Below are 288,358 nucleotides of genomic sequence, written 5' to 3'. Positions count from 1 at the left end.
TATATAGTGTACAACATCAAGGATAAACCATAATGTAAAGTCTGGACTTTGGGTGATAGTGATGTATGGATGTGAGAATTGGACAGGTGAAGAAAGCTGAGTGCTGAAGAATTGATGCTTTTGAACTGTGGTGTTGGAGAGGACTCTTGAGAGTCCCTTGGACTGCAAGGAAATCCAAGCAGTCCATCCTAAAGGAGATCAGTCCTGGGTGTTCACTGGAAGGACTGATGCTGAAGCTGAAACTCCAGTACTTTGACCACCTGATGCGAAGAGTTGACTCATTGGAAAAGACCCTGATGCTGGGAGGGATTGGAGGCAGGAGGAGAAGGGGAGACAGAGGATGAGATGGCTGGATGGCATCATCCACTCAATGGACATTAGTTTGGGTAGACTCCGGGAGTTGGTGGTGGACAGGGAGGCCTGGCGTGCTGCGATACATGGGGTCGCAAAGAGTTGGATACAATTGAGTGACTGAACTAAACTGAACTGATGTCATCATAAGTTTTACCATTGTAATGACTGTCCCACCACTCAGGTGTGGGATGTTGATAGTAAGAAAGGCTGTGCCTGTGTAGGGACAGAGGGTATATGAAAACTCTATACTTAGAGCTCAGTTTTGCTTTGAACCAAAAACTACTCTAAAATAATAGTCTATTATAACAAATTATGATAGGTTATGTATTAATATATACATTTATATATAATATTTATAAGATATTGTATTTATATTATATAATACATATTTATATAATATATATAAATTATAACAGGTTCTATATTTCTTCTATTTTATTTGTAATTTTGCATTATTATATATACTAAATACTATGAGGTAAGAGTACCCTGGTGGCTCAGACGGTAAAGAGAGTCTGCCTGCATCACGGGAAACCCGAGTTCCATCCCCTGGGTCAAGAAGATTTCCTGGAGAAGGAGATGACAACTCACTCCAGTATTCTAGCCTGGAAAATCCCATGGATGGAAGAGCCTGGTGAGCTACAATCCATGGGGTCACAAAGAGTCAGACATGACTGAGTGATTTCACTTTCACTTTTTCACCTTCAAGTTCTAACTTAAATTTGTTAGATGGATGAGTTTCCACATGTTTAGCTTCATAATGATTTGGAAAGCTTTTGAAATCTCACATTCCCATGGGTCAGTATACAGACTCTGTACTATCCCATTACTTATATGTCCATAATTATGACAATGCCAAGTAGTTTTCATTACTTTGACTTTACATTTCAACATCAGGATGCATATGGTATAGGTCAAGGATGCGGACTCTAGAATGAGACCACACAGTTACTAATGGTATGTATAATTTGGGCAATATGCTTAGTCATCTAGTGTCTAAAATAACTCATCTGTCAAATTAAGATATGTTAGGAGTTTTAGTTGTATTTAATAATATATATGTAAAGCTTTTAGATGAATGCCTGACATAGAAGTGGCATTTATTACAGTGTTTACTGATTGTGCGATCGTAGCTCTCGTGTGATAGCACGGGGAACTCCCCTTTAGTGTTCTTAGTTTTCAATAAGTGTTTGTTCTTTTAATTGAAGTTAATTTTTATTTTGAAGTTAAGTTTTAATTTGAAGTTCTGTATTCAGTATGATTTTGGGAAAAAAAAACTTGGTCATAAAAAAGATAAAATTTGCTGTCTTGACTTCTTTTGTAACAGGTTATAATTGAATGTGTATGTTAACTTGTATTGAATGAGTGTTTTTAATTTATATTGAATGAGTGTTGTCACTGTATTGTATCTTTCCCTACAGAAATAGTGAATTTCTTCACTATTATTCAGCTATTTATGCCCATTGGTAAATTTTTCTCCACATAGTGATGACCCTTTTTGTGCTTATTGTAACAGACTGTTATTGTTTTGTTGTTGTTTATGAAAGTCACTCTCCTCTCATTCTCTCTGTCCTTAGTTTTTAACTTTTTGGTTTGGTCTAAAGTAAAATAAATAATTGACATTGATATTATGTGTGTTCACCTTTCCAGCTTACTTATTAATTCTATTGATTTTTCAGTTGATTCTTTGTATCCCTATTTTTTTGGGGGTGAGATTGTATTCCCCTAAAAAATATTTTGAACTGCTTTTGAACTGTGATGGAGAAAACTCTTGAGAGTCCCTTGGACTGCAGGGAGATCCAACCTGTCCATCCTAAAGGAAATCAGTCCTGAATGTTCATTGGAAGGACTGATGCTGAAGCTGAACCTCCAATACTTTGGCCACCTGATGCGAAGAACTGACTCATTTGAAAAGATTCTGATGCTGGGAAGGATTGAAGGCACGAGGAGAAGGGGGCGACAGAGGATGGGATGGTTGGATGGCATCACTGACTCAATGGACATGAGTTTGTGTAAACTCCGGGAGTTGGTGATGGACAGGGAGGCCTGGCGTTCTGCAGCCCATGGGGTTGCAAAGAGCTGGACACGACTGAGCGACTGTACTGAACTGAAAAGGTATTTTGAGGTCTTAATTCTCAGTACCTTATAATGTGACCATAACCCTTACAGATGTAATCAAGCTAAGATGAGGGTGTTAGTGAGGGCTGAAATCAGTATGATTGGTGTCCTTACAAGAAAAGCAAAATACCAGGTGAAGACTGGTATTTTCCATGTGACTACAGAGGATAAGATGAGAGTGATGTAGAGAAGGAAAATAAGGATAGAAAGTCACCACCAGAAGCTAGCAAGAGATAAGAAAGCCTGAGAAGCATGTACCTACCAACACATTGATTTTTCCCTTGTAGTCTGCAGAATTGTCAGAGAATCAATTCTTATTATGATACACGATTCTCTAGTTTGTGGTACTTCTTTATGACAGCTTTAGAAAACAGATACACTTATGAAGACATATGACTTGCAAATAGAGTTTTAACCTTTCCTATTTATACATCAGTTCTTTTTTTACTGTGTGATTACATTGCTTGAGATCTCCCCACAGTGCTAAAGAGGAGATAATGGATAATAATCTTATTCTTGAATTCAGTGAGATTCGTGTTATTAATTTGCTAACAGTATGTTGCTTTCTGGAATTTCTATTAGATAACATTTATCAAGTAAAGAAAGTTTCCTTCTATTGCAGTCTGGCCAGCAAATACCATTAATTGATTTTGGAAATTTGGGGGGAACCATTTATTAAAATGAAAATCATATATTTTTTCCTTCAATCTTTTTCTGCAGTGACTTGATTTAAAATACTCCCTCATAAAAAATAAAATAAAATACTCCCTTATGCAGAAACATTGTTATGTTCTTGAAAGAGTTATTTATAATGCATTGTTATTACTTGATTCAATTTATTAACATTTTATATAGGATTTTTCATAGAAGTTTATAAATGCAATTGACTGATAGTTTTATCTTTTTGTGTTCTTTTGACCTATTTGTTTCAGGATTATGCTAGTTTCGTAAAATGAATTGGGAAGTTTTATACTATTTCCAACTTTATTTCTTATTTCTGAAAACATTTCGTGGTGTTTTTGCCTTTTTTTTTCTTTTAGTTTTCCACATTATATCTATTTAATATAGTCTTTAAATGATAGTGTTCAACATTTTGATCATGACTACTCTTTCTTTAATATTTTTAGAAAAATTTATTAGAATATAGTTGATTTACAATGTGTTAGTTTCTGTCACATAGCAAAGTCTATCTTTAAAATTGTGCCTATCTGTTTAATCCTATGTTTTATACAGTTTTTCTCTACTTTCTTCAGATGAAGCTTGGATAACTTCATTTTTGCATTTTATTTATTTATTTATTTTTAGTAATCGATTTATGGATAAATGTTTTCTTTCGAACTTGACTTTGGTCACCTCCCAAAGATTTTGATATTAAGCATTCTTATCTTTATTTCTAAAGAGATTCTTATTTTCATCTTGATTTCTTTATTATCCCAAGAGATGAAATCAGTCAGTTCAGTTCAGTCGCTCAGTCGTGTCTGTGTGTAGACATACTGATTGTGATTATTAGATAACATTTATCAAGTTAAGAAAATTTCTTTCTATTGCAGTCTGACTAGCAAATTCCATTAAATTCCATTTATTGTTTAAAACTTATTTTTAGTTTTTTATTGTGATTTAAAAAATAATGTGAGCTACACAGTCTCTACTTTTTGGAATCTATAGAGATTTCATCTATCTCCTAGTTCCTAGCTGATTTGTGAATTTCCCCAACTTTTTAAAAAAAATTTTGTTTGTAGTATATAGACGCACACTTCTTTTTTATTATATACACACAATCATGTTTCTTTGTGTCTTAAAATTTCTCTAGACATTTTAAACTGTTCTTGTATTCTTTAAGACTATTTTTAAAGTGTTTTTTCTTAATATATGTTTATTACCACTTAAGCCCTATTTATTGGATTTATTTTGCATTTTGTTGGGAATAATCTTCTAGTTATCTTTTGGAAGGTCTGTAATTAGGAAATTTTTGAGTATTTGTGTTTTATAATGTCTTTATTTTTTCTTCTATTGATTGATGGTTTGGGTGGATATAAGATTAAGACTTAAATTCACAAATTCACAATCATATTTTCTGAACTTGATGAATATTGCTTCTTGTGCTATAACATCTGCCTTTGAGAAAGAAGCTGGATTCAGGGCTAATTCTGGTTCTTTTGTAGGCAAAATGTTGTTGTTGTTATTGTTGTTTTGGTCTCTCAAGAAGCTTTTAACTTTTCTCTTTATCCTCATAGTTTTACATTTTACCGTGCAGTTCTTTCTTCATTCATTCATGTTAGGATTTTGTTGTATGTACATTTAAGTGTAATATACCAAATTTTATGGAGGAAATTTTACATTACTGATTATTGGTTTTTCATCATACATTGGTTGTTCATTATTGTAAATTCATTGTTTTATTTGATTATACTCATTCAAATTTTATTAGAACTATTTCTGATTATATGAATTTGTATGATAAATGAATAAAAATAAATAAATATATATATATATATATATATATATATATACCAGTATGAAGTGTAGTTGTAGTTTGTCTTCTGGATGTGGGGCACCATCTCCTTTTAAAAATATTGTCCAGATACTTTTGCTTCCTCTGGAGAAGCCAAATTAGGAGATAGAGGAAAGCTAATTTGCATGAGTTACAGTTTACAATTAGTTATCTGAATGGTGGTTCATTAGATACCAGTGGTTATCATCCTGCACCTTAACGTTCACTTACTTTAGTCTGTCTTCCATGACAGCTTGTCTGTAAGTGTTTTATACCATATTAAGCAACAGCTTCCCTCTCAACCTGATTCTGCCTGCTTTCTGTTTTTGTAGAAATCCTCCTAATTTACAGAAAAACTAATCTCTAACCCACCAGTGCAGAGTTTCTATATTATGCATGGTACCTTTGAGTCATACCCTGCATAGCCTGTTAATATATGTATCATTTGGCCAGGCAGGCATTATTTTCATTTTCCAATTTGTTGAGATTAACTTACCAAATTAAAAATGGTTTTCTTCTCTATTAAAAGATTAACTTAGGAAGCAGGCCAAAAGTATTTTATTAGTCTGACATCTTCTGACAGATCTCTTCATTGACTTTATCATTTGTCTGTTGCTGTTATCTGTGCACTATAACCTAAAGCTTTCTTTTTTTTTTTTTAAGTAGTAAAGAAAGATCTTGCCCTGTCATGAACATAAGACTATTACTACATGTAATCAGATAGCATAAATTTCCCACTTCTCCCTCTTTTGTGGGTTTGTCTGTGTAAGTGATGGCAGTCCACTATTTTGAGGAAATTTGGAATATGTTGACTTTAATCAAATAATTATGTTCTTTGTCTAAAAATTAGTAGAAAATTATTATGAACGTTATTCAAGAGAAGCAATAAAGGAAAATAATTGACACTCCTAGTCTTTTCAGAAAAGCCATGGCTTGTTTGATGTCTGAAATGATTAGTTTGACATCAAAGACTTTACCTGGCTTATGTACTGCCAATAGTTTCAACCTGAGTACAATATTTTAGGTAACATAATCATAGTTTTCTAGATTATTAGAAAGCTTTTGCTCCAGACAACGAATTACTGAAGTGAACTTCCTCCCATGCACATTTCATTATTCTGTAACATTTGACCACTAATAAGTCTATCTGGAACTTTATCTAGTCCCTAGCCGAAATCCTCCTCCTTCTTAAAGATATTCTGACCCTCCTCTGAGTTTTCATTTCCTCCTACTCTACCCAAGTGATGAGCTCTAACCTCTTCCCTCCAGAGGTCAAACACACCTATTCCCCTGAGGTAAAATATATACAACAATTTTGTTTCACTGCTAACCATTCACCAAGGTAAAATTGAGTTTTCATATGTCCATCAAAAGAACCCACTTCAACTGAAAAAAATTATATCTCTTTTGAAACTTATCCTTACTCTACCAAATATATCAATTTGAACGTAAGAAATTATTTTAAACTGTTCATACAGTTTTTCAGTGTTCACACATGTGCAGACACACACCACATTCATAATAAATTATATCCAAACGACCCATTTCTGTGTATTAGCTTATAAAAAAATCATTCTATCATGTCTCAACTATTTGGAGGCAGGATTCTTCCATATATCTCATATATGCCTTATATTTTAACTCTCTCTATAATTTCTTATAGTATTGATTGGTTATAACACTAATAGAATTATCTAGTGTTAACAACAGAAGAGATCACAGAATTATCTAATATAGCTTCTTACTCCCAGCATAGAAACTTAAATCTATCTAATTTTAGGTGCTTACTATTTTATGATAAAAAACTGTTTCATTGTCTTTGATTTATTAGCCTCTTTTTCAAAGATACATTTGCCACTTTCCAGAAATACAAGGATCTTGTTTATTTTTGCCCTGTTTAACTATCTCCACTTATTTATTTCTATTTTGGTAACATTTTAAATCATGTTTTTTTACACTGTGTAAGATATTGTTGTCATTGCTTTCTACAGACAATATTCACTTATATTTACCCTTATATTTAACCTTTCTATTGTTTTTCAATCCTTTTTTCATGACCATGTTTTAATCTTGGATCATTTTCCTTCTTCCAGAAAAATCCCTTTTAATGTTTATTTTATTTTATTTTTCTCTCCCAAAGCTCCCCTTTTAATGTTTATTTTAATGTCAATTTATTGGTATTGCATTTTTGGTGTGAAAATTATATGTGTTTTCCCTTCATTTGTGAAGCTAGCTTTTGCTGCTTTTGTAGAGTTGTAGGTTGTTAACGATTGCTTTCAAAAACTTTAAAGATATCATTCCACTATTTTTCGTCTGCTGCAAAGTCTGACTGTAAATCTGCTATTATACCTTTGAAAGTCATGAGGTTTTTTTCTGGCTGCTTTTAAAATAATCTCAGATTTTGGTGTTAAACAGTTTTTCTAGCTTATTGAGAGAAGTGGTTTTTATTGTATATATCCTCCTCAAAGCTCATAATATTTAATACGTAACTTCTCTTGTTACATTTTCTTAGTTGTAGAATTTCCATTTAATTATTTTTATAAATTCTACATTTATATTGAAGTTCTCCATTTTGTACCTATTTTTTCTTGATCATATTAATCATAATTCTTTTAAAATTTGCGTCTGGTTAGGTACAGTATCTGGGTCACCTATGCATTTGTTTCTCTTGTCTGATTTTTTTCTCCTGATTTTTAATTATTTGGTTCTATCTCTGGGATACCTGGTAATTTTTTATTGCAAGCTAAACTTTGCCTAAAAAAAGTTGTGGAGTCTTTTCTTGCACCAGAGATTTAACTTTTATCCAGCAAAAATTAGAATATGAGTGGGTTAATCTGTTTCAACTACAAATTTTAAATAATTTTTATTTAGGTTTCAGTGTGTTTGAAAGCTGGTTTACTTCTGTTGTGTTCTTAAACCCAGGAAGGATCTATTACTAGGTCCTCAGTTTATGAGGGCCTCTTTTCCTTAGAGGGCAGTAAATTCCAATTTTTTCTCTCTGTAACATTTGGAGTTTGATAAAATCTGTTTCATTTTTTAACTCCTTATCATCTGCTTTCTAAATGTCTTATTTTGTAAATATGGCCCACACAGGAGTAACTTAGGAGCTAGGAAATCCCTTAAGGGAAATAGCACAGAGACTGTTAGGCTCTGTGATTCACTTTATTATCTCAGATCTTGGAATCTTGAATTTTGGCTGCCTTGGTGGTCTAGAATTCCAAATTTTTATCTCCTTAGCCTAAGTATTCTTGCAGGGAAAAATCTCATGGACAGAGAAGCCTGGCGGGCTATAGTCCATGGGGTCGCAAAGAGTCAGACACGACTAAGCAACTGAGCATTCATGCATGCAACCTAAGTTGATTGCCGAAAATCTTTAACCTGTTATTTTCTGCCTCTTTGAGCAGTGCTTTGAATTACCAATTGTCCCAAGGGGAAAATAGTGGTGGCAAATGTGTATCTTATTTGATGCATTTCCTTTCTCTCCTAGGTCCCCTTGTTTGTTTGCCAGTTCCTCTGTTGGCTGTGTTTTACATTTGTGTTTTCGTGTTTTACGTTTTATTCAGCCTTTTTTCAGTAGTTAGCCTCAGCAGTAGCCTTAGTCAGATAAAACCTACATTGTTACAGTAAGAAGCATTCCAATAATTTTTAATATATTTTAAAAGTTGGATTATAGGTTTATGAGTTAGATTAAGAAGATCAAGTTTACTACTTTTCTGACTCCCAACTATGAGCAAGTTAGCTTGAGTTTCTTCATATGTAAAATGAAGATGACAGAGTTGCAACATCACAGAATTATGAGAAAGCATAGTTGGTGCTCTGTATCTGTAGGTTCTATGTCCACAGATTCAACTGCAGATCAAAAATATTCAGAAAAGAAATCCAGAAAGTTCCACACTGCAACACTTGAATTTACTGCACACTCACAACTGTTTATTATATAGCATCAACCTTGTGATAGGTATTATAAATTATATAGAGATCATTTAAATATGCAGGGAGATGCATATAGGTTACATGCAGATACTATGCTATTTTACATAAGGAACTTGAGCATCTATAGATTTTGGCATATGTAGAGCAGTGGCAGGGGTTTGTCCTGAAGCCAACCCCCCTGCAGATATGAAGGGATAACTGTATAAGAGTTATATACTCAATGTGCTAATAAGCATCGAGTGTGGCACTTGTGAAGCACAAAGACAAACATGAATATCAGGTTCTGCTCTGAAGATATTTACTCATCACTCAGCAGAGTAGAGATGTCACATTGCTTTTTAAATGAACTCTTGCCAGTGCTTAGCAGAATCTATTCAGTGATTGTTGCAAAGTTTACTAGGTTATATATATATTTTTTTCTTTTTAAAATCTTTTTTATATCTCCTTCCTGTCCTGTGACACCTCAGTTGTTCTGCAAAAAGTTTCTCTATTATTACCTGGAGTAATAGTATATTGTCTGTGTTTATTTGGACTCCGTTTGGCATAAGTTTTATACTATTGTCTGTTTAACTTGTACTTATGTTTTCTCTCCAACAAAAATTTACATCACTAATGGAAACCATGAATTTTGCTTTTACTGTTGATAATACTCCTATGAGCAGAGTATAGAGCACATCATTGCCATTCAGTAATTATTCGTTGAATTTAGTTGGGACATGAGTTGAAAGAGAGAAACTGGAAAAAGAGATGCCCATTTCAGTTTAAAAAGTTGCAAAAATGTACTGGAATTCATGGTTCTTAAGTCTGTGCTTTCAAGAAAATATTTCTGTGCTCTTTGATCACCAGAAGATGTAAAATGTTAAGTCTAGTAAAAGAGATCATTTATTTCCTATATTCAAAAGATAGAAAATACTCCAAATTACATATTTATTAACTTCAGAGACAAATTATGTCTTATAATAGGAAACATTAGCCTGTACTAACATATGAGAGCCATTGCACCATAAAAATTGCATTAAAGTCTTTTGTTACTTGAAAACAATTGATCTTAACAGTTTGGTTTTATGATTAAAATATCCAGGCTCTTTGGTAAGAGATAATTCCAGGAAGGCATAAACTATGAAAGCCTCTCTTTAAAGGCCCTGGTCCATTAGACCATTCTTAAGAAAGGCCTGGCTTGTTAAACTAAGAGACTCACCTGTAACAAAACTTGGTCTTGCTCTGTCTCACTTCTTTGTCTAAGTCTACTTTTGATAAGGGCTTCTCTGGTGGCTCAGTGGTAAAGAATCCGCTTGCCAATGCAGAATATTCGAGTTGAATCCCTGGGTTGGAAAGACCCCCTGGAGAAGAAAATGGCAACCAACTCCAGTATTATTGCCTGAAAAATCCCATGAACAGATGAGCCTGGTGGGATACAGTCCAGGGGGTCATAAAGAGTGTTGTGACTAAGCGACTAAACAACAATAACAACTTTTGATGAACTCCATATAAGTATTGGAGCATCTTACATTATCCACATTTGAACTTGTTCAGATCTTCCTTGCTTTCAGGTTCTTTCCACAGAGGGCTCTTAAGTTCACAGTTTCTGCTTAGGCTCTGTCTATAATTCCAGTAAGTGAATATGAAGCTTTTTATAATTACCTAAAATTCTCCATAGAATCTCTTTTTCTCTAGCTTTTAGAGGATGCCCGGGCCACACTATAGCCTAAAAAACCAAACTTTCATTTAAAAAGATGAACCCAAACCTATCTGAGGAAAAGATATAGAAGTGCTCTTAGTAGTGCTTTAAACACTGTATACTGTTCTCAGATTAATCTTGGATTTGGATTGGCATAGTCAAGATATACAGTCAACTTCACCCAACACCAAGTTGGCTTAGCTTTTTTTTTTTTTTTTTTTTAGTTGGAGGCTAATTACTTTACAATATTGTAGTGGTTTTTGTCATACATTGACATGAATCAGCCATGGATATACATGTATTCCCCATCCCGGTCCCCCCTCCCACCTCCCTCTCCACCCGATCCCTCTGGGTCTTCCCAGTGCACCAGGCCCGAGCACTTGTCTCATGCATCCAACCTGGGCTGGTGATCTGTTTCACCCTAGATAATATACATGTTTCGATGCTGTTCTTTCGAAACATCCCACCCTCGCCTTCTCCCACAGAGTCCAAAAGTCTGTTCTATACATCTGTGTCTCTTTTTCTGTTTTGCATATAGGGTTATTGTTACCATCTTTCTAAATTCCATATGCGTTAGTATACTGTATTGGTCTTTATCTTTCTGGCTTACTTCACTCTGTTTGATGGGCTCCAGTTTCATCCATCTCATTAGAACTGATTCAAATGAATTCTTTTTAATGGCTGAGTAATATTCCATGGTGTATATGTACCACAGCTTCCTTATCCATTCTTGGCTTAGCTTTAAGAAGGAACACATTACAAGAAAAAATATAGCATCAAAGCAGTAGCATAGAACTCCCAGGCACAGTTTTCAGTTTCCTAATATTTCACATTTGTGTTGCTCATGCAGTTTGTGTTGTTCATGAAAGACAAAACTAGGCCATCATTCCAGGGACCTGTTGTGTTTTACACCTGCCAAGTCACTCAGCCCCTTCAGAAGTATGTGACTCTCCTATTTCTTCCTGTTCTCTGGAGCATCTGTGTCCATCATCAGTAGCTTCTACATATTACTTGGTAACAAGGGCTTGGTAGCTCTTGGCCTAACTAATTTCCATTTATCTGAGATTCTGTATAGATAATCTGCTAATAGTTAATTGAGTTAAAAGCAGAATTGTCCAAAGATTAGGTGTCCTGAGACCAAAGGAAGGCTACAGAACGAACTGTTAACCTAACTATTTAACAGTGTTCATAAATTTATGAATAATGAACAAAACTAACTTCTGAACAGGTCAATTATTTTGTATTAGTTCATGATATTCACTTAAGCATCTATCATTTACTTTATTTTTGGCATTGAACTTGTAGCTAATGCAAGGATTTTTCATTCTTTTAGCTTGCTAGTTTAAATCCAAAATAGGTTTTGTTATTAAATGTTGGAATCATGTTTTTAAAAGAATGCTATAGTGACTTCACATTGAAATTATTATGTTTTACTAGTATTAGCACAGGAAAGGTTTGATAGCAAATAAGCCAGTATGAATGGATTTCATTGTCTAGCTGTGTCTTTATATCCAAACTATTTGTACCAAATGAAGCTCAGAATGAGGAAAAGTTTTCTCTTTACTTCAGTTATTGACAACAATAAACAATGCGACGCCAAGCAGTAAAATTCTGAGCTTAGTTTTCTTTAAAAGATCAATCAATGTAAAAAAATGTGATCTGTCGTAACATGGTTCACATAAAAATATTTCAGTACTAGTGACATTTGTTATATGTTTAATTAGCATATTCATAAATTTTTTTTAGTCAAAATACTGGGCTTCCCAGGTGGCCAGTGGTAAAAAATCCTCTTGCCAATGCACAAGACACAAGAGACACGGGTTCAGTCCCCTGGAGGAGGGCATGGCACCCCACTCCAGTACTCTTGCCTGGAAAATTCCATGGACAGAGGAGCCTGGCGGGCTACAGTCCCTGGGGTCCCAAAGAGCCAAAGAGTGACATGACTGAGTGCCGGAGTACACACACACACACACACACACACACACACACACAATGAAAATATAAAGTACCATTAACTAGTCAACATAATACTATGGTACTCTTATTGTAAATAATAAGACTGTTGTCAGTTTTATTTTTTTCATTTATTTTTATTAGTTGGAGGCTAATTACTTTACAGCATTGCAGTGGTTTTTGTCATACACTGAAATGAATTTGCCATGGATTTACATGTGTTCCCCATCCCAATCCCTCCTCCCACCTCCCTCTCCTTCCCATCCCTCTGGGTCTTCCCAGTGCACCAGCCCTGAGCACTTGTCTCATGCATCCAACCTGGGCTGGTGATCTGTTTCACCCTAGATAATATACATGTTTCAATGCCATCCTCTCAGATCATCCCACCTGTTGTCAGTTTTAAATTACTCTTCCATTACAGTCTTTCCAAGAAAGTGCCTGTGTACTTGGGTCTGAATATATCATTATGGATATCTGAATAATCGGTTCATCATTTGATGAAATTCTTCTGGAAGTCTTCCTAGTATTTGGTGACTTCTGTTCTATAAGAAGGGACATAGAGAAAAGCCAATTAGCTTGCCAGGCTCCGTAAGTGTTTTAAAGCTGGTATTTAAGAGAGGTAAGTGGCTGCTTTGATATTTCAAATTTCACTAGGTGATAATTTCTCAGCTGTTAGAATTAATGAAAATTCAGGAAATATCAAACTTCAGAGGATATAAAACCTCACATAAGAACATTTTAGAAGAAGGATTCCGTAATCTTCCCATGTGAGAAATCAGGCCTTTCTTTATACAAATTAGAGGAAAAAAGAGGTGGTAGAAGGTGTGGTTCATATGGGAGGCGGAGTTGGATCTAAAGTTTCTGACAGATATATCTTGATCAACTACTGCCCTTGAATATGGATCAGGCTCATTTAATTAAGTAATCCTTCTCCCACATTTTGTAAGAATGGAATACATGATAGAGCTCTTGCCAGATATGGTCATTGAGTAGATTGATTTTTTTCATTTCCCCTAAGAAATGCATGTCTCACTTAGTTAAAGAAAGAAACATTGTCCTTTGTAAACATCAGCTTTAATGCTTTTTTGAACTTTTCTTACTTCTATGTCACTTCTGTGTACTTGGAATAATCCTTTGCATATATCCCATTTCCCTCTGTATCTTTATTGAGAAAATACCAAATTTTGGATATAGGTGAATGAACAGTTTTGAAGCAGTGGTGCTTTGTATAGGTAAACCTTTGGAAGGTCATACATTCATTTGAAATAGGTCATGCATCTGTCCATATATTTAAATTTTTTTCACTTCATGACCTACGGGTTTCAAAACAAATAGTCCTGATAGCACTTTTCATCCATTTTTCACACTGTGCTCAGAAACACAGCTTAAACGAAAACAAAGGTGACTCATAGCCAAGGGAGTCTCTTCTTTTGCTAGGTCTGTCCTCTGGAAGCACTTTTCCCCCCTCCCTAAAGAGCTTATGCTTTTACCAGCTAAACTTAAAATGGGTCTCTTCCATGTCCATTTCCTGCATATTTTGTTCTTGCTCCAAAATATTTTTTTATCTACCTTTAATGTCAGTATTTTAAAAACCCTATTGTGCCTTAGTGAATATGTTCAATTATAAAATAAAGGAATATTAAATGTGTAAACGGAAAACTCAGCAAGCAACTAAAGAGCCTAAGACCCAAATGAAGTAGGTCAAAAGGTTACAAAGGAAAAGTATATGGGTTTCTGAAACAGGCTTAAATATAAACAGCCCCCTGACCTGGGTTCAACTACAGAATGAATAGAAGGGTTGGACATATTTATTAAAGCAGATGATTTGAAAATTTTAATCCTATGCTAAACTGAAAAACATCCAAGGAAGGCAGTATTTGAATGTCTGCCCTCAAGTCCAAGAGGAGGAACCTCTAGGGATTTTCTGGAGAGAAGAAACTCTATTACAACATTTTCCTGGCCTGAAAGCCTTCTTAGGAGGAAGTGAACGGAGCCTTGCCCTAAGGCCAAATTTCAAGAGGTTGGACTGCCAGGACGTCCTACACACCGGACAGAGATAGTGAAGCCAAGACTACCCACATTCCCATGCTTTTAAAAACTGAGGAACCTCAAGGGGGTACTTGATTTATGTGGAATAATTGGCTTGCCCAAATATATTTCAGAAAGAAAACCTTTTCCATCACCCTCACCTGGGACTGAAAACTGTGGAAAATGGGGGTAGAAGAAGAAGGGCAAAGATTGAATTACTCCTTGGCTAATGCATTAGGACTCTTGGAAAAGAGTGAAATGTTGGGAAAATAATATTGACCAGCAGTTATTGTGCACTTTCAGTGTATCATGTTGTGTAGTTTTAAATGTAGCATCTGCTCTCATCCTCACAAAACTCCTACTAGACATATACAATTATTATATTAAATTATTATATTAATTTTTATAGATGAAGAACCTTGAGCCTAGATTGATTACCTAACAGATGAACCAAGAAGCATGCTATGACCATAAAATGAACAGCTATTAAGTGATAAAGCCAGGACCCAAACCCTTAACTATCTGACTTAGTGCCTGTATTCTTGACAACCTGTAGAATAGGATGAATGAGCCACTGCAATAAAGATAATCATGAACTGGGAAAAAAGCTTATTACATATATGATGTGTATGATTATTTACTAAAAGTAATGAATCTTATGAGTAAAAGATGTCAAAGACTGTTTGAAACCCACCTATATGTCAATAAGCACTTAAAGGACATAACATTACACTTTTCATATTTATTCATATTGTAAAATTTGTAACCTCTATGAAGTAGCCCTACTCTGTTGCCAGTTGTTAGCAATCTATTGATACTAAAACAATGAAAAGTAAAATTTTAAATTAAATGTCTACAATATGTTGTTTCCCATGCTATTGCTATGTATTCATTCACACAGGTTCTCTCTCTCATAGATTAATCTAATGCCCTGCTCAGTGGTTAGCATAAAACATGAATTCAATAAATATTTCTAAAATAATGAGGTAGGTGGTATTTCCCTCATTTTACAGATGTGACAACTGACTCCCAGAGAAAACTTACCAAAGACCACAGACCTCATGTAGGATTCAAATTTAGTTTTTCTAACTTCAAAAACCATACATTTGGTATAATATCAAAAGCCACAAAATTACAGAAATATGTTATTACAGAAATGAATAAAACAAGTGGAAAGGAGATTTCACTTGTGCAGAATCTTAAATAATGAGGAAAACCATTCATGGAACAAGAATTGATTGTATATGGGGATGTGGAAAAGTTGGAAGGAAGTATTCTTGGCCACTGCTTCAAGATTTGTTTGTATCATATAATATTTTTATAGCATACTGTGGGAAGTGAGGAAATAATTGTCAGCTGGAGTGCCCTGGCCACCCATGACTCTGACCAGCTTACTACATGAGCTATGAAATGCATAAGGTGTTTTTGAGATCTTGAGATGTTCAGCTTGGTTTAGGAAATATGGTGGGAGATGATTTTGGAGGAGTAGTTTAGAGTCAGATTATGAAGAGGCTTATATGCTATGCTTCCCTGGTAGTTCAGACGGTAAAGCGTCTGCCTACAATGCAGGAGACCCGGGTTCGACCCCTGGGTTGGGAAGATCCCCTAGAGAAGGAAATGGCAACCCACTCCAGTATTCTTGCCTGGAAAATCCCATGGACTGAGAATCCTGGTAGGCTACAGTCCATGGGGTCGCAAAGAGTCGGACACAACTGAGTGACTTCATTTCACTTTAAGATTATAAAATTATAATAAATATACAGAAAGCTAAAATAGTGCAATAATGGAAAAAAGTATTTTATCTGATTTTTTTCCCTCAATCATTCTGTATATTTAAACCTACATTTATAGCTTAGGGTTTCTTACTGTGATGCAGTTGATGTTATACAAAAGCTCCCATAGAAATTAACTATGAGAACTGAATAAAATAAAAGATAAAAGAGTAACTGTTTAATATTTTTCTTGGGACTTCCCTGGTGGTCCAGTGGTTAAGACTCTACACTTCCAGTGCAGAGGGCATGAGTTCAATCCCTGATCAGGAAACTAAGATACCACATGCTGTATGGTTCAGCCAGAAAAACTATTCTCCAATAACTAAGGCAACAAGAAAACAAGGAACCAAATTCCTAAAGAGAAAGGAAATTCTTTAAAGTGAACACTACATTTGTCTCCACTTTTTCACTTTGGCTGCCAATACATAGCCCTGAAAATAGAAACTAATCACAAATGAGCAGCCTAGAAGTAGCAGAAAGACAACAAATTGGACTTTAGGATTACCAGAAGAGCCGTAATTGGAGGGGTAAAAATCAGGAGACCTCTGAAAACCTACATATGATTTCTACTCTAAGCATTTACTGATTTTGATCTATGGAGAACACTGAGATTCTGCTCAAAATTTAAAAATTATAGTGGAGATTTTAGAATCTAATGGTGCTAGAGAGACAAAAAGCAGTGTCAGACCCGCAAATAAGAATGATCCCATTTACTCAAGTCTTTTTCACCGAAATTCCTGAAAACATTGCATATAAGGAGTAAGAACAAACTAAAAATAAGCTAGTTCTTCCTGGATAAATAGATCTAATGAAAACTATAATACTTTGAAACTGAAATCTACAAAATTCATTCAGTTCAGTTCAATTGCCTAGCCGTGTCTGACTCTTTGCAACCCCATGGACTACAGCATGCCAGGCCTCCCTGTCCATCCCCAACTCCTGGAGCTTACTCAAATTCACATCCATTGGGTTGGTGATGCCATCCAACCATCTCATCCTCTGTCATCCCCTTCTCCTCCTGCCTTCAATCTTTCCCAGAATCAGAGTCTTTTTAAATGACTAAGTTCTTCGCATCAGGTGGCCAAAGTATTGGAGTTTTTAGTGTCAGCATCAGTCCTTCCAACAAATATTCAGGACTGATTTCATTTAGGATGGACTAGTTGGATCTCCTTGCAGTCCAAGGGACTCTCAAGAGTGTTCTCCAACACCACAGTTCAAAAGCATCGATTCTTTGGCACTCAGCTTTCTTTATAGTCCCAACTCTCACATCCATACATGACTACTGGAAAAACCATGACTTTGGCTAGATGGACCTTTGTTGGCAAGGTAATATCTCTGCTTTTTAATATGCTGTCTAGGTTTGTCATAGCTTTTCTTCTAAGGAGCAAGCAAGTGATGGGACCGAAATCTACAAGATAGTGTAAAAGAAATCAAAGTAAACCAAACTAAATGCAGAAAAAGACTATGGTCAAAGACTGGTGGATTCAGCATTACTAAGATGCTAGTTCTCTCTAAATTTATCTGCAGTTTCAACATAATTTCAGTTAAAATCCCAACTTTAAAAAAAATTAGCAATTTAAATTTATATGAGTATGCAGAGCATCAGGAATAGTCATGATAATCTTGGAGAACAAGTTTGGAAGATTTATATTACCAGATACCAGTTATTTTATAAAACTACCATGCTGAAAAGTATGTGAAATCTCTGGTACACGAATAGATAATTTAACCAATGAACAAAATAGAGAATCTAGAAGCAAACCCATTCATGTATCCTCATCTGATTTATGACCAAATTGCTATTAAAGTTCAGTAAGGAAAGGATAATCTTTGCAGTTAGTAGTATTAGATCAGTTTAATTTTTATGAAAAAGTGGTAATTTATTTCTACCTCATACCTCATATACAGAATTCAGTCACAATAAATTGTAGACCTAAATGAGTTTTTGTTGTTGTTTTATGTTTTGTTTTGCTTTTGTTTGTTGTTTGGTTGCCAAGTCACGTCCAACTCTTTGCAACCCCATGGGCTGTAGCCTGCCAGGTGTCTCTGTCCATTGGATTTCCTAGGCCAGAATCTGGAGTGGGTTGCCTTTTCCCTTTCCAGGGGATCTTCCCAACCCAGAGATCAAACCCACACCTCTTGAATTGCAGGAAGCTTCTTTTATCACTGAACCACCAGGGAAGCCCATATGTAAATGTAAAAGGTAAAAAACATAAGATCCTACAAGATCAAGGAATATCAATATGTTCATTTGGTAGAAAATATTTCTCACAGTCTTCTTAAAAACAATTTTTTAAGTCATAAAAAAGCTATCCAGAAAGAAAAGTACTGATACATTGCACTTTATTAAAATTAAGAGAAATTCTGTTGATCAAAAGCATACCTCTAAATGAGTGAAAAAGACAAGTCACAGAGTTTGAGAAGGCATTGGCAATACATATATTTGGTAAAAGGCATGTATCCAGAATTTATTTTTAAATACCTAAAAATACTTAAGAAGAGGGAGTATCTGTATGTGTGTGCATGCACGTGTTCAGTCATGTTCGACTCTCCAACCCCATAGACTGTGGCCCGCCCTACTCCACTGTCCATGGATTTTTCCAGGTAACAGCACTGGAGTGGGTTGCCATTTCCTACTCCAGAAGAAAAAGGTAGTCAGTTTCATTTTAGTGGCCACAGACATGAATAGGAAATTTTGAACAAGGTAATTTCCAACTGTCCAATAAGTGTATCTAAATTTGCTCAAACTTGCTAGTGATCAAAGAAATACAGATTAAAATCACAAGACAACACCAATTTTTGGTGAGCATATGGGTCCCTGAACTCCTGCACAATGTGAGTGGTAATATAAATTGTTACAACTATTTTGGGAAACTTACAGTATCCACAGAGCTTAGTGTTTGCATACTTTATGACCCAGCAGTTTCACTCCTAGCTGTGTAATGAAGAGAAACACAAACCACTGTACACCAAAGAGCAGGTTTGGGAATATTTCCCACACTGTTAGTCAAAATAGAAACTGGACACAAATCTTCATCAACAATAATTTTTGTATATTTACATGATGGGGTAATATACAGAAATAATAAAACTATATGTAGCAACTAGATGACTCTTGCTGATAGATGAGCCAAGATCCAGACGTAAAAGAATACTTGTGTAGTGTAACTCTATTATTTAAAGCAGGAAGACCCACTGGGAAGACCCAGAGGGATGGGATGGAGAGGGAGGTGGGAGGGGGGGTCGGGATGGGGAACACATGTAAATCCGTGGCTGATTCATGTCAATGTATGGCAAAAACCACTACAATATTGTAAAGTAATTAGCCTCCAACTAATAAAAACAAATGGAAAAAAATAAAATAAAATACACTCATGCCTTGTATTAAAAAAAAAAAAAGCTCAAACTGGCAAAACAGATTTAGTTGATATAAATAAGCATAAATGGTTAATATTTAGGGATATTTTAATGGATAGGCTGTTAGGGAGGCTTTTTGGGTTTTCTATATATTGTGTTTTTTTCTTCTTGTTATTACTTACATAAATAGATTACCTTTGAAAAATATCCACCAAGTGTGCATGTCAAATGTGTGTCCTTTGGTGGGTGACTTTTCAGTAAAAATGTAAATGTATCTTTGTGCATAGTGTACAGAAATTGTATACATTTTATTATACATACATTTAAACCATTCCCTTTGGAGTGAGTGTACTGCTATCACCCTAAACTAAGCTGTATAAACTTGTCTTGTCTTTGGTTTCACCTTCCTATGCACATCTTTTTTTCTCTTCCCTTCCTTGATCCTCACAGGCCATAAAAACCTGAAAAAAAAAAAATCTTTACACTTTTAGGGCTCCTGATTCTGTATATCTAAAATATAAAGTTTATGCTACTTTTCTTCAAACTTTCTTTCATTTTATTAAACCTTTTCTCAAACTACTGCCACTCTATTCTTCCTTAGTATCGCTTTCATTACTCCTCCAAACAAAAATTGTGACAACATTGTCAACAATAAATTTTAAAATATCTGCTTGGTTTTGAAGGCAGAAACTGTTCTCTGCCTGTTGACTTTTATGTCTGGTAGCTCTTAAGAACATCCATCTGTCCTATCTGCTGGTCCAGAATCCTCACTGCCCCTGAGATTTCTACATATTCTGTTATGTCTTCTTTCTCTCCCTCTCTCTCTCTGTCTGGTCTCTGCTTACTGTTCATGGCCCCAGTCAAGGCTTCTCTCTTCAATAAACCTCCCTCACTGGTGTGCCTATTTTCAAATCTTTACAGATAGAATGGTGTAACCTTATGCTGTCATAATTTGCTTTACCTGTGACCATTATAGCCTCCCAAGAAGGTATCAGCTCTTTAAGTCTAGGAAATATGAGTCTTCATTCCATATCGTTAATTTGGCATTTGTGGTCTCCTGATGTAAGGCATTTTCCTCGTTTCTGAAATGTGATTGACATATAGCCCTACATAAGTTTAGTATATATAGCATAGTGATTTGACATACATATATCAAGAAATGATTATCACATTAAGTTTAATGACCATCCATCATCTCACATAGATACAAAAAAAGTCCAAAACAAAATAAATCTTTTTTTCCTTGTCATGAAAACTCATATTCTCTTAACAACTTTAATACATATCACTTTCATACAGAAGTGTTAACTATCATAAAGTTGTACATTTCATCCCTAGTATTTATTTATCTTATAACTCGAGTTTGTGCCTTTTGACCACCTGTCCCTAATTCCTCTTCCCACTTACTTTATCTGTGTATGATTCATCTGCTTGAATACTCAGTAAGATTCTAGAGGTCAGATTTCTAATTATGCACTTTATTTCTTCAAAAGATGAGCCTAATGTCCTGCATAAAGAAAATCTTCAATACATACTCATTAATTGCTTTCTCCTGATTCTTTCAAAGAAACAGGTAGGCCATTATATTATGGATATACCACAGAATTTTCCTTTATTAAAATCTTCCAATCCACTCACCTTCTGCCTAACATCCTAACTTTCCATTATTTTTACAGGCTGTATAGGATCTAGGCCTTGCCCTGCTCTCAGACATTTCTGTCTTTTCATCTCTCCTCTTGCTTCTTCTCAGCTTTTATTGTTTTTGGTTTTTATTTCATACTGGAATATAGCTGATTAATAGTTTTAGGTGCACAGCAAAAGGACTCAGTCATATATATATACACATGTACATATATATAGAAATATCCACACACATATCCACTCTCCCCAAACTCCCCTCCCATCCAGGCTGCCACATGACATTGAGCAGAGTTCCCTGCACTATACAGTAGGTCCTTCCTGGTTATCCATTTCAAATAGAGCAGTGTTTGGGATGGGCATGTACACACTCCTTCTCAGCCTTTAATCTTACTCTTCTCTTGGCCTGAAAATGCTCCTCTCCAGGTCCTTACAGTAAGTGCCTGATTTTCACAAATGTTACCTTCTTAGGGAGGTCATAATCCATCTCATCACTCCCTATCAAGTATTTTCTTTTATTTTTCTTCATAACTTCACCTGTTCTCACCCCAAATGTAAACTACTCAAGGGGGCAGGGACTTTGAGTTTCTTATTTTTGGTATGTCCCCAAGGCTTGCAATACAATATGGTTAATAAATGTGAGTTGAATAAATATATGAATAAATGAACAAATGAAATAAACACCTACAAATCATGATTGAATCAAAGATTGTAATTCAGAGTGAATTAAAGTGAATCAAATTAAATTCAGAGTGAATTAAAGCAGAAGATCCTGAGGGACAGAATAGTGATCAACCATACAGAAAAAAGGCACAACCTCAGAATATGTGGATATAATTAATAAAAATAGGGTGAATGTGAGTTGTGGGCCAATTTTTCTTACAAAATGATAGGATAAGTGGTAGTGTTTTAACATTTCTGAATTCAGCCTATATCAAATACTGAGCTACATGGTAAAAAATGAATCAAGTTGACTATTTATGTCTAATTTTATTGTAAAAAGCAGTGCATCTGGGGGCCAAATGACTTTAGAACACATTATAGACAATAACTCTTTAATTCTTTGACACAGGTGGAGACAGAAATCATTATCCCATTTACCAGATCTTAAAAATTGAGGCAGTAAAAACAAATGTTTGTCTAACATTTCAACGTTAATTTTAGAGTGTTATGTGGAATTTCAGTTCATGGCTGCATGTTTGTTCCTGTATCTACTACATTTCTTATCACATAATCAAAATTATTACGAAACTTATATTGTGAGCATACGTTCAACATAGTGAGAGAAGCATCGCACTCTACACTCTACAGTGGATTTCTCTCCTGTAATCATCCAATTATGGGTAACCAGAAGGGCCGTGAATATAGCACTAGGTCTTAAATGTGGGCATTTCCCCCATCAATTTATTCAAAAAGTGCCATATTCATGGTCAGGGAATTGGTTCAGGTTCAAGAATGGACTGACCATGGAAAGACATTAATCAAGCCCAAATTAGAATCTTAAAGAAAGTATAGTGCCCCACAAAGCAGAGAAAGTGGGTTTGTGGTGGCAAAATTGTAGCTCACACCAATTTGATGACTCCTGACAAATCACATAGAAGCAGTTTCTCAAAAAATTATATCAGGGTTTACAAGTAATATTAGTGGTATATGATCATTTTTCCCCTTGTGTGCCACTTCCTACAGATTTATGTCTTTACTTTTAGCTATTTTTTATTCATGGATAACCCAAATTCCACTCTCCTTCCACTAAGAAAGTTCCAGCCTTAGAGTTGTTAAAGTAAAAACAATTGTTGTTAAAGTGGAAAATAGAAGCAATTTTTATCATTGGCCCACCACAGTTTGGCTCACTTCTTCAAGTCTCTGCTCTAGTGAGAATGAAGCCAGACCACACACTGAGGCTGGATTACAACACTTCAAAAAGAAGAAAAACACTAATGGAAAAAGTCAAATGGGTTTCCAAATGGGAGGTGGTAGACGGTGCAGAAACGTCCTAGCACAGCTCTTATGAGGAGTGCACTTTGAATCCAAGGCCCCAACATGCAGTCATGAGTTTGCATGACCAGCTGCTGTGACTGAGATTCAGTTGCAGAGTGTACTAGAGTCCATCAGCCTCAGTGGGAAAGCCTGTTGAGAGCCTTTCACCCCAGTTCCCGTTTTTTGTGAATCGATCCTGCCATTTATGAAAATAAAAATGAGGACTGCATGGAATATTTTTTCTTTAAGATTATTTCAGCAAGTGAGTAAATAAATTAGGGAGTGAATTATTGGAAAGAAAACCTTAAGTTGGTAGTGGCAGAGAAACTTCTGCTCTCTTGGACACAAAGGCTACTGTCTAAGTCCTAGAATCCAAGTAAGTGTTGATAAATCAAATTGTGGGAAGAATAGGAATGAGGGTGTATTTTAGGGAAAAATCAGAAAAGGTACTTGATTGCTTCTGGAACATTCTCCATCATTTGTGTCTGGTCTAGGCACTTGTCGTTTTCAACAAGACTTAGCCATGTCTGACTTTTTGCGACCCCATGGACTGCAGCAAGCCAGGCTTCCCTGTCCCTCACCATCTCCCAGAACTTGCCTAGGGACTTAGAGTATAGTGGTAAGCAGAAGGGAACATTGTCCCTTTAGAGAGGCAGATCTAAATTTAAAAATGGCTACGCAGATACAAAATTAGAATTGCTGTGAATGCTAGAAAAGAGAGATGCACATTAATATGAGGGTGTATAAAATGTGTGACTTGACTAGGAAATCAGGGAAGACTTTTCTGAAGTTATAAAGGAGTTGACCTATGCTGTGTGCTGATCAGTTTCAGAATCGTGAAGACTTTTATATCCTAAACACAGCCAGACTGGGAAGGGTTTTCCAACACTGTATCTTGGTTAGACCTGGGAAAGTTAGGGTCATTTGGTGAGACATGTATGCTTTCATGGCTCTTTTACAAATATTATGCAAACTTTTGAAAATCGGGACAAAATTTGGCATTTTAGGAGTCCTTTGTGGAAGAGCACAAGAGCTCAGGAGCTGAGGAAGATGCTTTAAACTCACCAGAATAAATAAAAGGGAAAAATAGAGGAAAGAAGGAAAGGAAGGAAATGGACATTTTTAAGAAACTAGGTGCTCTATATAAATTATCCCGTTTAGTCTCCCCCATATACTGTGGACATTGAGTGTAACTATCTACATTGTGTAGATGTAGAAACTGAGGCCTCCAAGAGTTAAATAATTTACTGACTATGACAAATCCAGTTAACAGATATGCTAGAATTTTAACACAGGTTGCTGGTTTCAGACTTATGCTCTTAATTTTTTCATACACAGTGCTTCTTCTCTAAAGAAATCTCACTAGGCCTTATCAGTGGATAAGATGTGTCATTCTAAAATAACCTCTGCCATATGCGGTGGGGAGGGAGGTGGGAGGGGGGATCGGGATGGGGAACACATGTAAATCCGTGGCTGATTCATGTCAATGTATGGCAAAAACCACTACAATATTGTAAAGTAATTAGCCTCCAACTAATAAAAATAAATGGGAAAAAAAAGTAACCTCTGCTTCTAATCTAATTTGAATTCAGGGGAATCCTCTTGAGAATTCAACACAATTGCCCTAATTCTAGGAGAAAAATTTCAGAGATTTGCCTTAACTCTGTGAGTCTTTGGTACCATTGTTTCTATCAATCTAGTCATGCCCTGAGCTTTTCCTTGTGAAAATAGATTGTCAGTCCCCTACCTATAGATGTAGGCTCATAACCCAGGCCTGAATACTGTGCCTGGAGAACAAGTCTCTGTTCTATGGCACAGTATGGATCAGCATGACAGACATTGCGGTTTGGTTCCAGTACTCAAATATTATCCATTCTTCTCTTCCTGACTCTATCACAGAATTTGGAAAAGGTGAACTAATCTTTATCCCAATCTCCTGTGAGCTAAAAGTAGCCATGCAATCCTTTTCTGCTCAATGAGATGTTTATTTGCTAAATAGTAATTCTGTGAAAAATGTTGCTTCCTCAGTGAGAAAGAACAGACTATGTTGGCTTATTCCTTTTGCCTATTTGTTCTCTTTCCAATGTGAAATTTGGTTGTAATACCTGGAGATGCAGCAACAATTCTGTAACCAAAACGCGATGAGGACATGAGCCAACTTTGAGGGTACTGGGACAGAAAAATGGAGAGAGGTTGGGATTTTGAGTCACTTGGTTGGCTATTGACTATGTTCCCTTGGTTTTGTTATTGGGAAAATTCATGATCGTCTGATTATTTTAGCCACAACGTAAAAAAAATTCTTTTCTGTTACAGCTTATTACAACCTACTGAATGTAGTTCCCTGTGCTATACAGTAGGATCTTGTTTATCCATTACATATGTAATAACTTGCATTTTAAGCCACTATTATGAAGATATCTTCTGTTTTACTGCCAGAAGCCCTACAGACATATGAAGTCAGAGGTGTGTCATAAAACCAGCTGGCCAGTTGGAAATCTTCCTCAACATTTTTCTGCTTGAATTAAAAGGGTGATACTCTTTTCAGTGTTTTGTCTGAAGGGAGTGGTCATGTTCCCTCTGATTGTAGCCACTCCACAGAAACAGACTGGACCCCCAATAAAACTGAGTTTAGATGTCTAGATTGATGATGCCCTGTAAACCCAGTATGGAAAGTAAGGAAAAAACCTGGGATAAATCAGACCAAAAGTGTGCTAGACCTGTACAAAAACTACAAAATTTTACTGGAAGTAATTAAAGAAAGCCTAAATAAATGGAGAAACATATATTGAACAGAAGTTGGAGAATTCAATATTTTAATATGCAAATTCTCCCCAAAATAATTTACAGACTCAAATCAACAACCAAAATCCCAGAAAACTATTTTTGTAGTAAATGATAAACTGATTTTAAAAATTATTTACACTGCATGCTGCAACTACTGAACCCCAAGCACCTAGAGCCTGTGATCCACAACAAGAGAAGCTACTACAATGAGAAGCCTGTGCACGGCAATGAAGAGTACCCTCTACTCACCGCAACTAAAGAAAGCCTGCCCTAAGCAATGCAGCCAACAGACATCTATTGATAGATATAGATATATAGGCTCAATATGGATCATAGAACTAAGTTTGAACTGAAAAATATAAAGCTAGAGAAGAAAGCATAGAAAAACTTTATGACACTGCATCAAGCTGTTGTTTCTTAGATATGACACTATTGCAGTGAATGGGTAATAGTATTTCATTGAGATTTTAGTTTTCATTACCTTACTGATAGGAAATGTTAAGTATCTTTTCATGTGCTTATTTGTCATTTTTGTATCTTTTTCAGTGAAATGTCTGTTCACATTTAGCCCATTTATAATGTTTTATTTTGTCTGGAGTTGTATGTTCTTGTATTCTAGATACAAGACATCAGATCATTGTTTTGTAAATATTTTTCTCAGTTTGTGGCTTGCATTTGCATTAAAAAAAATAATTTCCCTTCAAAACTAAAAATTATGAGTTAGCTTTATTTTAGGGATCAACTTTATATATCCTAAGAAACTTTTGCTTCCCACAAGGTCATGATAATTTTCTACTGTTTTCTTCTACAAGTTATAGAGATTTACCTCTCTGTGTGGATATTGAGTTGACTCATCATCTGTTTGCTAAAAACACTATCCTTCCACTCTTCACCTATCTTGACACATTTGATAAAAATCGATGGTTCCTATATATGCATTCCTGGACTCCCTGTTGTTTCACTGATTTGTTTGGGTACCCTCACTGCCAATATCACAAGTTTGATTACTGTTGTTTAGTCTCTAAGTCGCGTCTGACTCTGCTGCAACCCCATGGACTGTAGCCCCCCAGGCTCCTCTGTCCATGGGATTTCCCAGGCAAGAATACTGGAGTGGCTAGCCATTTCCTTCTGCAGGGGCTCTTCCCAGCCTAAGGATCAAAACTGCATATCCTGCATTAAAGGCACACTCTTTACCACAGTTGCTCAATCACTCAGTCCTGTCCAACTCTTAGTTACTCCAGGCTTCTCTATCCTTCACTATCTTCCTGAGTTCGCTCAAACTCATGTCCACTGAGTCGATGATGCCATCCAACCACCTCATCCTCTGTTTCCCCCTTCTCCTGCCTTCAATCTTTCCCAGCATCAGGGTCTTTTCCAATGAGTCACTTCTTTGTATCAGGCAGCCAAAATATTGGAACTTCATTCATCACCCTTCCAATGAGGATTCAGGGTTGATTTCCTTTAGGATTGACTAGTCTGATCTCTTTGTGGTCCAAGGGACTCTGAAGAGTCTTCTCCAGCACCACACTTCAAAAACATCAGTTCTTTGGTGTTCAGTTTCTTTAAGAAGATCCAACTCTTATATCCGCACATGACTACTGGAAAAACCATGGCTTTGACTATATGGATCTTTGTCGACAAAGTGATGTCTCTGCTTTTTAATATGCTAACTAGATTTGTCATAGCTTTTCTTCCAAGGAGCAAGCATCTTTTAATTTCATGGCTGCAGTCACCTTCCACAGTGATTTTGGAGCCCAAGAAAATAAAGTCTGACACTGTTTCCATTGTTTCTCCATCTATTTCCCATGGAGTGATAAGACTGAATGCCATGATCTTCATTTTCTGAGTGTTGAGTTTTAAGCCAGCTTTTTCATTCTCATCTTTCACTCTCATCAAGAGGCTCTTTAGTTCCTCTTTGCTTTCTGCCCATAAGGGTAGTACCATCCTGCATATCTGAGGTTATTGATATTTCTCCCTACAATTTTGATTCCAGCTTGTGCTTCATGTAGCCCGGCATTTCACATGATGTACTCTGCATATAAGTTAAATAAGCAGGTGACAATATACAGCCTTGACGTACTCCTTTCCCAATTTGGAACCAGTCTGTTGTTCCAAGTCCAGTTCTAATTGTTGCTTCCTGACCTGAATACAGATTTCTCAGGAGGCAGTTAACGTGGTTTGGTATTCTCATCTCTTGAAGAATTTTCCAGTTTGTTGTGATCCACACAGTCAATGACTTTAGCATAGTCAATGAAGCAGAAGTAGATGTTTTTCTGAAATTCTCTTGCTTTTCTATGATCCAATAGATATTAGCAATTTGATCTCTGGTTCTTCTGCTTTTTCTAAATCCAGCTTTACATCCAAAAGTTCTCAGTTCACGTACTTTTGAAGCCTAGCTGGAAGGATTTTGAGCATGACCTTGCTAGCATGTGAAATGAGTGCAATTGTGTGGTAGTCTGAACATTCTTTGGCGTTGCCCTTCTTTTTTTAGTTGGAATGAAAACTGACCCTTCCCAGTCCTGTGGCCACTGCTAAGTTTTCCAAATTTGCTGGCACATTAAGTGACAGCATCATCTTTTAGGATTTGAAATAGCTCAGCTGAAATTCCATCACCTCCACTAGTTTTTTTTGTAGTAATGCTTCCTGTGGCCCACTTGACTCCACACTCCAGGATGTCTGGCTCTAGGTGAGTGACAATACCATCATGTTTGTTGGTGTCATTAAGATCTTTTTTTCTATAGTTCTGTGTATTCTACCCACCTCTTCTTAATCTCTTCTGCTTCTGTTAGGTGCTTGCTGTTTCTGTCCTTTATTGTGTCTGTATTTGCATGAAATGTTCCCTTGGAATCTCTAATTTTCTTGAAGAGATCGCTAGTCTTTCCCATTCTGTTGTTTTTCTCTATTTCTTTGCATTTTTCACTAAAGAAGGCTTTCTTATCTCTCCTTGCTATTTTCTGGAACTCTGCTTTTAGTTGGGTTTATCTTTCCCTTTCTCCTTTGTCTTTCACATCTCTTCTTTTCTCAGCTGTTTGTAAAGCCTTTTCAGACAATGACTTTGCTTATTGCATTTCTTTTTCTTGGGGATGGTTTTGGTCACTGCCTCCTGTACAATGTTATGAACCTCTGTCCATAATTCTTCAGGCATTCTGTCTACCAGATCTAATCCCTTGAATCTATTCATCACCTCCACTGTATAATCCTAAGGCATTTGATTTAGGTCATATCTGCATCACCTAGTGGTTTTCCCTACTTTCTTTACCACAGAGCCAAGCTTTATTAAATTCTTGTATTCTGGTGTGATAACTTTGGCTTTTACACCAGCTGAATGGATTAGCATATTCTTTGTCCTTTGATTTCCATGTAACTTTTAGTTTGGCTATACATTTCTAAAGAAAACGCTGTCCTTTTGTACAACTCTTTTCTTTCTTACTCTGATTCACAAATTCCAGCCACCTTGGTTTCTCCAGACTCTGATGTCTGTCTTTTAAAATCTGCAATCCACAAGGGCACCAGACTCCTTTCGGGCTCATCCTTCCTACCCTGAGGCCTGGAAATTGCTTCCAGGAAGCACACTGGAGCGTTTACAAGACTGACCTTGTTTGTTTCCTTTCTCTCAGGAGTCCCAGGTCTCTGCTGTCTGTTGTTCAATGTCTGGAAACATTTGTTACAAATATTTTGCCCAGTTTTCTGTTTACATTGAGAAGGCACTGCCTGCAGCAGTAAATCCTTCATGGGCAGAAGCAGAATTCCTGTCAGTCATTTTATTTTACCCCTTCTAGAGGATGTGTAATTTACCTTACTGTGATTTTAACAGCTCATGATATTGAGCAAATTGTCATGTGCTGATTGTTCTTTCATGTATCTTCATTTATGAAAAGTTTTTAAAGTATTTTGTTCATTTGTCTTGTTACGTAGTAGGTTTTTTTATACATTCAAGATGCTCTTGTCATAAATATATATTGTAAATATTTTCTCCAGGTCTTTGTCGTTCTTAATCATGCCTTTTGAAGGGCAGAAGTTTTTAGTTTCAATGAAGTCCAATTTTTTATTTTCTTCTTTTATGATTCATACTTTTCCAGTATCAAGAAACCCTTTGCCTACCCCAAGGTAACAAACAGTTTCTCCTATCTTATTTTTCTATAAGCTTTATGTTTTAACTAGAATGGTTACATCTATAATCCATTTAAAATTAATTGTGCAAATATAATGTAAGAATTGAGGTATATGTTTTTTTCAAATGGATATCTAGTTGTATCAGCATCGTATGTTGGAAAGAAAATCTTCTCTTATTATTACTTTATTTGTTAACATTAATTAACCACATATGTAAGTATATTCATTTGGGAGCAGCCCATTATTTTTCTTCCTTGATTTATATATTTATTATACTTGAAGTTAGGTAGTATAAGTCCTTCAACTTTGTTCTTTTTCAAAATTATTTTGGTTTGAAAAAAAGAACAAAACTTCACAAGAGCAAACTTAGAGTCATTCATGTCCAATAACCAAGAAGGAAAAAATTGAGAAAAAATTAAATAATTACAACATTGAATTTTAAACCATAAAATAAATATTTATGTCCCCATACTAACATAAGTAAAAATTTTATAAATGTGTATGAAGAAAAGAAAACTCTTCCATTCGGATTTTCAAGTAAATATAGAAAGAATGAGGGAAAATTCTGTGAGATTTTGCTATAAGTGAGTATTGAATTGTGTCATCTTTTAAGGTGATTTTTTTAGTTTGTGAACATACTGAATTAAGTGGTTGATCATTAATGTTAAAAAAACAATATACTGATATAATAACTATTATGTGTTGTTGTTGTTGTTTAGTCGCTAAATCATGTCAGACTGTTTCCAACCCCATGAACTGCAGTTCTCCATGCTTCCCTGTCCTTCACAATTTCCTGGAGTCTGCTCAGACTTATGTACATTGAGTCGGTAATGCTGTCCAACCATCTCATTGTCTGTTCCCCCCTTCTCCCCCTGGCTTCAGTCTTCCTGAACATCAGAGTCTTATCCAATAAGTTGGCTCTTCACATCAGGTGGCCAAAGTATTGGAGCTTCAGCATCAATCCTTCCAATTAATATTCAGGGTTGATTTCCTTTAAGATCAACTAGTTTGATTCTCCTTGCAGTCTAAGGGACTCTCAAAAGAGTCTTGTCAGCACCACAATTTGAAAGCATCAGTTCTTTGGTGCTCAACCTTCTTCATGGTCCAACTCTCACATCCATACTTGACTACTGGAAAGCCATAGTTTGATATACAAACTCTGGTCAACAGAGTGATGTCTCTGCTTTTTAACACACTATCTGGGTTTGTCATAGTTTTTCTTCCAAGGAGCAGGTGTCTTTTAATTTCATGGATAGTCACCATCTACAGTGATTTTGGAGCCTGAGAAAATAAAATCTGTCATTGTTTCTACTTTTCCCCATCTATTTGGGGAAATGATGGGACTGGATGCCATGCCAGCTTTTTTACCCTCCTCTTTCACTCTGATCAAAAGACTCTTGAGTTCCTCTTCACTTTCTGCCATTAGGTTAGTATCATCTAACCTATTATAGTATATCTATACTATATCTAGTATATCTGATTTCTCCCTTGATTCCAGCTTGATTCCAGCTTGTGATTCATCCAGCCCAGCATTTCTATGATGTACACTGCATATAAGTTAAATAAGCAGGGTGACAACATACAGCCTTGTTGTACTCCTTCCCCAATTTTGAGCCAGTCTGCTGTTCCATGTCGGGGTCTAACTATTGCTTGGCCTGCATAACAGGTTTCTCAGGAGGCAGATAAGGTGGACTGGCATTCCCATCTCTTGAAGATTTTTCCACAGTTTGTTGTAATGCACAGAGTCAAAGGCTTTAGCATAGTCAATGAAGCAGAAGTAGCTGTTTTTCTGGAATTCCCTTGAAACATAAATAAATCTATAAGAGCAATACATTTTATAAACATGTATATATTATAGTATTATATATATATTAAGTTATAATGTATTAATAGTATAAAATATATTGATACCTTATAAATATATTTATGTTTTAATACTAATAGCAATAGCAATAATTATATTAATAATCATACACTGTAATATATGTACTTGATGTAATGACTTTATAATAATTTTTCCTATTCATCATCAAAATATAATTTTTCTGATATTAATTTACCTATTCCCACTTTCTGTTGTTTAGAGTTTAAATGTTATATCTCGTTCCATTCTTATCCTCTTAAAAAAATACTAAGTAGATTTCCTGTAAACAACATAGAGTCATATTTTGCTTTTTATGTATAATCTGACATCTTATTCTTTTAATTGAATTGTTTAGTCTATTGATATTTAATATAATTATCAATATTTTTTGGTATAAACTTAGCATATTTTTAATAGTGTTCAACATGATACATTCACTTTGTGTTTTTTTCCCCTAAATTAACAATATTTTTCCATATTCTATTTCCATTATTATCTCATTATATAAAGCATATTTAAAATTTTTTTACCTTATATTATGGTTTTATCTATATGAACTTAGCATCTCCAAATTTATGTATATATAAAAATCTTACTATGATATACTTTGATTTCTCCCTCCATTTATTTTTCAGTTGTTTTCATACATTTTTCCTACATGTGCTATAATTCATTGTTATTAAATTTTATTTAAAAAGTTAATTATCATTTTAAGAAATTAGTGTATTTTATATCAAAACCAAGTAGTTACAATTTCTAATTTTCTTACTCTTATTTGTAGATACAGTACTCATGGTTTATTTCCTCTTGCCAAAAGAACCTTTTTTAGTATATTGTATAGTACAGGTCTTCTGGCAACAGCTTATCTCTCTTTCATCCTTTGTTTTTCTTTACTTTCAGATGTTTTTATTGTGTTTACATTTTTTCCAGTACTTTATTAATATGATCTCATTGTTTACTTTCTTATATTTCTTAAGAGTAATATGCAGTCATTCTATTCCCTTGTATATATGTGCATTTTTACTCTCTCCTTTTGAAAATTTTCCCTTTGTTGTTAGTTTTTTATTTGATTATGATATACTTTGATATTTGTGATAGGCAGAATAATGGCACTCCAAAGAGAAACACACTATAATACCCAGAATCTGTGAATATGTTACCTTTTGTGGCAAAGGAAAATTAAGGTAGCCAGTGGAATGTAGGTTTCTAATCAGTTGACCTTAAACTAGGGTAATTATCATGGATTATCTGGAAAGATTCACTGTATTCACAGGGGTTCTTTAAAGTTTAAGAGAGACTAGAGAATTATGGGAAGATGTGATTATAAAAGAAATTTATAGGAAGATACTTACTGTGTTAATATGCCTGAAAAAAAAGGAGCCATGAGTCAAGAAATAAGAGTTGCCTCTCAAAGATGGAAAGGGCAACAAAAAAGTTCTTCTGTAGAGTTTTCAGAAAGAATTTCAGCCTGCTGACACCTTAATTTTAACCACGTTAAGTGTGTGTTAGATTTTTGATATACATAATTTTAAGATAATAAATTTGTATTGTTTTGAGTCACTAAGTTTGTGATAATTTGTAAAAGCAACAGTAGAAAAATGTAAAAGTATAACTTTGTGTGTGTCTATCCTCTTTATGGTGTTTATCTTCATGTGTTAGTGGAGTTTTTTTTTTTTTTTCTTTTTTTCATTAATCTTGGAAAATGGTAGTTATTTCTTTCAATCTTTCTTACAGTTCTCACTTCTGGGACTCAAATAACACTGATACTACCTCATAAATCCCTGAGTGTTCTATATCTCTTTCAGTCCTTTTCCTATCTGGACATAACAGTATTTTTTTTTTGTAGTTTCAATTGTTGTATCTGCTTATTTAGCCATCTTTTCTTCTGTGGTGTCTAATCTTCTGGTAATCTCATCCAGGAACATTTTTAACTCATGCATTGTATTTTTTTTTAGTAGTTTTTAGTTTCTTTTGTGTAGCTTATATTTATTTTCTCAAATGTTTATGCTTCTGCTGCTAAGTCGCTTCAGTCGTGTCCGACTCTGTGCAACCCCATAGACGGCAGCCCACCAGGCTCCCCCTTCCCTGGGATTCTCCAGGCAAGAACACTGGAGTGGGCTGCCATTGCCTTCTCCATCATATGTTTCTAGTTTCCTTTAGATACTTGAAGATATTTCTGATAATCCTTTTAAAATCATTATCTGTTATTTCATCTTTTCTGTTATTTTGGAGTTTGTTTCTTACTGGTTATGGGTAATAATTCCTGTTTCTTCATCTGTCTGTCTCCTCATTTTTACTGGATGTTAGGCACTTCTCAGTTTTATACTGTTGAGTATATAGGTCTTCAGAAATTCTTTTGAAATTGGTAGACTCTGGTCAGGCTTCCCTGGTGGCTCAATGGTAAAGAATCTGCCTGCCAATGCAGGAGACACAGGTTTGAGCCTTTAGTTAGGAAGATCCCCTGGAGAAGGAAATGGCAACCCACTCCAGTATTCCTGCCTGGGAAATCCCATGGACAGAGGAACCTGGTAAGCTACAGTGTGTATGGGGTCACAAAAGAAACACACACAACTCTGGTCTGGCATATAGTCTTACTTCTTTTGTGGCTTGCTTTTAAGTTTTATTAGTGCAAGTTTAGAGTAGTTGTACTCTAGGGATGTTTAAAAGTCCTGCAAATATGTTCTTTTGCTGTCTTCAGATTGTCTTGAGTATTCAATATAATCTCTCAATTCTGGCTGGCCAAAACTCAAGTCTCCTAGCCTTGTGCAAGCTCAAAATACTTTTTATTTTATTGTCTCAGCTCTCTTTCTTCCTAGACTAGTGGAGATTTTTCCTATGTGCATGGACCTTAGAATTCAGCAACAGAATCAAGAATATTCTATGCAGATTTCTGGGACATTTTCTCTGTATAGTTCCCTCTTTCTTAAACTCCAGACTTCCCTGGTGGCACAGATGGTAAAGAATCTGCCTGCAATGTGGGAGACCTGGGTTCATTCCTGGGTTGGGAAGATCCCCTGGAGAAGGGAACGGCTACCCACTCCAGTGTTCTGGCCTACAGAATTCCATGGGCAGAGGAGCCTGGCAGGCTACACAGTCCATGGGGTCACAAAGAATCAGACAGGACTTAGCAACTTTCACTTTCACTTTCTTTTCTTAAATTCCACTTTCCAGTTTTCTTTGCCTTCATCTCTCTGAAGTTTTATCTCTGCCTCTTCAGATAGACTATCATTATATAGCTAGGATTCCCCTCCCTACACCATGCATCAGAAAGTGCTTCTAGAGAGAAAGCCCTGGGGAAGGAAATGATAACTCACTCCAGTATTTTTGCCTGGAGATTCCCATGGGCAGTGGAGCCTGGCAGGCTATGGTTCATAGGGCTGCAAAGAGTCAGACACAACTGTAGCAACTTAGCGTGCATGCACACACACACTGTATATAACATGGATAAGCAAGGAGGACATACTGTATAGCGTGGGGAACTTTAGTCAATATCTTGTAATAGCCTATAGTGAAAAAGAATCACTTTGCTGTATACTTGAAACTAACACAACACTGTAAATTAGCTGTACTCCAATTCTTAAAACATTTAAATAAATAAGAATTTAGTAAATATATACATTGCAATTTTCAAGTTAGTGAAGATATTTTATCAAATATTCGATTACTTTTTCAAGAGATAGGATTTCTAATATATGGGGGAAATTGGCATTAAAACAATCTCCCCACTATTTTATATGTTTAATGCTTTAATAAATATCATAGTATTTTGATGTCCTCTATAATCTAATTTTTAAATGTGTATATGAGTTCTTTTTGAAGCTGACTTCTGTCAATGTAATATGTTTTGTCATAATGTAATGTATTTTTAGCCTTGAATGATTTTGCTGACTTCCCTATTATACCTTTCTGTCACAACAATAAACATTGATATTGAAAATTAAGCTTTTTCCTTCATTTTCTTAAACATAATATCTTACATTTTATTTTTTATATTATTAGAATTATTGATATTATCTGAAAAATTTATCTAAGTAGCATAAAATGCACATTCTGTTAAGTAATTATTAAACATTTACAATGAAGATTTTTATGAAATGAATTTCTTAATGAGATCAATATATTTTGTTTGTTTTGTTTTAGGTTGTTTTTGTATCCTTGGATTAACATTTCTGTTAGAATAAAGAGTCTCAACATTTATTAGCCTCCCATTTCTTATTTTTATATAACTAAGCCCTGAGGAATCACATACTCATAAATAAGAAAAGTGAAATGGAGGGAATTTTATTTTAACCATGTCATTCAATTCTTTGTACATCTTCTGAGTCACGTCAAAAATGACAAGGCAATTTATCATTAAAAGTTACTTTTAATGATTCACAAGTGTATAACTAGATTATACTCTAGGATTTCACAGGTGGCTCAGTATAAAGAATCCACCCATCAAAGCAGGATCCGTAGGAGATGTGGGTTTGATTCCTGGGTTGAGAAGATAGCCCATGGAGGAAAAAATGGCAACCCACTCCAGTATTCTTGCCAGGATAATCCTATGGACAGAGGAGCCTGGTGAACTTCACTCCATGGGAATTGCAAAAGAGTCAGTCTTGACTGAGCAACTGAGCATGCACACACAAATTATAGTCTACTTCAGTGTTCCTGATTATAAAGAATTTGGAGCCATCTGGTCTGCAAAGAAAGACTTGAAAACGTGTTTTCATTCCAGTCCCAAAGAAGGGCAGTGCCAAAGAATCTTCAAACTACTGCACAGCTGCGCTTGTTTCACATGCTCGCAAGGTCATGCTCAAAACCCTGTAAGCTGCACTGCAACAGTGCATACATTGAGAATTCGCATATGTACAAGCTGGATTTGGAAAAGGCAGAGAAACTAGAGATCAAATTGCCAATGCCCATTGGATCATAGAAAAAGCAAGAGAAATCCAGAAAAACATTTACTTCTGCTTCATTGACTACGCTCAAGCCTTTGACTGTGTGGCTCACAACAAACTGTGGAAAACTCTTCAAGAGATGAGAATAACAGACCACCTTTCCTGACTCCTGAGAAACCTGTATACAGGTCAAGAAGCAACAGTTAGAACTGGACATGGAACAGCAGACTGGTTCCAAATAGGAAAAGGAGTATGTTAAGGCTGTATTATTGTCATCCTGCTTATTTAACTTATATGCAGAGTACATCATGTGAAATGCCAGGCTGGATGAAGCACAAGCTGGAATCAAGACTGTAGGGAGAAATATCAGTAACCTCATATATGCAGATGATACTACCCTTATAGCAGAAAGCAAAGAAGAACTAAAGAGCCTCTTGATGAAAGTTAAGAGGAGAGTGGGAAAAGCTGGCTTAAAACTCAACATTCAAAAAACAAAGAACATAGCACCCAATCCCATCACTTCATGTCAAATAGATGGGGAAACCATGGAAACAGTTACAAACTTTCTTTTATTGGGCTCTAAAATCATTGCAAGCTCCAGGAGATGGTGAGCATGCTCTAGGAGATAGTGAAGGACAGGGAAGCCTGTCCTGTCCTGTCTATGGGGCTTCCCTCATAGCTCAATTGGTAAAGAATCTGCCTGCGATGCAGGAGACTGCAGTTCGATTCCCGGGTTGGGAAGATCCTCTGATGAAGGGATAGGTTACCCACTCCATTTATTCTTGGGCTTCACTTGTGGCTCAGCTGGTAAAGTTAATCCGCCTGCAATGCGGGAGACCTGGGTTTGATCCATGGGTTGAGAAGATCCCCTGGAGAAGGGAAATGCTACCCACTCAAGTATTTTGGCCTGGAGAATTCCATGGACTATTATCCACGGGGTCACAAGGAGTCGGACATGACTGAGTGACTTTCACTTTCAAAATCACTGCAGATGGTGACTGCAGCCATGAAATTAAAAGATGCTTGCTCCTTGGAAGAAAAGCTATGACAAACCTAGACAGCATATTAAAAAGCAGAGACATCACTTTGCCAACAAAGGTATGTCTAGTCAAAGTTTCCTGTAGTCATGTATGGATGTGAGAGTTGGACCATAAAGAAAGCTGAGCACCAAAGAATTAATGCCTTTGGACTATGGTGTTGGAGAAGGCCCTTGAGAGTCCCTTGGGCAGCAAGGAGATCAAACCAGTCAAGCCTAAAGGAAATCAACCCTGAGTACTTGTTGGAAGGACTAATGCTGAAACTGAAGCTCCAATACTTTGGCCACCTGATGCCAAGAACCTACTCTTGGAAAAGTCCCTGATGCTGGAAAATACTAAAGGCAGGAGGAGATGGAGACAACAGAGGATGAGATGGTTGGGTGGCATCACTGACTCAATGGACAGGAGTTTGAGCAAGCTTCAGGAGATGGTAAAGGACAGGGAAGCCTGGCATGCTGCAGTCCATGGGGTTGCAAAGAGTCAGACATAACTGAGTGACTGAACAACAAGCTGTTATTCATTTTCATTGATGTCATAACTCCAATGTTTAGAATATTTTGAATATTTTCAGCTCCCTAGATGTTTGAACAGCATTGAAAGTGAAAGTGAAGTCGCTCAGTCGTGTCTGACTCTTTTTGACCCCATGGACTGTAGCCTACTGGGCTCCTCTGTCCATGGGATTTTCCAGGCAAGAGTATCAGAGTGGATTGCCATTTCCTTCTCCAGGGGATCTTCCTGACCCAGGGATCGAACCCAGTCTCCCACATTGCAGGCAGATGTTTTTTATCCTCTGAACCACCAGGAAAGTAAAGCATTAGTTGTGAATTAAAGCATTAGTTGTGAGTAAAAGAAAGATTCGATCTTTCTGTTGTGAAACAAAAAAGGAGGTATGAATTCCTTAATTCAGTACTTTCTTAAATAGATGACTTTAGGGAAGACCATAGATTGATGTTCAGGATATGGGAATATGCACTGTTTTTGAATCTATCCATCTATTTCCAATCATTTACTTGGAAAATCTTTATGTACCCTATGTGGTCATGGGTCACAGGATCAGAAGGCTCTGGGTGTGTGCATCTACTATCAACCATTCTAGACATTGTACAATATCGAGTATAAGATCTTTCTCTCTCTTTCCTATAAGACTACCTTATTTGAAAACAAAAGACTGCACAGTTAACTCTATAAATATACTATTCGTTTTTATAAATGAGACAGATGAAGCTCAGAAAAGTAATGTAGGATGTCCTGTTTCATGGGTGGTGAGTGTTGGACCTGAAACTCAAACCTGGGCTTCTGTTATTCCAGAGTCCATACTCCTTTTATATATACTGTCTTTCAAGTGGGCAGAAAAATAACTACATTTGACAAACTTCTTTAATGTAAGCTACTAGCTAAGTAGCTATTCACTGGAAGTCTACATAGAGAGAGAGAGAGAAAAAAAAAAACGAGCTTGAAAAATGTGGAGGATTTCTATATGTAAAAACAAAGAGCAAAATAAACTAGGGAACAGTACAAAGAAGTCAGGAATGTGTAAGACACATTGTAGGGGAAAGAGACAAGGGAAAAAAAAAACTATATATGGAGTTTAATTGGACGGTAGAGAAAATTGGCAAGTTGCTGTTGAGTGGAGTATGGAGAAATCTTAATGACTCAGTCCTTAAGAATTAGGAGTCACTGATGGGTTTTGAACAGGGGACATGATAAAAATCATGTTTTAGGAAGAATTATCTGGTAGTTGCCTGCAGTATAGTTTGAAAAAAGCTCTGACAAGGCTACCTAAGTAAGCTGTTGTAATAATCCAGATGTGAGATTATAATGGAATAGGCTACAGTGTTAGCTATGGAAATATAAAGGGAAAGACAAATACCAGAGACAGTAAGAAGAAGGAAATCAGAGACTAGGGTAGATATTCATGCGGGGAATACTGAAATACTAGGCAAGAGCAACTGCCTTGGGTTGCTCAGGACATTTTAATGCAAGTTTAGGGCTCTGGATATTGTAAGTAGTGAGGAGCCAAAATTTTTTTTTGAACACGAGAGTAAGAGTGTTTAAAGGATATTAATAGTGAAATAAGTATTTTCTCTTATTCTTCGGCAATAACATTAGAATATAATTGTAAAATCTAGACATAAATAAAGCCTTAATTCCATAAATTATGAATTCCATTCCTCAAAGGGTAATGTAAAGTTACTTATGTGTCATATTAAGTCACAGCCAGATTATTGTTTCTGGTGTTTTGTGTTTAAAAGGTAGTGTAAGATGGTCAGTGAGACTTTATGATTGCTCTGGAATTGGCTTCTGTCAGGAGACGAAGAGGATATAAACAGTTTCTGCTTAGGCACATCTTCAGACAGTAAAGCTTGTTTAAGCAAGGGCTCCTTCTCCCAGCTGGTCACCGCAAAACATGCCTCTTCCTGTCTGCTCATAAAGTCTTGCGGGGAAGATAGTGATGAAAGGTTGGGGATAGCAGAGCGAATTTGGTATTTTCCTAAGAAGATTGTAAGAGATCTGAATTTTTAAAGCAATTTAAATTTTTAAAGTAGTTTCACATTTTTGATGATTTTTAATTTAGATATATTTCCTAACTTCCTGACAATTTAAACAACATTAGAAGGAAACTCCTAACTGTCCATAATTACATGCTGTTTACATTTCATTTTATCATCGTCATCTATCACCTGAAAGTTGGAGATAATGAATCATTTAACCCTTGAATACTGCACTGTATGTATATTTTCTAAGACATCTGGTTCTTTTTAGAATGTGCCAGAACCAGCAATTTGTCCCTAATTTTCAACTCTAGTGATAAAATCCAGACCAACTGAAAAAGTCCCACTCAACATCTTATAAAAGCATTCTATGAAACATTTTTCTTAGAAAGCAAATAGATAAATAGTAATGTGAGGTAGATTTGTTGTAACAGCTACTTACTGAGACTTTAAAATGTACTTGGCAATGTATTAGTCATTTTGCATTTGTATTTTGTTACTCTCATCATATATTTCTAATCATGCTATTCACAATAAACTTATAATGGAGGCTCTATTTGGACAAAGTAGACACAAATATTAGTTCACTCAGTAAAGAAACCTGGAAGTGCTATAAATTAATATTTGATAAATGGAATTTATGCCCCTTTATGTTAGAAAGGATAAATTTATATCCTATTAACAGAAAATATCATTAAGTGATGTAGAGCATGTACAATTTGTAGAAGACTATATCAAATAGATTCTCAAGCTCTTACTGAAAGTATTCACTTTGAGCAGGGAGTTTGGGTTGCTTTGTTTTTATATTTCCTTTACTTTGTTCTAAGCTTCTTCGCTGGGTACCATCAAAGAAGTTTTTTTTTCCCTTGAACATTAGTAGCTTTTTATTCTTGAATGTTATAGTTGACTACTTGTTCACGTCTCTTCTGATGCCCCAGTGTTCATTTCCATCTTACTGTTCGCTCTGTTTTCTTTTCTTGATATTGTATGTCTAGGGAAGCCTTTGGGTCCAGGAGAAAAAAGAACTCAGAGGGTCAAATAACTGCAAAATTATTAAATCTTTTAAATAACCCAGAGTGTATCATTCTTAAAGTAACTTCCATGTTAAGATTTGTCTGTTCATTTCTGATAAATGAGAATTAACACATGATTAAACATAAAATATGATTAGTGTGTCTTCTAAGGGTCATGCATTGTTTTGTCATTTTACATAATGCAGTTTAATCTTCAAAATGATTATCCAAGGGAGTAATATAACCAATAACTGAGAAAAGATGACTATTGAAAAATCTGTGATAAAATATAAATAAAATATTATGTCATAATTAAATAAGCTACTAGAACAGAAATGATAGAATGAGTCTAAATAATAAAATAAATAAGAATATCTAAGCATTTGGGGCCCATTTTATAAAATACTTATTTTGTTTCTATTACTATTGGGTGTCACTTTGAGAAAAAAAATACTTAGAAGTTATTTGAGATGCTTTTCCTTTCCCCACCTTACTCTGTTTCTTCTCTTTCTGCTAACTGGAACAGATAGTATGGCTGAAACTCTAGAAACCATCTTCAAGCATAAAGAGATCTTGGGAATGGGAATCTTGTGCTAAACATGGTAGAGCAAGAAAAAAAGAATTGCTGGTCATTAATGATATTGTGAAACTTCTGTATCAGCCTACATCTGCTTAATCCAGACTTTTTTCTATGTGGAACAGAAATGTAATTCTCCCTCTTGTAAGCAACTCTGTGGTATCATTTTTGGTTTTTCTGTTGTATAGAAATAAATCCAAACTCCTAATTTTAAGTACTGAAATATTCTATACATTTAGGTGCTAGTACCTTGTTTTACTGTCAGCTCTACACACAAAGTAAGAGCTGTTAGGCATGGTAGAAGGAGATTAGGTTTTTTTTGAACAGACTTTGCTGACTACAATAGAGGGGATAATTTGGAAGTTAAAAAAAAAATAGAAGAAAGGAAAAAAAAACAGTACTGGAGGCAGAAAACGAAATAGGAGACTGTTAGAATCATCCAAGAAAAAGATAATGAAGTCCAATCTAGGAAAGTAGTGGTTGGAATAGGAGGAAAAGGAGAGATTAAGCAAATACTTAAGATATAAAACTGTCAGGAGTGTAAGATTGGTTGGAATTGGGATGGTAGAAACTAAAACCTCTTTGAGTTTCTAAAACTAGTGGTACAATCAATAGAGGCAGTGCACACTGGAAGAAGATGTGTCAGTGGAAAAGTTGACTTTACAGATGTTGAATATTAGTTATTTATGTTAAAGCCAAGAGCTTCCCTGGTGACAAAGACGATTAAAGCCAAAAGGATATACACAGGATGCAACTGGATAATAAGATGTTGCTACTGTTTAACAGAGGAATTTCGACTGGCAGTGTGTGGTAGGGTGAGAGATGGACGGGGCAGGGATGAGAACACAGATTATCAACTAGAGAATAGATACAGAGTGGGAAAATTAGTGAGCAGATAATATAACCCTGGAGTTTCTCAGGATTGAGAGGTTGGTGGAGTAAAACAAGTGTCGTAGAGGAGACAGAGAAGAAAAAGTGAATGAGAAATAAATGTATCCAAGAATCATTTCAGGAAGCGTCAAGATGGAGTGAATAATAAAATGTGCACAGTACAGCAGATCATCACTGGATTAAGCAGTGAGGAAGTCATTATTGTTAACGAGCACAATTTTGGTTGAGTTGTTGTTGGTTTGGGGCAATATTACAGTAGATTAGGAATGAATGGTAAGTAAGGATAGTTGACCATTCTTTAGAGAAGCTTAGATGAATAGTAAAAGGAAACATTCAGTAATAGTGAACAAAATCTATGATACATTAGGAGGTGATTAAATGATAGCTGTTGTTTAGTTACTAAGTTGTGTCCAACTCTTTATTAATGCTTTTGAACTGTGGTGCTAGAGAAGACTCTTGTGAGTCCCTTGGATTGCAAAGAGGTCAAACCAGTTAATCCTAAAGGAAACCAACCTTGAATATTCATTGGAAGAACTGTTGCTGAAGCTGAAGCTCCAGTACTTTGACCACTTGATGCAAAGAGCTGACTCATTGGAAAAGACCCTGGTGTGCTGGGAAAGATTAAATTATTATTAAATAGTGATGCTAGACTAAATGGGCATGAATTTGAACAAATTCCAGGGGGTCGTGAAGGACAGAGGACCCTGACACACTATGGTCCATGGGATTGTAAAGAGTTGGATGTGACTTAGTGAATGAACAACAGCAAAAATGACAGCTGATTTAAAAAATTAAGAGGGTTGAAGTGTCATTATTAAATAATTGACAAGAACATTTGGAGTGGCATCAAAATAATGCTCACGTCCTTGGTCTAAAGAAATACAGTCTTGGCTTTAATTGTTTTAAAAAGAGAGCAGCATCTCAATATACATTTTAAGTTCTGTGTGGTGGTGGATGAGATTATTAGAGAGGAAATATTAGATATCTAAGTTTTTGTTGTTGTTCAGTAAGTCATTTCCAATTCTTTGCTACTGTATGGACTGCAGCCCGCCAGGCTCCCATGTCCTTCACTGTCTCCCAGAGTTTGCTTGAATTCATGTCCATGTCGGTGATGCTATCTAACCATCTCATCCTCTGAATAACTAAATTTTGGTTGGATTTTGTATGAGTGAGAGAAAAATGAAATAAATCAGGAAGACAATGAAGCAAACTATTGGTCCACTGATATATTTTCATACTTCTGCTGGCGATTAGGAAAATGATGTACCAGTCACATCTGTACTTTTTCAATCAGCCTACAGATCCAGAAGTAGACTCTGAATTAGTTACCCTGAAGCCAGCAAGCCCATGCAAATGTTGTAACTCACGTTTTTGAATTTCACCATTTCCCAAAGCAAGTTGACCCAATGATCTATATTTAGTGGTGATTTTTATTCCCAGATGTTGAAAACAGCTTCTTTGCTGGCACTAGGTCCTTGAGGATGCATTTTCCCTAAGCTTTAAATAGCATACTTTAGGGAATTAGTATTACCCAAGATATAAAAAGATTAATAAGGATTTAAAGTTAAATAACCCCGGTAATTCCTTTAATGGATATGCATCTAAACTGTTTCCTTGGTTAATATTATAGCAGCTTATTTATCACCGCATTCCTAGGAGATAACTCTCTTAAGTTTGTGACCGTAGTGTTTCAGTCATAATGCAGTGCTGAAGCCACAGGCCTTAATTCTTGGCACGACATGAGCAACCTTGCATAAGTCCATGTGTGAGACTTTGGAGAGCCTAGCCCCTTCGATGCCCTGTGTGAAGTTTCTTTTTAAAGACATCTGAATTTTATCTGTGTCTTTCTGGCTTTCATTGAGAATGTTTATTCAATTCCATGTGAGAGAATTGAACTCTCGACAAGGAGCATGATGAATTTTCTAATTCAAACTGGGTACCAAGAGGTGGCCTGTCATCATTTTCCTTTTGTTGCACTGAAAAAAAAAAAAAAGTGAGCGAGTCTCCTTGAGCGCACTTCCCACTTCTGCTTCAAGTTTCCCCATCAAGTCATTAAACATTCTCTGGGTTTTGTCAACAGCCTGGTAAACATCCAGCGAAAGAATCAAAATAAGATCGTTTATTTAACATTCTTCTCCTCCAACTGCTGATTAGAATAAATAGTTTGGATAAAACTCCTATCTGATCCAACAATCACAAAAAGAAAGCATTTTAGCTGTTGGGAGTTTAGATTGAGTTAGAAATACTTTAAACAGTGAAGAATTTTTTTGCACACTTTGATATTTTCTTTATCTTCAACTCATCTTGTTAAGGCAATGTAAGAGCTAAATATTAATGTTGAAAACTATTGAGAAAGCTTCTTAGCATTTAAGTAAGAATGTAGACACTGGTTTCCAGAACAAGCTATAGACTGGAAAGCCTCAGTGTTCCATTATAAGTAACTGAAGGAAGTTGAGTCTAGATAGCTGTTTCTGAAAACTACCTGAAAAGTCTGAAAAGACTATAGGTGAGATGTGTACTGATTCTGTTTAGGGAACCCAGTAACTGAGCCAAATGGGAAAAGATGTTTCTAATTATCAAAAAAAGACTTTTAGACTTCTAGAATAGCAGATTGTATTTGTAATGTAGCATTCAAGATTCTATAATGTTCACAAAATCTCCTCTACCTCCACCTCCTTCCAACTTTGTTATATTTTTTTTTAAGCAGAATTAAGATTTTTTTTCCAACTTTGTTATTAATTATCATCCCATGCTTCAGATAAAATAGCCTAAGTACAGGCTCCACAGAATACCACACACTTCAGTGCACTTCTGTCTTTCACAGCCCTCTGCCTCGGATACTCTTCACTCTTTAAGGCTGATTATAATTCAAGCGTTCCTTCTAGAATGACCTTAAATGCCACCATGGAACATTATCTTTACTCAAAATAATGATTGACTGACAAACTATGATTCTTCAGACTTGGCCATTGGGCAAATGTTTTCTGGAAAAGGAATAAAATGAACCTGGCATTTTGAGAAAAACAACTAACAGTAATTGTGATAAAATTAGAGCTGTCAAAAGAAAGTGAGGGTTTTGGAAAACTTTTATCTACCACCATGAATTCTGTCATTTCCCAATACTTTAAACACTTTCGTGATGAAGTTGGTAAGGACATTAATGAATGTGACTTTTTGATAATGCATAATGAAATATGATAGCCTTTGGAAGAGCAGCCTACATCAATGATCCGTATCCTGAGTGATGAATATGTGATTAGGAAATCAAAATCACATATGAGTAAAGTGTAAGAAAAACTAGTGATTTTAATGTGATGAGGTAAGAAAAGTTGATTGGTATGATTTCAGGTTTTATGTTTCAAATAACTTTTAAGAAACTAATACTTGTCTGGTTTTGGTATAGTATCAAAGAAGAATATTTGCAATTATCTGGTAATTCTCCTCCCTTTTCCAATTATTATCAGTGGAAAAAACAGATTTTCTTCATATACTTCAACAACAACAAAATATAGATTGGCTGCAGAAAAAAAATGTAAGGATACAATAATCTTTGATAATGACATCAAAGAGATTTCTATAAATGTGAAACAGTGCCACACATTTCAACAAAATTTTTCATATATGGTTATTTTTTCAGAATAGCTGCCAGTAAGTATGTTTTATGGCTGCAAGTGTAAATTTCTCCATGAAAAATGTAAGTATGTAAGAAATCCAACTTTGTAAACTTTAGCCTGGTTTATTTTCTGTATGCAAGCAAACTATTTGGCTGATGAAGAATAAATACATATATTTCCTAGTAGTCTCATTGAAATTCAATAATTTCTTAATGGTTTTAGGTTTAATACAAATTACTTTTACCCCTTTCTTCCCATCTAAATTTGGTTACAGGAGGGGAAATGGAGATAGAGCTGGGCAAGTGCTACAACACTCAGTGAGGCAAGAGAGTGTTAATTTCTGTCTTGGGTGAAGGGAAATAAGTTAAGTATAATGATGTGAGGAGAGCTATGAAAAGCATATCCACTGGAATTTTGATATGTTATCATAGCCACATTGCTTTAGGTGTATACACACACACACACACACACACACACACACACACATATATACATGTATACATATACACATGTATTTTACATCTTCTTATTTCCCCATTATATCTGTTTTATAAGCTTAATATATTGGGGACATTTTATCTTGTCATTAATATTCTCTAAATTATAATTTTAATGGTTGAATAATATTTCATTATATTTCTTTCAAAGGACATTGTTCTTAAGAAGAATTGTTGAATATTTAGATGTTTCCAATTTCTTTTTATTATAAACAAGGTGCTTATATGAACATCTGTTCATCTGTTCACCCAAATCTTTGTATTCATTCATAACTAGGTTTTTAGGACAAATTGCTAGTAAAAGAAATCTTGAGTCAAATATTATACATATTAATAAAGCTTGGGGAATTCCACCCCCCCCAAATTATCCTCTAGAATAGATGTACAGATTTACATGCCATTGAGATATGTAGAAGTGAATATTACTTTGGATTTGGAGTGGTCATTTAGATATATTTTCTAAATATCATATATGTATACATATATATATATATATAACTGATTTTATTGTTTACATGTTAGGCCCTTTGTTCTTGTAATTTTTGTTGTTGTTCACTTGCTAAGTCATGTCCAACTCTTTGCGACCCCTTGGACTGCAGCACACCAGGTTTTTCTCTCCTTTACTATCTCCCAGAGTTTGCTTAAATTCATGTCCATTGAGTCAGTGATGTTTATCTAACCATCCCATCCTCTCTTGCCCTTTTCTCCTTTTTCCTTAGTCTTTCCCAGCATCAGGGTCTTTTCCAATGAGTCGGCTTTTCACATCAGGTGGCCAAAGTACTAGAGCTTCAACTTCAGCATCAGTCCTTCCAATGAATATTCAGGACTGATTTCCTTTAAGATTGACTGGTTGGATCTCTTCGCTAATCAAGGGACTCTCAAGGGTCTCCTCCAGCACCACAGTTTGAAAGCATCAATTCTTTGGCTTTCAGCCTTCTCTGATCCAACTCTCATATCTGTACGTGACTACTGGAAAAACCATAGCTTTGACTAGATGGACGTTTGTTGGCAAAGTAATGTCTCTGCTTTTTAATATGCTGTCTAGGTTTGTCATAGCTTTCTTTCCAAGAAGCAAGCATCTTTTAGTTTCATAGTTGCAGTCCCTATCTTCAGTGATTTTGGATGCTAAGAAAATAAAATCTGTTGCTGCTTCCACTTTTTCCCCATCTTTTTGCCATGAAGTGATGGGCTCAAGTGCCATGATCTTAGTTTCCTGCATGTTGAGTTTCAAGCCAGCTTTTTTACTCTCCTCTTTAACTCTCATCTAGAGGCTCTTTAGTTCCTTTTCACTTTCTGCCATTTACAGGGTAGTATCATCTGCATATCTGAGGTTGTTGATACTTCTCCCAGCAATCTTGATTCCAGCTTCTGATTCATCCAGCCTGGCATTTCCCATGATGTACTCTGCATATAAGTTAAATAAACAAGCAGGGTGACAATATACAGCCTTGTTTTACTTCTTTGCCAATTTTGAACCAGTCCATTGTTCCATGTCCAATTCTAACTGCTGCTTCTTGACCCGCATACAAGTTTTCTCAGGAGTCAGGTAAGGTGGTCTGGTATTCCCATCTCTTGAAGAATTTTCCACAGTTTGTTGTGAGCCACACAGTCAAAGGCTGTAGCACAGTCAATGAAACAGAAATAGATGTTTTTTCTGGAATTCCCTTGCTTTCTCTCATGATCCAACAAATGCTGGCAGCTTGATCTCTGGTTCCTCTGCCTTTTCTAAATGCAACTTGTACATCTGGACCTTCCTCCCATACTGCTGAAGCCTGGCTTGAAGGATTTTGAGCATAACCTTACTAGCATGTTAAATTGTTGTAATTATTTACACTATAATTCTTTCAGTGATGTTAGTAATGCCTGCCTGTTCTTTTTTTTTTTTTGGTTACATTTACCTATTCATTCTTTTATTTTTAAACTTTGTCTATCATTATCTTATAAATATATTTGTAAAATAACAAATGCCAGGTTTTTATTTTTCTCAAATTTCAACCCAAAATTTAAAACTTATTCATGTATTTTTACATTTAGTATCTAAGTTTGGACTTAATTATGTCATCCTCTTTGCTTTCTGGTTTTTTTTTTTTTTTTTGGATGTAAGCTTTTTCCCCTCTTGTCCTTTGGTGTTTAAGTATGTTATGTTTTCTATGCACAGTTTTTTAGTAATATGGATATTTTACTTTTAACTTTATTGAAGTTTAAATGATAAATACATTTTTAAAATATTTAAAGTGTATAATACTATGACTTATTATATTATGTATACATTGTGAAAGGATTTCACACTTCAAGTTTAATTATCAAATCCATCACATTACCTATTTACCTTTTTTTCTGGTGAGAACATTTATGTTCTAACTTTCTTAACAAATTTTAACAATACAGTGCTATCAACTATAGTTGCCATGCTATATTTTAGACCCATTATACCTTATTAATCTTATAACTGAAAGTCTTTACCAGTTTGCTTACTTATCCTTACCTCTCCCCAGCCCACAGCCCCTGGCAGCCACTTTTCTACTTTCCGTTTCTGTAAGTTTGACTTATTTTCATCATATTCCACACAGGTGAGAAGTGATACCATGCAGTACTTGTCTTTTTCTACCTTATTTCACTTAGCATAATATCCTCTAGATTCGTTCATGTTGCCAAGATAGAATTTCCATCTTTTTAATGGCCGAATAACATTTCTAGTGTGTGAACAATCCTGCAGTTAATATGAGGCTACAGATACCTTTTGGAGAAGTGGTTTTGTTTCCTTTGGATATATACCCAGGAGAGGGATTTCTGGATCATATAGTAGGATCTATTTTTATTTTCTTAAAGAAACTCCATACTGTTTTCCACAATGGCTGTAGCAGTTTACATTCTCACCAACGGTGTACAAGGGTTCCTTTTTATCCACATCCTCATAAGTATTTCTTAACTCTTGTTCCTTTGATGATAGTCATTCTAATAGATATATGGTGATATCCCACTGTGCTTTTGATTTACATTTCACTGGTGATTAATGATGTTGAGCACCTTTTCATGTACATGTTGGCCATATGTATGCCTTCTTTGGAAAAATGTTTATTCAGGTCCTTTGCCCACTTTTTAATTGAATTTTTTTTTGCTATTGAATTATATGTGCTCATTTTATATTTTAGATATTAACTCCATATCAGATATGTGGTTCACAAATGTTTCTTCTCATACCATAGGTTGTCTTTTCATTTTGTCGATGTTTTTTTCTTTTTTTGCTGTGCAGAAATTTTTTCTTTTAATGTAGTACTATTTGCTTATTTTTACTTCTTTTTGGCTTTGATTTTCATGCCAAATACCGCCACCCCCCCAAATCATTCCCAAGACCAGTGTCAACTAGCTTATTAACCTATATGTTTTCTTGTAGGAGTTTCAAGGTTTCATGTCTTTATTTCAAGTCTATAATCTACTTTGAGTTGATTTTATGCATGGTATAAGATAGGGTCTGTTTTCTTTTGCATGTAGCACTATCCAATTTCTCCATCACCATTTAATAAAGGAAATATCCTTTCCCCATTGCGTATTCTTGGTTCCTTTGTCAAAAACTGACTATATATGTAATGGCTTATTTCTGGGCTCCTTATTTTAAGGATCTGTATGTCTGTTTTTATGCCATTACTATACTATATTGATTACTACAGTTCGGTAATATATTGAATATTGGGTAATTGCATTATTTTCCAATCTACTATAGCAGGTATTTGGGCCATCTTTACCAGATAAATGTGTGAGTGGCATCCTTCTTCATCCCTTGTATGTCTGGTGATGTCTACTTCCTCACCTTGCACACAAATGAATTTGGCTGCTCATAGAATTTTGCCGCAAATCAAAAACTTGACACCATTGTTTTCTGGCAGATGAACAATTTTTTTGTTGGTAGTATCTGGATGCTTGTAGTATTGAAAAATTTATCCTGTGTGTGTGTGTGTGTGTGTGTGTGTGTGTGTGTGTGTGCACTCAGATGTGTCCAATTGTTTACGACCCCGTGGACTATAACCTGCCAGGCTCCTCTGTCCGTGTGATTTCCCAGGCAAGAATATTGGAGTGGGTTGGCATTTCCTTCTCCAGGGGCATCTTCCCAACCCAGGGACTGAACCTGCATCTCTTGGGTCTCCTGTATTGGCAGGCAGATTCTTTACCCCTGAGCTACCTGGGAAGCCTGAAATGTTTATCATCAAAGCAATCTAATAATTTCACTCATTGGAAAAGTAGCCTTTTGGTGACATTTGTGTGACTGTTCCTGACATTTTCCTCCACAGATTTTGCTGTTCCTCCGGGATATTTCCAGTCCACACAGTGCTTCAGCCTTCTGTCACCTGCCATCAGAAATGTTTCAGTGATCTCCACTATCTCTTCTTCTAAACCATTATGCACTAAAATTTTAGATTGGAAATTGGCATTTTCTTATTCCCCTGAGACTGGTGGCATTTGCATAATCCTATCCCCATTTCCCTTCCTCCAAGTTTAGATGAGAGAAAAGGGATTAAAGTAGTTTAATATTAAACCCAAATTCATTTAGAAATCTCTCTAAAATATTGATTTCATCACTTAATTTTCCTGGCTCAAAAACTGTCAGTGTACCCAAGATGCCTATTGGATAAAATGTAAATGTTGCAATTCATCATCCAAGGTTGGTCATGATATACTTTTTAAATAGTCTCTTCAGTTCCACCTCACATATCTCCTCAACTCAGTTTTTTGCTTCAATGAGATTGTTTTCTCATTTTTTTCCAGTTAAGCTATACAAGATTCTACAAGCACATGCCTTTCATAGTCTATCACTGGTCTGAAAGGCCTTGTATCTTTGCAGTAAATTTTATTACTTTACTCCTAGCTTGAGACTTTCTTCTTTCATTGAGCGCTCTAAAACCATAGTAGCTTATATAGCATTTTCTTTCCCGTGTTACTCATGTTAGTGGTTAATTGTATTGATTATTTTATCATATATAGAATGAAGAGTTGTCTCATCTCTTCTACTTTGATAATACCTTAGAAGTGGCACTCAGCAGTAATACTGTTTGATCTTCATTTTACTGCCAACATTATTTATATAATAGTACTTAACAAATGCTTGCTGTATAAATGTGTAAACAGGGAAAGCAAAAGAAGAAAGACCTAGTAATTGGTTTTCATTTTAAGGTACTTTATGCATCTTGGAAAAAACTCTAAAATTCTCATTGAAAAATTCAGCTGAATTGGAATTTATTCAGTAGTTTCCACAAAAATGTTTAAATTGGTATAAAAGAAAATTAGACCATATTCAGACGGTATTTTGAATAACCTCAATTCTGTCATTTCTAGGGAGAGGTAATATTATCTTATCATGGAGGAAGACTGTTGAAATAGGCTCTGAAGTGAGAGAAACTTAAATTCAGCTCTCTACTCTTTCACTGTCTGATGGAGTCCTTTTGGACAGTCTTCTAATTCCACTTTACCATTTTTCATCCATAAAATGGCACTAATAATGGTTCATGAATGATATATCAGGAAATTAAGTGAAAACTTTCAGATTATTTCTAGAAGTACAATGTCTACCACATAGGAAATAATAAAAATCTTATTTATTATGTTCCTATCACCCTAAACTATATTAATTCATCTGTTGTAACTTGATGAGACAAATCATATTATTACTTCTATCAAAGATGCAAAAACAGAGAGACAGGATAAGTAATTGTCCAAGATCATATAGTTTTTAAAAAGAAGCGCCATGGGGTCATCCGAATCTTTGCCACCCCATGGACTGCAACCTGCCAGGCTCCTCTATCCATGGAATTCTCTAGGCAAGAATACTGGAGTGGGTTGTCATTTCCTTCTCCAGGAGATCTTCCCAACCCAGGGATCGAACCCAGGTCTCCCACATTGCAGGCAGATTCTTTACTGTCTGAGCCACCACGGAAGCCCCTTAAAAAAGAAGTAGGACTGGACAATTCATGTTGGGTATGTCCAGAGCTCATAATCTTGACTGCTAGGCTAATCTGTAAGGGGGGTTTCCCAGGTGGTGCTAGTGGTAAAGAATCTGCCTGCCAATGCAGGAAACAAAGGAGATGTGGGTTTGATCCCTGGGTCAGGAAGATCCCCTGGAGGAGGGCATGGCAACCCACTCCAGTATTCTTGCCTGGAAAATGCTATGGATAGAGGAGCCTGGCAGGTTACAGTCCATGGGGTTGCAGAGAGTCAGTCATGAACTGAGCATGCACACACACAGGCTAATCTGTTACCAAGATGTATAGAGTTCTTGGTATCTATTCTTACCCATCTTAACTCACATTGGCAGTCAAGTCTCATGTAAGTTACATGTCTACTTTTGCAGAGCTGGTGTAAGCCTATTGGGATGTTAATGGGAAATGATAATCCTCTGTTTCTCTTGAGATGTGAACATGAGATGAGGGGATTTTAGAAAATATATCACATTGGTACAGAAAGTCATAAAATCTCTTTTCTGGCAATTTTCAACAACGTTATTTGGAATGGTTAAGCTATTTCTGGATGAATTTCACATTTCATGGTCCCTTTTGAGCCTTATATTCATATAATTTGATTTTCTAAATCCATTGATATATGGTACAGATAAGTTTTCCTTCATGTGGAAATGAAATAGCTTGTATCCTAAGTGGGAAAGAATTCATATTTCTAAATTAGGCTTCTATTTATATGTATTTTTAAATTAATTTTATTATATATACATATAAATTTGACTATACCTTTTTTGTAGTTAATGAGATAACTGCATTCCAACAAGATTTTAGAACATTTAAGCTGCAAAATCTTTTTCATGGCTATAGTAAATTCTGTACATTTTAGTTAAAGTAATTAAATGGCCATCTTAGAACCTTCATAGTGTAGACATATTAGGAGAGATAGAAGCAGTAACAGAATAGGGAAGAAAAGTGAAGTGATAGGATAGCAATGGAAGAGCAGCTTGCTGGGCTTGAGATACTGCTGAATATGTGTGTATCCTTGCCTGAGTATCCATATCAGAACATGATGACAGTTCTAGACGCAGCTCCCAAGATCTGCCAGACTTTTAGAATGGATGGCATGAGCATGAGTGGGTGTGTGAATGTTTTTTCCTAGCTGGACAGACATTTTTCTTCTGCTGCCAACGCCTTGTTTGTGTGCAGGATGAAGTCCCTGTTCCTGATGCTCCACCAGGAAGCAGTAGGAACACAACGGGAGCCAACTCCTGTTTGGAAAACCAGACTAGCTCTTGGAAGGAAGCCTCAAAATATTGAGTTAATCTTTGTGAAGAAAATCATTTTTCTGTGGTTTGTATATCAGTTATTTAAATATCCTGAAACTGAGGTAGGGAGATAGCACATTAGAAAAACCGAACTGAAATGACCTGAAATGCTCATTTGGACCAAGTCTTTTTTTTTTTTTTTTTTTTTTGGACCAAGTCTTGTGATACTGTCAGAAAGCCAACAATAAGAAAATCATGCAGGACGGTGGCCAATCAGCTTCCTGAATGCAAAGAGAAATATCACAATTTTTCACTTGTGAGGCCATTCCTACACTTTATCACCTTTCAGTGATGAAATGTCTCTTTACAAATAGTGAATGTAGACACATTTGGGTTGAGATATAAAAGAGAGGAAAGAAGTGGGAAAAAATTGCCCTTTAAGCACTTTAACATCAGGCACAGAGAAGATGTCAATGAATACTAGTCACTTCTCCTTTACAAAAATAACCCTTAAATATAAATATTATACCCATTTTCCAAAAAGGAAACTAAATCCCACCACCTACAAATGATGGAGCTTGAGTTGGTGTATTTGACCACAAATGACACGGACAAGCTTTCCACATCATTGTACTGACTTTCCCATAACTCTAGCAGAGACCCTTTTTTCCTATTTAATTGGTGTAGTTTCTTCTCAAGATGTCTGATTTAATGAGGAAACCTTTCTCTCCAAGCCATTATAAAGAAATGCTTAAAAGTTTGGGCCTCCGGAGCTAGTCTGAGTTTAAAGACAAGTTCTGTCAACAACTATGGTATGATCTTGGAAATTACTTTAAAAGTTTCATGTTCAGAACAGTGAAAGGACATTAAAAACTAAGGAAATTTGAACGAAGTGTGGACTCTAGTTGAGAATAATGTATTAGTTCCTTAACTATAACCATACTAATGTAAGATGCTAATTTTAATGTTCATACTACCTCCGGGCTTAGGGTATATGGGAACTCTTGCAGTTTTTGTGTAAATGTAAAAGTGTTCTAAAATGTAAAATTTGTTTTTAAAAACGCTGTGCTTCTCCTCTTGGTTTTCTTATGAAAATTTGATGAATTAAATACATATACAGTACTTAGTTCCTGGTAAGTGTGAATATGTAAATAAGTGTTAACTATTCTTTAGCATTAGCTATTTGGTGGAGATGTTTAGGAAAAGGCTTTCCTGGTAGCTCAGTCAGTAAAGAATCTGCCTGCAATGCCGGAGACCCGGGTCCAATCCCTGGGTGGAAAAGAGAGTGCTTTTGGTAGAGAAGGAAGTGTTTTTTATTGGGAATCTGTTTATAGTGTGGAATGAACCAGTAGTCAGACTAAAGGGTTTCTGCCTTCCTACATCAGAAGTTTGTGTAGCAAAGTCTTATCAGGAATGTGGTTTTTAAGGTCAGCAAGTATCCTTATATCTTCCAAGAAGAATCTACCAGCCTGCTTCTCTCCAACCTGTCCCCAGTTACCAAGAAGTGTTAGATAAGATTGAAGAGAAGAAACATACGAGAAGAATTAAACTAAGCATTGAAGAGAAGCACATTAACCCCACGTACAAGTTAGGGATATTCTGCTTAGAATAGATCCAGTGTGACTGGTTGAATATGTGAAGCTCTATGTTGGAAACTCAGTATTTTGCTGCCTGAATTTATCAGTCACCAGCTGCCAATCACCAGATTCCCTTACCCCCTCAATATTTGGCTGTATTGCCTTTTGTTACAATTTCCTTACATAGGATGAAAAATTCTGTGTAGTACCAAAGAAAGAAAGCATACGTGCAAAACTACCCCATGAAATGAAACTAGGTGTCAGTTGAAAAGAATTAACTAAAATGATTATCTGTGAATCATCTTGAGAAGCTCACCACATAAATTTGGGGGACAGTGTCCCTGTCTTCTTCTTAACATGGTACTCATTTCATCTTCTAATGTAAAACCAGATCACAAGAGTGGTGAACTCCTAACTTCAAAAGATTTTCCTATAGCTGAAATTATACATCGATTTCCCCCGTCTTGAATGTGCATCTCTAACAAACTTCTAGACCTTTGAACCACACTTGGTTGTGTAAAGTTATAAAGGAGATACCCTTCATTATACCTGCACATGGCGTTTGAACTCGATATGGGCCAGTAGTTCTGTCTACCACTGGGTAATAAACTCTTGCATTCTAAAGTGTGAAAGTTGCTCAGTCATGTCCGACATTTTGCGACCCCATGACTATACGGTCTATGAAATTCTCCAGGCCAGAATACTGTAGTGGGTTGCCTTTCCCTTCTCCAGGGGATCTTCCCAACCCAGAGGTCAAACCCAGGTGTCCCACACTGCAGGTGGATTCTTTACCAGCTGAGCCACAAGGAGAGCCCAAGAATACTGGAGTGGGTAGCCTCTCCCTTCTCTCGTGGATCTTCCCAACCCAGGAATTAAACAGGGGTCTCCTGCATTGCAGGCAGATTCTTTACCAGCTAACTCTCAAGCAAGTCTAAATATGTCTTCATTTTTTAAAAATAGAAATGATTGCTTTAGCTCAATAAACTTTAATGCTGGCAGTTCTAGAGGGACTTTCAAATTGTCCCTATGTAAACTATAGAGATTTTTGTTTAGTTGGGCTGGTGCAGACTGGGAATTAGTATCTTTTAAATCTTTCTAGATGATTCTCTCATGCAACCAAGATTGAGAACCACTGTAGATAAGCTTAATTAATGCCTTTTTCCTTTAGCTTTTTCATTAGTTAGATTCCTCACATATCCCAAATGGTACTAAGTTCTGAGGCAAAACAAAATAAGTGGCCTCTAGCCTCTAGGATTCTGAAATCAAATATGTTTGAGAAATGCTGTCTACTGTACTTTTTACAGGTTTTCCAGATAGCGCTAGTGGTAAAGAACTTGCCTGCCAGTGCAAGAGATGTAAGGGAAGTGGGTTCAGTCCCTGGATTGGGAAGATCCCCTGGACGAGAGTGTGGCAACCCACTCCAGTATTCTTGCCTGGAGAATCCCATGGACACAGGTGCCTAGCAAGCTGCGGTCCATGGGGTCACACAGAGTTGACAGGACTGAAGCAACTTAGTACACATGCATCTTCTTCTTATCCCTTTCTTAAAGAGTCACTGTGCATTTATTAAAACTACAGGTTATCAGGTATTCTGTTGAATATGAGCAAAATCCCAGAACTGTGGCGCTGTCAGCAAGCTGATGGAGAATGGACTTTGGGCAGGCATATGTGTAGATTTACATGTCTATAGGATGTGTTTTAAACCTGCCCTACCAAAAAATGAACTAATCTCTAGAGATGACACTGAGAATAACAAGGGTGACAGAGTCTCCCTGGCCTAATTAAGGACATGGGTATCAAGTTTGTGTCAGTGGAAAGCACATTAAGATCTTTAAATAGCACCATCACAGCTGTTGTCCCCTTGCTTGTCGATCTGAAGGGAAGAGAAAATTTCAGAAATGTTATAAATAGTAGAAATAGACCTTGGCTCTCCTTGGATCTGTGCAAGGAAGGAAAAGTGGTGTCTTCTGTCTGCCGTGTAGGGCTCTGCATACAATCAGGACCAACTGCTGACAGATTTCTCCTTCACTCCACCCTTGGAACCAGGCCAGAAACTGGGCTTCAAAGTATATCTAAGTGAAAGTTCATTTCGGCTTTATCAACAAACATGAGTGCTGCCAAGTCATTCTGAATTGCCCTTATATAAACAACGTTTATCTGTTATTTCCCTTTGAAAATAAGTATTGTGTTTTTTGAATAAGCCAATAAAATACTGTTTTTCTTTGTGATTCCTGACATATTTGTTTATACAAATTCCATCAGTAAAACCTACTTTTGAAGGTTCCCAAAATTGGAAAAGCATCTCGTATTTTGCCTATGAATGAGAGTGTGAGTACAAAAAGGGCTATTCTGCATAATGAAATATTCAACATTACCACATTGGATGTTAATATTAAATATGACCACAAAGTATTCCCCTCCTTTCAGACTTTAGTTTCCTTATTAGTAAGATGGAGTGGATCACACCTGCCTTCGCGGTAATGAGGATAAAGTGAGAAAATACTCACCGTATTTAGCAACTTTGAAAGCCATCCTCTGTCAATGGTACCTGGTGCATGACAAAGTCAAGTGTGGCCTGTCCTACATCCAGTTTGTGCACGACCCCCTTGGGAGTAGGGGAGATTGTAGTACACTGAAAAAAAAAAAAAAGATTAGTGCAATTAAGCTTAAAATAGGAGCTTCTTGAGTCTGCATTAGACTCAAGGGCAGAGATACCCTTTCAGCTTCATCTACTTTCAAACTCATTGAGATTCATTCTACTTTTAATTAGTGCAAACAGGTACAAAGGGTTGTGTTTCTTTCTCCTTTTCGGTCTCTGAAAGAGAAAGTGTTAGTTGCTCAGTCATGTATGATTCTTTGCAACCCTATGAACTGTAGCCTGCCAGGCTCCTCTGTCCATGGAATTCTCCAGGCAAGAATATTGGAGTGAGTTGCCATTTCGTCCTTCAGGTAATCTTCCTGACCCAGGAATCAAACCTGGGTCTCCCGTATTACAGGCATTTACCATCTGAACCACCAGGGAAGCTCTTTTAGGTCTTTACTTTTTAGAATCAATGCTTTCCAAACTAGTTCTTCCAGAGCCCAACACTTCCTCAGAAGTATTGGCGGGGGACAGAGAAGGAATGATCTCGGGTTGAAACAGATGCTTCCTCTTCCCATTAGAGCAGCTTTACTCCTACTCACTTATAATTACTTGTCCAGAATAAGATTTCTGGAAAGGAAAGAGTTCTCTAGCTCAATAAATGTGGTGATCATTGCTTAAGGAATCACAAGAGATGGAGCATTGCCTAAAATGAACCTTCCTCCATCCGAAATAGTAAGTGATTAAGTGACCTCCCATATTGAAGGGGTATGTTAAATGGCAATGTGCATGTTAAATTTCGTTTCCATTTACCTCCTATGTACTTTCAGATGCTTGTTTTCACTAAAAAATGTTCTTTGTTTTCCTATCTCATTAAAATACTTAATCAATAAAAAATGACTTTGTCAATTTGGTTAAAATACAGTATGTTAAATGTCATTTTATTGGAACATGGTATTCAAGCCATCGCTCTGGACATTCAGCACTTTAAAATGTGCAGAAGTCAGATCAACAACAGATATGACTACATGGTACGTTTCATGGCGGTTGCACACAGAGTATTTAATATGTGCTCTGAAAGTTTTTTATTTTTAAATTGTTGTTAATCTTTAAAGATTATTTCTGCATAGCAGTTTTTTCATATTTGCTAGCAGAATAATTCCGAATACAGAGAGACATTCAAATAAACAAACCGGACTCCAGTAGCACTTCATTCAATGCAAGGATGTGAAAGTTCTTTTAATAAATATGAATACAGTGAACTGACATATTAGACATGTGCCCTACTGAAAGGTATATGAATCTCAAATACTACTGTTTAAATGTAAAATTCTGGCACTACTGATGCTTTATTTCAAAAGAATTCAATTCACTAAATTTGATTCAGATCAGTGTATAGATATCTGGACTGAGTTCCCAGATAATCACAGGTGAAAAAGATTATGTTTGTTGTCAAGTCAATTTAAGTAGGTTTGGGAGAAGATATGATTTATTTCTCTTTCATTAAAAGCGATGGAGAGAGAAAATATTTTTCTTTTCTCTCTTTTCTTTCTTTCTTTTTTGCCTAAAGTAGTTCACCACTCTAGAGAGAGCTAGAGCAGAATGAATAAAGTCTATCAGTTATTTCATGAAGTAAATTGTACTTTCTGTAGGTTATCATAAATAGATTTTTTCAGTGTTACTGAGGTTACCAAATTAATGAAAAACATTTTGAAACCCTAATAGATCTCCCCTTTGCTAAAGTTTGTTATGAAGTATAAATTGAAAGGATCTGACTTGAAATAGATATGTGAGGTTCCTTCAGGGATGTGTAAGAAGATACCCACTGTAGCATCTTTTTTAATGGTGATGATTTGAAGGCAAACTGGGACTCCATCCAGGAGAAAGGCTCGCCAAACTGTGGAAGATGCACAATGGGAGATTATAGAGCAGTTAGATACTATGGATCAGATAACGTGATGCAGTGTAAACTGACCTTAGAGATGTGTGTGTTCGCACACTCAGTTACTCAGTCATGTCTGACTCTGCAACCCCATGGACTGTAGCCCTCCAGACTTCTTTCTCTGTCCGCGGAAATTTTCCAGGCAAGAATACTTGGGATTGGGTTGCCATTTCCTCCTCCAGGGCATCTTCTCGACCCAGGGATCTGACCTGAGTCTCTTGCATCTACTGCATTGGCAGGCAGATTCTTTACCACTGAGACACATGGGAAGTCCCGTAGAAGATGTAGTAATGGTCAGTGCAAAGGACAGAAGAGAGTGTGACACATAGCATAGTACTATGTACTATGGATGTAAACTAAATGTCTCTGCACCCTAAAACTCAATATGTATTTTGCAAGAGTACACATAAACTTTGCCCTCAAGTTTGCATTGATTGAGAAGTAAGATTATTTCATTCAATCTTGTGCAACCACAGGCCACTGAAAAAGGGTTATGATGTTAGTCCTCCATCATATGTTAAGAAATACAAAGAGGGACTACCAGGGCTATCCGCTGGTTAGGGCTCTACACTTCCAAACTGGGGGCTCAGGTTCAATCCCTGGTTAGGGAACTAAGACCTCACATACTATGTACTGTGGCCAAAGCAATAGAAAAGAGAAATACAAGGGAAAGAATCAGACAACTTAATGCTTTGTTATGCTTTTTCCCTTTCTTGCATATAATTTTTTACAAGAATTAATACTGTTTACAGCACTCATAAAAAGGTCAGGATTATTAGCTATGTGGAAGTTAATTTAATCATTATTTATGATATTAAAATTCTCTTTATAGCATTGCCTTCAAGTTCTTGTCCAGCCAACAAAGGAGAACCAGAATTGAAGAGGGCCCTGAATTTTTGAAGGAGCACACTTTTTTGGAATGTGCAAATTTATTCCATTAACAGGAAAACCAATAGCAGATTGAATAAGAATAATCTGAATTAGTATCTCAGGATCTAAAAATTTGATTTTTTAAAGTTTATTTTCTTATTTAAATATAGTTGCTTTACAGTGTTGTGTTAATTACAACTGTACAGCAAAGTGATTGAGTTCCATATGCATATGTTCATCTTTTACTATTCTTTTTCCATTGTGGTTTATCTTAAAACATTGAAAATAATTCTCTGTGCTATGCAGTAGGACCTTGTTGTTTGTCCATTCTATATACAAAAGCTTACATCTGCTACCCCTAACTTCTCACTCCATCCCTCTTCCAACAACCCTCCTTTAAGGCAACCACCAGTCTGTTCTCTATGTCAGTGAGTCTGTTTCGGTTTCATAGATAGATTTATTTGTGTCATATGTAGATTCCACATGTAAGTGATATCATACAGTATTTGTCTTTCTCTTTCTGACTTCACTTAAGTTTGATAATCTCTAGGTTCATCCATATTGCTGCAAATGGCATTATTTTGTTCTTTTTAATGGTTGAATAGTGTTCCACTATATATATGCACCACATCATTGGGCTTCCCAGGAACTCTGTGATAAAAAATCTACTTGCCAATACAGGAGATGCAAGTTCCATCCCTGGTTTGGGAACCTACTCCAGTATTCTTCCCTGGGAAATCCTATGGACAGAGGAGCCTGGTGTGTTGCAGTCCATGGGGTTGCAAAAGAGTTGGAAATGACTTAGCAACTAAACAATAACAACAGCTACATCTTTATCCATTCATCAGTCGATGGACGTTTGAGTTGTTTCCAAGTCTTGGCTGTTGTGAATAGTGTTGCCATGAAGATAAAGATGTGCGAATCTTTTTGAACTAGTTTTGTCTGAGTAAATGCCCAGGAGAGGGATTGCTGGATCTTATGATAATTCTATTTTTAGTTTTCTGAGGAATCTCCATACTGTTTTCCCCGGTGTCTGCACCAACCTACATTCCCACCAACAGTGTAGGAGAGTTCCCTTTCTTCCATACCTTCTCCAGCATTTGTTATTTGTAGACTTTCGAATGAAGTCTGTTTTGACCGGTGTTAGGTGGCACCTTGCTGTAGCTTTCATTTGCATTTCTTAAATGATTACTGATGTTGAACACCTTGAAAATTTGAATTTTTAACAAGCTTCTTACCCCCACCTCCACCAAGTGATTCTTATGCTCATGAAAATTTAAGAACTACTTAATAACGAAGAAACAATAAAGTATGCTCCACTCCACTCGTGTTCATATTCATGCTTGTGTACACACCCTGTCGTTCCAGTCATGTCTGACTCTGTGACCCCATGGATTGTAGGCTACCAGTCTCCTTTGTCCAAGGGATTTTCTTGGCAAGAATACTGGAGTGGGTTGCCATGCCCTCCTCCAGAGGATCTTCCCAACCCAGGGATCAAACCCACATCTCCTGTGTCTCTGGCAAGGTAGGTGCATTCTGTACCACTGAGCCACACGGGAAGCCCTTGTTCCTATTCATAAAAGACATTTAAGATGTCTAGTGGTGAGCTACTTTGTATTTTTCCTGTATACCAAGTTCACACTTTGTTTTTCTTTTTTTAATTGTTCTGAGACATCAAATTCACAATGAATTTTAAAATAGAGGAAACAAACTTATTAGCATTTTTAATTCATTGTCTTGTTATTGTTGAAGAAGAATGCAAAGCCATCAGGAATAAACTTAAAACATGATTAAACTTATGTTCTTCTGTCTTGAATATCCCTATAGTCATCCTATTCAAAAATCCTTTTCCTTTCAATGCTGTCAAAGAAAAACAAACAAACACTCATTCACTGGCAGAATTGAAAGAAGGCATTAGGGATAAAATAAGATCTGGCACTAAAGTTGTATTTCTCACATATACATGTCTCTTACTAAGAGAGACTACTACTTAAGGATTTTGAACAAGATCAACACTGTTTTGAAATCTAACTTCTGAAGCCAAAATTTTTTGCTGTGTGCTAATAAGAGAACCGCTTTCCCCCTTGTCATTCTCTCTTTTGTAAAAATCTGAAAATTTACACTTTATGCTGAGGGGAAAAAGCATAGGAAACATCCCCACTTTTTCTAACCACAGTCTGTTGAAATGAACAGTATATTATCGGACATACAGAGATCAAGTTATTGTGGTTTATAAGGCTGTTATCTGCCTCACTGATTTGACTTTGTTAATTTTGGAATTCTGGCAATGATGCCGGGACTGGGGACTCTTTTTCCTCCTATTCTTTCTCCAGAAGCTCAAAGAAAACTACTCACACTGCTGACATACACACACTGACTACAAACTTGCACATGTGAGTGTGTGCATATGCACGAGTGCATGCGCTGTGCAAACACACACAGCCTGTCCCTCTGAGAGTAGAAATCTGTTCCTTTGAGCATTACAAAGAATACTAAGGGCCAAACCTCTTAGGGCTGGAAAATAGCTTATGTTCTTGCCAGTGAGTTAAAGCCGGAATATCCCCTTTGTCATAGCCAAATTTATGACATGGATCAAAAACTATAAAAAGCTATGTTGCATCCTGCCATTAGGGAGAATTAATATTTTCAGTGGTATGTTAACCAACGTTTTTCCAGTGTCTCTCGTTAAAAGCAGATTGTTGACTTTTCATCATGGTGTGCCAAACATTTTCATTGAAACCCTAACAAGACTTTCATCTTAGAACCATTATTCCTTAATGGACTTGGATGGGGCAACATAAAGGAATGGCTCTGCTTTGCAACACGGCGGCATTCGACGATGGCCATCATTAGCGTGTTGGGCCTTGCTGAATCATTACACATGTAGACATTTAAGGCATTTCCAGTGTGACTTCATTTTTTCCCATGAAGCACACTTCATGTTTTATCTATTATGCTTAAGCATCACAGGTTCTTTTTCTACTTTTATGTATCTTTATTATGATTCTTTCTCTTCAGATGCCCTGTAAGAAATATAATAAATCATTCATACACCCACAGAGTTCTTTTTTGTTTCTTTTTTTCTTTTTTTACTAAGAATATCTATATGTGGAGTTTTTGTCTGTGTTTAGGAAATCAGTGCATCTTTAACAAACTTCAGCCCCAATAATTTTTTTAGCAATAAACTACATGACATCAATTGTTCAGATTCCCCAAATATATATGTTCTCTTATATCATTGTCTGGATGTGAACTGGAAGTAACTGTACCATGGCAAAGGAAGTCTATAGCCTAGACGACAAAGGGTGCTATGAAAGCAGAATGGACCTTCCATTTGGCCAAGTTTTGAAATACATGATGTGAAAATGCTTATGATACAGCCACTGAGCTGATGCCGATAGACTCTAATTTGCTCTAATTTCTAATCTCTCAAATATATATTCAGAGTCGATGACAGTTACACACAGAGATGTAAATTTTAGCTTTTGGCGTGGGTTCTCACTTGACTGTGTTGGCCTGAATGTCTGTTGAGTGTTTTATGATGTGGTCAATCAAATTGTAAGATATGGCTATACACCACACTGCTGGCTCTGAAACCAGCAAGCTGAGAGTCACCTGAAGTCAGTGCTCAAAGTCAGATAAACTTCTGAACTCCAAGAATGTGTGGAAGACGGCCATTTATCCAGGAAATAATGCTTAATTCTAGAAATTTAGGTTTTATTGAGTTTAATATGCCTCCCAAGAAGTTTTATGATTGGGAAACCAGCATGAATTAAATACATATTACAAAATCCTTTATTTGGAATATAAGCATAGCTATTCAGTTTTTATTCCTAGGAAGCAAAAATCAACCCACTTGCTCTAAACCTAGCATTTCAGTTCAGATGCTGCTGAGTGCAAGTAACAGTTTTTCACAACGTAAGTCGATTGAACAATGAAAGGTCATCCATCCCAGGTGGGTAAGTGGGTAGCTCAAGTTTGCAGGGTTCTGCTCAACACTTCTGCCACCGGCTTTTCGTCTTATTTCCAAGACTACTGTAGCTCCAAGTATCACTTCCTCACACAACAGTATTCAAAGCCAAGACAAAAGTAATTGAGGCTTTCTACTTACATTTCCTTTTTCTTAAAGAAAAAATATTTCTCAAAACTGAATAGATTTCCCTTTATGGTTTTGTTTATGTTTGTGTTTAGCAAGTTATAGCACTTATGTAAGGTAAATGCAAATATTTTGAAAGTTGTTTGAAGGAAGCTCAAATGATTCAAATATCTATTGTATCTAAACAGACATGCTATTACACTATTTAATAAATTGTTCAACTTGGGGACTAACCAGAATGGATGCAGTGACCAATCAGAATGGTCAGGTGTAGTGACTCGGGGCCTGTTCAACTGAGAACTGACAGAATTGGGTTGTCTTTATTTTGCCTTACTAAGTGTTTAAATTAAAGGGTTTTAAAATAGAAGGCGATGGAAACCCATGCTGTCATTACCTCCACCAGACTGTCAATTTTTTGTTCACTCACTGAATTGTGTCCAACCTTTGTGACCCCATGGACAGCAGCATGCCAGGCTTCCCTGTCCTTCACTATCTCATGGAGTTTGCTCAAACTCACGTCCATTTATTCAGTGATGTGCTCTAATCATCTCATCCTCTGCTGTCCCCTTCTCCTTTCGCCTTCAGTCTTTACCAGCATCAGGATCTTTTCCAATGAGTCAGCTCGTTGCATCAGGTGGACAAAGTATTGGAGCTTCAGCCTCAGCATCAATCCTTCCAATGATTATTCAAGTTGATTTCTTTTAGGATTGATTGATTTGATCTCTTTGCTATCCAAGGGACTCTGAAGAGTCTTCTCCAGCACCACAGTTCAAAACCATCAATTCTTTGGTGTTCAGCCTTCTGTATGGTCCAGGTCTCAACATCCATACATGATTACTGTAAAAACCATAGCTTTGATTATATGGACCTTCGTCAGCAAAGTCTTGTCTTTGCTTTTTTAATACACTGTCTAGGTTTGTCATAGCTTTTCTTCCAAGGAGCAGGCATCTTTTAATTCCATGGCTGCAATCCCTATCTGCAGGATTTTGGAGCCCAAGAAAATAAAATCTGCCACTGTTTCTGCCTCTACTTGCCATGAAGTGATAGGATCAGATGCCATGATCTTGGTCTTTTGAATTTTAAGCCAACTATTTCACTCTTTTCTTTCATCTCATCAAGAAGCTCTTTAGTTCCTCTTCCCTTTCTGTAATAAGCGTGGTGTCATCTGCATATCTGAGGCTGCTAATGTTTCTCCCAGCAATCTTGATCCCAGCTTGTGTTTCATCCAGCCTGGCATTTTGCATGATGTACTCTGCATATAAGTTAAATGAGCAGGATGACAATATACTACAGCCTTGATGTACTCCTTTCCCAATTTGTAGCCAGTCTGTAGTTCAATGTCCAATTCTAACTGTTGCTTCTTGACCTGCATGCAGGTTTCTCAGGTCTGTATTCCCATCTCTTGAAGAATTTTCCACAGTTTGTTGAGATCCACACAGTCAAAGACTTTAATGTAGTCAATGATGGAGAAATAGACGTTTTTCTGGAATTCCCTTGCTTTTCCGATGATCCAATGGATGTTGGCAATTTGTTCTCTGGTTCCTCTGCCTTTTCTAAATCCAGCTTGTACATCTGGAAGTTCTGTTGAAGCTTAGCTTGAAGGATTTTGAGGTTTACCTTGCTAGCCTGTGAAATGAGCACAACTGTATGGTACTTTGAACATTCTTTGGCATTGCCCTTTTTGGGACTGGAATGAAAACTGACCTTTTCCAGTTCTGTGGCCACTGCTGAGTTTTCCAAATTTGCTGGCATATTGAGTGCAACACTTTCACAACATCATCCTTTAGGATTTGAAATAACTCAGCTGGAATTCCATCACCTTCACTAGCTTTGTTTGTAGTAATGCTTCCTAAGACCCACTTGACTTCACACTTGAGGATGTCTGGCTCTAGGAGAGTGGTCACACAATCGTGGTTATTGGGGTCATTAAGATCTTTTTTTGTATTTTTGTGGGTTTTTTTTTGCTATCTCTTTCTTTTTTTAAATTTTATTTTAATTGGAGGCTAATTACGTTACAATATTGTGGTGGGTTTTGCCATACATTGACATGAATCAGCCATGGGTGTACATGTGTTCCCCATCTTGACTCTCCCTCCCACCTCCCTCCCCATCCCATCCCTGAGGGTCATCCCAGTGCACCAGCCCTGAGCGCCCTGACTCATGCATCCAACCTGGACTGCTCTTCTTAATCTCTTTTGCTTCTGTTAGGTCTATACTCTTTCTGTCCTTTATTGAGCCCATCTTTGCATGAAATGTTCTGTTGATATCTCTAATTTTCTTGAATAGATCTCTAGTCTTTCCCATTCTATTTCTTCCCTCTAATTCTTTGCATTGTTCACTTAAGAAGGCTTTCTTGTTTCTACATGGTATTCTCTGGAACTCTGCATTCAATTGGGTATATCTTTGACTTTCTCCTTTGCCTTTCACTTTTCTCATTTTCTCAGCTGACAGCTATTTTGCATTCTTGCATTTCTTTGGGATGATTTTGGTCACTGCCTCCTGTATAATGTTTTGAATCTCTGCCCATAGTTCTTTAGGCACTCTGTTTATCAGATCTAATGCCTTGAATCTATCACTTCAGTTGTATAATCATAAGGACTGTCAGTTTCTTGAGGGCAAATAGTATGTTTTACTTATTACTGAATCCCTAATATTCAGCATGGCACTTGAAACTAAGAAGGCACTTAGCTATATGAGGAATTATAAATAATCAATGAGTAAGTGGAAACAGTGTCAGACTATTTTTGGGGGCTACAAAATCACTGCAGATGGTGATTGCAGCCATGAAATTAAAAGACACTTACTCCTTGGAAGGAAAGTTATGACCAACCTAGATAGCATATTTAAAAGCAGAGACATTACTTTGCCAACAAAGGTGCCTCTAGTCAAGGCTATAGTTTTTCCAGTAGTTATGTATGGATGTGAGAATTGGATGGTGAAGAAAGCTGAGCACCAAAAAATTGATGCTTTTGAACTGTGGTGTTGGAGAAGACTCTTTGAGAGTCCCTTGGACTGCAAGGAGATCCAACCAGTCCATCCTAAAGGAGATCAGTCCTGGGTGTTCATTGGAAGGACTGATGTTGAAGCTGAAACTCCAATACTTTGGCCACCTCATGCGAAGAGTTAACTCATTGGAAAAGACCCTGGTGCTGGGAAGGGTTGGGGGCAGGAGGAGAAGGGGACGACAGAGGATGAGATGGCTGGATGGCATCACCGACTCAATGGACATGGGTTTGGGTAAACTCGGAGTTGATGATGGACAGGGAGGCCTAGCGTGCTGCGATTCATGGGGTCACAAAGAGTAGGGCACGACTGAGCGACTGAACTGAACTGACTGAGATGTAGTCCAGTCGCAGAATACCTGGATATGCTTACTATGAAGTTGCAGTTCTTTTTTTTTAACTTGCCTGTTACATTCTTTAATTTAATTTTCAATAGTTTCTTTCTTTAAGCTCTTTCTGTGTTTTTATGGAGCATAACTATAGTTGGTTAGAATCTTTTATTCTTGATATGATGAAATGCCTAACCATTTTTATTGCTGATATAATAGAATTTAGTTACTCTGTAATTTTTGAAGGGAAGTAGAATTTGCTACCCGAAAATATGTCTCTCTGGGATAAGGATTATTTTAGGCTGATCTTTTTAAAGAAACAGCAGACCTAGAAAAAACCCTGAAAAATGAATAGAAGTTACTACTTTTGTAAGAGCTATTTACATTTATAAGGAAATCTTCATTTGTAAGGGTGTGTCCTTTCAATTTGGCTTCCCTCACGGCTTAGCTGGTAAAGAGTCCACCTGCAATGTGGGGAAACCTGGGTCCTTCCAATTACTAGGAAGAGGAAGATGACTATATCTCTAGAAGCTTATCTAAGGAGAGGGCAAGGACCTAAATCTGTATAGCAACCTTATCCTTATTTACTGTGCTTTGCTTGATAATCTTCCATAACTGGCTCCCTACCTCCCAGCATCTTATTTTGTCTTTAGCTGGAGATGGTATTTAAGGAGATGGGTCATTCTGGGGAGTTACTAAGTTGAATTTTGAGACTTTCTAGTGTGTACAGGAAGAATACATGCTGGTATACTTTTGTTTTTCTCCTGTTATTCTGATGTTCTTACAAGGCGTGCCTCAGCTGAGAACTTGGAAAGGTAGAGGAAAGTTACTTTTCCTCTCCTGAACATTATTTTTGAATCAAATAAGTGTATTATAAATGTTTCAAAGTAGGTATATTCTTCCTGTGACATATTTTGTTTATACTATGATGGTGATTGTGAGGTTAGAAATAATACTGCATTTTATGTTTTAGCACAGATTATTTGGTTCATGCTTCTTCTTTGGGCAGAGATATACATTAGCTGAATTTCCTAATTTTGCAAACTCCAAAATATAAGTTATCTTTAAGAAGCACGTTGCCTAAGCATGCAAATATTGTGTGTCTTAAAATACATACAAATGGAAGATTGTGATAATAATATTACCTTAAAACCATATATATATGAAACACTATGGTTATTAAATTAATTCCTTGTTCAATAGGTCCCAAAAACGCCAGGATACTTTTAAAATTTATACTTAAAAAAAAAAAACACAACTGCACCAAACGATGGGAAAAGCAAAACTTTCAAAATGTGCTTTTGAACCAGAGAACAATATTAATACAATATTTGAGGTGCTAAAATACTTGTAATTATTTCAGAATTCAAACCTGCTTTTGCTTACTTGAAATTGCATAAATCAAAAATGCCTTTATAATTCAACCCAAATGGTTTAGAACTTCAGTCAGCTGGTGAAACTGATTCAGGACATTAAAGAGATGCCTGCGAAGTTATAAATCGCTATTCCAATCGGAAGTGAAGAGGTTAATAATTCAAGATTCCACTAAAGAACGGACTAACAGAAAGGTTTCCAGCGACATGCATTCGTTTTGGGTTTGTTCTCTTTTCCTCCTCTCTTGCTCTTTCTCTCATCTCTCTTTTTTTTTTTTGACTCAGTAGGGGTTTAGAGAAGATGTTTGGAAGGGAAGGAGAGGTCTAGTTGCTGGCCCCGGCGCTCCCCGGAGCCCCGTTACGGAAGGGGGAGGGCTTCCTGCCCAGGCAGCCATCTGTAACATTCTGTGAACAGCAGGAACCCGGGGCTGCTCCAGTCAGTAAGCCAGCCTGAGGATTCTGTCTGCATGCAAAGAAAAGCCTGACAGAGTCTCCCCGCTTATTTCTCAAATTCTCTCTGCCTCTTTTCTTTTACCTGTTGCTGGCGAACCATGGAGCTGGCTTTATTAGGAGTTGCTCGTATAAATAAAATAGCATCTCAGCAATGTCACACCAGTACTGCTGAGGAGACTGGTATCAAAATACCCAGCCTGCCTCCTGGAATGTGCTGGCAGCAAGCTGGCAATGTCATCATTCAGCTCATGTCACACGGTGGAACTCTTTCTGGGTTTCGTGGACGTGTGTCTGATGTTCCCTAAAGTTACTGCTTTCTAGGCTTGAGTCAATTAGAGCTGACTTTTTGGAAAGCGGTGTCATTTAAAACCTATTTTATGAAAGTTATTTTTGTGCCTATAATTTGGGGCTCACACGTCTGTTATTTCCTCCAGTCCTTGGCATGCACAATATGCTGCCTATGGAAAGTAGTAAAGAGTGACAATGGAAAAAATAACAAGGGCTTTTAAACTTTCAACATCTGGAGAAAATGCATTTAAGGAAATGTTAACAAATAAGTACAGAAATTGATAAAGTAAAAAATATATGTGCTTCCTTATAGAGGCAAAAATACTCAGAATAGATGGATATTTTTAATAATTAGTTTTACACAAAGAATACATTACAATTTAACAGTGAAAATGATCTTATTTAAGAAGATTCCATTCACATCCTTTCCTGGGGTCAGCCAAATGACTAATGTCAAGTCCCCAAAGCACATAGGTACAAAAATATTTTCTCAGAACTAAGGCACAGGATCCCAATTTTCAAATTTTCCTCTTTTCAATAAAGTTTTACTATTATATTTAGATTCCTGGCAGCAGTCTAGAGAAGCAAGCAAATTCTACTGTAGAAGATGAAACTTAAAAATAAGATAAAAATACTTCAAGAAGAAGCATTCCAATCCAGAGATTGATATTAGGGTGAGCAATGTAGCCATAGTGTTATTGAGGGAAAAAATGTACATATATGAAAGTATCCTATCTTTATACACCAAAATAACTTAAAGACAAAATATGCTTCAAGCAAAAATAAATCATAATGAATATCTACTACAGTTTTACTAAAAAAATAGTAGATACATTCCAGCATAATTTTTCTACCTCACTCTTTTCACATTTTTTATACCTTAAAGAAAGCATCAGTAAATATTCCCATCTGGTCTTTTTATTTTTGATGCTACATCACAGTCTTATGACAGTATAGGCTAATTTATAAAGATATTGCATCAAAATTTGAAAACACAAAAATTCAAATTTAAATTTATTAAAATAATTTAAATTAAAATTAAATAATTTTAATATTTTTTCCCTAGACTTAGCCATTGTGTAGATGAGAAAAAAATTTCCAAATCAATATTTGGAAAAATAAAACATCTTGACAAAATACTGTAACAAAACTTATTAAAAAGTGCAGAATCAGATCTGTAGAAAAGTTTAAGTTTTAGAAAATAAGTGGATTGCTTCCAAGTGCATAGAGTTAATGCTTATGGGGGGAGAATGCCCTTGTTGGGGGATGGGGGTGGGAGAGGCACTTCCTAAGACTACTTTAATTCCTTTCTTGTGTCCAGTCATCCTAATGTCAGTATCCAGCATTAAGCTTTGAGTTTAAATGTCTCAAAACTTTTTTTTCTTTTTAATATTACAAAGGGAAAAGCCAGTTCCATCATCAGGAGTGTGAGACTGCTGCAGCATACCAGAAAAAACAAATGATTACTTTACAATTTTATGACAAATAAATTACTGTAAAAAGGAGGCTGCCTTGATTCATACAACTGGGGTTTCTTACCTATCGGTAAACCACCTAGGAATCCAACTAGCTAATGAATTGGCAATGAGAACATACCGTCCAGGATAAGCATAGTCCAAATTCTTGTGACCAGCAGGTTTTCTCCATTAAGGCAGATGTTCCTTTTTTAAATGAATTAATACGTTGAATAATATTACAGTCTGGATAGGAGGTCCTGGGGTCCATTTTGTCTCTTCAGGGAAAGTATAAATATGTTGAATGTTATACACTAAGTACAAGTCTCAGTGAACAGTTTTACCTTTGTCAGGTCTACATTTCCCAGGCACTTTTTATTTTATATAACTCATTAGTAATGGCAGCAGTTTTCTTCCAGGTACTGACTGTTTTCAGTGGCTATTCAAGGGAAATATTATTGTGAAAATCTCTAAATTAATGAGAACCCCCATTTTTCTGGGCTAGAGCAAGATGTTCTTGAACCTTAGCTATATAGGTGCCAATAAAAGGCTGTGAAAGTTGTTATGGAGACGTCTACACCTGCTTAACCATTTTACACTGCCCCTGTGGTTAATACACAAAACCCTTGAGTCAGAATAATTATCCCGATTTTTCTGATGAGGAAACTCAACTTACACAACATTTTCTAGTCATTCCTCTAGTAAACACAACTTGAACTGCTTCTCTCTGACTTCTCAGAAGGACTACATGGCATTTCTCTATTTTGACCTATCCTTGGCTAAAGAAAGATAATGCCCCATAAACTGGCGATAGGTTCCTAGAGACCAAGAACCCTGGGGTTTGATTTATACATTCCCAGAAACTAGCACAGTGAAACACAAATAAGACCCTCAGTTCGTATTTGCTGAATGAATGAATGAAACAAACTCAATAAAGAGTTTAATTGCCATGTTGAAAAGCTGTAAACTGACTTGCATTTCATTAAGCTATTTCCTTCGAATTTATGTTCATCTTTGAAAGATACATTTATTGGGTTTAAAGTGAAAGTTGCTCAGTTGTGTCTAACTCTTTGCACTGACAATTTTGGAATTTTCATTTTATTTAGCTCTGTTCCTTAGAATTGTTAAGGTTAAGGGGAAAAGCCTTTTATCTGTATAATTTAAAAATATAATCAGAGCCCAACATCACTAATTTAAAAAGTACAAATCAAAACTGCAGTGAGATACCATGTTACATGCATTAAAATGGCTACTATTAAAACAAAAGACAAAATAACAAGTGTTGGTGAGGATGTGGGAAAAATAGAACTTTTGTATAGAATGTAAAATGTCACAGCTGCTATGGAAAACAGTATGATGGTTCCTCAAAAAATTAAAAATAACATTACCATGTGATGTAGCAATTCTAATTCTGGGTATACGCACAGAAATTTGAAAGCAGTCTCAAAGAGATAGTTATACATCCATGTTCATAGCAGCATTATTCATAATAACTAAAACATATAATCATCCTAAGTGTCCATCAACAGACAAACAGATAAGCAAAATGTGGCATATACATACAATGGAATATTCAGCCTCAAACAGGAAGGAAATTCTGACATGTGGTACAACATGGAAGAAACTTAGGGACATTATGCAAAGTGAAATAAAGCAGCTACCAAAAGACAAATAATGTTGTGATTCCACTTACAGAAAGTAGAATGGTAGTTGCCAGGGAATGTATGGGGGGAGGTGGAATGTAGAATTATTATTTAATGGGTACAGAGTTTCAGTTTTACAAGATGAAATGAGTTTTGGAGATGGATGGTGGTGATGGTTGCACAACTATATGAATGTACTTAGTATCCATGTACTTTACACTTTAAAATGGCTAAGATAGTCAATTTTATATTTTGTGTATTTCACCACAGTAAAAAATTTTGGAAAACAGTATGATCAGGAAAAACGACATGGGTCCATATATATAAGCCCCTTTTTGGGTTCTACTCAGCATTACCTCTCTCATGTTTTTTATTTTATATAAGGGCTTCCCAGGTGACACAGTGGCAAAGAATCCACCTGCCAGTGCCGGAGACACAGGAGATGAGGGTTCGATTCCTGGGTCAGGAAGATCCCCTGGGGTAGGAAATGGCAACTCACTCCAGTATACTTGCCTGAAAAATTACACAGAGGACCTGGTGGGCTACAGTCCATGGGGTCGCAGAGTCGGATACAACTGAGAGCACGCGCGTGCACACACACATACACATTTTAATATAGCTGAGGGGTTTTTTTTTAGAACTTTTTATTTTGTACTGTAGTTTTAATAATTAACTGTACTTTTTTATTATGAGGGAGAGGATGAAGCTCTGTGGACCTTCATTAATTATTTAAGTGAATCTGGCATCTTTCAAATTAAAATAACCAGTTTATTCTGAGAGAGTTTTATAGAGCCAGTGCTTAGGTATTCACAGGAAAATATTGCTAAGGAGTCTTAAGAAAACCAACAATTATAAGAATATCCAGTTCTTTAAAAAACAGTACCACTGTAGCATGAATTATTTATTAGCAAAAATTTTAAATTATTGATTAATGCACAGGCATAAAAAGACAGCAGCAGTTAATGAGCTGGGTCTCTTTCTCCACATTATATGGATTCCGTGAATTGATTTTGGAATTTTAGCCTCTGAGCAATGACGCTTCCATGGTCCAGGTGATTCTTTATCTATTCATCCACCCATTAAAATATGTACTTTTAAAAGTCATTTAGCAATTTATTGATGATATTTTCTATACTAGCCCTGAGTTAAGTAGGAGGGAATACAATTATGACAAACATGGATATATTGAAATATGCATTTTTATAAAATAACAATTCTGAAATTAAAAGTTATGCATATTATACAGACTTTAAAAAATTTTTATATAATCCAAATTTCAAACATTGAATTAGAATGTCTAAAATATAGCACTATAAATTAATTGACAAAATTTTGAATATTGCATTCTTTTACAAGTGTTTACAAGTGGTAGTTGTCAAGTTTACCCATTTATGGTTTAAAAAGATCTTTCATGGTTTTTGCTCTAAGCTGTTTAATGAGGTCAGTAAAATTCTCTTACCCTGAATTTTTTCTTCTGTGACTAATTATATAAACTCATATATCAAAGAATTTTATTAAAGGCACCGTTAAGGATGTGGAGATAATGTCGATAGAAGCCTCAGCAGTGGTTCAGGTCCTGAAGCATGCTTTTAGCTGTGGGACATGTTGTTTTGGACTTCCCTAGTGGTTCAGATTGTAAAGAATCTGCTTGCAGTGCAGAAAACCTGGGTCCAATCCCTGGGTCAGGAAGATTTCCCTGGAGAAGGGAATGGCCACCCACTCCATTATTCTTGCCTGGAGAATTCCATGGACATAGGAGCCTGGTGGGCTACAATCCACGGGGTTGAAAAGAGTTGGACACAACTGAGCAGCTAACACACACACACACACACACACACACACACACACACACACGTTGTTACATATTTAGAAGTCAGCAAAGTCTGTGTGGTATACTGCCTTGGTTTTTCAGGAAACCCCTGGTGTCAGGGCCAACGGCCTTTCTTAGGTGGCTGTAGGGCCTTGAATTTCAAATAGAAAACTGAAGACAGAGAATCTTAACTGTTACAATTTTACATCCAAATCAGCTAGTCCCCAGAAGCCCCAAGAAATAGCCAGGTAAAAAAATTTTAAAAGTCGACTCAAGTTCCTGTGGTCAGGCATGTAAAAGGAAAACTCCTTCCAGTTTTGAGCTTTAGTTTTAGAGTTGAACACATTTATCCACTCCCCAGCCCACCTCCAAACTATCCAGGCTGGGGACATTTAGAGAAGACAAACTTGACATCTCTCCCACTTTGGTTCTTCTTTACATATTCTTGTGTACTTAGATATAGTTTCTCTAGGAGAGCTATAAATGTCTTTATGGCTTGTATGGTAAAGTTTTTGTCTCTGTGAAAAGTTCAGCAGATATACTAAGAGTCTTTCATACAAGGCAGCATAGAGCAGAGGAGGTTGGGAACGTAAGTAGCAGGATTCACTGCTGGCTTCTGATCACATCTGTTTGGTAAAGGGTAACAGCAAGGAATTCCCTGATGGTCCAGTGGTTAGGCCTTCTAGCTCTCACTGCCGGGGCCCCCCAGTTCAATCCTTGGTTGGGGTGTTCAGTCCCTGATTGGGAAACTAAAATCTCACAGGCTGTGTAGCATGGCCAAAAACAAGATAACAGCAAGTAATTTGTGGGGGTGAAAAAGATATGGCTCTTCACTGGGAGGTGCTAGTGAAAGCAGTCATTCAGAGCTTTCAAAAAGTAACCAATACCCAAGTTTCATTTTCTAATGGCTAGTTCTACTAAGAGCTTTGCAGGAAAACTAAGCCTATATTGTCGGAAGCATAAAGATGAAAGGGAGATGTTTGGAATATGGGGATTTATTTCCCTTCTTTCTGGCTCAGATCAATCTTGCTGTCCCAGAGTGGCTTTATCCCAGCCAGGTAGCACCATCCAGAAATGGCTGTGTGGAGTTGGGTTGGGAGCAAATGACAAGCTCCCCCCACAATGCATACATTATAATGCTTTTCTTAAGTCAGGAGAGGTGTTGAAATCTGGTGTGTAATCAGACTGTAATCTGATGTAATCTGATTGTAATCTGTAAGGCTGTAATCTAATGTGGTAGTGATAGATTTCTCCAAAAAATGACACTCATCTTTGCTTTAAGGCTTCCCAGGTGGCACTAAAGGTGAAGAACCTGCCTGCCAATGCAGGAGACGTAAGAGATGTGGGTTTGGTCCCTGGGTAGGGAAGATCCCCTGGAGGTGAGCACGGCAATCCAATCCAGTATTCTTGCCTGGGCAATCCATGGATGGAGGAGGCTGGTGGGCTACAGTTCATGCGGTTGCAAAGAGTTGGACACGACTGAAATAACTTTGCACGTACACATGCATACTTGATTTAACACTTGCAATATTTAGGCTATTATAAAACAAGTTAAATTGTGCATATATTTTAGTTTATCCAGCTTATTTCATGTACATATTGTGTTTTATGTATTTGAACATATAGTTTCTTCTACACATGGGATATCCATTATAGCAGTGTTACCTGAAGGTGGGAGTAGGGGCAGGTGCCCTGGTTGGTGGTGATAAATTTATAATTATGATTATGCTATAATATAATTTTTTGACAAGGTAATTTTCATATTTGCCTAGTGACAGCTAGCAAATGGGATTATGAAATTTGTGAGAAGTGAAAACAGTAATACAGAATAAGGTAACTTTTTTAGCATGGACTTAACATGACCTTCCCTGCCCTGCTCCACTGTTTCTTTTGCACACTCACATGTTACTCCATTTGATTCTCACAGTGATTCTGTATTAGCCCCAAATTATGGATGAAGAAACTGAGAAGATTTCACTCAGTAGTGCTAGAAGAAAATGAAGCTGGAACCAAGGACTCTAAGTCCAGGAGTCTGTGCGCTACTCACCAAGTAGGCCCTCAATAAACACATTCGTCCACAGAGACTGAGGGTTGCTTCCTGACTGTTCTTGAAAGACCTTTCAGCAAGAACTGTGCTAAAAAATAAATTGGGGCATCGTAATTGAATGCTCTTGTGTTTCTGTCTGCTCATTGTCTCTCTCCTAAACAAGAACACATGGCACATCCATTTCTCAGCAGCATCACAGAATATCACTACCTAATTTAGGCTCCATTCAGGAAATAAATAGCAGGTTCTAATAGGGCCTTGGGAGGCGCAAATACATGTGTATACATACCAGCATGAATGTACATAAGTCCCTTTGCTCTGCTCAGTCACAACAATTACTATGAAAGCTTCAGTAACTTCATTTTGGCAAACAGAATGATAGGTCTGTGAACCAAATGTTAGCCTTAAAAAGTGTATTTCTCTGTTAGATCATTAGGTTTCTTTTTTCTGTACTTAACAGATGTGTGGGAACTAAATGGGTCTGGAGTCACTGATATTTTATGAATATGAAAAGCACTGTCCTTCCTGTGAATAAAAACAACCATTATCCAGTTAATTGACCTAAATACAATATTTTTCAGCTTTAAAAAAATATTTTCTAATGCTCTTTATTTTACTCCTTATCCTCTTAACCTCTGGAAACCTGAAAATAAAAGCCTATGAGGCTATAAATGAGAGAAAACCCTTCCTTTTGAATTTTTCCCCCCTTGCCTGTAAAACTTGACTCATGTCCTCTTTGAGGAGGAGTGAGTGGCCACGTTTGCAGCCCCCACCATTGTAAATAATACTGTAACGTGTGCTATGCCATCACACACTAATCACTGGATGGAATAACAGGAAGAGACTTTGGCGATTACTTGATTTAATTCCCTTACTTTATAGAGGAGGAAACCAGGGTCTGGAGAGGGAAGTCCCCTGCACAAGGTCACACATATAATTAGGGGCAGACCATGTTTATTTATATTAATACAATTCACCCTTCACTGTTCTACAAGCAGCTGGTGGCTCTGTGACAGGAAAGGAAAAAAAAATAGCACTGCTGCCACATACACAAACTTCATTTATTCAATTTTTAGCAAATATTTATTGAGCCTTCTGGCATGCTAAATGTTGGGGATGCAGAGCTGAACATACAAGCTGGGACCCCAGGAGACAAAAGCAGTTCTCTGCTTCCATAGGCGACAATCAAAAGTTGTTCCATAATAAGCAAAGTCCATTGAGGACTCTTCACAGCATATGGGTATGGCTTAAAGATAATGGCTTCTAACACACAGAGTAAGAGAATTCAAGGGGTGGTACATTAATATTTTCAAAATTAGTAACAGCTGCCCCTTTCTGTAAGTAATGCAGTCATGAAAGATAATACATGAGGGCAAAAACAGAGTTGATGCCAGGACACTAATTCATGAACATTGCTGATTGTTAAATTGCAGTTTTCCTTAGACTTCCTATGCTCTAAAATAATTTTTTAAATACTCTTTTAAGCTCTGGAATAGAGGTCAAGAGATTAGAACTTTCTTCCCTTTGGTAAATGTTCTCAAGAAGTTTAAAAAAAAAAATGACAAAAAAAGTTACACTCCTTTAAGAAAGTCAGACTACATAAAAGCCAGTGTCCCTTTCAGTTAAAACTTCTATTTCAGGAACTATTTCACTTCATATTTTGTAGAAAACATTTTTATCATTGAAATTTTTAAAAAGTTGAAACATGTAATTTGAGCTTTTTTTGTTTGTTTGTTTGTTTTTTCTGTAACAGGGTTACACAAAATGGAAGAATCAGGAATACACTTCTAGAAGGTAGGGGCAGTGTCTAGGATATCTGTGTAAAAGGTCATGCTGTTTAGTAGCTCAGTCATGTCTAGCTCTCTGTGACCCCATGGGCTGTAGCCCCACTGGGTTCCTCTGTCCATGGGATTTCCCAGGCAAGAATATTGGAGTGGGAATCCTTCTTCAGGGGATTTTCCCTACCCAGAGATTGAACCTGCATCTCCTGCTTGGCAGGCAGATTCTTTACCCATTGAACCACCTGGGAAGCACGCATAAAGGCATTAAAAAATGCTGAAAAATAGTGAGCACTCAGACTTTTGGCATATCTCAGGTAGGAAGGATTCAGTATCCTGGAGATAAAAATGAATAGAAAATATGGTTAGTTTCAAATAGAAGATAGCCTTATTCATGATACATCCAGTTAACTAAACATAGAAGACAGAGCGACTCTGATTTCTAAATCTAAGTGGTACAGGGTGCTAGGGAAAACAGATCCAGTTTGAAATGCTTGTTCTGTCATAGTTTCAATAAGATTCTAAAACATTAGAAACTATGAAGATGAGGTAGCAAAGTTTTATGTTTTATATTCCTAAATTCAACTATCCTTGAAAGCGCAAATTTTTCATTTAACTTTAAGCAACATCTTAGAAATGACACCGGTCTATATCTCCTTTAATTAGGCAGGATGTATTATTCACCAAATCCTGCAAATCCTTTTGTCTGGTTTCTCTTCATTGAGATTTTCTACCACCAGTTGTTATTTCTCTTAAAGACATGGACAGTTAACAAAAAACAGATTAGAAACTGAAGTTAAAGAAGTTAACTGAAGTTAAAGAAGTGACAGAACCAAAAAGGATTTGCTTAATTGCTTACTTTATGTCAAAGCAAGCCTTGGGCCCTAAAGAGGAAAGTGAGTCTGTTTCCTAACAGATAATTACTGGGAGGATAGTTTCAGTGACCATTCCACTGCCAGAAGAGTCAGCAAATTGGCAGCCGTGTTCTTCCATTCCTCTCCTGGTATTTTAGCAAGATAAGGTGGTGTGAGATCAGTTACCCCTTCCTCTTGCCCTGGGCTTTCCATCTTTCTGTAGCAATCAAGGACAGTTCCTTTCCATGTTTCAACGCCAATCACCCCTCACCCTTGCCTCCCCTCTTTAGAAATCAGTGGAATCTGCCTTGAGTTAGGAAAGTTCCAAAATACTTCCTAGCAGAATCATGGAAATTAAAGATGTGGAGGACTTCACTGGATCATCTCCTCCATCTCTTTCCCGTTAAGGAGTTTTCCAGATGGGCAACTTTTGTACACTGGTTGCCTCCTCTCGTTTCTGCGCAGCCTAAAGTCAAATTTTGAGCATCCAAGTCTAATGTGGAAAGGTGAATAAGGCCTGCATTCAATAATTTCATAGACAGAAAAGTGCCTTATCCCAAAGGTGTTATCATATTACAACAGCTTTTGGATGGAAATAGGTGACACCTCATCAGAACAGTTACGTGAGAGTGCTGTATGGTCCTCCCAGCTCCATGGCCTCACTTTTTTTTTTTTTTGAGCAGAGAGCAGTGTTTGGTTGCTGTGAGCACAATGGAACCCATTGGAAACTTGGCCTTTTTTTTCCTCTCTCTCTCTGTCTTGCTTTCTTTTTTGTTCTAGTTTTCTACACATAAGAACTGTTCTTTCAGCTTTCCCCCCACCGCCCCCCCCTGAAAGATAGGGGTAATGTCTAATGGTACGTAGATAAATATGCTGGAGGACATAAGTCAGTAATAGGTATCTTTTCACCAGAAAGTTATTTCTGACTCTTCCCCTTCATATATTTCCATCAACTTCACACAATGCTGCCAAAAAGTAGTGTGAATTTCTTTCTTAGTGTTAAATTTTTAAAGAACAACCTTAAGTAAGTGCCATTGTGGTTAGAAGATTATGGCCACGTTAAGGCCAGAAGAAACTTCTGATTTTTCCTTAATACAAAAATCCAACTTTAATGTCAGGTGAGGTGGAATCCTGGCTTGCTTTTCCCTTAACTGTGTAAACTTGCATGAGTTATCTAGCTTCAGTCTCAACCTAGTAATTTGTGCAATGATCTTTTTTATAAGGCAAAGTAAATGTTAAAATATCTGGCCCATGCTAAATGCAAAATAAATAATAGATTTTTCTTCTTCCTTTTTTGTTTAAAAATAATTCATCTAGGAGACCTGGAAGAATCCCTGAAACAGGGGATAAATGTGAAAATGTTTCTCCCTGTCTCATTTTAAGAAAAAAAACCCAAATTAATTCTACCTTTTTCTTGTAGTAATAGTGTGCTTCTGAGTACCCAGTTCCTTGATACTGTTTTTTACAAGAAAGAAGAAAAAGAAATCTTGTCATTCATTATACAGTTGGCAAAAGCAGTTAAAAGAATTTTAGATACTAAACTTTTTAAATCCTCAGTATTCCATGATGCTCCTCCCTGTGACACATTAAAATATACCTTAAAATATTAATAACATTAAAATCATCAGACATATCATACTCATGGGTCAAAATGGTAAAGTCTCTGAGTTGCCAGTAGCAGAAAACAACTTGAACTAACAAGCACAAAGGGCAACTTAGAGGAACAAGCACAAAGGGCAACTTAGAGGAATAAATTGGGGAGAATATTTCCTTGAAATACTCTTCCCTGAGATACTTCATTTTTACTTTTCTTCCTCATGCTGTTATTCAAATGTTACTTTCTCAGTGATGCTGTCTATGATCTCCCTTAATAAAATTGCGATCCTCTTTACATCCTCAATGCCCCTTCTGGATCCTACTATATATGCATTTATTTTATATTGTTTATTTCATGTCTACTATCACTAAACGTAAGGTCCACTGCAGCAGAAATTGTAGACTATTTGATTTATTGCTTTTGCCTTAGCAACTAAAATGGTACCTGGCATACAGTGAGAACTCAGTAAATATTTATTGACTAAGTGATTCTGAATCTCATGGAATCCGAGAATTTTTTTTAAAAATTGGCTTCAGAGAAAGCCAGTCATGTTTTTTAGAAATGGGAGTATTTAGATTTTTCCCTCTGAAGCACTGTCATTAACATGGAAGTCCACTTTTATGGATAGAATGTGTCTTCTAGCATGTCATTTTGTGTTCATTTTCTGTTAGCAAACCAGAGAATTCACTCGAAAGAGGGTATGACTGACTCGCCTGCCATTATGTCAAATGGCACCTCAAACATTTCTGCTTAGATTCTGGAGAAGTGGCCAACACTGAAACACTTACCAAGTAATATAGATGTGTGAAGCCAACTGGATGTGATCCGCTAGAGAGCACTGTACCCCAGTGGTGTACTTTGGGGGATAGCGTATTGAAGCAGAGAACAAATTTCCTGTTTAACGGGTGAAGCCCCTTTTCAGTCTGGCTGAGTGCTGTATTGGGCCAAAGCCCACTTTTTTCCAGACATCCTGATTTTCAAAAGAAGTGGCAAATATGGATCTTTCTATAAATTCTCCCAGTTTCAAAATTGTGGCAACTACTTACAATGTGTTAAAATACACTGTGAAGATCATGCAAAGCATATGGAGAGGACAGATGTGGTCAGCTTGTCCTGTGTTTTTTAATGTCCAATCTAGAGTATCTTTCAATTCTAGTTATCTGAATTTCATAACCTAAGCCATTTTCATTTATTTGTATTTGTAACATTTATAAAATTATTAATAGAATCCTCAATTTCCAAACTAGATTTCTCATGCACATAGTTTTCAACTTTCTCCTTCTAAAGGATTCTCCTTATTCCCTTAATTAATTTAATGATTTCCTTTAGACCTTTCTAGTTCATTGCGTTTATATTGTTCTTGAGTATTTAAGTGAAATAGCTGAAAAAAATACTGAGTCTGCATAAAGAACATCTAGGTTCCACTAGTGCCTCACTAGTTGAACAAGCTTGAACACAGTCATTTAAGGTATTGGAACTTAGATCAATATGCCTTTGTACCCTTAAAATAAGAATGACAGCACTAATTCCTTTTTCTTATGTGAGGCCATGTACTTGAAAGACTGTACAAACTATAAACTGCTTAAAATGTAAGACTTATTCAACTAGAATAACATCATAGCTTAGTATAGCTGTTGAGTCCCACTGAATACTTTATTTCTAATAGAGTGCTTTATTGCCAATAAAATTCTTTATATCCTATAAAACTTAGAATGCATAATTACATGGGTTTGTTGTTGCTCCTGCCATCACAGCATCATTCTGAGATGTTTTCCAGACTCTTTGAACTTTTTCTTAGGTCGTAATTTATAATTAACAGTGTAGTAGTTTATAAATTCATTTTGCCCTCAACCTAGCTCATCGCATCCCTTTTCCCCCTTCAAATCAGATTCTAATTATCTTTCTGTTGTCAGTTATCTCTTTTGAGTCACCCCAGTTGTATTTGTCATATTTAATCACTCTTCCTCATTTGTTCTTCATTTAAAAACACCTCCCTTGTTAATCCCTATCTTTAAAAATCACATCAAGACATTTTTAGCTGCTCAAATAAAATGTTTTTCTTTGAGCTCCCAATTCTTCTAGTGAAAAATTATCTCTTCTAAACATTTATATAACTTTATTAATTTAAACCTTAATGCAGTTCACTTTGATAAATATTTATTCATGTATCACAGTAAGTACAATGATTCAGTCTTGTTCACTTTTGTTGTTCTTACAACTCTTAAAATAGGACTTTGTATATTATAGGTACTCAAAATAAATTGGATAAGTGGATTTTTCTTTAATTTTATTACCTTTATTTTCCTACCTCAAAGTTAAGTGTTATTCTTTATTTTAATTGCTTTCATTGTATTCCTGCATGTTATGCCTGTTAACCTAACCTTAAGTGTAGTTAACCTACACGTAAGACCTTGGCAATTAGGAAAAAGAAAACTGAAAGAATTCTCTTTTTTTCTAAGCAATATATTTAACATGTTGGTTAAGACTGTGTTCCAGCCTCAGCCCCCAGAGAACCCTGACACTAACTTTTCTAAGTAGAGGAATGATCATTTATTCCTACACATTGCTTCCTGTCATTAAGCCATTTCCGTACTTAAGACAAAACATTTTCCATAATAACAAGGAAACCGAGTGTTTTTCCTAAATTGTTGTTTGACCACCTATAGCATACACAGACTTTCAAATTTTTCTAAAAGTAGAAATTGACTTTTGTCAATATCAGCTCTGAGAAATCTGGGAGATCCATCTATTTAATGTCTCTACTGAAAACCTGCTAAGTGCCAGGCACTATAAGAGACACATGAAAGGAAATCCCATTTAGCCCTTGAGATGCTTCACCTTTGCAATTGGCTACCTGCTTTAGTATGAGTACAAAGGAGTAATTCTGTCTGGTAGGGAAGCCCATGAAGGTTTAACTGGGGTGGACATTTAAGCAGAGTCTCCAAAGACAATTTACTTCCTGGCCAAGGATCAGGAGGCACATTCTGAGAAAATGGAACAGCACATGTTGAATCATGGCGGCAGACCCAGCACCCAGTGTGATGATCTGCATGCAGTCTGTCAAGCTCTTATGGAGAGAAGCCACAGAACAGATAAGACCAGAAGAGGCCTGTTGCAGAAAGCCTTCTGCACTGTGGTTGTTGTCGTTGTTCAGTTGCTAGTTGTGTTCAACTCTGTGACCCCATGGACTACAGCACATCAGGCTCCTCTGTCCTCAGGCTTCTCTGGAGTTTACTCAAATGCATGCCCACTGAGTCAGTGATGTTATCCAACCATCTCATCCCCTGCCACCCCTTCCTCCTTTTGTCTCCAATCTTTCCCAGCATCAGGGTCTTTTCTAATGAGCCTGTGAACTCATTTTCCATGAGAACTGTGGTGGAGAGTCCCTGTTTTATTCTGTAATCTGAACAGTCAAATGTTTGCAAGCAAGGAAGAGATCGGATAAGATATATCCTAGAGAGTACTGTGAATGCTGGGGTAAAAGATGTATCTTGGAAAGTGAGGCTGTTTGCAGATTATTTGAAAACTTTAGTTCAATGCTCTAAGCTGTTAGAGCAACAATAATGAGGAGAGAAGGAAATAGCTATATTGTTTCGGAGGTTTAATCAAATGGAATATACAATTATAACTTGAGTTCATTCAGTTCAGTTCAGTTCACTCATTCAGTCCTGTCCGACTCTTTGCCACCCCATGGACTGCAGCATGCCAGGCCTCCCTGTCCATAACCAACTCGCGGAGTTTACTCAAACTCATGTCCATTGAGTCAATGATGCCATCCAACCATCTCGTCCTCTGTCGTCCCCAGCATCAGGGTCTTTTCCAGTGAGTCAGTTCTTTGCATGAGGTGGCCAAAGTATTGGAGTTTCAGCTTCAACATCCGTCCTTCCAATGAATATTTAGGACTGATCTCCTTTAGGATGGACTGCTTGGATCTCCTTGCAGTCCAAAGGACTCTCAAGAGTCTTCTCCAACACCACAGTTCAAAAGCATCAATTCATTAGTAAGGCATTATTTTCCCCTTGTAGAAGCCACATTACATATTATCCCAAAGTTATATTTTTCTAGGAATCCATGATATTATCATTCTTTCCAGGTGCTGCCATCCTGACAAGTATGAGGATACGAATCACCAGTCTGAAGTTTCCAGGTTTGCTTCCAGTTTCCTCCCAATGGACACTATGTACTGGAAACCATTAGTCTTTACTACCACAAGTCAGTTTAGCATGACAGTTTGCATATTTTAGCCAGAATTTTCACCAGGGTCCCTGATGACTTATTTATATCTAGTCCATCAATTAAATATAGAACGTACTCTTGATTTACTCGGTACAACTTTGTTTTTAGGTTTTTAACTTGCCATTGTTTATGCATCCCTTGCTTTCCTTTAAAGATGAAGATCTTATCCCTCCCTTCAGTAATCTCTGCTCACCCCTTGTTTCTTATTCTAGCTTGCTAACAGGAGCTATGGTTGAGTTACTTTTTAAAATATGTGACACACATCTTCCCTGAGGTTTTCAGTAAGATTGTCATAGGTGACTCCAGGCTTCCTGTATTCCAATTCTTCTCTAAATGCTCCTTATTTTCTTTACCAGTGTATGTCAATAAGTCAGGATAAAGAAATATGAGACAGAATGGAATTCTGACACATTATGTATCCTTTACCATGAAATTAAAACTGTTGTGTCTACACCTAATTTTTAAATTATTTTATATCTTATGATCCCAGAAATTTAATTAAGGTACATACCAGTTGTTCCACTTATTCCATATATTCACCCTGTTAGTGTTTTTAAGTACAGAAAAAAAAATTGCAAATAATCACAGTGAACTAAAATGTTATATTTAGTGACTCAGTTATGGTATATCTAGATAATGTATTAAGCAGTCATTTAAAAATGATTATTTTAATCTGGTATTTTGACATGAAAAACTATAGAATATTATATAATAAAGAAAAGCACGTTGCATAATTAGATATGGAGTATGATTTGGTTTTGTGATAGATTTCTTTTTATATGATACAATTTGGGTAATAGAATTTCAGTTGAATTTTATTTAATTTTCACTGTTTTATACTTTCTGGTGAATGGAATACATTGCAGATTCAGAATACTTGCTGTTTTTATTTAGGAATGCTTGTCCTCTGATTGAGGTTTGCTAACATTTTCAGAATAAAATTATTAGTAATTATTGGTAATATAAATGATCCGTGGCATATTTTAAGACCATTTCTGCGAGATGTCGCTAAACAAAACACAGTAAACCAAACACCCTTGCATCATTTCCTCTGAGCTGGTAGTCCTTCTCTGAGTAGAGAGAGACACGGGGTCTCCCCTCTACTTACACCCAATCAGGGTTAATTTCGCAAATGATAATGCCAGCGTGACTAAAACCAAGTTGACAACTCCAGATTCACTATTTCTGGGATGATATTTAAACTTTATATAAATATATATATAAGGCATTATATATATATTAAATTTACATATGTGTATTTTTTTTAATAGAAAACTGAGTTTTTTGTTTTGCTTTCTTTTGTTTTCCCTATGCTCTTTGTTGAAAGAATCTCAGCTCCCCTGCACTCCAGTCCAGCATACCAGGGCACGATTTGGCATTATTATTCCATTCTTAGAAAAGGAAAGGACAGTGCTGGGCAAGTTGACATTCATCTCTGTATTTATTTTCTTGGTGGCAAGGATCCTGACATTTCCAATTTGATGCCTTGGGTTGATAGACCGTGTGCAGTTTTCTTTTATTTCCCTTCACTTTGGCAGGTCTTCCAGGAAGAAGGGATGACTTCTTCTAGTAACCAGTGAGGCTTTTTTATGTTTTTCCTTTACAATCTGGAAAATTTCATTATGAAATCTGAAACTTAATATTTATGCCACCAACACATTTTGCATGTTAATTTGCCAAGAAGATAAATCACATTTTCTTACATTTCCAGAATCTCAAGGATTATGGGGCATCCCACACTTGCTCCCTGGATGTTCTACGCTGGCGCTCCATCTGGTTTTCTTTTCTAAACATGTTCCCCTGAGATCGTCTTTAATTTGAATTGTATTAAATTCATCAAACTTCTTAATGAGCCTTGGGCATTGTTCAACTTGTGTGGCAGTCCCTCCTGGATAGTAGCAGAGGAGAATCTTAACTGCCTTTAGTATCTGTACTTCTGGGCGTTCCCATCAGGTCTAAGCGCTGTTTCACATTATGTGAATGTCATAAATAACTTGGTTGAAAGGGTCAATGTTTTCTTATCTTGAAGAGAGTCAAAGGGCAGTTTGCATTTATCTAGGAAATGCACCTCACAGATGCTGGTCTTAAAAGCTCCTTAGGGGATGGGTGGGGAAATACTATTATCCTTACATAATTCTAAAAACCTGGGGGGTGCGGGGGTGGACCAACTGCACAAATTCTTTCCTTTCCTTTTCATCAAGGCCACAGCAAAAAGACACACACACACACACACACACACACACCCACTAGTAATTTCATTTATCTTACAGCTCACAGTTTCTATTCAGTAGTGTGTACTTCTCTTGTCACATCTTAGCTTGTTTCCTTCAGGATGTTTTTCACTTGTATACAGAGTGGCTTGTAAGAGGTTTACTTAAGTACTATCTTGGAAACTGTTCCAAGTACACCTCCCCAAGTCAGAAGAGCAAAAGTCAAGAGTTTTTTGTTTTGTTTTGTTTTGTTTTGCTATGATGAACTGAGACCTGACTTAAGAAATTTAGCTCAAATTAGGTTTTAAAGAAAAGGATTTGTAACTGTATTCTAAAGGCCCCCTACACAGTCTACAGCTGTCTGGATCTGTTCCTGAATGGAAATCATAGATGAAGTCTGTGATATCTCCCTATTGAATTCTCAGTCCACCACCCAGTTTTAGTTCATGCTATCTGTTCCTTGCCAAATTCCACTTCCTTGAGACTATAACCCATATCCATTGATTTATGTTGTAAGTCTGGGGAAATCAGCTTCTAAACACTAAAGAATTTGAATATTATCAATTCACCTTAAAGAACAGAAAAGCCTGCAAAATTCCTCTTGAAACAAATATTTCGAGGTCAATTCTACTTTATTATTGACTTCCATGACTGAATTAGAGGTTCTTTTTTCTTTAAATCAGCTTTGTTGAGGTACATTTTCATGGAATAGAATGCACTTATTTTAAATGCACAGTTGGATGAATTTTCATAAAGACGTATGAAGCCATAGAGCTTCCGATCCAAGCAAGATACAGAATAGTTTTATCCCCCTACAAATCTCCCTATGCCTCTTCTAGAGTGCAGCTAGTGAAAAATTCCAAAGATGAAACTGAGTTTGGCGGGTATCAGGAGTAGAAAGAAAGCCGGTGCAGCTGGCTTGGTGAAGAAGCAGAGAACAATGTGAAAAGAGAGCAGAGAAGCAGGTGGGACCTGATCTTGCATGAAGTAAAGTTTGATTTTATGTCCAGTGTAAAGAAGCCCTTGGAATCTTGTATATCAAGGAATATTATGATCTGATCAGCAACTCATTTTCCTTCCATCACCATCTGTCGATTCCTACAGTTTCCACCTGGCCAAGATCCCCTACTTCATGCTTTTCTGATCCCATCCACAGGAATTTCTGGAATTTTTTTTAACCCCTGAACTTTTCTACTACACGTGTCTTCCGCTGTTTACACCATTGCTTCTGCTGTACTGTCTAGCATGTAAAAGGGATAAAAGGAAATAAAAAAGAAGGAAGGAATGGTTTTAAAAACCTATTGCAAACTGTTCACAATACCAAATTACATATTTTATAATATAAGACTGCACTAATTGGCAATTTACTTCTATATAGGTAGTTTATGAAAAGTGAGACCGAGCAGAAAAACCAACATTTGTTAAGTGCATACTATCTGGCATTAGTCCAGGCACTGCAGCCAGAACTATAGAGGAGAGCGTTTAATTTAATAACTACTAGGCTCAGCAGATGCTGCTTGCTTTAGCAAATGAAGAAATAGATTCAGAGAATTAACTTTCTCTAAGTCACCTAAGTTGTAAGAGTGCTCGGATCTTTATGGTTCTGTAACCTATTCTATTCCCCTAATACATACTGTCTCCTCAAAATTAGGATTTCCTTTCTGGTGTGTTAGGTGTGTTAGTCACTCAGTTGTGCCTGACTCTTTGCGACCCCATGGACTGTAGCCCACCAGGCTCCTCTGTCCATGGAATTCTCTAGGCAAGAATACTGGCGTGGGTAGCAATTCCCCTGTCCAGAGGATCTTTCTGATCCAAGGAGAGAACCCGGGTCTCCTGCATGGCAGGCAGATTCTTTACCATCTGAGCCACTGAAATAATATGAACATTTTAACTATGTGAACAGAAAGAGGGAAGGGAACTGGTACTGTTTATTAAGTTCCTAATATATGCTGCTCATTAGGCTAAATATCTAAAATTTTATCTCTTTTAATTATTCCAGCTATCCCAAAGAAAGGCTGAGAGAAGTTAAGAAGCCTTCTCAAAGTCATGAAGCTCGGGACAGAGCTGGGAGGTGATTCAGCTGTATCTGGTTCTGATACCCATATTCATTGCCTCTGATGAAGCCACCGTTCAAAAGAAAAAGTTAGCCTCACCTCCCTAGGACTAGGTATATAACATACTTATGGTGTAGAAACTTTCATCCAGAGATGAAATAGAATAATCTATTTCTAGGAAATGGGGAGTAGGGCTGTAATCTCCCTCCACTTCTATAGTGTCCGTGAAGAAGAACATGGTTGTCAAGTGCCCTAGAATAAATGACACGTTTTGATAGAAGCACAAGAGGGTCCTGGCTTCAGGGCCCAAAGCCGCAGAACAGGAAACGGAGAGGTTTCCAGGAGAAATGAAGTTGCCTTCTCTAGGGAGAAACAAAAAGGAGCCTTTGAACAGGCAGGTGATCAGTAGGAAAACTGCAAAGTGATTAAAAGGACGGGGAGTCACAAAAGCCCTTGGCATACTAGTTTTAATAAGATGGTTTGTCCCCATTTTAAATAAAGTTACACTTTATTCAATGAGCGCCTTGACATGTGTTTCTAAGAATTATCTTTCAACAATGCAGGTGTTTCCACCAGAGCCAACCCCTGTCTTTACCAAGGATAAAAGAATCCCTTTGGACTGTTTATCTGATTGACCAATCAGGATGGGCATTTATTTCTTTCACTGATTTTAACCAGAGGTTTCACTGCTTTCTATTGTCTCAGGTGGACAGAGTCTGCTACAGTTTTGGGTGTGTGACTTTTTACTAATTATTCATATGGTTAAATTTGAAGCCATAATAATTAAGTATTTTATATATTTATTCATTTTTTATTCCTCGTTATCCAATTTTTATATATTTTTTCAGTTATTTTTATTAGTTGGAGGCTAATTACTTTACAATATTGTGGTGGTTTTTGCCATACATTGACATGAATCGGCCATGGGTTTACATATGTTCCCCATTCCCCATCCTGAAACCCCTTCCACCTCCCTCCCCATCCCATCCCTCTAGGCCATCCCAGTGTACCAGCCCTGAGCACTTGTCTCATGCATTTTTTAAGTATTTTAGTATTCCCTAAAAATTCGTTTTTAAAATTATATTGCTACTTGGTAAAAAACAACCTAACAATTCTGAGTAAAATATTAAATGTTCCATATTGATTTAGCATGATCAAACACATTTAAAAACATTGAATAAAGTTAATATATAACATTTTAACTCTTAGAACTCATAATATGCTGCCATATAACTTATTTCGTAATAATTAGATTAGAATCTCCAAACTAGATCATATAAAGGTGGTATAACAATAACATGCATTACGTTATCCATAATATCTCCTTACTGTGAATATATTACAAGATGGCACAGAACCATATTAGCTACAAAAGTGATTTTTCAGCTGAAAATAAATATAAGAATTGCTACTGAGGATTTTCGGATTGAAAAAACACTGGTTACTCTGGCACCAAATTACACATCTTGGTAATTAATAAGAATAAAAATATCTTTGCCTGTGTAGAAAGAGTTTTGTCACATGGTGAGACAAGCATAGTGAAATTTTCTCTTTTTTGCTCCTTAAGACACTCAGAACCAGCATTCACCTGGCATTTTGCAGGTAATTTATGATTTCAGTACTACTATAAAATGGCCACTTCTCAAATCTAGAGTAAATGAACCATGTGCCCCAGATATTTTTTTTCTTCTGGAGTCTATTGGGAAACTACTTGTTCAAAAGACTATAGAAATTCAGCATCACATCAGGATCCTTGTCCATTGTGATTGACAATGAGATAAACTAGGCCAGTGTAGATGTCATCTCTAGTGGTTTCTGGGGGAGGAGGGCTGTGGAGAGTAGATAGCAGACTCCTCTGACATTGTGGATTAGGATAAAGTGGCTATGACTTGCTTTATTGCTTCTATTCACAACCTTTTGGAAATACTGTCTAGAATACAGGAAGAGAATGAGACTCTGTCATGGAATGCTCTATCATAGATCAGCACATCAGAGTCACAGTGGATGCTTGGACTGAGTTAATCAATTGTTTATATACTTTGAACAGACCCAAATTAATAATAATTGAAAGTAGCTAAGATATTTAAAAATTTAGTGTAAGTGTAATTTAGTGTAAAATATTTCTATATCCATTTATGTATTTACTTATCCTACCCAGTCAAAGAACCTTGTGCCTGCTACAGCTCCCCTAAACCTGTTTGGGCTCTTACCTATTCCCAAATATTGTTGTTGCTGCTGTTTTGTTGTTTATTACAATTATCTTCCCTTCACTCACATTAGAGTCTACTTGTGACTTTTTTCAGATCTCTAGGTGTAGGTCTGACCCTGGAGAATATGTCAGGGACTGATTGCCTAATAATCAATTAATAATGATTGTTAATCAGTTAATGGCAAATAGATGGAGAAACAGTGGAAACAGTGGCAGACTTTATTTTGGGGGGCCCCAAAATCACTGCAGATGGTGACTGCAGCCATGAAATTAAAAGACGCTTAGTTCTTGGAAGGAAAGTAATGACCAACCTACACAGCATATTAAAAAGCAGAGACATTTCTTTGCCAACAATGGTCCGTCTAGTCAAAGCTATGCTTTTTCCAGTAGTCATGTACTGATGTGAGAGTTCGACTATAAAGAAAGCTGAGTGCCAAAGAATTGATGCTTTTGAACTGTGGTGTTCCAGAAGACTCTTAAGAGACCCTTGGACTGCAAGGAGATCCACCCAGCCCATCTTAAAGGAAATCAGTCCTGAATGTTCATTGGAAGGACTGATGTTGAAGCTGAAACTCCAATACTTTGGCCACCTGAAGAGAAGAACTGACTCATTTGAAAAGACCCTGATGCTGGGAAAGGTTGAAGGTGGGAGGAGAAGGGGATGACAGAGGATGAGATGATTGGATGGCATCACCAACTCAATGGACATGAGTTTGAGTAAACTCCGGGAGTTGATGATGGACAGGGAGGCCTAGCGTGCTGCAGTCCATGGGGTCACAAAGAGTCAGACACGACTGAGCAACTGAACTGAACTGATTGCCTAACAGTCAAACAAAAAGCTTCATGAAAATGGAGATAAATCATACTTAAGAAACTCCTTTGCAATTTGTCATCCTACTTGTTTCCATCACTTTAACACTGCTCAGTGAATTGTATATAGAAAATGAATAGAGATATTTTTGAACTATCATTTCTTGGCATTGTCAATTTATGAAGAAGACAGTTTTTGTTTTTGTTTTTTAATTTTCCATGAAGGGAGAGCATTTTCAATCTACCATAACATGTGCTCACCCATCTTCACCTTGAACCTGCAGCATTTCAATCTGTAGTGAGGGTAGATGACACCTTTTTGACTTTTTTTTATGTTGCTAGCAGAAGTCTTCTTGTGTTTGCTTTGAATCCAGTCTTCAGTGCATCTCTGTCTTCTTTTGCACAGATCTAAGAGTATAAGATGTCGCCGAGTCCAGCCTGTCGGCAGTACACCATCACGATGTCAGAAGAAAGGGCGCAAGGACCTGTCAGTGTTGGCTTAGCCCTCTGCCCAGCTGGCGGAAGGTCAGGAACTACTTTTTCTTTGGGTTAATTTGCAGACTTTGATGGTGTAACACAAGGTTCATATGTGTAATAAAAACAATATTATAGTTCGAAGATTCACAAATCCCCAAGGAGGTAATGCCTCAAGTACAAACATTGCTAGTTGCATTTATTCACTTGATTCCTCTTTATATGTTAAAAAGAAAAACAAACAAACCCAACAGCCTTTACAAAAAGCATTTTCAGAGTGGCTTCACTTTTCTCCAGAACATCAGTTAAAAATCAATAAAAGGCCAGGATAACACAAGATTGTGTTTATTTTTAAAGTTACCTCTATAAATGAATCTTCCAATTTCACATTTTTATGTTTCTCCTTTATGGTTAGTCTTTGGAGAAAATACAAATTAAAGAGTTTTTATTCAACTGAAATGGAGGCTTTCTTTAGAAGAATTTCTTTCATAAAGCATAGATCAAATCTAAGCTCATATTTTGAATATGGAAATTCTCTTGGTGATGAAAGTTATACTGAGTAAATGTGGAATGTGTGCTTCGTATTTTATGTTCTTGAAAATAATCACAATGCCAGTAAACTTCAAGATGATGAAGTTTAATGGGCCCTGGAGTCTGACTAGATCTCATTTCTTGGATTAGCATATGACCTTGCAACCAGAAGAGTGTGTAGAATCAGCAGAAATCTGCAGAGAGTCATGGCTCTGGTGGGAAAAACATGTGTGCCAGTCAAAGGAGCCCCTGGCTGCTTTGTGTGATTGAGGAATTGAAAACTTTGGCTTTCAGTGTAACTGGGTGCTAGACAGGATTCCACTAGGAAACTTGTGCTGAGATTAGACTAGTTTGTAAAGGATGCCAAGAAAAGCAGAGTTGGTGCTGCTAGGGCAGACTGAGGCATGAAGAGTGAAATCACTGGACGTTATAAAATATTCTAAAAGATGAGGAATTATCTAATAAAAAGTGTTGTCTTTAGTCTTTGGACCTGCTCTTTTGTTTTTCTTTTTCCTTCTCCTCCCTGTCGTGACCAGTCATTGATCTCCAACTAGGTTCAGTTATTTGGATTCTCTGGCACAGTTGTCATCTGGCCTGGAAATTATAATTATTTTTGTGAAATAGCGACTATCTTAAAGCAGTTCATTTATACTGGCAGAAGGTCAAAGCTCGTTTCAGAGTTTTAAGTTCCTAAAAAGTTGAAAAGTTTTCTCTTCTCATGTCCTGACAATGAGAGCAAGTAGGTGGTACCAAAGAGAACTGTGGGGTTTCTGGCATTATTGCCCTTTGCTTTGGTAACAAGAAGAAAAAGGAATGATTTGGAAAGACATAGGAAATTCAGCTCTTACCTGGGTGGATCATGTCGAGTTTTGGTTTTTCCATTTCCCTGTATTTCATTTATTTTTTGGATAGCGTTGTAATTTTACAAAGTGGTTGTGAAAACACTGCTGACAGCTGAATTTACATCCTTGGGTCATAATCGTCACCAGGAGATTGGGTCCACAGTGAATAAGCAGCAAGAAATCTGGGTAGAGGCATGGGGCATAGAGATATTATGTTAAAAATTCATTTAAAATAGCAAAAGACACCACCCACTAACTTTTTTCCTATTGGTATACCCATCAGTTAGTTCAGTCCTCAGACACAGTGTGGGGGATATGAAAAAAGTCAATCATGTAAATTAACATCTTAAATGCATTATTTTGTCTTCAAAAATCTTTATAATTACATGAAAAATATATTAGTATATTTGAAATTTAGAATTAAAAGCTGACTTACTGCCAAATAATGAGCAGTCTGGTTTTTTTTTTTTTTTGAGAGTTAGGAGAAGGAGAAAATCAAACTAATGAACTAAAAACAATTATTTATCAAACAGTACTTTGTTGATGGAAAATTTAGGAATTAAACAAGTCTATGACCTATAATCTAGTAGCAAAGAAAGTTAACCAGTTTGTTCCTTTCAGATTCTTTAAGGCTGTGCTCCTTTCTGTAAAGAGAAGCAAAAGAGACCAGTGTTTGCAGACGGTCTGCTGTAAGTCAGGTGCTTTACACACACTATCTCACACCCTCTGGATTAAATGCCACTCAGGGAAGCTTTACAGTCATCTTTTTAATGAATAAAAACATGAAACTCAGAGGGAAAAAAAATAAACCCACTATTGTTAGTAAGTGATGAAGTTCAAATTTTTAACCAGATCTTTCCACAAATTTATATTTGATTGACTTCACTGGCAAGCTGGAAGTGGAAACCAATGAAACATTTTTAAAAACCTATATTTTTATCGTTAGTACCATGGGAATGAAAAAAAAAATCAATGGGGAAAAAAAAAAAAAACCCTGCTTCATTCACATTTTATTCATTCAGTGAGAGTAGTTTGAAGCAGTGAATGACCAAGGCTGGAGCAAAGAACTCCCAAATGTGCCTGAACCTTCGCTATACATCCTCGCTCTCTGGAAGAGCCCAGTGCTTTTGTATGGTTTTCCTTATGTGGTGGGCTGGCACGTATGCCCACAAGAGAAGACACAGGAGAAGCTCCAGCAAGCCAAGTTTCTTACACTCACAGGTCTGAGAGATAGGAGGCAGGCAGACCACATGGGAAAGACACAGGATGATCAGGAGCCAGAAGATGGAGTGAGGAGAAGACTCAGCCTGAGCCTTGACTGGGGACAGCAAGGCAGAGCAGAAAGTACAGTTTAAAGTTAGTTGGTTTGAATCCTTTCAGTGGGCTTTCTAAAGCTATAGAGGTGGTTTCCAGTTGCCTGGTAGTCAGGTACAGATGAGAGAGTTGGACAATAAAGAAGGTCAAGCGCTGAAAAATTGATGCTTTCAAACTGTGGTGCTGGAGAAGACTCTTGAGAGTCCCCAGGACAGCAAAGAAGCCAAACCTGTTATTCCTAAAGGACATCAACCCTGAATATTCATTGGAAGGACTGATGCTGAAGCTCCAATACTTTGGCCACCCAATGCAAAGAGCCAACTCATTGGAAAAGACCCTGATGCTGAGAAAGATTAAAGGCAAGAGAAGAATGGGGTGACAGAGTATGAGATAATTGGATGGTATCACCCACTCAATGGACATGAGTTTGAGCAAACTCTGGGAGATGGTGAAAGACAGGGAAGCCCAGTGTGGTGCAGTAAATGGGTCACAAAGAGTTGGATGCAACTTAACAGATGAACAACAAGGTTCTGAGGTGATTAAAGCAGAAGAATAAAGAGTAAGGCAAAGAAGCAAAGAGTAAGGCAAATAGAGGATGTGTTGGTTCTGGCTTGGTTGGTGTGCATTTTAAAGGTACACTCCAGGCTGAACACTATGCTGTCATCTCTAAGAACTGGCTGACCCCAAGAGGGGCAACTTCTCCCCAGCTGGAAAGTGTTTTTTCTAAGATATCAAAGCATTATAATATATAGAAAATTTTAAATATATACACTGTACCTGATGACCTGTTTCACGTGCCATGGTTATTGCTGTCCCTTGTCTTTCAAGTCACTATCCCTTCAGGTCTTTGGTTTGAGAATATAGTGAACATCATGACCACCTAATCGGCAGGCATTCTTCCTTCCACCATCCAGAAAAGCCTGAGTCTTAGTTCAGCTTTCTTACTTCCTTCATGTAACCCACATGACTCAAGAGAAAGGTAACCATACCACCCTCTGCTTATGAGTGAGCCTGAATTATCAAAGGTCCTGCTCTTCTTAGTAACTGAGTCAAGTATGGGCATGTGACTTTATCTTGACACCTCCCCCCCCACACGAAAATAAAGATTTCTGAAGCATTCTAGAGAAGTTTTCATAGATCTGCTAAAAGGAATACAGAAAACCTTGCTCTCATGTGAACACTTGTGACCTTAATACATCAGGCAGCCACTGCATGAATGCAAGGGAAAGAAATCTCAGGACGAAACCAGCCCCGCCTAGGACAGAGCAGATAGACAGCACTCGTAAACTGAAGGTAGAGTGGGGCTAGGGACTGACCAGTCCTACCTCTGCATGTCCAAACTCTGGATGTCCTCTCAGTGTTTAAGCCAGGTTGAGTTGGACTTTCTATTGCACATATGGCTCTTTTGCAAAATCTTGCTCCTGACAAAGCAGTTTTAGATAAGTGGGGAAAGGCTTAAGAGGACCCCACTACAACATTGGTTCTGGTGTTTATCCAGGACTTCTACTATTTATTAGGTTTATGCAAATATAGTTATGGTTTTGGACCATGAATTTTAAATCATTATAACTAACCTCAAGCACATCTTTATTAGTCAAAATAGGAACCATAACAATCAACACATTTTTGCCAATGAGAAAGATGTTTGTTTATTTCTACAGCGTAAAAATCCATGCTTCAGAATTCGACAAACTCTTGCTGTTTGTGGAAGCATTTTCCCTGTAAAAGTTGTTGAGATGCTCGAAGAAGTGGAAGTTGGTTGGCAAGAGGTCAGGTGAATGTGGTGGATGAGGCAAAACTGTGTAGCCTAATCCATTCAACTTTTGAAGTGTTGGTTTTGTGACATGTGCTCGGGCATTGTCTTGGAAAAGAATTGGGCTCTTTGTGTTGACCAATGAGAGATTCAGGCTTTGCAGTTTTTGGTGCATCTCATTGATTTGCTGATCATACTTCTCAGATGTGATGGTTTCACCAGAATTCAGAAATCTGTACTGGATCAGATTGGCAGCAGACCAAGCAGTAATCATGACCTGCTTTTGGTGCAAGTTTGGCTTTGAGAAGTGCTTTGGAGCTTCTTCTTGGTCCAGCCACTGAGCTGATCATCACTGATTATCGTATAAAGCCCACTTTTCATCACACCTCACAATCTGATCAAGAAATAGTTCGTTGTTGTCGTGTAGAATAAGAGAAAACAACACTTCAAAACAACAATATTTTGGTTTTTAGTCTGCTCATAAGGCACCCACTTACCGAGCTTTTTCACCTTCCCAGTTTGCTTCAAATGCCAATTGACCATAGAATGGTTGAGTTCTTTGGCAACTTCTCATGTAGTTGTAAGAGAATCAGCTTCAATGATGCTTTCATTTGGTCATTGTCAACTTCCATTGACTGGCCATTGCACTCCTCATCTCCAAGGCTCTCATCTCCTTTGCAAAATTTCTTGAACCACCACTGCACTGTAGGTTCATTAGCAGTTCCTGGGACAAACACGTTGTGGATGTTGTGAGTTGTCTCACTGCTTCATGACCCATTTTGAATGCAAATAAGAAAACTGTTTGAATTTGCATTTTGTCTAACATCATTTCCATAATCTAAAATAAATATAAAATACACAGCAAGTAATGTTATTAGCCCCCCCCAAAAATGTGAGAAATGCACATTAAAATGATGTATAACACTCATTTAAGACTGTATTCCTATATCAAATGGCAAAGTTCAACAGTGCAAAACCACAATTACTTTTGCACCAACCTACTAAAGAGTCTCTTGATGAAAGTGAAAGAGGAGAGTGAAAAAGTTGACTTAAAACTCAACATTCAGGAAAGATCATGGCATCTGGTCCCATCACTTCATGGCAAATAGATGGGGGAACAATAAAAACAGTGACAAACTTTATTTTGGGGGGCACCAAAATCACTGCAGATGGTGACTGCAGCCATGAAATTAAAAGACACTTACTCCTTGGAAGGAAAGTTATGACCAACCTAGATGGCATATTAAAAAGCAAAGACATTCCTTTGCCAACAATGGTCTGTCTAGTCAAAGCTATGGTTTTTCCAGGATGTGAAAGTTGGAATATAAAGAAAGCTGGGTGCCAAAAAATTGATGCTTTAGAACTGTGGTGTTGGACAAGACTCTTGAGAGTCCCTTGGACTGCAAAGAGATCCGCCCAGTCCATCCTATAAGGAAATCATTCCTGACTATTCATTGGAAGGACTGATGCTGAAGCTGAAACTCCAATACTTTGGCCACCTGATGCAAAGAACTGACTCATCTGAAAAGACCCTGATGCTGGGAAAGATTGAAGGTGGGAGGAGAAGGAGACAACAGAAGATGAGATGGTTGGATGGCATCATTAACTCAATGGACATGAGTTTGAATCAACTCCAGGAGTTGGTGATGGATAGGGAGGCCTGGCATGCTGCTGTCCATGGGGTCACAAAGAGTCAGACATGACTGAGTGACTGAACTGAACTGAACTGAGTGGAAGCCCTTCTGTTCCACTGTTGCCTTTCAGGTGTTGCATTAGAAAGAATGAGTATAAAGAAATCATTTCCAGGAAACTGATGTCCCAGAATTAGGATCACACAATAGGAAGTTAGTTGAGCATCTCTGCTGTATCAGTCACTCTTTGGGGCTGTAGAAATATAACAAAAAGCAAGCAAAATCTCCAGTAACAAGTTACTAACAGTTTTAAAGGAGGAGAAAAACAATCAACAAATCAGCCAATAAGTATATAATGCATGCCAAAAGGCATGAATATTTTCATCCCAGTGCAAAATAAGATTTTCAGTAAATATTAGTGCTGTGAAGAAAAGTAAGAGAGAATAAGTCAGTATAGAATGGCTGTGTACATGGGGAGTGCTATTTCATACAAGGAGCTAAGGGTCAATCTTCCAAAGAAAGGACATGAAAGCAGAAACCCCAAAGACTGAGAGAAGCAATCATGGAGTTATCTGGAGGAAAACTCTTCAGGCAGTAAGAATAGAAAAGGCAAAATCCCAGAAATAGGACCCTTCCAGGTGTGTTAGAAGACTATCAGGAAGAACAGTTTGGCTATCGTAGAATGAATGAGTGGGAAAAGATGAGGGCAGAGAGGGGACACACACCTTGTATGCAGACATAGGACATCATTAGCCACAATAAAGACTTTAGACTTTCTTCTTTTCAAGAGTTTTGTGTGGAGTCTGACATTCTCACTGCAATGAGAAAACAGGCTCTAAGAAGGTCTGGAGGTAGGAAGACATGTTAGGAGGCAAATCCAGTAGTTCAAATGAGAAAAACTGATGACTTGAATTTGGAAGACAACATGAAGGTAGTAAGAAATGTCAGATTCTGAATATATTATGAATATTACTGAATGGTTGACTACGTAGTATTGGAGAAAGAAAGGCATCAAGAATTATTCCATGATTTTGGCCCAAATAAATAGGATCATCTTTTTTCTATGATGGTGGTAACTACAAGATGGACTACTCTGGAGGTGGGTAGAGTTACAAGTTCAGAATTAGCAATTTTCAAATTCAGAATTAGTGAAGAAATATTCAGATTTTTATAGACTTTCACAGAAAAGTGTTGAGTAAGAGGCTGGGTATCCAGCTCTAAATTTCAGAAAAGAAAGTTAAGATTAAAGACCTAAATTTGAAAGTTGTCTGAATCCAAATGTATTGAAAAGTGTGGGAGAAAATTAAATCATTTAGAGAATGAATGCAGATAAAGATGAGTCTTGAGCCCATCAATATTTAGCAGACAGGGAATATGAGCATTGTCTGGGAAAGGACAGAAGGAAATTCGAAGGGGAGACCAGTGAGTTTGAAAAAGAAAAGGATGATCCAGAAGCCAATAAAGAATGTGCTTTAATGAGGAAGAAATGAGCAAGTGCTTCAGTTCAGTTCAGTTGCTCAGTCATGTCTGACTCTTTGTGACCACATGAACCGCAGCATGCCAGGCCTCCCTGTCCATCACCAACTCCCAGAGTTCACCCAAACCCATGACATCGAGTCCGTGATGCCATCCAGCCATCTCATCCTCTGTCGTCCCCTTCTCCTTCCCTCAATCTTTCCCAGCATCAGGGTCTTTTCAGATGAGTCAGCGCTTCACATGAGGTGGCCAAAGTATTGGAGTTCCAGCTTCAACTTCAGTCCTTCCAATGAACACCCAGGACTGATTTCCTTTAGGATGGACTGGGTGGATCTCCTTGCAGTCCAAGGGACTCTCAAGAGTCTTCTGCAACACCACAGTTCAAAAGCATCAATTTTTCGGTGCTCAGCTTTCTTTATAGTCCAACTCTCACATCCATACATGACTACTGGAAAAACCATAGCCTGGACTAGACGGACCTTTGTGGACAAAGTAATGTCTCTGGTTTTTAATACACTGTCTAGGTTGGTCATAACTTTCCTTTCAAGGAGTAAGCGTCTTTTAATTTCATGGCTGCAATCACCATCTGCAGTGATTTTAGAGCCCAAAAAAATAAAGTCAGCCACTGCTTCCACTGTTTCCCCATCTATTTGCCATGAAGTGATGAGACCAGATGCCATGATCTTGGTTTTCTGAATGTTGAGCTTTAAGCCAACTTTTTTACTCTCCTCTTTCACTTTCATCAAGAGTGTCTTTAGTTCTTCTTTGCTTTCTGCCATAAGGGTGGTGTCATCTGCATATCTGAGGTCATTGATATTTCTCCCAGCAATCTTGATTCCAGCTTGAGCTTCCTCCAGCCCAGCGTTTCTCATGATGTACTCTGCATATAAGTTAAATAAGTCACTATACAGCCTTGACGTACTCCTTTTACTATTTGGAACCAGTCTGTTGTTCCACGTCCAGTTCTAATTGTTGCTTCCTGACCTGCATACAGGTTTCTCAAGAGGCAGGTCAGGTGGTCCGGTATTCCCATCTCCTTCAAAATTTTCCACAGTTTATTGTGATCCACACAGTCAAAGGCTTTGGCATAGTCAATAAAGCAGAAATATATGTTTTTCTGAAACTCTCTTGCTTTTTCGATAATCTGGTGGATGTGCCAATTTGATCTCTGCCTTTTCTAAAACCAGCTTGACCATCTGGAAGTTCACAGTTCACATACTGTTGAAGCCTTGCTTGGAGAATTTTGAGCATTGCTTTACTAGTGTGTGAGATGAGTGCAATAGTGCGGTAGTTTCATCATTCTTTGGCCTTGCCTTTCTTTGCGATTGGAATGAAAACTGACTTTTCCAGTCCTGTGGCCACTGCTGAATTTTCCAAATTTGCTGACATATTGAGTGAAGCACTTTCACAGCATCATCTTTTAGGATTTGAAATAGCTCAACTGGAATTCCATCCACCTCCACTAGCTTTGTTCGTAGTGATGCTTCCTAAGGCCTACTTCACTTCGCATTCCAGGATGCCTGGCTCTAGGTGAGTGTGAGTGATCACAGCATCATGATTATCTGGGTCACGAAAATCTTTTTTGTACAGTTCTTTTGTGTATTTTTGCCACCTCTCTTTAGTGTTTCAAACACCACTAATTGGTAGAATTAGAAGAGAACTGGAAAATGTCCTTGACTGTATGAGAAAAAGGTCAAATTCAACTTGCTTGACTTTTTTCTTTCTACAGGTATCACCTTATGATACTTCTTAAGCATTTGGAATTCAGACTGATTAGACTACTTATTTTTATAGAGATTATATTTGATTTCTTTTTGTTCAGTCCCTAAGTCATGTCCGACTCTTTGCAACCCCATGGACTGCAGCACATCAGGCTTCACTGTCCTTCACCATCTCCTGGAGTTTTCTCAAACTCATGTCCATTGAACAATGATGCCATGATGGTGTGATTAACAAGCTGAAAGCAGCTGCCTCTGTGTTTCTACCTAGACTCCAATTTGATGAGTGGCTTAGGAGTATTCTGAGGGTCAGCCTGCAGTTATATGGGAATCTTGAAAACATGCAAATAACACCCTCGCCAAAGCATTACATTGCTCATTGCACATTAAGGTGCACATTTTCAAAGCCATCAGAAAGCTGTAAAACCAATCTGATTGGCTTTAGCGATAGTTGAAAAAAGGGGACAGCATATATTAATGCTTTTTGGCAAGCCATTTGGAGATTTTTATTTAATTTTCATTATATTTCATTGTATATAGGTGTTTATTATCAGAATACCTCATGCCAGTATGATAGGGTAAGTCTTCCAAACTAAAGCATTTCCACATCTGTGAAACAGCTGAATTTATGTCAAGTTTGTGAATCTATATAATTATAAATTTAATTAAATTCCAAATGATATACTAATGAAGAATTCAGGCTTCCAAAATGAGTATTATGCACAAACTCTCTTTTAATATTGACAGTAAAATATTCAAAGTACAGGCTTTGTATTTTAGTTTGTAGTAAAAACAGTGTCTTTAGGCTGAAGGGAGCTGATGGAGTGCAGTACAAAGAAAGGAAGGCTATGCTGTTAAATAGCAGTTAGCAATTAACCTTATGCTCTTTCTTGATTATTTCTATGTTATCATAGTAGTTAAAGAAATGCCAAGATTTTTTTAATTAAATTTCAGTTCTAACTATAGTTTGTTTCAATGAAATTATTTTTGTCTTCTAATAAACACATGATTCACAGAAATCTTAGTTTTCATTATGTAGTGATGAGGCATTAGTATTTCTGTGACTACAGATTTGAGAAATACCTCACTGACACCGAATGAATTCAATAAGAATATATTGCAGGCAATATATTCATTACTAATTAGGGATAAATGTTAGCTTCCCAGGTGACTCAGTGGTAAAGAATCATCCTGCCACTACAGGAGATGCAGGAGACATGGGTTCAAACCCTGGGTCGAGAAGATCCCCTGGATAAGGAAATGGGAGCCTACTCTAGTATGCTTGCCTGGGAAATCCCGTGGGGAGAGGAGCCCAGCAGGCTATAGTTCGTGGGGTTGCAAAGAGTCAGACACAACTGAGTACACACATACGCAGGGATAAATGTTAGTTTTTGAAGCAAAGAATAAATCAACATGTTCATGAATAGCTATGTAATAGTTTTTTCATGTTCCAGACACTGTACCAAGTTCTTAATTTATAATTATTAATTCCTCAGATGAACTCTGAGGTACAGGACTGTTTTACAGATGAACCCTGTTTTAAACAATGGAAACTGGGGTCTGGAAATTTTAAGTAATTTGGTGAACGTTACAGTAGGCATGTTGGCTTGCCAGGCTCTTAACCACTACTCTGTACTGGACCTTTACGTACAAGTACAAATCTATATACCAAGGTTCTTCTGAAGCTTCTGTACCAAAGGAGATTAACAATAAATAAATAAATTTATGCAGTTTTTCTACATAGCTATCTCACAGTTTCTTGAGCTTTTATTAATACTTTTTTCTCAGTAGTGAGTAGCTCTAATAGATACAAATATTATATGTTGTTCATTTCTAAAATACAAGACATGTATGCATTTTATTTAATTTATTAGTAAATGAGGAAACCAATAAAATATTAGAACATGTTAGTAAAGAATCCAGAGAGCACAGATATGTGCAGTCAGAAGCTGCTTGCTGAAGTGAATGTGTTGAAAAACTGAATTCTTGGAGGTGTACTAGACAATTTTACTTTCTATTAACAAGAATAATGTTCATTGCTACCCATTTCTACAAATTACAAAGTTATAAACTTGCTGAAAGATAATAAATGCAGATAACCCAAGGGTGTGCTAGACAGGATACCATGTCTTCTTTTTGCCTGTTCAAAGTCTTTAATATATGACAGTCCATTCATCTTGTGATTGTAGTAATCTCAAAGATTATTCTTGAGCTAAAAAAGGCACAATTAGATTTGACCTGATTATTTACCCAAGTGCAACGAGAGTGTTAATGTCTCATAAAGGCTCTTTGAGTTTGCTTTGCATTTTCTGAGTCATACATACAGCACTGAACAGCTACAAAGGCCATAAATTAACCTGTGTCTAGATATTTTCATAAGGAATCTCAGATTTTGTGTTTTTAAAGGCCTCTATTCTTCTATCCCAAGGCCAGGAAGCCAAGCCCAAGAATCTCACCCCACCAGATTTTACTGGCAGTACCTAAACATCGAAGTGAATTCCTATCTTCTGGAAGTCCCCCACATTTTTCAAGATTCCTAGTCTGCCAAGAACTTACTTACTAAGCTTTAGCATAAGGCTGGGACCCTGTAAGCCAGGTATTGGACCAATTTTCTTAGGAGAAGTTTGGAGGCATTGGCTCTATTCTTTTCTTTCCCCTGAAAGGCAGCTTGTCACACCTGATTAAAAGAGTTTCAGTCTCTAATACAACACCCTAGGCAAAAATCTTGGAGTACAGATTCTTGTTGTGGCTATGCAAATATTTTCATGAAAGGTCGGGAGCCATACGAAGTTTCTGAATTCTTGAAAGAGGGGGTAAGTGGGTTGAATTGCGTCTGCCTGCCCCACGCCATCCCCAAATACCTCACAGTTCTAACAGTTGTGAATGTGCACTGTTTGGAAAGAAGCTCTTTGCAGATTAATTAAGTTTTCTCATTCAGTCCCAGGAAATGAATGCCTATTCTACTGGATCTTGGACTAGTGGCCTGGTCTTATGACACTCTGGTTTGAAAGTTGTCTATGTGAGCTCACCTTCAAAGCCTGTACCCAAGAGTTTATTCTTTGAAGTGTCAATCATTAATTAAGAATTTCAAGACAAGATCATCTTAGATTTAGGGTGGGTCCTGAGTCCAATGACTGATGTTTTTTATAAGAGAAAGAAGAGGAAGATTTGAGACAATTTGAGGGGAAGGAGGTGTGAGGACAGAGACAGAGTTGGAGTGATAGGTCCACAAACCAAGGAACACCAAGGATTGCCAACTGGTCTTAGAAACTAAAAGACCTGGGACAGCTTCTCCCCTCAGAGCCTTCAGAAGGAATGAACCCCTTTATTTTTAAACTTCCTGCTCTCATTTATTCTGTGGAGAATAAATTTTTGTCATTTTAAGTCATCCAATTTTGTGGTCATTTGTTATGGAAATCTTAGGAAACTAACAGGTGGTCAGTAAGAACTAAATATTATTTATAAATGCCATATTTCTGCTTTAAATGCAGATTTTACTAAATTGTATGCATTATAGGTAGCTTAAGAAAAAGAAAGGGCTTATTTATATGTCCAGAAAATAGAAACTTAAAACTATACCAACTGTATTCCAAACAAATAATCACAATAAAATTACCTTCATCACTTTTCATATTCAGCTCTAGGAAATAAATGCTTATTTCAGCAAATCTTGGGTTAGTGGTCTGACTTCATGAAGCCGTCTAGCAGTGTGGTGTGAAAGTTTTCTGTGTGATGTCAGTTTCAAAGCCTACACTTGAGTCTATTCTTTGAAATGTCAATGATTTAAAGTCTCAGAGACCTTTTCTGTCCATGACACAACTCTGCCCTGTGGCTTACGGCAGGGACTTCAGGTAAGAATTAGAATAAAATAAAACTGTTTAGAGACTTAATGGCCTTTGTTATTTTATCACCATAGTTGATAATATTATTGTCATAGTCGATAATATCAAACAAAAGAAAGTAAAATTCTCTATGGGGGTATAGCATACAACTATTTTATATAAATTTTGATCAGTTGTTCTCCTTAGGGGTAAAACCATATTATGGAGAAAAAGGACACTGAAAAATTTCCAGGGACTTCCCATGTTTCTGAAATATTTACATTAACAGCATTTCACCCCCACATACATTATCTAGAAAAGGCTGAGTGTCTCTTCCGAACTGATAACTTTTCTATGTGACTCTTCCAATAGCAATAGATCAAATAAATGTAAAGTTGTCTCATATTTCTTTTTACTAGGTGATAGAACAAAGCTTTGTGATTTCTTGGGAGACCTCTGAGAAATCTCAAAAATAGTTCTGGGTGTAAAATATATCCTGAAAATATTTTCATTCTTTCCTCAATTCAGGGACAGTTTTCAGGAAAACAAAAGCAAAAGAGTGGTCACAGCCTATTTGGATACTTTGAAAAATAGAATAATAGGTATCTGAGAAATGATTTCTAGTTACCTAGTTAATCAAAGTGACAGTAAAAGATATTAAAAACAAATTTAGAAGATAATGTCTATAGTGGATAGCCAGTCCCTTCTGCAAAAGATCTTCCCAACCCAGGGGTTAAAACTGGGCCTCCTGCGTTGCAGGCAGATTCTTTACCACTTGCCATCAGGCAAGTCCCATTTAATCAAAGTGACAGTAAAAGATTTTAACAGCAAATTTAGAAGGTAATATCGGTCTAAGAACTTTAGTTCTTTAATAGCTGAGGAATCTTTATTCTTTTTTGTTTGTTTCTACTTAATTAAATAATCAAAGACATAAGAAAGTAAACATAAAACACAGAAAATTGTCCTGAAGAGGCAGTATGTCCTGTGTAAGCAAGATAACAGAGAAAGTAAAAAAAAAAAAAATCCTTTCATAATGTAGATGAAGGCATGAATCAGTTGACCAAGTAATTTAGCCCATCAAAAGTGAGCCAATGTTACTAAAATTTTAACATACTTCATATTAAAAGTTTCTTTTCAGATTTAGGTATTATATATAAACCAGGGATAATTAATTCCACCTTGCCAAGTTTTGACCTATATTACTTTCAATATTCTGGAACGTGCTGACCTTTAGTTGGAGGACAACCTATGTTCTGAGGACCACTAGGGAATTCTTCAGAAGTCTATGAGGTCAAAATTATTTTCATGATAGCATTAAGATTTTTAAAAAAATTTTCCTACTCTCACAAGTGTGCGTTGGGGTTTTCCAGAAGTGACACAATGTGTGATAGTGCATCAGGTTGCGTGCAGAAGCTGGTTGAGAACCCAACTGTCATCCTTCATATATTAAGGACATTTTTTTAAATGTATAGCAAAGTCACTTTTCTAGCAAAAATCTTTTTTAGTAAATAGTTATTTTCATAAAAATGTGTTCTTTCTCTTAGCATGGTTGATTTACTCCTTCTGTCTTTAAATAAACCAGTAAATTTATATTTTAAAAATCCAACCATTTTAGGCTTGAATGTGGCACGTATTGACAGTTATAACTCACAAAATAATGCTCTTTGGGGTTGACAATACTTTCTAACAGTTTAAAGGTAGAAGTGAAAAAGTTTGGGGAAAGCTGCTTTAGGAAAAATGTATTCCTTTTCCTTAAAAAAGAAAAGCACAGAGTTTTGTTTTCTTTCTACTGCTCCCTGTACTGTCTCAACCACATACTAATTATTACTTTAAACCATAGTAACTAACTTGCGTATCTAAAGTCATAGGAAGAAACACATTTATTAAAACACAGTTTGAGGCCATTTTCTTATAGAATGGACTTCCCTGGTGGCTCAGACAGTAAAGCATCTGCCTGCAATGCAGGAGACCTGGGTTCGATCCCTGGGTCAGAAAGATCCCCTGGAGAAGGGAATGGAAACGCCAGTATTCTTGCCTGGGAAATCCCATGGACAGAGGTACCTGACAGGCTACAGTCCACAGGGTCATAAAGAGTCAGACACAACTGAGTGACTAACACATTCACTTCACTTTTTATAGAATAGACATAAAATATGAACTACACTGATATCTAATATCTAGATAAGAATAAAAAAGTAGCTCAGGATAATTAGAGGACTAGGCACGGCAGAGCACGTTTTAGAGATGAAAAGAACTTCATTAAAATCACAAGTTAGCACGTAGAGGAATTCAATATTCACCAAGAGACTGGCTCCCTGTTTTATGAATGTAGTCAGAAAAATCTGACAAGGGCACGGGAAGGACAATCAGAATCGCAGCCAAAGCAAATATGCTTTAGTTACAAAGACTCGTGTTAGACCCACTGAATAGCTGTACACTCCCCGCCATCCTACACCTCCCCTAAAGGGATGGGAAGATCCAACTGTATCTAGGAATTCACTGAAGATCTAATGACAGAGAGAAGCCACAGTGACTTTCTTTGTAAAGATTATTTTAGCTGAGGTGAGTTTTATTTGTTTTTTGCTTTTCTCTGGGGAAAAAAAGAAAAAAATTTTATTATCAGTCCTGTTTTTGGTTCTTACTAGGAAATGGTGACACAACAGCCAAGTACAATCAGAGTCTAGGGAATGCAAAGAAAATACATATGGATGTGAAAAGTCAGCTTAATTTGAGGAATTTGTAGGAAATGTCCAGGCTTCCCTGGTGGTTCTGTGGTAAAGAATCTGCCTGCCAATGCAGGAGATGTGGGTTCAACCCCTGGGTCGGGAAGATCCCCTGGAGAAGGAAATGGCAACCCTCTCCATTATTCTTACCTGGAGAATTCCAAGGACAGAGGAACCTAGCGTGCTAGAGTCCGTGGGGTCACAAAAGAGTCAGACAGGACTTGGTGACTAAACCACAGCAACAGAGGAAATGTCCTGAGCAGTCAAAGAAGAGTCTACACAACTGCTAGTGAAAGCTGTGTGCTCAGCTGAGATAGATGAGCGCATCTCCCACCCTGGCTTGTGAGAAATTTTATCGGTTTTTAACTCTGACTTATTTATTTAATTTTCATGAATGTAAAATGACACTGAGATACTGTGTCAAGTTATAATATCATAGTGGAAAGCATTAGAATGAGACTCACTATAGGCAATGCACTGGACTAAAGATACTCACAGGTGCTTTCAGAATACTCACATGTACTGTTCAGGAGTGTGACTCTGCATCTTTTCAGGAGGACTATTATAGTCACATAATTAGAGCTCTTATAACTGTGGCAGTCCTACTTCCAGAAACTTACCTTAAAGAAACACTCAGATGTCATCAGTGTTAATATAGTGTGCTAATAATAATAAAGAAATAGAAACAAACAGAACAAGCACCCATCCAGAGTTGGTTGAAAAAAATTAACTGTTCATCCATGTAATGAAACACTGTTAGTAGTTACAAATAATGATGTGACTTCACTTATTTCTTCACTCAACAAATATTTAAGTGTAATAATCTAGGAACTACTGTATAAATTGGGCATATAAAAATAGACGGAAAAGTCTCTGCCCTCTAGGAGTGTACATTCTAGCTGGCGAGAGAAGCAGTAGTAATGATGCTAACACAGCATGTTAGCACTGAGGAGAAAAACAAAGGCGGGGATTGGGAAAGCTGAGGAAGGAGCCACTGAGAGAGTGAAATGTGCATCAAGATGTGAAATCGATGAGAGAATAAACCACATAGATATCTGGAAGAGCAGGGTCCTATACAGATGGAACAGCTGATACTAAAGGCCCTGAAGAACAACAAGGGGTCAGCATGGGCAGAGGGGACTGAGCAAAAGGGCTCAGGTAGTAAGGTCAGAGAGGAAAGCAAGTGCCAATGAAGAACTGGGCCATTTTAGAAGGAACAGGTAACGTGGTCTGTCTTACATTATAATAAGATTACACTAATTGCTATGTTGAGAATAAATGAGAATGAGCTAAAGATGGAAGGAAAAAGACCGGTTGTAAGGTTTCTGTAGTTATTTAAGCAAGTTATATAGGGGTTTGGGCCTGAATGTAATAGTGGAGGTGGGAAGTGGTAAATTTGGGGCTTATTTGGAAGGACAACAGCATTTATATTAAATTAGATGTGGGCTTCAGTAAAATAGCTAAAAGATGACTTCAAGACTTATTTCTTGAATAACAGGAAGGATGGAGTTATTTATTGAGATTAGGAAATAGGAGTGAGTTTGGCAGATACTGTCAATCAGATTTGAACTTGAACTTTGAAGTTTTGAAACTTAAGTTTGAGATGCCTATGAAGTCACCAGATAGAGATGTCAAACAGTCACTTGTATATGTCAACCAGGAATTGAGAGAAATCCAGGATGCAGATTATAATCGGGCAACGCCATCCTGTAAATGATAGTTAGGGCTTTCCTGGTGTCTCAGTGGTAAAGAATCCACTTGCCAATCAGGAGACTTGGATTCTATCACTGAGTTGGGAAGATCCCTTGGAGAAGGAAATGACAACCCAGTCCAGTATTCTTGCCTGGGAAATCCCATGGACAGAGGAGTGGTGGGCTATAGACGATGGGGTCATGAAAAAGCCAGACAAGACTTAGCAACTAAACAGCAGCCACAATGAAATGGTATTTACAGGCATTGGATTATATATGAACACAAAGGGTACAGGTATAGAAAGACAGGAGAAGAGGTGAAAGGGCTGAGCCTAATAACACTACAAATGTTTAAAGACTGAAATTGAGGAGAAGTCAGAGAAACCAAAGGAATTCCCTGACAGTGGTTAGACCTCTGTGCATTCACTGCTTGGGGTCCAGGTTCAATTCCTGATTAAAGAACTAGAATCCTGCAAGTTACACAGTGCGGCCAAAAAGAGAGAGGCGGGGTGGGGGGAGAGAGACCAAGAAGAAGCAGGCAGAAAATAAAATCAGAAGAGGCTCTGGAAGCCAAATGAAGACAGTGGTTCAAGAAAAGGAAGGGATCCGCGATGTCTAGTAAAGGTCAAGTAAAACGAGGAATGAGGACTGCATATTGAGTTAGAAGTTAGTGGTAAGCTTATGGAACAGTCAGTGGAATGGATATAAATGTCTAATTGAATCTATATTTAGGTAATATTTTTGAATCCTACTTAAAATAATGTTTCGGGTATAAAACAATACATGTTTGGAAAGTGTAGTATGAATTTACTAAATATATATTCCTATCTATTATTTTTTTCTTAAGTTTTATTCTGAGGCTGTACATTTTGTACCCATGACTTTTATTCTGTGACTGAAGTTTGTGCCTCTTAATCCCCCTCACCTATTTCTGTAACAAGTAGGTGGTTGCTAGAGTGGAAGGAGGAGCAAGGTAAGAGAAATATCACTGTGAATGTATATGTATATGCATACATGTTTAGTATTAAAATGCATATATAGGAGAAGTATGAAATAAAGTCCACCAAGATATTAACAGGCTCTGTTTCATAAAGTGATATATTAAAGCCTTTGGTTTGGGGACTTTCTCTATAGCTTTATTTTTTCTGAACGGGTATCTATTATGTTTGCATGGAGGGGAAAAAAAGCAAAGGTAAAAAATAAGGAATAAAAATGAACCACAAAAAATAAGATAATCTGCATGATGGTAAAACTCTCGGTAAGATAAAGAATAAGATAAAAAAAAGACTGTTGATTCCTCTTAAGCTAGGAAATGTTTTAGAAAAAGTTTAGTTGTGAAATGCATTTGTATTTAAACACTTGAAGAAGTTCATAGAACTCTTCTTACACTGTGAATTATTATTTAGTCAAGAGTGTTCTTTCACTTAAAAATAAAAATCTGATTTCAATTGTTCTTAATGGTCTAAAAACAAGATGTTGCGCTTGAAAGCTAATAAGAATATGCATTAGAAAGTTGGAATTTTGTTCTTTTTTTTTAAATTCACTTTTTTATTTTCCTATAGCTCAGTAAGTGTTTAATATAGCAAGACTTATATTTTACGTGTTTTAATAGTGATACTTTAGGAAAGCCTCAGTTTACCAAAAGATCCTCAAACATAATCACGACCCAGGAAGCAGCTGTATTCCATTTCCAAAGAAAAAATTACACCATGCTGAATTGTTTAAAAGAAGTAATATACTGGTGCATTTTTTTTTTCTTGTGATTTAGTTTGAAATACTGTGCCTAAAATGCTGAGCTTGAAGTCCCATAAAGCTTGGTATGCTTTGCAAGAAAGCACTCCCAGCTTAATTTAGGCCAGGCTTCCTTTTGCTTTGAAGGAACAAAAAAGAAACATTAACTGTTCCTGGCCTTCTCCTTAGGAATTGACTCAACATTTTCTCAGCAGTCATGGTGATGTTCATAGCAAGCTGAGCTGATTCTTAAGTGAATAAATGAATGAATGAACTGTGGATAACTAAAAAAAAAAAAAAAAAGTAAGTCACCTTTTATCTTAACAGAATGTAAATGGGAAGTCTTAGAAATGTGGGGGCTTCCAGTCAAATACATTTTTCTTTCATATGAGGCAGTTTTCTTTCAAAATCATGGTAGCTTCAAGCAGGCACCACAGTCTTTAGATTAAGCCTCATTGAGTTGAATCACCTGTCTAATATCTAAAATGAGATAAATTTTAAAAATACATATATATTTACTCCTCAGTACAAGTAATATAAATGGAGGTTCAGTCTTGCTCAGTATTTGCAGTACCTGTACTTCTTGTTGTCTCTTTCTGTGAGAACTACCTTCCCTTCTCTTGTACTCACTCTGAAAATATCTTTCCACTATCTCTATAATCTGAGTTTAGAATACAAATTATTGGTGTCAGATAATCAAATATCTCTTCTACTGATCTAATATAGATGAAAAGTTCAAATTCAAGAAGTAATCCTATAGAATACATGTTCTAGTCTAATAAAGTAGAAACAAAAATTGTAAAGCAATGAAGCATGGATTAAAAAAATAATTACGGGGGACAATATGAAATACTTGAAAATATTTGATTGTTCCAAACAATCAGAGAAAAGGGAGAACAAAAAACTTGTTGGGACAAATAGAAATAAAATAGATGGTAAAATTAAATTCAGTGCCGACAATTAAATGTAAATGGACCAAACACTCCTGTCTGAAGGCATAGGTTTTCAGAATGTTTTCAGATACCTTGCCTACATCAATAAAATTGAACAGTTGGAAGATTTAACTATCTGACTTTAAGTCTTGTTATGATACAGTATATGAAAGAGTGTGCCATTTGGTATTGGCATAGTAATAAATAGATCAATGGATTAGTATAGAGTCTAGAAATAGACCCAATTATACACAGTTAATTTCTTTTTGAAAAGATGCTAAAACTATTTAATTTATTGGGAGAAAAGAAAATCTCTGTGACAAGTGGCACAAGAAAAGCAGATAAACATATGGGAAAAAAATAAACCTTGATCCAAATCTTACACCACGCATAAATGAGTTGAACTGTCAGCCTAATTAATGTAAAAGCTAAAACTAAAATTTCCTAGAGGAAGAAAATGAAATAAATAGCTTTGCAAACTTATGTAGGCAAAAATTCATTAGAAATTTAAAAGTACTCATTTTAAAACAAAAAATTGATAAACTGAGCTTTATAAAAATTTTTAAATTTTCCTTAACGAAAATTATCACATGAAGAATCAAGACCTAGAATGCGAGGAAGTATTCACAATTAGCATCTTACAAGAACTTGTAGAAATAATATATAAAAAAAAAGATTTTTAAAAATAATATTCAAATAGTCTAAAAGTGATCAATGTCTTTCCACAGATGAATGGATGAACATAATGATATAAATATATCATTATTCTACATGGCAATGAATAAAAGAGAGCTGATAACAGAATGAGCCTCAGCTCCATTATATTGAGCAAGATAAGTGTGCATACTGTATTTTCCATTAATATAAAATTCTAAAATGTGAAAACTGAACTACTGTAATGGAGATTAGAATAGATGTTCCCTGATGGTGAAGAGGAAGAGAATGGTAAAGGGCAGAAAGGAACTTTCCAGGTTAGTGAAAATGATTTATGCCTTAACTAATTAGTAATTACATGAGTGTATACAGTTGCTAAGAATCGTTAAATTGTACACCTAAAGCCATGCATCTTACTGTACTTAAATTATACCTCAGTTTGTAAAATGTGATCCTGTTGAGGAGCTCTGGCTGCTGGGATTCATCTACTGGGTTCAGGGATATTAAGCAACACATTCTTTATTTTGCCCAGGAATGCTAAAGGTAACTAACTCTACCAATAGAATATATGGAGAGAATATAATAACCCTTTATAGCAATTCAGCACATAGAGTTTTAAAGTGAACATAACTCCCCTTTGGCCTTAAAATAATATCTTGTGTTAAGTAGACAAACATCATTACTCCAAGTCATAAATGAGGCAAGTGAAGCTTTTTAGCAGGACAGAAAATTAGAAGGGGAATCTCAGTTTTTCTGACCATTAGCCAGTCCAGCTCTCCGTACCACTCTATCTGTACAGACCATTATCATTTCAAGGCATTGATTGATTGTCCAAGCTCAACAGTCATCCACCTATCTCCTGGCTGGGCTATTGGGTTTTAAAGATGAACACGCGGCCTCAATCCTCAAGAAGAACACAGTCTATACTTACTCTGCTGAAGTACATTGTAGGAGGATATCTATTTTGAACACCTATACAGACGTCATGGGGCTTCCCAGGTGGTGCTAGTGGTAAAGAACCCGCCTGCTAACACATGAGATGTAAGAGATGCAGGTTCGATCTCTGGGTCGGAGAAAATACCCTGGAAGAGGGCATAGAAACCCACCCCAGTATTCTTGCCTGGAGCATCCCCATGGACAGAGAGGCTTGGCGGGCTATTAGTCCACAGGTCACAGAGTCAGAGACAGTTGTGCACCTTAGCACACACACAGACATTAAGATGTGAATGCATTTTCCACATTACCTGATCTGTTGGAATTAAATTAGACCTCTTAATCAACAATCTATCAAAGTGTATTTATTAGGAAAAAATGCTTTTGGACTTTAAATTCATCGTATGTTCAACTCTTCAAACCCTGAGGGGTAGTTTCTTCTGCAGCTGACCAACACACTAAATGTGTGCCTTTATTTCTAAACTGAAAGTGGAGGCCTCAAAACCCCAGAAAGGAAACATTTGTTTTGGTCTTTTTTTTTTTTTTTCCAGCTGTCCTCATTGAGAATATAGGGACAGCTAGGAGCAGGAAGGATCCTGTTAAATTTCCATGAAACCACCAGTCCGGACACTGTAGAACAGTTTGTTCCTTTTGTTGGTTTCCACATTCCCTGCAACTGGGAGGTGGTGACTAAAAGAAGAAAGGCTCCAAGGTAAGGCGATGGGAAGGTTACTGTAGGATAATTTGAAGCTTGGTTCTCATACACAATAGTTTCTATCGAATGAAAGAAAGAGATAGTTTTAATTTCACTCTGAAACAGAATGAAATGGTGACTTTACCAAGGATGCCCTTCAGGCCTAATATTTATTTTTCCTTATATCTTGAAATTTAGGATACAATGCTTATTAATTTTGCATTTTAAAATTAGCATAGAGGGACTTCCCTGGTGGTCCAGTGGCTAAGACTCTGCACTTGCAATGCAGGAGGCCTTGGTTCAATACCTGGTCAGGGAACTAGATCCCACATGCCGCCATTGAGGGAAGACTGCAACTAAGACCCAGCACAGCCAAATAAATAAATATTAAAAATAAAATAAAAGTAACAGCATAGACTAAATACACTTATTTTAATATTTTAACTTATTCGGGCATATTGGAATTCATAGCTTATAATGTTTAAGAAAAGTAAGATATATTGACATTTTATATGGCATTTCTGAAAGATTAAAAAGATCCCTAATTACTATATAAATAAGTAGCTGTAGAGCAACTGAAAGCCTCACTTGTAACTTTAATGAATGTCAAGAGTAATTCTTATTTAACATTTTTGAGGTGGCTAGTACCATATTTGTTATACGTTTTTCATATAAAGTGTGATTTGCCATTAGTCTTCAGAAAAAAAAAACTTAAGACTATAAATTTTACCATAAAAATCACAAAAAATGATCTTGATAATAAAGATTTAAATATTATTCAGTAAGAAAAGCAGTAGGTGTTAGAATTATAAGATTTAATCCGAAATTACTATGAATGTGTCAAGCAACTTGTTAAATCTGAAGAAGAAACTCTGATCAAAAGGATAACCAGTTTCCATTCCTAGTTTTGCCACTAATTAAATGTGTGATACTGGATAAAAATAGAGAATTTTAGAATAATATGAAGGCCCAAAGGATTCAGTGAAGGAATTTTCTCCAGTGGCAAAGACCATTACACTGATCTTAGTCTTTGCCTGATCACTTACATTAACAAGGACTCATGGCTTCATGAGGCAGATGTTATTTTTCTGTAAATTATCTGAGATTACTTCAGTTTAAATAAAGTGGTATAAGTGTGCATGTTAGTTTTAATCTGTGCCCTAGAGATAACATTAATTTACAGAGTCCTAATCAAGACTACTTACCCAGGGATGTTTAACTACTGCTTGGAAAAATTTCATCAGAATCCTGCACTATAAAATTATGGTGATAATCAATTCAGTGATCCTAAGTGTTGATCCCTGCTAAATGTCAGAAAGTATGATAATCAGCCCAAGGAAACTTATCAGTGATTTTTTTTCTGTGATGAGTATTGTATGAAACAACATGGGCTGATCACTCTGCTCTTGGTCAAAAGAGGTATAAGAGTCTTGGATTAGCTCAGTTATTTAAACTGGTACCCTACACCTAGGGCTGTGTGCTCACTCTGACTAGTAGACTAAAATAACTTTGCTACTGAAATGTTGTCACATTTGCCTCATGGGACCCTCTTATTTAATTTCATTACAAGAGTGCCCTAAAGAACAAAGAAACTTCGTCAAGTTTGCAGGTTGTATTCCCGACATGCGTGTGCCTGTTAATGTGTGGCAGAATTTTGCCTGCAACTTGCTTTTATCATAACATACCAAGCAGCAGTAAGGTGCTGGAGGCTATCGTATCTACCCCCCCAAAATCCAATAATTATTTATTTCCAACTTTATTGAGATATAATTGACATATAACATTGTGCAGGCTTCAGGTGTACAACGTGATGACTTGATGTATATATTCACTGCTAAATGATTTCCACAATAAGAGGAACGCACTTATTCTGAAGGACTTCATCAGTTTAGGTGAATTCACAACAGCAACTCATTCTGTTTTTATTTTTGTGTTAATGTCTCAGAATACCATTTATTAATTTGCAAAGAGAATATCAAATTTTAACTGAGCCAGAACATGTGTATTAGCTGATGAACACATTACCTCTTCTGGCTTTATAGTTCCCTTAGGAAATATTCTTTATATTTAGCTGACATTGACTTCTGTAAAACTTTCACGTGTTTGTCGTGGTTTTTTACCTTCTGGGCCACACACATGAGCCTAATCCCTCTAAAGCAGAACTAAATTTTTAAAAACAAACTCAAAACATGACTTATATTTTTTTCTGTTTTGATTGATTTGATTGTTTTTATTTTTTTCTGTTTTCATTTACCATAACAGTATAAAATTCAGTCTCAGTCCATTTGAGTGTTTACCCTTTCCAACTCATGTTGAAAACCCTCGAGTCTCACAGAAGATAGTCCATTCAAGGAGTCTCTCCTGTGTTCAGTTCACGTTTCTTTCTTCTGAATTTCTCATTGCTTAAGATCCCCTGGTGAAGGCTGTACCTAGTCATGGTCCCACAGCCCTGGAGCTGAGACAGGGCCTCTCTACTTGCACCAGTTTGTTCTACTCATATTCTGCCGCTTTCTTGGAAGACAGCATCTTGGTAATCCATGATATTTGATAGAATTACAAATCTTGATCCTCGTCTCACCGTGGGAAAAACAGCCTAGCTCCAGGAATTTCTACCTCCCCAATCTGCAAGAAATAGGCTGTTATACACCAGCACACACATACACGTTGGCTTTGTCCCACGATGTTTCATCATTCCCTTTCCCATGAGTCTTCACCATCTTCCCAGAGGCAATTACTGTTATGACTTTTTTAAACCATGGATTAGTTTTGTCTGCTTTAAAATTTGCATAACCAGAATTGTATAATATGTATTATTTTCCTGTGTAAGAAATTCATTCTTTTTTATGGTACTGTAGTAGCATTCCATTATATGAATATACCACTGTTTTAGGCATTCTCCTATTAAGTTGTCTCCAGTTTTTAACTACTATGAAAGAGTATTTGTGGATGTATATTTAAACCTTTTCTTGGTTAAACATATTGGAGTACAATTGCTGGGTCATAAGGTAGTTATATGTTCAGTTTTATAAGAAACTTCCAGACCTCTATTGAAAGTGACAGTACTTTTATATTCACACTAAAATGAATTTTTCCACATCTTCATCAATATTTGGTATTGTCAGTGTTTTTATAACTAACCATTCTGTTGAGTATGTAGTTGTATCTCACTATGGTTTAAGGTCCATCTTGTCTACACTTCTATGTATAGACATACATAGAAGTAAGCCACAGTAAAACCATCACTTGTGTATTCAAGTTTTGAATTTTAAAATATTGAGAGGTATCCCAATTGAAAAGATAAATATTCAAGTCTATTCCTAACTCTTGGGGGCAGGGGGTACAGATTCATAGTACATCCTTGAATGTTCTGGCCTCTATTGTTTCCCAGCTTTGACTTCCTCCCCGCACCATGGGGTTGCCCTGTGCCCATTCATGTAGGTCGTCCAGGTCAGGCGTCTGAGCTTTGTCCTTCCCCAAGCACAGCATCCCTTCGGGTCTAGGGAAGTGCACACACCAGTGTCATAATCTGGAAGCAAGTCCAGTGGGCGAGGAATTCTGGGATTGCAAATAGCTGCAGGGTGGGCCACAGGGGAGAATGTTGACTTTAGGTGGACATAGCCTTTGACCCCCTACCCAAATCCTTGCTCCATGGGAGAAGTAAGGACAGAGGCAGAGACCCTCTCTTGTCCAAATCTGAGTATAGTAGTGTGAGAACACCCATTTCATCTACTAAAGTTGCATTCTACTACTTGCCTGAGCGATACCAATTTCCACCTCTTTTGCTGAAATGGCAGATCCTAAAGGGCTCTGTCATTTCCTCAGCCACCTTGGTCTTTCTATAGTATTTGGCTGAGATGTAACATTTCCACAAGAAAAACAGAAACACAAAGCCAACCAACAAACCCAGAAAATGCAAAAACACATATATGGATGTTTACCTACCTCAGAGAATTGCTTATGGCTGATACTTAGAAATACATCAGCGATATAGCCAAAACATAACCAGAACAAAAGAATTCACAGCCCCCTCCCATACACACAGACACACACCCCTTGCCAGATTTCTGCACAGATGGATCATTCAGAAATGCCTCAAAAATATTTATCAATCATAGTTTAATTGAATACTGATTATATATATATGGTGGTCACTGCCCCCAAGGACTCTACATGCACTACTTATTTAGTCCTTACATGACTTAGCAACTAAACAACAATAACAATTATTATCTTCATTTCAGATGTGGAAACTGAGGCATAGTGAGGTTAAATTAAAAAGATCGTGGAGTTTACTTGCTAGGAAGTTGCAAAGGCAACATTCAAAGCCAGACAGTCTGGCTGCCGAATCCACAGCCCAGCCAGGAGGCTGTGCTGGGTAGGTCTATGTGTTAGGCATTTTATGAGGTGTTTTATATAGATTAGCTAATTCAAACTGTGACAAAGGTATAATTATCTCTGTTTGACAGATGAGAAAACAGAGGCTAACTAAGTTGCCAAAATTATAAAACTAGTGGATGACTGAGCTGGATTTTACTAACTTGTCAAAATTATATAAGTAAAAAGTGAGTGAGCTCAGTTTCAAACTTGATTAAATTATATTTGGACCATATAGCATCTGAAGGCAACATGTAATATTTTTTTGTGTGTTTTCATTTTCAATTTATACATGGAAGAGTAAAATTCAAGTATCTGGGCATTTCTTTTGTATGGAGCACCCCAGCCTTTAACAATACCTGATAAATGAGGCATTACTGTACCCTGCTACACACAGGGAAGATTTGATTTGATTTCCAGTCCTGCAGCCTAAACCAAACCTGGGGTTTTGAAAGTGGTGCTATAGTTGGCATTAACTGCATTTGATTTTTCTCTAGGAGAAAAAGAGTTCCTATTTGGACTTTAAAAAAAAGAACCAATATATCCATAAATATCAAACACGTTATTTCATTTCAATATACATTTATGGATAAGATAACTTAGTGATTTCATATTTCCCTGTGAATGCAATAAAATCTGAAGAAAATTAAAGAAAAAAACGTCTACACCAAATCATTCAATATGCATTCCTTGGTGCATTCCACAGCTTGGAGCACATACAGGAAAGTATGGAAAAAATGATTGCCTGAGCTCTCCTACTTAGAAAGATTTAATTTTCCTTCTGAGCCCTTAGTGTGAGCATAGGTGCAGCATTTATTGTACATCTGTCACACGTTTTCAAGTTGCCACTGAATTGAGCATGTGCTTCTTAAATGTAAGAGGGAGTAAAAAACCAGGAAAGGTTCTTAAAGAAAGCAGTGCATTTTCTATCCCTGAATAGAGAAATATTTGCACATTTAAGCATAAACACAGACTATGCTTTTTACCCAACAGCTTTCTTTACTTCTGAGTACACTGCTTCTATGATAATGAGTCTTACCTGAAGATGTATTCATTGACTAATTATTCTGATTAAATTATGCTTTGCAATCTTCAGAGTAAAATTCATTTTTTCACTGATCTTAAAAATACTAGAAGGTCTGAGCAGAGAATTCTTCCACAAATGGGGACTCTTCAGTAGCACTGTAGGGCTGGTGATTGGAAAAGAAGAGCAAACACAACTGCAATAAACCGTGTGTGTGTGTGTGTGTATGTGTGTGTGCGTGTTAGTTGCTCAGTTGTGTCCAGTTCTTTGTGAACCCATAGACTTTAGCCTGCCAGGATCCTCTATCCCTGAAATTCTCCAGGCCAGAATACTGTAATGGGTAGCTATTCCTTTCTTCAGAGGATCTTCCCAACCTAGGGATCAAACCCAGGTCTCCTGCCTTGCAAGCGGATTCTTTTTTTTTTTTTTTTCAGCTTTATTTATTTATTTTCTTTACAATATTGTATTGGTTTTGCCATACATTGACATGAATCCGCCATGGGTGTACATGTGTTCCCCATCCTGAACCCCCCCCCCACCTTCCTCCCCATCCCATCCCTCTGGGTCATCCCAATGCACCAGCCCCAAGCACCCTGTCTCATGCATCAAACCTGGACTGGCAATCTGTTTCACATATGATAATTTACATGTTTCACTGCCATTCTCCAATATCATCCCACCCTCGCCCTCTCCCACAGAGTCCAATAGACTGTTCTATACATCTGTGTCTCTTTTGCTATCTCGCATTCAGGGTTATGGTTACCATCTTTCTAAATTCCATATATATCGTTAATATACTGTGTATTGGTGTTTTTCTTTCTGGCTTACTTCACTCTGTATAATAGGCTCCAGTTTCATCCATCTCATTAGAACTGATTCAAATGTATTCTTTTAATGGCTGAGTAATATTCCATGGTGTATATGTACCACAGCTTTCTTATCCATTCGTCTGCTGTTGGACATCTAGGTTGCTTCCATGTCCTGGCTATTATAAACAGTGCTGCGATGAACATTGGGGTGCACATGTCTCTTTCAATTCTGGCTTCCTCACTGTGTATGCCCAGCAGTGGGATTGCTGGGTCATATGGCAGTTCTATTTCCAGTTTTTTAAGAAATCTCCACACTGTTCTCCATAGCGGCTGTACTAGTTTGCATTCCCATCAACAGTGTAAGAGGGTTCCCTTTTCTCCACACCCTCTCCAGCATTTATTGCTTGTAGACTTTTGGATAGCAGCCATTCTGACTGGTGTGAAGTGGTACCTCATTGTGGTTTTGATTTGCATTTCTCTGATAATGAGTGATGTTGAGCATCTTTTCACGTGCTTGTTAGCCATCTGTATGTCTTCTTTGGAGAACCATCTGAGCCCCCAGGGAAGCCCACAATAAACCCTACGACTCCTTTAAAATAAGTACCTCTGTGAATATTACTTCTGACAAGAATACCATGTCGATATGGATCTACGTTTACTAAGCCTGGTGGTGGTGGTGTGTGTAAATATTAGTAGATGATAGTGGCAAGAGAGAGCATCCTTGTCTTGTTCCTAATTTTAGGGGAAAAGATTTCAACTTTTAACCATTGAGAACAATATTTACTATGAGTTTGTCATATAGGGCCTTTATTGTGTTGAGGTATGTTCCTTCTGTGCCTACTTTCTAGAGGGTTTTTCATCATGAATGAGTGTTGAATTTTGTCAATAGCTTTCTCTGAATCTATTGAGATGATCACATGGTTTTTATCTTTCAGTTTCTTAATATGGTGTATCACATTGATTGATTTGCCTACACTGAAGAATCCTTGCATTCCTGGGATAAAGCCCACTTGGTCATGATGTATCTTTTTAACCTGTTGTTGGATTCTGTTTGCTAGAACTTTGTTGAGGATTTTCGCATCCATGTTCATCAGTGATATTAGCCTGTAATTTTCTTTTTTTGTTGGTGGCATCTTTGTCTGATCTTGATATTATGGTGATGGTGGCCTCGTAGAATGAGTTTGGAAGTTTTCCTTCCTCTGCAAGTTTTTAGAAGAGTTTGAGTAGGATAGGTGTTAGTTCTTTTCTAGAAATTGTGGTACATATACACAATGGGGGGCGTTCCTGTTGGCTCAGACAGTGAAGAGTCACCTGCAACGCAAGAGACCTGGGTTTGATCCCTGAGTCAGAAGATTCCTTGGAGAAGGGAATGGCCACTCACTCCAGTATTCTTGCCTGGAGAATTCCATGGACAGTTCATGGGATCACAAACAGTCAGACATGACTGAGTGACTAACACTTCACTTTCATTTTCATACACAGTGGAATATTACTCAGCTCTAAAAAGGACCACATTTGAGTCAGTTCTAATGAGATGGATAAACCTAGTGCCTATTATACAGAGTGATGTTAATTCAGAAAGAGAAAGATAAATACCATATATTAATGCACATATGTGGGATCTAGAAAGATGGAACAGATGAGCCTATTTTCAGGGCAGCAAAGTAGATGCAGACTAAAGAACAGACTTAGGGTCACAGTGCAGGAAGGAGAGGGTGAGATGACCTGAGAGGATAGTTTTGAAACATATACATTACCATATGTCAAACAGATGGACAGTGGGGATTTGATGTATGATGTAGGGAACCAAAAGCTGCTGCTCTGTGACAACTTAGAGGGGTGGGGTTGGGAGGGACGTGGGAGGGAAGTTTAAGAAGGAAGGGGCACATGTATGCCTGTGGCTGATTCATGTTGATGTATGGCAGAAGCCATCACTATAACACAAAGTAATTATCCTCCAATTAAAAATAACATTAAAAAGAAGAGGAAGGAGGGAAAAAAGAAAACTGAAGGAGAGAAAAATATCCTTTAATAAGAATGGACTTCTTAAAAATTCTTACTTCTATGCCTAAAATTCAAATTAGGAAGTGAAGATTTAAACCAAGAAAGAACTCAGCAAGGTAATGACTCTCTATTTCACGAGTTCTATGTATCATCACCATTAAAAAAAAAAAAATTAGTGGATGTGTTTTTACTTCCCCTGAAGCCTCCACACCACCATGCTATAAAATGTCAATGCATGGTGTTGCAAAATTTATCTGTTTGTTTAGCTTTAGAACTTGACTTTCCAAGAATGCTTCAGCAGTGAATGAGAGGCCCATGGTGAGAACAGACCCCACACAGCTGCTGGCACATGGGTGCCTGGGCATAGCCCAAGCAGAGCAGGAAGTTGCTCCCACTTATTTGGCAGAGACTGCCAGGGCATGGAGTCACTGGCATCCTGGCCTCCCTAGTGAAGTGAAGTGAAGGGAAAGTCGTTCAGTCATGTCCAGCTCTTTGTGACCCCATGAACTATAGCCCACCAGGCTTGTATGTCTGTGGAATTCTCCAGGCATGAATAATGGAGTTCGTTGCCATTCCCTTCGCCAGGATGTCTTCCCAACCCAGGGATCGAACCCAAGTTTCCTGAGTTGCAGGTAGATTGTTTACCATCTGAGCGACCTGGGAAGCCAAGAGATTCTTCCCTAAATGTCAGGGTCTCCTTGGAAGGATGGGGGCCAACATTGCCAGAGGCAAGACTTAGAAATGAGCAGGGAACAAAGGGAGATGAGAATAGAAAAGAAAAAAGGTTATGGCTTCTTTGCCAGACCAACAGTGGATGGAGAAATCCTCTAAGTTGCTGGTTTGATAGAAAGGGCCTTCAAAGTGAAGAATATTTTTCTTTTGTTCAGTGTTTGAACTCTGCAAATGAAAACAATTGATTACCTTCCAGACTATGATAAAGATTGTATAGAAAGTATTTTTTAAATTAACTTTTAAAAAATGTTGGGGAGGCAAATACGCTCTCTTAAAGTTCTGCTATATGCTAAAGAATGTGCTAGATATTTAACACATATTATTATCCTGTTTGGTGCTCATAACAACACAGATAAAGTATTTATTTTTGGCTCTTTTTTGCTGATGTAGAATTTAAGGTACTAATCTCTGACCTCAGCCTGCAGCAGATTGAAATGGGGCTTCGGTTCCCCATCCAGAGACTGAGGTTGGGTCATGGCAGTGAGAGGACCAAATCCTGACATTAGACCAGTGGTCAGTGAAAAGGCCCTGGCTCTTCAGCTTTGCAGAAAAAGGATTCCCACAAATACGGAAATAGTGAAACAAGTAGTCTTTATTAGGAGGAAAAAGAGTATAGTACTTTTGGATAGACACATGGGCAGACTCAGAGAATCGCTGAGTTGCACCCTCATGACAGTTTAAATTACTTATTTGGGGCACTTCTTCCAGTTTTCCTTTGGCCAGTTATTTTGATTTGCCTGGTTCACAGTCCATATTTGGTCTATCTCAGGATCCTCCCATGTGTGGGCATGCATCTCTTAGCCAAGATGGATTCTACCAAAGAGGCCTATGGGTAGTAAGCATCACTTAGCTTCGTTCCGCTTTTGACGTCCAAGGAGGCTTTCTGTGCATGTGTAGGTAGGGAGGTCTCCTGTCTTTGAGAATGAGGAGTGTGGGTAGTCTCTTATCTTCTATCTAGACAGGGCCCAGCCTCCCCTCTCAATTGTCCTGCCAATCTCATCTTGGAGTATTGGTCCACAGGGAATGAATCTCCAGTTGCTTTACCCTGGCAGGGGCAGGAAATCTACCTCCTGCCTTAATACGAAGAAATAAAGTGGCATGTCCAGAGTGACACAGCCACAAATGTGATTTATGACTTGACCCTTGTCCAACAGAGAAGTTCATTCCCTGTCCTCACACTGAGAAGCATTTCCAATGCATTTCTCCTCATTATTAATTAGGAAATAATTTTGTCACATAATAATTGGCTTATGCCAAATAAGAATTTAGATGTTTCCAAGAAAATACCATTGTCAGTTTTATATCCTGACTTTAACAGATTTCTGTAGAGATGTAACTTTCCAACCTATTTGGTTGTATGGCTAGAATTAAATGTTATTATACAGAATCAAAAGAGAATTGAATTAGGAGGCTCTATAGATTGTCATCATGCACGGTCCAAAATCGTCACTAGCCACATGGGGCTTTTTAAATTTAAATTAATGAAAATTAAATGAAATGAGAAAAATGTATCCTTTTGTAAAAGTTTAAGTTCTTGAATAGCCCCATCTGGCTAGCTGGTAGCTACTCTATGGCACACTATGGAGTATTACCTACTCATCTTTGCAGACAGTTTCATTGAGCAGTGGTTCTCTATTCTTAGAATTCAGATGAAGAAACAGATTTCCAGAAAGTTATTGTTTGTATAATTAATACCTCTGGTGTGCTTTCTCTCCCAGCCCTCTTGTCCCCACACTACACTGTCATATAAGTTTTTTTATTTTTTTAATATGAGAAAAAAAGTAAACAATTATAGGAAGAACTGCAGGAAATTTATTTCTTGTTTGTAACATGCCGAAGTGAGGGGAAATGATACTTTTTTTTTTTTCAGGATCTTATTGTGAACTGTAGGTTTGTTGCCAAAGATAGAACTCATGTGCCCCAAATCATGTTTCTTGTGAAACTGCTTTAAAACCTTGAGAGGCCAAAAAAAGTCCTATGAAGCTTTGATTAGTAATGTCTTTTTCCTAAATGTGAATATCTGTAAGAGTTTCTAATTTTTATGTGATGGCCATTTAATAAGGACTGTTTTTCAAACGCCTATTTTGTGATAAATCAATCCGTTCAATTATGCTTAAATATTCAAATTTAAAGTTGAAATGACCAATATATTTTGTGAAAATTAAAATAATTTCCGAAACATTTTAAACCTTAATTCTTACGGTATTTGGAAGCTGTCATTTCTTCACTGATTCTTTCATGTAATTAATCATATGTAGATTGTACACCTAAATCTACATTTTTTTTTCATTTGGATCTAAACTTCATCTAAAACAATAGAAACACGTGTAAACAAGGGTCCCCAACTTCCAAGATCTAACGCCTGATGACCTGAGGTGAGCTCATGTAATAATGAGAGAAATAAAGTGCACAATAAAGGTAATGGGCTTAAATCATCCTGAAACCATCACCCACCCCTCCCCGCACTAGCCCATAGAAAAACTGTCTTCCGCAAAACCAGTTCCTGGTGCCAAAAAGGTTGGGACCACTGGACTTAAGGACATTTTGATTGAGACCCAAAAGACTTTTCTCTCTACTTATTGAATGTTAACACGTGGAATCACTTTTCGTGTAGCAGTTACAGCTGACTTTAAATAATACCTCACTGAGTCTTTGCGTTAATACTTGCACGTCCTGTGTTTTAAGTCATACTCGTTTATTAAGAAGGATTCAAAGTGCTTTAGTTATTACTTTCCTCACAGTATTCTTCTGGTGTAGGAAAATAACTAGCTAAATTCTGATTCACAGGAGGGAAAAGCCTGTGATTATCTGAGTGCTTTTTCAGTATACCAAAATCTATAGCAACTTGGATGTCAAGTAACTTAGATCTGATGGCTCACAAATGATCACAGACTCTAATTCGCTTCAGTTGTATCTGACTCTTTGGACTGTAGCCCACCAGGTTCCTCTGTCCATAGGATTCTCCAGGCAAGAATACTGGAATGAGTTGCCATGCCCTCCTCCAGGGCATCTTCCCAACCCAGGGATTGAACCTAAGTCTCCTGTGTCTCCTGCATTGGCAGACAGATTCTTTACCACTAGCACCACCTGGGAAGCCCCCACAAACTATGTAAGCCTCTTAATTTCCACTCTCGTAAAATCAGTGTTATAGTTAAAGGGCCCTGACATAACATTTATGACTGTGTTCAGTGTATATGTGAGTGCATTTATCATTTAGGATGTACACCAGAGTGAATTGTCTCTGCTGGATTCTGTGACTGTGACATAGATTGGGTGTGGGGTTGTCGTGACATGATTATAACATTTAAAGATACAGAATTTTTCACTGTAACCATCCTACCCCATCCTGCTCCACCATTAGGGATATCTCATGAAAGAAGTTAGACAACCATGATTTGAAACCATTACCCTTCAGTTCAAAAGTTTCAGTGTTTTTTGTTTTTGTTTTTTTGCAGGAACCTGGTTCCCCAACTAGGGATCAAACTGTGCCTTCCTAACAGTGGCAGCTCAAAGCCCTAACCACCGGACCACCAGGAAATTCCCAGTTTCAAATTATTTAAAGTTTATTTCTCACATTGTCTCTGTCTCATCCAAGTTCTTTATTTTTTTTTTCCCTTTGTTTTAGTTTCTTTTAGCTTTCTTTTCTATTTTTCTAAACTGACTTTAGCAAGTCTTGGCAGTTGTCTTATGTTTGAGGCGTACCATGAAAAATGGATCAAGAAGGCAGAGCGGGTACATTGGTAGGTATGAGCGGGCCACCCAAGATGGCTATTGTTTTGCTCTCTGCCAGCCCCTTCTTCTACCAGTACCCACTTAGCCTACACCCTACTCACCTGACTGACCTTCCTACATACTTGGCTCAGCCCTAGCCAATGACTGTTCTGACCTTTAGCTCAGAACATCTCCACCTGCTCCCTATTTAAAGGGGCCGTGAGGGGCGGCGGGCCTCCGCTAGTTTCCCTGGTAACCAAGGCGCCAACCAGATGTCAATTCCCCTACAACCGGTCCCCTCCCCCTCCCGGTGGGACTGGAGCCTGCTGCTGGGTGCTGCCCACAAGCTTCTGCCGCACACTGAGGTGTCCCTCCAGGACCTTGCTTCAGACGCGTAAGTTTGACCTCTCTGTCGCCGACTCCAGGCTCTTTCTTTGGTCTCAAAGCTGGGCAGGGCCAGGGCTCGCAGGCCTGTGGGACGCAGCCCAGCTATTGAGCGCACGGCTGGGAGACCAAGGAAACTCCTGTGAGCGCTGGAGACGGTCAGGAACGGGAAGTTGTGGGGGCCCTGCAGTAACACCTGGGGCCTGAAGGTCCTGGGCGGCGGGGGCAGGGGGCCTGAGGGCGCCTTCCCACTGATGTGGGCCCTGTGATAGCTGTGCTTGAGGAAAGGGGGCCGCCCAGAGAGCGCAGAGGACTCGGACACCCTCAGGCTGTTGCAGAGATGTGGCCGCCATTACAGTGGGGAAAAGTGGCCACGCGTGTGGTCTGGCTGCTGCTGAGCTCACAGCCCAGGGGAAGCGTGAATGCTGATCGTGTTCCTCAGAAAGTAAGGTGTGGGAATGGGAGGGAATGATACGCATTATTGTCTACTACTGTTATTTGTTAAACTGAATTGGTGATTTAGAAATGGAAGAAAGAAAATCCCGGAAAAATGACCAAGATGGGAATCTTGACATTCTAAAACTGGTTTCTGTATATGCCATGAGAGGAAATGAGCTTTCTGAAAGGAATTGGTATTTCTCTTCTTGGGTTTTTGAGAAATCATCTGCTTGTAAATCATCTGCTTTGGATCTCAGGGACTTTATCAGAGAAAGGAAAAATCCATATTTATTTATGGATTACAGTTTTACAGTGTTGTATTAGTTTCTGGTATATAGTATATGTGTATTATATATTATTTTTAATTTTATTTTATAATTTTCTATAAGTTATTGAATATAATTTTCTGTTGTATACCATCAGTTCAGTTCAGTCCAGTCACTCAGTCGTGTCCGACTCGTTGTGACCTCATGAACTGCAGCACGCCAGGCCTCCCCGTGCATCACCAGCTTCCGGAGTTTACCCAAACCCATGTCTATTGAGTCGGTGATGCCATCCAACCATCTCATCCTCCATCGCCCTTCTCCTCCTGCCCTCAATCTTTCCCAGCCTCAGGGTCTTTTCAAATGAGTCAGTTCTTTGCATCATGTGGCCAAAATATTGGAGTTTCAGCTTCAACATCAGTCCTTCCAATGAACATCCAGGACTGATCTCCTTTAGGATGGACTGGGTGAGTCTCCTTGCAGTCCAAGGGACTCTCAAGAGTCTTCTCCAACACCACAGTTCAAAAGCATCAATTCTTCTGTGCTCACCTTTCTTTATAGTCCAACTCTCACACCCATCCATGACTACTGGAAAAACCATAGCCTTGACTAGATGGACCTTTGTTGGAAAAATAATGTCTCTGCTTTTTAATATGCTGTCTAGGTTAGTCATAACTTCCCTTCCAAGGTAAACGTCTTTTAATTTCATGGCTGCAATCACCATCTGCAATGATTTTTGGAGCCCAAAAAAATAAAGTCAGCCACTGTTCCCCCAATTTGCCATGAACTGATGGGACCAGATGCCATGATCTTAATTTTCTGAATGTTGAGCTTTAAGCCAGAATCTTGCTATTTATCCATGTTCCGTATAATAGTATGTATATGTGAATTTCAAGATCTTAATTTATTCCTCTCCTAAACTTTCCCCTTTGATAGCCATAAATTTGTTTTCAAAGTCTGTGAGTATTTGTTTTACAAATTAGGTATATTTTTGTCATTTTTAAAAATTTCTGCATATAAGCAGTATCATATGCTATTTGTCTTTCTCTGGCTTTCTTAGTATGATAATCTCTAGTTCCATCTATGTTGCAGCAAATGGTATAATTTCATTCTATTTTTATGATTAATATTTCATTGTATATATGTCCCACATCTTCTTTATCCATTTATTTGTCAGTGGATATTTAGATTGCTTCTGGGTCTTGGCTACTGTCAGTAGTACTCCTATGAATATTGAGGTGCATGTATCTTTTCAAATTAGAGTTTTCTCTGCATATGTGCCTGGGAGTGATATTGTTGAATCATATGACAACTGTACTTTCAGTTTTTAAATAACTTCCATACTGTTTTCCATGGTAACTGCATCAATTTACATTCCCACCAACCTGGTAGGAGGGTTTGCTTTTCTTCACACCTTCTCTAGCATTAATTATTTGTAGATTTTTTTAATGATGGCCATAAAAGAGGATTTGGTAAACACTAGCAGGAAAACTGGGAGATGTGTGTTGACTTAAATATATGTATGTCTATGTGTACCTTACAACATACCTTATAAATATAATGTTTCTCTGCCTCCAAGTGGCATGGCCAAGATCATTAGGCATACAAGTAGCAAGTGACTTTAAGTTAGTCACTAGGGGCCAAAGAACTTTTAATACCATTGACAGTTATTAATGGTATTAATAACTAACTGGGTTAACATTTTTAAATTGGAGTATAATTACTTTACAATGTTGTATTTAAGTTTCTGCTGTACAATAACGTGAATCAGCTATAAGTATACATATATTCCCTCCCTCTTGTGGGTTAACACTTGTTGAAGCCTTCTGACTTCAGACAGTACTCACTTTGATATTTGGAGGGGTGTTTTTCATTTCTTTCTTACTCATTCACTCATTCATGTCTTTTACTAAATATTGAGGCAAAAGGCAGGAATGAACTATTGAAGAAATTGGAATAGCACCATGAAAGGAACAAGATGGAGAAGGAGGAGTTGGTTTTCAGTTCAGTTCAGTTGCTCAGTCGTGTTCAACTCTTTGCGACCCCATGAACTGCAGCACGCCAGGCCTCCTTGTCCATCACCAACTCCCGGAGCCCACCCAAACCCATGTCCATTGAGTCGGTAATGCCATCCAACCATCTCATCCTCTGTTGTCCCCTTCTCCTCCTGCCCTCAATCTTTCCCAGCATCAGGGTCTTTTCAAATGAATGAGTTCTTTGCATCAGGTGGCCAAAGTATTGGAGTTTCAGCTTCAGCATCAGTCCTTCCAATGAACACCCAGGACTGATTTCCTTTAGGATGGACTGGTTGGATCTCCCTGCCATCCAAGGGACTCTCAAGAGTCTTCTCCAATACCACAGTTCAAAAGCATCAATTCTTCAGTGCTCAGCTTTCTTTATAGTCCAACTCTCATATCCATACATGACTACTGAAAAAACCATAGCCTTGACTAGACAGAACTTTGTTGACAAAGTAATGTCTCTGCTTTTTAATATGCTGTCTAGGTTGGTCATAACTTTCCTTCCAAGGAGTAAGCGTCTTTTAATTTCATGTTGGCAGTCACCATCTGGGGTGATTTTGGACCCCCCAAAAATAAAGTCAGCCACTGTTTCCCCATCTCTATTTGCCATGAAGTAATGGGACTGGATGCTATGATCTTAGTTTTCTGAATTGAGCTTTAAGCCAACTTTTTCACTCTCCTCTTTCACTTTCATCAAGAGGCCCTTTAGTTCTTCTTCACTTTCTGCCATAAGGCTGGTGTCATCTGCATATCTGAGGTTATTGATATTTCTCCCAGCAATCTTGATTCCAGCTTGTGCTTCCTCCAGCCCAGCGTTTCTCATGATGTACTCTGCATATAAGTTAAATAAGCAGGGTGACAATATACAGCCTTGACATACTCCTTTTCCTATTTGGAACCAGTCTGTTGTTCCATGTCCAGTTCTAACTGTTGCTTCCTGACCTGCATATAGGTTTCTCAAGAGGCAGATCAGGTGGTCTGGTATTTCCATCTCTTTCAGAATTTTCTATAGTTTATTGTGATCCACACAGTCAAAGGCTTTGGCATAGTCAGTAAAGCAGAAATAGATGTTTTCCTGGAACTCTTGCTTTTTCTGTGATCCAGCAGATGTTGGCAATTTGGTCTCTGGTTCCTCTACCTTTTCTAAAATCAGCTTGAGCATCTGGAATTTCATGGTTCATGTATTGCTGAAGCCTGGTTTGGAGAATTTTGAGCATTACTTTACTAGCATGTGAGATGAGTGCAATTGTGCAGTAGTTTGAGCCTTTCTTTGGGACTGGAGTGAAAACTGACCTTTTCCAGTCCTGTGGCCACTGCTGAGTTTTCCAAATTTGCTGGCATATTGAGAGCAGCACTTTCACAGCATCATCTTTTAGGATTTGAAATAGCTCAACTGGAATTCCATCGCCTCCACTAGCTTTGTTCGTAGTGATGCTTCCTGAGACCCACTTGACTTCACATTCCAGGATGTCTGGCTCTACATGATTGATCACACCATCGTGATTATCTGGGTTGGTTTTGGGGACCCTCAAATACCCAATTTTGCTGAATGATGTGTGGCAAGGGGGGATTCTGCAGCAAACAGCCTTTGAACTTCATCTGCAGCTTCCACCCTGTCCTGAATCTGCAGCCTGATAGCCTTTCAGACTTAACGGTACAATCATCTCATTGCTTCATGTTCAGCCTTTCTACTGTGCAGATAGTTGGACTTGCTGGACTTCACAATTGTATAAGCTATTTCCTTAAAATAAATGTCTTTCTATATATACACAGCCTGTAAGATCAGTTTCTCTGGACAGCCCTGATTAACACAGTAATGAAAGAAAGGTAACAGAGGAAATTAGCAAAAAGAGACTATTAGCAATTTTTAAGTAGAAGGATGATAAGATTGGAGTCATGTTTCAGGAAAATGAATCGTAGTGAGATGTAAATTGCATGGAGGGATAAAGCACAGTAGAGAAACACATGGAGGGGGAATGTAATAGAGGTTAATAAGTATTTGAGAACATGAGGGGCACTGTGATAAAGAGATGGGATAGATAATGAGAAAACATAGGTTGTGATGCTTCAAGTTCTGGAAGCAGACTGATCAGTTGAAACCCCAGTTTTTTCCTTTCCTATTTGTTTGAACTTAAGGAAAGCTTTTCTGGAACTTATTTATCAGTAAAATAGAAGTAATTGTATCTATTTGCTGTAGTCATTGGAAGTTTCAAATAAAGGCATAATTACTCCTGAAATGTGAACAGTTTCTGTGTATCTTGTATAGTAACCACCGAATGAATACTAGTTTCTTATACCCATCTCCCACATACACAGGATAGCTAGCACATACATGGAGGGTTAGCTACATGAGAGCTAGCATATTTATGTGCATACACACATATGCTGGCTCTGCATATATATGCTAGCTATCATACATATATACATGTGTGTGCATATATATATAAAATGTGTACAAAGTTCATGGCACAAAAGCAGCAGTTCAGATAAGAAGTTAAAGGGAGGAGGGGGAATTCAAGCTTTTGTGACATGAAAAAAATGGTACTGTTGACAGGAGTAGCAAAATCCAAAGCCTTAGCTCTTTTGAGGTAAGAGACAAGGAAGGATAATAAACTTGTTTATTTTGGAACATGTTAGAATTCATTTACTAAATGAGAACTGAGGAAAATCTAGGTGATTAAAAGTGAAAGTTTAAGAATATATAATAAAGCAGTTGGAGAAAAGCAATATCTTAATTCCAAAATAACGGGAATGAAACTGAAGATTTTAATTTATTGACTATGTATATTTCTATTAAGATAATACTAAGAAAGTTTTAATGAAATGGGAAAATGCTATAGTCATTTATTTTAATATACATATTAATTAAAATATAGTCATTTCCATGGTATAACACTATAATTCATTAATTTTGTTGGCATTCTAGTAATCTTACAGACGAACCTCTGCTTTTTAAAAGTGGGTATATGTGTCAGATGCCAGGTACTATGATTTTATTAGCATTGATATTTGAAAATGAGAAATCATGGTCAGATGTACATACATATGACTAGTATTGATCACCTATTACATGCAGGTTCTATGCTGTAGTTACTTCTTCCTCAGAATATCCCTATTGGTTTGAAATATATTCTCTAATCTATGGATGATGCTCTTTTTCCTTTGAGGACACAAAGCTAATAAGAATACAGTTTGATCTGAACCCAAATTTGTGTGATTTTACAGCACTTAGATGTGTGGACTGGTTACCAGAAAGCATCTTTGTTTTTTTAACCCAGTGGTTATCAAAATTAAACCTTTTTACTGGTCAGAAAAGTTTCAAAAGCTTTCTGTGGCAAAAGGTTTTCTAGCCCTTTTGGATTCTGCTCAATCACAGAGGAAGTTGTAATAAAAGTTCTCATGGTAAGACACTTATTTCACTTCAGCTACTGTCTCCTCCCACCATCTATAAAAAGTTTATGTACCACACAGACTATAAAGAACACAACTGAAGACAGACTCACAGGATAGGGCTGAGGTAATCTCTGCTGTGCAGACCCTCTTCCTCTATACATTTGTAGAAAAGCACAATAAGACTTTTCAGACATCTGTTTTTGAGGTTAACAAAACCCGAAAACATCGACAGGACTCGAATAGCTTTAAAATCTTTAACACACTCTGCCATGTTGGAAACTACCAGTCAAAATACATTCTCTTAAAGCAACCTATTCCTCTTTCATATTTTATTTGTAAAATTATTCTGTCATCCATTAGCCTAGCACCAAGTCTATTTACTGTATCTGGGTATACTTTAGAGTCACAGTAACATTGTAAATTGATGTATACTGTGTATTTATTGCTCCTTCCCATTTTCAAGCTCTGACAAAGCCCAGGGCCAAGGCCTTTGAAGATGGTCTAGAATCCTACAACCAAAGGGAACATGTCAGGAAATGGGCTTCCTGAGGAGGCGAAGCTGCTAGCTGCTCTGTAGCTAGGCCACAGACTGGCTAATGGGCAGCAGGCAAGTGACCACTGAGAAAAAGTACTGTAACAGGTGACTACAAAGGTGACTGAAACTAGAACCTACTTTGTTCTTACTCCATGAGCACTCAGGTCTATCCAGTTTTTTCTTACAGGTGAAATGATAGAGATTTCACCTAAATCCTTAAACCCATTTCATACCATGCTGCTGCTGCTGGGTGGCTTCAGTCGTGTCCGACTCTGTGTGACCCCATAGACGGCAGCCCACCAGGCTCCTCTCTTCCTGGGGTTCTCCAGGCAAGAATAGGGAAGTGGGTTGCCATTTCCTTCTCCAATACGTGCATGCATGCTAAGTTGCTTCAGTCATGTCCGACTCTGTGCGACCCTATGGACAGCAGCCTACCAGGCTCCTCTGTCCATGGGATTCTCTAGGCAAGAATACTGGAGTGGGTTACCATTTCCTTCTCCATTTCATACCATAAAAGTACCAAAATAAATATTAAAAAATAACAGCACAAACACAAACTTTTGAAATACTCATTAAGTAAGTAAAACCAAATAGAATATTAAAAACCACTTTGTTAATGTCCCCTGTGGTGAATCACCCTATATGAGTACAAATCACCCCATATGAGCAAACCATATTACAAGGCAAATCCAGTAAGTTGGAAATGTTTTATTCTTTTAGAATCAATAAACCTTCTTTGGGCCACCATTTCTCTTTGCACCAGGATCAAAATTAGATTCACCTTAAATTTATTATTTATTAAACTATGAAAGCCTTTGAATTAGTAAAGCTAAAGGCAGGATTGCCCCTAATATTTGCAGGGCCTGAGGCTTGCACTAGGCATGTCTGAGAATTTTTAAGTTATATATCAGACTGTGGGGCTTCCCTGGGGGCTCAGTGGTAAAGAATCCACCTGCCAGTGTAGGAGACACAGGAGACCTGGGTTCGATCCCTGGGTGGGGAAGATCCCCTGGAGAAGGAAGTGGCAACCCACTCCAGTATTCTTACCTGGGAAATCCCATGGACAGAGAAGCCTGGCGGGCTACAGAGAAGCCTGGCGTCACTAAGATCCAGATTGACTGAGTGAGTGCACACATACACACACATCAGGCTATAGTCATGATCCTGCCAGGTTCCCACTAAGGCCCTCGGAACCTGCTTTTGCACTTGCCCTGCAGTTGAGGTGCAAGAGGTGTGTTGATCTCCCAGGCTGCATCCAGCCCTGCACACCCCAGTAACCACCTGGATCTGTTGACACAGGCCACGGCAGGGGCTGGTCCAGCACCCAGGATGCCAGGGCAGTCACTGAAATTACCCAGCCTAGAGCAGGTCTGAGCTGGTAAAGTTCCCCCAGTGCCAGGATGGCAAGATCTCCTCCCAGTCTTACTGTTCTAGCTCAGCATTTCCTGGCAGTTCTAAGCACTTCCCAAAGCTACGTTACCCCAGGACAGGGAGGCATGGTGTTTAGTTGTTTGGAGCATCCAGTCTGACTCAGCACCTACTTGCAGTGATTTGAGCCAACCAGCTTAAATAGAAACAGCTCCATTCCCTGACTCCTAGGGAAGAAACCATGATTTTTCTCCACTCGCGTGACTCACTCTCAAAACACACATCCTCTGTGTGTGTCAGGGGGAGGTGGGGGGTGGGGGTTGGTGTCCCAAACATTCCTCCCAAATAGTTTCATCAGTCCAATTAGTTATTGAACTTTGGAAAACCTTCCTTAAAAGGTCAGAAAGAAAAAAAAATTGTATTTTGGTGTTTGAGAAATGTGTTGATTCCCCTGTAGCGTGAGACCTAGCCCAGGAGCTTTTGAAAGCAGTACTTGCTCAGAAGAGATTTATTTTCTTCATGCACTTTAGTGTCCTCTTCATTGCTTTTCTCCAGTGTCTCATAATTCACCCACATCTACCAGGAAAACTAATTGCCTTATAGTCATTGCGTGACAGTTACAGTGTTACTTATGATAACAGTGTTTGGTATTTTGGTAAGACTTTCAGATCTTTAAAGGTATAGTATCTCATATCTCATCACATTCTTATGGTTAGATTGCGTTTCAGTAGGACCAAAACTAGCCACTGAGGACCCTTCTTCCAGCAGAGACACACTTTTCTGCACCCCATGTGGTTTTTGGCGCATGATCACTCCAGGGGCCTTACCCGGGATCTGGTTTCTGGGTCCTGGGGACATGATTCAGGATTGGACAATCTGAGTGTCTCCTACCCTGGCAACATGACTGGTGGCAAACGGGGCTCATCAGAGTCCAGAAGTGCTGACAGATGTTGGGAAGAGTATGTTCTTTTTCTCAGGAATCCAGAGCATGTTGGATTAGGGCCGTCTGTAGTCATCTTGCTGCCTCATGGAAAAAGCCTCTGAAATTGAAGCCAAACAGAAGCAAGGAGAGATGAGAGAGATAGTCCTCAGGATGGTGTTTAGATCCCTGAATCCCGTTGTGCCCCTTGGAAAAGCCAATACATTTTTTGACTCAGTTTATTTTTAACTAGTTTGAGTTGGAGTTGTGTCACTTGTGACACAAAGCCAACTGAAAAACAGAATTTCTGAAAGCAACAATTGCGTTTGATCCCAGGCAAATCCGCCCAGATGTTCTACAACCACATCATTTAAAAAACTAAACCTATCTGTTTATCCCCCATCCTTGACAAATCTGCCTTTCCTACTGTATTCCAAAACCTCTGACCAAAAAAATATCACTCCTCTTGAAGTTCCATCTCCATAAGTACTGTCACACTTTGTTCTGAATATTCGTGAATCCATCTTCTCTTCTACTGTCGCTGTTTATTCCATAATTTTATTTTAATTTTTGCTGATCTGTTGGAATAACCTTTTCCTAACTGGTTTTCTGTACCTCGTTTTGCCCACTTGCAAACTGTATTTGATCTTGTTGCCAGAGTGAGATTTGTGACAAGTACTTTTAATGATGTGACCCCTGTGTTCCATCCCACCCTGCAACACTCTCAATTGCTAATCATTGCCTGAAAGGTAAAGCTCAAATACCTTAACACTGGTTAGCTAGCTCCTTTATAATCTGGCTGAAGCCTGAACATTTCTAAGCTGGCCTCCTGCCACAGCCTCACAAATATTGTGGTTCATCCCTAATAAATTACTCCAGTTCCTTGGGCACAGTCATTTGTTTGCACATGCTGTTTCTCCTTTATCTGAGATGGCCTTTATATTTGTTCTCAGCAGAAAATTAATATGCGCTTTTCTCGACTCAATCAAGCCTTGCTTCCTTCTAGTAAATTTAATCTTTCAAGGATCTGTATAAAATGGAAAGTCCAAATCTGTCTACTACTTACGCTCAGGATTTTATTTGTATCCATTACCCTTGAGTTCACTTAGAGAATCTGTGAGGCATGATCATAGAGGAATGGGAAATAGTAGAATGGATCTTAGAACCTTGCTGTGAAGAGGCCATGGTTATTATCTGTTGTTCCAGAAGCCAAGGCAAATGTAAATTTTTAGTTCTTTGGATTCTGTACTATTTGGTTGGCTCAGTGTATCCATGGGTCACACACTTATACTCCTGTAATATAAACCCAAAATACACACTGGTGTGTGCTGAAAGCATAGGGACATTCCATGTTGCTTATGACCTTTCTCCTTCCATATAGCTTTTCTCCCAGAGCCCATTTTGTATTTCTGTCTCTGCACCTCTGAACTGGAGATTTTCCTATATTTGCATCAGCGTTTTACATTGGACATTTCCTCAAGGTCTCTGACTTGGATTCCCACTCTCCCTACTTCGGGTTACTTTGTAAAGCATATATATATGTCTGTCTTGCAGCTAGCCCATTGGAACCCACCGCTTACACATATGCCCCACTCTTGGATATATGGGCTCTTCTTAATACTGACCGGAGTCTCCTTTTAAGTCTGGTTAGCAGGAAATATGAATGTTGGCTTAGTCATGAGCACGATTTAAATACCCAATAGTAATCACGAAATCCAACTAGATTTCTTTTGCAGTTACTTAGCACTCCTTCCTTTGTCTTGTTATTTGGTTTCCAAGTGGAAGGAAACAAAAGTTCCTGTTTATTTCTCTAAAGTGCCTGTGACACTGATTTGTTCATTTCCAACCCAAGGTAGTCAAAGCCAGCAATAGTGTGACTCATCCATTTGAAATATTTTTTTCAGTCCATCTCAGCAGACTGACTTGTTCCGGCTCCAAGGCAACAATGCCTGGGCAAAGTGGTTTATCATTAACTCCCAGATTGCATGATGCCAAATGCTGGATTTTTAGAGTCATGGGTGTTCTGCAAAACCCTCAATGCCCAGGCGAGACATGCTGGATAGATTCTGTGCATTCTGGGAAATACATCAAGGTAATAATTACTTCCACATTTCCCCTCTTAAATACACATTTTTACTCAGGGCCACAGTTTGCCCTTACATACACCCAATGCATTTCAGATTTCTGTGTAATTTAAAGAAAAAGCATTGCTGAGGTGAGCCAAATTTATATACGAGTTCTTTGTATAAGTTATTTCAGAGCTACAAAGGCTGTGGACCGATGCTTATATACAGTTTGTTTCCCTGTTATGGCTTTCTGCCATCAATTGGAATACCTTTCTTACAGTGCCTTAGCTCCCAATATGAAAAAAGGTTACTTGTTTTTTATTAATTTTTTTAAAGAAAGACTCCTTATGTATGTTACTAAGAGGACTGGTTTACATTTTCAATACCCTTGATCTGGATATGGTAGGAGAGGTGATATGTTGGAACGGAAAATTGTGAATTGCAAGTCCAGTGGAAAGAATGGGATCGTTTTCTTTGGGGGCGAAGGAGAACATATATAATTTTTTATTCTGTGGAAACTGAAGGCAAAATGTATTGAAACATATCTTTATGAATTATAAATAGAACTAGCTTCTGTTGCACTCATTTATTCCTTGTGGATATATATAATTGTTTAGTTGCATATCATTTTGTTTTGTTTTTTTTTTTCCATTTATTTTTATTGGTTGGAGGCTAATTACTTTACAACATTGCAGGGGTTTTTGTTGCATATCATTTTGAAATCTTTCTTAGACTTTACTTTCAGACTGCTACTCTCTGTTCAGTATTGATAATGTCAATTACATTATTCATCTCCACAGATTTTTGTTTCATTACTGTTTGGGAATGGCTTTAACATTGCTTTGGTCATAGGTCTTTCATATAGAAATAGTTTTCTCAGTTTTAAGTGTGCCTTCTAATTATATTTGATTCAAGAACATTTGGGACTTTATTTAGAGGTTCTCTTTGTATATTGTTTCCACATTTTCCTAAAACCGCTGACAGTTTATATATACATTAGTAAGTCACTAGATTTTTCTGTGTTTCTTACTGTTGTCCATGCTTTCTATTAAAATACTTATTTAAAATAGCACAACATTTTGTCTGTGGTTTTGGGAACATTAAACTTAAGTGCATTCTGTGACTCAAATGTGTGTCTGTTCAGAGACATTCAAAAAGAAAAGCAATTGAAAGCTCAAATGCAATGTTGTTACGTTTTTATTGAAAAGAATTTTTAAAAAGCCAGATATTGTGGTGCCAGATACATTACTTTAATGGCTAACTCCTTGACAGTCTGTCAAAAGGTAGAAATTGTATCTGGGATAGCTTTATGGGATAAAAATGTCATAGTTTTGATTTTACTACCTCTGACTATAGAAAATTGTTTTAACTGATTAACCATGTGAATGGTCATATGTTCAGTACCATCCATAGAGCTTTTGTGGAGAAAGTATACTGGATGTATCATTTTTAAGGTGTCATTAGATTGTTTGAATTTGCTTTAAATTAAAAATGACTTGAATATCTTAACATGAGTTAAATTCCCACCTAGGCTTAATTGCCCTATTCTACAAATGAGAAGTCCAGAATTGAATAGGATGTAATGATTTATTAAAAAATCTTGTACCTAGAGAATGAGGAGAAAAAGAAGGTGGAGTTACCAAATTCTGAGTACTTATTCATTTGGGTTGTGCATCCAATTATTTCTAGTTCTGTCGCTCTTCTTTGGAAAAAAGGAGTCAAGGAGTCAAATGGTTTCAAGGTTTAGCTTTGGAATCACATCAAAAGTGTTCAAATACCAGGTTTTCTATTTGGAAGTGTTCAAATACCAGATTTTATATTTGATAGTCACCTGCATTTGGGAAAATTGTGTGTCCTCTCTGAGCCTTAATATTCCCTGGAAAATGAGCAAATTTTAACCTGTATCATAGGACAGTTGGAAGGATCAAATGAGATTAATGCAAGCAAATTATTTATCTTAGACTCTTGACACATTGTAAGATTTGTTAAATCATTCCCTAAGTGTTAGAGGTGAGGTGGAAATTAGGGAGTGGTCACTGCACTGATGAATGGCATAGTAATACCATTTGCTAATATTCTGATGACAGAATGAAAGTGATCAAATTTAACACAGATCCATCCTTATCTTGCTATCTCTCTTAGTAATTCACTTGCCAGATCTAATAAACTCAGAAGTGAAGCTGACATTCTGGACTACCCAAAGACAGTGGCAAGCTAGGGAATGGTGACTATCTAATAGCCCAGTAACTTCCCACACTGTTGATACTGGAGATGTTCATGACTGGGCAGATGAGCACTTGGCTTCCAGTGCCCCCAGTGGGACCATATCTGTCAGTTACTCTTGATCACAATGCCTGAGAAAATTGAAATGTGAAAAATATATGTAGTGTAGTGTGTGTAATATGTGTAGTATGTGTGCAGATTCACAAAATTTGCAAGAAGATGCAAATCTTGCCTGTATTTCCTACCAAAGGAAAATACAGTAGCTGTAAACCATTCTTGTTGTTGTTCAGTTGTGTCTGACTCTTTTGTGATCCCATGAACTATATAGCCTACCAGGCTTCTCTGTCCATGGGATTTCCCAGGCAAGATTACTGGAGTGGGTTGCTATTTCCTCCTCCAGAGGATCTTCCAGACCCAGGGATTGAACCCTGGGTCTCCTGCTTTGGCAATCGGGTTCTTTATTGTCTGAGCCACCAGAGAAGCCCTTCTCATGGTTTTAGAGAAATTGTATTGGGAAGGTAACTAGCTACAAATACATTTACTGAGTTGCTTCCTTCAGGAAAGAATGCAAATCATCTAGAGGGCTAATGTTAGTATAATATAAAAGTGACTGTCAGTGTCAGATAAGTACCCAGAATGTTTCCTTAAACAATTCATGCAATAACTTCTTCTACAGGAAACCCTGGTTCAGTTCCTGGGTTGGGAAGTTCCCCTGGAGAAGGAGATGGCTACCCACTCCAGTATTCTTGCCTGGAAAATCCCATGGACAGAGGAGCCTGGTGGGCTACAGTCCATGGGGTTGCAAAGAATCGGACATGACTGAGCACCACTAATAACTTATCTAAGTGCATGTGGAATGAGGTTTGAGAGGGAACATAGTATTATACCCCTTTGTTCAAAACAAGTCTGTGCACACAGTCTGAGCTGTAATTTCTTGTTTCTGTTTCAGCCTTTGCTTCCCCACTCACATTTTAAATTCTTTAGATACAGGGGACAAGTCTTGTCCTTTTGCAAAGAACAATTCCTACCAAATGACACTGGTCTTAAAAAGCTTTTATTCTTCCTCTGCCAAAATGTTGCTACTGAGGAATTATCATCAACTCAGTTATGACCCTCCAGTGTGAATGGTGGTGCTGAGTCACCCACACTCTCATCTGATCCCCTTTTTGATCACAGCAAACTTTCGCAAGATAGCTGGGTGGAATGATGGTTAGCTGCAGTGAAACCATGCAGCTCAGATTGGGACTTAAACCCATAGCCTGAGGCTCAAACCTGGTAAAAACCCAATTTGGGATTTGAACCCATGTGACCAGGACTTGAATTCAACCAAAACCCACAGTTTTCCAACTGAGATCACAGACCTAGTTTCAAGACCTAATGAAGCTCTGGTTCTTGATGTCTCATCACAGGAAGAATTCAGTGAGAGACAAAGTGATAGGTAAGACATGGATTTAGTTAGAGAGAAACACACTCCACAGACAGAGTGTGGGTCATCTCAGAAGGCAAGAGCAGTCTTGAGAGAAACAGACTTCATAGACAAGAGTGTGGGCTCAAAATGTGATTGGTTAGTTTTTATAGGCTGGGTAATTCCATATGCTAATGAGTGGGAGGATTTTTCCAACTATTTTGAGGAGGGGTGGAGATTTCCAGGGATTGGGCCACTTGTGGTCTTTGGTCAACCTTGGAAATGTCTTCGCGCCTCTGGGTGTGTCATTTAGCTTGCTGATATATTCCAATGATCATATACTGAGGGTCAAGGTCTAGTTGAAGTTGACTTGTCTGCCATCTTAGACCCATTTGATTCTAATTGGTTTATGTTGATTCCTTGGGCTGTGTCATTCTTTCAAAGGTTACGCCCTGTCCCCTCCCTCCTGTTTCAGCAGCATGAGTAAAATGCTACATTTTCTGTGTTTGAACATGTTTCTAAAGGGATAAATACTACAACTGTGGCATCATTAACACTGTATTTAGCAGAACCACTAAGCTGTATGCTGAAATGTGTATTTCAATTGGGATGAAATTCACAGTGGCATAGATATCTACACTCACTTACACTATACTCATTGAGTGTAGTAATATCTATACTCATTTGTGCTGATAAAGCCGAATCAGAATTTCTATGTGTATTTTGTGCCTAAGAAGTTGGTGGACCTGAGGAGATGATTTAGTAGAAAGAAACATGAGTTCTAGGCCTAACTGGGTTGTTCTTCACTGGGTTAGTAATTTTCCTTTGTCTCAGTCTGCATTTCTGAAAAACAAGGGTTTGGTCTAGATGGTTGTTTTTCAAATGTACTGGATCTTAAAGAAGCTTATTGCATCCTAGCCAGTCCTAAACATCACTATTCATCAGGGCTACAGCCTGTAAGTCTATTATATATGTGTGTGTGTGTGTATATATATATAATCAAATACTCCAAGTAACTTATATAAACACTGGATTAGGTGTTGTTTGACTTCCTTGCTCCCCACTTTAAAAAGTCGGAGGTATAGGAGGTGGTAGTTATCACATTGTTATTAATGTTCATTTACAAATGGCTATGCTGAGAGATTGGCCTATCATATCAACAGAAAAATCTAAGAAATAATATCCTTTAAGGACACATTATTTCACTTTTATTTAACTAAATGACAAAATAAACATTCATTAGTACATACTAATACATTGAAACCAACCGATAGAATATGGTAGTCATTAAAAGCTTGTGCCATCTTGTTGAATGAAGCCTGAAGAGAGGGAAAACAGTTTTACTTTTCTACCCTCTAGTCATTTCTGTATTTATAGAATCTCTTTGCAGTATGGTATTGTAGGGTCTAGGAGCGTGAAGAAGTGTTATAAAAATCATGGAAATTCAGGCTTGATATGATCACAACTGTGAAGATTATGAGTATGGGTCTTATTAAAGAGATATGTGATATAAAATAATGAAATGTTTATAACACAGACACACCTTTGCTCATGCTCAAACATCCACACACACAAGCACCCTCATGCCCCCACAAATATGATCACATGCACACCCTCTTTGGAACACATGTTGTGTCACACTCTCAACTCTGGATTGAGTTTTTAGTTGATTAAACACATGAAACAAACTATCCAAATAAACTCTCTTGGCAGTTATTGAAAGTCTTTTGAAGTAAGCCAGAATGCCTCTGCAGTCCATGTTCCCATATTGAATCAGTCCCTGTCACAGTGATAGCATGTTTATTTTTTATGTTGGAACTAGACTTCTTCTTTCATTGCACCAGCTCTGCAAAGATAAAAATAAAAGTCAATAATGCAAGGTTCTTTGGGTTTGAAGACCTCCTCTGTGGTGAAAATTTAGGCTCTAATTCTTTCTGCAGTCTCTTTAAAAGATTAGGCTGCTACTCTGTAGCCTTATTTTCAGACTTTTTCTCTCCCCTCTAAAAGGGAAAATAGTTTCTTGCTCCTATGAAGCAGTAAAGCTTCTTAATACTTTGGTGATTCCCTCATTCCTTTTATGTTTCTGGGGCCATGTGGTCTGTTGAAGCTTGTCATTTGTAACAGGAACTGACTGGGAGAGGCCCACTTGGGAAATGCTAAAGGTAATTTTGAAGATTTCCCCAAAACCTTGTTCCTTTCCTCAGAGCCCTTTACTGCTCAAAGCAAAATATTTTGAAATACCAAATTTGGAACTTGAACTATAAAGTAAAACAAAATGAAATATTTCCAAAAGTTAACTCATACACCCTGCCTAAAAGCACCCCCTTCCCCCAAAGTCCCTGCTTTGGATAATGGTATCAGCTGAAGTCTTGGCCTCTCATCCTGCCCTGTTGTTCTTCACATTCTGTCTTACCTACAAAACAGCTCTTAGTTCTCATTCTCTGGTCTTGCCTCATGGCTGAGTAGGATTTTGTTGAATATAATCTGTTAATCTCCCTGCTTCCTCTTCCTCAAATCCTAACCCTGTTGAAACAGTCTTACTTCTAAAGTATGAATCTGATTTTGTCTTTAGAAACTTTGTAACTAGAATAATAACCAAGGAATGTTCTCTTATGGTTATCAGCTCCTTTATAACCTATCTTAGACTAATATGATATGATTTCCTTTAGTCCTTATTCAATCCCTCAGCCCCCTTTTAGGGACACTGAACTTCTTACCATTCCCTAAATAGGCCCTGTTGTTATCTGGACTATCTCCCTAGACATGGCATTCCCCTACCTCTCACATCATGACACCTCTGTCCCAGGCTAGCAAACTCCAGTTCAACCTTCAATATTTGTCTGATGTCATATTTCCTGGGAGGCTTCCACACCCCTCCCTCCTAGAGTTACTCTATTCATCCTCTGTTCCAATGCAAATCGTGCTATGGCTAGTATAATGAGTTGAATGTTGCCCCCTGCCCTGAAAGGTATATCCACGCCCTAACACCCTGAACCTCTGAATGTCACCTTGTTTTGAAAAAGGCTCTTTGCAGATATAATTAGGAATCTTGAGATGAGATCATTATGGATTACACAATTGGGCTTTAAATCTTGATTCAAGTGTCCTTATAGGACATATAGAGGAGAGACACATGGGGAGAAAGGGAGACTCTATGAAGATGCAGTCAAGATTGAATTGACCACAAGCTGAGAAACTCCTGGAGCCACCAAAAGCTGTAAAGATCCCCCTGCCCCCCGCCCTGAGACTTGGGAGGGAGCATGGCCCTGTCGACCTCCTGATTTCAGGCTTTTAACCTCCAGAAATGTGTGAGAATACATTTCTTTCTTTCCTTCTATTTTTATAGCCACCAACTTTGTGCTAATTTGTTGCAGCAAACCTAGGAAACTAAGGATGGTTATTTATACATCTGCCTCAAACTAGATCTGGAAATCCTAGAGAAAAAAAAATCATAGATTTTTTTAAATTAATAGACATTTTGGGAGTGGTTTTAGGTTAATAGAAAAGTTGAGCAGTAAGTACAGAATGTTTTTGTATACCCCTTCTCCTCCAGTTTCTTTTATTATTAACACCTTCCCTTTGTTGTGTATATTTATCACAATTAATGAGCCAGCATGTATACATGATTATTGACTTAAATTCATAGTATGCATAAGGGTTCAGTCTGTGTGTGGTATATTCTATGAGTTCTTAACAAATGTATAATAACATGTATCCACTGTCATAGCATCTTACAGAATAGTTTCACTAAGAAGCTAAAAAATAAAGCCCTAAGATTCTCTGATTCTCTACCTATTTATCCCTCCCTCTTCCCAAACCTTGATAACCATTGATGTTTTTACTGTCTCCACCTGTCTTTTCTAGATTGTCAGAGTTAGGATCATATAGTACATAGTCTTTTCAGATTGTCTCCAGTCCCTTCACAATATGCACTCAGGATTCCTTCATCTCTCTTCATGGCTTGATAGCTCATTTCTTTTCTCCTTGGCTGTTACTCAGGGTCTCTGGGTTGGTTCTGGCTCTTCCTTGCTTTGATGTGATTGTGTCATATCCTAAAGCCAAAGGACTAAGCGTGAACTGATCATGAAGAGGACACCTGCTGTCACAGGAGAAAATGGAGCCTTAAGCTTCCAAAAGATGTATAACTCACATTCATAGGTTGAATACATTTTGAGTTTTACAGTTGGTAACTTCGACTTACTTGTAAAACAGTTTAAAAGTGACTCGTAATATTTATGAATCTTACTTAGAGCTAGATTTTAGGTTATTCCCATGGCTGAATGGCTAGGATCACTTACCCTTTTATTTTGCCCTCCCACCATCTCTTTTTTAAGAAAAGAGTATCCTTCAGTAGCATTCGGTATGTATGAATGAATGATATGAAGTGGAGGTTTTTGGTTAAATTCAGTTGCTAAGTCGTGGCCAACTCTTTGTGACCCCATGGACTGCAGCACGCCAGGCATCCCTGTCCATCACCAACTCCTAGAACCTACTCAAACTTATGTCCATCATGTTGGAAGATGCCATCCAACTATCTCATCCTTTGTTGTCCCCTTCTCCTCCTGCCTACTATCTTTCCCAGCATCAGGGTCTTTTCCAGTGAGTCAGTTCTTTGCATCAGGTGGCCAAAGTATTAGTTTCAGCTTCAGCGGAGGTTTTAAGTCGCGATAATTTTAAGAGGTCTTGGAAAGAGAGATACTGGGTTGGCCTAAGTGTTCATTCAGGTTTTTTTGTAAGCTGTTATGAAAAATTCCAGACAAATTTTTTGCCAACCCAATACATATGAAAGAAGCTGGGTCCTGAGGTAATAGTTGTTAAAGGTGAGTGATAAGAGTTATGAGGGCTTGTTTTATTCTCTAAATTTATGTGTTTGAATTTATTCATTTGAAAATAATACCGATAAAGAGAATTTCAACATAATTTTAGGCAATTATATTAATTGAATAGAACTTTTATCTCATCTCAAAGCAGAATTTTATATGCCTAAAAAAATTCTAAAAGACCAAAAATTTTGTATGACTTAAACTACTTAAGGATTTGAATGCAAAAAAAGTGTGTACATACATATATATGTGGGGGTATGTGTATTGAATATCTATAATATATTCTTAGAAAAGATATTCCAAAACAGTAACAACAATTCATAGTAAATATATTTGAATTTTATTTATGAAAATTCTAGAAAAAATGCTTGAGCAAATACTGACAACAGATAATACATAGCCAAATGGAAACATTTTAGGTGCCAATTTAAAGTCTAAAAAGCCAAATGTAGAAATTTTTTTTTACTATTAAAGAAAAGTTTCAAGAAAGGATATTTGAGCAGTCTCATAAAATTGTCATCTTATGATACGATTTTGGGTGCAGTTTATTTGTGATAATTTCAAGGAAAACAAAGGCAACAAATCTGTCATGCAACTTCATAGTAAATAATTTATGGTTAATATAAATAAATAATTTATGGATACATCACAAAGGGGAAGGATTCCTCTCCCACCACATTGGGAACTATCTTTAATTAAGCTATAAATTCATATCATTTCTTTCTGTATAATGAAAAGTTCCCTTCAGAATGTCCTGAAAATATTGAACTGGAAAAAAAAAAACTAATATTTTTTTCACAATTTCAAATGGTTTTCAGTGTAAAGTCCTAAAACATAAACTTATTTTGATCAAACTAGTATTATTTAGCTTTGTTTTTAATAAATATCTATACACTTATACTAAGAAAATTCATTTAACAAAAGAGCAAAAGAAAATCCCAGCCTCTTGTTTTCAGAAAATATATTAGTAGATGGCTCAAACATAGAATCTTGGTTCCCCATAGATCTCCAGCCAGCCCTCCCAGTACCTCCAGCATGGTCTTCTGTTGCATTCTCCCCATTGTTTGTGATAAATATTTCTGGCACATTTATCATCTTTGGTAAAGTAAATTGTTGAAATCTGATTTACTGCCAGCTTTGTGGTGAATATGCAAAAGAGCTGAAATCTGTGTTTTGGATTAACATTTTATTATTTGGCTGGTACTTCTCTGCTTTGTAGCAGTGTTGTGATTTTGCTTGTTTTTAAGCTTCTTCAATTTTTGCTACATATTTTGTCATTTGACTAATAGGAAAATGTTTGCTTCTTAGTCATCTTATGTCAGATGATTCATTTCTTCTCTTTTTATTTGTTTGTTTTTTTAATAACATCAAGCATTTTTAGTAGTGTTTCTAAATTTATCATGCAGCTGTTAAAAAAAATCCCCACTAGAATTCTAACATGTGTGCTTTGGTGCTGTAATGAATGTGCCTATTTAAAAATTTTAAATTGATACTTCAATGTATACTGCAATGTGACTACAGAACAGCATCTCTAAATTCATTGCCTGCCCCAGGAGTCAGAGTAGGCTGCAAAAAAATGACTGTTCTGATATGATTTTTATGAAGATTAGGATTTCAAGTAGTCACTGACTCATTTTGTTTGTTTTGTTTTGGTGCTATAATAATTTTCTCTTAGTACCACACCACCTTCCTAGTCATTCATTTAGCCTTAATTTACATATTTATTCAATTAACATTTTGTGACCTCTGCTTATTTGCCATGCACTAGGTTAAACATAGGAACCATGAGATGAATAAGACATGATCACTACATACAAGTAGCTCATACATTGTGAGGAACATCTTTGTTCAAAAGGGAAAAAGAAACTTGTGTTAAGACAAAGAAAAATGAAAATAACATCTTTCTCTGATATAGGCATACCTGAAATGATAGAACTGTAATATTGACAGCTTTGGGGGAAAAATGGACTTGCAGAAACATTTTAGATTGGGAGCAAACATTTGGATTTACACACAAGGCTGTCTAGAACCCACTTAAGTTGAATGACAAGGGTTTCTGGTGACATTTTTGCAGCTATCTACAGGCAAATGGTGCATATTTATAGCCTGGAGGTCATCAAGTGGAACTGCAGGGGGTTGGAGTAAAGGCAGAGGGAGGAGAATTAGGAAACATAAAGGGAAAGTGGAATTATTTAAGTATTTAGAAATTGGAATAGTTGAGACCTCCTATTGTTAATAGGGTGATAAGAATGACAGGTGTAATAATGGGTATTTCATCTCATGTGTGTGATAGTGTGGTGGTGGCTAAGCTGTAAATGAATAATAGTATAAATATGATAAATGTTATTATAATATAAATTAGTAGATTTAAAACTGTTCAATTATATAATAGAATGGCTTTTATTCACCCTATATGAGCAATTGGTGAATAAGCTATAATTTTTCATAGTTGTGTTTGGTATAGTCTGCCTTATCCAATTATCATAGTATGAATGAATAGTAGGTTTAGGATCATGGATGGTAAGACTTGGTATAACACTGACAAGGGTGCAAGTTTTTGTCATGTTAGTAAGATTAAGCCTGCTGTTACTGGGATACCTTGTAAATTCAGGTGCTCAGAAGTCTAGTGGAGATCACCCTAGTTTTATGGTTAGGGCTAATGTTATTACTATTGGTACTGTTGGATTAAAGATTTTTGTAATAGTTCATAGGCTGGAGTATAATAGGTTAATGATAACAGCTATTATAAGTAATATTGATGTGGTAGCTTGTGTTTGAAAATATATATTCCTCACAGGTTAACTTTTTTTTAATATAGGAAAAATGGCTAGTGTGTTTACTTTGAAACCGATTCAGATAAGTAGTCAATTCAGTTCAGTTCAGTTGCTCAGTCGTGTCTGACTCTTTGTGACCCTGTGGACTGACTGCAGCATGCCAGGCCTCCCTGTCCATCACCAACTCCCAGAGCTTGCTCAAACTCATGTCCATTGAGTCAGTGATGCCATCCAACCATCTCATCCTCTGTCGTCTCCTACTCCTCCTGCCTTCAATCTTTCTTAGCACCAGAGTCGTTACCAATGAGTCAGTTTTTTGCATCATGTGGCCAAAGTATCGGAGTTTCAGCTTCAGCATCAGTCCTTCCAATGAATATTCAGGACTGATTTCCTCCAAGATGGACTGGTTTGGTCTCCTTGCAGTCCAAGGGACTCTCAAGAGTCTTCTCCAACACTACAGTTCAGAAGTATCAGTTCTTCAGTGCTCAGCTTTCTTTATGGTCCAACTTTCACATCCATACATGACTACTGAAAAAACCATAGCTTTGACTAGACGGACCTCTGTCAGTAAAGTAATGTCGTTCTGCTTTTTCATATGCTGTCTAGGTTTATCATAGCTTTTCTTCCAAGGAGGGAGCATATTTTAATTTCATGGCTGCAGTCACCATCTGCAATGATTTTGGAGCCCCCCAAAAGTAAAGTCAGCCACTGGTTACCCATCTATTTGCCATGAAGTAATGGGACTGGTTGCCATGATCTTAATTTTCTGAATGCTGAGTTTTAAGCCAACTTTTCACTCTCCTCTTTCACTTTCATCAAGAGGCTTTTAAATTCTTCTTCACTTTCTGCCATAAGGCTGGTCTCATCTGCATATCTGAGGTTATTGATATTTCTCCCAGCAATCTTGATTCCAGCTTGTGATTCATCCAGTCTGTCATTTTGCATGGTGTACTCTGCATATAAGTTAAATAAGCAGGGTGACAATATATATCCTTGACATACTCCTTTCCCAGTTTGCAACCAGTCCATCATTTCATGTCTGGTTCTGTTGCTTCTTGACCTTCACAGGAAGCAGGTAAGGTGGTCTGGTATTTCCATCTCTTTAAGAGTTTTCCAGTTTGTTGTGATCCACAGAGTCAAAAACTTTAGCAAAGTCAATGAAACAGAAGTAGATGTTTTCCTGAAATTCCGTTGTTTTTTCTATCATCCAATGGATGTTGGCAATTTGAACTCTGGTTCCTCTGCCTTTTCTTAATCCAAATTTGAACATCTGGAAGTTCTTGGTTCCCATTACTGCTGAAGCCTAGCTTGGAGAATTTTTGAGCATTACTTTGCTAGTGTGTGAAATGAAGTCTCCCAGTCATGTCTGACTTTTTGCGACCCCATGGACTGTAGCCTACCAGGCTCCTCTGTCCATGGGATTTTCCAGGCAAAGGTACTGGAGTGGGTTGCCATTTCCTTCTTCCCAGCCCAAGGGTTGAACCCAGATATCCCATATTGCAGGCAAATGCTTTACCATTTGAGCCACAGGGAAGCCTAGCATGTGAGATGAGTGCAATTGTGCAGCAGTTTGAACATTCTTTGGCATTGCTTTCTTTGGGATTGGAATGAAAACTGACCTTTTCCAGTCCTGTGCCCACTGCTGAATTTTTCCAATTTGCTGCCATATTGAGTGCAGCACTTTCACAGCATCATCTTTTAGGATTTGAAAGAGCTCAGCTGGAATTCCATCACTTCCACTAACTTTGTTCATAGTGATGCTTCCTGAGGCCCACTTGACTTCACATTCCAGGATGTCTGGCTCTAGGCAAGTGATCACACCTAGTGCTTATCTAGGTCATGAAGGTCTTTTTTGTACAGTTCTTCTGTGTGTTATTGCCACCTCTTCTTAATATCTTCTGCTTCTGTTGGGTACATACTGTTTCTGTCCTTAATTGTGCCCATCTTTGCATGAAATGTTCCCTTAATGATAATGATAGTGAAGTGGCTCAGTCATGTCCAACTCTTTGCGACCCCATGGGACTGGGGTCTACCAGGCTCCTCTGTCCATGGGATTCTTCAGGCAAGAATACTGGAGTGGGTTGCCATTTCCTTCTCCAGGGGATCTTCCCGACCCAGGGATTGAACCCAGGTCTCCCAAATTTGAAGCAGAAGCTCTTAACCTCTGAGCCACCAGGGAAGCCCAGTGTTCCCTTGGTACCTCTGATTTTCTTGGTGAGACCGCTGGTCTTTCCCATTCTATTGTTTTCCTCTATTTCTTTGCATTGATCACTGAGGAAGGCTTTCTTATCTCTCCTTGCTATTCTTTGGAACTCTGCAATCAGATGGGTATATCTTTCCTTTTCTCCTTTGCCTTTTGCTTCTCTTTTTTCTCAGCTATTTGTAAGCCCTCCTCAGACAACCATTTTGCCTTTTTGCATTTCTTTTTCTTGGGGATGGTTTTGATCACTGACTCCTGTGAAGTGTCACGAACCTTTGTCCATAGTTCTTCAGTCTGTCTATCAGATCTAATCACTTGAATCTACTTGTCACTTCCACTGTATAATCATAATGAATTTGATTTAGGTCATACTTGAATGGTCTAGTGATTTTCCCTACTTTCTTCAATTTAAGTCTGAATTTTGCAATAGGGAGTTCATGATCTGAACCACAGTCAGCTCCTGGTCTTATTTTTGCTGACTGTATAGAACTCTTCCATCTTCAGCTGCAAAGAATATAATCAATCTGGTTTCGATATTGACCATCTGGTGATGTCCATGTGTCATCTCGTGTTGTTGGAAGAGAGTGTTTGTTATGACCAGTGCGTTCTCTTGACAAAACTGTTAGCCTTAGCCCTGCTTCATTTTGTACGTCAAGGCCAAACTTGCCTGTTACTCCAGGGATCTCTTGACTTCCTACTTTGCATCCCAATCCCCTATGATGAAAATGACATCTTTTTGGGGGGTGTTAGTTCTGGAAGGTCTTGTAGGTTATCATAGAACCATTCAAATTCAGCTTCTTAGGCATTAGTGTTGGGGGCATAGACTTGGATTACTATGATATTGAATGGTTTGCCTTGGAAACGAACAGAGAGCATTCTGTCCTTTTTGAGATCATACCCAAGTACTGCATTTTGGACTCTCTTGTTCACTATGAGGGCTACCCTATTTCTTCTAAGGGATTCTTGCCCACAGTAGTAGATATAATGGTCATCTGACATAAATTCTCCCATTCCGGTCCATTTTAGTGCACTGATTCCTAAAATGTTGATGTTCACTCTTGCCATCTCTTGTTTGACCATTTCTGATTTGCCTTGATTCATGGACCTAACATTCCTGGTTCCTATGCAACATTGTTCTTTACAGCATCGGACTTTACTTCCATCACTAGTCACATCCACAGCTGGATGTTGTTTTTGCTTTGTCTCAGCCTCTTCATTATTTCTGGAGTTGTTTCTACACTCTTCTCTAGTAGTGTATTGGGCACCTACTGACCTGGAGAGTTCATCTTTCAGTGTCCTATCTTTTTGCCTTTTCATACTGTTCTTGGGGATCTCAAGGCCAGAATACTGAAGTGGTTTGCCATTCCCTTCTCCAGCGGACCACATTTTGTCAGAATTGTACACAACGACCCATCCGTCTTGCGTGGCCCTATGTGGCATGACTCATAGTTACATTGAGTTAGACAGTGGGAGCTGATTATTACAATTATGGTTCCTGAGATAATGGTTGTTAGGATGATGATCAAAATGATGCAATTTATTTGTACGGGAAGGAAAGGATATAAACCAGCATTTTAGGGGTTTTGGCCAGATGGCTTATTTAGCTGACCTTGCTGTTGCGTCACTAAGTCATGTCTGACTCTTTGTGAACCCATGGACTGTAGCCCACCAGGCTCCTCTGTCCATGGTATTCCCCAGGCAAGAATACTGGAGTAGGTTGTCATTTCCTTCTCCAGGTGATCTTCCCAACGCAGAGATCAAACCTGCGCCTTCTGCATTGGTAGGCGGATTCTGTACCACTAACCCTCCAAGGAAACCCCTTAGCTGATCTTACTCTAGAATATAGTGTAATGTGATGGCATGAATAATTCTCAATTCTTAAAAGTAGGTTCAATTCTTATGATTCTAGAAAGAAGAGAATTTAAACCTTTATCATTTACTCTATCAAAGCAACTCTTCTATCAGACATATTTGTTATTTTTTGGAGGAATACTTGATGTTATAATAGGTAATGAGACCTGTCATGTGCATAGGGCTAGCATTGGTGGTAAAAAGATTTTTGAAGTAAATGTATTAGTTGATCATATTGGAATTGTATCAAATTGAATTCATAGGATATAAATTGTTAGTAGTAGTGTTTTGATAATAAAATTGTGTATTGTTTTGGTTTATATGGGTTATGGCACACTCCTAGAAATAGGATTGTTGTGAAAATGTTTAGTATGATGATGATGGCATTTTCTGCTGAGAAAAATATGGCGAATGGGCCTGCTGTGTATTCTACATTGAAGCCTGCTAAAAGATTCAGATTCTCCTTCTGTTAGGTCAAAGGGGTTTGGTTAGTTTCTACTAGAGTGGAAAGAAATTGTAACTAAGGGTCATGTTAGGAAAATTATTCATAAATGGTCTTGTGTTGACATGAGGGTTGAGAGGGTAAAAGATCCATTTATGAAGAAGACTGATAAAAGAGTAATTGCTACTGTTTCTTCCTATGAAATTGTGCTAGTGCTCATTTGTGCTCCTCTGATTAATGCATAATTTGAGTTGGAAGCCTACCCAGATCATAAAATGGAGCAAACAGCCAGGTTTGAGATACTTAGTATAATAATATTCCTAGATTTATATCAATGAGAGGGTAAAGTATGGATAGAGGAATTCATGTGGTTAGGGCTAGGATTAATGCAGTGATAAATACTGGAAATGGAGGATGTAGCTGGTCATCATGGTTTTGTGCTTTTTTAACAAATAATTTTGACTACATCAGCAATGGATTGTAATAGGCCATATGGTCCTATGATATTTGGCCCGTCTCCAAGTTGCATACAACCTAAAATTTTTTGTTCGATTATTGTAAGGGATGCTATGGCTCAAGAATGGGGATAACAAGGATTAGGATATTAATTGTAAACATTGTGTTAGGAAGAGAATTTGAACCTCTGGTTATAAAAGTTTGTTTCATGCAGTTACCAGACTCTGCCACCTCAATAAACCCTGATTTTGGGTAATGTTTTGTATGTTTTAATTAAATTGAGATTATACCATTAGTTGGTTTTAAGAAAGTTTTTAAATTAGGCCTTATTTCTCTTGTACTTTTTTACTGGGAGAAATATATAATAGATTGGAACTGACCTGGATTATTCTGGTCTGAACGCAGATCACATTGGACTTTAATCATTGAACAAATGGACCCTTCATAGGACTTACATCATTGGGTTATCCTGATCTGGCACCGAGGTCACAAACCCTATTGTTGATAAGAACTCTGGAACAGGATTGCGCTGTTATTCCTCGGGTAACTTATTTCATTGATCAATAAGTGACAATATGTTTTGACTGGTAAGTTTAGATTTTAATCACTTGGAGGTATTTTTGTTCTCCAAGATTACCTCAGCCAAAATTGCCAACTCATAAAGAATTTCATTTTCCCTCACTGTTTGCTGCTGCTGCTAAGTCACTTCAGTCACGTCCGACTCTGTGCAACCCCATAGACAACAGCCCACCAGGCTCCCCCGTCCCTGGGATTCTCCAGGAAAGAACACTGGAGTGGGTTGCCATTGCCTTCTCCAATGCATGAAAGTGAAAAGTGAAAGGGAAGTCGCTCAGTCGTGTCCGACTCTGTGCGACCCCAGGGACTGCAGCCCACCAGGCTCCTCCATCCATGGATTTTGCAGGCAAGAGGACTGGAGTGGGGTGCCATTGCCTTCTCCACCCTTAATGTTTAGTTAGGTTTTTTGGGGCATTATTAATAATTAATGAAAGCTCCATAGGGTCTTATCTTGTTATTCCCACCTGTTCACAGGATGGTCGTTTTCACTGACTGAAATTCAGAGACGGTGAAAGAGAGTCTTACTTAGAGGACAAACGATTATGCTGCCTTTGCATGGTCAGGGCACTGTGGCATTTAACAGTGGTCAGTGGGCTTGATCCTGGGTCAGGTAAGTCCCCTGCAGTAGGAAGTGATGCCTCACTCCAACAGCCTTGCTTGGAAATTCCCATGGACAGAGGAGCTTGGTGGGCTACAGTCCTTGGAGTCACAGTGAGTCAGACAACACGACTGAGTGATTGAACACACACAATGGGCAGGCAGTGCCTCTAATATTACTTACACTAAAGGTGGTGTTTCTGGTGAACAGGTGGAGTTTGCATTTGCTGAGTTACCTTTTAAAATCTTTCATTGACTGCATGCTTGTGTTTAATAAATAATCCTGAATTGTATTTATTTATTGTTAATGCTTGTGTTTAATAAATAATGAGTTGTATTTACTGTTAATTATAAATGTGTTATTAGTTACTGATATAGAGGTATGCAAGGAGAAATACTTCTTGTTATTCATATTACCATTATTGCCTCTATTGGTCAATAGACTAGTCAAGTATAAATCTTAGACTTGATTTACTTGTTGTTGGTTTTGAGGTAAAATTATTGTTGAGCTTGAGGTGGCAGCATTTAGGCCAACTGTGGTGGTGTTTGTCTTTATGGCCTAGTTAAGGTTGTATCCATTTCTAAAAAGCTGTGCCTTGTAGATTAATATTTTAAAGTACTTTAATATTTATAATTTTTGGTAATTTTTAAAGTTGAACTGAAATTCTTTTCCCGGACAACTAACCATCACCAGGCTCGTTAGGCTTGTCACCGTCACTTACAGATTTGCTCACTATTCTGCTGTATAGATGAGTCTGATCTAAAAAACTGTTCATAAGTATCTCTTTTCTCCACACCCTCATAAGTATCTCATCAATTTCAGGATGTTTAACTTTTCTTTGTTAAATGTTTGCAGCTTAAATCATTATGAGAAAGATACAGGGGTGAACTTTGCTTTTTGATGCTTTTAATGTTTCTTTCATCATTCCCTTAGTGCCATCAGTTCAGTTCAGTTCAGTCGCTCAGCTGTGTCTGACTCTTTGCCACCCACGGACTGCAGCACATCGGGCCTCCCTATCCATCACCACTCCTGGAGTTTACTCAGACTCATGTCCATTGAGTCGGTGATGCCATCCAACCATCTCATCCTCTGTCGTCCCTTCCTTCTCCCACCTTCCATCTTTCCCAGCATCAGGGTCTTTTCAGATGAGTCAGTTCTTCGAATCAGGTGGCCAGAGCAATGGAGTTTCAGCTTCAGCATCAGTCCTATCAATGAACACTCAGGACTGATTTCCTTTAGGATGGACTCGTTGGATCTCCTTGCTATCCAAGAGACTCTCAAGAATCTCCTCCAACACTACAGTTCAAAAGCATCAATTCTTCGGTACTCAGCTTTCTTTATAAGTCCAAATCTCTCATCCATACATGATCACTGGAAAAACCATAACCTGGACTAGACGGACTTCGTTGGCAAAGTAATGTCTCTGCTTTTTAATATGCTGTCTAGGTTGGTCATAGCTTTTTTTCCAGGGAGCAAGCATCTTTTAATTTCATGGCTGCAGTCACCATCTGCAGTGATTTTGGAGCCCAAGAAAATAAAGTCTCTCACTACTTCCATTGTTTCCCCATCTATTTGCCATGAAATAATGGGACTGGATATCATGATCTTAGCTTTCTGAATGTTGAGCTTTAAGCCAACTTTTTCACTCTCCTCTTTCACTTTCATCAAGAGGCTCTTTAGTTCTTCTTCACTTTCTGCCATAAGGGTGGTGTCATCTGCATATCTGAGGTTATTGATATTTCTCCCAGCAATCTTGATTCCAGCTTGTGATTCATCCAGTCTGTCATTTTGCATGGTGTACTCTGCGTATAAGTTAAATAAGCAGGGTGACAATATACAGCCTTGACATACTCCTTTCCCGATTTGGAACCAGTCTGTTGTTCCATGTCCAGTTCTGACTGTTGCTTCTTGACCTTAATACAGATTTCTCAGGAGGCATATTACCATCTCTTTAAGAATTTTCCACAGTTTGTTGTGATCCACACAGTCAAAGGTTTTGGCGTAATCAATAAAGTGGAAGATGTTTTTCTGAAACTCTCTTGCTTTTTCTATGATCCAGTGGATGTTGGCAATTTGATCTCTGGTTCTTTTGTCTTTTCTTTTTTTTTTTTTTTGAAGTAAATAGAGGACTTTTATTTTTTATTTTTTGGTTTTTTTTTTCATTTATTTTTATTAGTTGGAGGCTAATTACTTTACAGTATTGTAGTGGGTTTTGTCATACATTGAAATGAATCAGCCATGGTTTTACATGTATTCCCCATCCCGATCCCCACTCCCACCTGCCTCTCTACCCAATCCCTCTGGGTCTTCCCAGTGCACCAGGCCCGATCACTTGTCTCATGCACCCAACCTGGGCTGGTGATCTGTTTCACCATAGATAATATACATGTTTCGATGCTGATCTCTCGAAACATCCCACCCTCTCCTTCTCCCACAGAGTCCAAAAGTCTGTCCTGTACATCTGTGTCTCTTTTTCTGTTTTGCATATAGGGTTATCGTTACCATCTTTCTAAATTCCATATATATGTGTTAGTATGCTGTAATGTTCTTTGTCTTTCTGACTTACTTCACTCTGTATAATGGGCTCCAGTTTCATCCATCTCATTAGAACTGATTCAAATGAATTCTTTTTAATGGCTGAGTAATATTCCATGGTGTATATGTACCGCAGCTTCCTTATCCATTCATCTGCTGATAAATCCAGCTTGAACATCTGGAATTTCTTCTTTCATGTACTGTTGAAGCCTAGCTTGGAGATTTTTGAGCATCACTTTTCTAGCGTGTGAGATGAGTGCAATTGTGCAGCAGTTTGAACATTCTTTGGCATTGCCCTTCTTTGGGATTGGAATGAAAGTTGATCTTTTCCAGTTCTGTGGCCACTGCTGAATTTTCCCACTTTGCTGGCATATTGAGTGCAGCACTTTCACAGCATCATCTTTTAGGATTTGAAATAGCTCAGCTGGAATTCCATCACCTCCCCTAGCTTTGTTCATAGTGATTCTTCCTAAGGCCCACTTGACTTTACATTCCAGGATGTCTGGCTCTAGGTGAGTGACCACACCATCATGCTTATCTGCGTCATGAAGATCCTTTTTGTATAGCTCTTCTGTGTGTTCTTGCCACCTCTTCTTAATATCTTCTGCTTTTGTTAGGTCCATACCATTTCTGTCCTTTGTTGTGCCAATCTTTGCATGAAATATTCCCTTGGCATCTCTTATTTTCTTAAAGATCTCTAGTCTTTCCCATTCTATTTTTTTCCTCTATTTCTCCCTCACTGGAGGAAGACTTTCTTATCTCTCCATGCTATTTTTTGGAACTCTGCATTCAAATGGAAATATCTTTCCTTTTCTCCTTTGCTTTTTGCTTCTCTCTTTTCACAGCTATCTGTAAGGCCTCCTCAGACAAGCGTTTTACCTTTTTGCACTTCTTTTTCTTGGGGATGGTCTTGCTCCCTGCCTCCTGTACAATGTCACAGGAGCAGTGGCTGGGCAGCGCTGGAGCAGTGGCTGCATGGCGCTGGCACGACTGTGAGGAGATACCCCATGTCCAAGGGCAGAGAAGCCCCAGCAGTATGGTAAGAGGGGTGAAATAGCATTTAGAATCAAACTCCATACCTGCCAGAGATGCTCAGAGGCTCAAACAAACCTTGTGCCCACCAGGACCCAGAGACCCCACAGAGACTGAGACAGAACTGTGTTTGAGTGTCTCCTGCAGAGGTACTGATCAGCAGTGGACTGCCGCAGGGGCTCTCAGCGCAGCAGACCTGGGTGTGGCATAAGCCGTCTTAGAGGAGGTCTCCATTAACTCCTCCATAGAGCTGCCAGAACTTACACAACAGTGGGGAAGCAGACTCTTAGAGGGCACAAACAGAATCTGTGCACACCAGGACCCAGGAGAAAGGAGCAGTGACCACACAAGAGGCTGACTCAGACTTTTCCAGGAGTGTCCAGGAGTCTCCAGTGGAGGTATGGGTTGGTGGTGGCCTGCTGAAGGGCTGGGGGCACTGAGTGCAGTGGTGCGTGTATGGGACCTTTTGAAGGAGGTCCCCATTATCTTCGTTACCTCCACCAGAGTTTGGTCTCAGGTAAATATCAGGGATGGAACACAGCTCCACCCTTCAACAGAAAATTCATTTAAGTTTTACTGAACATGGTCCCGCCCATTAGAACAAGACCCAGTTTCCCCCTGTCAGTCTCTCCCATCAGGAAGCTTCCATAAGCCTCTTATTCTTCTCCATCAGAGGGCAGACAGACTAAAAATCACAATTCAGAAAACTAACCAATCTAATCACATGAACCACAGCCTTGTCCATCTCAATGAAACTATGAGCCATGCCATTTAGGGCCACCCAAGACGGATAGGTCATAGTGGAGAGTTCTGACAAAATGTGGTCCACTGGAGAAGAGAATGGCAAACCACTTCAGCATTCTTGCCTTGAGAACCCCATGAACAGTATGAAAAGGCAAAAAGATAGGATGCTGAAAGATGAACTCCCCAGGTCGGTAGGTGCCCAATATGCTACTGGAGATCAGTGAAGAAATAACTCCAGAAAGAATGAAGGGATGGAGCCAAAGCAAAAACAATACCCAGTTGTGGATATGACTGGTGATGGAAGTAAAGTCCAATACTGTAAAGAACAATATTGCATAGGAACCTGAAATGTTAGGTCCAAATCAAGGCAAATTGGAAGTGGTCAAACAGGAGATGGCAAGAGTGAACATCAACATTTTCAGAATCAGCAAACTAAAATGGACTAGAATGGGTGAGTTTAACTCGGACGACCGTTATATCTACTACTGTGGTCCAGAATCCCTTAGAAGAAATGGACCCCATCATAGTCAACAAAAGAGTCCGAAATGCAGTACTTGGATGCAATCTCAAAAACGACAGAATGATCTCTATTCGTCTCCAAGGCAAACCATTCAATATCACAGTAATCCAAGTCTATGCCCCAACCAGTAATGCCAAAGAAGCTGAAGTTGAATGGTTCTATGAAGACCTATAAAACCTTCTAGAACTAACACCCATAGAAAGATGTCCTTTTCATTACAGGGGACTGAAATGCAAAAGTAGGATGTCAAGAAATACGTGGAGTAACAGGCAAATTTGGCCTTGGAGTACAGAATGAAGCAGGGCAATTAGTGCCATAGGGTATTTTAAATTTCTGTCTCCTATACTTTAAATGTTGAGTAAATGTTTTATTTAGCTGGCTTATACTCACAGAATGGGGAGTGTTGGGTTAGATTTAGTTCGAAGTACTAATAATTATAAAATCTAGGTGTAAACTAGGTGCTTTATTAAAGCTATGATTTGATTTATCAATTTGTTGAGACTCTTCTCTCATATGATAAGAAGTTATTACAATACTTGGAGGGTGACAGACAGTGTGTGTGTGTGTGCTTCGTAGTCTTATTCATTAAGCACGTCTATTCTTAATTTACTACTAAATCCTCCTTTGGTTTTTAGTTTTCATAAAAACTTTTGAGTGGTGAGAAATATATTCTTAAAGTAGAAAATGTAGCCCATTTCTTCTGACCCATAGGTTACACCTTCATCTAATGTCTTTATGTGTAGTAATTATGCTTGCTTTTATCTCTTTTAGGATTTAGACTGAATGTAGTATGTAGACTGAATTAGCAAGAGCTGGTGAGGTTTATTGAGTTTTATTGATTATAGAACAGGCTCCTCTAGAGTGGTGTGAAGCACCGCCAAGTCATTTGAGTTTTAAGCTGTTGCTAGTAATACTCTGGCCAATTACGTTGTTTATTATAATTATTTGAGTTGAGGGCTAAGCATAGTGGGATATCTAATCCCAGTGTGAGTCTTAGCTGTTGTGTAATCAGGAAGTATTAAAGTCACTTTCGTAGTAGATTTTTATTTTAGTTACTGGCTTTTTACAACTTAAAGTTTATTTTACATCACTGTTTAACATGCTTTATGCTGAATTTATATTAACTTGGGCTAATCATTTGACCGCAGTGGCTGGCATGAAATTTACCAACGCTAGTTAGGATAACTTAGTCAAACTTTCATTTATGGCTTAGTTTTTATCACTGCTGTTTCCCGTGGAGGGTGTGGTTAAGCAAAGTGTTATGAGCTGCTAATAGTAGCATGCTTGATGACTGCTGCTTTTAATCTTAATGATTTAGAGGGCATTCTCATGGGGCCTGGATGATTGGATATGTAATTTTATCTAAAACCAGTAGAAAGGCTGAGCCCAAAACATATGTGTTTATGGAGTCAGTTAACTCATCTAGGCATTTTCCGTGCCTTGCTTTAGGTTTTAAGCTACATTAACAAGCTGTTCTTAACAATGAGAAGTAATATGTTTGTAGTTGTTTTAAGGGATTCGTACTGAATTAAGTGTTAAAATTTTGATAAAAATGGTCAATAGATCTAGGGAGATCTGTCTATATAAATGTTAGATGAGTAGCTCATTAGTATGATTATAGTTAATTGGGTCTAATTTTGAGCATTAAGTTATTCATGTTTATTAGGTAGATGGCTGCATTCTATATATTTTTATTTTTTCCTTGTTTGGGGAGTTTGGAAGGTATTATAGTCAGGTAGGGAGAAGGCAATGGCACCCCACTCCAGTACTCTTGCCTGGAAAATCCCACGGATGGAGGAGCCTGGCAGGCTGCATTCCATGGGGTTGCTACGAGTTGGACATGACTGAGCAACTTCACTTCCACTTTTCACTTTCACACATTGGAGAAGGAAATGGCAACCCACTCCAGTGTTCTTGCCTGGAGAATCCCAGGGATGGGGGAGCCTGGTGGGCTGCTGTCTATGGGGTTGCACAGAGTCAGACACTACTGAAGTGACTTAGCAGCAGCAGCAGCATAGTCAGGTAGAGCATGGGATTTAGTGGGAGTTGTGGGAGTTTGTTAAACAGGTCATTTACCTGTTTAGTGTGTGCATGCATGTGTATGTGTGTGTTCGTGTGTCAGTAATTTCCTTATGTCCTGTAACCACTGACTGAATAACAGCTTATGGTTGGTGATGTTGGTAAATAATACTAAAATCCAACTACAATTTATTTGGCTGTGTTAAGGCCATAGATGGCCACAGCTGAATCACAGTGTTGTAGCCACGCATTCTGGGAAACAAACTCACTCAGAAGGACAATGCAGATAGTGGAGTGCAGTTTATTACACTGGCGGGTCCAAGGCAGAGTCTCCTCTTAGCCAAGGACCCCGACCAACATTTGTGAAAATCTTTTATACCCCATATGTACATGTCCAAACCCACTTCCCCAAATTCCTTGAGACTTACATAAACTAAGGAAGGGTAAATACAATCCCAATAACCCCATCACTCATGTGCCATGTGCTCAGACAGTTAAACAATTAGCCAATAGTCAATAAGCACAAGGTTACACTCTGACAGGTACAGAAAAATTTATGGCCTGTCTGGAGGAAGGGTGATTAGTGTATGTGTTATCTTAGGCAAGGAGTAACCTGGATATGATCTTCAAGGTTCCCCTGTCCGGAGGGGTCTTATCCTTCTGTTGTCGTTTCCGTAGACACTAAACACAGAGTTCAGAGTCCACTGGAGAGGTGGCTGAGCGTGATCAGCATGGACAGGCCTGAGATGGAGCCCAGGCCTTATGAATTCCTTCTTCAACAGCATCCCTTTGAAAAGAAAAAAATTACCAAATGCATGAAACCATAGTTATGTATGAACATGGGCTGATTAGTCGTTAGTCTATCAAGATGTCTTATTTGAGGGGAAACAATAGGTGATTTTAGGTGAGCTGGCCCTAGGTAAGAATAAGATGCCTGATAAAGTTCATTAATACTTAGGAAACTGTACAGGTAGTGGGCCTGAGCGAGAGGAGGGACACCTGCCAATGTGTGTGATCTATTGGATGTGATACACATGTTGACTCGAAACGATTTGATCTAATGTGCTATGTACAATCAATAACAATATGTATTATGTAATATTGATGATATAGTGGGTATGCTTACAAGAATGGGCTAAATAATTAATATATGACTATAAATATTAGTATTGTGTACCATCAATAGAGTAATGTTCATGCTTATAAGCATGGGGGATTTAATTAATGTGTGTTACACATGTAATGTATTATGTACAGTATGATATGTATGTACGTAATAATGTGATAGTGTGTGTATGTACGAATTACGTAAGAGTTTATCCTCTACCCAACTTGACAATATCTTTCATATCTCTTACCAGAGATCTTTTATGTTCCCAATCTATACCTTCTTCATATTTGAGTTCATTCTTTCCCTTGGGTTTAAGTATAGTCTATAATCCTAAATTCTTTTTTTTTGGCTTAACATTCTCATTGGAGTTCCATTTCCATATCCAGCTGTCTTGATATTACCATCAGGCATGGCACAGGTGCTGACTTGGCTGTAGATGCTTCTAGAACTTCAGCCTTCAACTCCTTACATCACAACACCATCCATCTGGTTTTCAAGCCAGAATGCTGGTCTAGTCTTCCGTGAAACTTGCCTTTCTTTCAGTGTTCATATCTTATCCACTGTGAAGTCTTGTGGATTTTGGCTCTGTCACAAATTTTCTTTCTTCACTGTTCTTTATCTGCACAATCATTGAAAGGTCTCTCTGATTGTATTCTGGCCAATTTCCAAACAATTCTCAATATTGTCCCCCCAAACAGATCTTTAAAAAAAAAGAAAGAAAAAAAAAGCATAGAACCGATGATGTTACTATGGCTGCTTAAACTTCTTGACTCTTTATTCTTTAAGACTTCTGATTATGTTACATTAAAATTTGAAATCCTTACCAGGCCCTATGGATCCTCCATGATCTAGCTGAGACTTGTCTCTCTAGCCACTCTGTGCCTTGCCTGCTCCACTTTACAGTGGATTTCTTTAAGTTCTTTGGAAGGACAAGCTCTTTCCTAATATCTGAACCTTTACACATGGTCTTATTTTCTGCCTGAAATCTCTTCTCTCGCTATTTACTTTAATACTTACTCTTTACGCTTAATCTGTATATTCCTTCACAAAACTAAAAGCCTTACTTTGAGTCCTCCTGTAATAAATTCCATGTACTTTGTTCACATCCCCTTTTTGTCAGAGGTGAAGTCAAAGCTGGAAGTAGCAGATGTCAATTGCTCACATTTGTATCTTTCAGTGAAAATGGTCATCTGCAGAGGGCTATGCCATGTCTGATGTGGGGATATAAATGTCTGACCCTTTGCCTCAAGTTGAGACAGCTGAGCTCCAGATATCCATGTAGGATTTATTGAGGCCTCAGTTGCATGACAGGTCAACATTTTTTTTTCCTCGGAGTTTATCTCCAGAGAACCAAACCTAAGATCATATCAGAAATAGTCCTAGGAAGTCAACTATAAAGTGAAAACCTTAGTGCCTAGAGGGTAATAAGGACACCATCATCAATGTTAGGATGAGCGTGGATAGCCTGTGGCATTTTCTAGTTCAGAACTAAGCATACAATGGTAATGAACTGGTAGGGTCCAATATCAGCAATAATAATTCTGGCACATGGGAAGGATGAGCAAATTAGTTAATGGTAATGCCTGTAGAGCTGGATTGGAACAATAGACTGGTTCCAAATTGGAAAAGGAGTAAGTCAGGCTGTATATTGTCACCCCGCTTATTTAACTTATATATCATAGAATATGTCATGAGAAATGCTGGACTGGATGAAGCACAAGCTGGAATCAAGATTGTCAGGAGAAATCTCAATAACCTGACACCACCCTTGTGGCAGAAAGTGAAGAAAAACTAAAGAGCCTCTTGATGAGAGTGAAAGAGGAGAGTGAAAAAATTGGCTTAAAGCTCAACATTCAGAAAACTAAGATCATGCATCCAGTCCCATTACTTCATGGCAAATAGATGGGGAAACAATGGAAACAGTGAGAAACTTTATTTTGGGGGGCCCCAAAATCACTGCAGATGGTGACTGCAGCCATGAAATTAAAAGACGCTTGCTCCTTGGAAGAAAAGTTATGACCAACCTAGAAAGCATATTAAAAAGCAGAGACATCTTCCAAGTGCACCAGTCCTGAGCATTTGTCTCATGCATCCAGCCTGAGCTGGTGATCTGTTTCACCCTTGATAGTATACTTGTTTCAATGCTATTCTCTCAGAACGTCCCACCCTCACCTTCTCCCACAGAGTCCAAAAGTCTGTCCTGTACATCTGTGTCTCTTTTTCTGTTTTGCATATAGGTTACCATTACCATCTTTTAAAATTCCACATATATGCGTTAGTATACTGTATTGGTGTTTATCTTTCTGGCTTACTTCACTCTGTATAATGGGCTCCAGTTTCATCCATCTCATTAGAACTGATTCAAATGAATTCTTTTTAATGGCTGAGTAATATTGCATTGTGCATATGTACCACAGCTTCCTTATCCATTTGTCTGCTGGTGGGCATCTAGGTTGCTTCCATGTCCTGGCTATTATAAACAGTGCTGCGATGAACATTGGGGTGCACGTGTCTCTTTCAGATCTGGTTTCCTTTGTGTGTATGCCCAGGAATGGGATTTCTGGGTCATATGGCTGTTCTATTTCCAGCTTTTTAAGGAATCTCCACACTGTTCTCCATAGTGGCTATACTAGTTTGCATTCCCACCAACAGTGTAAGAGGGTTCCCTTTTCTCTACACCCTCTCCAGCATTTATTGCTTGTAGACTTTTGGATAGCAGGCATCCTGACTGGCGTGTAATGGTACCTCATTGTGATTTTGACTTGCATTTCTCTGATAATGAGTGATGTTGAGCATCTTTTCATGTGTGTGTTAGCCATCTGTATGTCTTCTTGGAGAAATGTCTGTTTAGTTCTTTGGCCCATTTTTTGATTGGGTCATGGGATGGGGAGGAAGGTGGGAGGAGGGATCAGGATGGGGAACACATGTAAATCCATGGCTGATTCATGTCAGTGTATGGCAAAAACCACTACAATATTGTAAAGCAATTAGCCTCCAACTAATAAAAATTAAAAAAAAAGAATCACCATCAATATTGTTGGAAAATCCTATGTTCCATAAATATGTAAAAGATATATAGTGGGTAAACAATAAATATCTGTTGTATGAATCAAAAAAAATTAAAAAAATAAAAAGCGGAGACATTACTTTGCCAACAAAAGTCCGACTCATCAAGACTATGGTTTTTCCAGTGGTTATGTATGGGTGTGAGAGTTGGACTGTAAAGAAAGCTGAGTGCTGAAGAATTGATGCTTTTGAACTGTGGTGTTGGAGAAGATTCTTGAGATTCCCTTGAACTGCAATGGAATCCAACCAATCCATCCTAAAGGAGCTCAGTCCTGAGTGTTCAATGGAAGGACTGATGTTGAAGCTGAAGCTCCAATACTTTGGTCACCTGATGCAAACAGCTGACTCATTGAAAAAGACTCTGATGCTGGGAAAGATTGAAGGCAGGAGGAGAAGGAGACAACAGAGGATGAGATGGTTGTCTGACATCATCAACTCAATGGACATGAGTCAGTAAACTCTGGGAGTTGGTGATGGACAGGGAGGCCCGGCGTGCTACAGTCCATGGGACTGCAAAGAGTCGGACACGACTGAGCGACTGAACTGAACTGAACTGAAAGCCTGTAGAAACAGGTGGTTCTTGATGAGTTCCATTTGATTTATTGTCAAGAGAAAATGTTAGGCTCAGAGTAATTATTCCCCAATTGAATGCAAAATATAAAGGCTGCAGGGCATAATCAGTTGCATTTAAAGAAATCCTAATCTCATGCTGTGGGAGGAAGAGGTAGCAGAAGATCAGGTACATGACTCTATCTTAAAAATAATAGAGCTGTAGGTAAGGTTGCATTCTCACCCAGCTGTCTTCTGTGCTAAGATCAGCACAAATAAGAAAAGAGGGGACCCTGAGATACGGAGTGAGGATTTCTAAATGAATGCTGATGACAACTTCACACCCCCAAATTCTCCCGAACCTGCTGGACCTGCAAAATTAACCATATACTCTTTTATTAGAATTCAGTGGCTCCGCTGGCTTGAGGACTATGTAGATGCCTCAAGATGCTTTGCAAGATGGTACTTCTGTCCCCAGTGATCTCCTCCCACCTACCACCATAGCAACCATTTCAATAACCATATCAAAAAGAAAAAGTCAAATCCCAGCTTAGCCTGAACAAGAATGAGCCTGATCTGCTAGGGAAAGAGGTGGAGTCTATCTTGAAGGACACTCAAGGAGCTCCAGGATCTAGCTGATACATATCAGCAAGAGCAGGGAGACAATGGAACTGGATTGTGAGATGTACTCAGGGAAGCAGAAATAAATCTGGGAAAGCTTATTGATGTGGGCTACTTCTCCAGAGAATCAGATTTAAAATTCTGACAAGGGTCCTAGGAGATAGTATTAATACATGGCTAAGGTGACTCTTGAAATTTGTAAAAACTGATGGTCTTCCTTAGTTAAAAAGTGTTAGTTTCTCAGCCATGACCAACTGTCTGTGACTCCATGGACTATCACCCACCAGACTTCTCTGTCCGTGGAATTCTCCAGGCAAAATTACTGGAATTGCCATTTCCTTCTCTAGGGTATCTTCCTTATTCAGGGATTGAACTCGGGTATCCTGCATTGCAGGCAGATTCTTTTGTAAAGTATAAATGTCAGAAATGCTGTAGCTGGTTGTGGAGTAAGGGTTTAAAAGTCTCCTGGAGATAAACTTTCTAGAGTAGATGTACTCCCTTAGGCCGGAATAGGTTCCAGGGGAGGGCGTAGGGAACATTCCATTTACCAAAGAAGTTAGAAATGCCTAGGGAGAGGGGCAGCAGCATCATTGGGAAGTTCAGTGAAGGATTTCTTCTGTAGGCAGTAGCTGATGATAGAACATTCTGCTCCTGTTTGGGCTTCATGATGGTGCTAGTGATGATAGGATGCTAGAATGAGGTGGCTGCACTTAACTGTTAGAAGCAATGGTGAATGTAGTTTACACAATAAGGAGCACAATGAGATTGTAGCCAGGGCTACAGTGAGAGAGGTATGGAGAATGCTAACTAAAGACAATTTTAGTGAAAAGAGTGAAAGTTGCTCAGTTGTGTCCGACTCTTTGAGACCCCATGGACTATATAGTCCATGGAATTCTCCAGGCCAGAATACTGGAGTGGGCAGCTGTTCCCTTCTCCAGGGGATCTTCCCAACCCAGGGATCAAACCCGGGTCTCCCACATTGCAGGCAGATTCTTTACCAGGCAAGTCATCAGGGAAGCCCAAACACAATATTCAGTTCCATTCAGTCACTCAGTCGTGTCCGACTCTGCAACCCCATGGACTGCAGCATGCTAGGCCTCCCTGTCCATCACCAACTCCCGGAGTCTACCCAAGTTCTAGTACATTGTGTTGGTGATGCCATCCAAGCATCTCGTCCTCTGTCATTTCCTTCTCCTGCCTTCAGTCTTTCCCAGCATCAAGATCTTTTCCAGTGAGTCAGTTCTTCACATCAGGTGGCCAGAGTTTTACTGTAGACTAAATAGGCATCCAAAAAGGGTATGTCTTGGTTTTACAATGTCATCTAATTGAGGGAAGAGGCTGGGTATATGGCAAAAAATACAGTCTGAATTTATTTGTACAGTGTGTTAATGCCCACTAGAGAGCATGAACCTCAGAAGAGAGACTAAGTAAAAAGGTAGAAATAATGCTTCCCAGTGGTGCTAGTGGTAAAGAACCTGCCTGCCAGTGCAGGAGACATAAGAGACATGGGTTGGACCCCTGGGTTGATAAGATCCCCTGGAGGAGGACATGGTAACCCACTCCAGTATTCTTGCTTGGAGAATCCCATGGACAGAGGAGTCTGGCCAGCTATAATCCATAGGTTTGCAAAGAGTTAGACACAACTGAAGCAATTTAGCATGAATGCAGTGACTAAAACTGAAAGACAGCCAGTTGCTGTCATTGGTCAGCCTAGTACTGGGACAAGGGGAACCTAATAGAGATGCTGTGATGGCAGAGAGGGAGGTTATACCCAGGCAATCTCTGCAAGGCAGTTCTAGTTACTGCCCCTGCTATATGTTTAACTGGCCAAAATAGATGCCATTACTGAACCTCTGATATGATGCCAACCCTAAAGAAAACTGGCCAACCACTGGTGGAGAGTTAATTGTACTTGACATCTCCAAGCTAGAAAGATGAGCAAGTAAAATTCATGCACTGATTATACATTTGCCTTTCCTACCCACAAAGACTTGGCCATCCTCTCTGAAAACATACAGAAAAAATGTTTTATCTACTGGCACAGCATCTTGCATGTGTATGCCTTGAACAAAGGGACTAGCTTTATTAGCGACCAAGATATGGTGGTGGGCACATGACCGTGGGATCCACTGAGCCTATAATATATAAACCACCCAGAAGTTACTGACCTGCTGAATGATAGAATGGGTCTGACCACCTATGCATCAATTTGGTTTGGGAGTGTATTAATTTGCTTTGTTGTTGAGTTGCTAGGTCATGTCTGACTCTTTGTAACCTCATGAACTGCAGCATGTCCTTCACTATCTCCTAGAGTTTATTCAAATTCACATCCACTGAGTTGATGGTGCCATCCCACCATCTCATCCTCTGTCGCTCCCTTCTCCTCCTGCCTCATATTTCCCAGCATCAGGGTCTTTTCCAATGAGTTGACTCTTCACATCAGGTGGCCAAAGTATTGAAGCTTCAGCTTCAGCATCAGTCCTTCCAATGAATATTCTGGACTGATTTCCTTGTCTCTGCTGTCATAAAAAATGCCACAGGTTAAGTGGCTTAAACAACAGACATTTATTTTCTCTCAGTTCTAGAGTCTAGAGGTCAAAGATAAAGGCAGGTTTGGTTTCCCCTGAGGACTCTTCCTTGGCTTGCAGATGGCAGCCCTCTTGATACATTTTCACATAAGTAATCCCTCTGCCCAAGCACACCTCTAGTGTCACTCTTTTAATTTCCTCTTTTAATAAGGACACCGAGTTGGATGGGCCTCACTTTACCTTAATCATCTCTTTAAAGCTCCTCTCTCCAAATATAGTCATATCATATAATACTGGAGTTCATGACTTTAGGGATTTGGGAAGTCAGTCCTAAAGGTAATCAACCCTCAATATTCACTCAAAGGACTGGTGCTGAAGCTCCAATACTTTGGCCGCCTGATATGAAGAGCTGACTCTGGAAAAGACCCTGATGCTGGGAAACATTGAGGGCAGGAGGAGAAGGGGGTGACAGAGGATAAGATGGTTGGATGGCATAATTGGCTCAATGAACAAGAGTTTGAGCAAACTCCAGGAGATAGTGAAGGACAGGGAAGCCTAGTGTGCTGCAGTTCATGAGGTTGCAGAAAGTTGGACATGACTTAGCAACTGAAAAACAACACAATTCAGCTTGTAACACAGAAGGAAGGGTGCCATTCTCAGAACACAGTATATACCTTGAGTGAAGGAACTTTATGCTTTGGTTTGTCTCCAAGATGTCAAACACTTGAGACTAGGAACCAAAGAGTTGGAAGTATCAATAGCCCCAGTTACTATCACTCCTAAGAGCCCACTAGGAAAGTTTGAGCTTCCTGTCTTACCAAGGACACAGTAAGAGCCCCAGTCAACTTTCAACCCTCTGGTAACTTTATACTCCTCACACCAAGGAAAAATCAGGAAAAACAGGGAATCACCATCCCAACAGGTATCTTGGCAAGACACGCACCCTGATCATCTGCAAAATGGGACTAAACATGCGTTGTGCTCAGATGATTCACTGGGGTATGTCTTTGCTTCCCTGACCAGCTTTAACAACACAAGCAGTTGTGTTGTTATGAACAAGCACAGAATTGTCCGAGAAGAGCACGCTGACTGGGGACTCGGTTCCCTCGGGGACAAAGGTCTCATTCACTCTACTGAGAAAACCACCTAGCAAGCAAGGGAGTCAGCTGAGAATGAGGGAAACCTGGAATGTGTGGTGGAGCAGGGTGACTGACGAGCATTAGTTAGTTACTACTAAGTGGTCACGTGAGGCAGCCGTGGTTCACCCCATGGCCCTTCTTTTGTAAGTTTCCCAGGAAAGGTCAGTAAGAGCCCCGAAGGAGTTGTTTCCAGAGACGGACAACTAATTGGGAGATACAGGTGGATCTCTACCACTTGGTCATGGTGGTGGTTTAGTCACTAAGTCATGTCCAACTCGAATGACCCCAGGAACTGTAGCCTGCCAAGCTTCTCTGTCCATGGGATTTCTAAGGCAAGAATAGTAGAGTGGGTTGCCAGTTGCTTCTCCAGAGGATTTTCCCAACCCAGGGATTGAACCTGGGTCTCCTGCACTGCAGGCAGACTCTTTGCTGATTGACCCATCAGGGAAGCCCATACCTCTTGGTAGTAGACTATAATTATTACATGGTGCTTCCCTCAGATACCCCCTTTAGGGTTGACGCACCACCCCCAGCTGTTGGAGAAAAAGACTGCCAAGAGCTCACTGATAGACCCTTCACTGTGAAGTTCCTCATTTGCCGCAGGGAGCACCTTCCCCTCAGTGATAAATTCTTCCAGGGGGGCAATCTGTAGCCAGTGACCATGAAGATGCAAAGCTCTGTTTCCTTCCCTGAGCCTGGGATAGCTTGGAAGGACCGTCCCAGCAGCTAGACTTCCACAGGGTCCACCGAGAGCTCAGGTGCAACCTCATTGTGGCCCAACCTCTCCCTCAACCCGATCCTGCTTCATCAGTGTCTCCACAAGTGTCCTGAGAGCACTCCACAATGGGTCTTCTCTGTGAAGCCACCACCCTGAATGCTTCTAGGATATCCGATCTAAAACATTCCACCCTCAGCCTTTCACCCTATATCTTAGCTTCTTTCAGAGCAATTAATATTATTGGTAGTAACTAGACATTTATGAGCATTCATTTATTTCTATATCAACTACTAACATGATTGAGGGCAGGACACATATGTAACTATTTTGTCCACTCCTGTATCCCTTATATGTGGTACATAATTGGTACTTATTAAATAGTTCTTTCTGCCATGACTCAAACTGAATAACAGGAACTGTTTTTGTAAGTCCTCTGTTAGTAATATATTCACCTTACACTAATGAATTCTTCAGTTTCTAGAAGAACCCCAGGCATGAAGGAATGTATCTGTCTGCCTTGTGCAGGATGCTACATTCTTCAGGAGAAAATAGGACCAGCTCCCAGGTCATGCCATGAGCTGTAGCCTCTCCTTGTTCCTCAACACTGTTTACTCATCCTTTTAGATTCCCCTAGTCAGCTGCTTTCTTTTTCCCACAATTAGCTAATTCATCCTTTTCTAATCTGCCTGAACACCTCCCCCTTCTCTCTACCTTGCTGTATCATTGGAGAGGACTTGAACTTCTTAACACTACGTCCATTTACAAAATATAAACACTAATGCCTTTATCTGAGTCTACCTTTTTAGTGCCGGATCATTAGGAGTATTTTTTGTTGAAGGTTATCAGCCCTATTTTTTTTAGGCTAACATTTATTCTTGCCCCTGCCCTTCACAGATGAGCCTCTTGAAAAAGGTGTTACATTTACTATTTCTGTTTCTTCACCTTCCAGTTTTTTCCCATCAATTTCAGCTTCCTTTGTGGAGCCCATCATTCCACTGAAATTACTCATACCAGGGTTGCCAATAATCTCCTTGTTAATATATCCCACCAGAGACTTTTTCAATCCTCAAATCCCTAAGCCTTTCCTAAGAATGTATGACACTTGTCCTGTCTCCTAAAATGCCCCTTTTCTTGGCTTTCATGACACCAGCTAGACTTGCGTTCTTCTCACCACTGTTCAGAATTACCATCTGGCACCTGTACTGACTCCTTGTCTTCTGGGACTCCTGTAATTATTGGTGTTTTACTGAGTTGTTGGCTCTCCTCTCTCCACATTTTATGATATTCAAAAGATAACCCTGTTCAGTTCCTTGGAATAAATAACATCCATACCTTCAGTGCCAGTCTCTTCTGTGAGTGTCAAATTCTACATTTCCAAACTCCAGTTTGTTACCTTTCTCACTCACTTCTCCACTTTCTCTTGCTACACACACTCACACACACCATTCACCCAGCAACACAAATCAGAAACTTAGGAATAATCCTTGACTATTCATCACACACAGTTTTGTGAATTTGCATCTAATTATGTTAGTATCTCACTTAAATCCCCTCGATGATCTATATAATGCCCAAGAAAAATCCCTATTTTGTTTATAAGACTCCTAGACCTTTCATGACCTGAACGCCCTCTCACCAGAAATATTTTAATCATTCTCATCTATCTTGTCTAGAAAAGCAAGATAATTCACGAGAGTAGAGCTGCCTAAATTTGAATTCATGGTGTACCATCTGCATGATATTTGTAATCTGTGAGAGGCAAAAGAATTAATTTGTCCATGTCTCATTTTCCTTTAATGTTAAAGGAAATGAATAGTAGTATCCATTTATGTATGCATGAGAATTAATTCATATCCAGCATCCTGTAAAAGTCCACAATGGGTGCCTGGTAAGTAGGAACCACACAACAAATGTTACCTATGTTTATTGTCTTTATTACTGTCAATAGTAGTAGTATCTGATTCTAGACATTAAATTTCTTCATGGAAGGTACTGTGGTAGGTATATAATAGATCTTAATTAAATGTTCATTGTATGGAAAAAAATAGAGTTCTTCTTTAGAAAACCAACTCATGATACTACAGAATATTTTGCTACTTTAAATGCTGAAATAATTGCAAAATTAGCACATTTCAAAGAATTTCAGTAAGTGTAAACTCTGAAATTATGAAAGAAAATATTCTGTCACATATAAATTGAGAAGGGTTGTTATCTTGAGAGACACATACTTCATGTGTAAAAGCTTGAGAAGCAAATATTTTCTGAAATAATCAAAAAGAAAATGAAAGTTAAACCATAATGTATCATGCCTATTGGCATAGGAAAAAGTAAGTTTTGCAAAATAAAGCTCAACCAAAGCTTACTTGCAAACTTTCTTATTTAAACCTTCTGGAAGAGACCGAAAACTCAACAACTTTGCTTATCAAAGACTGCAGTCAATATAGCAAGGCTTAAGAAAGATCAGAATGAACAAGCTGCTTCACAGACTTGGAATGTTATTAGAGTCAAAGCCAGCCACACCATATGGTTGCTGAAAAATCCACTCATCAGGAAGAGCCATAAAATTGCACTGTATTTCTTGAGGCATAAAACTCCTACCTATTAAGGTTAAAAAAAAAAAAAATCACACAATACTCACAGAGAACTTTGAAGGAAAGGGAAACAAGATCAGAAGACTTCCAAAATGTTCTTAAGAGTATTCATGCTGTATATAGCTACATGGCAGACAGCAAAATAGGTCCTAGGAGCTGCAGACATAATATCAATGCCCAGAAACTCCAGGCTGTTTGTGAATTGTCTGTAGAAGTTACCAATTCAGTACTACCCATGACTGATAGATGCCCTTAGAATGGCCTTTTCACACACTTCATGTCCTGATTCAACTACCTGCCATGCATTTCCTTTCATTCCACAAACTTTTTGGAATGAAGCAAGTGTTACTATTTTTTGTAATAAAACCACAACATTTAGGTATCAGGTATACATATTTCTAAATCAAGATACATTTGACTCTGAGTCATGGGTAAAAAATAAAAGAAAGATTCTTATATTGCAGATTGTCAGGTCCCCCAAATTATATAAAATCCAGAACATTTAAAGAAGTCCTCTGGGTGTTTTGGGTTCATTTTCTATTTGTCAGTGCATATTGATCATGTAGGACTGGTCCCCTGAGGATGGGAGGCACCACTGGTTTCTCACTAGGCTGGAGAGAGGGCATTTTGCCTAAATTTACAGCTTCAAAGTCTACCATCTGGTCTCCTAGGGATGTCCTGAAGCTAATGTCTTCTGAGGTCCTGCTTCTTCCTCCAGAGTAGCAAGAATCATGCACTGTAACTGTAAAAAATGCAACTATATATTTGTTTCCTGCAGCCTCATTAAGTCTTATGCAATGGTAGAATTCTTCCCTATTCTTGAATGAAAATGTGGATGAAATTGAAGTCCCTATATTTTATGCTGTTTATGTAATTGGTCACAAACACTATCTTTGTTTCAGTTACTAGCATGTCCAGACCAAGATTTAATTAAACTCTTAAATTGATTAAATATTAACATGTTCTCTAGCCTATATGAGCTTGAGGCTGGCGCCTGCAAAGAGATTGCAAGACCAACTGATATTTTAAGTCAACTGAACTCCTGGCCTTGAAAGTGAAAGTGTTCATTGCTCAGTGGAGTCCCACTCTTAGTGATCCTAGAACTGAAGATTGCCAGGCTCCTCTGTCCATGGGATTCTCCAGGCAAGAATACTGAAGTGGGTTACCGTTCCCTTCTCCAGGAGATCTTCCTGACCTAGGGATCGAACCTGGGTCTCCTGCATAGCACACAGATTCTTTACCGTGTGAGCCCCAGGAAATTGTCACTCTTGGCCTTAGTCCATGGTTAAACTTGACTCTCTCTTGTGAAGCACTTTCATAGCCCTTTCAGGGACCCTCACCTGTCTGTTCAGTTTAGTTCTGTTGATCAGTCATGTCTGATATTTGCGACCCCATGGACTGCAGCACACCAGGCTTCCCTGCCCATCACCAACTCCCAGAGCTTGCTCAAATACATGCCCATTGAGTCCGTGATGCCATCCAACCGTTTCATCCTCTGCCATCCCCTTCTCCTCCTACCTTCAATCTTTCCCAGCATCAGGGTCTTTTCAGATGAGTCAATTCTGCATATCAGGTGGCCAAAGTAATGGAGTTTCAACTTCAACATTAGTCCTTCCAATAAATATTCACAACTGATTTCCTTCAAGATGGACTGGTTTGATCTCCTTGCAGTCCAAGGGACTCTCAAGACTCTTCTCTAACACCACAGTTCAAAAGCGTCAATTCTTCACCGCTCAGCTTTCTTTATAGTCCAGCTGTCACATTGATGCATGACTACTGGACAAACTGTAGCTTTGACTAGATGGACCTTTGTTGGTAAAGTAATGTCTCTGCCTTTTGATATGCTGTCTAGTTTTATCATAGCTTTTGTTCCAAGGAGCGTCTTTTAAATTCATGGTGACAGTCACCATCTGCAGTGATTTTGGAACCCAAAAAAATAAAGTCTGTCACTCTTCCCACTGTTTTTTCATGTTTCCCATGAAGTGATGGGACTGGATGCCATGATCTTAGTTTTCTGAATGTTGAGTTTTAAGCCAACTTTTTCACTCTCCTCTTTCACTTTCATCAAGAGGCTCTATAGTTCTTCTTTGCTTTCTGCCATAAGGGTGATGTCATCTGCATATCTGAGGCTATTATTTCTCCCGGCAATCTTGATTCCAGCTTGTGCTTCATCCAGTCCAGCATTTCTCATGATATAGTCTGCATATAAGTTAAATAAGCATGGTGACAATATACAGCCTTGATGTACTCCTTTTCCTCTTTGGAACCAGTCTGTTGTTCCGTGTCCAGTTCTAACTGTTGCTTCTTGACCTGTATACAGATTTCTCAGGAGGCTGGTCAGGTGGTCTGGTATTCCCATCTGTTTAAGAATTTTCTACAGTTTGTTGTAATCCACACAGTCAAAGGCTTTGGCATAGTCAATAAAGCAGAAGTAGGTGTTTTTCTGGAACTCTCTTGCTTTTTCTGTGATCCAGCAGATGTTGGCAATTTGATCTCTGGTTCCTCTGCCTTTTCTAAATCCAGCGTGAACATCTGGAATTTCATGGTTTATGTACTGTTGAAGCCTGGCTTGGAAAATTTTGAGGATTACTTTGTTAGTAGCGTGTGAGATGAATGCAATTGTGAAGTAATTTGAGCATTCTTTGGCATTGCCTTTCTTTGGGATTGGAATGAAAAACTGACCTTTTCCACTTTTACTGGAGTGGGTAGCCATTCCCTTCTCCAGGGGATCTTCCTGATCCAGGGATCAAACTGGGTCTCCCACATTGAAGGCAGATTCTTTACTATCTGAGCCACCAAAAATATACAACTTCCCCTCAATTTAATTTGGCTTTTAAATCCTCTGTTCTTATATTGAAGTAGGTAAATAAGATATAAAGACCAGTCTTATATTTTTCTCATCAACTGATTCACTATATGAATAATAAAAATGAAAACAATATTTTCACATAACTACACGTATCAGTAACTACTGAGAATACATGTCTATTATATATTTCCCCAAAGTAAAGATAGCTATGTATATGTGTATACATTTTAAAATTTTGCTCTTCAAAGTAAATTTCCCCAAAGTAAAGATAGCTATGTATATGTGTATACATTTTAAAATTTTCCTCTCCAAATATCTACTGCATTTGAAAGCTCTGATAATCTTTGCAATGAGTGATACATCTTTAGTGCTGTTGAAACATTCCTTGGACATACCATGAACATTCACCAGGAAATTTAAAACTTTTAGGGAGGATAAGTATAACAAAACCAATAATTAAAATTAACAATCTGTGTTCATTCTCACAGATACTGTGACATGTGAGAGCTAACATCATTCATCTCTAAGTTTTCTTTCCTCTTCTTTCTCTTGTTTTTGCCAAATGATGAGGGTACTTGCGTCTCAGTTGTGTGCAGTTCTCAGTTGAGAAATATAAAGAATGCAATGAAAAATCTCAAAAGAGGAGTAATTTATTTTGACAAAAGAGAAAGACAAGGACCATCTGAAATACTTGACTGGGATCCCAGAGTTGATACTTACACCTTAACAGAAACTTGAAATAGAACCAAGTATTGGAATAGAGAAGTATGTAAAAAATGACAATGATGTCAATTATTTGAGTCCTCAGATAAAATACTAAGTGAAAAGCCCATGTGGAGAAGGAACTCTACTATAGATGAGGGTAGTGCTTTGCTGTCTTATACATAAGTTATTGCAGGGAAAAGGCAAATATTTAAACTGCCAAATAAGTAACAATACCACTCATCTCCCTCAAATACAGTGAACATTCATTTAGTTCAATTCAAAATTATTTTTTAGGCCTCTTTGCTTTAGGTTCTCATAAAATTTCTCTGTGTCTGTGTGCGTGTGCGTGTGTAAATGCAGTGAGAGCTCATTAATGGTACGGAAGCAATTCAGTTGATGAATCAAATTGGCAATGTGGGAGGAAGAGTGGCTCACTGTCAATGTTGTACAAGGTATGATACGTTACCTGTGGGCAGAAAATAAGTTCTCTGCAACAACAGAAATGTGCCTGGGGTGTGCTGAGTGACAGTTTTAAATGTATTGGAATGAACAGTAACTCAGATAATGATGTGTAATTAAGAGAGACGTAATACCAGTATGTCAACATTTTAAAAATGACAGAGCTGATAATGTGTTCTTGGGAGAACCATATTCAATTGGACGTGTAAGCTGGGGAGCTTCAGTACTATCTTCACATGTTTGAAACTACCATGTGGAACAGGAGATAGATATTTCTCTAGGTGCCAGAGGAAAATGAGCAAAAGGTAAAGGGAGATCATGTTTGGATCAAATATAAAATGGGTATCTCGGAAGGAAGGAGGTTCTCTGCCGTCTGAGGTGCTCTGATGTGAGATGTAATCTTGTCTGAGATAGAGTTTCACTTGACTCATGTTTTTGGACTCAAGAATCCCTGTGCACCTCCTGCTAACACATTAGACTGATGCGGAGCATAGTCTGATAGGTTAAAGAGGCAGCTGTATAGGAATCCGCCCTGGCTCCCTACCCTAATTAGGGATGCCAGATTAACTTAGCCTTGGGCTAAGAGGAGTTGGTATCCAAGTCACAAAATTCTTTCGCGTCTTAGACCTTTCAAAACAGATAACTTCCTCCACTGGCTCTGAATCAGCTCTAAAGAATCCTCTATTTCTTTGTTCAGTTAATCCCTGTCTTCCTTTTTTTGTTTTCAGTCATGAAACTATTCTTTATGGATTTCATAACTTAAAAATTCCTGTGATACATTGACAGACCAAAAAAGCACTTTCTCTTTTCAACATCTGTACTATGGTGATTTATGACCTCTCTTTATTTGGTTTGCTGTCCTACATTTTTTAAGTAGTAGGTAGAGGAATGAGAATCAGTTCTTTGAACTGTACTGTATATAAATATCTGAGCTGAAGTACAATAACGGGTCTGTTGTGCATCACAAAGTAAAACCAGTAAGGTAAATAATGTAGCCTCATAAAAATATCTTATTATTCATATTATAAACACCTCTGATTTTACCTAAACACAGCCAAGTACAGAGTAGCCATATTATCTTGGTGGTGTGCGTAGCAACCATGAAGTATATAAACTTCCACGGGTATTTGTTTATAGTATTTTCTAATCATTAAATGGAGGTTAGCATTGGTTCATCTTTAAATTCTGAGCATTATTCTATACAGATGGAGCTTTAACATTTTTTCCCATATGGTGTCATATTTATTTCTACAAAGGAAAAGTGATGACAGAATTTTTTTGAAAAAAAAGTTCCAAAAAATATGTATTAAAACAGCAGTAGATTTCCCATTAAGCAAAGAATTCAGTACCTCATTTTTCAGCCAGTTGAAGGAGCGCCGAGAATGTACTGGCTTTGAGAAAGATATATATTTCTAGCCAAAACTCTTCAGAGAAGTTCAATAAGAATAATTTCCATTCAGGAATTCCATCTTTCATATGCCAGGTGTCAGGACTGTCAAATCTTTGGACTGTTTAGTCTTATCAAACCTAATAAAATAATCATACATAACCACTAGGAAACATTTTGTTGTTCTTTTCTTCACAGCATCACTTTTAAGTTCAACTTGGTTTACTAAAAACCAGTTTCGCATTCTTAGACATCTTGTTCAGATTTCTAAAGAAAATTTTCTTGAAAAGTATGTCAATATAAGGAGTTATTCAAATATACACATAATACAAGAGTGATATTCAGATGTTTATATATTGAATGTAAACTATGAGACATGAAGTTTAAATGGTATTCTTTCTGAGGAAAAAAAAAATCGATGATAGAAACCTTTTAGCTTTACCTTACTGACAGTTCATGTGGAGTTGGATGATGTTGGCTGGATATTTCTTTGTACCAAACATTTGAAATTCAGTACAGAAAACGGGTGTGCAGATTGCCTCCTTGCATCATGATTCAGTTTTGTGACACCAGGGTTTCCCTTGTAGAACTTTGAGGTCAAGGTGTCCTTATTTTACTTACTTCCCATAACTTGTAGTTCTACAAAAGAAATGGAGTAGAGAGAATTTCTCAAGTAAAATATCTTAAGTGTCACCTACAATTGATATTGTTAAAATCAGTTCCTTGGCTTAATAATATTAAAGTCTGTTTTGATTTCTCCAACAATATATTGGTGAATAAAAGGAAAATATATTTTTAGAGGAAAACAAATGGAAATGTTAGTCACTCAGTCATGTCCGACTCTTTGCAACCCCATGAATGGTAGCCTGTCAGACTCCTCTGTCCATGGGATTCTCCAGGCAATAATACTGGCATGGATAACAATTCCCTCCTCCAGGGGATCTTTCTGACTCAGAGATCAAACCCAGGTCTCTTGCGTTGCGGGCAGATTCTTTACCACTTGAGCCACCAGGGAAGCCCCAGGAAACTGATGCAGTTGCTTAATGTTGCTCAAGAACAGGATGAAGCATGATATAGACTGCATTTTTGTAATCCTTTGTGGGTTAAATTTCTCTGGTTATATGAGGAAATAATATAAATTGCTCCTTTGCATGTCTATCCTGGAATGGTTGTAGATGATCTTAGCAGTTCCTGGATTCCATTTAAGAAGGATGAAATAACTTACTGGCTTCTCTGGTGACTCAGTGGAAAAAAATCCCCCTGCCAGTGCAGGAGATGCAGGTTCAATCCCTGGGCTGGGAAGATCCCCTGGAGAAGGAAATGGCCCTGCTCCAGTATTCTTGCCTGGGAAATCCCATGGACAGAGGAGCCTGGAGGAAGCAGTCCATGGGATCACAAAAGAATCGGACATGGAGTGACTAAACAACAGTGGTAATTCTGTTGACCAACTGCCAGATAATCGGCCAGGTACTTTTAGACATATTATCTCCTCTGACTTTCAGTTGCCCCTTAGGTTTGTCAACCAGTCCTGCTTTTTGTTAGGAGGAAGTTTAAGCCATGACTTGTTTTCACATCACTGGATTCACTAGATCTTATTTGTCTATAAACTATAGTTCTAAATTCAAGGATTCTGTCTTAGGTTTAAAACCAAGTCCTTGACCTTTAAATCAGTTTTATTAGGTGAGTGTGTGGTTTATTCTTTCAATACTGACCTGATACTTGAGTTCATCCAAGAATACATGGTTCTGTTGGCTTTACCCATGTTTCTCCAGAGACTTGAATTCAATCCAACAGTTCTGCCTCTGGGTCTTGATGTTTTATTGCTGACTACAAGAATATCCAGTCATCAATCTGTTGTAGCCTCTATGGTGATATCTGTTACTTTGGAATTATAACTAATAACTAGTGGGGTAGAGATACTCGGTATAAACCTGTATATTCTTATAGCAGAGCAATGTGTTTGAACATCAGCTATCATATTTGCCATTTTTTAAAAAACAATTGAAAATCATCAGTTGTAGGAATGATCAAGGCAGCGTCAAAGGACAATTTGTTATCTAGATCCTGAGAACATAAAATCTTCAAAGCCAGAGAGCCTACTTCATCATTGTATTCTTTACAGCTAAAATGGGTCCCGCCCCAGATGCCTCCATCCTTGTCTTGAAAAAGCAGGCAGGTCTAGTTTCTGCATTTTAATCCATTCCAGTCTGCCTCCCGAGTTTGATTGTAGTGTCTGATAACTTTTTTTTTTTTTTTAGAGCCTTAGGTGGTTAAATTTTTTAAAGTATTTAAATGAGATTAGCAGTTGCAGAAATTCATGGCAGAGCAAAGCAAAGATTAAAGAAGTTGACGTGAAAGGGAGAAGAAAGAAGTTATAACTAAGAATGTCATAGGTGATTTTGTGATTGGTCATAGAACTACATTGACAGATAATATTTAGTTTAAAAAAAAAGTTTAGGTTAAAAAATGAATATTTTAGGGGGAAAGTTATATTCTGACTTTGTATTCGTTTTGCTTTTTAAAATACTTTTTATTGGAGTATAGTTGCTTTATAGTGTTGTATTAGTTTCTGCCCTACAGCAGAGTGAAACAGTCACACGTCTACACAGACATGGGCTTCCCAGGTGGCTTGGCAGTAAAGAATCCACCTGCCAAGGCAGGAGACTTGGGTTTGATCCCTGGGTCAGGAAAATCCTGTGACGAAGGAAATGACAACCCACCTCAGTATTCTTGCCTAGAAATCTCAGAGGAGCCTGGCAGGCTACAGTTCATGGGGTCACAGAAGAGTCAGATACGTCTTAGCCACTCAACAACAACAAATATATATATATCTCCCCTCCCTGTTGGACTGTGTTCCCATTTAGGTTACCACAGTGTATTAAATAGAGTTCCCTGTTTTATACAGTAGGTCCTAATTAGTTATCTATTTTATACATATCAGTAGGTGTATATGTGTTGCAGGGGTGAGAAGAACTGGGACATATATATGTCATCTTCTTGAAGAATACTTAATATGCTTAAATTAGTTTTTTGCACATCAGTTCTCATGGTAGTCGATGTTCCATACCTAACACTGCGTGGTCATATCCATGTTTAGGCACCAAATCTAGAATTTCCTCCCCAGTAGTCAAGAAAGCAAGGAAATGAAGATGACACCATACAGATGATTTGTTCTTGGTTCATGTCTAATCACTATTTAAAATAAAATTTATATTTATTTATTTTTAAAATTTACAAATTTGACACATATATCTTGATAGTAGGAAATGTTTAAACAAAAACAAACTTATTCATAATCATTATGAAATAACATAAAGTGAATATTAACCAAATGTGAAGGTAAGTCGCTATACTGCTTAACGTGTACAATTGGAACACAGAAATATTAATTATCTAAGAGAACAAATAATTGTAGAAATGCAGGAGAAATCATTTATTGGGCAAGAGAAATGTTTCATATATTTTTAGAGTCTGTATTTAGTCTGCTTTGGTTAATGAATAGTATGTCCCCTCAACCATTAATTGATCATGCATCCAGGTACAAAGGAAAATAATTTGGGAATATGCCAACATTTTATAAATTAATAGATACAAAGTCCATAAAAGAATTTCTAAGAGATAATTTTTACATGGTGGTGTACAAACATTCTTGTAGCTTACAGAACTCAGCAGTATATTAGCCTTCTTGAGTCTCAATAATTACTTACTGGATTATATAAGAATATTAAAAGCCAGTGGTAATACTGATTGTGAAATACATATATACACACACACACAGAAAGCATTTTTCAGAAAATGTTTGTGCACGTGTGCTCAGTCATGTCTGACTCTTTGCAACCTGCCAGGCTTCTCTGGCCATGGAATTTTCCAGGCAAGAACACCTAAGTAGGTTGCCATTTCTTGCTCCAGGGCATCTTCCTGACCCAGGGCTCCAGCCTGTGTCTTCTGCATGTGCTGCATTGGCGGGTGGATTCTTTACCACCGTGCACCTGGAAAGTCCCCAGAAAATATACACATGTAATAAACATGGGATTGAAAAAGCATTCCTACAGAAGATAGTTAAGAAGAGGTTTATATTAGCAAATTTCTTAGCCACCTGTTTTCACAGAATTTCAGTCACATCTATATCCTTATCTGTTGTCTAAAACCTCCAGCTTTTCACTGAATAATTTTAGTTGAAGTTTTCGCAGAGATTGAAAAAGCTGACTCTGTGAGACTGTATGTGTGAAACACTTTTAAAATGGATGCCCTTAACATGATTTTTTTCTATGTTTATTTTACTCATATTTTTGCTCTTCTACTATTTTTTTAAACATATTTTCCTTCAAACTTTGACCTGTATATCCTGAGGTAATTCTCCCCTACTTCCTGACACTTCAAAGTACAAAACTCTCTCACTCTTTACCTCTAGTGGGGATCATGGTTTCTTGCCATGAGAAGGTGTGCTGTGAGATTCAATCTATTGCCACTCAACGTAAACATCTTTCTAATCCCTGGTGATGGTCAGAGGTCTAGGTGGCATACAGTACTGTCACACACACCATGGTGAAGTGCGAAGAATGAATATTCATATTTAAATGCTTATAAGGATGTACACGATGACATGGTTGTCAGTAGTACTTGTGAGAATCAACTTAAAAATCTCAGCTAGTGTATCTTCAGGAAATTTTTTCCATGTGTAAAATCTCAGCATGTATAATATTCTCAGCAAGTTGAAAACTACATTAATTGTTCACAAAAGTAGCAGTTTGATACTTTTCTCAAACCTAGTGTTGAATTATTTTAATTTGTTTGAAATTATTTTCCTACTTTATTTCCATATTTCTCATGTCATCCACTGTCATATTTAAACACTCAAAAATATTTCACAAATATTTTTATATATTATGTAAATAGGTTTGATATACATTTGTATATGTCCATGTGTGTATGTGTGCCTGTATGCACATACACACACACGTATATACATACATACATACATTTTGATGAATAGAATGTTTATCTGTGTGTTTCTCTGTTCTGACTAGACTTTAATTTCAAAGCCTGTGTTTTGAATAAGACTGTGAGTGGCCTATTTGTTAAAATTAATGAAATACTCTTCATTTTTTGCAAATACATACTCCTAAATGATGATGCTCACTTTTAAACTACCTTCTCTACTATAAATTATCATTCCAGATGGCATTCCATTGTTTCAAAACTGATGCCACTTGCCATCTTTTAGGAAAAGATTGTATTTAATAGGAAGTCTGGGCAGTGTTTTTCTACAAAAAGGGAGAGAGGGTGTAGCTTGAGGAACAATATTAGGCTTTGCAATTGAATTGTTCTTCTACGAATTACTTCCTAAAAACTGATGTAAGCAAATAACTCTTCCAAGTCTCTAAGAACTGCTTTACAGTAGGAAGTAGCTCAACAATTTGCTGAAAATATTTTCATCTCTTCACTCAGGAAGTAAGGATCAAAAGCGATTATTATTTCTTCTTCCTTAAAGAAACACATCATAGGTGCCATGTGTCATAGAATACACACCCTAGGTGTGGGTGTGTACCCATGTTGGGAAACACTAGCATACTCTTACAAAGAAGCATCTTCCTTCCCCTCCCCCCTAAAAAATGTTCTTAAATAAATTAAATTTAAAGATTAGTGGGAATAGAGACTTTTATATACTACAGTTTTCTTAGTGCATAGTTCACGGTCTCACACAGATGCTTGGTAAACATTGACCAGGTGAATGAAGGAAAGCTGTTTATAGTTTCAGCTACCAAGCAACAAACTCAAGGACTCCAGGCTCTCTCCTCACTCACTATATCAACCCCATAGGTAAGAGAGGTCTCACGGATATCACAGAATCAGTTTACCCTTTCAGGTGACAAGAATTGTCTATGTGGTGTCTGGGAAACACAAATATGGAGATAAATGTATGTCTTTATAGATAAAGATATAAAGGCCATATAGAACATAAGAAGGAAAAAAAAAATCACACCAGACTGAGCCAGGGAGTGACTGAATTATCACTAGCCTGTTGTTAGGTGAAGGAGTTGCTATAAGTGTCTGAATCTCTTTCAGGGTCTATATTCTATCATTCTATGAGCATTTTGCCCACAGTATACACTGTTTGCGTATATTCATAGATGTTCTGGTGCTAACAGCCAACAATGCTAGATGAGATAGCATCAGTCCCCCAGTCTCGTCCGACTCTTTGCAACCCCATGGACTGCAGCATGCCAGGCTTCCCTGTCCATCACCAACTTCTGGAGCTTGCTCAAATTCATGTCCACCAAGTCAGTGATGCCATCCAACCATCTGATAGCACAGGAACTCCTTAAAGTCATTGATTCTTTACCACCTGAGCCACCAGGAATCCCTAGCCCTAAAGTCACTGAGGAATGTTGGACTTAGAAGGTCCCATCATCTTCCCTAATGCTTTTGACATTTCTGTCCAAGTAACTTTTATTTCAAGTTTAGTTTCACGCTCCCTCTGTAACTTCTTCATCAGTTGAGATTCTGCAGGGTGTGAATTTTAAGTTCTATAATAACTGTTTTTTAAGGAGTAGATTTTAAGGTTATAAGATAGTAGTTAAGGGCTTCCCAGGTGGTGCTTGTGGTAAAGAACCTGCCTGCCAATACAGGAAATGTAAGAGATTGTGGGTTCAGTCCTTGAGTCAGGAAGAACCCTTGGAGTAGGACATGGCAATCCACTCCAGTGTACTTGCCTAGAGAATTCTAAGGTAGAGGAACCTGACAGGCTATACAGTCCATAGGGTTGCAAAGAGTTGGACATGGTTGAAATGGCTTTGCATGCATGCATGCATGCATAGTAGTTAAATTCTGGTTCATCAATAATCAGTTTTTCTTTCCATTTCACTTGGACTTTTCAACTGGCATCCATAGTGCCTTAAAAGTCATGGTACTTTCTCTGCTAATCAACACAGTTGATCTAAATGTCCTAGTAAACTTTACTTTTAGTGAAAATAGGAATGATGTTTCAAATTTAATTTTATACGTGTTACATTCTAGACTTTGATGGTCTCCGTAACTTACTTAAGGGCATGCTATATAAGGAATGATGAGCACTTCACTCGCATACCATATACTGCAAAAAGAGAAGGGACTGCTTCTCCCAAACCCTTGGTGATAAAGTGAAGCAGTTCATGTCTCCTTCACTTTCACTTCAGCTTCTTTCATTCACTTGAACTCTGCTGAGGGCCTTTGTGGTGAGCAACTATTGCTTCTACCAGCCCAGCATCCATTCTCCTTTTTCTGATATAAATACCCTGACTTTCTTAGGGAGCTACCCCTCCCCAGGTCTCAGCCCTGTGGTTAGAAGGTACCTGGCACCACTACTAGATTCAGGACTGGAATTGTAACCCAAGTTTGTCAGATCATTGCATCACATTGATACAGCAGTTTGTTCAAGGGTAGGCATGTCACTCAAGCCAAACTAATAAAACTCAAATCTAGAATTTTATTCTCCAAAGGGTCACAAGAGTCAGACAGGACTGAGTTTCACTTTTTTTTTCACTTCATACATATACATATAGGTAAATAGAAAAAGAGCTGTGGATATGTATACATGTGTAGACATGTGTGCATGCATGAGTTTGAATGGGGTTAGCGTCAGTGACATCCTATTAGCATATCAGTTCACTCCATTCCCAGACATGGATTTCTAAATACCACTCTCTAATAAAGGAACAGAGCTCCTGGGAGAAATGGTTTTCTCTTAGATGTGAGGCAGGAAAATGTGAAGTGAGCCTGGATCATTATACAGTAGCAGAAGTAAAGGAATGTAGGGGAAAATGAAAATGAAGGAGGGAGGCATATGGAAGGGCATAAGAGCCAAACTGGAGGATCTCCAGTGGACAAGGTTTGAATAGCTTGAACAACAGAATGTTACTGGGGTGTTTGAGATTTAAACCCTCAAAATAAAAATCTGTAAATATATAACAATATAAGTAAATTAATTACTGCATAAATAAATAGGGAAAATTCAATGACTCCCCCTGCAACAGAGTTTCATTTAACAACTTGAAAAGTACCAAGAGAAATTAGAAACCACCATTAGGACACGACAGTAAAAATTGCCACAGGCAAAATCCAAAGGTGAATGCTAAGGTGAGTTGGACCAAAGTTTAAGCTGAAACAAGATATTTGCACCATATTCCTTTACAGTGCTTAATAATTACAAGAGAAAAATAGTTCAGAATGAAAAGTCTTAGCAGTTATGTCCATAGCCAAGTGACTAAGGTTGCCATTACCAGCATTGATTCATGTAACCCCTGATACTAGGTATTGAAAAGGGCACATCACTTCTGTGATAGTCTTTTCATTAATCCTAGCCTGAAACTAATCATGAGAAAACATGAGACAAACCCAAGTTGAGGAGCCTTCTACAAAATAACCAGTATTCTTCAAACATGTCAAGGTCATAAACACAAGAAAAGACTGAAGACACATTGGAGGAGACCACATAGGCATGAATCCAGCATAGGAATCCTGGATTAGATTGGAACAGAAAAATAGCAGTATCTTTTTTTTTTAATGGTAGTGTTTGAATAAAGCCTGTACTTTGGTTAATACTCATGTGTCAAGGTTAATTTCTTGATTTTTGATAAATGTTTTATACTTATACCATTGTAACAAAAAGCTGAATGAAAGGTAAAGGGGACTATGCTGCTTTTGCAATTATTTTATAAGTATTAAATTTTCCCAGTGTTAAAACAAACTTCTTGATCCTTTAACCAGTAGTAGGCTATCAGTGCTATTCATCCCATGCTGCCAATTTGAGTTTTTATTATTTAGGACATTTCCTAATTTTCCCAATTTTGTTTTCTGTGATCATAGAAAAAAATGTGGAAATACCACAAAGCATCATGTATGTAATTTTTATTAAAATTGACTAAGCTCTTGTATCAAACAGACAGCAGAGTCAGTGACTGTAGTTTAGTTCTCCATCCAGAAAAGCACAGCGCGGGGTTTCCAAGGTATCAGACAGCTTTCGTCTATAGAGTGATTCAAAGGTCCATGTTTCGTTCATATTTTTTCTTCACCTCCTCTATGGGGTCCTCCCCATGTGTTACCACCATGTCCAAGTTAGAACTGATGGGAAGTAGAAAGAAAAACTCAGGAAGCTCTGCCGGGACTTAAGAAATTATCCTGGAAGTGGCACGTGTCAGTTCACTCACATAAACTGGAACATCTGTCAGGATGTCTAGGAACTAAATCAACTGCAGTTCTGTTGCTATGAAAGAGAAGAAAGAGTTTGGTGGTTGGCTACCAATTTCTAATACAAGAATAAAGAGCATTTTTAGGAGATTCCTAGTTTAGCAATCATTTACAATAATGAGGAACTTCAAATATAGAAAGGAATCTTGAAGCAATATGAATAGTGTCATAAATACTAATGATAATAGCTGACATCTGAATAGTAAGTTATATTTCAAAAATGTTTTTCCTGTGAGTTGTCGCATTTAATTCTGTGAAACAAACATGTTAATCCTAATTTATAAAGGAAGAAATTAGAGCAGAAAGAGAGTAAATATTAAATAACGGTGCTGCAGGAATACAATTCTAGATTATCTGACCCAGCATGGGAGTTTTTTTTATAGACTGTGTATGGATACCTTCAGTTTAATTGTTAAGAATGGTTTGAAAATTCAAAAATAAAGTTTCACCTCAGTATTATTAAAATCACATTGTTAGAAAATTGTATACACTGTTTGCAGGGAATTAGGAGTTTAATAATGAGTCAGACTCTCCTTCTGAACGTGACCTAACCATATTTGTTCAGTTCGTAATGACTGAATGTTTTATTTAGACCAAAGAACCACTAATTTCAGGCTCTGGTTAAAAGCCAGACCTCGAAGTCTCCTATTATTCCAAGACTCCATTTCCAAATATTTTATTTCCTTAATTTGTCTCATGCACTGGTTTTGTCCCAGGCAGTTCTCGTTCAACTCCAAGTTCAAACAAGAGCCTTCAGTTTCACAGCCTCTCATCTCTCCCCCAATTTGTCTTGGCGGATCGCCTCCCACTGTGGCCACACAATTTCGCTCATTTGCACAGTTGATGCTGTAAGTCACTGCCGTTGGCAAGGGAGTACTTGAAACGGTACGTCCCTTCATAGAGAGTGTGGCTAAAGGACAGAACCCAGAGCAGAGGACCCCTTCAGTCCATCACATTCCATGATCAGTCCCCTCCTTGTGAAGTGATAAATCTCACTCCAATGCAGCTTAGGGTTCTAAGTAAGTATTTAGGTCATTTCCTTTCCTGCCCATGTAAAATTGATGTCAAGATTGCAATGAAACTGCCAAAAATGCTAATTTGATTTTTCATTAATGGAAGTGTAGGTATCCAAACAGAGGAGCTACTCTGTGTCCTTGCTGTGATAGACTAAGCAAACCGGAGTTTAAGTGGAAGTCATAGTCTCATAGCTTAAGATCCCTGTCTATACTTGTGGACTGTTAAGAGAAATGAAAGGACTCAGACATTCCAAGAGGAATGAGAGAGGCTCTTACTAAAACTGGGCAAGAATTGTCTCCAAGTATCTCAAAGGCAGCCGTGGACCGTCCTTCAACAAGGCATCACTCTGCATTACCTAATAGAGAAAGCCCGGCTTTGGTAATTATTAGAAATCATATCTTAGCTCAACATGAAGAAAAATAGGTGTAAACATCAGAGATATCTGAAAAGGGAGTGTTTGCGGTGAGCTAGTTTCTTACCCCTTGGAAGGCTTCAGGCATGAGAGCAGCAGTTTGAAAGTCTGTGGTTAAGAGAATAAATGCTGGGCCACATGGCCTGGCTCTGCAAACTTGGACACACCGTCCTTTAGCATCCTTGCAACATAAGTGGAGTAACAATGCCATCCATCTTAAATAGATTTGTGACAAGTTTATATGGAAAGTACTGAGATGAACTTTTAATGATACTAAAGCTTCAATAAATATTGTAAATATTTTTTAAAAGCCAGAACTGGAGAAAAATCTGTAAATGGGAAAAATAAAAAACACATGGGAGACTGAAGAGCTGCATTGAAAGTTATAACAAATTTGTATACTCTCCTTAAAACTCCATTCGGTCTGCCTTCTGTATTGTCTTTATTCAATAACAAAGTATTAGAGGGCAGAGAATGTATGAAGACAATATCAGTTTGAAGCAAGGAAGATGCGTTAATGCTCTGCTTTTCCACCAATGTGTCATGGCTTATTAGTGGGCTGTGAATGCATTATGGGCATGGTTACAGGGGATAACAAAACAATTTTACAACCATTTAAAATGTATATCAATTAAAATTCTTGCCTGGATCCATTTCAAGCATCAACACTGATATAAAAAAGTTGCATTTATTTAGCAAGTTTAGGTTGTTCATTAAAACTTCTGAAAACATTAACTTAGACTTTTTATTACTGATGAATAAAGTACAGGAACTATGATGTTTCTCATCTGGCTTCACATAGATCACCCCGAAATTACTTCTAAATGATGCCAGTATGCCAATTAAAATTATTTTCTACATGTCATGACATTAAAATGTATGAGAACTACTAAACTGCATTTTTTTTTTGAATACAGTAGTCCTTTGATATATGCAGCAGATTGGTTCCAGGACCCTCCCTACTGATACCAAAATCTAAAAATGTTCAAATCCTTTATATAAAATGGCATACTATTTGCATATAACCTATGCTCATCCTCCTGTATACTTTAAATTATCTCTATTATTTCTAATACCCAAAACAACGTAAGTTATATGTACATAGTTGTAAATACAATGTAAATGCTATGTCAATAGTTGAGAGTATGTAGCAAGTTCAAGTCTTGCCTTTTGGAAATTTCCACAGGTTTTTTAAAACATATGTTTTCCATTCATGATTGGTTGAATCTGTGGATGTGGAACTTCTAGATACAAAAGGCTGACTGTAATCTTTCTATTTATTTATATCTTTTAGTAAATCTCAATGTAAAAATTATGATAAAATCAAGCTAATCCAGTCAAAGCCAAATTTTGATCAAATTTTGCATAAGATTAGCTAGATTTTATCCTTCCAAGGGACATAGTTTAAAATTTTTGTAGAAACCACACTGCAGTGATCTTTTATGGTGTGGGCTATGATCTCCTTTTGGCAGAAAAAATTTCCCTGATTAGTGAAAATTTACATAAAATTCAAGTTTTTCATCTGTGCTTATGACCAAATAATGGTCAACTCCATGCAAGTATGTATTTATATATAACTTAGAATGATTTTTTTAAAGTGAATTATTATACCTTACTAAATGTAATATTTATAAATAAAAATAATACATTCCTCTTATTTACTGTTGGTTTTTTCTGCAATGAAGCCTGGCTCCCAAACATATTCAGCAGTACTACAAACTTGCTGTTGTGAGTGGTGCTCATATACATGGGTTGGAAATTTGGTGGTGTCCAAGAAGGCATCACTTGTTTTAGTCAGACATATTTTTCAACTGCTTTTCTTGTTTTCTAATAAATTCTGCTTTTAAACCACTCTGGACAAATTTAGCTTTAGACTGTATTTTATTTTTATTGTAATTTCTCCTTCTTTCTCCAGCAATAAGGAAGTTAGAAATGGAAAGTTTAAGTGGACTTTGTATACCTAAATGTATTATTATCAAAATAGTTTGAGAGCCAGTAGTACAGTGAAAGAACACTGAAACTTGAGTCAGAATATCTGACTCTTAATTGTTAAATTACTTTAGACAATTTAGCCCCATTGGGTCTGTTTTCTCAATAGTAAAAAGTAACAGAATTCCTATTAAATCTGTTACAAACAGAGAATTGAAGGCTTGATCTACTGTAGAAGCTTAGAGATGTGAGTTGTGTCTTCGTCTAAATGTTTTTAATGATCAGTTTAGTCTTAACATTGTTATTCTGGATTCCAAAAGGGACTACCAAACAGAAGTGATAGTAAACAACCTCCAGTAAAAACAAATGACATGAAACAGGCTCTCCTTCAATAATTTTCTCCCAGAGCATCCACTGACCACTGGCTAGCTGTGATGCAAGTGTTCATTTATAAATACATTCAGGCAAAGAGTATAGTGACTAGACAGCCACAACATAGCTGACAAAGTTTATTTAATCATTTTAACAGTTGTCTTGGATTCCTTACTGAGTTTGATTAACTGCGTGTATATCTATGATAAATGTAAATAAAAGCTAATGAAACCCGTCGAAGCCAAAAATAATGGGAGGTGGGGAATGAAAAGGCAAACATGGATCAACTGCAAACTAACAAGGAGAGCAGACTAATATCTAGGTACATATCTTCCTTTGTGATTCCAGAATACTGCAAAACACAACATGAAATACCAAGAATGGTCAGGAATTAAAATATTTAGCAGGCATTGATGGATATAAACTTGAATACAAATATACTTTGAATACAGTTGAAAAACTGAGAATAATAGAAGTCATGGCACACACACACAGTTATGTTCGATATTGTCAGAATACCTCATGGGCCGACAGCTGCACTGAATGTTTATGGCCAGAAGTCAGCACTTTTCCTGGTCACACTATTCCTAGTGCTTGGGAAGCAGAGATCAATAAGTTCTATGAGAATACTGAAGATTAGGGTTATTTGATTAGACTCAGAAGCAACATAAATAAGAAAGTCTTCTACAGCAAACTTTCATGTTCTACCCCTTATCTCAACAGTATTGTCGATCCCCCCCAAACGAAACAGTAAGGAAGGGAAGCAACATTACATGAGTGGTGGACTCAACTGTGCCAAGGAGTATTTGTTACTCTTTCTTACTGGGGCTGTCTCCTCTGATGGGCACTCGCAGTGTCATGCGGGTAGATCTGTGAGGGAGCGCATACAGCCCAGGGAAACTTCGCAAGCACTGGTTGGAGGGGACTGATTTTCTGTTTTTAAAGAAAAGTCTATATCTTTGAATCTTATGTCCATTAACTTCAGATTACTTACTTGACTTTCTCTTGACGTAGTGAATAGTCTGGAGTTATATATATACCAAGGTTGTGTTTACAACATGCTGGGGAGAGTATAGGACTATCAGTTACAGAAAAATTACTTTGATTTTGTTATATTCATTGTATACAAGATTTGCAAAGAGCAAAAAGCATAACCTTGTGTTCATATAAGTAAAAATAATTTATTAAGACCGAAGGATCCTTAAGAACAGAGGTCACACTTAGATGAGCTCATGGTGCTTTGAAACGTAAGCTAAATCAGGCTGGTAGCTGACTAATTAACTATCTTTACTGGGTTGATAATTGGCCATTTTTGCTGAGTTGACAAGAAATCTAAATCTGCAACTCAAAGGGGCTTCCAATATTCTATTAAAATATTTTTGAAATTTAAAATAAATCCCAGTGTTAAGAAGATAAATAGGTTTCTTGTTGTGGATACAGTTTGGTAGAGAATCGGTTTTCCCTAGAGCTTTGGATGCCTTGTTGAGATTTTAGCTTTTCTCCTTTCCCTGTCAAGCAGGCAAGCAACTCTTTACGAAACCACTTTAGTAAAGATGTAGGGCAGGAAAGAGTAATGAGCCGCAAGTCTTTGTGGACTTTTTTTTCCCCTCAATTTTTAAGCTCTTAGGAGAACCTAGATAATTTTATGATGAAGCTAAATCTTCCTTGGTATCATAGGCATAAATTTCTGACCAGAGAGGGAGGATTGGCTAGACTGTGAGTAAGAAGAGACAGACAGAGGGTGATTGGTTCATGGACTAGGGAAGCCACATCTTGTTCTTAGCAGTTCCTCTGTAGAATTGGCTGGCAGGCAGGCAAGATAGATAGGTAGGTAGGTAGGTAGATAAATAGCTAGATACCTGGCTGTGTTATTCTGTTGCGTACACGTGATCCCCAGAAGGTAAGTGAAAGGATCCTGTCCGGCAAGCGTGTACAGGATGCAGTAAGGAAGCAGCTGAATTCTAAGAGCCTGTGAATCCTCTACAGTGGTCATCCCCAAGGCAAACCATAGAAGCCAGAGAGTGGGGTCACTGTCTAGGCTGACTCGCATGGCCCAGGTTACCTAGGACTTCCTCACTTGTAGCATGGAATCTTCTCCGTCTCAGACAAACCAAGACATTTGTCATCTTCCCTTTCCATTCCTCCCCCAGCCTCAAACACAGTTTTTAAGTATATGGAACTAGGGAACGAGTCTAAGATGAGTATTTCAGAAAGGACTGAGATTTTCACCTGACCTAAGGAATGGTCAGATCAGAAACTGAGATTATGAAATCAAAAGGAATTATGGAAAATATTCTATTTTTTTATACACCAGAGCTTGTGTACTAAGTGGTACCCAAAATAGTTGAATACTAGAAGGAAAGAATGTCAGCAGTTTTCCAATATTACTAGCCTTAAATTCTATATTGAGCTAAAACATTGTGTAGAGCGACAAAAGAAATGTCATAATTGCAAAATTCAGAAACTCTCATAGCATTCCTGAAAAGGTACTTGAAGAACTACTAGTTGATACAGAAATGAATCAAAAGCAAAACTCAAGAATTAGAAAATTGTGTAATAAAAATCACATGAAAGCCTGTAGAGTAAAATTATGTCCAGATAATGTTTGGAAAAGTGATAGTACAAGTAAATGCAAAATGGTGGAAAGTTTCTGAAGAAAAATTGACACAAGAATGATAATTCAAAGATAACTTTCATCATTTGGGCCTATACATATTGTATCTTCATATTATAAGTTGTACCTTTGAAGATGGGGAAGTAAGATTATTATTTAATTTTTAAAAAATTTTATTGAAGTAGGAAGTATTATTTATATGAAGTATGATTTATACTATAGAACAAATTAGTTCAGTTATACATATATATGTATATTCTTTTACATTATGTTTTATCATAGGATACTGATTATTGTTCTCTGTACTATATATAGTAGTATCTTGCTGTTTATCCATTCCCTGTATAACAGTTTACATTTTCTAACCCTACCTGATACTCCATACTCCTCTAACCCCTGCCCCTTGGCAACCAGGAGCCTCTATGTCCATGAGTCTGTTTCTGTTTCACAGATATGTTCATTTGTGTCATATTTTAGATTCCACATGTAAGTGATATCATATGGTATTTGTCTTTATCTTTCTAATTTACTTCACTTTAGTATGATAATCTCTAGTTGCATCCATGTTGCTGCAAAAGGTATTATTCCATCCTTTTGATGGCTGAGTAGTATTCCATTATATTTATGTAACACGTCTTCATCCATTCTTCTGCTGATGGACATTTAAGTTGTTTCCATGTCTTGGAAATTGTGAATAGTGCTTCTGTGAACATAGGGGTGAATGTATTTTTTTGGATTAGAGTTTACTCTGGATAAAAGCCCAGGAGTGGGATTGCTCGATCATATGGTAATTCTATATTTGGTTTTCTGAGAAGCCTTCATACTGTTTTCCAAGTGTCTGTACCAACTTACACTGAGAAAGTAAGGTCAAAAGCATTCTCAGGTTTTTTAATTTACCAAAAATTTCAAAAGATTTGTTAAGAGATTTGATTTTATAATAATAAATATATGGCAAAATAATTGTCCAGAAACCATAAATATATTATTTTAAATGAAAGAAAAATAAAATGCAAAAAGAAATAGGAACATAGTATAAATGTGCTTAGTTGGTTCAGATGAAGAATCTTTCTGCAATGTAAAAGACCTGGGTTTGATACCTGGGTTGGGAAGATCCCCTGGAAGAGGGCATGGCAACCCATTCCAGAAACCATAAATAGATTATTTTAAATGAAAGAAAAATAAAAGGCAAAAAGAAATAGGAAGGTAGTATAAATAGGATACCCAAAACAGTTACTAAAGTAGGTCTGGTCATATTGCATATGATAATGGAGGTTAATAAGTTAAACTCCTTAAATTATAAAACCCTCCATTTGCTTCAGGAAAAAAATAACTTATTATTGAACATATGCTGTTATAAGAAAAATGCCTAAGTTCAAATGGATATCTTTGGGCTATCCATTATTGCTGAATCTTGAAATCCTAATGTAATATCACTAAAGTGATTATCTTAAAAGACATAGACGCACACGGATACTGAAAGTAGGGGTAGAGACAATAGCGACAGGGCTTTGAAGCCTGGGAAACATGTGAATGAGAGGCCATGGCCTGATCTACACCACAGAATCTTCAAAGGATGCCAGAATCAATGTCCATAAGTACCTCAGTGAGGGTGAGGCTGATAAAAGAGCTGTTGGATGAGAGCTATTTGAGAAGCAGTTGTCTGACTATATCTCCTTTCCCACTCTTTCCCCTAACTGCCCCTCCTTCACTCTATTGATTGTCTCAAACTCCATGGAAAATTGACAGACAGGATCTCTGGACTGAGAGACACAAGGAAAAGTTGAGGGCAAATGTGATATGACAAAAACAAAGCCCGTGGGCATCAAGGGTACACATGCCAACTACATAAGGAGACTTCCTCCTCAAGTACCTTTGCCTTTTTACAGCCCTTCTACAGCCAGGACTTAACTTCTGGGTAGGGCCTTAGAGAGTTCCTCAGTGGGAAATGTGTACACCCTCACAGAAGGGGACTAAAGGCCCTGGCGCAGAGACAACACGTGGCCCAGTCAAATCACCTTACTGTCAACCCCAGGAGCGAAGGTCCCACCACAAGCACAGGGCTTCTAGTCAACTTTCAGGCCCTTCAGTCCTAAATATGGTAAAGAAACCAGGATTAGCAAGCATTTTAGGAAAGCCTCTAATGTGAAAGGGAAGGGATCAAAACAAACAGAAAAAGAGAACAATTTGGAGGAAAAGAAAACTGTGAAAAGTGAAGGAATAAAGAATATCATAATCAGAGAGAAGTACTGAATCTCAAACTCAAGTAAATGAGACTGGTATTCAAAAATGGCAAATCATATCTATAATTACATCTAATTTTAATGTCTGATGAAGGTTAAAAACAGTAATTATTAATGCTATAAAAGGTGTGATGTAATTTGCCAAACCTTGTAGGAAAGAAACCTGGAATGGTAGACCAAGATACCTGAACATTTATCTGCATTTTTGCCCAGAAAACCCAGTGCTAGAAAATGATCTTGTATAAATTATTATACATGCACAAATAGATATATAAGGACAGTCAATCTGAAAGTATTCAGAATAGGAAAAAGTGAGAAAAATTCCATATGTGCATGGAAAAGTGGATGGTTTGCATATAAAGTGACTCAAATTGTTTTAGTCATTAGGAATCATATCATGTAATAATAATTAAAGACTGAAAATTTTTGTAATATAATTTTAAAACTTGTAACTTGCAATTTCAGTTTTGAAAAAGTTTAGGTATGTGTGCATATGTGTTTGAGTATATGTATAATTAATAAATGCTAAGAAATAAAGAGGACTGAAAAGTATATCAAAATTTAGCTGTTTATTTCTGAGTAATGGGGTTATAAATTAAACTTATTTTCTATTTTCATATTTTTATTCATGTTCTTTAAATCTTTAAATTCGAAAATAAATCTGAATATTTTAAATCTTTAAATAGAAATTTGAAATCCTCTGCAGTTGAATTGGCGAGTGACAAGTATGGAATGAACAGTTGTCCAAAGCATTTGATTGCTATTATAGACTTAGTGTTCCTACTGGCAGAAGAAGCCCAAAATAACCAATAAAACTTGTTCACACAACTGTGCTGACAATGATATTAATGCCTAGAACAACACAACAGTTCACTAAGGGAAAACCATGTTGGGTTCAACTCAGAACCAGAGAAGGGTAAAAGCAAATGGAAAAAGATGAAATTGACAGGGAAACCCAATGCTCAATTCAAGCTCCCTGCCTGGGTGGGCAGTTTGAGTGGGAAACTAAGCTCTCCAGAATTTGGGTTCACTGACCGCAAGCAGAACAAAGGCTTGCAGAGCAGGCCGGATTGAAACAAGTAGCTATAAAAGTGTTCTGCCCTGAGAGTACCACCCTGCAACATAATTGGCCACCTGAACAAAGGAAAACAGTGCCCGGGATTTCTCCATTCAGGAAGCAAATCTGAAGAGCAGGAACTGGAGCCATGTGCCAACACTTCCCCAAGATCAGAGGCCAAGAAAATAGTATAATATCTGAAAAACAAATCTGGTCAGTTTCTCATAGGACTTCCTAACTCAACTATTTTGAATTGGCAGTATATTTCTAAGGATCTGAGTATTAGTTCTATCCTAAATCCATGAGGTTTTGTGAGGTTACTTTTTACATGGTAACAGACTTTGCTAGGTTATATAAACTATCATTTCTGATATTGGAAAGAGAGCTAGTCTACCTGAATTGTTAGAATACCTGTTACTTTAACACAAAACAACAACAATATGTATATAAATACATATATACATAACACACATGTGTGTGTGTCTGTGTATATAGAAGATAAATAGGTTTCTTGTTGGGGATACAGTTTGGTAGAGAATCAGTGTCTCCAGAGCTTTGGATGCCTTGTTGAGACTTTAGCTCCTTTTCTCCTTTCCCTGTCTAGAAGGCAAGCAGCTCTATATGTAACCACTTTAGTAAAGATGTAGGGCAGGAAAGAGAAATGAGTCACAAGTCTTTGTGGACTTTTTTTTTTCTCAATTTTTAAGCTCTTAGGAGAACCTAGATAATTTTATGATGAAACTAAATCTTCCTTGGTATCATAGGCATAAGTTTCTGAACAGAGGGAGGATTGGCTAGACTGTAAATAAGAAGAGACAGACAGAGGGTGATTGATTCATGGACTAAGGAAGCCATATCTTGGTAAAGAGTCTGCCTGCATTGCGCAAGACCTGAGTTCAATCCTGGAGTCAGGAAGATTCCCCTGGAGAAGGGAATGGCTACCCAGTATTCTTGCCTGGAGTATTCCATGGACAGAAGAGCCTAGTGGGCTATAGTCCATGATGTCACAAACAGTTGGACGTGACTGAGCGACTTTCACTTTCATGAAAAAATACATGTATATGTATATATGTGAAAATATATATATATAAGCTTCAGTTCCTTTTTTTCCCACTAAGATAAGCATTCAACCACTGTTCTTTATATATAAGGCATTGATTATGCCTAGCTATTGAAGAGTATTTAAAGACAAGTCCCATGTGTCGTTTTTCAAATCTAGTAGGGGAGGGAATAAAATTAATATATAAGTGCTTTACTTATGTAATTATATATTATATAAAGGGCTCTTATTAGGCAATATAGCTAGGCAATTTGCAGTAATTAAAAAAAACCTTGTTATATCAATGATTTCACATAATAAAACTTTATTTATCAATCATAAAAATCTAAAGAAGATAAAAAGTTCTTTAGAGCCAAACTCCACCAAATGGTGACTTAAGAATATAGACCAAAACATAGCCTCCAAATTTGCTGCCAAAAAGAGATGGGAGTGGCACACTGGCTTTTAAATATTTCATATCAGAAGTGATGTTTGTACCAAGTGTGAGAATATGTGTGTGTGGTGAGAATACATAAGATCTACTCTCAACAAATTTCATTTATGTAGTACAATATTATTAACTATAGTTATCATTGATGAATTAATTTCATAACTGAATATTTTTACCTTCTCACTAGCTCTTCTGACTTTCCCCTGGCCTCTGGCAACCACCTTTCCACTCTCTGGTTCTATGAGTTCAATTTTTTAAAATTCCACGTATAAATGAGATTATGCAGTATTTATATTTCTGCTTGACTTTATTTCACTTAGCATAAGTCCATGTTGTCACAGGTGGCAGGATGTCCTTCTGTTTTATGGCTGAATAATATCCTATTGTGTGTGTGTGTGTGTGTATGAATGAATATGTACATATATATGTACATCCACCACATGTCTTTATCCATAGCCATCTCTTGGGCTCATAAGTTGTTGCCATATCTTGGCTGTTGTGAATTATGCTTCAGTGAACATGAAAGGGTAGATTCCTGTTGGAGATACTAATTCCATTTCTTTTAGATATATGCTCAGAAGTGAGATTGCTGGTAGTTCATATGGTATTTCTATTTTTAATCTTTTTAGAAACCTTTATACTGTTTTCCATAATGGCTGCACCAATTTACTTTCCCACCAACAGTGTAAAAAAGTCTCCTTTTCTCTACACCCTCCCCAGTGCTCATTATCTCAAATCCTTTTGATAACAGCTATCCTAACAGGTGTGAAGTGATAGCTCATTGTGGCTTTGGTTTGTGTTTCCATCAGGATTAGTAATGTTGAGTACCTTTGCATATATCTTTTGGCCATTTGTATGTCTTCTTTGGAAAAATGTCTATTCAGGTCCTTTTTCCACTTTTAAATCATGCTTTCTTTTTAATATTAGCTGTATAAGTTTATTATATGTTTTTTACATTAACCCCTTATTAGGTACATGGAATGAAGATATTTTCTCCCATTCTATAGGTTGTCTTTTCATTTTGTTTACTGTTTCCTTTGTTCTAAAGAAGCTTTTTAGCTTGATGTAGTCCCACTTGTTTATTTTTGCATCTGTTGCCCATGCTTTTGGTGTGCTACCCCAAAAAATCATTGAAAAGACCAGTGTCAAAATCTTTTCCTTGCATTTTTTTGTAAGAGTTTTATAGTTTCAGTTCTTATATTTAAGTTTTTAATACATTTCAGTTTCATTTTTTGTGTATGGTATAAGACAAGAGTCCAGTTTTATTCTTTTGCACGTGGATATTGGGTTTCCCAAACACAGTTGAGTGAAGAGACTATCCTTTCCTCACTGTGTATTCTTGGCATGCTTGTTAAAGATTAGTTAACTGTATATGCATGGGTTTATTTCTGGGTTCTCTGTTCTCTTCTACTAGTCTAGTGTCTGTTTTAATGCCAGTACCTCAGGGCTGTTTTAGGCTCTGCAGTTGGTTGGAGTTCAGTGGGCCTGCTTCCAGGGGCAAAGACAAGTGTTTCTCCCATCAAGTCTCTGGGCAGGCAGGACTGCTGTGAGACCATAGCTGAGAGAGGCTGAGGCTGAGTGATAGGGCCATTTCTGGATCTGCTATCAGATTGAGGGTGGTGGGCCTGCCTCAGCAGGGATGAGTACGGGGAACAGGTGGGCAGAATTGCCTCCAGATTTCAGCTAAGAGGAGTCAGGTCACAGGACCACACCCAGGACCAGTGTCAGCAGGCCTGTTATCCAAGGCACCCAGGGGCATGACCCCTGCTGGGCCAGGCCAGTTGGGGTTGCGGCTGAGCCAGTTCCACAGGGGATGGAGCTATTTCTGGGTCTGTATCCAGGACCATGGGCATCCCAGGTGACTCAGTGATGAAGAATCCACCTGCCAATGCAGGAGACACAAGAGAGGTAGGTTCTGTCCCTGGGGAGGGAGGATCCTCTGGAAGAGGACATGGCAACTCACTCCAGTATTCTTGCCTGGAAAAGTTCATGGACAGAGGAGCCTGGCAGGTTACAGCCCATGGGATCGCAAAGAGTTGGACATGACTGAGCGATTGAGCATCCAGGGCCATGGTTGGTGAGTCAGCCACCTGGGCGTGGGCCTGCCTTCTCAAAATATCCCTCCTCAGTCTTGGACTCCACTGGGGTTTCACAGTCTCCTGCGTGGGTCCCACAGTTCCCTCAAAGATACTTTTATCTGTGGATGGCTGCCAAATTATAGTTGCTGAGAGCACAAAGGAGCAGGGGACCTCCTATTTTGCCAGCTTGTTGAAGTCACCTCTCTAGTTTCTTATTTTTGTATTTAACCTAATAGCCTTGGGGGGAGAGGGGATGTTGATTATTTAAGATTTTGTATTTATTAATGTAAATAAAGGGAGCTTGCTTAGCACAATGTCAGCACATAACAGGCTCTTCATGACTATTACGACCCATTAACTAAAAAACAATAGTAAGAAAATAATTTTATAGCAAGCACAAAATTATATCCATGACATGGTTAGCTGTTTAAGAAATTCTCTTTAAAAATAGTAAAATTGATTTGAAAAGAACTGGAAGAGATAAGTCATCTGGTAGAGATTCTAGAAATATATGATCAGCCCTCAGGCCCAAATCAACCAAAGTTCTAATCCAAATTCAGAAAACAAAGCTATTTAAAAATTCAGAACCATAGCAGACATAACAATTTAAGTGATCTTTTTCACAGATCTTTCTATCCACAACTTTGTAGGAATTTCTCAACAAACTTTGTTTCAATCTTAATTATGTCTTTTCCTACTTTTTTTTCTTCCCTTTTGTTGTGAGCTGGCTCCATTTTTGTGTAATTATGCTACTCTTATATGATGATTTCCACATTAGATGAGGCAGAACTACCACAGTCTGTGATTATTGTTAAGGTGGGCTATGGCTCAGTGTTTCCATTCCTTTTTACCCTTCACTGACCGTTACAGAGAGAATGGTACCAACTTTAAAATACAAAACACCTGGGTTTAAACATCTCTGCTGCAAAATTACTGTTACTGAAGCTAGCTACAAAGACATGTACTAAGTTTAAAAGATAAAAATCCAAATAAATGCATTAGAGATATTTCATGCACAACAATGTGCCTTCAAACTTGGGCTTCTCTGATTCTAATGACCTCTCTTATTCTAACAAAGAAAAACTCTGAAGAGAAGTAACTTCCATAGACAAGAACAGCTGAACAAAATTCTAAATTTTGGAGAAGGGAATGGCAGCGAACTCCAGTATTCCTGCCTGGGACATCCCATGAACAGAGGAGCCTGGTGTGTTACAGTCCATGGGGTTGCAAAGAGTCAGACGCACTAAGCCACCAATACTCTCAAATATTTATGTTTACAGCAGCTGAAATACAGTTCTCAATGGGCTGTAGCTGCCAAAACAAAAACCCATAGAGGTTATAAAAATCCAGGAAATTCAGTTCAACTGATTAAAGCATATTTGGAGATACCTACTAAGTGCTGGATACCACTGGCCTCTGGAAATACAAAAATGTGAATGGTATTTTCATGCTGATACTGGAGTAAGCACACTTATTCAAACCCTGACAGCAAGTCTGGATACATTACGGTTATCTAAAGAATATTCCCAAAGGCATCCATTAACCTTATGACTCAGTCAACATTTGTACTTAAATAATAATTAATAGTCATTTATTAAGCTCCCACAACATTCTAGACTCTAAAATCCACCTAAATATGTAAAACTCTCACTCTCAAGGTGGTACTGGAAATAATGGTCCTATTTTTCTAATATCTCTCATCCCTAATTCTTTATCTGGAAGAAAAAAAGCACTATGTACATTGAAATGCTTTATTTCATTATATTAAATGAAAGTTTACACATGGAGACTGCTGAGTGCTCCATACATATGCTACACTATTTGTCCTTAAGTCTAGGGATTTCCTTTTCTTGGCATGAATTATAGGAGAAGTGCCTCACACCCAGACTGAGTGAGTTATTCTAGCTTATGGTGGTGTTGGAGAGAAAAGCACATAAACCAGAGGATGTCATTAGACCAGTGACAATGGAGGAGAAAATATCCAGCGCTGACAGCCCGCTCACTTGCAAGCTGATGGGTGTCAACATGCCGAGCAGCACAGACAGAATGGCTTAGGAAGGGGTTTGCTGCATCTGGCGAGAAAGGAAGTGTAACAGCAAAAAGAGAACAAAATATTGTATGTCTGTGTTTGCTCCACCTAGGAAAAGCAGACACAATGAATCCACAGTATGTATAGAGAAGGAACTAACCACATGTATTAATACGGTCTTTGTGCCTCGGCTATAAAACAGGTTCTGGGCTTGTAGTTAAAGTGGCTGCACAGATGGGGCCTTTTCCCCTTTCTTTGCAATATTCCATATTCTAATTATGACTTGCACTGCTTCTGGCACGAAAGCAAGGCCACTGATGTGGCCCCCAGAGTAGGCATGATAAAAAGCCAGGCCCGTGAACTCGTGTGACTGCTCTTTTCCACTTCCCTTCTCCTCCCTTGGCTAATTCAGTCTGGTTTGTTTTTTTTTTTTTTGACAGCATTTGGAATTCTTCAAGCTGTCTCTGGTTGCTTTTCACTCACTGGGGGGAAAAAAAGGATCAGATCTTCAGAAGTAACTCTATAGTTACTGGCAGGAGAGGAAGCCCAGACTAGTTAACAGTGTGGTTGGTATAAAACCCCACAAGCTTGTGAAGTGCTAATAACTGATTACAGTAAAAAGGACTGTGAGACCTAGTGGAATTGTCCAGTGTTCTATGTAAAATCCAAGTGCAAATCTCCGTCAAGGGTGACAGGTTTCTCCACTTCATATGGTACTTCGTTTTGGCCCTAAATGTTTAGGTTTTCCATTTTAGACCATAAAAGAATAACATCATAAAATTAATGATCACTAAATGAGATAGATGGTCTAAATCTTCTTATATTTTTGTGATAGCTAGTAGAGTCTTGTAAGTCTTCTCTTCTGTACAAATTGATTTGAACTATCGAATGTTAGCAGGTTCATTGAACTGTACCTTAACATGCCATCAGATTCTTACGAAGAACAATTTTTGGTAACCATGAGTCTCAAGCTGTATAGCTGTAAATATAGGAAAGTATCCTACACAATCAGTACTTAGGTTTTAGCTCTTTGAATATAGTACTAACATAATTCTTAGGTAAGGTGCCTTTCATTTTAATGTTATCATTTAAAATACTTGATGCCTTTTCCCCTCTTTTTCTCTCTTGCAGTCATTTTCCCCTGATATATCAATACTCTGTCATTTGATAATCATGAACATTGTTGTATTCATTTACTCATTCATTTTTTTTTTTCAACAAATACGCACTAGTGCCTGGAAGTAGAGTAGTTAACACACCAGAATGAAACCCATACTCTCCTAGAAGGAGATAGGTAATAGGTGAAATAAATAAAACATATAGTAAGCTAGATATTGATAGAAATTATAGAGAAAATATATATGAGGAATAGGGAATGGAATTTTAAATATGGTGGCCAGGGAATGCTTCTCTGAGAATGCTATTTATACTTCAGTAAAAACAGACAAAAATCCATTCATGTGTATTTATGATAGAAAATGGTTTTGCTGAGGAAATGAGTGCAAAAGCTTTGATTATTCAAAGGTAGATTATTTATGGAGTGTGAGAAGAGGAGCATAATAGAGCAACCAGTGAAGTTGACCATGGAGACATCACCAGGACCAGATTATGTAGACCAGTGTAAGGACTTGAGTTTTTACTCTGAGTGAGATGAGAAGCCTTTGGAGGGTTTACGTAGAACAGTAACATGTTTGAATTTATGATTTGGAAGTCAGTTATATTGGTAATAAACTGTTGGAGTGAAAAAGGCAGAAATGAGAATATTAGCTACAATTATTCATTCAAAAAATGATGATGCTTTGGACTAAGCTGATACAGATGAAGTGAATACAGATGGTTGGATTATAGATGTATTTTAAAGGTAGATTGAGTGGTACTTGGTGATGAATTGAAGGCAAGTTATGAGGAGAAAAATTCAGAGATTTTGGTGTTGGCAAATAAAATGTGGATTTGTCATTTACTGATATGGAGAAGACTCTCTGAAGAAAAGATTTGGAGGGAATGGTAAGAGCATGATTTTGGAGTTGCTGAGCTTGAGATCCCTATTAGATATCTAAACCGAGAGATGTTGAGTTTAGAGATGAGGCCCAGGATGCAGTTATCCATCTGGGAGCTGTCCATGGAGAAATGATTTTTGAAATCATCTAAAAAGGAAATGTGATATCCAAAATAGTGTAGGGAGAGAAGGCTCTGGGGTCTTAGACCTGAATCACTCCTGGTCAGGGGGATTAAGAAAAACCCTCGAAGGAATATTAGCTGAAGCAACCAATGAGAAAAAGAGAAGACCCGAAGACTATAGTATCCTGTAGTCCACATGAGGAAACTTTCAAGTAGGAGGAGGGGGTGATCAACTGTGTCAAATTCTGATGAAGGGTCAAATGAGATGATGAACAAGAACTGATTTGAATTTAGTAACATGGAACTCATTGGTGATTAGACAAGAAAAATTTCATTAGTGTGGTGAGTTCCAAAGCTTGACTGGAGAGGCTATGAGAAAGAACGATAGGAAAAGAGAGAAGAATTGAGACTGTTAATTTAGACAACATTTTGAAAGTTTTTTTTTTTTTTAGATAAAAGGAAATGAAAAATTAAGTGCTAGCTGAATGAGATGATAGAGTCAATAAAATCCTTTTCTTTTTTCAGACAGGAGTAACAGTGCATGTTTGTTTTACATGATCTAGTAGGAAGTAGAGGGAAATAAAACAAGAGGGACAACAATGTCTAGAAGTAGGAGAATAAGCAAACAGTCTCCTGCCCAGTGGAACAACTGTCTTTAGATAGGAACCAGTTTAAGCCATCCACAGTCCAGAGAACTGATACAAGTCGGTGGTTAGTTATTATGGTAAGACCTTGTGGAAGCTCTCTTCTGTTTGTTTCTATTTTATCTGAAAGCAAGGTCATCAGCTAAGAGTTAGGATTTAAGAAGAAGTATCATGAGTTTGAGGAGAGAAGCAAAAGTAGGAATTATTTTTCAAGGAGAGTGAAAGAATGAATGGACTAGGGAAATATAATATGATTGCCAGGCAACGTTAAGAGCTCACTTGAGATTAGAGGTCATAAATTTAAAGGAAGACAATCATTATGGTTGTGTTTTTCTGCAGTCATATTCAGCTGTATGGGAACAGATGTGGAGTAGGCAGAGAGATGGATTTAACCATGGATTGACCATGGATGAAATTCTGCAAGACAAATATAATCAAGGAGAGAAAGATGGAGGGAGGGAGACAGGCAGGAAAAGAGGGAAGGAAAGGGAGAGAGGGAAAAATTAGAATGATGGATCATGAGATATAAGGTAAGCGAATAAGAAAGACAGTTCATAAAATCATAAAGGTGACAATAAAAAGTGGTATGATTGATCGATTTTGGCCCCCATGATGTATAAATAAGCATGAACTGGAAAGACAAAAAATAATAGTCCTGGAGAGAGATTCCTGAAAATGCAATTTGGGGAAGTTAAGTTGCTATTGTCCAGTTGCTCATTCATATTCGACTCTGCGACCCCATAGACTGCGGCACGCCAGGCTTCCTTGTCTTTCAGTATCTCTCGGAGTTCACACAAACTCATTTCCATTGACTCAGTGATGCCATCCAACCATCTCATCCTCAGAGTCCCCTTCTCCTCCTGCCCTGTATCTTCCCCAGCATCAGGGTCTTTTCCAATGAGTCGGCTCTTTGCATCAGGTGGCCAAAGTAATGGAGCTTTAGCATCAGTCCTTCCAATGAATATTCAGGGTTGATTTCCTTTAGGATTGACTGATTTGATCTTTTTGCTGTCCAAGAGACTCTCAAGAGTCTTCTCCAGCACCACAGTTTGAAAACATCTACTGTTTCGGTGCTCAGCCTTCTTTATGATCCATCTCTCATAGCCATACATGACTACTGGAAAAACCATAAGGAATTTAAGAGTTGATAGTGAAAATAAACTATGGTGTAACCTTAGTACTGTCTGTCTTACATAGATGGAAGGTGATCATTTTATAGGAGAGGAGGGCAGGGCATCAAGAAGCTAGACTGAAGGAGCATCTATATAGATTTTGAAATCAGCAAGAATTAAGACACGGGTAGTTTAGGAGAGAGTGACCTTTATCTAAGAATTAAACTCTGAAAGAAAAACAGGGAAGTGAACTAGCAGCTAGCAAATGAGTGCAACAGGGAAAGGTAACGTGAGCTCTCGCAGCACGAGGTTTAAAGTGGAAAGAATTGATGAAGGAGAAAGAATCGCTGAGAAATAACAAGGGACAAGTGCATGGCCCAGGTACAGGCCCAGGGGTAGGAGAGTGTGGAAAAGAGCTACCTGTTAAGGGGATCCTGAGGAAGCAGTGTCCCCAAGGAAGACCCAACTGCAGTTACAGGGGTGGTTCCCAGCCTTGGCTGCTCATCTCATGAATAGATTAGGTAGATAACAGGGAGGATGAAGGGCTACCTGGTGGCTCAGTGGTATAGATTCTGCCTATGACACAGAAGATGCAGGAAACCTGAGTTCAATCCCTGGATGGGGAGAATCCCATGGACAGAGGAGCTTGGTGGGCTGTAGTCCATAGGTTCGAGAAGAATTGGGCATGACTGAAGTGACTGAGCACGCATGCACAGATAGGCTGAAAGTGAAAGTGTTAGTTGCTCAGTGATGTCCGACTCTAGAGACCCCATGAACTATAGTCCACCAGGTTCCTCTGTCCATGGGATTCTCCAGGCAAGAATACTATAGTGGGTTGCCATTCCATTCTCTGGGGGTCTTCGCACCCTAGGATTAAACTGGCTTTCCTAAATTGCAGGCATATTCTTTACCATCTGAGCCACCAGATAAGCCCTAGGTAGGATGGATAGATATGAAAATTTTCAGGGGAAAGCTTTACGAGTGAAACTGAAAATTATTATTTGAAATAAGTCTAGATAGAACAGTCTATCTATCTAGACTATCAGTCTATTCTATATAGTCTAGTCTATCTAGACTTATTTCAAATAAATAAATTTCAGTTTCACTTGTAAAGCTCTCCCTCAAAATTCTCATGGAAAATCTGCCATAGGATTAAAACAAGTAATTTTTCAGTCAATTAAATTCCATGAAAGACATTACTTACATTCTCTATTATGTAGTGAAAGAAGTATCCAGGGTCATGCACATAATCAGTTTTCATTATCCCAGAAGATCTAATCAAACATAATTAGGCAGGAAGTAATCTCACTTAAACATTCTTTTGGTATGAAGAGTTCTCCAACAATAATAAAGACTAATCCTTCTTCACGTGTGACACTGCAGATACGGAATTACATGTGGCACGCGGTACAATCCAAGATGGCTCCGCTGCAGCCACAGGACGGCCGTGGTGCTCTGTTGAGCTGGTTGTCCACACTGCTTTTGTTGCAGGCACTATACCCAAGGAGACCTAGATATACAGCAGCAGTCTACCCTGTTTGTGAGAAAAGCTGTGTTTCTATGATTCCTATAAGGTGGTTGTTGTTCAGTGGCTAAGTCGTGTCTGACTCTTTGTGACCCCATGGACTGCAACATGTAAGGCATCTGTGTCCTTCACCTTCTTGCAGAGTTAGGTCAAACTCATGTCCATTGAGTCAGTGATGCCATCTGACCATCTCATCCTCTGTCATCCCCTTCTCCTTTTGCCCTCAGTCTTGCCCAGCATCAGGCTCTTTTCCAGCGAGTCAGCTCTTCTCATCAGTAGGCTAAAGTATTGGAGCTTCAGCATCAGCGCTTCCAGTGAATATTCATGGTTGATTTCCTTTAGGATTGACTGGTTTGATCTCCTGGTATTATGATTTATAGTTCACTGTGAATTAATGTACAATTTTGATGCTAGAGAAAAAGTTCAAGTGCTTAATTATAAGAGACAAAAGAGCCAATTCATACCTTGTTAAGGCTTAATATTTTATCATTTGAAAATGCATTCATTTACTTCTTCATATAACAGTTTTTGAGTGTCTAATATGTGCAGGCTAATGGGCACATGGCAGTGAATGAAACTCAAACTTCCCATAGTTTACATTCTTCTTCACTCTGGTGAAGAGTCTTTTTATTCGCCACCCAAACAGCAAGATATATGAGTGTTCCCAGATAAATAGAGGGGGCAAGGATTAACTTTAAATTGGATATTTCCTCCTAAAATTATTTCCTGATATCCCTTGTGAAAATTGAAGATATATAGGAGTCTTACAAAACTTGGAATGAAAACTCACAAACTCAGAGAAAGCTAGTTTCTTAGTAAATCTCTTGTGATGTTCGTAATTTCAAAAATCAAAAACAAATGTTTCTGTCACCCCTAACAAGTGAACGGAGGCAGTTAAAATCAACTCATATGTCTTAGATTTTTTGTTAAAGATGAATACTAAGAACATAGATGAGATTTTAAAAGAGCAAGAGAGATCTGAGGGTTTAAAAATAAAAAATGTAGCCATAATTCCTCCGAGAGGAAGAGCTAAGACAAAATAGAGTGGTGTTGCAGAAAGAAATGAAAATCCCCAAGGCAACCCAGCAAAGGAAGAAGAGGTTCTCTTAAAGTATAAATGGGCTTTTGTTGAATTTTAACAAGCCCTCAAAGGACAGATGCCCGGAGATGTCTGAAGTTCTTCATTTAATGTGAAAATACTTTACACTTTCCTTTAAACAAAGAAATCACCCCACTGGCTAGGAGCCAGAGCTTGCACATTTTTTGAGGCACCACAGGAAAAGAGAAAAGAAAGAAGCCAAGCATTTCCACATTCCTCCCGGGGAAGAATATGCCCGGGTCCCAGGTTCTCATCAGTGGCAGCTCTGGATCCCTGATTAATGAGTGCTTCCATGCTCCCGGCTTTGCCGCCCCCACGGCTGCGCTCCAGTTTCAATTTTCACCCCCTCTCTGGACGTGGCTCCTCAGTGAAGAAAGCCCAGAGATATGTGGAGGGAATAAAAAGGAAATGCAGATATTAGTGCTACCTGACCAGCAGGAAATTTGAACTGTATCAATTGAGATGGCCCAAAGAGTTGTTGAAATGTAAGATAAAGTTTAGAACAGGATTACTATGCCATGGATTATTTGTGGGGGAGGGAACAGAGTTTAAACTAGAACTTTATGAGTCACTGTGGCATACTATCACTGTTTCATACCCTCCTTCTCTGGATGGGGCTTTTTTAAGTCACAGCTGCTGTTGAGGCTTTTTATTTAACCTCCTGAAAAGGACTCTCTGTGTCATTTGGGTGGCTGTGCTGGGATAACTTATCTGTGGCTTATGATTTATTTGAGTATGAGACCGTGATAATCACAGATACAGATAACCATAGCAATAATACCTACCTTTTATACTATCTGGGTTCTATAAATATAAGATAAATACATCTCCACAGCATGGCAATATGGCACAGAAATGAAAGATATGAGATGCTCGTGATTCATTCATGGTCCCCCAGCCAGGGGGCTTCCCAGATGGGGCAGTGGTAAAGAGTCCGCCTGCCAAATCAGGAGACCTGGGTTCAATCCCTGGGTCAGGAAAATCCCCTGGAGAAGGGAATGTCAACCCACTCCAGTATTCTTGCCTGAAAAATTCTATGGATACATGAGCCTGGTGGGCTACAGTCCATGGGGTCGCAGAGAGTCAGACATGACTGAGCAACTAACATTTCACTTTCAGCCTGTTTCTGAGCTGTATGACCTTGGACAAGTAGCAGCCTTGTTAAGACAGTTTTCTCATCTGGTTAACCAGGGTGATAATAGTAGGTTTACTTTAAAGATTAAATGAGATGATGCATAGTAGATAAAACATAATCTGGATACTAACATTATAATAAATGATGGCAGTTAATTAGATGTCAATAACGTGCCCCCCAAATAGTGATTGCACCCCAATGGAATCTAAAATTTCCACTTGTTTTACTCCCAGAATATATATTAAAAGGTGGTTTTATACAGCTCAGAGATTGGAAGATGGCAGAGATATTTTTAGTTACAAGAATGAATTGTGAAAATTAATTTGTGTGTGTTAATCACTCCGTGTCTTTGTGACCCCATGGACTATAGCCCACCAGGCTTCTCTGTCCATAGGATTGTCTAGGCAAGAATACTGGAGTGGGTAGCCATTCCCTTCTCCAGGGGATCTTCCTGACCCAGGGATGGATCCCGGGTCTTGTGCATTGCAGGCAGATTCTTTACTGTCTGAGCCACCAGGAAGCCTGAAAATTAATTTGAGCATATCTAAATCCTGGAGGAGAAGGGGACAACAGAGGATGAGATGGTTGGATGGCATCACCAACATGATAGACCTGAGTTTGAGTAGGCTCTGGGAGTTGGTGATGCTCAGGGAAGCTTGGCATGCTGCAGTCCGTGGGGTAACAAAAAGTCAGACAGGACTGAGAGACTGAACTGAAATCCTGGTAACAAGCTGACAACATGAAGCAAATAATTAAACTTAAAAGAAACAGAGAAGGGGCTGTCTGGGGTAATTCAGAACAAGCAATGCCTCCTTCTCATTTGCTCCCCGAATTGTCCCTGAGCCTTGGATTTCTTCTGGGCTGTTTACTTTATAGTTGGTGTGTTCTTGGAGCAGCAGTTGCTTGGAGTTCAGCATTGTGGTTTCTAGCAGCAAAGGAGGCTTTGTGACTGGATCACTCTAAGTCACTCTGTTTCAAGCTGCCAAAGACTCTGGGGTTAAGAAGAATGGTAGAAGACTTCTATAATTTAAGACCAGTTTTCTTTTTTGTTTTTTGTTTTTTTTCCATTGGAGCAATTCAGTGCGCATTTTGTGCACATGTGTTCCAGTACAGATGGAGACTCAAATGACTGTCAGACCCTTTGGTGTGAGTTCAAATTTCCTGAAGGTGTTGGAATGTCTGTAAAACATCAGATGCCCTTCTGCTTGAGTGTTTTTTTTTTAAGTAAATATATTTTAATTCTCTGCTGATGTGAAATCTCATTTTATTTAGGGAAAGGTTTGACAGTGTCTTTGAAAAATTGTTCATTAAAAAAAAAGCTTTTGAGTTTCTGGCAGGTAACTGATTCTCGTGTTAAGAAGTTAGATCTGATTTGTCCATAATCAAAAACCAGGCATTGTGTTTGTGTGTCTTCCCTCCCCTGCACCCCAAAATCAAAAATCTTTTTTCTTGTTCCAATACTATTAGTCATATTTTAAAGAATTATTGGTGAGCTGCTGTCATCACTCTTACAATGCTTTTTCCTACTTAAGCTTCAGAAAGTTTTTTTTTTTTTTTTCAGGGAGGCTTGGATGACTTTATCAATATTTGTGCTGGGGTTTTATTTCTAAGCCTTTGGATAACTGTAGAGTAGCTTCCTCCAGCTTCATTTTAAACTAATCACATTTGTCAAAGAGAGAGCAAAGAAGCCTCTCCTAAAGTTGTGCCTTCACTAGTGGATCCTGTAGTCGGCAGCTTCCCCCACTACTTTTGTAGCTGAGAATCAAAATCTTAAGAAAATGCTGCGAAAAGGATTTGGGGCAGATAGAATCCTCAGTTCATAGTATTCTTGTCCTCAGCCAGAAACTGAAAATACAAACATAACCATCAGTTAAAACATCAGCAGCAACTAATTTACAGGTGTGCTGAATATGTAGCTGCTTATTTAACATGCCTTGAGCTGTGCGTACAGTTTCTATTTACCCAGTTATTCCCCTGCATAAGATCTCTTGTTCCCTGTCCCGTGGCAGACATTCTACCGTTAGAGTCACTCCTATGCATTCCAAACCAAAGACTAAAGCAAGGCCGCTAGATTGCTCCTGTGACAATATGATACATGATACTTCAGGATAGGCTTGCTCGTGCCGTGGAAGCAAAGTACCACCAAGTCACTTAAAGCAACTTCAAGCAACTTAAAATGATAAATGTTTTATATTTTCTTATGTGACATGTCCATCATGGGGACAGAGGGCTTGTACTCACCACAGACATTCAGGGAATTTTCTCATGATCATTTCAGAAGAAAAAGGGATTCCTAAAGTGATCTTGAAAGTTACAGTTAAGTACTCAGATCTCCAGAGTGACACACATCACTTATAATTACAATTCATCTGTCATCACTGGTCACATGACCCCTATGACCACAAACACAGGCCAGCAAGTGCATCCAGTATGAAATGGTGGGAATTTGACAGCATTTGTTCTGAGCACTAATAACTCTCGACAGTTACCTCAAGGGAGGGGTTTCGAATTTGGAAACAGCCTCTGCCTTCTGGCTCCAGAAATTCTCAAGATGAAGTGCTGGATGAGCTGGGGGGAAGTAGGAACAAGCCTCATTAGGTTGAGAGGCTTCATGGATGGAAGCCACAGGGAGAGGATCATGTTTGTCTGGAAGCAAAGAGCAGATGTTAGAAAGGCAAAAACAAGAGGGAGATCAATTTACTGTTCAACTTTGCTGATATCAGTTTTGCTTGCAACTGTATTGTTGAAATCAGGGTCAGACTTTTTAATGTAAATATAACATATTTTGAACATAACACAAAATAATAAATACTGTATGTGAGACCATCATAAAAAATGTTACATAATTGTGGACTACTGCAAATAACAAAGCCAGGTCATTCACTCTTTGCTTAGCATCAAAAGTAAATAGCTGAAATTTGAAATGTACATACACTAAAGTTTATGTGTACAAGTTTCTAAGTTTGCTTAGGCAAGTGTTATTGTAAGTATTCTCAGAATTCACTAATATGGATAACTGTTTGCCAGGAAATCAACTTTTTTTGTATAGTAAGAGGCCACTTACAGTTTGTTTCAATCTTAGGTGTCAGTGTTTTGATTCATTGTGCATTTTGTGGTTAATTAATTGTGCATTTTTGTATAGTCACTCTTTCAAACCATGAAGCCACTCATGAATACTAGGTTGCTTAACTTTTTCTTATTTGTGTCTCAGGAGTTAATTCCTTTTTATGTTGCATAGCATTCCAGTATTTGGGTACATGCAAGTGTTTATCAAATGGTCTGTTGAGGAACACGTGAGTTGTTTCTGGTTTTGGGTGTTACAGATAAAGGTGCTTGGAACAGGTAGATACAAGTCTTCTGTGGACATATGCTTTCAGGGCTCTTGGGCATATGCCTAGACCTGGAATGACTGGGTCATGGGAAAGTGTATTTTTAACTTTTCAAGAAATTGCCAAACTGTTTTCCAAATGCTTGTGCAATTTTCTTTTCCTGTAAGCATCATATGAGAGTTCCAATTCCTCCATATTTTCACAGACACTTGGTTTTAATATTTTATTTTTTAATTAAAAAATATTTTTTAATTTTAGCTGCTCTCATAGATGCACGGTACTATTTCATTGTACATTTAATTTCAATTTCTTGAGTATTTACCATTTGAAATACTTTGTGAAGTATCTGTTCAAATCTTTTGCTTATTTTTTGGATTGTTGTTTTCGTTGTTTGTAGTGAACTTGCAAGATCTCTACATATTCCTGATACAAATCTTTTGTCTGAGAATGTTGGAGTTTCTACCTGGCTGTTTTTGCCTTTTCATTTTCTTAACTGTGTCTTTTGGAAGAAGAAAAGACTTTAAAAATACAGGCAATTAACATTTTAGGTTAGAAAGTAATTTTTCTAAAGAGAGAGACTGTCCTCAAAATTGCGTCATGTTCCTTCTGGTCTAAAACACTAGGCATCGTTAAGGTATGAACAGTTCAGAACTAAAGGTAATCATAACAAAACCCAACAACAATATCCATTTTCTGAGTGCTGAGGCTGTACCAAGCAATGGGGTTGGCTACTTAAATAGTAAGTCCCTGAGACAGAAACCCTCCCAACTACAATATTATACAAATCTTTATCTCTGCCAAAGCCAGAATATTTCTGGTAGTGTTTCATAACTACTCCAACAGCTTAAAAAATCATGAATAAAAAATACACAATATATTTTTTGTGTAGTGTAAACATCTACTTCTCTGACTTTCTTTCAAATACTATGATACTGAGATGGAAAAGTATGTTGATGCAGGTGATAATCTCAAAATGCAAGATCAAATCGCTTTGCATTCATGTCCCTTTTTAAGAATTGAAATGATGATACAGCATTATATCAAATAAGAGGGGTTCTTTGATTTCACTTATTTTTAAAATATTTTTATTAATAGTTACCTATTACTTTTTAACTATTAAAACAAACTAGTACCCTGTGAAGAAAATCTTATGGGTTTTTTAAGGTAAAATATGAAGTTTCTGGAAAATATCATTCTTATGTTAGGTTATTTCAATTGTACCTGGCACAGGACTCTATTCACTGGCTTTTGTCATGTGGTTCTCTCTGAATAAAACAGCCAAAACTGAATTGCAAGTCAAAAGAAGTTTGATGTTTAATTCTTAAATGGTGGTAAAAAGCTACATATGTACCCCTGCATATGGTAAGCTCTAGCTTCAATATGACCAGTTACAATTTTCAAACAAATGAACTGAGATTAAATAATAAAAAGAATTCAAACCATAAGAGGTAGAAAGTAGAGCAGATATGTATATAAAAAATGCGGGACATATCATAAATTGTAAAATACAGGTTTAAACATAAATGTTAGTAATTATACTTGGTGTTAGTACATTAAATTCCCTATCAAAGTCAAAGATTTTAACTGAATTTATCAGCAACAGCAACAGTTCTATGCTTATTATAAGGGGCACAGCTAAATACAAAGTTAAGAAAATTAAAAGTAAAAAAATATTTGATAAGCAGAAACTAGACACACACACAAAGAAACTGAAGTGATAATAATATTGTCAGAAAGTGTTAGCAGAGATAAAAAGAAAATTTTCATGATGATAGAAGGTTCAATTGACCATGGTGATAAGAGGTTCAATTCTAAGTACCTAATTATATAGCTTCAATTTTATGAGAAAAATTAACCAAAATTCAGGGAAAAGTAAAATATTAATATGGAGTAATATACAAATTATGACCACTTGGCTATAAAACAATAAATGAAAATAATATAAACCACAGTATAAAAATCTTAAAGATGTCAAAACCAAATCTTGTGAAATTTTTAAAAAAAATATTACAATCAGGAAGAGATTATTGAAGTTATACTATGTTGGTTCAATATTTGAAAGCCAGTCAATGTATTTAATTACATTAATATAATTTAAAAAATCCTGATTTTCTTTATGCATTCAGAAAAAGAGCTAGAAAAGTCACAATTACCACTACTTATAAAAACTTCTATAAAACTGAATTAAAAGAAAACTTCCTTCATACTAAAGTGTATCTTCAAAAATCTATAGCAAAATACAAAGTCATAAAATATTAAAGGCTTTCCCCATTAGTGTCCTGTTAACAAAACTGCTATTCTACTTTTTATTGAGTTTCCTAGCCATTACAAGAAAGGAAATAAAATGTACATGGAATGGAAAGAAAGAAAGAAAATTGTCACTTTTTGCAGTCAGGAGATCCAAAATAATCATTATATCAATTATTAAAATAAGTGGGTACATCAGGGTTGCTGGATATAAAGTTGTATTTGGGTTCTCCAGAGAAACAAAATTGAAGGGAAGGGTGGAAGATAGATGGGTTGGGTGAGTGGATGGATGGATGGATGCATTGAAAAGCAGGTAGGTAAATAGATGGATAGAGGGGCAGAATTTGAGAAAATGTCTTACATAATTGTGGGGGCTGGCAAGTCTGAAATCTGTAGGTTGGGCCAACAGTCTGGAAATTCAGGTTAAAATTAATGTTGAATTCTTGAGTCTGAAATCTTCAGGTCAAGTCAGCTGACAAAGTTTCCAATACTACAGTGTTAAAGCAGAATAACTTCAGTCATTGCTCTTAAGACCATCAACTGGCTGGATATAGCTCCCCCATGTTATGAAAGGTCATCTCTTTTACCCAGTCTAATGATTTAATCACACTTTTAAAAAATAACTTCTCAACAGCATCTTGAGTTATGCTGGAAATAGTTGGGCACAATAGCCTAGCCATGTTGATACATAAAATTAGCCATTGTAGTCCACCCCTTGTCAATTTGGCATCCATACACATCTCCTTCAAATATACTTAATTTCTAAAGACATTATTAAAGTCTTACTTCTACTTAGTATGAAACCCAAAGTCCACTAACCAGAAGATGATGCAAAATCCTTGAGTGACAGTCTTCTCTTTATATTCTGTAACTCAAATACTCTGATACAAAGTTAATAAAGCTTAACTACTATGAGGCAAAGTTAATACATCTCATATCATGATAAGAGAGGAAAGAAAAAATATTATATATACACACGAATACATTCTTAATAAAATAAGGAAGACATACTCAAAATGATTATAGTTGTAGTTTCTGCAACTGGTCCTGTGGCCATAACTGGTATTTGAAACTACCTACTCCTCCATCAGTTCTATATTGTCTTAGCCCTCAGAAATTACCTCAGGTGGTTGTGGTCTCTGCTGGTAGCATGACACAGACCTTTATGCCTGAAGGTTCTAGGCCACTAGTAATCCTGTCTCAATTGGGCTGTTGTAGTTTTCTATTCTCTTTAACCACAGGGTGTAGTGGTACTAAGAATAGCCTAAAGCAGGAGTCCCCAGCCTCCCAGATCTAATGTTGATGGTCTGAGGTGGAGCTGATACAGAAGTAAATGTAATGGACTGGACTCAAATCATCCTGAAAATGTCCCCGCTCTCCAGTCTGTGAAAAAATTGTCTTCCACGAAACCGATCCCTGGTTCTAAAAAGGTTGGGGCCTTTTGCCCTAAAGGAACTTGTGTATTACAGATATTTTCTTCCTTACCTCCATTTTATAACAACAGTCCAATTTCTTTTTAACGTTTTATTTTATATTGGAGTATGGGCTTCCCTGGTGGCTCAGATGTTAAAGAATCTGCCTGCAATGCAGAAGACCTGGGTTTGATCCCTGGGTCTATAAGAGCCCCTGGAGAAGGGAAGACTAACCCCTCCAGTATTCTTGCCTGGAAAATTCCGTGGACAGAGGATCCTGGTGGGCTACAGTCCATGGGGTCACACAGAGTCGGACATAACTGAAGGGACTTAGCATGCACACATAGCCAATTAACAATGTTGTGATAGTTTCAAGTGGACAGCCTTACCAATTTCCCTTTGGTAGTCAAGATCAGTCCTCCTAGCCAGTATAGTAATGCCCCTGTTGATTCAGAGGCATGAGGAGCCCAAAGTGGCCAGGTGGCAGTCTTTACTTCCAATTCAGTGGAATCATGATGTGTTTTCTGGTGGAAGCATTCCTTCCTTTGGAGACCTACAGACCAGCAAAATATAAGATGATGAGGACGGGAAGAAATATTTTTTACTGATGAATCACTCGCAGTAATAGTGGTGTCACTTCCATTTGCACCCCTTGATCCCTGGACCCATGGTCCTGGATATGGGAAAAACAAACCATATATTGAGCACTGACTTTCAAGGTCCCTTGATATTTATCCTGTATTATGTATTATGTATGTGCTCAGTTGCTCAGTCATGTCTAACTCTTTGCATCCCCCTGAACTGTAGCCCTCAAGGTGCCTCTGTCCATGGGATTTTCCTGGCAAGAATACTGATGTTGATTGCCATTTGCTACGTCAGGGGATCTTCCTGACCCAGGAATCAAACCTATGTCTCTTGTATCTCCTGCATTGGCAGGTGGATTCTTTACCATTAGTGCCACCCTAGTAGGAAACCCTATTATATACACATACATATAAATCCATATTTACACACATATATGTCAGGGGATCTTGAAAAAAAACTAAAAGTAAAACACAAAGAATGTTATGAACTATGATACCATTTTATATAACATATGAAAGCATACATCACAGTATTAGTTTACACATATATAAATAAGTGGTTAAGCATTAAAATCTGAACAGAAAAGATACACAAAATGCAAGAATAGGGTTATTATTAGACAAAATTATATGATTGGAGAAATGTATAAAGGAATTTTCAATTATAAACTTCTTATTTTAAAAAAATTCTGAATCAAATAAGGCAAAATATGACATTTTTCAAAAGGGGCACCTGAGTATATCCTATGGACTGAATTGTGTCCTTCCAAAATTCGTATTTTGAAGCCCAAAACTGGATGTAATGATACTTGGAGTCTTTGGGAGGTAATTAGGTCTAGATGAGATCATGAGGGTGGGGCCCTCGTGATGGAACTAGTGCCTTTATAATAAGAGACATCAGAGAGCTTGTTCTCACTCCATCTTGTGAAGACACAGCCAAAAGGTGATCATGTGTAGCCTGGAAGAGAGATCTAATCAGAACTCTTACCTACTGGCATGCTGATCTCAGACTTCCAGACAGCAGAACTATAGCAGATAAACTTCTGTTAGTTAGGTCATGTTGTCTATGGTATTTTGTCATGGAAACCCAGGCTAAGATAGTCTTTATTGCATTATTCAGAATATAATTCCTTTTGTTTGAATGATCCAGAAGGATGGGATGAAAAATCAGTCCCCTTAAAAAAAAAAAAATCCATTGCCATGAATATCAAGATCATGTTGCCCAAAGAGTTCATAGAAAAGCAGAATACTAGAAAAATTTAAGTGAAAGCATTTTTTTAAGTTTAAATTACTATACAAGTATCAGCTATTGAAAAATCCCTTAAGGTACGAACTATGTGTATATCACCGGTGCCGAGTGAAATATCTGCCACATACCAGTGCTTAATATCCATGACATACAAAGAGTATATCATTGAAACAGAAAGTATAAAGCTCCACTAACCATTGTTTTTCTGAAATCTCATAAGAAAGAGATGGGGTTACAACAACCACAAAAATTTATCTTTTCAGGGACTATTATCATGTAGCAAGTTTTCAAGCTTTTAATGTTGCTATGAATAACATCGACCTCTTGGGCTGCTTAAACCAGTTTCCTAATATTCTCTTTTCACAAATTAATTCTGGCTTCTACAGTTGTGATTAAGCCCTTTGCCTTGCTTTTTCTAATCTTTATTTGTTTTTAGACTTTTTGCTTTATAATGGAGTATAACTGATTAAAATGTTGTGGCAGTTTCAGGTAGACAGTAAAGGACTCCACAATACATATACCTGTATCCATTCTCCCCCAAACTCCCCTCCCATTGAGGCTGCCACATCACATTAGGCAGAGTTCCCTGTGATATACAGTAGGTCCTTGTTGGTTGTCCATTTTAAATATAGCAGTGTATATGTCCATTCCAAACTCCCTATCATTTTCCTCAGTCCTTTTCCCCTAGCAACCATAAGTTCATCATCTAAGTCCGTGGATCTGTTTCTGTTTTGTAAATAAGTTCATAGGTATCATTTCTTTTTAGTCTGCTTATAAGAATGTCACACAGTGTTTATACTTCTCTGTCTGACTTACTTCATGTAGTATGGCAATCTCTAATTTCCTCCATGTTGCTGCAAATGACATTATTTCATTCTTTTTAATGGCTGAGTAATATTCCTTCACATATATGTACCACATCTTTATCCACTCTTCTGTTGATGGACATTTAGGTTGCTTCCATGTCTTGGCTATTGTAAACAGTGCTGCAATGAACATTGGGGGTGCATGTATCTTTTTGGACCGTGTTTTTCTCTGGATATATGCCCAATAGTGGGCTGGCAGGGTCTTATGGTAGCTCTATTTTTATTTTTTTAAGCAACCTCCATGGAGTTCTCCATTATAGCTGTACCACTTTTGAGTCCCAGAAAGAGTGTAAGAGGGTTCACTTCTCTCTAGACACTTTCCAGCATTTATTGTTTGTGGACTTTTTGATGACAGCAGTTTTGACTGGTGTGAGGTGATATCTCACTGTAGTTCTGATTTGCATTTCTCTAACAATTAGCAGTGTTGTACATCTTTCCATGTGTTTCTTGGCCATCTGTATATCTTATGTGGAGAAATGTCTGTTTAGGTCTCCTGTCCATTTTTCGATTGGGTTGTTTGTTTTGATGATATTAGGCCGCATAAGCTGTATGTAAGGTTTGGAAACTAATCCCTTATTGGTCGCATCATTTGTAAGTATTTTCTCCCATCTATGGGTTATATTTTCATTTTGCTAATTGTTTCCTTTGTGTGCAAGAGCAAAGGCAAAGGAGAATCCACAATGAGACAGTAGGAGGAGTTCAATCATGATAAAATCAAACTGTACACCCACTTGGTGGGTGCCCCGCAGACAGAAGAGCAGTTGTACCGAAGAATTGCCCCCACTGTTGTGAAGGTCCTGAGCCCCACATCAGGCTTCCCAGCCTGGGGATCTGAAAAAGGGACTAGGAATCCCCAGGGAAATCTGGCTTTGAAGGCCAGTGGGATTTGATCGCAGGACTTCCACAGGACTGGGGGAAAGACTCCACTCTTGAAGGGCATGAACAAAATCTTGCACACACCAGGACCCAGAGGAAAGGAGCAGTGACCCCGCAGGAGACGGAACCAAACCTGCCTGCTAGTGTTAGAGGGTCTCCTAAAGAGTGGTGGGTGGCAGTGGCTCACCATGGGGACAGATGCACTGGGAGCAGCAGTTTTAGGAAGTGTCTATCGGCTCAAACCCTCTGGGAGGTCACTGTTGGCCCCACCACAGAGCTGGAGACTCCAAGACTGGGTCCTTCAGGCCAGACAGCCAGCTGGGAGGGATCCCAGCCCCACCCGTCAGCAGACAAGTGGATTAAAGTTTTTTCCCAGTAGTCTGTATGGATGTGAGAGTTGGACTGTAAAGAAAGCTGAGCACCGAAGAATTGATGCTTTTGAACTGTGGTGTTGGAGAAGACTCTTGAGAGTCCCTTGGACTGCAAGGAGATCCAACCAGTCCATCCTGAAGAAAATCAGCCCTGAATATTCACTGGAAGGACTGATGCTGAAGCTGAAACTCCAGTACTTTGGCCACCTGATGCGAGGAACTGACTCATTTGAAAAGACCCTGATGCTGGGAAAAATTGAAGGCAGGAGGAGAAGGGGACTACAGAGGATGAGACGGTTGGATGACATCATCAACTCAATGGACTTGAGTCTGAGTAAACTCCGGGAGTTGGTGATGGACAGGGAGGCCTGGTGTGCTGCAGTCCATGGGGTCGCAAAGAGTCAGACATGACGAAGTGACTGAACTGAACTTAGCAGTCCCTTGCTTTTTTGACAATCTCCTTTCCCTAGTCTTCCTTTCCTAGTCCAAATCCTGGTAATTTCATACTAAATAGGGGCACGTGATCGCTTCCTTCTTTTGAGCTAATCATCCCAAAGAGGGAATCACTCCTACTTTGTATCATTCCCCAGAGGTGTACTTCAACTTCTCCAGGAAAAGTGAGCACATTTTATTAACCTGCATCACACAAAGTTCGGGAGGTTTTTTTGGTTAATATACCAATAAGCTGTCATTGTAGAGAACAACTTCTAACCTATGGGCCTGGATAAAATTATAGAAATGGAGCTATCAGGGAAAATCTAAAAAGTGTGGCTCCAAGTAAGAATTGTATGTGTGGTTCTTTCTCTCTCTCTTTTAAACATCATATGTGTTTATACTTTCACTAAATTTCCAAATGTGTTAATTCAAATTAGTCTCCTAAGTATTCCCTTCTGTCGGTAGCATTTGGCTGTACAGTAAAATGAGCAGCTGCCACAAAGCATTCGCTAATGCTCCCTTCCTCAGAGGGAGATTAGTACAAATTTAAGTTTGTGTTAATCCCCACCTGTAGCGCCATGATCTCTGTTGGGTTTTGCTAAGTTTAAATAATTGCTACAAAAATAATTTGCTCTTATTTGCATAATATAGGACTGTAGCAACAGTTTCTGCACTATATTATTAACCTGTTTTGTGGTAAATGGTGTTTACTTATGTCCTTGGACATGTGGTATCTATTAAGTAACATCTCACAGAATGGATGCTTGCTTACTTGTTAAATGGGAACCAAAGTGTCAAAAATAATTTGGGGGAATGTAAAAGTAAATGGCAAATGCTGACAGTCATGAGGCTTACTGAAGTTACCAAAAATGCAGATTACTTAGACATTAATAAAAAATAATAGTAACAGCTTTTGAGGCTTGACTGGGACCATTTATGCCATGATTTCAACATCACTTAACGTGACACATGCATATTTTCCCAGTGCCATTTTCAATTATAGTACAATACAAATTTTATTAGTTGTCTAGTAATACTATAGAATAATTGAAAAAGGCAGTGTATGCTTTTTAAAATAGGGACATTGATTCTAATTCTACAAGGCTTTGATTTAAAAAAAATTAATGAAACATTTTTGTATAAGGGAAAAATAACTATATTCCATGGTTTTATTATTGATTTTTTCACTTTATTTCAATTGTCTATAAAAATGATTTGTAATGGCCTAGCATGAACATAATGAACACACACTAATTAAAAAATGTTTTCAAATGTAAATGATCAGGATCCATTTGGGAGATAAGTGTCAAGTACTTGGGCCTAAGAATAAACTTGGTATCTCAGCAAATGTTTTCTGCTCTGAAAGTACTATTGTTGCTGGCATGTCCTGTGACTTCAGATCCCGTATCGAAACTGTTCAGTTGTTGTTCTCCAAGACCACACTGCTCAGCACTCGAGCAAGAATTTCTTCTTGGAAATTGTTCCACTCAGTTTGACTACCTCATTAATAGTCTGAAAGAATGATGGGAACAGAAACAATGTCAAAAAATGTTGGTACCACTGCTGAGTAAAAACTTTAGAGCTATACCACCACTCAACCCTTAATGTGGGCTTCCAGGTGGCACCTGTCAATGCAGGAGATACAAGAGACTCAGATTCGATCCCTGGGTCGGGAAGATCCCCTGGAGAAGAAAATGGCAACCCACTCCAGTGTTCTTGCCTGGACAGTCTCATGGACAGAGAAGCCTGGTGGGCTACAGTCCATGGGGCCACAAAGAGTTGGCATGGCTGAGCACACACAAAGCCCTTAACATAGTGGAGTATTGTAACAGAAGTCCAATACTGAAGGAAGTCTGGAGAAGTATACTATATCTATGGATAGGTAGAAGAAATAACGGGGGGGGGGGGGGGAACTCCTGAACCTTTGGATCTTTAATTCTCCAATTTTCACTGATAACTCATAAAAAACCATTAGACATTTGTATCTCTATGTTTTATTTAATCAAACTAGTTTCAAAACTGAGTTTCCATCCTGCCAGGCTGATGGAAGATTCAGCCTGAGGTTTTCTGGGACTCCTCCTACACAGAGGTGCCAGCACTGAGAAATGGGAACTCTGCTGGACCAGTGCTGATAGTTGCAACTGACTACTGCATGGCGGCCTTGAGGTCTTATTGATCTCAGGAGCTCTGGTGCTCCACTTGAGGCATCTTCAGAACAGCTGAGAAGTCGAGGATCTCAGTGAAGTACCAGAGGATTGTGTGATCTCTTGGGTTACAGAAATACCCCATATTTTTCTTGTTCTTAAGAGGCACAACCCTCTCCCCTGCCTCCACGGGTTTCCAACACTGTACCTTCACTGATTGTAGGAGGAATCTGCTTTATTAGTGTATGTAGCTTCTATTAGGTTGGTACTAATGTAATTGCAGTTTCAGACTGAATTTTAGATCATTATAACTGGGCTCAAACACATCTTTATTAATCAGAATAGGACCCACTACAATCAACACATTTTTGCCAATGAGAAATAAGTTTGTTTATTCCTGTAGCATGAAAATCTGTGCTTCGAACTCTTAGAAAGCAATTTCTGCCTCCTGCTGGTTGTGGGAGCATTTTCCTTGCAAAGAGTTGTCAAGATACCTGAAGAAGTGGTAGTTGGTTGGTGAGAGGTCAGGTTAATATTGCGATTGGGGCAAAACTTCGTAGCCCAATTCGTTTAAGTTTTGAAATGTTGGTTGTGCGATGTGCTATTGGGCATTATCATGGAGAAGAATTGGGCCCCTTCTGTTGACTGATGCCAGCTGCAGGCATTGCAGTTTTTGGTGCATCCCATTGATTTGTTGAGCACACTTCTCAGATGTAATTGCTTTACCTGGATTTAGAAAGCTATCATGGATCAGGCAGCAAACCACCAAACGGTGACCATGACATTTCTTTGGTGCAAGTTTGGCTTTGGGAAGTGCTTTGGAGCTTCTTTGTCCAGCCACTGAGCTGGTCATCGCCAGTTGTTGTGTGAAATCCACTTTTCATCACACATCACAATCTGATCAAGAAATGGTTCGTTGTTGCTTTGTAGAATAAGAGAAGATGAAAATTCAAAATAATTATTTGATTGCAGTCAGCTTGTGAAACACCCACTTACTGAGCTTTTTCACCTTTCTAATTTGATTCAAATGCCAAACAACCATAGAATGGTCAACATTGAGTTTTTCACCAACTTCTATCATGAGAGGATCAGCCTTGATAATTGCTCTCAACTGGTCATTGTCAACTTCTCATGCCCAGCTACTGTGCCTCTCATCTTCAAGGCTCTTATCTCCTTGGTACAACTTCTTGAACCACTACTGAACTATATGTTCGTTAGAATTTCTTGGGCCAAATACATTGTGGATGTTGCAAGTTGTCTCCTATGCTTTACAACCCATTTTGAACTCACATTAAGAAAATCACTCTAATTTGCCTTTTGTCTAACATTATTTCCCTAGTCTAAAATACACATAAAATACATAGCAAGTAGTAAGTCATTAGCAAAAAAACAGAAAGCGAGAAATGTGCATTAAAATGATGTATTACATAACCACATTTATATAAGAATGTATTCCAATATCAAATGGCAAGTTCAACAATGCAAAATTGCAATTACTTTGGCACCAACTAACATTTTTCTGCTCTGCAAAAATCTCCAAGGAAAGGATCCATAAATATCAGCTACCCATCTGGAATGAAGAGACTGGGAAATTTCTAAGGAGCACAAATGCTCTATAACATTGGAAAAAATATTGCCATAAAAATGAGTTAAAAATGATTGCCAAAAAGTTTGCCAGAAATTTGAATTTTTATGGTAACTGAGCCAAAATGTGAAAATATTTCATCTTGTCCCTTCAATGCAGCCCATTCTAAGAAGTCTTAAAGCATGTGATATACATATGTATATAAATATATATATACTTTTTTCCCAACCATTTTTGTCTGATTTCCTATGAACTCAAACTAAAACTGACTTTCTCACTCTCTAGACTCTCCTCTCCAACCTCTCTCCAATCCAGTCACTTCTGTCTCATCTTGTCTTCACTGGGGACTGCAATGCTGAGATAAGTCCTGAGAAGGAGTACATCTTACATGTATTGACTCTCAGTGTTTCAGAAATATTGATTGACAACAGCTAGATTCTGTCACTGCATATTCCTCCCTGAGTCAGCTGGCAGTGCTTTTCTCAAGATACACTGTTACTGGGTCCCCTTGATTTTACTTTTGTCCATGAACTTCTTTGTGTTGGCATTTTTGTGATGCGCTGCTCAGGTGGCACTAGTGGTAAAGAACTCACCTGCCAATACAGGAGACATAAGAGATGTGTGGGTTTGATCCCTGGGTCTGGAAGATCCCCTGGAGGAGGACATGGCAACCCACTCCAGTATTCTTACCTGAGAATCCCTCAGACTGGCAGGCTACAATCCATAGAGTTGCAGAGAGTCGGACATGACTGAAGTGACTTAGCATGGTTACCTTGCAGCACTTCCTCCAGAGCCTTCTCTTGATAAATCTACCTGCCTACATGCAGATTTCCCTTCATTTCACCCAGTACAACATCACATGAGTCTTCTGAAAATAGTTTTAAGTTGGTGCCCTTCATCCTGTCCAGTAGTTTCATTCTCTCTCTTCAGGAGGATGAATACCATGCTTTTCAGCGTGGCGTTTTCCACCCTACAAAAATATGGACCCAACTTTCTTTTACCTTATTTCTTCTTATATCTCTTTTAAAAATTCAGTCAATCTAGGCATGCCCTATATTTCCTTCTTTGCAAGGAATATAGTCCTATTTCCACAGGACTCTTTCCCTGTTTTCAGGGTACCCCTATTGCTTTCCTGCATCTGATGTTCTTTAATTCCAGGTCAAGACCTGCCTTCTCCAAAAAAAAATGCTGCATATTCTATTGTACAGACGAGTGGCTTCTCTTGTGTGAAAACTCCCAGGTTTTCTTTCCAGTAGCCATTCTCTATTTCCTTGAGTATATACCCATTTAGACTTATTGGTGCTCTTGTATTTTTAAATCATTCATTTTATGAATGAAGTTTCATCTGTGTGGCTATAGAGTGTGGGCTTTGTATGGGAAACTGGTTCTTCTGTGTAGAGATCAGCGCAGAATAGGGAACTGTTTCACCCTGCCATAAAGATGTTGAAATGAGTGTAGAGCCCTGCCTCAGCCTAATGACAATGGCAGAGTTTAGAGAATATGCTTGTAGTGAAAACTGACATAGAACAGATTGTGCTTAATGTGTGGGTGTGTGTGTGTGTGTGTACTCAGTCATGTCCAACTCTTTGAGACCCCATGGACTGTAACCTGCCAGGCTTCTCTGTCCTGGGATTCTCCAGGCAAGAATACTGGAGTGGGTTACCATTTCCTTCTCCAAGGGATCTTCTCCTCCTAGCAATCAAACCCAAGTCTCCTGGATTGCAGTCGGATTCTTTACCACTTTTGCCACCTGGGAAGCCCTGTGTGTGTATATATGCACATAAGTATATATGGGGGCTTCCGGTAAGAGATGCTGATTTGATTCCTGGGTCAGGAAGATCCCCTGCAGGAGGACATGGCAACCCACTCCCAGTATTCTTGCCTGGAGAATCCCATGAACAGAGGAACCTGGTGGGCTACAGTCCATAGGGTCACAACAGGACTGAAGCGACCTCACACGCATGCACCCATGCATGCCTATATATCTATAGCTTCTATTACAAATAAAATAGCTAAGTACACATCATGATTTTTGGTAAGATTGGAGAGAAGGATTCCACATTCCTCTGGAACAAAGAAAAAGGAAATTTAACTAGTGTAGGGGATGTCTTGCCTCCAAGAGAAAGGATAAACCTTTCTCCAGCAACCAGAATCCAATATAACCTAAAAAAGTATTTTGTATGCATGGTAAAAGTGGATAATATTTGAACTATCCATTCATCAAAGCATTAAAACCCAAAAACTCATTTCTGCTCTCCAGAATGGCGCCATTGCACATTTCTGCTCCAGAATAATTCGTGTGGACGGATCTGGCAGCCAAACATGAAAGTGTGGGTGCTGAACGGCTGGCAGCTGGCCCAGCATTTAACCCTGCTGTTTTAGAATGCCATAAAATAAGCACAATTTAATCTTTCCAAATCATTTGGTCAGTGGCTGTGATTTCCGCAGAAAATAACTTCAAAGAAGACAGGCACCTTTGTTGATGCTTGTTTAAGCAGCCTGGGTGCCAGTATATTTAAGAATAGGAAACAAAAACCTCAAAGCCTGTGATACATTCTTAAGAATTTAAACCAACAGGGTATATAGACCAGCCTATTAATTTTCCCTGGTGGTAAGGATGTGCTCAGATTGATACAATTAAGAGATAATGTCATCAACTAAAACGTCATCACAGGTAGATTGATACTGCTTATTAAAATCTATCAAAGTGTGGAGTCTTTGCCATAGATACAGAGAACAGATTGGTGGTTGTCAGAAGTGGGGGTTATGCGTCAGCGGTCAGAGAATGATGAAGAAAGTCAAAAAGTACAGACTTCCAGTTATAAAATACATGAGTTATGGGGATGTGATGTATAGCATGGTGACTATAGTTAATATATCGCATATTCGAAAGTTGCTAGGAGTAAATCTTAAATGGTCTCATCTTAAAAGAAAATTCTCCAAGTAAGGTGACAGATGTTAACTAGGCTTATTGTGGTGATCATTTTGCAGTGTATAAAAACATCAAATGATATATACCTGAAACTAGTAGAATGCTGTGTGTCAATTATACTTCAACTGAAAAAAAAAGAGAGACTTTGCTATGGGGAACACAAATCAATATATATAAAATCACAATATCTGTTATTGATCTAAGAAAAACACACACTTATTTAGGATACTCCCCACAATAACCTTATTTAATTTATGATACCAATCTGAAGTACAGATTACATCATTTTATCTTATGATGACTTAGAAACTTACAAGAAGCAACTCTTTTTTTAATGCTGTCATTTGACAGTTTGAAGAGTACTATGTGATTTATCTCAATAACTGTTTCTATCATGTATGGTGACACACTGTCTGGAAAGTAACTGATCTCCCTTTAAGATATATTTTAAATTAAGGAAACCAAACCTGAAGTGTTCTAGAAGGAGGAGACGCTGTTGTCGTAGTTAAACTAATTTTATCATGGTCAGTGGAACTCAGAGACATGTTTCATTAAGACCATCTCACCTTGTCTTGATTTAAAAAAAAAATGTATAGAAGACCAAAAAATATATTATGTTCTCACTGCATTTATCTGACTTAGACTTAAATACAGAATAAAGTAGTTTAAGCCAAATTTACTTTTAATATCAATAATACAAAGTAATTTATCTCTTATTTACCTTATCATCAAGAACTAACATAGATGTCACATCACATTTTATGAAGAACCCTAAGTTGCTTTTCATCAATTTTGTCCATTATCTCTTGTGCAAATATTCTGTTTTGCCTCCTTTCTTTATATTTTCTGGTGACAACTTTTGTCTTACTAGTTAATAGTCCTTTATTTAATTCACCACAGTTGATAGATTTTTAGTTCCTTGATCTCTGTCTTTTATATGTTCATTGTCCATCTATACTTATATTCTTCCCTTCAAAAGTAGGATCCATGGTTTGTTCTAATACCACCCTCAAATTCCTTGCCCCTTGAATATTCTTATTTTGTACTTTTTGGATTATTAATTTCTATCTCTGGTTTACTCCAAACAATTCAGTTCTCTGTTATTTTTCTTTGGCTATCATTGATTACCAGGAAAAAGATGGCCTAACTCTGTAATAAATGGCATTACAAACATGACATTGGATGAAACAATCTTTATGCTGACCCCCATTTCACCCAGAGATTGTTGCAGATGTTTACATTCTTTAAACCTACAGTATTCAGTCTCTGCAGATGATCAGACCATAAAATAAAAATTTCTCCCCTCAAATCCCATGGGGAGTAGGGTCTGGATCACCCTACCAGGAGACAAATCTATACCAAGAAAACTATTAGTACTAGTAGAGAATGAGGGACATCTGAAAAAAGATGGTGGATGGAGGGGTATTACTGTCTCTCCAAAAGATGACTATTCAGTGAATAGCCTGAGAATAAGCCTACATGCTTCCTGGTTCTTCTTGAGCAAAGCCCTACCTTTCCTTAAAGATTGATGCCAACACCTCTGCTCCTATGGGGACTCATCTGCTTCCCACACAGTCTTTAACATAGGAGCCTGAAGTAACAGATTAATAGCTGTAGCAGAGAGCTATTTTAGTGGGACTATCTTTCGTATCCATTGGTGGAAGGATTCTGCTTTGGGAACTAGAACCTGTCAATCCACTGAACCTAAATCTGTGGCAATGAGAGGCACAATTTCCCCAAGTATGTCACTGGAGCAAGCGTAATTGAGATCACGGCTACTTCCACTACTTGGTTCCCAAACTCATGTAGAGGCAAAACATCAGATGATGGTATTTGATTTAGAATGTACACTCATTCCTGAAGATGATGCAGTCCTGAAGGAGAAACCTTGCAGGGTATCATATCCAAACTTGTGCTTCAGCTGTACTTTCTTTTAAAGAAAAAATAAAGTTCAGTTCAGCCACTCAGTCATGTTCGATTCTTTGTGACCACATAGACTGCAGCATGCTAGGTTTCCCTGTCCATCACAAACTCCCGGAGCTTGTTCAAACTCATGTCCATTGAGTTGGTGATGCCATCCAACCATCTCATCCTCTGTCATCCCTTTCTCTTCCTGCCTTCAATCTTCCCCAGCATTAGGGTCTTCTCCAGTGAGTCAGTTCTTTGCATCAGGTGGCCAAAGTATTGGAGCTTCAGCATCAGTCTTTCCAATCAATATTCAGGACTGATCTCCTTTAGGATTGACTGGTTTGATCTCCTTGCAGTCCAAGGGACTCTCAAGAGTCTTCTCCAACACCACAGTTCAAAAGCATCAGTTTTTCGGTGCTGAGCTTTCTTTATGGTCCAACTCTCACATCCGCGTTTCAGCTGTACTTAGAGAGGCCAAGCTACTGTACCCCTGAGCTAGTGGTTTCTTTGTGGTCTTGTATGGGAAGGAACCAGTGGATCCCTTGGTCATCTTTCCACTGCCACATATCTCATGTGATTATCAAAACATTTGGTATTGTGTGTCAGTGGGTAAAACCCTCTGTAAATCCTCAGGTACTGGTCCAAACGAAGCTCTGCTATCATGGAAGTCAATTCTTTACCAAGAGTGTGTGTCAATTACAGTTAAACTGCTTCCAGAATGGAATGGTCCAACATAGTTACTCAAAAGCTGATTGGACTTGTCAGGGTACTTGTCCTAGGGTCTGGGATTAATCTCTTTGCTCACAATGTGGGCATTTAGCAGGGGCAGTCACAAGGTTAACACTGGTGAAGGGGAGACCATGTTCCAGAGCCCCTCTGTAGCCTACATGACTTTACTCTTCATGTATCCATTGTGCAGCTCTAGGATGGACAATGATGAAGGCTGGGTGCTGTTCACTGGCCAAATCTTTTGATAAGAAACTTGGTCGTTTAGTGCGTCTTTTGTGAATAGTGTGGGTATTCTCTGATAGATGTTCACAAAAATTTATGATCTTCTCATTTTGTGCTTAGTTCATAGGTCCAAATACATATCACTTCTCCAGACCTCCTCCTCCCCAACTTCCCATTCTTACTTTTCTTTGCCCTTGACCAATGAGCTGGGCTATTTAGCACTGTCCATGAGTTCATTTGTCCTTGGGCTATTTGTTTCCACACAAAGTAGATGTTAATTTCACTACATCTGAGGTCTGCCTCAGAGCTCAGAAGGAGAGTTTTGGGAGAGTTTTCCTACACTATTTCCTTTCAGGGAAACCCCTGAATTGAGCTGTAGTGAACTAACCATCCTTTTTCAAATAACCCTAACATACTATACCAACCCTTTAGCAAACCCATCACTGGCAAATATTCTCCTCCATCTGTTGGTTATAAAAGATCTTCAGTGCTGCCTTAGATGTGACTTTGGGGAAGTCTGCTGATGTAACAGTGGTAGATAATATGGGGTGGGGGTAGTGGTGGGGCCTGGGCCACTGCTCATGCATTTACTTTTTCTCTGTCTTCCTGCTTATGTCTAACTCTGGATGTTAGATCTTCCATCTTATGATGACTTTCCATCTTATGATGACTGCTGGGTTCCTCTGGCCATATTAACTCAGTAATCTGAGAGGACTCAGTTCATGATGGCTGTCTTTGACTGCTTGGTCACTTGATGTCACAGGGTCAGATGCTCTATTCCTACCAAGGCCCACTTGCATACCAGGAAGTATATAGCAGGTGTATTTTCAGGAGGTGTGTAGTTCTTTGCAAAAAATTTTATGACCTGTTCCAGAACCAAGGGGTCTATGTGAATATTCCCATCACAGGTGCCATAGTCTGCTGTGATTCTCCCATCACAGGCACGTCTGGTACCACAGTACGGTATGGCTCAAGTGGCAGCAGCTTCCCCCACATCATGCCTGTTCCTGCTCTGAGCCCTGCTAACAACTAGGAGCCTTCCATGTTACCCAGAAAATGTGTTGCAGCATTACCCTAAGTGCTGAAGATGATGACTGCAGAATTCAGAGTGTTGTGCTTCTTTTTTAAAATATTCTCTCTGAGGGAATTCAGCACCACCAAACCAGCTCTTCAACAAATACTAAAGGATCTTCTCTAGACAGGAAACACAGAAAGGTGGTATAAACTTGAACCCCAAACAACAAAATAAATGGCAGTGGAACCATACCTATCAATAATTACCTTAAATGTAAATGGGTTGAATGCCCCAACCAAAAGACAAAGGCTGGCTGAATGGATACAAAAGAAAGACCCCTATATATGCTGTCTACAAGAGACCCACCTCAAAACAAGGGACACATACAGACTAAAAGTGAAGGGCTGGAAAAGAATATTCCACGCAAACGGAGACCAAAAGAAAGCAGGAGTCGCAATACTCATATCAGATAAAATAGACTTTCAAATAAAGGCTGTGAAAAGAGACAAAGATGGACACTACATAATGATCAAAGGATCAATCCAAGAAGAAGATATAACAATTATATATGCACCCAACATAGGAGCACCTGCAATATGTAAGGCAAACGCTAACGAGTATGAAAGAGGAAATTAATAGTAACACAATAATAGTAGGAGACTTTAATACCCCACTCACAACTATGGATAGATCAACTAAACAGAAAATGAACAAGGAAACACAAACTTTAAAGGACACAATGGACCAGTTGGACCTAATTGACATCTATAGGACCTTTCACCCCAAAACAATCAACTTCACCTTTTTCTCAAATGCACACAGAACCTTCTCCAGAATAGATCACATCCTGGGCCATAAATCTAGTCTTGGTAAATTCAAAAAAACTGAAAGCATTCCAGTCATCTTTTCTGACCACAGTGCAGTAAGATTAGATCTCAATTACAGGAAAAAAATTATTAAAAATTCAAACATATGGAGGCTAAACAACACGCTTCTGAATAACCAACAAATCATAGAAGAAATCAAAAAAGAAATCAAATATGCATAGAAATGAATGAAAATGAAAACACAACAACCCCAAACCTATGGGACACTGTAAAAGCAGTGCTAAGGGGAAGATTCATAGCGTTACAGGCCCACCTCAAGAAACAAGAAAAAAGTCAAATAAATAACCTAACTCTACACCTAAAGCAACTAGAGAAGGAAGAAATGAAGAACCCCAGGGTTAGTAGAAGGAAAGAAATCTTAAAAATTAGGGCAGAAATAAATGCAAAAGAAACTAAAGGGACCATAGCAAAAATCAACAAAGCTAAAAGCTGGTTTTTTGAAAAAATAAACAGAATTGACAAACCATTAGCAAGACTCATTAAGAAACAAAGGGAGAAGAACCAAATTAACAAAATTAGAAACGAAAATGCAGAGATCACAACAGACAACACTGAAATACAAAGGATCATAAGAGACTACTACCAGCAGCTCTATGCCAATAAAATGGACAACTTGGAAGAAATGGACAAGTTCTTAGAGAAGTATAACTTTCCAAAACTGAACCAGGAAGAAATAGAAGATCTTAACAAACCCATCACAAGCAAGGAAATCGAAACTGTAATCAGAAATCTTCCAGCAAACAAAAACCCAGGACCAGATGGCTTCACAGCTGAATTCTACCAAAAATTTAGAGAAGAGCTAACACCTATCTTACTCAAACTCTTCCAGAAAATTGCAGAAGAAGGTAAACTTCCAAACTCATTCTATGAGGCCACCATCACCCTAATTCCAAAACCAGACAAAGATGCCACAAAAAAAGAAAACTACAGGCCAATATCACTGATGAACATAGATGCAAAAATCCTTAACAAAATTCTAGCAAACAGAATCAACAACATATTAAAAAAATCATACATCATGACCAAGTGGGCTTTATCCCAGGAATGCAAGGATTCTTTAATATCCGCAAATCAATCAATGTAATACACCACATTAACAAATTGAAAGATAAAAACCATATGATTATCTCAATAGATGCAGAAAAAGCCTTTGACAAAATTCAACATCCATTTATGATTAAAACTCTCTAGAAAGCAGGAATAGAAGGAACATACCTCAACATAATAAAAGCTATATATGACAAACCCACAGCAAGCATCACCCTCAATGGTGAAAAATTGAAAGCATTTCCCCTGAAATCAGGAACAAGACAAGGGTGCCCACTCTCACCACTACTATTCAACATAGTTTTGGAAGTGTTGGCCACAGCAATCAGGGCAGAAAAAGAAGTAAAAGGAATCCAGATAGGAAAAGAAGTGAAACTCTCTGTTTGCAGATGACATGATCCTCTACATAGAAAACCCTAAAGACTCTACCAGAAAATTACTAGAGCTAATCAACGAATACAGTAAAGTTGCAGGATATAAAATTAACACACAGAAATCTCTTGCATTCCTATACACTAACAATTAGAAAACAGAAAGAGAAATTAAGGTAACAATACCATTCACCATTGCAACAAAAAGAATAAAATACTTAGGAGTGTATCTATCTAAAGAACCAAAAGACCTTTACATAGAAAACTATAAAACACTGATGAAAGTAATCAAAGAGGACACAAACAGATGGAGAAATATACTGTGTTCATGGATTGGAAGAATCAATATTGTCAAAATGGCTATACTACCCAAAGCAATCTATAGATTCAGTGCAATCCCTATCAAACTACCAACGGTATTTTTCACAGAACTAGAACAAATAATTTCACAATTTGTATGGAAATACAAAAAAACCTCGAATAGCCAAAGTAACCTTGAGAAAGAAGAATGGAACTGGAGGAATCAATCTGCCTGACTTCAGACTCTACTACAAAGCCACAGTCATCAAGACAGTATGGTACTGGCACAAAGACAGAAATATAGATCAATGGAACAGAATAGAAAGCCCAGAGATAAATCCACAAACCTATGGTCACCTTATCTTCGACAAAGGAAGCAAGGATATACAATGGAAAAAAGACAACCTCTTTAACAAGTGGTGCTGGGAAAACCGGTCAACCACCTGTAAAAGAATGAAACTAGAACACTTTCTAACACAGTACACAAAAATAAACTCAAAATGGATTAAAGATCTAAATGTAAGACCAGAAACTATAAAACTCCTAGAAGAAGAAAAAAAAAAAAACAACTCCTAGAAGAGAACATAGGCAAAACTCTCCGACATAAATCACAGCAGGATCCTCTATGACCCACATCCCAGAATTTTAGAAACAAAAGCAAAAATAAACAAATGGGACCTAATGAAACTTAAAAGCTTTTGCACAACAAAGGAAACTATAAGCAAGGTGAAAAGACAGCCCTCAGATTGGGAGAAAATAATAGCAAACGAAGCAACAGACAAAGGATTAATCTCAAAAATATACAAGCAACTCCTCCAGCTCAACTCCAGAAAAATAAATGACCCAATCAAAAAATGGGCCAAAGAACTGAACAGACATTTCTCCAAGGAAGACATACAGATGGCAAAAAAACACATGAAAAGATGCTCAACATCACTCATTATCAGAGAAATGCAAATCAAAACCACAATGAGGTACCATTATACGCCACTCAGGATGGCTGCTATCCAAAAGTCTACAAGCAATAAATGCTGGAGAGGGTGTGGAGAAAAGGGAACCCTCTTACACTGTTGGTGGGAATGCAAATTAGTACAGCCACTATGGAAAACAGTGTGGAGATTCCTTAAAAAGCTGGAAATAGAACTGCCATATGACCCAGCAATCCCACTTCTGGGCATACACACCGAGGAAACCAGATCTGAAAGAGACACATGCACCCCAATGTTTATCGCAGCACTGTTTATAATAGCCAGGACATGGAAGCAACCCAGATGCCCATCGGCAGACAAATGGATGAGGAAGCTGTGGTACATATACACCATGGAATATTACTCAGCCATTAAAAAGAATTCATTTGAATCAGTTCTAATGAGATGGATGAAACTGGAGCCCATTATACAGAATGAAGTAAGCCAGAAAGATAAAGAACATTACAGCATACTAACACATATATATGGGATTTAGAAAGATGGTAATGATAACCCTATATGCAAAACAGAAAAAGAGACACAGATGTATAGAACAGACTTGTAGACTCCGGGAGAAGGCGAGGGTGGGATGTTTCAAGAGAACAACATCGAAACATGTAATATTATCTAGGGTGAAACAGATCACCAGCCCAGGTTGGATGCATGAGACAAGTGCTCGGGCCTGGTGCACTGGGAAGACGCAGAGGGATCGGGTGGAGCGGGAGGTGGGAGGGGGGACCAGGATGGGGAATACATGTAAATCCATGGCTAATTCATTTCAATGTATGACACAAACCACTGCAATGATGTCAAGTAATTAGCCTCCAACTAATAAAAATAAATGGAAAAAAAAAACAAACAAAATCAATGCCCTTATGGATGGATCAATTCTAGATTTAACTGTATTTTGAATTAAAACTATTATTATAATTCTTAGCCATTAAAAATAAATAAATAAATAAATAAAATATTCTCTGTATTCCACACTTTCCCTAAAAGCATTTTTAACTTTCTACCATCTCCAGATTTTGACTTGGATCAGGGGTACACAGATGAGAATAGGAAAAATTTTACCTCTTTATTAAGTACTTTCTTTCATTATGTTCCATGGTTGTGGTAGCAATATGTGTGAACTTTGTCATTAATAGAAATCATGGATATTTTCATGGAAAATTATAGTTATTTCATTACAGTTATTTGTAAACTTCATTATATTAATATTGTGAGTTGTAGGCCTGCCTGTGAGCTCTTGAGTTTTTATAGTTTATAAGTACATATGTTACTGCATCACAAATTCATGAACTTTTTAGCATATTTGACATTATGCCTCAATATAGTTGATTTCCCTTATGTCTCTATATACTAATATTATGTATTTACAAATATTTTTCTGAGAAGGAATCCATAGCTTTTACAAAATTCCACAGAGGTCTCGTTCATGGCATATATTTTCAGAACCCCTGCCTAGACCAGCCTTCTCTGTCACACACGATCCTTTATGACACAGAGGCTTCAGTTTACATGGCAACTCCTCAGAGGCCTCCCTGACCACCCGCCCAAAGGAAGCCTCCTGGGCACTTCTAAGACACACTATCCTGTTTTTCTTTCATCAGAGTATTTATAAATGCCTTATATTTCCTTGTTCACATGGCTGTTTGTTGGCTCAATCTGTCACACTTGATCTAGTTGACATTTCCTTCTTCAATGTCCATTCTAGTAGTTCAGGCTTATCCCTTGGGATTTCCTTCAAGGGATAAATTTCCTTTAAATGATAATTTTCCTCAGTTTTTTCCTACTAACACTTCTTTCTTCTCTAATTCATCTTCCTACCTGGACAATTTCACTCCCACTAGTACAAATATCACCAAAAGTGTATTAATCCCAAGGAAATATACAAGTCCACAACCCTGTGTCTCCCATCCTGAAATCCCTTTTCCTACTAAATTCATTAGCAGCGAAACAGTACCTAAATTAACAAAATAGCCTTTATTGATCTCACATCCTGTGAATATTCATGCATTTCACCAGGAGAACTCATGTTTTGGAATGGGTTACATGGTGCTGCCCAAGATTCTGCTAAAGATCCAGCTTTTTATAGGATATGTGTGTAGGTTAGTCTCTCAGTCATGTCTGACTCTTTCCAACCCTGTGGACTGTAGCACTCCTGGCTCCTCTGTCCATGGGATTCTCCAGGCAAGAATACTGGAAGAAAGGGTGGAGGTAGCCATTACCTTTTCCAGGGTATCTTCCCCACCCAGGATTCGAACCCAAGTTCACATTGCAGGTGGATTCTTTACCATCTGAACCACCAGGGAAGCCCTTTTATAGGATGTAAGTAACATATTACTTTTCAAGTCCGAAAAACTGTGACATTGGAAGGTCTGAGATCATTTGTCTATTTCTAACCCATTTGTAGATTTTAAAAAATAGTTAATATCTCTAATGAGGGACATTATAAAGATCTTTAATGAGATATATATTATCTTACTGAATAATAACCCATATTTACTGTCTTATGAGTATCAAATAGCTCAGTGAGATTCATTGCTCTTCTGCTTACAAGCAACATCTTCACTCGTTTCTCTACAAACATCCAGTTTTTCAGTTACATCAGGCTAGGCTTATGCATGTACCTCACTCCTCTATACTTCTGCCCTGGAAAGTAAATCCTTCTTTGTAGTTCTTGTAGTATCTACACATCTCTGAGAGGTTTTCACTAGCCTGCCAAAGCAGAATAACTGAATGTCATTTGGGGACACTTCTGATTGAATAATTATTGCTGAAAACTCTTACCACATTAAATTGCAAAAATGCACATTCTAGTATTTCTCTTGCCACTATGTGAGGAACTCCATGAGTAGTGATGGTGGTGATTTAGTCACTAAGTCATGTCTGACTCTTGCAACCCCACAGACTGGAGCCCACTAGGGTCCTCTGTCCATGAGATCTCCCAGGCAAGAATACTGGAGTGGATTGCCATTTCCTTCTCTGAGCAATGTCATATTCCCACAGTGATGCCTGGCTCTGTGCTCACACTATCTTCTAGATAAATTTACCATTTTCTCTAGCTCCCTCCTCCCATTGCATTCCCTGTTGCTGTTAATTACACTAACAGGTATCTAGTCACTCAAGCAGCAGTCCTTCATTCTCCCTCCCATGATTCTCTTTAAGCATAATCTTAGTCACTCATGCACTTTGAATTCATATTCTCTATCTCCTGTGTCACTGCTATATGCCCTCATTATCTCTCACCCAGAATTTTGAGATGCTGTCCTGTTTCTCTACTTGTAAACTGACTTTCTGTACAGTCTGTTATTATTCTAAAAGAATGGTTTAATTGTGTTACATGGTAATTTGAGATGTTTTAAAATGACCTTACCCATACATTAGTATTGCATAAATGTCCTTTGAAGTTGCCCCCTAGTCTACTATTCAAGCATCACTCCTTGTTTGTCAACCCTAAGTTTGTACTTCCCAGCAAATCTTCTGTGACTTGAATCTTCTTGCTCTTTCTGGTATGTAAGCCTCTATATTGGCCCCATGTCAAGTTTCACCTCATGTTAAGTAGCCAGATTAAAAGCTCACCTTCATAAAAATATTCTCCAAGTAGAGAAGATGGACATCTCAGCTCAGGGAGAGATAGAGAATTCACCCTTCTTCTGCCATTTTGTTCTATTCAGGCCTTCAATGGATTGGATGATGCCCATCCATATTGGTGAGGGTCGATCTTCTTTACTGTGTCCACTGATTGAAATGATAATCTCTTCCAAAAACACTGTCAAGGACACACCCAGAAATAATGTTTAGCCAGCTATCTGAGCATCCCTTATGGTTGTCAATTTGACACAGAGACTTAAACATCACAGTTAGAATTAAGATAAAGGTATCTGTTATTCACCAGTATTATTTAATTATTCCATAAAGTAGTCAACAAATAGTAAATGCATTAAACAACAAAAATGAAACAAAATTTTAATTACTTATAGATTATATGATAATTTCTTTAGAAAGGCAAAATAGCTGTTGATTTCATTAGAAATTATACTAAATTTCAAATATTCAATAAATATTTGCAGAATAAATTCTTCTACAAAGTGTCACGTAAAAAATATATACTCCATTTACACAATTAATAAAAATGTAACATATCTACAAGTAAATTTAAAAAAATAGTTAATATCTTTAATGAGGGATATTATAAAGATCTTTAATGAGATATAATCTTGCCGTGTAATAAAAGTTCAAAATATTTAAAAGTATCCATATTTCCTAAATTAATGTGAAAATTCAAGGAATTTCCAAAGAAAACAGACTTTTGCTTCTCTTTGTTCTCAAATCAAACATGATAAAACTGAGAAAAAAATTTTGAATATAAGCAGTGAGTGTGACGTAGTCTTGTTGTTCAGTCGCTCAATTTTGTCAAACTATTTGTGACCCTAAGAAAAAGCACCCAGGCTTCACTGTCCTTCACCATCTCCCTGAGTTTGCTCAAACTCATGCCCATCGAGTCGGTGATGCCATCCAACCATCTCATCCTCTGTCATCCCCTTGTCCTCCTGCCTTCAATCTTTCCCAGCATCAAGGTCTTTTCCAGTGAGTCAGCTCTTCCCTTGTAGCTCAGTCAGTAAAGAATCTGCCTGCAGTGCAGGAGACCCAGGTTCAATCCCTGGGTTGGAAAGATCCCCTGAAGAAGGAAATGGCAACCCACTCCAGTATCCTTGCCTGGAAGACCTCATGGACAGAGAAGCCTGATGGGCTGCAGTCCATGGCGTTGCAGAGTTGGGCACGACTGAGCGACCAGCACTTACACTTTACAGCTCTTCACATCAGGTGGCCAAAGTATTGGAGTTTCAGCTTTAACATCTGTCCTTCCAATGAATATTCAGGGTTGATTTTCTTTAGGATTGATTGGATTGATCTGCTTGCTGTCCAAGTGACTCTCAAGAGTCTTCTCTAGCACCAAAGTTGGAAAGCATCAATTCCTAGGCATTCGGCCTTCTTTATGGTCCAACTCTCACATCTGTACATGACTACTGGAAAAACTATAGCTTTGAGTATATGGACCTTTATTGGCAAAGTAATGTCTCTGCTTTTTAATATGCTGTTTAAGTTTGTCATGGCTTTCTTCCAAGGAGCAAGCATCTTTTAATTTCATGGCTACACTCACCATCTGCAGTGATTTTGGAGCCCCCAAAAATAAAACCTGTCACTGCTTCATCTTTTTCCCCTTCTGTCTGCAGTGAAGTGATGGGACCTGGATGCCATGATCTTAATTTTTTGAATGTTGAATTTTAAGCCAGCTTTTTCACTCTCCTCTTTCACCATCTTTTAGAAGCTTTTTAGTTCCTTTTTGTTTTTTTTTGCCATTAGGAAGGTGTCATCTGCATATCTGAGGTTATTGGTATTTATCCCAGAAATCTTGATTCCAGCTTGAGCTTCATTTAGCCCAGTATTTCACACGATGTACTCTGCATAGAAGTTAAATAAATAGGGAGACAATACACAGCCTTGTCGTACTTGTTTTCTAATTTGGAACCATTCTGTTGTTCCATGTTCATTTCTAGCTATTGCTTCTTGACCTGTATGCAGATTTCTCAGCAGGCAGTTAAGGTGATCTAGTATTCTCATTTCTTGAAGAGTTTTCCACAGTTTGTTGTGATCCACACAGTTAAAGGTTTTAGTCAATGAAGCAGATATTTTTCTGGAATTCCCTTGCGTTTTGCTATGATCCAACAGATGTTGGCAAATTGATCTGTGATTCCTCTCCTTTTTCTTTTTTTTAAATTTTTTTATTTATTGAAGGATAATTGCTTTACAGAAATTTTTTGTTTTCTGCCAAACCACAGCATGAATCAGCCATAGGGATACATATATCCCCTCCTTTTTGAACCTCTCCCCCATCTCCCTCCCCATCCCACCCCTCTAGGTTGATACAGAGCCCCATTTGAGTTTCCTGAGCCATACAGCAAATTCCCATTGGCTATTTAATTTACATATGAAGTTTCCATGTTACTCTTTCCATACATCTCACCCTCTCCTCCCCTCTCCCCATGTCCATAAGTCTATTCTCTATGTCTCTTTCTCCACTGCTGACCTATAAGTAAATTCTTCAGAACCATTTTTCTAGATTCCATATATATGTGTTAGAATATGATATTTATCTTTCTCTTTCTGACTCACTTCACTCTGTATAATAGGTTCTAGGTTCATCCACCTCATCAGAACTGACTCAAATGTGTTCCTTTTTATGGCTGAGTAACATTCCATTGTGTATATGTACCACTACTTCTTTATCCATTCATCTGTCAGTGGGCATCTTGGTTGCTTCCATGTTCTAGTTATTGTAAACAGTGCTGCAATGAACAATGGGATGCATGTGTCATTTTTCAACCCTGGTTTCCTCAGGGTATATGCCTATGAGTGGAATTGCTGGGTCATATGGTTGTTTTATTCCTAGTTTTTTTTTAAGGAATCTCCATACTGTCTTTCATAGTGGCTGTATCAACTTATATTCCCACCAACACTGCAAGAGTGTTCCCTTTTCTACACACCCTCTCCAGCATTTATTGTTTGTAGACTTTTTGATGATGGCCATTCTGACTGATGTGAGGTGATATCTCACTGTGGTTTTAATTTGCATTTCTCTAATAATGAGCAATGTTGAGCATCTTTTCATGTGTTTGTTAGCCATTTCTATGTCTTCTTTGGAAAAAATGTCTGTTTAGGTCTTTTTCCCACTTTTTGATTGGGTTGTTTGTTTTCCTAGTTTTGAGTTGTATGAGTTGCTTGTATATTTTGGAAATTAATCTTTTGTCAGAGTTTTATTTGCTATTATTTTCTCCCATTCTGAGGGTTGTCTTTTCACTTTGCTTATAATTTCCTTTGCTATGCAAAAGCTTTTAAGTTTAATCAGGTCCCACTTGTTTACTTTTGTTTTTATTTCCATTACTGTAGGAGGTGGGTCATAGAGGAGCTTGCTTTGATTTATGTCATTGAGTGTTCTGCCTATATTTTCCTCTAAGAGTTTTATAGTTTCTGGTCTTACATTTAGGTCTTTGATCCATTTTGAGTTTATCTTTGTGTATGGTGTTAGGAAGTGTTCTAATTTCATACTTTTACATGTAGCTGTCCTGTTTTCCCAGCACCATTTATTTTCCCCATTATATATTCTTGCCTCCTTTGTAAAAAATTAGGTACCCCTAGGTGCATGGGTTTATTTCTGGGCTTTCTATCTTGTTCCATTGGTCTATATTTCTGTTTTTGTGCCAGCACCATACTGTCTTGATGACTGTACCTTTGTAGCATAATCTGAAGTCAGGAGGGTTGATTCCTCCAGCTCCATTCTTCATTCTCAAGACTGCTTTGGCAATTCGGGGTCTTTTGTGTTTCCATATGAACTGTGAAATTTTTTGTTTTAGTTCTGTGAAAAATGCCATTGGTAATTTGATAGGGATCACACTGAATCTGTAGATTGCAATCAATAGTATAGTCATTTTCACAATATTGATTCTTCCTACCCAGGAACATGGAATATCTGTTTGTCATCTTTGATTTCTTTCATCAGTGTCTTATAATTTTCTGTGTACAGCTGTTTTGTCTCCTGAGGTAAGTTTATTGATAGATATTAAATTCTTTTTGTTGCAATTGGTGAATGGGATTGATTCCTTAATTTCTCTTTCTAATTTTTCATTGTTAGTATATAGAAATGCAAGTGATTCCTATGTATTGATTTTGTATCCTGCAATAAATTCACCTATTAGCTCTGTAATTTTCTGATACTCTCTTTAGGGTTTTCTGTGTAGAATACCATGTCATCTGCAAACAGTGAGAGATTTACTTCTTTTCTAATCTGGATTCCTTTTATTTCTTTTTCTTCTCTGATTGCTGTAGCTAGGACTTCCAGAACTATGTTGAATAATAGTGAAAAGGTGGACAAGGGTGAAAGTGGACACCGTTGTCTTTTTCCCAATCTTAGGGGGAATGCTTTCAGTTTTTCACCATTGAGAATAATGTTTGCTGTAGGCTTATCACATATGGCCTTTTCTATGTTGAGGTAGGTTCTTCTATGACCATTTTTTGAAGAGTTTTAATTATAAATGGGTGCTGAATTTTGTCAAAGGCTTTTTCTCTATTGAGATTTAATATTGTTTTTATCTTTCAATTTTTTAATATGGTGTATCACATGGATTGATTTGTGTATATTGAAGAATCCTTGCATTCCTTGAATAAACCCAAATTGATAATGGTGTATGAGCTTTTTTGATGTGTTGCTGAATTCTGTTTGCTAAAATTTTGTTGAGCACTTTTGCACCTATGTTCATCAGTGATATTGGCCTGTAATTTTCTTTTTTTTGAGTTGTCTTTGTGTGGTTTTGGTATCAGGGTGATGATGGCCTTGTAGAATGAGTTTGGAAGTGTTGTTTCCTCTGCAGTTTTTCTAAAGCATTTTAGAAGGATTAGCCCGTCTCTAAATGTCTGATAGAATTCTCCTGTGAAGCCATCTGCTCCTGGGCTTTTGTTTTTTGGGGAGATTTTTGATCACAGCTTCAATTTCAGTACTTGTAGTTGGGTTGTTCACAATTTCTGTTTCTTCCTGGTTCAGTCTTAGAAGATTGAACTTTTCTAAGAATCTGTCCATGTCTTCCAGGTTATCCATTTTATTGCCATATAGTTTTTCATAATAGTCTCTTATAATCCTTTGTATTTCTGCATTGTCTCTTGTAACCTTTCCTTTTTCATTTATAATTTTGTTGATTTGTTTCTTGTCTCTTTTTTTTCTTGATTAGTCTGGCTAAAAGTTTGTCAATTTTGTTTATCTTCTCAAAGAACCAGCTTTAAGTTTTATTAATCTTTACTATTGTTTCTTTCATTTATTTCTGCTCAGATCTTTATGATTTCCTTCCTCCTATGAATTTTGGGGGTTGTTTTGTTGTTCTTTTTCCAGTTGTTTTAGGTGTAACGTTAGGCTGTCTATTTGATGTTTTTCTTGTTTCTTGAGGTAGGATTGTATTGCTTTAAACTTCCCTCTTAGGACTACTTTTGCTGCATCCTGTATGTTTTGAGTTGTTGTGTTTTCATTGTCATTTGTTTCTAGAAATGTTTTAATTTTCCTTTTGATTTCTTCAGTAACCTGTTGCTAATTTAGAAATGTGTTGTTTAATCTCCATGTGTTTGTGTTTCTTACAGTTTTTTTCTTTGTAATTGATAGCTAGTCTCACAGCATTGTGGTCAGGGAAGATGCTTGATACGATTTCAATTTTCTTAACTTTACTGAGGTTTGATTTGTGACCCAGAATGTGGTCTATCCTGGAGAATGTTCCATTTGCACTTGAGAAGGTGTATTCTTCTGCATTTGGATGGAATGTCCTAAAGATATCAATGAGATTCATCTCATCTAATGTATCATTTAAGACTTGTGTTTCCTTATTAATTTTCTGTTTTGATGATCTATTGATGCGAGTGGGATGTTAAAGTCTCCTACTATTATTGTGTTACTGTCATTTTCTCCTTTTATGTCTGTTAGTGTTTGTCTTATGTAGTGAGGTGCTCCTGTGTTGGGTGCATATACTTAAAATCGTTATGTCTTCCTCTTGGATTGATCCTTTGATCAATGTAGTTTCCTCCCTTATCTCTTGTAATCTTCTTTATTTTAAGGTCTGTTTTGTCTGATGTGAGGATTGGTACTCCAGCTTTCTTTTGCTTCCCATTTGCATGGAATATATTTTTCCATCCTTTCACCTTCAGTATATATGTGTCTTGAGGTTGAAGTGGGTTTCTTGTAGACAGCATATATATGGGTCTTGTTTTTGTATCCATTCATCCAATCTGTGTCTTTTGGTTGGAGCATTTAATCCATTTATGGTTAAAGTAATTATTGATATATCTGTTCCTATTGCCATTTTCTTAATTGTTTGGGGTTGATTTTGTAGATCTTTTTTCTTCTCTTATATTTCTTGACTATATAAGCCCCATTAACATTTGTTGTAAAGCTGGTTTGGTGGTACTGAATTCTCTTAATTTTTGCTTGTCTGAAAAGGTTTTGATTTCTCCATCAATTTTGGATGAGATCCTTGCTGGGTACAGTAATCTTGGTTGTAGATTTTTCTCTTTCAGCATTTAAATATATCCTGCCATTCCCTTCTGGCAGAGTTTCTGCTGAAAGATCAGCTATTAAGCTTATAGGGTTTCCCTTATATGTTACTTTGTTGATTCTCCCTTGCTGCTTTTAATATTCTTTCTTTGTTTTTAGTCTTTGTTAGTTTGATTATGTGTCTTGACGTGTTTCTCCTTGAGTTTATCCTGTATGGGACTCTTTGTGCCTCTTGGACTTGATTGACTATTTCCTTTTCCAAGTTGGAGGAATTTTCAACTATAATCTCTTCAAAAAAATTTTCATACCCTTTCTTTTTCTTTTCTTCTTCTGGGACCTCTATAATTCGAATGTTGGTGTGTTTGATACTGTCCCAGAGGTCTGAGACTATTCTCAGTTCTTTTCATTCTTTTTACTTTAGTCTGCTCTTCAGAAGTTATTTCCACCATTTCATCTTCCAGTTTACTGATTCAGTCTTTTGCTTCAGGTAGTCTGCTATTGATTCCTTCTAGGGTATTTTTAATTTCAGTAATTTTGTTGTTTGTCTCTACATGTTTATTCTTTAATTCTTCTGGGTCTTTGTTAATTGATTCTTGCATTTTCTCCATTTTCAAGGATTTTGATCCTCTTTACTTACTACCATTATTCTGAATTCTTTTTAAGGTAGTTTGCCTATTTCCTCTTCATTTATTTGGACCTCTGTGTTTCTAGGTTTGTTTTCCTTTATTTGTGTAGTATTTCTGTGCCTTTCATTATATATATGTTTTTAACTTACTGTGTTTGAGGTCTCCTTTTCCTAGGCTTCAAGGTTGAATTCCTTCCTTTTGGTTTCTGCCCTCTAAGGTTGGCCCAGAGGTTTGCGTAAGCTTCTTATAGGGTGAGATTTGTGCTGAGTTTTTTTTTGTTTGTTTTTCCTGTGGGCCTCACTCAAGGCTGAGTGAGGTGGTCATCCTGTCTGCTGATGACTGGGTTTGCGTTTTTGTCTTGTTTGTTGTTTAGATGAGGCATCCTGCACAGGGTGCTATTGGTGGCTGGGTGGTGCCAGGTCTTGTATTACAGTGGTTTCCTCTGTGTGAGTGCTCACTATTTGATTCCCCTTAGGAATAGTTCTCTGGTAGTCTAGAGTCTTGGAGTCAGTGTTACCACTCCAAAGGCTCAGGGCTTGATTTCTGCTCAGGAATGAAGATTCCACAAGTGGTTTGTTATGGCATTAAGTGAGATTAAAACAAATACCCAAAACAAGAAACCAAAGATGAACCCAGACAAATGGCAGCTATAAAATCAGGCAACTAATAATTAAAATAGTGGAATATACACATATACATATACACCCATGAGCAAAGTCAAAACAGTCCAACAAAAATAAAGTACAGTAGATTGACCTGGCAAACAAAGGCAATCAAAAATTATATTTACCAGTTAAGAACAAAACTAACTAAAGCATAAACTGGAAAAGAAAACTAAAGCAAGGTGCCAAGGTGAGAATAAAGCAATGAAAACAAAACTAACAAATATGTTGAGAGGAAAGGAAAGACTGCAAAGGCTCAACATAGAGGCAGAGGTTCATAACAAAAATAAAAAGGGTGATTGAATACACACATATACATATATACCCATAAGCAAAGTAAAAAGTCTAACAAAAATAAAGTGAAATAGATTGACCTGGCAAACAAAGGGAACCAAAAACTTTGTCTGACAGAACAAAACTAACTAAAGCAGAAACTGGAAAAGAAAACTAAATCAAGGTGCCAATTGGGGTATAAAGCAATGAAAATAAGATCAACAAATATGTTGAGATTAAAGGAAAGAAAGGAACAGTAGATATGCAAAGTTAAATAGAGGTAGATAAAGAAGATTTATATATATTAAAATTTAACTTCAAGGGGAAAAGAACAATATGAAAAGCAAAAAAGGAATAAATGTAGAAAAATAATAATATGTTTAACAAATTAAAAATTAAAATTACAAAAAGAGAGAGGGAAACAACAACAACAACAACAAACTCCCCAGAACTGCAGAAGCCTAACATAGAGGCAGAGGTTTATAACAACAATAAAAAAATGTGACTGAGAAAAAAAGGAAAAAGCTCTAAAGGTCAGTTAGATTTCATAGTGCCAAGAAAATAGACAACTGCAATAGAGTGGGGGGAAAAGGAAAAAAAAGAAAAGAAAATCTAAAAGAATCTATAGAACAAGTCAAAACATAAGAATAATAAGTGTTTTTCCTGAGTCACTGCTGTCAGAGTCCCTTCCTTTGCTGGGAGTCACCGTCCCCCTCACCTCCCTTGGAAGCCCTCTATCACGGTGCTGATCTCTGGACCTGCTGTGGGGTCTGCTCAGATTCTCATCTGCTCCTACTCCTCTATGTTCTTGCCTCCAATGTCCACAGCTATCAGAACCAGTGTGTTTTCTTCTGTGTGACTCTCAATGGCCTTTTATATAGTCCACAGGCACAGAGTCTGCCTAGTTGATCGTCTGGATTTAATCTGCAATTTGTACAGCTGGTGAGAGGGTTTTGGGTCTGCTTGGCTTGCGGGGACCCTGGCGGTGCCAAGTGTGCAGGGACATGGACTGTCTCTGCCCCAGAAGTTATGGCCCTATCAGAGTCTTTTTTCGAGCCTCTTGAAGCTGGCGATCAGAAGGCCTCCTTGGCCAGTCTTTCTCCATAGCTCCGCCCATTCAGGGACTTAGAGGGCTTCCTTGCCTGGGGTCCTTCTCTGTTGTTTGGCGCATCAGGCACGTAGAGGGGGGCCCCCTGGCTGGGGTCCTACTCTGTAGATCAGCGCGTCAGGCACTTCAAGGGGCACCCTGGGAGGGGTCCTGCTCTGCGGTTCATTGTGTCCTTGTTTGATGGGCCAACTTCTCTATTGTTCAGCTGCCAGTGCCTGCATCTTGGGGGACAGAGGCTATGGTGATGGCTCCACCTCCTACGCACCACTCAGCAGTATCCCCTTGCTTCCGTGGCTGCTGGCTCTGCTCCACAGACATTTCCCACCACAATCTCCTCTCTCGCATCCCCTCTATCTGTCACATCCGCTCGCAGTCAACAGAAGCCCTTGCCCTGGGATTGCTCCACAATCCCTAAACTCCAGCTCCCAGCCAATGTGCCATCTGGGGTATATAAGGCTGCAGCAAGGAATGTCTGATTCTCATTCCATTTAGGCAGCCACAGATCAGCTGTTTCACTCTCAGCGTAGACTGTTGCCCTAATGTGGTCATCAGACCCCTACTTCAGTTCCCCCACCCACTGAGGGCAGGTCTAGTCCTACTAACTCTCCTGTTTCCCCCACTAGTTCCTTCATCCTACTGAGTTTTGCATGGGTCCATATATTCTTTTTGCTGGTCAGGTACTCCTGTCCGCTCTCAGCTGGCGTCCTGCATGCACTTCTGTGTCTGAAGGTATATTCCTGATGTGTCCGTTGAGAGGGATGTATTCCATGTCCAGCGACTCCTCTGCCATCTTGTACCTCCTCCTCCTCTGCCTTTTCTTAATCCAGCTTGAACATTGGGAAGTTCTCGGTTCACATACTGTTTAAGCCAACCTGAAGGATTTTGAGTATGACCTTGTTAGCCTGTGAAATGAGTGCAGTTGTGCAGTAGTTTGATTAGATTAACCTTAAATTCAAGCTGTTGTTGTTGTTTAGTCACTAAGTCCTGTCTGACTCTTTACAACTCCATGTACTGCAGCCCATCAGGCTCCTCCATCCATGGGACTCTCCAGGCAAGAATACTGGAGTGGGTTGCCATTTCCTTCTCCAGGGGATCTTCCTGATCCAGGGATCAAACCAAAGTATTTTCAAGGGAAGATAATGTTGTAGAATAAAATATAGAATAAGATCTATTGATGACTGACAGATAGTAAATACATTAAGAACACATGCCTAAATAGAGTTTTGGAAATGCACAGAGATGGTAGCACTGGAGAGGAAAGAGAGTGCTGTGTGAGTGGAGGAAAGACAGTGAAAGAGGCCAAAGAGAAAATGAAAATTGCCTTTTAATATGAGTATGTATAACTGTATCACTAAATGCTTTTTTAGATTGGCATGTATGTTCTGTATTGTTTTAGAATGGAAAAGAAAAGGGAAAAAAGAGAAACTGTGATAAAATTCATGTTTGTGTTAGAGTAATAAAACAGGTGTCCTCTGACAATTTTGTTGGCAATGCAAATTATTACAGTTTTTTAGAAAGCATTTGTTAGCATCAGTAAATTGAATAATGTGCATAAACATTGAGCCAATAGTGGTATTTTCAAAAATTATACAATAGCTATATAAGCCTAAGTATTCAAAATTGTATATGAGAAAATGCTCAATGAACAATTGTTTCTAATAGATAAAATTGAGAAACAGCTTAAATACTTTATCAATAAGGATTGGAATCTTAAACAACATGATTTATTAAGAGAATACAGTGCAAAATTAAAAATTTGAAGCATATCTCTGTGCATTGGCAGAAAAAGTGATCCATGTATGAATAAAAAACTGCAGGACAGGACCTAAAATTCCATTTAGCTTTTGTAAATGAATAATAATAATATTAACATAATAATAGGAACTATTAGTGTATATACTGTTGGTATATATATGTACAAAATTATAATATACATGAGGCTATTAACATATATATTGTATATAAATATACATATATATTCTTTTTATATTTGAAGAGTAAGACTAAGGGGATTCTCTAAATTTCTGCTCTCATTGGTAAATGCTTTCAAATGATGATTTAATACTTTTAATATCAGAAAAATAAGAATATATCAATTCGAAACCACCTAAATCTTTTAGATGTCCATACAAATTACCAATATAAACATAACTTGGTGCAATTAAATAAGTTGTCTTCTTTGCAAATAAAGCAAATTAAAATTAATCTAATGAATGTAAGGCCCTATCAATTTGATGTCACTTGTTAAAATATGAATATCCAAGAGCTCAAACATTGCCTGTTTGCACACATCACACCACTCACTCAAGATGACATTCAAACGTAAGAAGACCTGCAAATTATTCTCACAGAAATTAGTTGATCTCTCTGTAGACTTCCCTGGTGGCTCAGGTGGAAAAGCATCTGCCTGCAATGTGAGAGACCCAGGTTCCATCCCCGGGTCGGGAAGATCTCCTAGAGAAGGAAATGGCAACCTACTCCAGTACTCTTGCATGGAAAATTCCATGGACGGAGGGGCCTGGTAGGCTACAGTCCATGGGGTCGCAAAGAGTTGGACAGGACTGAGCAACTTCACTTTCACTTTCTGTAGACCTATGCATCACAATGCCCATTTCCAAAAATTAATGTTTCTCATTCAGTAACATAAAAACCTTTCTCAGTGACAAGGTGTTTCAGCCTTCCCTCCTGTGGGTCAAAGTTGAGGATTTCCTCTTGCACAGAACTCTGAATGTGGAAATGGATGAACTATATTAATATAGTTCAACCAACCCATCATCTGCTTAATTTGTACACTCAAACAATTAGAGCTTATAACCTCTTGCAAAAAACTTCATTTCCAAAAGATACCATGATGTTGAAGTTGAAATTCACAGCTGCTGCTGCTGCTAAGTCACAGAGATAAAATTAAAAGGAATTAACTATGTTATCAGAGGATTTTGTCTTATATTCAGGCTTTGACCATGATTATAGTCTCAAATCACATGTAATTTATAGGTTAAAGAAAATTATGAAAATTTTTAGTTTAGGAATGTACATTCTAAATATGAGAAAACAAAGCAATTTATAAACTCCAATATATTTGAAGTTAGGAAATATATGTTAAGCATCTAATTTACATTGAATTGAAAAAGGACAATAAAAGTCTGATTAACATGATCTCTTTAAACGTATGTCGAATAAAAGACTACCTTAATGATAACAATTATTTTGTATGCCTTAATTTAGAGTTAATTGTGGAAAATTTAGTGTTTTAGACATACAGTATTTATGCATCTTAAAAGTACAATAATTTTCATTTTATATGAAATTCATAAGAAGGCAAAACTCTAAAAATGTAAAAATTCTAAAATCCAATCTGAGTGAAAATGACACCAGGATTTATGATACATATGCATATTTGTTGGAGGCTCTGTCTTATAAAGTCAGAGGTTGCAAAATAACATATTAATTACCATTTCCTTTTGTACTTAGTTTATATGTATAAAATATACATATGCTTATTGCATCATATATGTATGTATACATATAATACCTACATATACATATGAAATGCACACACACACCCAACACTGCATCTCCTGGACTCTAGAAGCAGAATGGCACCTCTCAACCACAGTCACCCTCACTTAACATTTTAAAGGCAAAGTTACTCCATCCTTTAATAAGGCTGTTTTTAAATTTTGAATCATTTCCTCTAGCTTTCCATGGTAAAGTATATTTTTTAATATTTTATATATATAAAAAAACTGAATGGCCTTATTAGCTGCAGGCTATAAATGCCACAAAACAGATTTAGAAATTGGAACATACCCAGCATAAATGGTTACCAACAGTGAACGGGAAGGCATACAAAACAGGGCAGTAAAGCCACCACACAATATGAGGAAAATCATTAAACGATCTGGAAAAGCATCAAGATGGCTGGCCTCTTTGTAGTCCCAGCACAAAGACTGAGCCTTATTTCTAAATATTTTCCCTGGTGGGGAATAACAGCTTGAAAATAATCCCAGATGTATTCATTTGTGTAACCATTTGCTTCTTGTAGCATATAGGCATGGAAAAATTATTGAAGGCTTCAATTCTGGACTTGTATTTTTTTAAATGTCAGGCTTTTGAAAAATAGCACCATTTTTCTTTAAAACCGTTCATTTACCTGGAATGTTGGCCAGCAGGCCTATAATATGGACTTGGTTTTGTTAAGATTGAAAAAATGCCCAATGGCAAAAGAGGAATGGGCAATTTTAGTGGATATAACTAAATGTGAACCCAAACTCAAATGAGCAAATGTCCAAGCAGGGTGAAAACCAGTGCTTTTATGATTCTGAGCTAGCTGAGGAATTCTAGATCCTGTTAAAGAAATAGCAATTTAGAGAAAGACAGTAATCTAGAAAATTTTCTTTGAAGATATTGAAAGCAGACCATTTGAAATAAAGTTTAAAACAGTTGACTTTACACTCAGACATTTTTTTTAAATCATCCTTTCATTTTGAAATGATTCTGGATGTTGAGACAAGAGTTCCAAAAGCTACAAGTCATTTTTGAAAATCAGTTTTAGAACACAGTTAGATGAAAACATTCCTAGTTCTGTCAATCGTTGGCAAATTCACTTAAACTTTTCTAGTGCTAAAAATGTTTAAATTATCTGCTAGTATTAATTCAACTTTCTGCATTTGAGTAAACGTTAAATTTTTTAAAGTAGTGTCTCTGGAAGGGTGGGGCGGGTATGTGTCTGTGTGAGTACGTGTAGGGAGAAAAAGGGGGAATGAGATTTTAATCAGTTTCATGTTTTTCTCCTCACTTGATCAGATTTTTGTTGCTGTTTTTAAAGATCACTAGAAAATAGCTCACATTTCTAGACATTGTAGTGCTAAACTGTTGTTTTATTTCTAGTTTATTATAAACTAGATTGTTGTTTAAAATGTGAAGTGGTATGTTTGAACCCATCATCCATTTGACAGATATTTAATGAGCACCTGTGTTAGGCCAGGCACAGTTTAGCAACCACAGTTTCAGCCGTGGCAAGGAAAACTCTTGTGGCTTAGATGATAAAGAATCTCCAGCCTACAGTGCTGGAGACCTGGATTTGATCCCTCTGTCGGGAGGAGCTCCTAGGGAAGGGGATGACAAGCCACTCCAGTATTTTTGCCTGGAGAATTCCATGGATGGAAGAGCCTGGCAGGCTAGAGTCCATGGGGTCACAGAGTCGGGCACCACTGAGTGGCTATCACTCACAGACACAAGGAAACCTCAGTACATCATTCTTCAGAAGGCTTCTTCAGAAAAACTACATAGTCCTGATTATCTAAGGAAAACAACCTGGGACAAGAAATAAATAGAGTATTTTTCTCATTGACATAACTCAATTTATTTTGTAAACATGACATCAGTTTCCTCATAATTGATGTAAGAGATTTATCACCTGACTATGGCTTCCCTGGTAGCTCAGAGGTTAAAGTGTCTGCCTGCAATGCAGGAGACCTGGGTTCGACCCCTGGGTCAGGAAGATCCCCTGGAGAAGGAAATGGCAACCCACTCCAGTACTCTTGCCTGGAGAACCCCATGAAGGGAGGAGCCTGGTAGGCTACAGTCCACGGGGTCGCAAAGAGTCGGACACGACTGAGCGACTTCACTCACTCATGTATAACTGCTATCCTGTTAGGACAAAATCTTAGGAAAAAATCTCTTTGATTCAAGTGATCTCTTGCCTTGAGACATACTATTATCCATAAGACGATGACACCAGAAGGAATGGATTGGATTAATTTTTTCAAGTGAAAATAAGGAACTCAATCTAAACTACGTAAAACTCACCTCAGTATGATTTATTGCTTTTTTCAGACCATTGAAGCTGCAAATAAAATTTATGACGGAAGAACAATAAATTAGGACTGGATAAAGGCATAATTTTAGGCCTCAAGTTCCTTGTACAGTTAGATTTTAACACATAAAATTGGGAGCATAATACTAACAAGTTAATAAAATCAGCCAAGTGCTGACATGTAGAAACATTTTTTTTAAACAATGGGTCGGTCCAGTCAGTTAGCCTTGTTGACAACCTTAAATTTCAAAACCTTCATTACTTACATTCAATGAACATTAAAAATGTAGAAAAGTTCATAAATGCATGCAGCAGACGTTCACTGGTCTTAGAATATATTTGGGGAGTGGGGGTGGGTAAGTTGCCTTTAAAGTCAAAACTGTAAAATTACCACATAATAAAAGCTTGTGCTTTGAACACTAATTGCCCATTTATTTAAACAAGAGGGGGGAAAAATGCTCTCTTCTTACAACTATGAGAGTGTGATATAGAAACTTTCTTAGGTTTTCCGGAGCTGTGTTTTATGTATTTTTGTCTTTACTGCGCTTTTCCATTTATTCTTGATTTTAATGTTACTAATATGCATAGTATCAAGAAGGCATTATGTCTATGAAGATTCCTACTGTGTTTTAATTGAGAGTAAATTGCCTTCAATAAATGGGGCTTCCTACTGGCCTGGAAAGCTGGCCCACCCTAGTGGCCAGGCACAAACGGTCGTTTGAAGAGTTAAACCGAGGCACGATAGCCCACTTTGTCAGCTGCCTAGAGGGAAGTTGTCAAGTCTGGGACCCTGCTGCTTTATTCCTATAACTGTGTTTTAGAAACACCTCACAAGTGGAATTGTGGTTGCCTCATCCAGAAAATGTGGAAAGGATTAATGTGGCATGTAAAACAAATCACTCCTGAGCTCAGCTGAGAAAGTGGGTATTAAAAGCACTGCAGTCAAAAGGGCTTTAGTGAGAGGGTCACGGTGATATACAGTCCGCATATGTTGGGCTGGTAATGCTGCAGGGTGTTTGGAAATGGTAATGGTCCATGGGTGTAAAGTCTTTCAAGACCTCTTAAAGGCACATGTGTTTCTTGAGCATGTCCTCCAAACAAGGACCTGTTATGGGTTAGACTCACTGAAGCTTTTAAACTTTATTGATTGGTTTGTGGGATTCCAGGTTCACTTACTGCTTAAAAAGAGAGAGAAGGAAAAAAAAACCTGTTGATAAACATGGGCAAGAATCCCACTTTAATCTTAACCTTATGAATCAATAAACAGTGTGGGATGTTGCCTCCTCATCGATTACAGTATGCACTGTTTATTTTTATTATGGAAGTGCTTGCTAGTTTTCAGAGTTAATGGCAATAGATCTGGGTTGTTCTTCTAAATCCAGGTGCTTTGTAGATTTATTTTTGAGGGGGAAGGAAAGGGAGACATGAAGATTTCTTGCTATTTGAAATATGAACCATGCTCTTAATAAAAACTTGTGGGTTTCAAGTTGAGAGAGAACAAATAAACGTGCTAAGTGTAATTTCATAAACTGAAACGACGTTCTTTGGTATTCCCACTTTAGGAATGAATTCATTCAGAGCTTATATTATAATGCAAATATGTAATTCTAGCCACAGTTGAATGAATGCTTAAATAAATAAAATGCACTAGTTTTCTCCATAGCAGTAAACTATTTTTTTTCCAATTCTCCTCTGTTTGGCTTATATTTGCTCTTTTTTATGGGACACTTATATTTTTTCCCCAGAAGGTTAGACCTCATCCATTCATTCATTTTTCTAAATAATCTACTCCAAAGGATCATGCAAAATCTTTGAAAAGATGAAAGCACAGGCAAAGGTTGCAATAAATAAGGAATGATGCATTTAAGTAGTTGTCAGCACATGGACTCAAAACAAGCATGTGTTTTTGGGTAAGACCTGATAAAATATCAAGACAGTTTCGCAGGAAGTACTAGTTAACTGACCTAAAAATCTCATCAGTGAAACTAAACAAATAAAAATATTGTGTGAGACTGGAAAAAGGCAAGGTAGGGTGCTTTTGTGTTTGGGTTCAGTGCTCCTGAGTTTGGCCCCAACTTACAACCATGACTGCAAATATTTTTTCACCAGCTTCAAGCATGACATTATTTGTTACCTTTGCTTTACTGAAGGCCTGGTAAAAGTCAAGATCAATAACTTCTCAGGACCATTTCCACTCTACACTGAAATTACAACCAGCCTGAGGGACAGAGCAGATATAAAATTTCTTGCCTTCTCTGTAAAACTCATAAAGCATCCACATTGCTTTGTTTTTTAATTGAACTTCCCGTCTTAGTCCCATTGACGTCACTACTCTCTGACAAACACATTTGGCCAGGGGTGGGGAGGTGTATGGTGAGCGCGTGTGGTCATTGTATTGGAAATGAAGTGGATGTGTACAGAAAGAATATGGAGATATTAAAATAGCTAGGTGGTGAGGACAAGGGAAGCTGCCAATATCATTGTATTTTGCTAGGCAAGCATGGAATACTGTGGCTGTGACTACTTGATATTCAAGGAAGCAACTACTGTTACTGCTCTCTACGTGCCCAGCTGTGGCTGAAAAGGACAGTCACAGTCTTTTGTGCAAAATGCTCTGTATAAGAGTCACTGTTCATGTACCAGTTGTTCTTACTGCCTTTGATCTTCAGATCGTCTTATTTTACGTGAACAGTCTTCATCAGCCAGAAGCAAGCGTGAGTCTACAGCCTTATCTTCTCAATTTGCTTATAATTACCACTCCAAGATATTTCTGTGTTAGATATAAACGGAAAATGCCTTAGATATTTATGCTGTCTGTTAGAAGCCACCACTTCCACATGTAAAAATACTCAAAATTTTCTATTCTACATTTAGGATTTTTCAAATAATTTCCTGAATATGGTAAACATCCAGAGGGTCAAAGTGCAGGGCCTGTTTCACTTTATTGGGAAAGGTATTTTCTTTTCCTACTGGAATGATGATGGCAAGTGGATGATCTTGACAACCATCTTTCCTTTGTCATTAGGTATGTGTGAGTCTGTGCGTGCATGTGACATTTTAAACTGAAAATGGTTCTGGGCCTGAATGATAGATTCTGAGACATCTAAGCAAGTTCTGAGTTGGGAAAATCCCTGTGCTCAAGCGTTCTGACTTGGACTGCTTCCTCAAACGCACTAATTGGGGACCTGGACTGTGTTGAGTTGTGCAGGTTTCCATGTCTCCCAGACACACTGCACGTGAGGGCAGACTCACCCACACCAGGGTGTGCTGCACACCTGTGCAGCAGATGACCGATTTTAAACGTGCAAAGAAAAACCTCCACGGAAAAACATGATGCTTCCTTCACATGGCATACGGACAATTCGGACAGCTAAGGGGCTAAAGCATGCCATTTCACTGTAAGTTTTCATTGCTAAAGACATTTTACAGGGCTTAAATTTTATATAGTCCAGTATCAAGTAGTACTTCTAATTGCATGACTTCAAAGTAGACATGTGAGCCCAACTTTCATATTATTTTAGTGGCAATCACTGCCCTTCCAGTTGTCCCTATGAGGTCCGATATTAACATTATTATTGGGAATTTTATTTAACTTCAATTTTAGTGAGACCTGTACCTCCTCCTTTGAGTGGGGGTTTGAACACTTGAGATTGAATTGATAGAGAAAATCAAGTCTGATTCAGTTTATAGCCCAGAGGTACGTTGTGAATCCCATAAAGCATTGTTGCGGGAACCTGGTTAGTGTTCTCTACACCTGCTTAATGTTTTTTTCATCATCGCAAATGTCAAAGTGCTCAGTAAGTCACTGGGCTTTGAATGACAGCCGTGCGCTAAGCAAGAAGTTATGTTTTTTCACTACCAAATTGGACCATAAATGATGAAACAGAGGTCAAAAAGGAAGTATGGAACCATACAAGTTTGAAAGGGGAAACTGCTAATAGCCATAAACCCGGTGCAATCAAAGGCTCGGCAAGTCATTGCAAATTACCTGCTCTGTGAATTACTGATCGCACTGCATTATGATATAGAACTCCCTAACTCCTTTCATCTGTGGCAACAGGGCTTCTAATAGCTCACAGATCAAAAGCAAAACACTGCCAGTGGAATTTTGATACAAATAAGCCAAGGTTGCACACGCATAATCCATGTGAACAAAATTTTAATATATATCCAATATTGCTTTTGGTCAGTGGATTATTTAACGTAGTATATGTGTTTTACGAACCACACTTAACCAATATAATACTTAACGAAAGTGGAGATAGGTAAGGTATGCCTGACTAATATAAAAGGAAGAGTGAAATCTTACGTGATACTTTGGTTAGGGACTAATGTAAGTTGGTGTGCCTTAAGCCAGATCTTGGCAGTCTTTCAGATGGAAGATGTCAAGTCCCTAAATCCTTTTCTTCTAGCTCAAAACTCAGACATGTGGGAGTCAGGGGTACTAAAAATTACCCCTCCAAATATTTTTCTTATTAGGGAAAATATCTGTATCAATAAGTTTCTTTTGAAAAATATAAAATGCCCATTAATGGGGAAGTCTGGCGGTCCTTTGCATGCCACTGTAATCAGATTGTTTTCCTCCAGCCTCCTTGCTGGAGATCACCGGTACTGATTAAATGGACATGTTTATTCTACATAAAAAAGGCCCAGGGAAAAGAACAAAAAACAAAACAAAACAAAAAAAAACACCCTTGAACTATCAGATACATTATAGCAAAGATTTGGCTCAAGTGTTGCCAAGTGAGATTTTTGCACTGATGCAAAAATACCCTGGGGCCTGGGAGGTGAAGAGGAAGAAGCAGATAAAGCAGACAGCTGCCAAGGAGAGGTTTTCAGTTATATTGTACTTGGATCCTTTGTACTTGACAATAACTGATATAGTCACAATTGAAAATTATTTCCTTATTGGTTCTTGGATCTAAGTTCTTATGTAACCCACTGCAGTTTTTTTGTAAAGACAGTTTTTTTAAATTTGTGATAATGATCCAATTAGTGTTACTCCCTGCCCTAATGTTGAAAATACAGTGGTGAAATGAGAGCTAGCATTCTTACAGGAAATGCACGTAAGTGGCCACACTGAGATAAACAAAGAATACAAATTGTAACAGTTCTATAGAGAATATAAACAGAAGGCCAAGAAAAGTATTCTTTAATATTTATTTTTATTTATTTATTTGGCTGTGTCGAGTCTTAGTTACAGCACTCGGAGTCTTTAGTTGTAGCATGTGGGATCTAGTTTCCTGACCAGGGATTGAACCTGGACCATCCGGTACTGGAAGCGCGGAGTCTTAGCCACTGGATCAGGAAAGTCCCTGGAAGGTATTTGAATAGGGATGCTCCCTGAGGGAGAATGGTCAGGAAATGCTCATAGATGAAATGCTGTTTAAGCTGGGATAGAGTCAATATGAAAAAGCCAGACGTGTAAAGAGCAGGGTGGATGGGAAAGATATGACAAAAAGTCTGTGAAGGGCTCAGAGTAGTTGACAAAGAGCAAGAAATACAATGTGGCCGGCCACAACAAGCAGGGGCGCATAGAGGACGATGAGGGCGATGACGTAAGGCTGTGAGGCAGAGTGCGGAGAAGAGCAGCATGTTACAGCTAGCTATTCTGGGAAGGACAGATGATCTGTGAGGGAGCACTGGAGCAAGACCAGCTAGGTCAACACTGAGGTGCCCAAGTGAGATGACGGTGGTTTGGATGAGGCTGGTGGCGGGGGAGGGACACAGAAATGAAAGCAATCTGACTCTGCACTGTCAAGTCCCCAGAGGAATTGTGAGAGGCTTCCTGTCACTGTGGGATAGCAGCCCAAGCTTCTGGTTAAGGTGTCCCAGTGAACGATACTCTACCCCCAATCTCCGGACAGACAATCAGCCTCTCTCAACACTACACCCTTAAAATTGGTATGAAAGTGAAAGTCGCTCAGTTGACCCCATGGACTGCAGCATGCCAGGCTTCCCTGTTTATCACAAACTCCCAGAGCTTGTTCAAACTCATGTCTTTCGAGATGGTGATGCCATCCAACCACCTCATCCTCTGTGGTCCCCTTCTCCTCCTGCCTTTAATCTTTCCCAGCATCAGGGTCTTTTCCAGTGAGTCAGTTCTTTGCATCAGGTGGCCAAAGTATTGGAGTTTCAGCTTCAGCACCAGCCTTCCAAGTATTCAGGGTTGATTTGGTTTAGGATTGACTGGTTTGGTCTCCTTGCAGTCCAAGGGACTCTCAAGAGTCTTCTCCAAACACCACAGTTCAAAAGCATCAATTCTTTGGTGCTCAGCCCTCTTCATGATCCAATTCTCACATCCCTACATGACTACTGGAAAAACCATAGCTTTGACTAGATGGACCTTTGTTGGCAAAGTAATGTCTCTACTTTCTAATATGCTGTCTAGGTTGGTCATAACTTTTTTTCCAAGGAGCAAGCATCTTTTAATTTTATGGCTGCAGTCACCATCTGCAGTAATTTTGGAGCCCCCCCCCCAAATAAAATTTGTTTCCATTGCTTCCCCATCTATTTGCCATGAAGTGATGGGACTGGATGCCATGATCTTAATTTTTTGAATATTGAGTTTTAAGTCCAATGTTTTCACTCTCCTCTTTCACTTTCATCAAGAGGCTCTTTAGTTCCTCTTCACTTTCTTCCATAAGGGTCATGTTATCTGTGTATCTGAGGTTATTGATATTTTTCCCAGCAACATGTCTTTCTCTTTCTGACTTATTTCATTTCGTATGATAATGTCGAATTACATCCATGTTGCTGCAAATGTCATAATTTCATTTTTTGGGGATAGCTGACTAGTATTCCATTGTGTGTGTGTGTGTGTGTATCTTCTTTATCCATTCATTTTTTAAATCTTTATCCATTCATCTTTCAATGGACATTTAGGTTGGTTGCATGCCTTGGCTATTGGACATAGTGATGCTATGAACAGTAGGGGTGCACATATCCTTTTGGGGGGTAAATTTCTTTATTGCAGTACAGTTGCTTTGCAGTGTTGTGTTCGCTTCTGCTATACAGCAGAATGAATCAGTTATATGTGTATATATATCCACTATTTTAGATTTCCTTCCCGTTTGGTCCCCACAGAGCATTGTGTAGAGTTCCCTGTGCTATACAGTAGGTTCTCATTAGTTATCCATTTTATACACAGATGTGTACAGGTTGATCCCAACCTCCTGATCTGTCCCACCTCCCCCTTCTGAGGGGTGCATGTATCTCCTTAAATTAGTTTTGTCTGGATATATGCCCAGGAGTTGGGATTGCTGGATCATGTGGTAATTCTTAAGTTTTTTAAGGAACCTCCATACTGCTTTCATAGTGGCAGTACCAACTTACATTCCCACCAACAGTGTAAGAGAGTTCGCTTTTCTCTACACCCTTTCTCCAGCATTTATTTGTAGACTTTTTTTAATGCATTTACAATTTTTTTGAAGTACAGCTGATTTACTGTGCAGATCTCTTTGCTCTGCTCTGATGCAGAGCAAAGTGACTCAGTTATACACATGTAGACTTTCCTTTTTAAATATTCCTTTCCATAATGGTTTATCCCAGGATATTGAATATAGTTCCCTGTGCTATATAGTAGGACCTTGTTATTTATCCATTGTGTGTATAATAATTTTCATCTGCTAATCCCAAAGTCCCAATACTTCCCTCCTCTACACCACCCTGCTTGGTAACTACACGTCTGTCCTCTATGTACATGAGTCTGGTTTGTAGATAGATTCAGATGTGTTATATTTTAGATTTCACATATAAGTTATATAGTATTTGTCTTTCTCTTTCTAACTTATTTCACTTATTATGATTTCTAGTTGCCTCCATCTTGCTAGAAATGGGCATTAGTTCATTCTTTTGGACAGCTGACTAGTGTTCCATTGTATATATGTACCATATCTTCTTTATCTGTATGGACATTTAAGTTGTTTCCATGTCTTGGCTCGTGAATAGTGTCGCTGTGAACATAGGGGTGCATGTATCTTTCTGAATAATAGTTTTGTCCAGGTGTATGTCTAGGAGTGGGATTGCTGGATCATCTGGTAATTCCATTGTTAACTTTCTAAGGAACCTCAACACTCTTACACAGTGACTACACCAACTTACATGCCCTCTTGACAGTGTAGGAAGGCTCCCTGTTCTCCACAACCTCTCCAGCATTTATTTGTAGACTTTTTAATGATGGCCATTCTGACCAGTGTGCGGCGGTCCTCAGTGTAGTTTTGATTTTCATTTCTCTAACAATTAGTGACGTTGAGCATCTCTTCATGTGCCTCTTTGCCATCTGTATGTATTTGAAGAAATGTCTACTAAGGTCTTCTGCCCACTTTTCATTGGGATTGTTTTCTTTGTTGTTGTTGTTATTGTGAAAGACGATTCAGACTGTCAGATGGCTGAAGGTTGTCACTTGGCCTTTCTTGAAACCCAGTGTTTGGGTATCATCATCTATCTTGTTGTTGTTGTTCAGTCATTAAGTCATGTGCAACTCTTTGCAACACCATGGACTGCAGCATGGACCAGGCCCTGCTGTCCCTCACTGTCTCCTGGAGTTTGCCCAAGTTCATGTCCGTTGAGTCAGTGATGCCATCCTACCATCTCATCCTCTGCTGCCCTCTTCTCCTTTTGCCCTCAATCTAGCCCAGCATCAGGGCCCTTTCAAATGAGTTGGCTCTTGCATCAGGTGGTCAAAGTATCAGAGGTTCAGTGTCAGTTTTCCCAGTGAATATTGAGGGTTGATTTCCTTTAGGATTCACTGGCTTGATCTCCTTGCAGTCCAAGGGACTCCCAAGAATCTTCTCCAGCACCACAGTTCGAAAGCAAAAGCATCAATTCTTTGGTGGTCAGCCTTCTTGATGGTCCAACTTTCACATCCATAGATGACTACTACATAGCTTTGACTATATGGACCTTTGTTGGTAAAGTGATGTCTCTGCTTTTTAATACACTGTCTATGTTTGTCATAGCTTTTCTTCCCTCGTCTATGAGTCATTTCAGTGTCATTTAGGGCAAGAAGCTACGGAACCAGGATGCCAGCCACCCCAGGCCACCTTCCCGGGCTGCGTGACTATCGTGCTGTAAACCTGAATCTCTGCTGAGACCATGTGCAGGAAAGTTCTATTTTAAAGAGCAGTCCCTGAGCCAGGAGCCTGCCTTTAGACCATATAAGCTCAGTCATACTCCCAAACAAGTGTAAGTTCTTTGATGTACTCATTCCCAACAGGCCACTGGGAAATGGGAAAGAAGTGGAAGCAAGGAGAAATAATAAACAACTGGCTTCCCATGAGGATTGTTGAATTTTATCATTAACATATATTTTGGTTAATATTTACATTATGGCAGGTGCTGGCCTCTTTATGAGGAAAAAAATAAACAGAAATGCTCTAAATGCTTTTTCCTATCCTGCAGAAATGGAAAAAAAAAAGTTCAGGAAGCACAAGTTCACTGTGTGCCTCAGGTGATAAAATTAAAGGTATAATGACAGAGAAGCAGGCATAGTAATCAAAGCAAATGAGGAAAGAGTTCCATTAATTTTGATTAAAACACCTTAATATTTCTTTATGAAACACTACGAGCTGATGTTCCTCAGGTAATGAATTTGCATATTTAAAATACTATCACAGCCATTTTATCAGAGTGTAACTTGTCCAATATTGAGTTGGAATTTGGGTTCCTCTGATTTTCAGTCTTTGTTTGCTATTTGTGCTCATTGCCAAACTCCTGTTTCATATTCATGAAATATATTTACATATTTCTCAATGCATGGGTGGGCCCAATGCATATCCAGAGGTGTCACAGAAGATTAATCTATCAAAATCAAGAGAGTGTGTTTTTGTGTATACATACACATAGCGCACTATTTTTGAACAACAGTCTGTTTTTTTAATGTTTTTCCACAATGTGTATTTTTCTCTGAAAAAGAGAGTTTGGAAAGAATTGCCAGATCTGTCTTGGAACTTCCACTTTAAATTCAAAACAGATTCCCAAACGTCTACTGGGATATATCTCCAAATACGACAAAGAATGTGCACCTGTGATTACCTAAACCGGCCAAAGAATGGCACCATTGCTTCACATAAATGTTGTCACAGATATTTTTTATTTGGTTATAGAATTTTATCAGAAATCCCATGGCTCGGTGGAGAATTCTATCTGTCCTACAGGTCTACTTCTTGCCTTTAGATAACGTTTTACAGCAAAAACCTGACATATTGATTCTGTCACCCTTTGGCCACTAAAGGAACTTAAAACAGCACAACGAATAAAAATAAATGGAAAAAAAAAAAACCAGCACAATGGGTGAATAATGAGACAAAGGGAATTTTCTGCTCTTTTGGCTCAGTCTATGCATATGGTCATAATTTTCCAACTTGATGACAATAAAGGGAATGCATTTATCTCTCCACTGCTCCTTCCCCAGTTGATCTTCCACGGTTGAGTTTAGCAATTGGCCATTATGTATTATAGAATGATTAAAAAATGTAAAGGGTAACCAGTGAGATGGCTACTTGAGATTTACAAGGAAATAATGAATGGTGGAGAAAGAGTGGCAGGTTTGAAGGACAGGTTCAGAGAGGCACTAACCAAATTGGATGATTATCTTACAGTTTCTGAGAGCTAAATAGAAAACTAAAGGTAGCCTGACAAGTCTCAGGCTAGTTTATTCTGTCGTGTGCTGTGGCTAATAGGATAGACCCACATCAGCATGGAGTAACTGCAATAAAAATCTTATTTTCTTCTTTATAATTGTAGGCTACACCTAATGGTCCTTTACCTGGTTTATCTATGAATGCTCCATACCATTTGGATGGTTTTTAAGACTGAGTTTTCAGACAACTTCTTACATGACACAGTGATTTTACTTGTATTCAGTATTGCTCAGTTTTCAAAACCATGCAAAGAAAACAGTCAAATTTTTTTTTTAAAGTACAAAAATACTGAACAGAAGGCTGGATAAACAAATTGTGGTATGTCCATACACTGGGATATTATTCAGAAATTGAGAAACAAACCACTACAACCCCATTGATAAATCTCAAAAGCAATGCTAAGTAAAAGATGAGTAGTTACCATGAGTAATTACCATGTGATTTGTTTGAATGACCATGAAGACTAAAATGCCTGAAATTAATCTATGATATAAAGACTGGAAGAGTAATTGTCTCTCTGGGCAGAGGGCTAGGAGGTGAGGGTTATGTTGGATTTGGCATAGTAATATTCTATACTTTGAAAGAGGTTTTAGTTACATGGGTGTAGAAACACATCAAAAATCATCAAATGGTACACAATATATGTGTATTTTGCCTTACATAAAATTGAATAAAAATGTCATTAAATATTGAAACCTGGTTGATAATATTCATACTGTTTTGAACTGAACAGCACTGAGACTGCAGTTAACTTTAAAATGTATCAGAGAAATAATATAGATTAGTAGGTAGAGAGGTGAAAAGTAAAGAAAGCAGAATTATAGAAACTAGATGCTGAATATATGGGTATTCACTGCACACTGCTTTCAAGCTCTGTTTGGAAATTGCCATAATTAAAATATTAAGAAAAAAAATTAGGCATCTCTGCATTTTCCTTCTTCCTTTGTGTTGCTCCTGAAAACTTAAAATTGAAATGAAAAAAAGCAACACAAATATTGACTACAGCTCTCTAATTTAACAAGGCTCTGATGTTCTGCTTGCTATTCTGTTTAAGCCAGCACTCTGTGATAATTTAACATGGAAGTGAAGGACTTCCTCACCCAGGACTGTATTCTCACAATAAAGAACAAGCATGCACAGCAGTGATGGCAGGGCACTGGCCAGGGATACACGATGAGCCTGCATGTGAGAGCCCTGCTCACAGACCTTCCCCATGGCAGTGAGCAAACAGTACAGGTTCTTCCTTTACAAAAAGGGACAAGTAGATATGGTGATTACAAGGTTTTGAAGTCATGGGCGTGCATCTAAGTTTGCATTTGGGCTCTCCCTGCCATTAGGTTTCTTTCCCTATCAATGTTATTGAACATTTTTCTGTGTTTTGGTTTCATCATTTACCAAATGGACAGATTATTTGGCATTTACTCTTGAAGGTATTCTAAGGAATAATGAAGTACTGTGGATATTATTATCACACACAGACACACACACAACTGGAGAAGAGAGAACAGAAATAGAAAGATTAAGTGTGATGGAATTTAAAGAAAAGTAAAGTTTTAGAGCAGAGGATAATGATAAAATAAGCTAGAAAGAATCAAACTATCAGTCTGCACAATTCCTGGTTTTCCCGTGACTGCTTTTTTATTTTTATTTTTTGTACTATGTGGGTTACAGAAGTATTTTTTCCCTCTTGAACATTGAAGCGGTGACAGCAATGATTATTCCTAAGCACAGGTCTGAATAAAAAGCCATACTATGGAATATTTTACTTTCCCTGCAAATCTCCTCACAACCTTCTCATAAATAAATGGGGCTAGAGTCAAGAAAACTATGTTAAATCCCTCCCTTACTGTTTGGACTGTTCCCAAATCATTCATCATGGATACAGGAGGATGGGGGCTTCTCTTTGGCATATATCTTAGGGAGGTCTGGCAGGGTTAAGGGAAAGAGACAAAGGAGCCGATGCTCAAATATCCAGGGTATTTTTGCCAATCTAATGCTTTTAAAAATACATGCACAGTATACTTTTGTCAGTAAATCCTCTAGATGCTTACAGTGAAGGTGGTGAAAATTGCTTAGGCAGTTCAAAATCGTATCTAGAGCTTTTTGCAGATCAGTGTTCTGACAAGTGAAGATGAGAATATCCATCTCTAGATCCTAAACTCAGTGACCCCTGAGGATTGGCAGTAGGGTATTTTTTTTTTTTTTTTTTTTGGATTGGAATTGAGTAACTCTTTAAATTTGGGTGGTAGCTATTTCCATTCTATCAGTATTTCTGGGCAAGGAGGATGACGTTGTACAGGGGGTTTGGGCCAATTTGAGGGCAAAACTATCTTGGTCCCAGGGAAACTATGCATGTTGTATCAGAGTCACAAAATTCATGATAGATTGCTCTGTGCAATTGCTTTTAAGGATTCCATGTCCTATTTTAAATCTTTGAAATGAAACTTTATGCCACAGGGTCGTCAGTGAGAGGAAAGGGTAAAGGAAAAATATAAAATAAGGCTGAAGCAAGACGGCACGTCTGTTACGGTGTGAATGGCTCTTACAGATTCTCTTCCTTTCACTCAGAAACGTCTTATTGGTAACTCTTTCATTTGGGTGGGGTATAAATTATTTATAGGGTTTAGAGTAGAAGGCCACCATGTTTTATCTTTTTCTGGCTTTTATGCTTGAAAAAACAATGCTAAGTTGTGGTTGTGTCAAGATAACTTTAAGTGAAAAGTACATTTTTAAATTTCTTTAATTAAACATGATCAAAGGCACCCTTAAAGTATTTGAATGAGCATTTCCCTAGTTATATGGCACTGTCTATATTCTTTTAACATGGCTGTTGGCTCAGTGAACCTGTTGTTGGTTCAATAGTTCCTTCTGCTACGAACGACCAAAATTTTCCACTCTTTGAAACTTAGTGTTTTACTATATACAGATGAAACACACCTGTTTCTGATATACAACCACTTTCAATTTTTGCTAACTGAAAAATTCATGAAATGGAAAAAATCTGTGTACCCCTTTCTGGTGTAAAATATAATTTGGAGGTTCATGTTGTTGATTAAAAAGTAGTGAGCACCTACTGTGTGTGTGGAAGGCATTGTGGAATTAATTCAACAAATCTGAACATGTTGATGGAGCACTCACTCTGGGCCAGGCCCTCTTGCACAATCTGAAAGGTGGGTTATGAAAACAAAGAAAAACAGAGACAAATACCAGTAACAGGCAGGGAGGGAAGGGGGAGAGAGTGTGCTGGGGGGTGGGCTGACTTTTAAATAGGATGATCAGGGAACTTAGTATTGGGGGAAACAAGATTATAATGGGAAAAGGTGAAGAAAGATTGGGAAGAAAATGAAGGTGCAAACAATGTAGTTGGTTGTGGAAGATCTTCCCAACAGAGGGAATAACAAGGGCCCTGAAGTGGAGGAACACTGAACACTTGAAGAAGAGGCCAGCGATGCTGTAACTGAACACCTGGAATGGGACGAAGCGTAGGATGAGTTCATAGAGGTAACAGGGAGCCAAGTTATAGTAGGTCTTGAAGGCCACTGAAAAGGCGTTGCTTTTACCGTGAGCAAGATGGGAGCCTTTGGAGGGGCTGAATAAGAGAAAACATTATCTAAGTTTTTAAAAAATTACTTATTTATTTCAATTAATTTTTATTGGAGTATAGTTGCTTTATAACGTTGTTAGTTTCTACTGTACAGCAAAGTGAATCAGCTATCCGTGTATCCCCTTTTTTGATTTCCTTCTCGTTTAGGTCACTACAGAGCACTGAGTTCCCTGAGCGCCTCTACAGCAGGATCTCATTAGTGATGTTTTATACATAGTATCAGTATTGTACCTATGTTAATCCCAATCTCCCAATTCCTCCCACCCTCCCCCTTCACTTTGGTATCCATACATTTGTTCTCTACACCTGCGTCTCTTTCTGCTTTGCAAGTAAGATCATCTGTACCGTTTTTCTAGATTCCATGTATATGCATTAATATACATATTTGTTTTTCTCTTTCTGACTGACTTCTTCTTTGCTTCACTCTGTATAACACTCTGTAGGTCCATCCATGTCTCTAGGTCCACCCAATTTTGTTCCTATTGGGACAAAGCGGCTGAGTGATATTCTATTATATATGTAATACATCTTCTTTATCCATTCCTGTGTTGATGGACATTTGGGTTGCTTCCATGTCCTGGCTATTGTATACAGTGCTTCAGTGAGCATTGGGGTGCATGCATTTTTTGAATTATGGTTTTCTCCAGGTCTATGCCCAGTAGTGGGATAGTGGAGTCATGTGGTAGTTCTATTTTTAGTTTTTGAGGACCCTCCATACTGTTTCTTCATAGTAGCTATACCAGTTTGCATTCCGGTCAACATTGTAGGATTTATTTCCTTTCCCAGCATTTATTGTTTGTAGATGTTTTTGATGATGGCCATTTTGACCACTGGGAGGCGATACCTCATTATAGTTTTGATTTGTATTTCTCTAATAGTGATGTTAAGCATCTTTTCATGTGTTGTTGGCCATCTGTGTGCCTTCTTTGGAGAAATGCCTATATGTCTCCTGCCCATTTTTTGATTGAGTTGTTTTTTTGATATTGACTTGCATGAGCTATTTGTATATTTTGAAGATCAATCCTTTGTCAGCAAATATTTTCCCCCATTCTGAGGGTTATCTTTTGATCTTGTTTATGGTTTCTTTTGCTTTGCAATATCTTCTAATTATTCCTAAATCAGTATAGTTGCCCTGTTGTATACACACACACACACAGAGTAGGATGTGCATGTAGAGAGAGAGAAACCAGTCATCAAGGCACTGAGTATCCCAGATGAGTGATAATTATGGCTTGGATCAGGGTCATAGACAAGAAATGACTAGAAGTAGAGTCTGAATATATACTTGAGATTTGCAGGATTTGCTGAAAGACTATGCATAAATTAAGAGAAAGAGATGAATCAGTGATTCTGAAATGTCAGTTGCCATTTACTACAGAAGAGAAGGTATGAGGTAAAGCAAGTTTTGAGGGATGGCAGTGGGGGCAGGGATTGGGAGTTCTGTGTTGGACACATTTCACGGAGATGCCAAGTGAGGGGGCAAAGTGAAGATGACTCAGCACACAGGTGGGGAGAACCATCTGGAGCCAAGGTCAGGGTCCAGGCTGGATACATGTATTTGAGAGTCGTCAGCACTGAGATGATGTTTAAAGCTGTAAAATTCTATAAGATCATCTTGGGAGTGAGTGGATATTGATCAAGTGCCAAAACGAAGCTTTACTAAATAGTGAAGAGTCCAGACTGATAAGCCAGAACCCAAAGAGAGGGAGGGAACGAGACACCAAGAAGAAATGGCCAGTGAGCGAGGAGGAAAACTGAGACAGCATGAGGTCCTAGAAGTCAAGTGAAAAAACAAAAAAATGGAATGAGGATTATACTTTTGGATATATAGAAACAATTGTTAACATTATAAAGAATATACAATGACATAAAAGCATTCCAAATTTAGTAGAGTAAGTGGTAAGTGCTACAGAAGATCTGTATTCCGGCTGCCACAGTCACAGACAAAAGGGATTCCTGACCCTCAGTTCATGAGAAGCCTGCATGGAGTGGGCAGCATTTACACCCAGTGTTGAGGGATGTGTAGAAATGTGATTGGTAGAAGTGGAGGAAGAGAAGACAGTTATATCAGAGGGCACCTTTTACTAAGAAGCTCAGAGAAGAGACAGGATGAGGTATATTTGAGAAACAGCGAGTAGGCAAGCTGGCCTGGTATGGAGAATGTGGAGACCACTTGCTGCACACCTCTGGGGCAGGTTTCCAGGGACTGAGAAAGATGCTCAGATTTTGTTATGTGGTGTTTGTTTCTTTAGCAACTCTTCAAAGCAATGGGCATAAGAAATCTTAACCTTGAACCTTTCAATCCTTTCTCCCAACCTCTCACCTACCAAATCTTGTATTCTCATCTGTAAATATAGTAACAGCCATGCACAACCTCTATCTGTTTAGCAACTGTGGAGTTCTTGTTCTAAGGTAAACTCTGGTAGGAGGAAAAGAGAGCAACATATGCAACAATATTCACTGTACTAGGAGTAGCTTCTGTGTTCCAGTTCTGATGTTGGAGGAAAAAGGTAGAGAGAGAAATAAGAATAAGATAAGGCTCATTCTTTGAACGGTTGCACAAATTTCTGAGGTCAGTTTGCCTTAATAGCTGTAAAATAGAAAATTCATGCTATATATTTGGAGTTTGGCCCAGCACAATCTGACCTATGCCCCAGTGCCATGGAGATGAGAAAGTTGTGTAGCCAGCATCCAGATCCAAAATTTCTTAAAAATAACATTCATGGCACTAAAGGAAAAGAAACATGAGGAGGAATCACATGAGATTTTCTTCTCAGTAACAGACAGGAAATATATTAACAGATTCCATGCCTCAAAAAAATGAACACAGTAAATTTTCTTACAGACATTTTCATGTGAATTTTAATTTTAGGGTCAATTTCATGAGTTTCCCCCCCTCATCTTTGTATTCCCAGTGGCTTAGTGGGATGAACTGAGTCAGAGGACCTATTATCCAATTCAAACCCAGACACCAGTTTAAGCCCCCTGGTCTCTCTGCACCTCATGGGTCTCATTTGCAAAATTAAGGGAGGGGACACTGGTATATAAGAAAATGGGAAAGTCATCCTAAATCTGTATGACTTTGGAGTCATACAGATTTGGTAGCTATGGCATGCTGCGTGAGCTACCAAGTGTCTCAATTTCAGTTGCTGAAACACAAATTGGAAAGAATAACAGCTCTCACCCAGTGCTGTGATGAGGATTAAAAGAATTCATGTACAGAAAACTTCTGGCACATAGTAGATCCTCGAATAAATACTCATTTCCTTCCTTCTCTTAATTTGAGCATTTTATTTCCAATATAATGTCAAGCACTTATTTTGCAGAATATATTTTGAAAGAAATTACAGAGTTTACCACTATTAGTTGTTTTGAATTTTTAAAAAATGGCATCCGCAGCCTCTATGTTTATGGTGAAAAAGAATTTGTAGGGAGCACGTACTACATGAACAGTGAGGAGAAAACTGGTATTCCCCTCAGGAGAAAATTTAAGATTATTTGGGAAAAAAGAGGAAGGAAGGAAGGGAGGAAGGAAGTTAGTTGATAAATAGTTTTAAAGTCTATAAATTTAAAATGAACCAAGTAAGAGAAAGAAGAGTATTTGCCGCACTGCCCTTCCCATTAGGATGTAGGTTAGGTACTGGGGCTGGCATGACATAAGCATCTGTCTTCTTCCTAAAATGGAAAAAAAGAAATTTATGACAATGAGTGAGTTTACAGCAGGAATGTCAGCTCAGCCAATGACTCAATGCTCTATGTAAAAGGAAGTGTATACTTTACTACTTTGGCTTTCTAAATTTTTCTTATTTTGTCTGACTACATATTGCAGGCATTCTTTTCAGTTAGCAGTTAGTCTAATTTGCGGCTGCCTTTATAAAACCAAAGCTTCCCTCCTACAAATGTTCAAGTCCTTCGATCTCTAGTATCATACGGTTTGTTATTTCAGACATGTAAAACACCCAGAGCACGAAGGAAACAATAAGTAGCCACCATCCCTTGGCGCCATCCATTACTCAGCCGCGTCAGGTTTGTCATACAGTATGAAATATAAATGAAGAAAGAGGGGAAGGGAGACAAGGCAGTAATTTACGCCTGTCTAGAAAGTTGGCACTGCAGCCCCAAGTACAGGGAGCCATTTACAGGAGAAAAAGCGTAACCAGAGACTGTGGAAGTGTGGAAGGTGAGATCATCCACCAGCAGCAATCCTTCAAATTCATAGACACTTGTGGATTCATGAGGTGAGAATGAGCAGTGCGGAGGACTGTGAAATTCATTTCCAGTGTTTGACTTTGTTAGCACACATTCTCAAGCTGTCTTTGTTATGAGATAGCGCTCAACTTCTTAGTGAAAAAAGTCTGTATAGAAAATATCCCCATTAATGGGAAATAATAATAGTGTCAAACATAAAAGAGACCACAGGACTGTTTATGTAACTCTAAAGTATTATTCAAAAGAGAAATATATATATAAACACATATAAAAATATATAAATAATAGATATAAATATATTTCTTTTAAATATATAATTATATATCTTATATAATTATATATCTCACATGTAATTATATATGTGTGTATATATATTTATTTAGGAGAAACTTGCACTAACTTTTTTTTTTTAAATCTTTACCTGAATTTTTAAATGATTAATTTGAATTAACTAATTGCAATTTATTTGAATGTATTTGTCTTCATTAAGAATAATCAAAACTTGTCTTGAAATGTCTTTTAACTAAACTTTTCTCCAAGGCAGAAGTAAATCTAACAGCGATTTAATAGCAAAAAAAAAGTAATTTATGGAATGAAGCAATGATCTGTACCTTTCTCACATCTCTCTCACAAAGCCTCATGTAGATATTATGTCAATTTCAAAATCAGAAGAAGGAAATGCCCTATATATTAGTAGTTTCTCTAGAAACTGGCAAATCAAAATCTAGGAGTGAAACGATGAGAGTGTGAAAGTGTAGGGGTGAGAGAGGGAAGAAGAGGTAGCATCAGTTACAGCTTTTGGGTTCTGAGTGTACCAGAAAAATTTAAATGACATGTATCAGTAAAGTGTCATTTGTTATGAAGGACTTCGACAATTCAGAAATTTTAAAGTAGTTCCTCTTACTTCTGGTGTCTGCTCCCCGGTGGGTGAGGTTGGTCTAGAGACTTGTGCTATCATCCCCTTGCTGGGGAGTCTCATTCGGAGAAGGCAGTGGCAACCCACTCCAGTGTTCTTGCCTGGAGAATCCCAGGAAGGAGGGAGCCTGGTGGGCGGCCGTCTCTGGGGTCGCACAGAGTCGGACACGATTGACGCGACTTAGCAGCAGGGAGTCGGATTGGTGTGGCGGTGACCAGAGCCTGCCTGGCTATAGAGCAGGGCCTCCCTCTGCTCTGCGGGCGTCCGTGCGCCTGTCAGGGGTGGGGTCTGCTTCCTGGGGTTGGAGGAGAGGCCTCCAGGTCTGGTGCTTCGCTGTGTCTGTGATCCGCGGCGCTCCCACCGGGAGAACGGCCACTGCGCAGTCCTCCCCTGGACGGCTCCCCTGTGAGTGTCCTCTGTCGTGTCCCCTTCCACCTGTTGTGCCAGTTCACCGAGTGCACATAATTAATCCACGTGATTAAGTAGGCGTAAGATGAGGAATGTCTGCAAGGTTAAGGACTGTAGCTGTCTCATCCAGAGCTTTTCAAATTTTAAAGTGTACAAATCACTTGGGATCTCATTACAATACAGACTGTGAATCAACTTGGGATGGGACTCAAGATTCTGCCTTTCTCATAAGCTCCCAGGCCATGCCAATGCTGCTGGTCTATGAAGCACACTTTAATTAGCAAAGCCTCAGATCATGACACAGGAAGAAAGTTTATCAGAGAAATTGCATCTAGAGAAGTCTGAATATCACATGATCTTTCTTAGCACCCTTATTCCCACTCAGTCCTTTGCAATGAAATCTACTCTAAAAAACATAAATAAAAGTAACATATTCAAATAAACACAATATGATATTTTTACTAAGGCAAATAAATGCATTATTTAACTCAGTTCTCAAAAGAGCCTGTGAACTAAATGCTTTTATTGGGTTGGCCAAAAAGTTCATTCAGGTTTTTCTATCAGCTGAATGGAGAAATCTGAAAGACATTTTTGGCCAACTCAATATTATTTTCACTTTACAGAAAAAGAAACAGCCTTGGGAAATTTAATTAAGGCAAAACCAGATATGCAGAATTTAGAAACAGTTCTGAATTTGGCAAATCTTCATTCCAGAGCCTAAATATTCTAAGTCAGTTTTACTGCAATTGTCAAATTATGCTATTGCATCCTTAGTTATTTTGCAAACAAAGCACTAGACAAAAGATACAGTAGGGATACAAAGCTGTAGGAACTTTGGGATATACCATCTTCATTGACAGCTTCTAGACCAGGAGAGACACAGGAATAAGTTACTCTTGACATTAGCAATCTTACATGCGTGGTGAATAGCAGCATTGATGCAATAAATAATCTCTTTCAAGACCTAGAATGAATGCAAGAAGAGAGTAAAATACTGGATTCAGCTCCTTAAGCTAAAAAATAGACAAACAGATTCTAGATAAGGACATGCTGGAGCCTCCAAGCCCTGAACATATGGGATAACCCTTAAAGCTCCACGTCTGAAAAAATAGCCCTTAGATTTTAGAATCCTGGAAGGACTTTTACTATATGAAGGGTATACTATTAAATATTTTATGCATTCTGTTATTTTTAAAGAGTATAATCCTTCCCCTAAGGTGTGCTGGCCCCAGGGTCTTTGAACAAGTCTAGACAAGAATTAATCAGGAGCCATCATTTTCATTTAAGTATGTTATAATTACATTTGCTTATTTCACACTGTTTAATATACTCCCTTCTGTTAAACTACAGCAAAGACCTTTAGCACCTGTTGCTTATTTCTGCCAGACTGAAAGTATTCCTTTCTCTTTATTATTCGTGTGCAAGGATAAGATGGAACTTGCCAAGACTTGTCATTCTTGAATGCACCTGCCAAGTGTCAGATACTAATAGCTGAAATGCTTATAGCATATGCTGTGGTTGCTGCAGCTACCAACTTCCAGCGCCCGGAATTTCACAAGAGATTGAATACAGGCAGGATGACAGATTCATTCCTTGATACACACTTATGTGATTATATGCCCATGGGTATATACCATGCTTATATAACACATCCCCAGGTCAGCTTTGGCTGAGAATATATCTTAAAGTAATTTACTACCTTACATCTTCAACTTTAAAAAAAAGAATAAATCCCTTGGACTATACTTACTGATTTGTTGGCATTGCTCAACCAGACTGGCATCAGCCTGAGTACTAAAAAAAAAAATAAAATAAAACTGAGTTTTGGCTTACAAGGTAGCACCCCACATCCTTTTTTGGTAAGTTCTTTTCTGGTGATGCCTAATACTTTCCCCACTCTTCTGTTAGGTCTTCAGTCCATCTAGATAAAAGTGAGGGCTGCAAAGCTGCAGTGATTAAGGGGCGGGGCTGGCATAGATGTCTCATCCTCCATACTGAGGTCCCAGTGGGGTGAAGACGGAAAGGAATGCATCCTTGTTCCAGTTTACTGTCTCCTGCCAGTCTTGTCAGATCTTATCAGAGGTGCCCAGTGGAAGGGAGAAAGGGTAGGAACGGTTTTCTAGAATGCTTACATGGGACTAAAGCCAGGAAAGATGGAGTGATGATGGTTCTGCTTTCCTGGCTTTACCACATTCCCAGGGACAAGTGAGGCCTTCCACGTTTTTGTTCAGTTTCTCAGGAGCCCGTGTGTTTCACGTTTACTTTCCCTGCCCATGAGTACGTATATGTATATATAGCTGGCAGAACATTAACTTCCCTCTCCTTGACGGATATTAAAAAAAAAAATCTATGTAATACACAAGAAAACAACTCTGCAGCAGGAAGCAGTCTTATTTTATGAACACCCTTCTTCAGGTAACCTCAAGATAGTACAGTTTAGACAATTAATTTTCCCTTTAGGAACACTAGAGTGAAATATTCCTAGACCTCTTTCCCTCTCTTTCTCCCTCTTTTGCTTTCACTGTCCCTCTCTTTCCTGTATGAAAATACCACTCAGAGCTCAAGCTGCTTGATAATTAAAGAATAAATTATACATCTCAAGGCCTTTAATATTAGAATAAACATGAGTTTAGTTCATGAATAGCAAGCTTTCATGAACCAAGTAGTCAGGAACCTTGTTGGCATAGCACCTGAATGGAACCAAGAGCTCTTTCTCAGAGGTAGAATTTCCCATATAAGTGAGTCTACAAACCTCTTCACCGATAATTCATTATACCTTCTGGAAAGGGCTGTCTTGCTGTGTAGGGCTATAGTCAAGCAATTTTTCTTTTCCTAAGTTAACTTATACCTTAGTAAGTAATCCTTCTTGGATGTGAGTCAATCACAAGGAGGATTTTCCTCAGAGGTTCTTGGCACATTTAATTTATAATTGATGCCACCGATGACATAAAAACAGAAGTGCATTATATACTTAAGGACAAAAAAGATTCTTCAGGTATTCTCAGAGTGAGCTCATTTTTGCCAGCGAAGGAACAGAGCACCTGCAGGTAAGTTGTCTACGTTCCCATGGGCTCTGCTACCTGTTAATAATAGTATTATTGGATCACTACCTAGGAAAACAACCCTAGGAAAAAAGTCAAAGCTCATGGCTTTCAGCAGACTCAGAAAAACACATAGGGGGCAGAGTTCTAAACTCTGCCTTTCAGAACCTAGGCTGCTGACCAAAGAATTCCAAAGAGAATTCTGTGTGCTGTCACTGATAAAATTTAAAAGGAGATTAGAGACCTGTTTCCAGCCGGAATAATTTGAAAGCTCTGACATGTACCATTATACTGTTTGATGAACATTTCCAGAAGAATAAGATGTCTGTTTTGACCTTTGCAGTGTAAAAAAACATGTCGAAGAGAAGGACAGAGGATTATTTTTATACAGATACCAGAAAGCTGCCCTCCTTATTGAGAAAGTATGGCAGGCTGAATTTTAGTCTTTAGTTTCCTTTGTAATTTGAAAGTCCTCCCAGATAAAACTTTGCGGTATACAACTTGGTTTTGACATCCTGGCTTTTTGCCTGTAACTGTTTATAAGTCATGCAAGGAAGTCATCTATCTTGACCAATATGGCTTAGACATATTTTCCATGTTAATTACACATGTTTGGACTGACATTGCAGTGATACAATTTCATTTGTTTAAAACAACAGAGTGGATGGCTCTTCAACTCAACAAATATAGGTAAAAATTCTTCCTAGGGTAGATGTAACAAGTCTGGAAATTATATAGGCACAGGCACTAGTGGCTGAAACCCCAGAGACTAAGAAGCTGATAATTCTGCAATGATCCCTTGTTTCGATTAACAGCATGTTGGAAAACTATGACATAGTTATCAAAAAAATTACAATTATAATAATATATGTGTTAGACACTCCCACAAGATTGGTATCCTGAAAATAATCAGCAGTTGAAAAGGAAGCAGAAGCATTTTAACTCTGACCCAATGGAACTATTCACATTTTGGCTGTGTTTCTGAGCAGGACCTCCACATTTTTTTACACTCACCAGAACACCAGCAGTTAACCCCGTAATGGCCAACTGCTAGTTATTACCCTACATTTGGTCCGCAGCTGCGCGGCTCTGCTCACTTTATTGTCGTTTCAGCCCTCAGCCCATTAGATGCCTGGTGACCGCTTGCATGCAGAGGGGCCTTTGGTTAACTGAATCCCCATCAGGATCACAGCTGTTGTAAAATATGCGGTGACAAAAATATCCATGTGCAATGCATGGCAGATAAATCTGCAAGCCAATTTAAGCAAAACCTGAAAAACAAATGAGGGGACTAGTCGAACTCTCTGGCTTCTGAACATTACAAACTACATTTCCTTTATTTTGGGGGAATATGTTTCGTAAAATGCCAGCATTCCCCTCTCAGTGTAACAGATGATTGGGGCTAAATTTCAAAGTGATAGTCCCAGTTAAGCAAAAAATGCACTTTTCCACCTTCCTTCACTCAGCAGTAAGAGAATGAATGTCATGTTCAGTTATCCAAACAGATTCCTGACTTTGGCTTAATACTAGCATCAGCATTAGGTATTTATTCACAGTGTGCCTCAACTCAAAACACCAAACCCTTGTTTCAGTTTCTTTCAGCCTGGAAGCCTAGCACAGTGCTTGCATATGTGCAAGCAGGTCCTACCACAGCTGCTGGCAACAGCTGAGCTTCCAGGTCCGGTCCATCACACAGCAGGCCTTGAAAGTAGCCTGTAGGTAATTATGGTGGCTTTTACAATGGTCAACCCATTCTCCAGTTGTGACACTGAGAGACTGTGCTGATCCTGCTTCATATTGCTACCTGCAAGCGTTTAAAAATAGGAAGAAGACAAGGAAATAAACTACCCCCCAAAATAGAATGAAATCAGTTTCTCGATTGTTATCACTGAATGTCACTCCTTTGTCATTTTGTCACAAGTGAAAATCAGGTAACAGATGTGACCTGAGACTCCCTTGCTGCTGCTGCTAAGTCGCTTCAGTCATGTCCGACTCTGTGCGACCCCATAGATGGCAGCCTGCCAGGCTCCCCCATCCCTGGGGTTCTCCAGGCAAGAACACTGGAGTGGGTTGCCATTTCCTTCTCCAGTGCGTGAAAGTGAAGTCGCTCAGTCATGTCCGACTTTTAGCAACCCCACGGACTGCAGCCCACCAGGCTCCTCCATCCATGGGATTTTCCAGGCAAGAGTACTGGAGTGGGGTGCCATTGCCTTCTCTGTGAGATTCCCTTAGGTCTAACTAAATTTAAATTCACAAAGCAGGAGTTGTTTCTGGTTCTAACTAATCTAAAATTTAGTTTGGACCTGCATGTGTTGATTTAATGACATGTATTCTGTCCATTCACTCAATTGTTGAGATGTTCCTTAACAGATTTTTCTCCTCTATTAACTTATTCTGACATGTTGTAAGCACCTACTATGTGCCAGGCACCGGGGATAAAATACTAATGAGTCACAGCTCCTGCATGCAAAGAATCTAGGATTCAGAGGCACAGAATCTCTCAAGTGTAGGAGAGGGAAGATTCTTTTCATTCCCCTTCCACCCATGGACAGAGGAGCCTGGCGGGCTACAGTCCATGGAGTTGCAAAGAGTCAGACACAACTGAGCAAACAAGCACAGCACACATGAATCCTCCAGTTCTCTGCTGCCATAAATTATACAAATGAGAGGGAAAAGCACCACTAGTTATTAAATATTTTTAGCTGTTTCCCCAACTTGGTTAGGTAGGAGACAATTCATGGTTATATTACCTATGCACTGATGGCCTGTTGACTTCTTAGTAATGGTCATTGGGGAAAAAAGATTTTTTTTAAACTTAAAACTAAAAATTATCAGTTAGATACCTGGAGCACAGCCAATGTTTTATGTGCAGGGAGTTAAAAAATATAGTGTGATTTATACATTTTATCTTTAAGGAATTTAAGTCAGGTCAAGCAAGATTATGACAAATAATTAAAAAATATAATAGAATGAATTACAATTTATATCTATGTATGATGTGAAAAAGTATGCATATGAAAGCTCCTGGTTTTTAGCATTGTCAAAGTAAACTTAATAATTAGTTTAGATTCTCATAATCTCATGTCACGTTGCTCTATTCCACGCTGTTTTTCAGAGGCTCCCCTCACCCGTAAGATAAGGCACTGGAAGGGCTGTGTGGGATCCAGAGGTGCGTGCAGCTCTGCCGCGTGAAGCCGGTAAGCTTACCAAAGACTGGACTGAAATCAGTGAACTCCAAGCCTACGTTGCTGCATTTCTCCTTTGTGAAAGTGTGAAGGTGTTATCACTCAGTCGTGTCTGACTTTTGCGACCCTGTGGACTGTAGCCCCCAAAGCTCCTCTGTCCATGGAATTCTCCAGGCAAGAACACTGGAATGGGTTGCCATTCCTTTCTCCAGGGGATCTTCCCAGGGATCAAACCCACGTCTCCTGCATTACAGGCAGATTCTTTACTGCTTGAGCCACTGAGGAAGCTCATTCTCCTCCTTGGGCCCATATTTTTCTCCCCATATTTCAGCTTTCTTCTTGTGTCTCTTCTCTGTTGGTTAATGTTATGCTGTTATTTGAAGGCAGGTGATGGTTCATAAAATAGAGGTTTTCTATAAAGTTAACAAAAATAACTTTATGGATTTGAATGTGAACTTCTATCTGACTAATAAGACTGAAAAGATACATTCTTTACACTAAATATGTAAACTTGGAGCCAAGGGTTAGAGATTTCCCCCTCCTCTAGTGAAATAAGAAAGTATAATAGTAAGCACTTTCTGAACTTGTTTCAAGTTTTTAAGAAAATTACAGTAGCTTATTTCTTATACTTATCATAACAGAGGAGAAATGAATATGTGACATTCAGTTGAGTCCAAAAATTACTTATTGTGTATGCATGTGTGTATATATATATATATCCTAATAGCAAATATACATATATTACTATATACAGACATATATGTATATATGCTATTAGATAAAATATTTTAAGCACAAAGGAAAATGAGATACTCTTATACATAAAGTTACTTCTAATCACAAGAGAAGTAGAAAATGAGCCAAGAGCTTAATCATGATACAGAAAGGTCATAAGCAGAAGGAAAAGTATCATAAAGTATATATACTGGAGAAGGGCATGGCAACCCACTCCAGTACTCTTGCCTGGAGAATCCCATGGACAGAGGAGCTTGGTGGGCTACAGTCCATGGAGGTCACAAAGAGTCAGACAGGACTGAGTCACTCACTCACACACACACATGTATATATAAGTATGAGCACCTGGCCCATACCAGATAAGCTCTCAAGGGGCAAGTAAACTAACTCTTAAAAGCTAAATTTAAGAAATCAAAGAAAAAGGCATATCATAGACTCTTACTTCCAAGGAAATAGTTTATGAAAAGAACAGAGGCATAAAACATGTTGAATTTTAGGGAACCACAAGTCACTCAAAACAAAATGCAAGAGATGGAGAGACAGAAGAGACTGGACAAGAGAGCTAGAACTGATCAAGAGGGCTTTAGATACCAGATTAAGAGAGTCTGGAATTCCTTAGATGATGAAGATGCATTAAGACATTTATGAAAAAGATCATGATGAGCTAATAAGGGCCTGTGCTTAGCACTATTTGCCATGAGCAGGAAAAAGAAACATACAGAATAAAACTGATAGGATTTCACAGAAAATGTAGAGGAAAAGGTTAAATGTGTTAAATGTGATTCTCAAGTTTTGTCTTGAATTATTAGTTTGTTGATAGATTTTACTGCTCGACATAAGAAAGGGAAAAGGGAATCTGATCAAGAGCATAGGTGCATGCTTAAGGCTTAAATAGTAATAAGGAATAACATATCTAAAACTACTGAGGCAATAAGAAAAAGTAAAAATATAAATGTGTTTGTCTACTCATCAATTTCCTCTGAAGTTAAATAGAGTTTTGGAGTCTGTTGGACGACATCTACCCAAAAGAAAGTTAAATTGAATCTGAACGTCAACCCTTTTAACTGAAGAAATAATCCATATTCTAAGAAAGAATGATAACTAAGAAAAGTATTTTCTAAGAGTTCTAAAACAACAAAATTCTGTAGTTAGAAAACATTACATCTGCACCATTACCTGAAACTAGATTTTTTAAAAGTAACATATAAGCTTTGCATTTCACTTAAAAGTGAAAATATTGTGCAAAAAAATCTTATAAATATTGGAAACTATAATTTTCATGAGATATTATCCAACCTTTAATTACAAAGAAAATTTATAGGCCAGCCATTTATATGAGAGGGAGAGAGACAGAGAAATAATATGAGAACATATCTACACACATTTAATAAAAACGAAAGTTAAAATAATTTGACATCATTGTTTATCAGTTGGCAAGGCTGAAGTAATGTAAGAAAACAAGCGCTTTTAAATACTGTCAGTGAATATAAAGAGATTTCTTATTTAGCAGTTTAAAAATATAGATTAAAACCTTTAAATTTTGCACACCCTTTTTATGAGGCATGTTATTAATAAATTGAGTATATTCAAGAATTAACTGTATACATATATATATGTATACACACACACATATATAGATAAATAGATCCCTTTTATGTATTAAAATGAATACATAACATTTGTGGTGGTTTTAATCAGTGTTTTTTATATTTTAAAGAAAACATCTGATATTCAAAAATACTTAAAAAATGAAAATTGTAAGAGTTCTCAAAAGGACTTATGAAGGGTATTTTAGTCATACCCCACAGAACTTCTAAAAATCTTCTTTTTCCATTTATCTTCCCTAAAATCCTCACTACAGTTGGGTAGCTGCTCCCACTGTCTCTGATTCTCTATTAAAACTCTCCAAAACCTTTTAATATAATTAAGCACTGGTCATTTCTTCTCTGTCACCTCTTTTCTCCATCTTTTCAGATTAACTTTTTTCTTGTCTTGCATGTGTCTTCCTCAAGTGAATTAATATAGCCTCTTAGACTTAAACAGTGCTCTAATTCATCCATTTCCTGGATCAGCACAGCCAAAACCCCAAGCCTTAAATTGCCAAAACAAAGTTTCTCCTCTTTGGAAGGGAGAAGAGAAGGCTTTAGAAGACAGACAGCTGAAAATATGTATAAGTTAATTTTTGAAAATATCTGTCATAGAGAATTTATCATATTTGTCCTGTTTATTACTGAAAATATTTGACATTCTAATTATCCGACAACAGTTGATTGGTTACATTAATTATGCTAAATTCATTCAACAGAATTTGATGAGATAGTTTTCAAATTGTTATGTGTGTGTAAGCACATATGAAGTATATTTAATGACAATGATATTCATATTTTAAATTTAAAATCACTAGTTTAAATTAGTTTCTGTAGTTAACCCCTCCATTTTTTTTATTACTGGCTATGTTGAGATATCAAACTATTTTAGTAGGAAAAGACATTGTGATTTTCTTTTGTCCTATGTTTTCTAAATATTTTACAACAAATATTGGTGATAAGATAAAACAGTGATTTGTAAAGGTGGAAGTCTTTACTGCTCTAAATAACATGTTAAACTAAGAGAAATGAAAATGTGTCTGATTTCATCCAAATTGAATTTTTTTCAAGACTCATTTATTATCATGTGTGCTAGTAGTTCTAAAAATGGATAGATGTGAGTTAATTTTTAGGACTAAATTAAAAAACACAGAACAGTTTCCAACTATATTACTTTGCTAGGGCTGCCATAACAAAATATTAATACCTCACAGAGGTGTCTTAAGTAGCATAACTTTGTTCTCACTGTTCTGCAGGCTGGACGTGCAAGATCCAGGTGCTGGCAGGCTTCATGTCTTCTGAGGCCTCTCTCCTGGGCTTGCAGATGGCTGCCTTCTTGGTATGTTCTCACATGGCCTGTCCTCTGTTCATGTGCATTCCTGTAATCTCTTCCTCTTCTCATAGACACTAGTCCTATTGATCCAAGATGACCTCATTTAACCTTGAAAAAGTAAAGTGAAACTGTTAGTTGCTCAGTTATGTCCGACTCTCTGCAACCCCACGGACTGTAGCCTGTCAGGCTCCTCTGTCCGTGGAATTCCCAATTACTGCTTT

The 288,358-nt window shown here is 37.9% G+C and overlaps 1 long non-coding RNA gene across 1 annotated transcript; it reads left to right on the top strand.

The window, feature by feature from the left end:
* The first annotated feature begins 129,305 nt into the window (after positions 1 to 129,305).
* Positions 129,306 to 288,143, top strand: LOC110137881 (uncharacterized). The gene is made up of 3 exons (XR_002314061.2): positions 129,306 to 129,453; positions 284,414 to 284,495; positions 288,061 to 288,143. It is a non-coding gene; the product is annotated as an uncharacterized lncRNA (long non-coding RNA).
* The last annotated feature ends 215 nt before the right edge of the window (positions 288,144 to 288,358 follow it).

The sequence above is a fragment of the Odocoileus virginianus genome, chromosome 1 (assembly GCF_023699985.2).
Source record: "Odocoileus virginianus isolate 20LAN1187 ecotype Illinois chromosome 1, Ovbor_1.2, whole genome shotgun sequence".
In the NCBI taxonomy this organism is placed as follows: domain Eukaryota; kingdom Metazoa; phylum Chordata; class Mammalia; order Artiodactyla; family Cervidae; genus Odocoileus; species Odocoileus virginianus.
This window is presented reverse-complemented; position numbering and strand designations above follow the sequence as displayed.